Below are 257,700 nucleotides of genomic sequence, written 5' to 3'. Positions count from 1 at the left end.
GTTTTTTTTTTTTTCTTTCTCTTCTTCATATTTTCCCCCTCTGGCGTTTGTTTTTCTTCCTTCCCGCCATGCTGCGGAGTGACATTGAGCCTCTCCCTGTCGGGGTGCTCTCTTGTCTCACTCCAGTGCACATTTCGCCGTCCCCCCTCCCCCCCCCCCCCCCCCCCCCCCCGCCTCCTCCCCCCATACGATGAGCTTTTGACTGAATATATTATCTGAGCTGTTGTTCTGTTTGTTGTTGTTTTAGCATCGAAGAAAAGAGATGAATTATTAATGATGACAGAAACACACACACACACAAAGGAAAATATAACCGGTTTTGTTTTTTTTTTGTTTTTCATTTAGTGTTTTAAGGAGCGCTGTCGAGTGCTCCAGCTCCATCAAGAGGCCTGTGAGGGAGAGCTGGAATGAGCAAGACTCGGAAAAGTGTGAGAGGCCGAACAGACAGAGATGTAAAATAAAAAGAAAAGAAAGGCATCAGAGGTAAATAAAAAGTAAATATGCACATGTCTGTAATGGTGTTTTTGACTATGAACCTCCAGATGTCAATCCAAGTAATATTCCCACCATGTCTGATTCAACTGTTTTTGAGTTATCTTTTGCACAAACACGCCGGCCCACTGAAAGCAACGCCCTGCCATCGCCGCTTCGACGACGCAGTCTCATCACAACAATCAGACTGCATATATAATGAACAAACCAGCTGTGATTCTTTTCTGAAAAGTGGTTTGGAAGCCCAAGTGGGGCAGCGTTAGATGTCGCCCCATTGGCAGTGCCTGACTCCGCCTCATTCCCAGCCAACCCATAAATGGTCAATGAAGTGGCGCATGAGCAAGACTGGCGTGACGTGGGTGGGACGAATGAAGCTCCACCACACCCCATTTCAGTTACCAAGGATAAAGCTAACAAGCTAACTTTGGGTCGCGTATTAACCCTCTGGGGCCAATGCCGTCCTATATGACGGCTAAGACCAAGCTTTACTAAATTATAAATAACTTTTTAATGATATGAGATAGAACGTTAGTTTTTTGTTTTTTTTTTGCTGAAAAGGTAACTCCACGGACTTTCGATCCACCATCGGCCATCTTTGTACTCCTCATAGAAGCTGTGTGATGACGTGCGCAATGTGAGTGTCCAATCGGAATTGGTTCACAATCACATGGTTTTCCAAAATCCAATCGTAGGGCAGATTTACCTCACATGAAAACCAAAGATCGTTTTCAGGAGTGATATACTAGTTGGCCCGTTTGAATAGCCCCCTGGGTGCTCCAATGAGTACATACTATTGGTCTCCATGCGCCCTGTGCCATTACGCACAGTGATCAGTGAAAGCAGACGGAGAGCCTCTGATGACAATCTCACGTGCTCAAACAATGTGTGTAACTATCAGGATTGCTCCACTAGTTTGCATGTGAATGTTACTGGATAACTCTGTTGCTTTCTTGGCGTAAAGCACTGTTTACCATATCAATGGAGCGAGGGGGAGGGCCGCTCCTCAGACTGTAAGGAGCCAAAGTGGGCCAAAGTGTGAATGAAAACTGCTTTGAGTGGCACAGAACACTCCAAAACACAGTAGAATTAGAAGTTTGTGATTTAACCTTTGTAGCAGACAGAAATTGCTTTGAGATGAAGACAACAAAACGCATAGACCATTTTGTATATATGTTCAAAATGTGCATTTGTGTTACTGTTTGAACCTTTTGTTGTACAGTCTTTCACACAAGACCTCAAATTACGTTTATAAAGTGTCAACAGTAATAACAGTAATAAAAGTTGTTATTATAGTTTTCTGTGTGTTTTGAATAAATGTGTGTGGAAAATTATTTTTCGCTTCACTTTTTCCTTTCTTCTTTTTGATTGTAAACCTTTATTACACTTATAAAACACAACAAAGGCATATATATTATGAAAACACAGGTTGTCCTGAAAAAAGAGACATAAAACTTGATTGTGGGATGCAGGGAGAGCTGTTAACAGCAATAATAAAACATTTATGCCAGGCGAGTGAACTGTCCAAAAAATGGCCCTCAGACCCCAGAGGGTTAATGCATATTTCACAGATTGGTTGGGTGTTTTCGTAACGGTGTTGTTTGAATGTGGGTTATCGCAATTATGAAAAGCATACTGCCTCAGGAGCTGTGGAATAACAGTGGAGATCTCACCAAGCTGGTCGCGGTGATACCTGCTAATCACTGCCAATATACAAATTAAATAATACTGAAATTTCACTGCACAGAAATCCTGTGGCACAGACTTCTTAGATCTCTGCTAGCGCAATTAACTATTGAGTAAAACATATTATCTCAGATATTTGTTATAAAATACTTTTATATTGTCATTCCAGCTGTTATTCTAACTGATCACACCTCAAACTACTGTCTCTGTACAGTTGTCATGATTGGGGAAACTAAAATTTGTGATTTTAACAATGAAACCTCAAGAGGCCATTCACGGAACTGCAAGATTTGGCACTTCTGTATGCTTGCAGTGTGATGAAACACCTTCAGTCAGACACAAACACCACCTACAGCACACACTGCTGCAACACAACCGAAGCTGGGTTGCCAACTTTGAGATCTTGGCTGGAGTGAGACTGCGCGCGCATGGCGCACGTGTTGAAAATTTTTTGTCACCCTAACCCTAATTAAAAAAAAGTCCTCCTTTACTAATAAAAATAATAATAGAAGAGAAACTGTGTTTGATTCTTCTCCTCTCCATGTCCATGATCCTTCCTTTTTCCAACATATTTCAGTAAGCTGATCTACTGTCATGTAAGGGGCAAATAATGAAAAATGCTTAAAATGGCTGGAGGTGAAGAGGGCCCTGGTTGGGGAGTCTGGGAGGTGAAAGCCCCCAGAAGCTGAAGGGTTTTAGCCATGCTAATGCTCCCCAGAACCATTTTCTGCAGTGAATTTGCAAGGAGAGTTAGGGAGGATGGAGGCAGCAGTTTATCCAACTTTTTACAAGCTAGACAAAATCTGTCTCCATATGCCAGCAGTTTCTGTTCCCATGTGAGTCTTCTCCAAAACTGGAGAGAAGAGGAACAGACATCAGAAATGATCTCGTTTTAAAATAAAAACTTTTGAAGCCCCCAAATCCCCTTCATTTTGTACTATAGGGTCATAACAGTCCATAGTTGAACAAACATTACACAATTCATATCTTTATTGCATACATTATTTTATGATGGCACAATCACATTATAACACAAGTATATTATAATGTCTTTAAAGACCTGACTGTTTCATCCTAGGGAATGACCATGCTGGTAAAAAAAAAGAGTAAATTCTGTGTAAAATATATTGATCATGACTTAGATCAGACCTTATCTGGCAATCTTATAGCTGACAAAGTGATCAGCAAGGTCAAATGCAAAATTAAAGTTCTATACAGACAGGCCAAAGATTTGGATTTGCATATGAGAAAACTTCTTCCATCAGTCTTGATCCAGTGTCACCTGGACTGTGCCAGTGTCGCCTGGTACTCTGGTCTGACCAAGCGTACCAGGGGAGGTTGCAGATTATGCAGAACAACCTCTGAGCACAACCCCGGACCCACATAGGCCTGGCCAAATTTAGAATGGTCAGTATGTTGCCTGTTGGGATCAGAGTTCAACATTTAAAATTAAATCATATGTTTAATATAGCGAATAAGGAAACCCGAATTACTTGGTCACTTCTTTTAATTTACAGCTACACAGCACAATATTAATACTTGGTTGAGTACATTGTCTCTGGTCATTCCTCAGGTGAACCTGTGGGGCTTCGTCCTTGAAGTCCACCGGAGCTAAACTATTTAATGATCCACCTCGTCAAATTAGAGTTTGTGAATCAAAGCCTTTGTAAAAACAGGGTCAGGCAGTTTTTATTCCAAGAATTGGCTCAACAAAAGACCAATCAATTTATTTATTATTGAGAAATACTATATATTTTTATTTATTAACTGTTATGGGTTTTGTGTATGTATGGATGTATTTTTGCCTGTGAGTATTTTGTTGGGGCACAATGGAAACAAGCTTCTTTTTTTTTTTTCTTTTGCTTTTTGTGTTACCCTATATTTTATGTATTTATGTGTTTAGTTAATATATTTTTTGTATTATTTTTTTGCATGTTTACATTTAAGACTGGGAGGTCCAAGCTTTTCTCTTCTACCTGTAAAGTCCACGAAGAGTCAAATGACCCCAAGATCCCCCGTGAAGAGCTACGTGGTGTGTCCATAAAGTAACGGTCCTTTTTATTTTTTTTAAAAACTATATGGATTTCATTCATATGTTTTACGTCAGACATGCTTGAACCCTCGTGCGCATGCGTGAGTTTTTTCCACGCCTGTCGGTGACGTCATTCGCCTGTGAGCACGCCTTGTGGAAGGAGTGGTCCCGCCCCCATGTCGGATTTTCATTGTCTGGAAATGGCGGAATGAAAAGGACTTTTTTTTCCATCAGACTTTTTTCAGAAGCTGGTAGAGACTGGCACCTGGAAACCATTCGAAAAAGTTATCTGGCTTTTGGTGAAAATTTTACGGGCTTCACAGAGAATAAGGACTTTAACTACAGCTTTAAGGACCCCTTTAAGGACCCCTTTAAGGACGGTCGGTGCGCCGCGCTCCGAGCTGCGACGTCGCGGCACAAACCACTGGATCATTTCTAAGCTGATGGCTCTGTGGATACAAAACCGTCGTGTGCTCTTTCTCTGGTTATCACAAGAGCTGGACATCAGCCATTTTCCGGCAGATTTCACTTTTAACAAGAGATTTTGTCATGGAAAGCCGCGCGGAGGCTTCGCGTGTCACGACCAATTCGCTGATGAAGCGAGACAAAGGAAGACCTCCATTTCAGAGTGTTAGAGGACAAGTTTGGACATGTCCAGCTCTCCACAATTTCTCTTATACTCACTCGAATGGTAAGCACTGAAAGCCGAGATAGGCAGTTTTACTTTTTCGAATGGTTTCCAGGTGCCAGTCTCTAACAGCTTCTGAAAAAATTCTGATGGAAAAAAAGTCCTTTTCATTCCACCATTTCCAGACAATGAAAATCCGACGAGGGGGCGGGACCACTCCTTCCACAAGGCATGCTCACAGGCAAATGACGTCACCGACAGGCGTGGAAAAACTCACGCATGCGCACGAGGGTTCAAGCATGTCTGACGTAAAAACATATGAATGAAATCCATATAGTTTTTAAAAAAAATAAAAAGGACCGTTACTTTATGGACACACCACGTACTTCTGTTATGTAAACAAGGAAGTCTCAGAACACCTCAGGGGAGGGGCTGACTTGGCTAGCCACATTCTTGTGTTTGCATGAGATGCGCAGTCGGAATGACAGACTCATTCAAGGTGGAGGTGGGATTACATCAGGGATCAGCTCTGAGTCCTTTCTTGTTTGCAGTGGTGATTGACAGGTTGATGGATGAGATCAGACAGGAGTCCCCATGGACTATGATGTTTGCAGATGACATTGTGATCTGTAGTGAGAGTAGAGAGCAAGTTGAGTCTAGTCTGGAGAAGTGGAGATATGCTTTGGAGAGAAGGGGAATGAAAGTCAGTAGAAGCAAGACTGAGTACATGTGTGTGAATGAGAGGGAGCCCAGTGGAATAGTGCAGTTACAAGGAGTAGAAGTGGTGAAAGTAGATGAGTTTAAATATTTGGGGTCAACTGTTCAAAGTAATGGAGAGTGTGGTAGAGGGGTGAAGAAGAGAGTGCAGGCAGGGTGGAGTGGGTGGAGAAAGGTGGCAGGAGTGATTTGTGACCGAAGAATATCAGCAAGAGTGAAGGGGAAAGTTTACAAAACAGTAGTGAGACTAGCGTATGGTTTAGAGACGGTGGCACTAACAAAAAGACAGGAGGCAGAGCTGGAGGTGGCAGAGCTGAAGATGTTGAGATTCTCTTTGGGAGTGACAAGAATGGACAAGATTAGGAATGAACATATCAGAGGGACAGCTCAGGTGGGACGGTTTGGAGACAAAGTCAGAGAGGCGAGATTGAGATGGTTTGGACATGTGCAGAGGAGGGACCCAGGGTATATAGGGAGAAGGATGCTGAGGATGGATCCACCAGGCAGGAAGAGAAGAGGGAGGACAAAGAGGAGGTTTATGGATGTGCTGAGGGAGGACATGCAGGTGGTTGGTGTGACAGAGGAAGATACAGAGGACAAGGTGAGATGGAAACGATTGATCTGCTGTGGCGACCCCTAACGGGAACAGCCGAAAGACAAAGAAGAAGAAGAAGTGCCTGCTTAGCTGAAAGGGCTGCTGATTTGTGCTTAGGTGGATAAATAACTTTACCCTGGGGGAGAGATGAAATTTTATTTTCTGAATTGTATTGAAATGCGACAGTTATACTTGTGGCAAATGCAGAAGAAGACCTTCCATTGCAGTGGGGGACTGGTTAGTCATTGTGAGTGACTGTAACCTGTACCTATTGTATATATTTTGGTTTTCTGGTGTGTTTTTTGGTACATTTTTGTACATTTCAACACAATTCAGAAACAAAAGTTTTCTTTTTGTGTGTTTTTTGGTACATTTTGGTACATTTCAATAAAATCCAGAAAACAAAGTTTTCTTTTGGTGTGCTTTTTGGTACATTTCAATACAATTCAGAAAACAAAATTTCATCTCTCCCCCCTGGGTAAACTTATTTATCCATCTAAGCACAAATCAGCAGCCCTTTCAGACATTAAATATGCAAACACAAGAATGTGGCTAGTCAAGTCAGCCCCTCCCCTGAGGTGTTCTGAGACTTCCTTGTTTACATAACAGAAGTAGCTCTCCACAGGGGATCTTGGTCATTTGACCATCTGTGGGCCTTTTAGAGGTAGATTGGTCATTTGACCAGTCCTTGGTCTTCCCAGTGTTAATCACGAATTCAAAATATTCATGCAAGTGCTATGTTAAAGATTGGCCAGCAGATGTCCCCATATTTAACTGCTTCAAACACTGAACAATTTCAACACAATTGCTGCATATTGATTTAGTGGTTCAAAACGTTTCAGTTTCTCCGTCAGTATAATTATCAATAAAATGCATCAGCAACCTACACGTTTTCAGTACATGTGCACAGATAGACTTACAATCATTAATACTTGCTAACCACGTAGGTTAAGATCAGATAGTTACAAGGACATTTTGGATGTGCGCCAGCCATTTTGTGATATGCATCATGTAACACTCTGACAATATATCCTTTAAATGAGCTAGTTTGCAACTTGTTGAAGTCTGTAGCCGACTCTCTAGTGGCAAGGGACCCAAAGTTAGGCTTCTGGTGGGCTTACCTTGTTATCCAAAACTTTTTAAGCCGTATCAGTGACTCAGAACCATAAGCTCCGAAGCTTTGCTCGAACTCTCTTCAAGGTCTTCACGAGACAGCTGACGTATCACGTGACAGGTTTTCAGCGAATCAGAGCTCACAGAATACTGCCGCGAGAATGTTGTCTGAGATGTTAACAGCTGTTTCGGGACCTCGCATTACACTCCGCTCTTTTCATTAAGAAACAATGCTCTGTGGTCTGGTATAATCTAGTCAACAGAAAATAAACGGGAGATATTATTTTGGCGTGACATTTCTTACTTGAGGGTGAGAATGATGTTGAAAGCGTGAGTGTCACGCCAGATGCGTGAGAGTTCGCAACCCTGACGAACTGTTTCTGACATCAATTCATAAAAATGTGGAAAAAAACAGCTATCATAAGAGTAAAATCACCAATAGAGTAAATTAATGAAGTTACTCGGCTCTGCGCACCAACACTGAACAGTCCGTCACTCAAAGTCCTCCATGTAGAAACTTATTTTTGTTCTTCATAGTTCCACATTTACTGCAGGTCATATATATTTTTTGTTTGCTGTGTCTTCAAGTGCAAGATAATTTTTATTTTATTTATTTATTGGATGCAGCTATATACCTGTAAGTGTTTTCAACATTTGCTCGTGTTGTGTTAATTTGTGTTAACTATTGTGTCTCTCTCTACCACTGTATGTTGGTGCACATGATATCTAAAACAAACAAAAAACAAACAAAACAAAAAAACTTTTATGGAACTTTTTCAATTGATGCAGATCATAATCCAGCTGCAGTTACAGGATTCATTTGCTGCTTTGTTTAAAGCGGTTTTAACTTGACATTTTATAAATAAAGTTGTGTGTTTGAAGTGAAGGGTAGAGCAATGATTTCCAAAGTGTGGGCCACGACCATCTGGTGGGTCATGGAGGTACTGAAGGTGGAACATACGAGGTCATTAAAAATAAATAAATATATACATCTTAGATTTAAAATTTTGTAATAAAATGGAAAATTACCCCAAAATATTCCATATTATTTTTAAAACATAATAAGACATAATAAAACTATATATATGGGAATGCATCATATTAGCCTTACATGTTGATCAAAATTGTAATTAAAGTTTTTGGGTGGGCTGCAGCAGAATTCAGAACAATTTTTTTCCCCAAAATGACACACTCGAAAGGAAAACTTACGATTGTTGAACACATGAAAAGGAGCAATTACTTTGTAGCCACTGACAAAAAAAAAAAAAAGCATGAAAATATCTTGGAAAACAGAGGATTGTGTTTTTCCAAAAGGTTATTTCAGAAACAAAAGACTCTGGCTGCTTGGATTAGCTTTTTTTGTTGTTGTTGTTGCCAAATAGGAAAATTCCAAGTGCTACAAATCAGATATAAACTAATATTTGAACAGTGATGCAGTTCTTGCATATTTGCCTCCGTGCACCACCACAATAGAACTGAAAAGGAACATTTAAGATGTGCTTGTAGTGCAGAATTTTTACCTTTAATTCAAAGAGTTTAGAAAAAATATTGTCCTACTCATTCAGGAATTACAGCCATTTTTACAGCCACATCAATGTTTCTTGATGTTTCAAGGCTTGTAAGGGTTAGATGGTTCAGGAGATGGACACATGAGCATGTCCAAGTCACTGGACAGGTGTTGGACTTCATTTACATCAATCAATAAGAAATACACGGAGTACACTAAATCTGTCTGGAATACACAGTTCTCAAAAACCGATCAGCTGTGCAAGGAGACTAGCGCAGGCACCAAAACAGACAAAGTTACACTATGAATCAGTAACCAGTAAAGCCACAGAAGCCGGTAACTGCTTCAGCGTTGCAGAATCATGGGTGTCTTTCTTCATAGTTTTATCTACCCTTTAGCCGTTTCATTATTTCTTTTGAAATGACTGTGTCTTTATGTTGATGTTTTGTGCTTAAATGGATTATATTTTGAGAAGCAAAGCTTTGTGTCAGGTTGGAAACTGCTATATAAATTCTTATTATTGTACAATTTTCATTACAGCAAAGTTGCAGGTGGATGTTCGATGGACATGGAGCATTGCTCGGTGAGATGTTCCCCCGTCGGCTCTGTTGTTTGCGTTTGCTTCTTCCTGTTGAATCCTGTTGGATCACAGGAAGTGGAAAATGCAGCCAACCAGCTTGTATTCCTATGCAGTACTGGCAACATGAAGTTGAGACTTGGCAGGGCGACATGTCACTCTGCCACTGATCATTGATTACTGATTATCCATTATTTTCTTTGCTGCACTGGCACAAGTGATGCTGGTGACCGTTAACAGCAACGCATTCTTGTGCCTGTCTCTTTAAATAGAAAGGCGCTGCTGTTTGAGATGCCCTCTGAACTTTCTCCCATAGAGTATGTGGGTGTTTCCCACCGAGCATAGACCTGCTCAGTGGGCGTGTCTCACATGTTAAATAAAACACACACACATATGGACTTCTGTTGCATGTGTTATACAAGACTGCAATGAACATCCTCCGAGGCCGGTGATTCCATAATTTTTGCCAGGGGTTGTAGTATGAATAAGTACAACTCAGGGTAACTCATGGCGGAACAGCTCATATGAACAAACCACAAAAACATTGCGCCAACGGGCAGGCGTACACGATGCTGTGGTGACCGTTCATGCATGCGGGAACACAATGCAACATCGCACAGCTGCTGTGATGAAAAAATAAATGAGAAATAAAAAAATACATGCTGCGATGGTGTCTTTCGAGCAGGAACATAGTGTGAGCAGCTGCACCACATCACGCCACTGATGTGGAGAACAATAAAATAAAAACCGGCTGTATAATTAGTGAATATCGATGGGTTGATATAAATAATACATAAAAGGGGATGCAATACAGAACCACGCGGTTAAGTAACCCTGGTTAAGAAAAGTGTCACTCACAGGATTTGAACCTGTAAGCTCTAATTTCCAGATGGAAACTTTACCACTGTGCTACCATCACTGGCCTGTAATCAGTGTGGAAAAATGCCTGAAATCAACAAGGACATGGATAAGGTGCATTGTGTACAGCTGGTGCAGCCCGATGCAAAGGCAAAAGATGTTTTATATATTTCCACATGAGGACAGCAGGTTGAGACGTGCCTCACGGAGGAATGTTGTAACTTCAGGTCCTTCCAAACACGGAATATGTCCTCCAGCTGGGACGTCCAGGAGCAGAGATCTTTACAGCTGTGGCTGTGAGCCCCCACCCCCCGTCCATTCAGTGCCAGACCAACGTGTCACTCTGGGCTATGTGGTCATTCATTTTCATTATTTATGTAATTACGTATGTAGGTAATTATTTATATAACTGTCGTGGCGGTGGTTTTTGTGTTTGTAATGTGTGCACTGAGCCATCATCCAGCTGTCATTGTCCTGTGATCAGCTGCCAGGCCCCTCCCCGTGATGGTCTGCCCTCGCTCTTCGGCCCCATTTGATCAGATCTGTACATACATATAAGCATTTTATGCAAGTGTGCCCCCCTGGCATGCCAGATGTGTTGGGGGGAGTGGGGAGGGGCGCACACCCACACATGCGAGACACATGCACCACATGCATTTCTTTTTGCAACTCCACAGTTGTGGGGCACTCAGACAAATTTCACATCCAGCTCGACAGTGATCGTCTGCTGACTGTTTTGATGATGATAGCGTGAATGGCCACACATTTTCGAAGTGCCATGCGAGCGGTGTTAGATGTTTGTGTGTGTCAGCTGGAATTTGGCCAACACCTGCCGCAAGAAGGTTTGATGGGCTCTCACAGTGCACACTCTGTCTTTCAGCCGCTGGTGTGCGCAAATAGTTGCAGCAACAGGTGTACGAGGTGTTGGAGGCAGCTAGGATTTTACACGTTTTGCATACGATTCCTGCTTCATATGCACTTCATGCGCAAATTGACCACATTCGCACTATGTGTGAAGGGGCCCTAAATAAAGTAGTTATCATTCATGAAATACTTTATTTGTGTTCTGAAACCAAATCAATCACAACAAAATTACTATTTTGGAGAAATCAGTTTTTCATTGTTGTTGCTTGCTTTGATGACAAAACCTTAATTACCACAATAACTATCGGGCTTATTCACTTGATTTCACAAAACTTATATCCTGAATAAAATCAAAGCTTACTGATGATTTGTCTTTCAGTCTGCCATTAGTGATGTGATGCTTGGTTGAAAAAGTTTGAGCCTTAAACTGTGCAGTAAACTTTCCTTGCAGACAAATTATTCACGGCTGATGCCTCAAGCAAAGGCTTCATCTTTCATCATCATCAGTGATGGGCTTTGAACTCAACACCACCATCAAAGTCAGTGTGAGGGATTACTGTGCCCCCTGTCGGCCATAAATAACACTGCAGCGTCACTCATCCAAAGGTCACTGAAACTGAAACACACACACACACACACACACACACACACACACACACACACACACACACACACACAAAGGACACCAGGGACAAAACTGTAGACCTGCACAAGGCTGGGATGGACTACAGGACAACAGGCAAGCAGCTTGGTGAGAAGACAACTGTTTGTGTAATTATTAGAAAATGGAAGAAACACAAGATGACTGTCAGTCTTCCTCGGTCTGGGACTCCATGCAAAATCTTGCCTCGTGGGGTAAGGATGATTCTGAGAAAGCCCAGAACTACACAGGAGGACTTGGTCAATGACCTTAAGAGAGCTGTGACCACAGTCACAAAGATTACATTAGTAACACATTATGCTGTCATGGTTTAAAATCCTGCAGGGCAGCAAGGTCTCCCTGCTCAAGCCAGCACATGTCCAGGCCTGTTTGAAGTTTACCAGTGACCATCTGGATCAGGGGTGGGCAACTTGTTCCAGAAGGGACCAAGAGGGTGCATTTTTTCTTTGCAGCCACTGACTCCACCAGCTGATTTCAGTGATTAACTGATTCCATCTGCTCAAAGTGATATTAATGATCCCTTGATCCAGAGGAGGCATGGGAGAAGGTCATGTGGTCAGATGAGACCAAAATAGAGCTTTTTGGTATCAACTCCACTTACCATGTTTAGAGGATGAGAACAACCCCAAGAAAACCATCCCAACCATGAAGCATGGGGGTGGAAACATCATTTTGAGGGGTGCTTTTCTGCAAAGGGGATAAGACGACTGCACCATATTGAAGGGAGGATGGATGGAGTCATGTATTGATTTTGGCAAACAACCTCCTTCCCTCAGTAAGAGCACTGAAGTTGAGTCATGGCTGGGTCTTCCAGCATGACAATGACCCCAAACACACAGCCAGGGCAACTAAGGAGGGGCTCCGTAAGAAGCATTTCAAGGTCCTGGAGTGGCCTGGCCAGTCTCCAGACCTGAACCCAATAAAAAAAAAAAAAAACTTTGGAGGGAGCTGAAACCCAAAACGTGAAAGATCTGGTGAAGATCTGTATGGAGGAGTGGACCAAAATCCCTGCTGCAATGTGCAAACTTGGTCAAGAACTACAGGAAACGTCTGACCTCTGTAACTGCAAACAAAGGTTTCTGTTCTAAATATTAAGGTCTGTTTTTCTACTTATCAAATACTTATTTCATGCAATAAAATACAACTTAATTATTTAAAAATCATACAATGTGTGATTTTCTGATTTTTTTTTTTTTTTTAAGTTTGTCTCTCACAGTTGCAGTGTACCAACGATAAAACTTACAGACCTCTCCATTCTTTGTAGGTGGGAAAACTTGCAAAATCGACAGTGGATCAAATACTTATTTGCCTCACTATATATATATTATATATAATGTTAGATAGAGGGCAGCACGGTGGCTTAGAGGTTAGCACTGTTGCCTCACAGCAAGAAGGTCATGGGTTGTTCCCACCTGTGGCCTTTCTGTGTGGAGTTTGCATGTTCTCCCTGTGTTTACATGGGTTTCCTCCGGATGCTCCGGTTTCCTCCGACATCCAAAGACATGTGGGTTAGTTGGTTTGGAATCTTTAAATTGTCCATAGGTGTGCGTGTGGGTGTGAATGTGTTTGTTTTTCTGTTTGTGGCCCTGCGACAGACTGGCGTCCTGTCCTGGGTGTACCCTGCCTCACGTTCAATGACTGCTGGGATAGGCTCCAGCCCCCCGCGACCCTTGATTGGACTAAGTGGTTGAAGATGAGTGAGTGATATTAGATAGATAAATAGATAGATAATAAACTAAGAATAGCCTCAGTGAGTGCAACAGATTGGTGATACAGAGGCATTGGACCTTACAGAAAAAGTGATAGTTGTTGTGCAACAAAAGCTTGAATCAGCCGACATTATATAGTATATGTTGACAAAATCCTACTTTATGGCCCCTTCACACATAGTGCGAAGTTTGGATGACGTTTGGAAGAAAACAGTGAAACAGCGCGAAACAGTTGGAAATTAGCGCACGAAACACTGCGCCGACAGGCAGTGTCCATCGAGCAGGAACAGTGCCAGGTGCAGCACATGGCGCCGCTTATGTGGAAGAAATAAAAACCAGCCAGTACCTGTGAGACCACATTGCGTCGCTTATGTGGAATAAATAAATAAATAAAAAACAGCCGGTACCTTTGGAACCATTTTGCACCGCTTATGTGGTATAATAAAAATATAAAAAAGAAAAAAGTACACCACCCGGGACGTGAACTCACAACTTTCAAAACCTCTGATTCCCAGTCAGAGACTTTACTAGTGAGCTATAGAGCTATTCTTTGGAAACTGCCTCATATCAGGAAGGACATGGAAGTATTACAAAAAATAAATAAATAAATAAATCCTGCACCATATAAAACACCGCATTTATCAAGTGAGCAATACAAATATGATCCGTCTGTTCCTCTGGTGATGACCCATGGTCACAGACATACAGTCATGAAATGACATGAATGAGAAGCATTGTTCTCTGATCATGTCCACATCTACTGGTTAGGTGTGTCCAGTTGGCCACGGGCGTGTTCTGCCCGACACGCGTGTCTTGTGGACGGTGTGCCACAGCACAGACACCGCATCATGTGGAACTTAGCTCACGTGGGTGACGTGACGGTCAGATCCCCCGCTGCGTGTTCTGATCTGACAGTCCGTTTCAACCTGGGGAGGCTGTTAGTGTCCACTCCGTGCGCACGCTCGCTTGCTGCAGCTTGTCACCACCACGGTGATATATGTTTTTATTTATGTCCACGTAAATACAGCAGTCAGACACACGTGCCTCTCAGTGGATAGTTGTTAGTCCACAACTGTCCAAACACAGTAGGTTTTGTGTAGCTGGGATGTCCAGAATCAGATCACCACAGCTCTTCTGTCAGAAGCCTCCTGTGAGTGGAGCGCCCACACCCACGTGTCAGTGTGTGTGTTTGCAAAGTCACAGTCGTGGGGAACTTAGACAAATTTCACAGTAGTATGACAGTGTTCGTCTGTAGTCTGTTGTCGTGTGAAGAGTGCGAATGGCCACATATTTTCTAAGCACCATGTGAGCGGTGTTAGGTGTTCGTGCATGTCACCTGGAATTTGGCCGGCACCTGCCATGAGAGGGTGGAATGTGTTCACACAGCGCACATTCTGGCTTTCAGGTGCTGTGTGCGCAAATGGTTGTAGCAACAGGTGTACGAGGCATTGGAGACAAGGACAACATTACACAGTTTGCACACAATTCCTGCGTCATGCGCAATAAGTGTGCACATTGTCCAAACTTCGCACTATGTGTGAAGGGGCCCTTATCAATGGCCGAAGTCCAGCGTCTCCCTGCTTGTGAAACAACTCAACTGCCATCAGGATGTACAGTCTCAGCTAACCAGAGTCTGGCCATTTCTACAAGGATTATATTGAGTAGCGCGCTTCGATCTCAACTGTCTTTTTAGTGGGAGGAATTAAAAAGAGGGGCTGGACGTTCAAGTTTGGGATTCCAAATTTGGATTTCTGCAAAATTTGTCGCAAAAAACCCCCACCTAAAATAAGGTGTTTGCAGCCTCAGTTTTGCAAGCCGCATGGTAACTTCTTCAGCACAAGCATATCCAAAGAATCATGACCCTTCCCACATAAAACCATATATAAGGTAGATAACAACAATGTTACCAAATACAACCTGTTAAAAAGACTTGTCCTCCAGTGGGCTACCTCCTGCTTTTTAAATATGTTTAAATAATATATTTTAAGTTTTATGCAGTAGTGGGCACACCTAACATAAAGATTAAATTTTAAAAAGGACCACATCAGTGTATAAGTTGTACCAGTTAAAAAAATGACTCTTTAATAGGAAAACCCCAAATATGAGTCTCACATTTTTCCTGTATTGTCTGCATTTTTGTGCATTGTTGTCATGTACTTTCTATTATTGGAATTTATGCTTTTATTCGTAGAGTTTATTTTGTTTAGCACTTTGATTCCTGGCAAAGTTCGATAAAAATAGTTATTCTAATTCTTATTAATAACAAATGTGTAATTTTTTATATATATAGGTTGTACTGGAGTATTAGTCGCAGGACCTCCCAAACTTGAAAAAAATCAATAAAATGAAATAAAAGTGACTCATGCTCCAGAAATAGGGTTGCCAACTCTCTGAAAAATAAATAAGGGACACCTCACTGGCAGGGCTGACCGGCCCATGGAAATATAGACTGGAATGGACATGCGCGTGTTGGGAAAGGGTCGTAACACGGACCCGCAACAGGGGGCGCAAATGAACGGACAATGGATAAGACAAAGAGTAACAATTTACTGTTGTGAAACGCACAACTAAATACAGACACAGATAATGCCAATTGTACACAAGGTGACGTGCGGGCAGGCTCGAAGATAGGAGACCTCTGGCGATCGGAGAGCCGGGACCCACACAGCTTCCACCACCAACGTCCTGAAGAACACCGGAGCCGCCAAGTCCTGAGTCCCCAGGTGGTCACCGTCTTCTGTTGCAGACCCTGGTACTGCTGGCAGAAGATGACAAAACAGTTATGGTGAGTGTGTATCCACACACCCAGTAATCCTTCTTCTACAGATCTTCAAGGAGGGAAAACCTCCACCTCCAGACACAATTTCACCCATGCAGCTCCTGTTAGTCTCTTTCCTGGATGGAGTAAGAGGCGAAGAACGTCGCACTCCCACTATCCGCCAATCCAGCTTCAGACTCAATCCACAGGAATACGGCTGCACACAGAACAATGTTAGATACAACGATAATTCAGCAGAGAAGGTTACCTTCGACGGTAGTTGATTTCTTGGCGAGGAGGTGGAGTAATGATCCGGCTTTTGTAGAGATGGTGGTGATTGGTGACAGCTGGTGTAAATGAGTGACAGCTGTCACTCTCTGTCTCGGCGCCCTCTCATGCTTGAAGCCCGCACTCCAAGCAGGGCGCCGACTGGTGGTGTTGGGCCAGCAGTACCTCCTCTCAGCGGCCCACACAACAGGACCCCCCCCTCAATGGGCGCCTCCTGGTGCCCGACCAGGCTTGTCCGGGTGTCGGCGGTAGAAATCGGCCAGGAGGGCCGGGTCCAGGATGAAGCTCCTCTTCACCCAGGAGCTTTCTTCGGGTCCGTACCCCTCCCAGTCCACCAGATATTGAAAACCCCGGCCCTTCCGACGGACGTCCAGGAGCCGACGAACAGTCCATGCCGGCTCCCCGTCGATGATACGGGCAGGAGGTGGTATGGGTCCAGGAGTGCAGAGAGGTGAGGCGTGGTATGGTTTTATCCTTGAGACGTGAAACACTGGGTGAATCCGCAGTGAAGCTGGGAGTTTCAGCTTCACTGCGGCCGGACTGAGGATCTTGAGTATTGAGAATGGTCCAATGAACCGGTCTTTGAGCTTTTGCGATTCAACCTGCAGAGGGATGTCCTTGGTTGATAACCACACCTCCTGCCCAGGCTGGTATGCAGGGGCCGGGGAACGCCGGCGATCTGCATGGGCCTTAGCCCTCGTCCGGGCCTGCAACAGGGCAGAACGGGCGGTCCGCCACACCCGGCGGCACCTCCGCAGGTGGGCCTGGACCGAGGGGACCCCGACCTCTCCCTCCACAAGTGGGAACAATGGGGGCTGATACCCCAAACACGCCTCGAAAGGGGAGAGGCCGGTAGCAGATGAGACCTGGCTATTGTGGGCGTACTCGATCCAGGCCAGATGGTCACTCCAAGCCGCCGGATGCGCGGAGGTTACGCAGCGGAGAGCCTGTTCCAACTCCTGGTTCGCCCGCTCTGCCTGGCCGTTCGTCTGTGGGTGATACCCGGACGAGAGACTCACGGTGGCCCCCAGTTCCTTACAAAAACTCCTCCAGACCTGCGAGGAGAACTGGGGACCACGATCCAAAACAATGTCCGATGGTATCCCATGCAAACGCACGACGTGGTGGACCAGGAGGTCTGCTGTCTCCTGGGCCGTCGGGAGCTTCGGGAGGGCCACGAAGTGGGCCGCCTTGGAGAACTGGTCCACTATCGTGAGGATGACGGTGTTACCCTGGGACGGCGGGAGGCCCGTGACGAAGTCCAGGCCGATGTGAGACCAGGGGTGATGAGGCACAGGTAGGGGCTGGAGGAGGCCCCTGGTTTTGTGATGATCCGCCTTGCCCCTGGCACAGGTGGTGCAGGCCTGGACATAGTCCCGGACGTCGGCTTCCAGTGATGCCCACCAGAAGCGCTGCTGGACTACTGCCATGGTCCTACGCACTCCGGGATGACAGGAGAGCTTGGATCCGTGGCAGAAGTCCAAGACGGCAGCTCTGGCCTCTGGTGGGACGTAGAGTCGGTTCTTAGGACCGTTCCCCGGGTCCGGGTTCCTGGTCAGGGCCTCCCGGACGGTCTTCTCCACATCCCATGTGAGGGTGGCCACGACAGTGGACTCGGGAACGATGGTCTCGATGGGGTCTGACAACTCGGCCTTGGCTTCCTCTTCATGCACCCGGGACAGTGCGTCAGATCGTTGGTTCCTAGTCCCGGGATGGTAGGTGATCCGGAAGTCAAAGTGTCCGAAGAACAGGGACCAGCGGGCTTGCCTGGGGTTCAGCCGCTTGGCGGTCCGGATGTACTCAGGTTCCGATGGTCCGTGAAAACCGGCGAAAGGCACCGTAGCTCCCTCCAACAGGTGTCTCCACTCTTCAAGAGCCTCCTTAACCGCAAGGAGTTCCCGATTGCCCACGTCGCCCACGTCATAGTTGCGTTCAGCGGGGGTCAACCTGCGGGGAAAAGTAGGCCATGGATGGAGAACCTTGTTGGACTCCCCGCTCTGGGACAGAACGGCTCCTATCCCTGAGTCAGAGGCGTCCACCTCCACTATGAATGGCGAGTAGGATCAGGCTGCCACCAGAACTGGTGCAGACGAAAACCGGCGTTTCAACTCCCTAACGCTGGCTTCGCACCGATCCGACCAAGTGAAGGGGACTTTAGTGGAGGTCAGGGCAGTCAGGGGGCTAACAACCTGACTGTAACCTTTAATGAACCTCCGGTTAGAATTTTGCAAAGCCGAGGAACTGTTGCAGCTTCCTACGGCTTGTTGGTTGGGGCCAATCTCTCACCGCCGCAACCTTGGCCAGATCCGGGCGACGGAGTTGGAGGAGATGATGAACCCAGGAAGGACAAAAAGGTGCGGTGGAACTCACACTTCTCGCCCTTCACAAACAACCGGTTTTCTAGTAACCGCTGCGGACCTGACGTACATGCTGGACATGAGACTCAGGGTCGGAGAAAAGATGAGTATATCATCAGATATACGAAGACAAAACCGGTGCAGGAAGTCCCGCAAGATGTCATTAACCAATGCTTGGAACGTCGCGGGGGCATTAGTGAGGCCGAATGGCATGACAGGTACTCAAAATGACCTAACAGGGTGTTAAATGCCGTCTTCCATTCGTCTCCCTTCCGGATCCGAACAAGGTGGTAGCATTCCTAAGATCAAGTTTGGTGAACATTTTGGCTCCATGCAGGGCTTGTGAACACTGAATCTAACAGGAGCAACGGGTATCGATTGCGAAACGTAATCTCGTTCAGCCCTCTGTAGTCAATGCATGGACGGAGTCCGCCGTCTTTTTTACCCACAAAAAAGAAACCCGCACCCATCGGGGAGGTGGAGTTCCGAATCAACCCGGCGGCTAAGGAGTCCCGGATGTAGGTCTCCATCGATTCGTGTTCCGGACGTGAGAGGTTGTACAATCTACTGGACGGGTACTCAGCGCCCGGACTCCAAATCGATTGGCACAATCGTACGGTCAGTGCGGGGGAAGCGTGAGTGCCAGATCTTTGCTGAAGACGTCAGCAAGATCGTGGTACACCTCGGGCACTGCCGTCAGATTGGGGGGACTATGACCTCCTCTTTAGCTGTGATTCCGGGTGGAACCGAGGATCCAAGACACTCCCGGTGGCAGGTTTTCGCTCCAATGCGTAACCACCCAGACGGCCAATCAATCCGGGGATTGTGCTTCACCATCCATGGAAGTCCCAGAATCACTCGGGAGGTAGATGGTGTCACAAAAAACACGATCTCCTCCCTGTGATTCCCAGACACAACCAAGGTTACTGGCTGTGTCTGATGTGTGATTAACGGGAGTAGAGTGCCATCTAGTGCTCGTACTTCAATGGTGAAGGCAGGGCTACCAGAGGAAGCCCTACTTCCCTGGCCCATCTGCTGTCCAGCAGATTCCCTTCTGACCCCGTGTCTACCAGTGCTGGGCGTTGAAGGGTTAAATCCCCACTCAGGATTGTTACTGGGATTCGTGCTGACTTATGGGTTTTCCCTGTGTACATATTATGGCCCACCCTTAACCCAGTTCCTAAGGATGGGCGTTGGAGTTTGATCATTTGGGGCAGTCTTTTAACATGTGCTCACAAGAGCTACAGAAAAAACACTCCCCGCTGGCCAGCCTCCTTTGTCTGATATTTGATTTTAATTTGGCTGTTGCCACACGGAGCCCTCTGGCAGTGGAACGTGGGGAAGACGACACCCTTTCGGACCCGGAGGAGAGAGGGACGGCTTGTGCCCGACCACGCCCCCCGGCCTGCTCCAGACGGTGTTTCATTCAACCGGTTGTCTAAGGTATAACCAAGCTGACAAGCCCATCGAAGTCTTGCGGTTCATCCTTAGCCAGTAAATGCTCCTTCAGAACTGGAGACAGTCTGTTTATGAAGGCGGCGCGGAGCGCAACATTATTCCAGCCGCACCTCGCAGCCGCGATGCGGAAGTCGACTGCATAATCAGCTGCGCTTCGGCGCTCCTGTCTCATTGATAGCAGCACGCTCGTGGCGGTCTCGCCTCTGTTGGGATGATCAAACACCTGTTTGAATTCCCGTACAAACCCAGCGTATGACGTCAGGAGCCACGAATTCTGTTCCCAAAGCGCCGTAGCCCAAGCGCGTGCCTCACCTCGAAGCAAATTAATCACATAAGCCAGCCGGCTGGCATCTGATGCGTACATAACTGGACGCTGTGAAAAAACGAGCGAACACTGCATTAAGAAGTCTGCGCACGTTTCGACACAGCCTCCGTACGGTTCTGGAGGGCTTATGTAAGCTTCAGGGGACGGTGGGGGGGTTTGTTGAACGGCCAGTGGAACGTCTATCTGTGGCCCAGAGCCAGCAGGAGGAGTCACTGCAGCAGCGCTCGAGTCGCGTGTTTCCACTCTGGCGGTGAGAGCCTCCACCCTCCGATTGAGGACTGCATTCTGCTCGGTTACCAGATTTAACTGAGCGGTGAAAGCGGTAAGGATTTGCTGCAGATCACTTACCACGCCTTCTGCTGACGCCTGCGCTCCTTGTTCTCCCATTGGCTGTTCAAGCTGTGGTTGACGCCCCTCGGGATCCATGACGAATGGCCGAGAAATCTGTTGGGAAAGGGTCGTAACACGGACCCGCAACAGGGGGCGCAAATGAACGGACAATGGATAAGACAAAGAGTAACAATTTACTGTTGTGAAACGCACAACTAAATACAGACACAGATAATGCCAATTGTACACAAGGTGACGTGCGGGCAGGCTCGAAGATAGGAGACCTCTGGCGATCGGAGAGCCGGGGACCCACACAGCTTCCACCACCAACGTCCTGAAGAACACCGGAGCCGCCAAGTCCTGAGTCCCCAGGTGGTCACCGTCTTCTGTTGCAGACCCTGGTACTGCTGGCAGAAGATGACAAAACAGTTATGGTGAGTGTGTATCCACACACCCAGTAATCCTTCTTCTACAGATCTTCAAGGAGGGAAAACCTCCACCTCCAGACACAATTTCACCCGTGCTCCTGTTAGTCTCTTTCCTGGATGGAGTAAGAGGCGAAGAACGTCGCACTCCCACTATCCGCCAATCCAGCTTCAGACTCAATCCACAGGAATACGGCTGCACACAGAACAATGTTAGATACAACGATAATTCAGCAGAGAAGGTTACCTTCGACGGTAGTTGATTTCTTGGCGAGGAGGTGGAGTAATGATCCGGCTTTTGTAGAGATGGTGGTGATTGGTGACAGCTGGTGTAAATGAGTGACAGCTGTCACTCTCTGTCTCGGCGCCCTCTCATGCTTGAAGCCCGCACTCCAAGCAGGGCGCCGACTGGTGGTGGGGCCAGCAGTACCTCCCTCTTCAGCGGCCCCACACAACAGCGCGCCTCTATCTATTAGCGTCACTCAGGACAGGAAGGCGCCATACTAATGGTGGTAAATGTGCAGCTCATCAATAATATAAACTGACCGCTTTTTTGCACTAGCGTCACTATTTTCTTAATGGGTTTTTAATAAATGTAGGCTTGTTTCAAAGCCCTTTGAAAGCTCTTTCAATGCACCTATGCATGTGTGGGTTAAAAAAAAACTTATGTAAAATGCAGAAATTGGGGAAATTACGACAAACTGTGCTGCTTTTCTCACTCTATTGTCGCTATTTGTTAACAGATTTTAATAAAAGTAGGCTTGTTTTAAAGCCCTTTCATTGCTCTTCTAATGGACCCATACGTGTCTAGGTAGAAAAAAATGTTTTATGTAAAGTGTGGAAATTTGTGGAAATATTCCATTCTGTCATTTACTGTGATTTTTTTTTCCTGTCATCATAATTCTCGATGGAATTTTATAATGAAGCCTTGTACGTTGTATTCATGCTAATTAAAAGGTCTAACAAACCCATACATGTCTGGATAAAAAATCCTTATGTATTAAAATATTAATCTGAAGTATGCCTTGCCAGTGTGCTCATTTACCTTGCTGCTTTTTCCACTGTAATAGTACTGCTAGTCTTTTAATGACAACAACATATATATGATTTTTACTAACATTTTATTACAAAAGCCATTCAGAATTTATGACTTCTGACCCTCAGTCAGGGTAAAAAGTACCTCCTCCATCCCCTCCAACCACACTGTTAAATTTAAATGCCTCCTGTGACCACCATGTACATATCATATTAAACAACAGCTGCAAGTATATATATAGACATAAATATATTTAAACATTTTTGTTTCAGCATGTGAATGCAGCTTAATGAAAGACTTATGGCGTTGAGTTATAGTCTCAGTATATTGACATTAAATTGCGGCATAACGACTTTAAAATAGACATTTGTTTTACATAATACATTAAGGCTATTGTATTTTTGTAATTTTAGTATTGGAGAATTTGTTTTTGTGGTTCGTGCAGTTGATAATGAAGCACTGGCTGCCTTTTTTCTCCTCATATCGCTTCTGTTTAACAGGATCAAGGTCTCTCTCCACCCTCAGTAATGGCCGCCGTGCAGCACGCCGCTAGTCACGTGACGTCCATTCCAGGTCTCTAGGCCAACTGACCATTGCCTTCACCTTCCCAGTGTGTGTGTGTGTGTGTGTGTGTGATGAACGATTTTTAACCCATGTGACTATTGACTTGACCCTGAATTTAAGTAGATGCACACATGCTTTGTTATGATATGAACTGCGGAAAACAAATTATTATTTTTAGTGCAAAATAAATTTCAATTACAATTTCAATATGAGCATCCTGTCCTGCTTCAAGTATAAAACAATATGTCTTTAAAAATAAATCTTTCTCTGTCGTGTTATTGTTATAAAAGTGTATAAATTAACAAAAAAAAATATAATCCAAAACAATGTAACAGTGAAAGTCTGAAAAGTAAACAATACTTACAATACTTATAGCTGTTGTTGCGCACCTTTTCCCATGTATTTTGCTTTCTTTTTTGTTTTGTTTTTTCGAGGAGGAGTAACCACGTTACAGACATTGCTGTTCGTCGGCGTATCTGCATACCAGTGTCAGTGTCTGTGTCGGTATCAGCCATGCTGCTATGCGACGGACCATCGTCGGCTCATGATTCTCGTCCGGGAATCTTTTTTGCGAGCAGATGTCACTCGACCAATGAGATAAGAGTGATTCTGTATCGTCAACTCGTGTCTGTCAGCTCATTGGTGAAGAGCAGGGAGAGGCTGGGATCAATTTACTGTAAGTTTCCATATAAAGCGCCAGTCAAGTCCATTGACATTTTACAGACTTTTTGATTCTCACAGAAATACGGGACAAACTGTGTCCCGTTTCAAGGTCAATACGGAACGCACACTTATTTCCAAATAAGGGATGATTCCGTTTTTTAAGGGACGGTTGGCAACCCTATCCAGAAAATATGGTAAGCATTTTCTTTTTTTGCTTTCATGTGTTGTCCTAGTTTATAAATATTGCTATATATGTTTTGTTTGAATGATTCATTTTTGGCTAAATAAACAAAACAAATTTGCTAACTGCAAAGTGAACTGTGATAATGCTAAATCGATGAATGGCTAAAATTTGGCTGAATTTAGCTTGAGCTGGAGTTTTTTGTTGTTGTTTGTTTTGGGGAGGTCTAACTCCCTGAAAAACAGACCTAAAGAGGAGACATTTGGAGCAAGGTTCAGCACGCCCAGATCAGGTGAAGATCAAGATGTTAGCTGATCTACTCATCGCAAAGTTAGCTTTGCTAATTAGCAGGTTAGCAGAACTCATCGATGGTTTTATAGCTTTTGTATAAAACTGTAAAGATACAAAAACAGAAATTTAGAGTCTTTTCATCTCCCTTTTCAATATGTGAAGACGCAAACATGACTTATCTCCTTATCTTTTTTTTTTTTTTGTATTCCTTTTTGGTATTTATAGCATCTTTTTCAGGCCTTCTCTCAACTGGGGAAGAAAAAAAACACACACTCTGTCTTACTGTTTGGAGTTTACAGGATCAAAAAAAGAGCTAAATATCATTTCCATAACATTTGAACCAGTTAACCACCAGCACAATGCAGAGAAACACTACTGTAAGCGTCTGACAACGCCAATGAGGCGGGAACTCATGGAGGAGGTCGGAGGTCAACTGCGCTCTCCCTGCATCGCTTTACCAGCAGCCCCTGAAGCGCTGGTGATGTTTTAGGCAGCCGTACCTCACTTTGGGGGAGGCCTGATGGATGCCGTTCCCAAGGTGAATGGAAAGAATAGCATTAAGCTGCTCCACACAGCCTGGGGAGAACAACGCTGCTTTGGGTGATTCATCTATCGATTATTTCTCACCGACCATGGAGGTGCCATGTAAACACACATATATTAGCATTCCACATTGCACATGTGCGCCCTAACACACATGTTGACGCCGTATCCAGTGATGGCACCCGAGGCCTGCTCGCTTGTTTTATAATCAGAGTCTGACTCGTAGCTCGTGGGCTTCTGGAAACCACACAGCAGATAGATCTGATGGAAAACTAAATAGAGATGAATGAACAGATGAAGGAATAAATAAATGATAAATGTGCATTACCGGATTTTGTGTGGGCCAGTTTCTGTCTTATTGATTTGAGCTACGGCCTTTCTGTGAGTGCTACGTGGGCTGAGCGGTTTTCATACTTATTCAGCGGGGCGCAGACCGCCGAGCTTTACGTTACTCTAATGATGTGTTGTTCACCTGTGTTGCTATACGTGCCATGTTGGTACACACAGTAGATGTAGTACACCATTTTTACAGGTGTAAATGATTGATGATTTAAATCAATGTAGAATTTAGCATCAAGTTTGCCCGTCAGCCTCATTACCTCCGCCAAGGAGGTTATGTTTTCGGTCGCGTTTGTTTGTTTGTCTGTCTGTCAGCAGGATAACTCAAAACATTTTGAACGGATTTTGATGAAATTTTGTGGAGTGGTTGGAAATGACAAGAGGAACAAGTGATTACATTTTAGTGGTGATCCGGATGGTGATCATGATCACCATCCGGATCCCGATGCTAACGCGTTAGCATATCTGGCATTTTCAATGTTAAAAGTTAGCATTAAGCAGTTGCAGCTGTCATCACGTTTGGGTGCATTTGTTTTCAAATTGCAATATTTCTTAAATTTATTTTTGTTTATATATTAATAAGCTAATGATTATTATATACAATTTTAGAGAAAGAGACAAAAAGAAATAGATCACTGTGCCAAGGAGGGAATCTCTTTAGGGTCAGTGACCCTATGGCCTTGTTTACAGAAGTGTTTCATAAATGTTAAAAAAATTCATATATTTGCAGTTTAGTTGAATAATAAATTGAATTTTGTCTCTTATTTGTTTTTGTCTATAAGCACATGTAATATCAAGATCAGTGCTCAGATGACAGTAGCTTCTGGGAAAGGTGCAAGTTGCAATAAACTGTGATGCCAAGCACTAAGGATACATGCTATCCAGTCACAGCAGATGAAACTTTTTTACTACTGAGCAAACATCATTGTTAGACTTTTTTAGGCTCAATGATTCCACGGCGTGTAGCTGTTACGGCGTCAGTGACCCCATGGCCTTGGCAGAGGTTTGCACTCTCTGAGCGCTTCTAGTTTAGGATTTTTTGGAAAGCGGCCTTCTTTCTCCAAAGGTTGAGTGCATTTATATCAGGCTTTCATGTTCAAAGCACTTTACATTGATGCCTCACATTCACCCACTAATGTCAGGGTGCTGCTGTAAGCAACTTGGGGATTAGGGACTTTGCTTAAGGGTTTTTCTTTTGAGTAATTTCCCAATCTGGTGGGGGGGGGGACTTGAACCGAGGATCATTAGGTCACAAGCCAACTACTTTAACCACATGACTGTCACACTGAGGAAGGGAAACAGCAGGTGTATCCTTCTTGGCCCAACAATGTCAGGTGTCATTCTGTGATATTTTTTCCACCCAAGACCAAATAATTGATAAATAACAACACAAGCTGAGTTTTCCATAAAGCAAGAAACTAAATTGTACATTTATTTCACATCCATCAGTTTTAGAAAGGGTTTGTAGCTGAATATTTTCAATCTGATTAAAAAATAGTTTTGAAATCCTGTTTGAAAATACTGAAAGATTTTATAATTTTGCTATAAAAAGGGGGCTGGAGTATTTTATTGTTAATATCCTCTATTGTATTATTAACTACATAAATAAAATAATCATGAAAAAATTGAATTGAAATTGTTTTTAAATTGATGTAACTCAGCTGCAGTATTTTGTTTACTGATATGCAGGTGAACAGAACAGATGTGGCCGGCGGTACGGATCTCCTACCACAGCAGACAGAGAAGCTCTGCCTTTTTTTGGAAAGGGGGCGTGGCCAACAGCGGCTCCTTTCCATTTAAAGTGAAATATACCAAACAAGGTGTTTCTTCGAGACCTGATATTATTTTAAATCACATTATAAACATGATGCTTCTCCTCCACCAGAAAACTTATCAACTTTATTTGCTGGAAAAGTGTAAAATATGACTTGTTTAAATTCAACAATCCATGCCAAGTTGGAACATTTTGCTCAACTTCAGTGTCTGTTTTGTTCAAGAGTGCATCATCACTGATGGCATCAAAATCACAATGCGACATGCCACATGACAGATTAGATTAGCATTTCATGCTGTACTGAGTTAGACATTGCAGTTTCTTTTCTGCTTTTGGTGTCTATGTAATCATGAAATGCAGCAAAATGTTGCTGCCTAGGTTGAAATTCAACCTTTTTGCGGGAAACAAAAAACCCCCCGTTAATGCCAGAGTTGTCACTTGTCGTTGATATTGTGGCTTTGGGCAGGAGAAGAGCTTCTCTCCAGCATGTGTTTCTCGTTCCACAGACTTTTTTTTTTTTAAACATTAGACATGGCTCTCTCCCTTAGGGGCGGTAATGGCATTCTCCATGACAACGGCGGTGTGACACGGCTGTGCCCTTGAGGGCCGGGCGCCCCCTCTGGGGAGAGCGCTGTGGAAACACGACAGGGTCAACGGTCACCTCCCATCAACTTGCAGCAACCCATCCTCTCTCTCTTCCTCTTCCTCTCTGTCTGTCTGTCTTTAGGTGGAGCAGAAAATAAGAAAGTCTTCAAGCTAGCCCACTCAGTCCAGGCCTGGCAAACGCAAAGCTTTAGCCACAGGCGGTTCTGGCTAGGTCTCTACCTCGAATAGCTCCTTGCTGTTCCTCCAAGGCCAGGGCTGGATCAATACATATAGTAGTGCAGATTCTTTTGGCACCCAAGTATAGCTGTGCAGTATTGCCCAGAGGTACGGGCCGTTAAAGATATAAGAGTGCGAGCATGTGTGGAAAGTGGACTGTGTTGATTCAGGAAGGTAGTGAAAACGCTCGGCATAGAACGGAGGTTTCCAGCAAGCACTTCCTTTCAGTTTGTTACTGAAAAGACATAGATGCTGTATGTCCCCAATAAAATAATAATAAAAAATAATCAGGTTTTTTTTATGTGGCCACTGATTAAAAGACAACATTTACGTATCTTAAAGTAACAGTTACATTGGGGAAGGGGGGGGTGGGGGTGGGATCTTGGAAGGAATATTTAGCACTGTGGCAAAACAACATTTATAAAGATTGCAGTTTTAAAATACAAAAAAAAATAAAAAATAATAATGTTTCCTTTGTGGGCCCCTTTATCAAGTTACTTGACTGAAAGACAAAAAAAAGTTCTTTCAGCTTGTCCCTTTTCAGCACAATTTTTTTTTTTTATTTATTTTTTACACCAGATGCTTCCTGATCCAACGTCACATTACATGGAGAATGGGCAGGCGTGGTCTTGACACAGGAACCACCTTCTCTGGAAACAAGTGCACTAATTTCTAAATAAATAAATAAGCACATTCTGTAAATTAATTTAAATGTGTCCATTGGTTGCACATGATGTCTCCAACTGACATCATTTTGCTCAACATTTCTTTGATATACAGAAGAAAAACATATTTGGACACATTATGATAATGTGCAACTAATGTACACATTTAAATTTATGGAACTACCCCTCCAGGGTATTTCAGGTTGTTAACCATCACTCAAGTTGTTGTGTGGGCCTCAAGAAGAGGAGGTACTGCTGGCCCACCACCAGAGGGCGGCCTGCCTGAAGTGCGGGCTTCAGGCACGAGAGGGCGCTGCCACCACGGACACAACCGGGAGTGACAGCTGTCACCCATCATTTCATCACTCCATAAAAGCCGGATGTCATCTCCACCTCGCTGCCGAGATATCATCTACCTGTGAAGGTAATATTCTCTGCTGTATCTGAACTTAACACAGAGTTTATAGTCTGAACTTCTTTGCAGCCGTTTTCCTGTGGGTGTTGCCTTATCTGTGGGATTGGCGTTTTGGTGTGATCAGCGACGGCTTTGCTTCACACCCCAACCAGATAAGTGGTTAACAGGAGCTGCACGAGTGTGTGATTAGAGGTGGAGGTGACTTTCCACCTTCTGACTGTTTTTGTTACTGGGTGTGCACACACCCACATCTCACTGTTTGTGCTCCTCGCCAGCAGTACCAGATCCGACAGTCGGGGACGGTGATCACCTGGGAATTCGGGACTTGGTGGCTCCAGTATTCACCAGGTTCGGTGGCGGCGGAAATCGTGTGGTTCCGGCTCTTCTCAGGACAGATGTCTTCTATCCTTGAGCCTGCCCACACGTCACCTTTGTGTATTGACTGCTATCAGATTCTGTGATTGTCTGTATCATCGTTGTGCACATTCACAACATTAAATTGTTACCTTTTGGCTCATCTATTGACCGTTCATTTGTGCCCCCTGTTGTGGGTCCGTGTCACTACACTTTCCCCAACAGGATATCTCGGCCAACGTCATGGATCCCGAGGGGCGTCAACCATCTGTTGGACAGCCAATGGAAGAGCAGGGTGCACAGGCGTCGGCTGGAGGCGTGATTGGTGAGTTGCAGCACATCCTCACCACCTTTACCGCTCGGCTGGACCTGATAAAGCAAAACGTCATCCTTAATTGCAGGATGGAGGCTCTCACCACGCAGGTGGAAGCGCGCGCTCAAGGTGCTGCTGCAGCTCCTCCTCCTGCCGACCCGGTGCCGAATACAGACATTCCACTGGTCATTCAACGACTCCCCCCCACCACCACCATCCCCTGAAGCATACATAAGCCCCCCAGAGCCGTACGGAGGTTGTGTGGAGACGTGCGCGGACTTTCTTATGCAGTGTTCGCTCTTCTTTGCACAACGTCCCGTGATGTACGCGTCTGACGCCAGCAAGGTGGCTTACGTGATTAATTTGCTTCGAGACGAGGCACGCGCTTGGGCTACAGCGCTTTGGGAACAGAGTTCACGGCTCCTCGCCTCTTATACTGGGTTTGTGAGGGAGCTCAGAACTGTTTTTGATCACCCTAACATAGGCGAAACCGCGTCTACCGTGCTGCTGTCAATGAGACAGGGGCGTCGGAGCGCAGCCGAATATGCAGTCGACTTCCGCATCACGGCTGCGAGATCCGGCTGGAATGACTGCGCTCCGCGCCGCCTTCATAAACGGACTGTCGTCGGTCCTGAAGGAGCACCTGGTGGCTAAGGAGGAACCGTGGGATTTGGCTGAGCTTATCGATTTGGTTATACGATTGGACAATCGGTTAGAAGAACGCCGACGGGAGCGAGGCGAAGGGCGTGGTCAGGCACAAGCCGTCCCTTTTCCTCCCGGGTCCGAAAGAGAGCCGTCTCCACAGCCACAGCACTCCGTGTGGCTACAGCTCCCCCTGCTGACGGTGCTAGGGACACGAGCAGGGCCACATTCAGACAGAGAAGGCTGGTCCGCGGGGAGTGTTTTGTCTGCGGCTCGAGTGAGCATCAGCAGAGAGACTGCCTCAAACGGTCAAAACACAAATGCCCCCCCTTAGAGACTGGGCTGAGGGGGGGTCAAAACATTCACGTGGGTCATACACATCTGTCAACACGAATCCCAATTAAAATCCTGAGCAGGGATTTAACCCTTCAAGCCCCAGCGCTGGTGGACATGGGGTCAGAAGGGAATCTGCTGGATAGCAGATGGGCAAGGGAGGTAGGGCTCCCTCTGTTGGCGCTTTCTTCGCCAGTGAAGGTGCGAGCACTAGATGGCACTCTTCTCCCTTTTATCACACACAAGACACTACCTGTAACCCTGGTAGTGTCTGGGAATCACCGGGAGGAGATTGAGTTTTTTGTAACTCTTTCTACCTCCCACGTGATTTTGGGCTTCCCATGGATGATTAAACACAATCCCCAGATTGATTGGCCGTCTGGGGTTGTGACTCAGTGGAGCGAAACCTGCCACCGGAAGTGTTTAGGATCCTCGGTTCCTCCCGGTGTAAATGCTAATGAGGAGGTTAAAGTCCCTCCCAATCTGACGGCGGTGCCGGTTGAGTACCACGACCTTGCTGACATCTTCAGCAAGGATCTGGCGCTCACCCTTCCCCCGCACCGTCCGTACGATTGTGCCATTGATTTGGTCCCGGGCGCTAAGTACCCGTCCAGCAGGCTGTACAACCTCTCACGTCCTGAGCGCGAATCAATGGAGACCTACATCCGGGACTCATTAGCTGCCGAGCTGATCCGGAATTCCACCTCCCTGATGGGTGCAGGTTTCTTTTTTGTGGGCAAGAAAGATGGCGGACTCCGTCCATGCATTGATTACAGGGGGCTGAACGACATAACGGTTCGTAATCGATACCCTTTACCCCTGTTGGATTCAGTGTTCACGCCCCAGCATGGAGCCCAAATTTTCACCAAACTGGGAGACGAATGGAAGACGGCATTTAACACCCCATTAGGTCATTTTGAGTACCTGGTCATGCCGTTCGGCCTCACTAACGCCCCCGCGATGTTCCAAGCTTTGGTTAATGACGTCTTGCGGGACTTCCTGCACCGATTCGTCTTCGTATATCTGGATGACATACTCATCTTTTCCCCGGACCCTGAGACTCATGTCCAGCATGTACGTCAGGTCCTGCAGCGGTTGGTGGAGAACCGGCTGTTTGTGAAAGGTGAGAAGTGTGAGTTTCACCGCACCTCTTTGTCCTTCCTGGGGTTCATCATCTCCTCCAACTCCGTCGCCCCTGATCCGGCCAGGGTTGCGGCGGTGAGAGATTGGCCCCAACCAACAAGCCGTAGGAAGCTGCAACAGTTCCTCGGCTTCGCAAATTTCTACAGGAGGTTCATTAAGGGCTACAGTCAGGTAGTTAGCCCCCTGACAGCCCTGACCTCTCCAAAAGTCCCCTTCACCTGGTCGGATCGGTGCGAAGCCGCGTTCAAGGAGTTGAAACGCTGGTTCTCGTCTGCACCAGTTCTGGTGCAGCCCGACCCTAGCCGCCAGTTCGTGGTTGAAGTGGACGCCTCTGACTCAGGGATAGGAGCCGTGCTATCCCAGAGCGGAGAGACCGATAAGGTTCTTCACCCGTGTGCCTACTTTTCTCGCAGGTTGACCCCAGCTGAATGGAACTATGATGTCAGCAATCGAGAACTCCTTGCGGTGAAAGAGGCTCTTGAGGAGTGGAGACACCTGCTGGAGGAAGCGTCTGTGCCGTTAACGGTTTTCACTGACCATCGGAACCTGGAGTATATCAGGACCGCCAAGCGGCTGAACCCCAGGCAAGCCCGCTGGTCACTGTTCTTCGGGCGTTTTGACTTCCGAATCACCTACCGCCCCGGGACCAAGAACCAGAGAACGGATGCCTTGTCCCGGGTGCATGAAGATGAGGTCAAGACTGAGCTGTCGGATCCACCGGAGCCCATCATTCCGGAGTCCACTATCGTGGCCACCCTCACCTGGGACGTGGAGAAGACCATCTGGGAGGCCCTGGCATGGAGCCCAGACCCCGGAACTGGACCAAAGAACTGTTTATACATCCCACCAGAGGCCAGAGCTGCAGTCTTGGACTTCTGTCACAGGTCCAAGCTCTCCTGTCATCCAGGGGTGCATAGGACCGTGGCAGTTGTCCGGCAGCGCTTCTGGTGGGCGTCCATGGAGGCCGACGTCCGGGAGTATGTCCAGGCCTGCACCACCTGTGCCAGGGGCAAGGCAGACCACTCCAAGACACAAGGACTTCTGCCCCTGGTCTCACATTGGCCTGGACTTTGTCACGGGCCTCCCGCCGTCCCAGGGCATGACGACCATCTTCACGATAGTGGACCGTTTCTCCAAGGTGTCCCACTTCGTGGCCCTCCCGAAGCTCCCTACAGCCCAGGAGACAGCAGACCTCCTGGTCCACCACGTCGTACGTCTGCATGGGATACCAACTGACATTGTCTCGGACCGTGGTCCTCAGTTCTCCTCACAGGTTTGGAGGAGTTTCTGCAGAGAACTGGGGGCCAACGTGAGCCGGATGTCATCTCCACCTCGCTGCCGAGATATCATCTACCTGTGAAGGTAATATTCTCTGCTGTATTTGAACTTAACACTGACTTTATAGTCTGAACTTCTTTGCAGCCGTTTTCCTGTGGGTGTTGCCTTATCTGTGGGATTGGAGTTTTGGTGTGATCAGCGACGGCTTCGCTTCACACCCCAACCAGATAAGTGGTTAACAGGAGCTGCACGAGTGTGTGATTACAGGTGGAGGTGACTTTCCACCTTCTGACTGTTTTTGTTACTGGGTGTGCACACACCCACATCTCACTGTTTGTGCTCCTCGCCAGCAGTACCAGATCCAGGTGATCACCTGGGAATTCGGGACTTGGCGGCTCCAGTATTCACCAGGTTCGGTGGCGGCGGAAATCGTGTGGTTCCGGCTCTTCTCAGGACAGACGTCTTCTATCCTCGAGCCTGCCCACACGTCACCTTTGTGTACTGACTGCTATCAGATTCTGAGATTGTCTGTATATTCATTGTGCACATTCACAACATTCAATTGTTACCTTTTGGCTCATCTATTGACCGTTCATTTGCGCCCCCTGTTGTGGGTCCGTGTCACTACACTTTCCCCAACACAAGTAGGATTATGCAACTTGGGCCCACGGACCACATGGAGCCTGTTCTCCCTTTAATTTGGGTCACAGTGGTTATTGAAAAATTCTCTGCAAATTCAAGAATTACCGTTAAACAGATTTTTTTTTTCTTTTTGGCGGGGGGGGGGGGGGGGGTTAAAAGGTTAAAGCGGTGCAGTTGAGACCAAAGGATCCATGGGTTAAATCTCCAAGTTGCTCCTGGTGTGCAGTTGAGCACCTTGTACAGCAGCACCCTGACATCGGTGAATGTGTGCATGAATGTGAGACATCACTGTAAAGCGCTTTGAGCTTATGCTTCAGACTGAAAAAACACCAATGCATTTATTTATTTTACATTTAGAATGCTAATTTTCTATAAAATACAAATCAAATCAATTTTATTTATGTAGCGCCAAATCACAACAAACAGTTGCCCCAAGGCGCTTTATATTGTAAGGCAAGGCCATACAATAATTACAGAAAAACCCCAACGGTCAAAACGACCCCCTGTGAGCAAGCACTTGGCAACAGTGGCAAGGAAAAACTCCCTTTTAACAGGAAGAAACCTCTAGCAGAACCAGGCTCAGGGAGGGGCAGTCTTCTGCTGGGACTGGTTGGGGCTGAGGGAGAGAATCAGGAAAAAGACATGCTGTGGAGGAGAGCAGAGATCAATCACTAATGATTAAATGCAGAGTGGTGCATACAGAGCAAAAAGAGAAAGAAACACTCAGTGCATCATGGGAACCCCCCAGCAGTCTAAGTCTATAGCAGCATAACTAAGGGATGGCTCAGGGTCACCTGATCCAGCCCTAACTATAAGCTTTAGCATAAGGAAAGTTTTAAGCCTAATCTTAAAAGCAGAGAGGGTGTCTGTCTCCCTGATCTGAATTAGGAGCTGGTTCCACAGGAGAGGAGCCTGAAAGCTGAAGGCTCTGCCTCCCATTCTACTCTTACAAACCCTAGGAACTACAAGTAAGCCTGCAGTCTGAGAGCGAAGCACTCTATTGGGGTGATATGGTACTATGAGGTCCCTAAGATAAGATGGGACCTGATTATTCAAAACCTTATAAGTAAGAAGAAGAATTTTAAATTCTATTCTAGAATTAACAGGAAGCCAATGAAGAGAGGCCAATATGGGTGAGATATGCTCTCTCCTTCTAGTCCCTGTCAGCACTCTAGCTGCAGCATTTTGAATTAACTGAAGGCTTTTCAGGGAACTTTTAGGACAACCTGATAATAATGAATTACAGTAGTCCAGCCTAGAGGAAATAAATGCATGAATAAGTTTTTCAGCATCACTCTGAGACAAGACCTTTCTAATTTTAGAGAGCTTGTGCAAATGCAAAAAAGCAGTCCTACATATTTGTTTAATATGCGCATTGAATGACATATCCTGATCAAAAATGACTCCAAGATGTTTCACAGTATTACTAGAGGTCAGGGTAATGCCATCCAGAGTAAGGATCTGGTTAGACACCATGTTTCTAAGAATTGTGGGGCCAAGTAGAATAACTTCAGTTTTATCTGAGTTTAAAAGCAGGAAATTAGAGGTCATCCATGTCTTTATGTCTGTAAGACAATCCTGCAGTTTTGCTAATTGGTGTGTGTCCTCTGGCTTCATGGATAGATAAAGCTGGGTATCATCTGCGTAACAATGAAAATTTAAGCAATGCTGTCTAATAATACTGCCTAAGGGAAACATGTATAAAGTGAATAAAATTGGTCCTAGCACAGAACCTTGTGGAACTCCATAATTAACCTTAGTCTGTGAAGAAGATTCCCCATTTACATGAACAAATTGTAATCCATTAGATAAATATAATTCAAACCACCACAGCGCAGTGCCTTTAATACCTATGGCATGCTCTAAGCTCTGTAATAAAATTTTATGGTTAACAGTATCAAAAGCAGCACTGAGGTCTAACAGAACAAGCACAGAGATGAGTCCACTCTCTGAGGCCATAAGATCATTTGTAACCTTCACTAATGCTGTTTCTGTACTATGATGAATTCTAAAACCTGACTGAAACTCTTCAAATACAACCCCTGGCAAAAATTATGGAATCACCGGCCTCGGAGGATGTTCATTCAGTTGTTTAATTTTGTAGAAAAAAAGCAGATCACAGACATGACACAAAACTAAAGTCATTTCAAATGGCAACTTTCTGGCTTTAAGAAACACTATAAGAAATCAAGAAAAAAAGATTGTGGCAGTCAGTAACGGTTACTTTTTTAGACCAAGCAGAGGAAAAAAAAATATGGAATCACTCAATTCTGAGGAAAAAATTATGGAATCACCCTGTAAATTTTCATCCCCCAAATTAACACCTGCATCGAATCAGATCTGCTCATTGACATTGACCCTATGCCATGACATTGACCCTATGTGTCTTTTTGCAAGGAATGTTTTTGCAGTTTTTGCTCTATGGTAAGATGCATTATCATCATGAAAAATGATTTCATCATCCCCAAACATCCTTTCAATTGTCCAAAATATCAACATAAACTTGTGCATTTATTGATGATGTAATGACAGCCATCTCCCCAGTGCCTTTACCTGACATGCAGCCCCATATCATCAATGACTGTGGAAATTTACATGTTCTCTTCAGGCAGTCATCTTTATAAATCTCATTGGAAAGGCACCAAACAAAAGTTCCAGCATCATCACCTTGCCCAATGCAGATTCGAGATTCATCACTGAATACGACTTTCATCCAGTCATCCACAGTCCACAATTGCTTTTCCTTAGCCCATTGTAACCTTGTTTTTTTCCTGTTTAGGTGTTAATGATGCCTTTCGTTTAGCTTTTCTGTATGTAAATCCCATTTCCTTTAGGCGGTTTCTTACAGTTCGGTCACAGACGTTGACTCCAGTTTCCTCCCATTCGTTCCTCATTTGTTTTGTTGTACATTTTTCGATTTTTGAGACATATTGCTTTAAGTTTTCTGTCTTGACGCTTTGATGTCTTCCTTGGTCTACCAGTATGTTTGCCTTTAACAACCTTCCCATGTTTGTATTTGGTCCAGAGTCTAGACACAGCTGACTGTGAACAACCAACATCTTTTGCAACATTGCGTGATGATTTACTCTGTTTTAAGAGTCTGATAATCCTCTCCTTTGTTTCAATTGACATCTCTCGTGTTGGAGCCATGATTCATGTCAGTCCACTTGGTGCAACAGCTCTCCAAGGTGTGTTCACTCCTTTTTAGATGCAAACTAATGAGCAGATCTGATATGATGCAGGTGTTAGTTTTGGGGATGAAAATTTACAGGGTGATTCCATAATTTTTTCCTCAGAATTGAGTGATTCCCTATTTTTTTCCTCTGCTTGGTCTAAAAAAGTAACCGTTACTGACTGCCACAATCTTTTTTTTCTTGATTTCTTATAGTGTTTCTTAAAGCCAGAAAGTTGCCATTTGAAATGACTTTAGTTTTGTGTCATGTCTGTGATCTGCTTTTTTTCTACAAAATTAAACAACTGAATGAACATCCTCTGAGGCCGGTGATTCCATAATTTTTGCCAGGGGTTGTAGACCATTCCTCTGCAGATGATCAGTTAGCTGTTTTACAACTACCCTTTCAAGAATTTTTGAGAGAAAAGGAAGGTTGGAGATTGGCCTATAATTAGCTAAGATAGCTGGGTCAAGTGATGGCTTTTTAAGTAATGGTTTAATTACTGCCACCTTAAAAGCCTGTGGTACATAGCCAACTAATAAAGATAGATTGATCATATTTAAGATCGAAGCATTAATTAATGGTAGGGCTTCCTTGAGCAGCCTGGTAGGAATGGGGTCTAATAGACATGTTGATAGTTTGGAGGAAGTAACTAATGAAAGTAACTCAGACAGAACAATCAGAGAGAAAGAGTCTAACCAAATACCAGCATCACTGAAAGCAGCCAAAGATAATGATACGTCTTTGGGATGGTTATGAGTAATTTTTTCTCTAATAGTTAAAATTTTATTAGCAAAGAAAGTCATGAAGTCATTACTAGTTAAAGTTAAAGGAATACTCGGCTCAATAGAGCTCTGACTCTTTGTCAGCCTGCCTACAGTGCTGAAAAGAAACCTGGGGTTGTTCTTATTTTCTTCAATTAGCAATGAGTAGTAAGATGTCCTAGCTTTACGGAGGGCTTTTTTATAGAGCAACAGACTCTTTTTCCAGGCTAAGTGAAGATCTTCTAAATTAGCGAGACGCCATTTCCTCTCCAACTTACAGGTTATCTGCTTTAAGCTGCGAGTTTGTGAGTTATACCACGGAGTCAGGCACTTCTGATTTAAGGCTCTCTTTTTCAGAGGAGCTACAGCATCCAAAGTTGTCTTCAATGAGGATGTAAAACTATTGACGAGATACTCTATCTCACTTACAGAGTTTAGGTAGCTACTCTGCACTGTGTTGGTATATGGCATTAGAGAACATAAAGAAGGAATCATATCCTTAAACCTAGTTACAGCGCTTTCTGAAAGACTTCTAGTGTAATGAAACTTATTCCCCACTGCTGGGTAGTCCATCAGAGTAAATGTAAATGTTTTTAAGAAATGATCAGACAGAAGGGAGTTTTCAGGGAATACTGTTAAGTCTTCAATTTCCATACCATAAGTCAGAACAAGATCTAAGATATGATTAAAGTGGTGGGTGGACTCATTTACATTTTGAGCAAAGCCAATTGAGTCTAATAATAGATTAAATGCAGTGTTGAGGCTGTCATTCTCAGCATCTGTCTGGATGTTATAATCGCCCACTATAATTATCTTATCTGAGCTAAGCACTAAGTCAGACAAAAGGTCTGAAAATTCACAGAGAAACTCACAGTAACGACCAGGTGGACGATAGATAATAACAAATAAACTGGTTTTTGGGACTTCCAATTTGGATGGACAAGACTAAGAGTCAAGCTTTCAAAAGAATTAAAGCTCTGTCTGGGTTTTTGATTAATTAATAAGCTGGAATGGAAGATTGCTGCTAATCCTCCGCCTCGGCCCGTGCTACGAGCATTCTGGCAGTTAGTGTGACTTGGGGGTGTTGACTCATTTAAACTAACATATTCATCCTGCTGTAACCAGGTTTCTGTAAGGCAGAATACAACCCCTGGCAAAAAGTATGAAATCACCGGCCTCGGAGGATGTTCATTCAGTTGTTTAATTTTGTAGAAAAAAAAAGCAGATCTGTTGCCAGATCAGCTTTGCAGGTTGGAGCCTTGTCATGGACCATTTTCTTCAACTTCCACCAAAGATTTTCAATTGGATTAAGATCTGGACTATTTGCAGGCCATGACATTGACCCTATATTGTTGTGTGGGCCGCTGAAGAGGAGGTACTGCTGGCCCACCACCACAAGATGGCGCCCTGCTTGAAGTGCGGGCTTCAAGCACGAGAGGGCGTCGGAGCAACCAGGAGTGACAGCTGTCACTCATCATCCATACCAGCTGTCACTCATTCACTTCTCATCACCACCACCATAAAGGCCAGACTGCAACTCCACCTCCCCGCCGAGAAATCAACTACCATTCAGGTAATTTCTCTGCTGACTGACACTGTGTGTGTTTAACCTGAACTTCTATTGCAGCCGTTTTCCTGGAGTGTTTCCTTATCTGGAGGATTGGCGTTTGGTGTGACAGTGACGGCTTCGCCTCACACCCCAACTCAGATAAGTGGTTGACCAGGAGCTGCACGAGTGTGTGTGATTGGAGGTGGAGGTTCTCCCTCCTTTACTTAAGACAGACTGTGGGATTACTGAGTGTGCGAACTCACACTCATCTGGACTGTCTCTGTTTTCTGCCAGCAGTACCGGGTCTGACTGCTGAAGACAGCGGCCACCTGGGGCGCAGGGCTTGGCGGCTCCGGTGTTCTTTAGCTCCGTTGGTGGTGGAAGCTGTGTGGGGATCCAGCTCTTCTCTCTCCAGGCGTCTTCTATCGTCGAGCCTGCCCACACGTCACCTGGTGTATGATTGACAGTCCACCATATTGTTATTGTCTGTACGTTGTTGTGCGATTCACAACATTAAATTGTTACTGTTGGCTTATCCATTGTCCGTTCATTAACGCCCCCTGTTGTGGGTCCGTGTCACGTCACTTTCACAACATATATGTCTTTTTGCAAGGAATGTTTTCACAGTTTTTGCTCTATGGCAAGATGCATTATCATCTTGAAAAATGATTTCATCATCCCCAAACATCCTTTCAATTGATGGGATAAGAAAAGTGTCCAAAATATCAACGTAAACTTGTGCATTTATTGATGATGTAATGACAGCCATCTCCCCAGTGCCTTTACTTGACATGCAGCGCCATATCTTCAATGACTGTGGAAATTTACATTTTCTCTTCAGGCAGTCATCTTTATAAATCTCATTGGAATAGCACCAAACAAAAGTTCCAGCATCATCACCTTGCCCAATGCAGATTCGAGATTCATCACTGAATATGACTTTCATCCAGTCATCCACAGTCCACGATTGCTTTTCCTTAGCCCATTGTAACCTTGTTTTTTTCTGTTTAGGTGTTAATGATGGCTTTCGTTTAGGTTTTCTGTATGTAAATCCCCATTTCCTTTAGGCGGTTTCTTACAGTTCGGTCACAGACGTTGACTCCAGTTTCCTCCCATTCGTTCCTCATTTGTTTTGTTGTGCATTTTTGATTTTTGAGACATATTGCTTTTAGTTTTCTGTCTTGACGCTTTGATGTCTTCCTTGGTCTACCAGTATGTTTGCCTTTAACAACCTTCCCATGTTTGTATTTGGTCCAGAGTTTAGACACAGCTGACTGTGAACAACCAACATCTTTTGCAACATTGCGTGATGATTTACCCTCTTAAGAGTTTGATAATCCTCTCCTTTGTTTCAATTGACATCTCTCGTGTTGGATCCATGATTCATGTCAGTCCACTTGGTGCAACAGCTCTCCAAGGTGTGATCACAACCTTTTTAGATGCAGACTAACGAGCAGATCTGATTTAATGCAGGTGTTAGTTTTGGGGATGAAAATTTACAGCGTGATTCCATAATTTATTCCTCAGAATTGAGTGAGTCCATATTTTTTCCCTCTTTCTTGGTCTAAAAAAGTAACCGTTACTGACTGCCATAATTTTTTTCTTGATTCTATAGTGTTTCTTAAAGCCAGAAGTTTGCCATTTGAAATTACTTTAGTTTTGTGTCATGTCCGTGATCTGCTTTTTCTACAAAATTAAACAACTGAATGAACATCCTCTGTGGCTGGTAATTCCATAATTTTTGCCAGGGGTTGTAAATCAATATGTTGATCATTATTATATCATTACTAACAGGGACTTAGAAGAGAGCGACCTAATGTTTAATAGACCACATTTAACTGTTTTAGTCTGTGGTGCAGTTGAAGGTGCTATATTATTTTTTCTTTTGAATTTTTATGCTTAAATAGATTTTTGCTGGTTATTGGTGGTCTGGGAGCAGGCACCGTCTCTACGGGGATGGGGTAATGAGGGGATGGCAGGGGGAGAGAAGCTGCAGAGAGGTGTGTAAGACTATAACTCTGCTTCCTGGTCCCAACCCTGGATAGTCATGATTTGGAGAATTTAAGAAAATTGGCCAGATTTCTAGAAATGAGAGCTGCTCCATCCAAAGTGGGATGGATGCGTCTCTACTAACAAGACCAGGTTTCCCCAGAAGCTTTGCCAATTATCTATGAAGCCCACCTCATTTTTTTGGACACCACTCAGACAGCCAGCAATTCAGGAGAACATGCGGCTAACATGTCACTACAATGCAATTAAAGAATGTATCGACAGGTATGACACTTGAAAACCAAGCGGCAGTTGCTAAAAGAATGAACATGACCAGAAATGGCACTGAGTGTAAGGTACTCCAATCTGCTGAGCAACTACAACAGAACCAGTGGTATAGCAATGTATTGTAGTAATTCTACTACTCCTACTACCAACCCAATTGTGCCATGCTTTGATTATTAGTGTTTGTCATGTACTTCTTTTATATTTTGTTAACTTTCTGTGGCAACACCACCAGATAAAGTTGTTGTGCTGCATTTTAAATCACAGCATGGGGGTATTGGATTCCGTTCGGCCTGCTCAGTATGTCTGAGCGCCACTAACTGGGTTATTTTGGCAGCTGCTGTTTGCTCGGATTCACTGTGGTGGTTTAGAAGAAGTTCCCACCACAATCAATCCAGTCTCACGGCAGTTCGTGACGGCAATACGAAAACTCAATCTATGGGACTGGGTTGGTCTAGAATGGGGCACCGGTGGGCTTCTTCCCACCATAATGTGTTTAGTCATATATAGAGCAATTTTATGTATATAATTCATACAACATCAGCATTTACTTTTGGACTCTACCCTCTCCATACATTCATTTTTGGCCCTTCAAAGGAACGAATCTGGGCCCCTCTGGTCTTAAACTTTTGTTGACTGATGACAAGCTCATATTCAAAGACAGTTAAGTTAAAATTATGACAAATCAATACCTTCTGAGTAAACTGATGTTGTGCATCTTTGTCCGTTTTGATGTACTTATAAGAATAGTGGTGAAACACGAGGGGAAAAAAAACAAATTGTACTCTACTGCCACCTGGTGGCTGAAACTCAAACCAGACAAATCAGAGTCAAGCTTTACACTCCCTTTTAAAACTGAAAAAAATACATGCTGAAGATAAACACAATCTACTGTTTGTAGGAGATAAAAAAAAACAAAAAAAAAAAACAAGAAAAATGTGTCTGTTACATGAGTGAAAGATCCACTTTGGCACATCTTTAATTAATCCTTAAAAGAAAGAAAGAGCAGCTCAACAGTTGATGTCCTGTATATTGGCCTTTAACAACAACAAAGTGTTAATGTTCCAACTGAGGACATAAAATAAGAGAACTTAAACAGAAAAAAAAACATAAGAAAACTGCTTTGAACATGAAAGTGTCACTTTTGAAGAATCAATCCACTTTTTCCAGCCGAGTGTTCGGCCGAAACCAAGACTCAGGAAGATCCAGTCAGGTACCTGAGCCAGATAAGAGATGGAACACAAATATGTTTACTTAATACTCTGAAAAAAGTCATCTCATACAAATGGGCGCACAGTCACGGACAGTTTAAAAATATATATTCTCATGCTGTGTGCAATCAACTTAAATAACACACTCCACTTTACATGGCAAATGATTCAGTTGTGCAGCTTCACTGCAACAGAATGTGACAATAAGAGAGGGAATGAATAATTAAAGATTAAGAGATTTGGTCATCAATGGGCACATTCTTACAAGGAAAACATGACAAATTAATACTAAATGTAAATGCATTAGTGCATGTTGCAAGTCGTGTTAAATAATGGAGAAGTCTTCTTTAAAGTATGGAGCTGCTTATCTCTGCAAAATGAGCAACATCCAAAAAAAAAAAAAAAAAAAAACTGCTCACTGAAGCATACTATTTTGGACTCAACCTTTGATAAGGTATCAATAGTGCTATCAGTTTTGCAACGAGGTTAAAAGAAACATGCACACTGTGCTTGATCATGTTATTTAACTTGGGTTGTCTTTTTCTTGAGTCCCAAATATTATTGATTGAATATGATATAAAAAAAAAGAAAATAGAATAAATCAAACTTCTTTGAGAGGACGTGGGTGTACAAGTTAGTTGTATATCAGCCCTGAGGCGCATGGTGCTGGAGCTCATCTGTAGCATGAAGAGGATCAGAGTCTATGACTCCCCCAGGATGGGACTCCAAAGTATCACAGTTTACTTCCCCATCCAAGGATGGGAGCCATTTACAGCTGAGACAATGCAGAGGAAGTACCTTGACCAAGGACACAGACAGGTGGAGTGACTGGGAATTGAACCCAGGTGTAACTCAACTTCTTATCACACTGACCTACCAACACTACAAGCTGTACATATAGATACAGTGGTGGGCACAGCTAACCAAAAAGTTAGCTTCAATAACAGCCAATCAGCTAACTGAAAAGTTATCTTTGATAAAGCTAAAACTGATAAACCACCCTAAAATTTATCGGAAGCTACAGCTAACCGATAACTTTCAAAATTTAGTTTTAACTCCAAGGTCACAAACCCAAACAATGAACCACCAGTTCTGTCTTTGTGCCCCCTGCTGGAAGCTCCTATTTACTATGTATTTTACTCTACCAGAGTAAAAGGAGCCTGACCACCAGGTTGTTGGAAAAAAAAAGTCATATTCCTTAATTGCATATAGTAATTCCGCGTGAGGCAGAGAGCTTGTAAAAATAAAGCAGGTTTGACTTATGGTTTTGATTTATTTAAAAAAAAAATTCTGTATAAAATAACTACATTAATGCTAATACTGTCATTTGTACAAAATTAAAATAGAACATATCTTTTAATTTTAAATAATGCACTAATTCTGAAGTTTTGTAACAAACACAGAGATGCCAAAGGGATTATGGGTAAAATAGCCTCTAACACTGATTGGTTGACTCTTTCATTCTATGTAAAAACAAACAATGTGACGTGTGTTGGTTTACATATAAATGTGCTTTTGTAAAATATGCCATTTTTTTCATATGCAAAATTTTTTTTTGCAAAAGCCAAAAGTCAAGTTGTAATAATTAGACAACCGTCTAACCTGATAATACTGCCATGAACACTACTGGCCAGTAGATGGCAGTAGAGACTGAAAACTTGCCAAAACAACTATTCCAAATACCTTGTCTGCTACATTTAATCTGTGTGGAATTTAATAAATACAAACCGAATTTCAGACATCTTATATATATTACTGTGGAACAAAGAAGATAAACAGTGTTGTAAAGGACAATAACCAGGACATTATACAGCAAACAGGAAGCAATTGCAGCTCACAGTGATTCCAATTGAAAATAATGGAGAAGTAACCTGAGCTGCTTCTGCCATTTTTACATAAAACAAACACAATAACATCGAGAAACCCAGAGAATATATTCACAAGAGTTTTAGGCACAATATACAAAGAGCCTAATGCTGTTGTCCGTGTATAGCCTGATCAAAGCATCTCAAATGCATTTCTCCTGTTGTGAACGTTTACAGTCAGTACCCATAATGCACTGCGCGCACACCATGTCCACACTAAAATCTTTAAAATTAGTGCAATACTTTAAAACTAAAACATATAGCTGATATTTTCAATTCATAAAACTTCAGACATGACGTTAATTTAAATAACTTGACCAAAATTAGTTTGGTTAAAAATTTTAGCCATAAGTTAAAACTGTATGCTTCTGGATGACTTGGGTGATATTAGAGGCTGGTTATTAAGGTATCAACAGAAATGTTCTAATTTCATTTGTTCTTTGTGGCCAATTCTCCTCTGATTGCAGAGGATAGTGTTTTTTAGTGAAACCAACTGTCCTCTGTGTATAGACCATAAAACTAAGTCTACTACAAAGCATTTAACAGGTAAGCTTTACAATCTTTGTTATTAGACTTTAAAAATGTTCATTAACTATTAAAGCGTTATACACTAAGCTTGCAATAATATGTTAGTGGTCTAAAAATGATCAGACTAAAGTTTATTAGAAGATAATTGATCTGATGATGGTTTTTAAAGTTATCTGAAAAGCTAAGCCGATAATCAAAATGTTAGCTTCAATAATTAGCAGAATTGTGCGCACCACTGTGTATGTATATATATATATATATATATATATATATATATATATATATACGAGGGCTGTCAATAAAGTAACGGTCCTTTTTATTTTTTTCAAAAACTATATGGATTTCATTCATATGTTTTTACGTCAGACATGCTTGAACCCTCGTGCGCATGCGTGAGTTTTTCCACGCCTGTCGGTGACGTCATTCGCCTGTGAGCACTCCTTGTGGGAGGAGTCGTCCAGCCCCTCGTCGGAATTCCTTTGTCTGAGAAGTTGCTGAGAGACTGGCGCGTTGTTTGATCAAAAATTTTTCTAAACCTGTGAGACACATCGAAGTGGACACGGTTCGAAAAATTAAGCTGGTTTTCAGTGAAAATTTTAACGGCTGATGAGAGATTTTGAGGTGATTCTGTCGCTTTAAGGACTTCCCACGGTGCGAGACGTCGCTCAGCACTCTCAGCCGCCGTCGTCAGCCTGTTCAAGCTGAAAACCTCCACATTTCAGGCTCTATTGATCCAGGACGTCGTGAGAGAACAGAGAAGTTTCAGAAGAAGTCGGTTTCAGCATTTTATCCGGATATTCCACTGTTAAAGGAGATTTTTTTAATGAAAGACGTGCGGACGGGTCCGCGCATCGACACTCCGCCACAGGAAAAACACCTCTGTTGAAAGCCTTAAGGACAAGTTGGAACATGTCCTGCTGTTAAACAATTTCTCATATACTCACTCCACTGAAAGCCATCAAAAGCCGCCTGGATTTTACAAATGGTTATCAACACGGAGGTGTTTTTCCTGTGCCGCCGCACCGCGTCACGCGCGGACCCGTCCGCACGTCTTTCATTAAAAAAATCTCCTTTAACAGTGGAATATCCGGATAAAATGCTGAAACCGACTTCTGAAACTTCTCTGTTCTCTCACGACGTCCTGGATCAATAGAGCCTGAAATGTGGAGGTTTTCAGCTTGAACAGGCTGACGACAGCGGCTGAGAGCGCTGAGCGACGTCTCGCACCGTGGGAAGTCCTTAAAGCGACAGAATCACCTCAAAATCTCTCATCAGCCGTTAAAATTTTCACTGAAAACCAGTTTAATTTTTCGAACCGTGTCCACTTCGATGTGTCTCACAGGTTTAGAAAAAATTTTGATCAAACAAAGCGCCAGTCTCTCAGCAACTTCTCAGACAAAGGAATTCCGACGAGGGGCTGGACGACTCCTCCCACAAGGAGTGCTCACAGGCGAATGACGTCACCGACAGGCGTGGAAAAACTCACGCATGCGCACGAGGGTTCAAGCATGTCTGACGTAAAAACATATGAATGAAATCCATATAGTTTTTGAAAAAAATAAAAAGGACCGTTGCTTTATTGACAGACCTCGTATATATATATATGAACAAAAAAAAAAGCTGATCACAAACTCATGGGAAGTTTGTAGTGATAAAGATTATCTTAAAGGTGAAGGTGCTAACCTCCATGCTAACCTCCTCCTACATGACCTTAGACCAACTCACCGTACTGGTATGTGGACCTGGGAAGTGAGGAAGTAGTACTGACTGGTCCACTACAGTCCCATGGACCTGAAGTGTTCTCGTACCTCTGGAGGTGTGACTTCTGAACGCTTAACGCCACTGCTTGAGCAAACTGAGAGGGAACTGTGCTCAGTTCTCGGATAGCCAGAGAACGGTCAGGCATGGCTGAGGATTCATCATCTGGATGGTCCTGCCTCAATAACCTGTTGGACGTAGGACTCTGTAATGGAGAAGGTGCTTGGGAAGAAGCATTGCCATCGCTTGGTCCTTTATCAATATCATCTATGGTTTCATGAAGGAAATCAGGTGGAGGGGGGAAACAGTATTCATTTGGTTTGACTGCTTCCTCCTCAAAAACAGACTCATCAGCCTGTGGATCGCATTGCTCATTTACGGCATTCAGTGACCTTTGACAAGGACTTGGAAGAAATTCACTCGGAATGTCCGAGGTCACCTCATAGCTGCTATTCTCTGGCGGACTTTCAAACTTTAGTTCAGGTTCTTCACCCTCTGACAGTTTTTCAAAGTTGCTCCTAACATCATTAGGAGTAGACCTCTGACAATCTGCATCAGGTGAAGGTGGAGGTGATGGCAAACCATCACTACAGCGAGTCTCCAGAGAACAGAGTTCTTCACTAGATAAGTGGATTTCTGCCTCTGTTCTTTCTGATAAGCCTGGATCCTCCCGAGTCTCACTTGGACTATTTCTGGCCTCAGGAGAAGCTTCATGGTTGACTTCAGCTGACATCTTGCACAGGTCTGGGACATCCATGGCAGGTTCCTGGTGACTGGACCCTTGTTTTTGTGAAGGAACCACTTGGAACATGGTCAGACCAAGAGGCATTTTTGCATCTGTTCCTTCAGGAAAGCTTGAATTCTCCCGAGTCTCACTTGGACTATTCTTCACCTCAGCAGAAGCTTCACAGTTAACTTCAGGTGATATCTTGTATTGGTCAGGCACATCCATGGTGGATTCTTGATGACTGGACACTTGTTTCTGTGAAGGAACCACTTTGAAAGTGGTTAGACGTTTCCTCTCTGCAGGATCATTCCAATCCGGCTCACTGGAGAGGCTGTATTTAAGATTAGATCTGAATCCTTCACCGACATCCCCATTATCCACACCTCTGTGAGACAACGGCATCAAGGGGGAGATGTTGTAAAACTCTGAGGTGGTTTTGGAGTTTTTCAAATGCTTGAGCAGATTCCCCTTGTAAAGCGAGGAGGTCATAACCTTAGCAAGAGCAAAGCGGGCATCGGATTCTTTTCTGAGAATTGTAGGTAAATCAGGGTCCTTGGAAGGTTGCGATGTGGACACAGACAACTGGAGATGTGAAGGATGTGGCGATGAAAGTGATTTTAATTCTGTCAGACCGTGCACAGAGTCTACAGCCCCTAGAGAGAAGTGGAGACAAAAAAAAAAAAAAGGGAAAACTTTCTCTTTCAACGTGAAATATTCAAATCAACTTGAAGACTTCAAACAAAAGCCAGACATCCATCACAGTGAACATTTGTGCCATTAATAAAATTTAGATTTATCACAAGCAAAATGTTGCATAAACATAAGAGTTAAAGCTACATGGTAACTAAGTGGACACACAGGTATCAGTGAAATCAGCTGAACGTACAGTAAACATTTTAATCACTCTTAGAATAACGGGAAATGCATTTTAGAGAAAACATTCACATTAAACTATGCATTTATAATATAATTTTATAAAACAAATATTGATCACTTAAAAAAAATGTTACGTGGTTCATAATGATTTGGTCGACAAACTCAATTATCATTAAATATCAAAATACAGATGTTATTAACACAACCCAAGTTAAAAAAGAAAAGATGTTGCAAATAAAAAGGGTGAAGATGATTTTTCAAAGAACCTGTGTCTTGTTTTAACAAACTGTAATGATGCTACGCAACAGAATAAAGGCACAAGAATTAATCCACAACATCTAATCCACTGAAATGACTAAAGAAACTAATTAAAAACAATAAAATTAAAGAGAAAGTTAATTTAAAACAAAAAATAAAATCACACACACACACACAAAATCAGTACAATTTAAGTGTGGCACACAGCAATGACAGACATTGATAAAAGCCACACACACACACACACACAAAAAAACAAGGGAGGAAGAGGAGACCAATTCAGGAAGAGGATGAAGGGAAAGAAATACGGATGTGGACAGGAGAGAAAAAGGAGACAGACAGCAGCACCACCTTCAGGGAACACAGTGTGTAAGCAGAAGGAGAAAAAGCTCATCTTAGTCCAGCGACCTGCAGCATCAACATCAAAAATAAATAATAGATTCAATCAGCAGAACACTAAATGAGACTGTCAGTAATGATTACAAAACAAATGCAAACACAAAAAACCCACCTTTGTTCAGTTTCGTATAACATGGCAACCCAGTCTCACGGACGTTCGTGATGGCGTTATGAAAGTCTATGGGTTCGTCGTACCGTCACGAAAATGGGGCGCTTTTTGTAACAGGGACATGAAAAAAATATGAGACTGGGCTGGACGTGGTTACATGGAGTCAGCTTCTGGCTAACAATTGAGGAACGTGAAATTTCAGCAACAGTTTTCCAGAAAGCACATGGGAGGCTCGAGCTCACGACTGATTGGTTTTCTTCTAATGATATCTTTCACTGATTTATTCCACCATCAAACTGATTGCTGCAGTATTTGCAATCACAGCCACAGAAGCCTATAACTCCTTCAGACTTGTCTGTGTTTTGTTGACTTCCCTCACTTGTCTTCTTGCACAGTGACTCTGTTTGTGAACTGCCTACTCCTGACTATATATATATATATATAGTTACTGTGGTTTTGGCTGCTCCCGTTTAGGTTCGGGGTCGCCACAGTGGATGCAGCGGCACACTCTGGACAAGCTCTGTGTGACATCAACCACAGGTTTTCTTTAGAGACCTGGAAGAGCTCATTTGAAGCCCATATCTCGGCGTTGCCAGGTTGGCAGCAGTATCAGCGCCGACTGTGGCTACATCATGATGAACCATAAATGGATAAAAGGTGCAACGTAGGTGATGCCATTGTGTGATGAAAGCAGTCTGAACATACCCCATATCACGGTGTCCAAACCAGCTAAATTAAGAGGCTAACCTCATTTTGGGTGGTGGCCAAGTGGTTAGTGCACTTGGTTTCAGTGCAGAAGGTTCCCGGTTCAAATCCCACCCCTGCCACATTTCTCCATGTGAAGTGGAGTTGTGTCAGGAAGGGCATCCGGCGTAAAACCTGTGCCAATTCAACATGCAGATCCACCTTGGATTTGTTTGTGGCGACCCCGAGTGCAAACAAGGGAGCAGCCGAAGGGAGTTATTAATCATATTTTCAGGCACTGTGCGGCAGTTTTCACAACCCATTCGTTTTGTGTGGACATTAAAGTTATGAGACGCTTATTTTCGCAGTAATTGTGGATTAATTGGACTGAACGTATGAAATTAATGATAGCTGCTAAAAGTGCCAACACCGTGGCATACAAGATTAAACAAGATGAGAATTTCACTCAATGTGAATATTGCAGCAGAGATGTCTCAAATCATCCCTTGGGATATTTTACCACACAACAGCCCATGTTATTCCAGGTACACGTCATCAAGTGTTTAAAACAACACACACAGGCTCCACAACTGCTAGCAACCACATCAAGCGGCCTCTGAGCTATCAACGCTAGAGTTGCAGTTCGGCTCAGCAGCTGTCACTCAAAATGACTACGCCCCTAATTATGCATAACTTTATGGCTTAAAACATCTTAAACTAAGACGATATAGTTAGACTATAACTAACGATAGAAATCAAAAGTTTTTTTTTTTTTTTTTTTTAAATCAGACTGTAAAGATATTTATTTTTGCTCTAAAGATGGATATTTTAAAATTAACTTGAATGAGTATCTGCTCACATTTGGAGCCAGCCTCAAGTGGCCGGTCAAGAACTACAGCTTATCTTCTTCCAGGTGGGCCTCACTGAGACCACTGAAGCTCACCGCTTCACCTTTACTATATGGTACCATGCTGTTTGTATTCTTTAATCACAAAGTCCAATTTATTTTCATTTATACAGCGCCACATCACAACAAAGTAGCCTCAAGGTGCTTCACACAAGTAAGGTCTACCTTATTAACCCCTAGAGCAAGCACACAGGCGACAGTGGTAAGGAAAAACTCCCTCTGATGATTTGAGGAAGAAACCTCAAGCAGACCAGGCTCAAAAGGGGTGACCCTCTGCTTGGGCCATGCTACAGACACAGACAATACAGGAAATTATACAGGAATTTTTTGGAGATTTTGGGACACATTCATGACATGGAAAGGCTCATGAATGTGTCCCTGGACTTTCAAAAGAAAACTGGCTATAAAAGTGATGATTGTATGAACATACATTTAGTTGTCCAATTACCTGATAGCCCTGAAAATGGAGGTACTGTGTCTAAAAATAGTTGTACGGAGGTTACCTGTGTATTAAAAATAGTTGTAACCCGCAACCATGGGATACATTTCTATATTTTCAAGCTCTTGAATTAAAACCAACAGCCGCCACTAGAAGCACATCTTTTACTGTTTTATTCCAACTCCACTGTGGTGGAGAACTACAAGAGGGAAATGACAAAATTCTGTCACTGTCCAGATACTTACCAGTCCCATCTATACACACTGCAGAGGGTGTATTCATATTAGATACATTTATTTACCTAACAAAGTGGCCTGTGAGTCACAGCAGATGGAAATAATGTTATCTATGAACTTTGAGAAGCACAGAGTTCATGCTCGCGCCATATTGTATTGTTTACATTTGGAGTAAGAGATTTGGAAGGCTGTGAGGACAGAAATGGGAATTGTCAACCTCTCACTTGATCTGGAAACACAGTATTATACTGATACTGACAGCAAGTCAGTATCAAGTATAATCAAGTATCAAGAAGTTTCCCAACTGAACATGGAAAAAAAAAATGAAATGAGGACAGAAAACATCTGGTCATGAAACAGCCAACCAATTTTTCCTCAGTTATTAAGCCAGCTGACAGTCGGTGGTGGGCTTACTGCTTTCAGCTGCATCCATTACTGTTAGCACAATATCTCAAAAAATGATTGATGAATTTTAACCAAATTTTGTACATTAGTTAAGTCCCACCCAACGATGAACTCAAACTTTTCATGACCAGTGGTCAAAAGTCAAGGTAACAGTGCAAGGTCAAAATTTTTGTCCAATCCAAATTAATAAGGACAAAACTTTCTAAGGCTTGTAACTCAATCTGAGGTGATATGCTCATACTTACTATCAGACATGAATAGGAGGTCATATTTGGGCTTTCAACATATACTATCACATTCCACCTTGAGTGACCTTGAAGGTCACAATCAAGCTCACTAACTGATCACTTAAAAAGGCTAACCAGCATAGACAGGCTCATAGTTATAAAACATAAGGCTTTCAAAACATACTGCCCTATTTCACCTTGAAGGTCAAAATCAAGTTTGCTCAAGCTTGATTCTTTATAGTGGCTGTGCTAAGCAGTGCCAGGTAGGCCCATGGTTTCTGTATACATGGACAGAAAGACCTAGGTTGCTGTAATGAAGCAGATATACTTCCTTTGATACAGGAACCCTGTGGAAGTGGACCCTTGCACTCAACTGCAGTAGTTGCTTAAATGATGGGACCATATACTGTATTTTCAGGTCTGTAAATCATGAATTGTTTACTATTATGGAGTGTTTGATTGCCAACACAGCGTTGTGTTATATTTAAATCATACCGGAGGTTTTCAAACATTTACTTACATTGCATGTTTACCTCACCTATGATCAATTTTTCCAGTAGTGACAAAAGCAGTTTGCTCACATTTTGTACCTCATAGAATTTACTAGCTCATTAGCTTCTGCTTGCCAACATGTTTACGTTTTAAATAATGAGGATTAAATTCATCTTGCTTCATGTTGCAATGAAGAGCAACATGTTTAAAAAAAATAAAGATGACAAATAGGCCAGTGCCACTTGTATACGTTTCCCTCTTCATGACACATTTTTGGAGAGATGTGATCAATATTGCAGTACGAGTGAAGTAATTCTTACACTGTTCACTTTATTTGGATGCAAATCCAAAATGAATGCATCTGCATTTCTACAACTAAATGTATGCAGGTGTTCAAATATTTGGACAATCGTGTATCTCATAGCAAAGGTGCATTCTGCATCCATGTCTGTAAAAGCAGAAAAGCAAATATGTGCATTGCCAAGCGAAGCTGTCAGCTGAATGGAACGGAACACGAGACAAGGTAATACAGGGGAATGAAAGCTTGGACAATAGAGGGACACACCTGGGAATTGGCTGAAGCTAATATGCTTCATGAACATCGCTTTGGGTTTAATTGCCCTGACCAGGGTTAAAATGTTCACAGTAATAAAGCCACATTTTCCTGTAGCTGTAGCTGCTAAATCTTATATTGATGATATTCACTTTGACATTTTAATCTCAACTGAGCTGTAATCTCTTATCCTTAAGCAACACCAACTGTCAGTATAAGGATTTAACAAATACAAGAAATCATCCCACTCTAAAGCCACCTGATTTATACTGAAATACTATAAAAGGTCAGTTGGGATTCCTCTGATAACATCTCATCTAACATGGCAGAAGAGAGAGAGAGAAAAAAAATCACCACTAGATGGCAAAAAAGATCAAATGAAGCAGAATTTCCCATTACTCCTGCTACCCACACAGACTGCATGCAGATGATCAAAAAGCAAACAATTCCAGGATGCAAAAGCCTGTTTTAGTGCAAAGTTTTTACCTTTAACCTCACATCAGCATGCAGCTGCTGGTGGCCATCTGCACAGGGGGGAGGCGGCGCCCTTCTCTTCATACTCCGTAAAGTTGAGCTCTGCAAAGAAGTAACATTTCTGGAGATTATGTTTCATCAACATCTACTTTTGGGAAGATTGCCCTGATCTGATGCATGATCGATCAAGACTTAAGGATGTTGGAAATTACTGGACCTTCCCACTGTCGCCAAGTGCTTGCTCACAGGGGGTCGTTTTGACCGTTGGGGTTTTTCCGTAATTATTGTATGGCCTTGCCTTACAATATAAAGCGCCTTGGGGCAACTGTTTGTTGCTATTTGGCGCTATATAAATAAAATTGATTTGATTTGGATGTGGAGCATGCTGTTATTTATACCATACTGTGGTTACTCACACCCAACATGTGCTCGACTACAGACAGGCTCCCTTTAAGAAAAAAAAAAAAGCTAATCCTGTTTAGTATTAGTATGCGATCACACAACAGTGGAACCTTAGATTTACCAAACCTTAAAGCTTACAAGACGCTTCTTCTAGATGTCTACTAATCCCATTCAAACAATTGACAAAGTTCAGTCTATGCTTGTGTCAAAAGCACTTATGGATGGATGGAACTTAAATGTGCCATTTGCAGTGAACTGGTTACAGCAAAACTTAACAGGGTTTGTTGAAGTTGATGAAGCTACACTTTCAGGAATGCCACCTATGATCTCCTCTGGGTGAAGCTAAACCTCCTTACCAGCAAACTGCTTTATTCCTTAATAACGTCTTATTATGGCCTCTCACTTTGGACACACTGAGCATGAAGTAGGGTCTCTAAGTCTCTGTCTACAATTCTTGACAGCAGCATTAACACCTGAATCACATCTGCTTGTTTCCTTCTATATAAAGATACTTAAACGCATGGTTCGAATTATGGAGGGCACTTCAATAGGGTGACCAAACATCCTCTTTTCCCAGGACATGTCCTGTTTTCACATCCTGTTTTTTTTTTTTTTTTTTTTTTTAAGAAAGTTCTGAAAATGTCCTGGTTTTCACTGGTTTTCATCTTTGAGCAAACTTTGAGTATCTCGTTGCCGGGCTGAGTGTCCTGGTTTTTGGTGATCAAAATATGGTCACCCTAACTTCAACTCATTTAAGTCTGTGGTCCATTTGTAGCACAAGCTAACGGATACTGTAGAAGGTTAATGCAAGTTGTTTTCTAGCTTCTGCAATAATCTTTATTTCATTTATCTTCAGGGGTTCTGAATTAGATTATGTCAAATTTCTACAAATTGTAGTGGGATGAAAGTCCCGGGTCCATTTGAAAAGACGTTCCCGCTAGCTTGGCTAACGGGGAGTTCCCCTTTGGCTGACCTGGTAGAGGAACGGTCTTTTGTGCGAGCCGCGTGGGTTCGATCCCTACCGTCGTCCCGGCCACGAAGGTCCTGCTGCTTCAAAATGAAAGCTAACAGTAGCTAGTTTCTTATTTTTGCATTAGTGTACAGTTTAACTGATGTTAGATAGCTAAAGCTAACAAATGTTAACTAATCAGTATTAGGTAAGTTCAAGCTCATCTGGATATTGTAATTTAGACAATTCAGGAACTTATTTTGTTGCTCTGTGATGAACTCCATCAATCGGGACCTTCCCACTAGTCCTAGTCTTAAGGGGAGCATGTTGAAGTTTTTTTTTACATTTATGGTAGGCTGTATGTTGCACTAAAGTAGTAATGTTACAAAAGTGTGACAACAAAAAATTAATTACGGTGAAATACAATTATTTGTTTGATTTTTCAATTCAACAGATTTACAGACAACAGAACAATTCAAAGTGATTAATGGTGTATGTCAACAGAAATCGTACATTTTATTTTTGTAAATTGAACAAAACTGAATCTGGTTTGTTAGCTATTTGAAAGTATTACATTTATTTGTGAACTTTAAAATCAGGTTGGTGTCGTAATATACGCCATCAAATAATATGAAGAGTTTAGGACCAGTGGACCTTAGGACAAGTGGTCCCTCCCCCCATCAATCAGTTTCATACTGGGTTTGTGGCCTCACCATTAGCCTCATGAACATATCCTCTTCGAGGAACTTAAAAAAAATCTTTTGCTAAGGCCAAGCAGTGAATTCACCTTCTTCACATTAGCATATGGAGTCACCCCAACTATGGCTAACATGAAGAGTTAGCAGTTGAAAATAAACACCACCCACTGACCCACCTGAGCGGCTTTTGGATCACAGGTGCTGAGGTTGGTGGGGACGCTCTGTGAGGCCCCCATAGGAGGCCGGGGAGCTCGTCTCTTCTTCGGTACCTCTGCTGGCAGGGTGCTCGGCAAGGAGACAGTTTGGACATTAAGTGTCGCTTGTTTGATAAGACCAGGAGAAACCGGAACACTCAGTGGCTCCCCCTGAGGAAACGCAAAGGATCACACATTCTATATTAAAGCAAAGTAATGAGGCTCCATCCCAAAGTGAATAAAGTTAAGTTCAAGTTGAGTTACACCTCCATTTAAGGAGACCAAGCTGCTAGCGTTTCATATGGCTAGCATACGGGCATATTATGTTACTATGCTTTTTACTCTTAATTCATTTTATTAGGAAACGGAGCGTGGCACGGCCTCAACTTTATCTAAATTCTGGGTCTGTTAGTGAAGCTTAGGGTTAGTAGCTGGCAATCACCTTAGTATTTCTTCTGTTTTTCTTGTTGCTTAATACTGACAAATTACACTGTAGTTGTTGTCTTCCTGATGCTTGATTCTGCTTTTTTATTTTCTCTCTGTTTGAGGCGCAGCTCCATCCAGAGATGGGTGTGGTGATCTGTTCCAGAAACCGTCCTGTGCACCGGCAACATTTCCTGTATATTCGCTTTGTGAATTGTTCTGTAATTTGTGTCTGTAGCACATATCAGAGGGACAGCTCAGGTGGACGGTTGGAGACAAAGTCAGAGAGGCGAGATTGAGATGTTTGGACATGTGCAGAGGAGGGACCCAGGGTATACAGGGAGAAGGATGCTGAGGATGGAGCCACCAGGTAGGAGGAGAAGAGGGAGGCCAAAGAGGAGGTTTATGGATGTGCTGAGGGAGGACATGCAGGTGGTTGGTGTGACAGAGGAAGATAAAGAGGACAGGGTGAGATGGAAACGATCTGCTGTGGCGACACCTAACAGGAACAGCCGAAAGAAAAAGAAGAAGCATGGCCCAAGCAGAGGGTCACCCCTTTGAGTCTGGTCTGCTTGAGGTTTCTTCCTCAGAGGGAGTTTTTCCTTACCACTATTGCTCTGGGGGGTTGGTAAAGTTAGACCTTACTTGTGTGAAGTGCCTTGAGGCAACCTTGTTGTGATTTGGCGCTATATAAATGAAAATAAATTGAATTGAAATTCAAAGATACAATTTCACATCAGGTGACAACACACAGTACCATTTCAGGGTTTGCCTTCTTCCTGAAGAAGCTGAGGAATCCTCTGTTCTCCCTCTGTTTCTTCTTTGAGAGGGTGACACATTGTGCAGAACTTTGATCAGTGACCGGCAGCGGGAGTGTTTGATCGGAGCCGGTTGAAGCCTTTGCTTGCGCGACACCTTGCAGCGGACACGTTGCGATGGTCTCTGTCCAAGTGACGGCTGTTTCCAAAAACAGAACACATCATTAGAATATGTGGATCAGGTCCAAATGTACAGGAGGCTGAGCGGTGAACGAAATTTTGATTTCATTTATGACACAGACTTCTAACGATTACAAAAATTATGTAATGAGAGAAAATTGTTTTCCTTTTTGCAGTGATGGTCTGCTTGTGATGTGTCATCATGAATCCAGTAATCATTTACCCATCCCAAAAAGCCCAAATTTATTCTCACTGTGTCATTCATTGCACATGAGTGCCAGAATCCATGAGTCAAAGTAACAAATTTCAGCTCCGTCTCAGAGCGGGGCTGAGCCACACACCACAAATCAGAAATATTTCCACACATTTGTGCAGAGGTGTTGCTGCGTTTACTTGTGCTTCAGAAAGAAACTATTGTGAAACATTCAGAAATTAATTATTTCAGAGATTATCTGTCCCCCGGCACTCTATCTGAGCCACCAAGCTCCACTGCTGAAAAATGAAGCCAATGCAGCAGTGACAAACCTTGCAGTTCCTTAAATGGCTGCTTGAGACTGGCTTTAAAAGTGAGACACTTTGCACAGATGCCCATGCTAAAAACTGCAACTTTACAGCAGAAAATGAAAAAATAAACATGTTTACAAAATATGGTTTTGGTCTTCATCGCTTGTCCCAATGTTTATGATAACTGTACGGGAAGTGAATTTAAATACAATTCAGTTTAAAGAAATAAAGTTATGAAAGAACTCCATTACTTTGAGTGATAGGTAGCGCACCGATTGCCACCGAACAGTTCAGTGATTGCTATGCTCTGTAGAATAGACCAGGTTTGTCCTCTCTGAGCATTGTATTGGAAAAATGTGAGATAACAGGACTTAGTGCATGCTTAATTGTTCTAACAGACCATCTAAGACGTTGGTGCATCAGTTTAGCAGCATTTAATTTGTATTTAGCTCTGTTAGCAGTAATCAACAGGTATCTTGATGATGTTAGCACCACTGTCACTGAAACAATATTCTAGTAAAAAAAACAAAAAAGTAAAACAAACAAAAAAACTGCCTTGTCCACAAAAATATGCACCAATCAAAACACCAAAACTAAAATGAGCCTGTTAGCTTTAGTTTGTTTGTTAAATACAAGATGGGGGAGGGGGGCATGTTCAGGCTTCATTTGTCCTGCTGACGCGCCCTCTCTTTATCGACTGTGGGGAGTTTGGCAGTCGGCCCTGTCAAGATGCCGTCATTTGGAACCACCCCATTTAAGCTACAAACTGGCTCTACAGAAAACCTGTGAGTGACATCACAAAGCAGTGGCAGCTGGCACATAGGGAGCACTGGGGCACCACCCTCCCAGATGTGGAGGGGAAAAAATTATAAAATATATATTTTTTTAAAGTATCAATGTCAGTTTTACTTAATAGTATGTGCCTACATGTAATCTAAATTATTAAAATCAACATTTCCACCAACTGACTTTCATTCAACAGTGCATTTCCACCAACAGAAGCAGAGAATGCATTATTTCTCTTCTTGGGCGCTCACTCATGAGCGCTTTGGAGTGCAGCAAAATGACCAATTGTGTATGATGCTAGGGGAAATAATAAATATTTGGCCAATCAGAATTGCCAAATTTGATATCTTGTGGGCGAGGGAATTGGCGCCCATGGACCAATTGTGTGTGGTTGCTAAGGAAATATAAATATTTGGCCAATCAGCATCGCCAAATTTAATGGCTTGGGTCACCCGTGGATTTATTAAAGTGCTGCTGTTTTTGGTGGAAACAGAAACCCCACAGATGTTACCTGTGGGGCATATGCACTGATGATATTTATCATCACCCCTTCAATTTCCAACTTCACACTTCACCCTGTCAGACACTCGCCTGACCTCCAACACACTCTTAACATAATCTTCCTTTAAAATGACCCCAACACCATTTCTCTTCCTATCCTCACGATGGTACAACTTGAACTCACAGCCAATGCTCCTGCTCTTACTTCCCTTCTACTTGGTCTCTTGCGCACACAATATGTCTACCTTTCTCCTCTCCATCATATCAGCCAACTCTCTCCCTTTACCAGTCATACTGCCAACATACAAAGACCCTACGCTCTTTTTTAACCCTTCTAGTATTCCTCTTCTCCTGCTGTCTGTGGACACGTTCTTGTCCTCTTCTTCTTCTTCACCCAGTGTAGCTACGCTGGTCTGCTCAAAAAGGACTTCACGCTCCTTACTGATGTCCACAGACATTTATTTCTTTATTCAGCTCGTGTAACAGCCATGGAACAACCGTGGGTAACACCCGTGGAACACCATGAAAACTAAAAAAGACAAAATGCTACATTTAAACTCATATTCATAGACATTAACCCTAAATTACACATTTCGGCTGTAACAAGACAAAACAGCATTATAAAATAACTTTTACCGTGTGCGCCTGTTTGACCAGCAGTAGAATGACACCATAAGCAGATTCTGTGTCTTATATGAGTTTTACGTGCTGTTCTGACTTTCCTTGTCCCCTTTTCTCTCCCGCTCTACACATACGCCCTTCCGGGTCGAGCAATTACGTGGCTTATTTCCTCTTCAGCACAGGTAATTTCAAAATAAAATAAACATCTTAAGCTGTAAAGCTGTGTTACACATAGCCTTAAATAATCGTGCAGTTATTTACCAAAATTAACAAAGGAAATTTTGTATCATATTCCTGTTGTCGTGGTAACCTATATACAATTCATTTTGGCGTCAGTTACACCCAGCAATAGCCCAATTTCCACCGGCACTCTGTTGGGCAACAGCATTTGTTAACCCGGGCCTCGACCAATCCAGTATGGAAATTCGTTTCTTAGTCTGCATGGTTGGGTTGGCTTGTTTTACACCGGATGCCCTTCCTGATGCAAGTCTCATTTATCCGGGCTTGGGACTGGCACTCAGAATGTACTGGCTGCACACCCCATGTGGCTGAGTTTGTGTGTGGATTGAATGCAAGTATTAAAACACAGAACCAGCATATTGTCTGGGTAACCACTGCAGTATGTGAACCTAATGCCAACAAGCTACCTGGTAAATTAGTGCCAATCTCATGTGTACGTATAAATTAAACAATACTAAAATTTATCTCAATGGAAATACAAGAGCACAGATGTCTTAGTATGTCCTTTGTTGCACAGCAAGCAGTATACCTCAGATATTTATAACAAAATATTCAGAAGGAAAAGAAAAATGTCAACACAACCAGGTCAATCCCACAACAACTAGCAGCCACCGCTAGCAGGTGGTGTCAACTGGCTAAATCCAAAAAAAAAAAAAAAAAAAAAAAAAGAAAAGTGTGATGAATGAGAAACTAGCTATAGAGATCAAAACTGATTTTTTTTTTTTTGAACCAGATTGTAAACATGTTTATTTCTGCTGTAAAGTTGCAGAATGTAACATGGGCTTCAACAGTGATTGACTCAATTCTGAAACTAGCATAAAATGGCCATTCAAGGAACTGCAAAGGTTGGCACTTCTGCATTGGCATCATTTTTCAGCACTGAAGATAGTAACCATTGAAATTCTAGCTGCCTTGTGCTAGTTTGTCCAAATTTTGGTTTCCAATAAACACAGGATGTTTCAGAAGTCAAAGAATAATCATGTGAAATAACAGTGATTTCAATTTTAGTCAAAATAATTGTGATTATGGTTTCTACTATAATCAAGCAGCCGAGTATATAAAGAGGACATGCCCCTGTGTCAAAGTTCTACTTGCAAGGTTCTGCTCACCAGTGTTGTATAGTAACGAAGTAAAAATACTTCACTACTGTACTTAAGTACGTTTTGGGAGACTTTGTACTTTACTTGAGTTTTTTTTTTTTAATTCAGCATACTTTCACTTTTACTTCACTACATTTCCGACCTTAATTGCATACTTCTACTCCGATACATTTTATATTCGCCCTGTCGTTACTCGTTACAAAAAAAAAAAAAAAAAAAAACACACACACACACACACGAAAAAAAGTCGTGTTTTCACCCAGAGACACCACTGATTTCTAGTGACTACAATGAAGTCAGGCCCATACATGTCAACCTATACGGATTTTCCGAGTTTCAGAGTCATACGGACGAACAAATAAAGTCTGACAGGGTTTGGTTTGCAGCGCGTCTGGAATCATCTGCAGCGCGGCTCCACTTTGATGCGTGAGCCATTGAAGCAATGCTTCGAACCACTGGCTCGTGGTTCTTTGATTCGCTGCTCTTCAGAAGCGGTAAGTCCGCTTCTTAACTCCTCTCAAATCCATTAAAATATCGCGAGTCGCTTTTGTGTGGATTAAAGTCACTAACTGGGACTCTTGTCATGTTGTAGTCAAGAAACGAGAATCGTCCTCCGTTCCGTTGACACAAAATTGCCGCTTTAAATAAAATGACACACCTCCAAACGCTGTAATACAGAAAATAAACTATAATAGACTAAAACTTTTTTTCTTCCCAAAATGAGACGTCCTGTGTTCTTTATGAATTAAACTGATGCTGGCATACAGCACAGCACAGCTGTAAGAGCTCAGCTCAGACATATGGAAAGACATTTCATGCCAATAATGTCTGAAAGGACATGCTTTTGACAAAAACTACAGATTTTGTTTATTTATGTCCATTGATCAAGGATCCACCATGTAGAGATTATTATGTCCAAAGTTTAAGGATCCAGTGTCCAATTTCATATTTATTTACTTTAAGACTCAATAAAATGTTGTTCAATTCAATCGGCTTATAAAGCGCCAAATCGCAACAAAAGCCATCTCAAGGCACCTCACATAGAAGAGTTCAACATAAAAAAATTAAATAAATAAAAAATAAAAAAATAAAATACATAATTAAAAACAGAAGTAAAAGATTAAAACAGATAAAAAATAAAAACTATTCATAAGAAAGAGAATAAAAATAGGCTTTAAGGCTTGACTTAAAAATGTCCACAGACTCCAACTGCCTCACGGTCGCAGGAAGACCGTTCCACAGAGCGGGTGTGCGATAAGAAAAAGCTGTTTGACCTGCTGACATAGAAAACCTGTAAAGCCTACTTTTAGTACAAAAAAAAAAAAAAAAAAAAATCACAAGAGGTATGATAAGGAATTGGCTCCATAAGCGGAATCATCGATACCATTATCGATTCCGCTTATGGAGCCAATTATCGATACCCATCCCTAATAAACACATGGGGTGAAGTCGAGGATCATTGACATGCTCGTCTGCAACATCGGCATTGGCGAGGCGATTTTTCGATACACATGATGAAGTTCTGAGGTATGTTTTATTTTGTTCATTATATTCGATTTATTTTTCATGATTTTATTTCCACTAGTGACTTACAGTTCTTGTTTCTGTAAAAAAAAATAACTAAATTTGACACATTCACTTCTATAAAATTCAGCTTGATGCATGAATACTAGATCTCCATTGTTTGAAATTCAACTGTGGAGGAAATACTAATGATCCTGACTTTAATGTCACTGTGGCAACTAATAATATGTGGACAAAAACCCAGTTACGTGATACCGCTGTGTGGTTGTGTGTACTGTAATAAAACTGATTTTGGTGTGATTTGGAGGTTATAAGGATTCTGTGCTGATTTTATGGATTTTCTCACTTGGTTATACAGGTGGACCCTCAAAGGGGTTGACATGTATGCAGGCTGATTTGTCATGAGGCATGTCCTCATGACAAATCAGCCTGCAACCGCTTTTTTGCAGTTGTGCACTTGGGGGCTGTTAGGAAAATGATCATTTCTCTACATTGATTACAGACCTGCAGTGGGTCTGTAATCAACTTTTCTGCAGCACTGCTTGGCTTTGAACCTTGAACCAATTGAAGCAGTGATTCGCAGGTCGAAGCAGTGATTCGCAGGTCGAAGCAGTGATTCGTTCTACGATTCGTGGATTGATTGCTTTATTTCGCTTTATCCTAATTTTTCCCCGCTAAAACCCTGAGGAGCATATGTCTGTGAGTAATATTTAATATTTTTATGTTAAACCGACCTGTTATGGTCTTCTGAAACAGTTGATGTATTTTATAACTTAAAAACGGGACAGATGCTAACACATTAGCATGTCTATGATGTTTTCAAGGTTAAAATTAGCATTAAGCTGTTCGCATCAGTACGTTTGTGTTGTTTTTTTGTATCAAATCAAATCAATTTTATTTATATAGCACCAAATCACAACAAACAGTTGCCCCAAGGCGCTTTATATTGTAAGGCAAGGCCATACAATAATTACGGAAAAACCCCATTGGTCAAAACGACCCCCTGTGAGCAAGCACTTGGTGACAGTGGGAAGGAAAAACTCCCTTTTAACAGGAAGAAACCTCCAGCAGAACCAGGCTCAGGGAGGGGCAGTCTTCTGCTAGGACTGGTTGGGGCTGAGGGAGAGAACCAGGAAAAAGACATGCTGTGGAGGGGAGCAGAGATCAATCACTAATGATTAAATGCAGAGTGGTGCATACAGAGCAAAAGGAAAAGAAACACTCAGTGCATCATGGGAACTCCCCAGCAGTCTAAGTCTATAGCAGCATAACTAAGGGATGGTTCAGGGTCACCTGATCCAGCCCTAACTATAAGCTTTAGCAAAAAGGAAAGTTTTAAGCCTAATCTTAAAAGTAGAGAGGGTGTCTGTCTCCCTGATCTGAATTGGGAGCTGGTTCTACAGGAGAGGAGCCTGAAAGCTGAAGGCTCTGCCTCCCATTCTACTCTTACAAACCCTAGGAACTACAAGTAAGCCTGCAGTCTGAGAGCTAAGCGCTCTATTGGGGTGATATGGTACTAAGAGGTCCCTAAGATAAGATGGGACCTGATTATTCAAAACCTTATAAGTAAGAAGAAGAATTTTAAATTCTATTCTAGAATTAACAGGAAGCCAGTGAAGAGAGGCCAATATGGGTGAGATATGCTCTCTCCTTCTAGTCCCTGTCAATACTCTAGCTGCAGCATTTTGAATTAACTGAAGGCTTTTCAGGGAACTTTTAGGACAACCTGATAATAATGAATTACAATAGTCCAGCCTAGAGGAAATAAATGCATGAATTAGTTTTTCAGCATCACTCTGAGACAAGACCTTTCTAATTTTAGAGATACTGCGCAAATGCAAAAAAGCAGTCCTACATATTTGTTTAATATGCACATTGAATGACATATCCTGATCAAAAATGACTCCAAGATTTCTCACAGTATTACTAGAGGTCAGGGTAATGCCATCCAGAGTAAGGATCTGGTTAGACACCATGTTTCTAAGATTTGTGGGGCCAAGTACAATAACTTCAGTTTTATCTGAGTTTAAAAGCAGGAAATTAGAGGTCATCCATGTCTTTATGTCTGTAAGACAATCCTGCAGTTTAGCTAATTGGTGTGTGTCCTCTGGCTTCATGGATAGATAAAGCTGGGTATCATCTGTGTAACAATGAAAATTTAAGCAATGCTGTCTAATAATACTGCCTAAGGGAAGCATGTATAAAGTGAATAAAATTGGTCCTAGCACAGAACCTTGTGGAACTCCATAATTAACCTTAGCCTGTGAAGAAGATTCCCCATTTACATGAACAAATTGTAATCTATTAGATAAATATGATTCAAACCACCGCAGTGCAGTGCCTTTAATACCTACGGCATGCTCTAATCTCTGTAATAAAATTTTATGGTCAACAGTATCAAAAGCAGCACTGAGGTCTAACAGAACAAGCACAGAGATGAGTCCACTGTCTGAGGCCATAAGAAGATCATTTGTAACCTTCACTAATGCTGTTTCTGTACTATGATGAATTCTAAAACCTGACTGAAACTCTTCAAATAGACCATTCCTCTGCAGATGATCAGTTAGCTGTTTTACAACTACCCTTTCAAGAATTTTTGAGAGAAAAGGAAGGTTGGAGATTGGCCTATAATTAGCTAAGATAGCTGGGTCAAGTGATGGCTTTTTAAGTAATGGTTTAATTACTGCCACCTTAAAAGCCTGTGGTACATTGCCAACTAACAAAGATAGATTGACCATATTTAAGATCGAAGCATTAATTAATGGTAGGGCTTCCTTGAGCAGCCTGGTAGGAATGGGGTCTAATAGACATGTTGATGGTTTGGAGGAAGTAACTAATGAAAATAACTCAGAACAATCGGAGAGAAAGAGTCTAACCAAATACCAGCATCACTGAAAGCAGCCAAAGAGAACGATATGCCTTTGGGATGGTTATGAGTAATTTTTTCTCTAATAGTTAAAATTTTATTAGCAAAGAAAGTCATGAAGTCATTACTAGTTAAAGTTAAAGGAATACTCGGCTCAATAGAGCTCTGACTCTGTCAGCCTGGCTACAGTGCTGAAAAGAAACCTGGGGTTCTTATTTTCTAAGATGTCCTAGCTTTACGGAGGGCTTTTTTTTATAGAGCAACAGACTCTTTTTCCAGGCTAAGTGAAGATCTTCTAAATTAGTGAGATGCCATTTCCTCTCCAACTTACGGGTTATCCGCTTTAAGCTGCGAGTTTGTGAGTTATACCACGGAGTCAGGCACTTCTGATTTAAGGCTCTCTTTTTCAGAGGAGCTACAGCATCCAAAGTTGTCTTCAAAACTATTGACGAGATACTCTATCTCACTCACAGAGTTTAGGTAGCTACTCTGCACTGTGTTGGTATATGGCATTAGAGAACATAAAGAAGGAATCATATCCTTAAACCTAGTTATGGCGCTTTCTGAAAGACTGCTACTGTAATGAAACTTATTCCCCACCAGTGATGCCGGTAACGCGTTACTTAGTAACCACTTTTTTTAGTAACGAGTAATCTAACGCGTTAATCTTTCCAAATCAGTAATCAGATTAAAGTTACTTCTCCATGTCACTGTGCGTTACTATTATTTTTCATTGTGGGTCGATAGCAGCATTAAACTTGGTCTGTGGGCAGGAGGTCGGGGTTCGACTGAACTGCCCACTTTAAGCGAGCTGTGAGCTTTTCATCCACGTTTTTTTGCAGCTGCTCGACTCGTCGTCTCCTCTTAAAGCATGGTGATCAGTACACCTGCACTGAGCTTTACAAAGACATTTTTATACTTTTTTTCCTCCTTTATTTAGAGCTGAGCCGCTCCGTATCTGCACGTTAAAACAGCTGATCCTCCGCGACGCGTCAACAACTAACACTGTTTTCCACTCAGATGCACCTAAACTCTCTTTCTGAGGACCACATGATGTGAAAACACAATAAAACTTTCTTACCTGTAAATCTGGTCACGTTTTCTGCATAAATAAATGTTATCCATTCTTTGTGCTCAAACGCCAAAGTAGGGGCGAATCCAGATGGAATGGGGGCGTGGGGGAGGGATGTGCCCCCCTCACAACACCCCTAGATTAAAGGTCCAGTTTTGAAGCCTTTTTTTACTACAACTACTAATACTACTTAAAATAATATTAATTTCGACAAGTAAAATATTTAGAGAGAATTTAAATGTTAGAAAAATGCTAGAATGAATTTAATAGTTACATTTATAAACAATGTAGGTTCGAAATTGCAAGTTTTACTGTTACAGTGCTGTCAACAGTTAAATATGAGGTCAAGAAAGAGGTCTTTATTTTACTTTTTATAAAACAAGTATTTATTTTCATTGAAGTCAAGAAAGGGTGACTATAAAGTAAGTTTTGGCAAAACAGGTATCATTGTCATGTTGAAGTGGCAGAGGGTTGTTGTCGGCAGCTGGGAAAAGTAACTAAAAAAGTAACTAGTAATCTAACTTAGTTACTTTTACAATTGAGTAATCAGTAATTGGATTACTTTTTCAAAGTAACTGTGGCAACACTGTTCCCCACTACTGGGTAGTTCATCAGAGTAAATGTAAATGTTATTAAGAAATGATCAGACAGAAGGGAGTTTTCAGGGAATACTGTTAAGTCTTCAATTTCCATACCATAAGTCAGAACAAGATCTAAGGTATGATTAAAGTGGTGGGTGGACTCATTTACATTTTGAGCAAAGCCAGTCGAGTCTAACAATAGATTAAATGCAGTGTTGAGACTGTTATTCTCAGCATCTGTGTGGATGTTAAAATCGCCCACTATAATTATCTTATCTGAGCTAAGCACTAAGTCAGACAAAAGGTCCGAAAATTCATAGAGAAACTCACAGTAACGACCAGGTGGACGATAGATAACAAATAAAACTGTTTTTTGTGACTTCCAATTTGGATGGACAAGACTAAGAGTCAAGCTTTCAAATTAATTAAAGCTGATTAATTAATAAGCTGGAGTGGAAGACTGCTGCTAATCCTCCTCTGTATAATTAATGGCTCAGCGTTCGTTGTCGTAAAAGAGTCAAATTGTAATTTTTTAATTTAGTTTTTTCATATATTATAGCAACAACAATAATAGTCTACCTAATAGACAATAATAGTCAATAATAATAGACTAATAATGTTACAATACAATTTTAGCGAAAGAGACAAAAAGAACCTAATGAAACAAAACAACAGAAAAGATAAAACCATGTAACAATGAAAATAAATACATATAGAAATAAATAACTGTTTCCTGTGAACACCTAGTGAGTAGCCTACTCTCGTTTAGGTTTTGAAACCTTGTTTCTGAAGTATTTTGTGTGATGTGCACAATTTTCAGTATTTTGACTAATACTACCAGTCATTTACAAGCCGAGATAAACTTTATATTAAAAAAAAAAAAAAAAATCAGTCCGGTTTTGATTATTAACATTTACTTGTACTTTTACTTTCAATACTTGAGTACATTTAGTTGTACATTACTTGTCATACTTAAGTACAATAAATACTAGATACTTTAAGACTTTTACTTGAGTAGCATTTCAATCAGTGACTTGAACTTCTACCAAAGTCATTGTTTTAATGGGTATCTGTACTTTTACTTAAGTGTGATTTTCCGGTACTTTATACAACACTGCTGCTCACCAAGAGGACCACAAGATCAATCACAAAACAAACTGACTATTCCATGAGCAATACGTCTGTAAGATCATTCCACCTGAAGTTCCTCCTGAAACAGTCAGAACGGTCACACACCTGCTTCATGTTGCGCTGGCTGATGTTGAGCTTCCATGTCTTTGGCAAACACTTCCCTCAGCCCGAGTTCATTTAAGGTCTTGCTCAGATCCAGCGGCTCTGTGTCCTGAGAGTCTCTCAGTAAAACTGTTGTTCCTTCTTTAAACTCACACTTGTCACACACCACTGGCAGCAGCATCCTCAGGGGAAGTTTGGGATTCACCCGCACCACGGTCCTGTGAGACTTATTGTAGTTGATCAGCAAGCGCACCGTGGCCTGACAAGAGAAATTGTATTGCTCACTTACAAATTGCACCAAGACTTTCAAGATACAACACCTGGATTAACTGCAGACCCATTTATAACAGAGTCATGGTCACATTTCACCTCGGGCATGTAGGGCTTCGTCGTCTTTTCCTCCATCACTTTGGGCTTCAGCACGATCTTCTCCGCTTCCAGTGAGCCGACAGGAGAGTTCGGTTTAAAAGTGATGACATTCTTGTTGAGTGACAGAACCTCAACAGTGTACTCAGAAGGATTTAGGTGGTAACTCGCACAGAGTGAGACCAGTAAGTCCATCACTGGTTTACTGTGCAGAGGAGGAAAGGTCAACAAAATCACAACTGGCTAAATTTGATCAGATCTGGCTAAATTTGAAACAGTGCAGACTTCAAAATGTGAAGATGTTTTGCGTGTGCACACCCTCAAGGGGTGTGGCTAACAGAACAATCAGGAGGCCATATTTAGACTTGTGTGATGTATGTCCTTGAAGAAATAAAAACCTGAATATTTCATATAACAATTTTGCTTATAGCTGAGGCGTTCTGCACATGCATCAAGAAAAGAAAAATTGAGATTGAACCATATTTACAGAGCATCCGGACAGTATTCACAGTGCTTCACTTACTGTATACACATTTTGTTGTGTTACAGTCTTATTTAAATATGGAGGGGTGAAATTCTTTTGTTTTCCTCAAAATTCCACACACAATACCCCATAATGACAATGTGACAAAATGTAAAATCTCAAACTATTAAAAAACAAAAACAAAAAACTAAGAAATCACATGTACATTAGGTATTCACAGCCTTTGCCATGAAGCTCAAAATTGAGCTCAGGTGCATCCTGTTTCCACTGATCATCCTTGAGATATTTCTACAGCTTAATTGGAGTCCACCTGGAGTACATTCAGTTGATTGGACATGATTTGGAAAGCCACACATCTGTCTTCATATAAGGTCCCACAGTTGACAGTGCATGAAAATTCAGTAAGGTATGTCTTCTGTAATACACTACAATTCTAAGGTAGAACTCTACTAGTGTATACTAAGGGATATCTAAATATCAAAAAAAAAGTAGAATAGAGTAGAGCCACTTAGGTGCCTGGTCTTGAGAACCAGGGATGGTTGGTGACAGAACTGATCAGTTGGTGCACCTTTGGCAGCAATTAGTTACCACCTGAATCCTTCTGAGTACGCTGTTGAGGTTCTGTCACCAACTGATGAACTCTAATGCATGCCAGAGCACAAACCAAACATGAAGTCAAAAGAAATGTCTGTAGACCTCCCAGACAGGATTTTCTTGAGGCACAAATCTGGGGAAGGGTATAGAAACATTTCTGCTGCTTCAAGGTCCCAATGAGCACAGGGGCCTCCATCATCTGTAAATGGAAGATGTTTGGATCCATCAGGACTCTTCCTAGAGCTGCCTGCCCATCTAAACTGAGCGATCAGGGAAAAGGGCCTTAGGTCACTCTGTCAGAGCTCCAGCAGTCCTCTGTGGAGAGAGGAGAACCTTCCAGAATAATCACAACTATCTCATCAATGAGACCTGTATGGTAGAGTGGCCAGACAGAAGTCACTCCTTAGTAAAAGGCACATGTCAGCCCACCTGGAGTTTGCCAAAAGGCACCTGAAGGACTCTCAGACCATGAGAAACAAAATTCTCTGGTCTGACGAGATAAATATTGAAGTCATGTGTGGAGGAAACCAGGCACCATCCTACAGTGAAGCATGGTGGTGGCAGCATCATGCTGTGGGGATGTTTTTCAGTGGCAGGAACTGAGAGACTAGTCAGGATTGAGTGAAAGATGAATGCAGCAATGTACAGAGACATCCTGGATGAAAACCTGCTCCAGAGCGCAGTTCATCTTTTAGCAGGACAATGACCCTAAGCACACAGACAAGATATCAAAGGAGTGGCTTCAGGACAACTCTGAATGTCTTTGAGTGGCCCAGCCAGAGCCCAGATGTGAATCTGACTGAACATCTCTGGAGAGATCTGAAAATGGCTGTGCACCGACGCTCCCCATCCAACCTGCTGAAGCCTGAGAGGTGCTGCAAAGAGGAATGGGCAAAATGGTCCAAGATAGGTGCACCAAGCTTGTAGCATCATATTCAAGAAGACTTGAGGCTGTAATTGCTGCCAAAGCTGCATCAACAAAGTGTTGAGAAAAGGCTGTAAATACTTAAGTACATGTGATTTATTATTTTTTTAATAAATTGGCAAAAAAAAAAAAAAATCTTTTCATGTTGTCATTATGGGGTGTTGTGAGTTATTTATTTATTTCCTTTATATAGCGCCAAATCACAACAGAGTTGCCTCAAGGCGCTTCACACAGGTAAGGTCTAACCAACCCCCAGAGCAACAGTGGTAAGGAAAAACTCCCACTGAGGAAGAAACCTCAAGCAGACCAGACTCAAAGGGGCAACCCTCTGCTTGGGCCATGCTACAGACATAAATTACAGAAATAATTCAAAGAACAATTCACGGACAAATATACAAGAATTGCTGTCGGTGCACAGGACAGGAGGGTCACCAACACAAACACAACTCCCATCTCTGGATGGAGCTGCACCATAAACAGAGAAAAAACAGAATCAGGCATCAGAAAGACAAAAAATACTGTATAATTTGCCAGCATTAATCAACAAGAAAAACAGAAGAAATACTAAGGTGATCACCGGCCGCTAGCCCTAAGCTTCACTAAAAGACCCAGAATTTAGGTGAAGTTGAGGCCGCGGCCCGCTCCAATTACTAATAACAGTTGAATTTTTAGAGGGAAAATAATGAATTTACTCCATTTTGGCTGTAACATAAAATGTGGAAAGTGAAGTGCTGTGAATACTTTGCTGATACATGGTAACTTTTCAAAGGTGTCCAAATCGTGAAAAAAATAAATAAAGGTTGCAATTTACTCAGGTTCAGTGTTATCGCTATCAATGTCTTTTTAACCCAACCAACCATCCAGACTTCAAGGAAAAACTATTTACAGTGATTTAAAAAAAAAAAAAGATTAATGATGGTAATAGTTGAGCTGGGCATACGTATTTACCTCCCGTGCACGATGGTGGTTTTCTCCTGTCCTCCTGGCAGAACCACAGTCAGGCTGTGGTCCCTCTTCAGTGGATTCTCCTTGTCATCCATTGGACCCAAAGGTAACAAAACGTGCAGCTTTTCAGGTCAACCTCCAGACAGATAATTCATGGGATTAATGGCAGAAACTGATTATTTTGGACCTTTACGTTATTAAATCAGCATAGTATTAATTAAATCTCCTCCTTTCCTCCATGTGGGTGTGAAATATCTCATAGCTGCTCAGAAATGCTTAAATTAGTACTGTGGAGGCACATTATGGGATGGAACCATTTTTTAATTACGCTGTGTACTACTGGAGGCTTTTCAAAAGACTTATCATGAATTAAATGTGTAACAGTTAAAACCTGACCAAGTTTTTAATTTAGATTCAAAATAATCCCATTAAAAAGGGGGATTTTGTGCAAGAGGTTAAACATAATGGGATTAAAGTTTTCAGATACCACAATCATCTTTAAAATTAAAACATAAGGAGCTGCTTGTCCCACGTGTCCTCCATTATAATTTTTATTATTGCAATTTATTTATTTTCTATCAAGACACTGAGTTAATTGTTACATATGTAGACAGTAAACAAAAAGTAATGCTGAAATGGCATTTTCATGAATTCAAAGAAAACAAACAAAAAAAATTACATTTCAAGTTAAAATACTTTAAAAAACAGGACAAAAAAAGACACTTATATCTTAACTGTTCAAATAAAACAATAACAGAAACATATTTGACCAATATTAATTCACCCAAACTAATGAATATATTGCCTTTTAACAAATGAATGAGGGGAAAAAAAAAAATACACACACACACACTATATATATACACGAGGTCTGTTAGAAAAGTATCGTACCTTTTTATTTTTTTCAAAAACTATATGGATTTGATTCATATGTTTTTACGTCAGCCAAGCTTGAACCTTCGTGCGCATGCGTGAGTTTTTCCACGCCTGTTGGTTGCGTCATTCGCGTGTGGGCAGGCTTTGAGTGAGCACTGCTCCTCCCCTCTCGTCATTGTTTCATTGCGAGGAAATGGCGGAATGATTTGGGCTGTTTTTTCCATCAGAATTTTTTCAGAAACTGTTAGAGACAGGCAGGTGGAAACCACTCGAAAAATTTATCTGGCTTTCGGTGAAAATTTTACGGGCTTCACAGAGAATGAGTGTTACTACAGCTTTAAGGACGACCCACAATGGCACACGGCGCGCCGCGCTCCGAGCCGCCATCGAGAGCCAGAAACCACCAGATCATTTCTAAACGGATCGCTGTGTGGAGCCGGGACCGTCGTGTGCAATTTCTATTATTATCACAAGAGCTGGACATCAGTCATTTTCCTGCAGATTTCACTTTTAACAAGAGATTTTGTCATGGAAAGCCGCGCGGAGGCTTTGCGCGTCACGATCGATTCGCTGATGAAGCGAGACAAAGGAACACCTCCGTTTCGGAGTGTTCGAGGACAAGTTGGGACATGCCCAGCTCTCCACTTTTGGTTTTGCTCCCATTTTGCATGAGATGAGCTCAAAGATCTAAAACTTTTTCCACATACACAATATCACCATTTCCCTCAAATATTGTTCACAAACCAGTCTAAATCTGTGATAGTGAGCACTTCTCCTTTGCTGAGATAATCCATCCCACCTCACAGGTGTGCCATATCAAGATGCTGATTAGACACTATGATTAGTGCACAGGTGTGCCTTAGACTGCCCACAATAAAAGGCCACTCTGAAAGGTGCAGTTTTGTTTCATGAGGGGGGGATACCAGTCAGTATCTGGTGTGACCACCATTTGCCTCATGCAGTGCAACACATCTCCTTTGCATCATCCGTGAAGAGAACACCTCTCCAACGTGCCAAACACCAGCGAATGTGAGCATTTGCCCACTCAAGTCGGTTACGACGAACTGGAGTCAGGTCGAGACCCCGATGAGGATGACGAGCATGCAGATGAGCTTCCCTGAGACGGTTTCTGACAGTTTGTGCAGAAATTCTTTGGTTATCCAAACCGATTGTTTCAGCAGCTGTCCGAGTGGCTGGTCTCAGATGATCTTGGAGGTGAACATGCTGGATGTGGAGGTCCTGGGCTGGTGTGGTTACACGTGGTCTGCGTTTGTGAGGCTGGTTGGATGTACTGCCAAATTCTCTGAAACGCCTTTGGAGACGGCTTATGGTAGAGAAATGAACATTCAATACACGAGCAACAGCTCTGGTTGACATTCCTGCTGTCAGCATGCCAATTGCACGCTCCCTCAAATCTTGCGACATCTGTGGCATTGTGCTGTGTGATAAAACTGCACCTTTCAGAGTGGCCTTTTATTGTGGGCAGTCTAAGGCACACCTGTGCACTAATCATGGTGTCTAATCAGCATCTTGGTATGGCACACCTGTGAGGTGGGATGGATTATCTCAGCAAAGGAGAAGTGCTCACTATCACAGATTTAGACTGGTTTGTGCACAATATTTAAGGGAAATGGTGATATTGTGTATGTGGAAAAAGTTTTAGATCTTTGAGTTCATCTCATACAAAATGGGAGCAAAACCAAAAGTGTTGCGTTTATATTTTTGTTGAGTATATATATATATATATATATGAATTTGCTTTAAAAGACACATTTCAAAATGTGTTAAAGAAAAAAGCCTTTATTCTAGAATTAACATTTAATTCATCTTGAGTTGTTTTATCAAGTTTAACTGTTTAATTAAAACAAACAACTTGCCCAAAGTAATGCAGATACTAATTACCTTTAACGAATTAATGAGGGGGGATGTATCATAGTAATCATAATTACTCTTCATTTTCATTAAGATGAACTGTTTAATTAAAAAATGGCATTTAACATATTTACGACTATCCATCCATCCATCCATCCATTTTCTTCCGCTTTATCCGGAGTCGGGTCACGGGGGCAGCAGCTCAAGCAAAGCCGCCCAGACCTCCTGATCCACACACACCTCCCTCAGCTCCTCCAGGGGAATCCCAAGGCGTTCCCAAGCCAGCCGAGAGATGTAGTCCCTCCAGCGTGTCCTGGGTCTTCCCCAGGGCCTCCTCCCAGTGGGACGTGCCCGGAACACCTCTCCAGCGAGGCGTCCAGGAGGCATCTGGAAAAGATGCCCGAGCCACCTCAACTGACTCCTTTTGACGTGGAGGAAAAGCGGCTCGACTCTGAGCTCCTCCCGAGTGACCGAGCTCCTCACCCTATCTCTAAGGGAGCGCCCAGCCACCCTGCGGAGGAAACTCATCTCGGCCACTTGTACTCGTGATCTCGTTCTTTCGGTCATGAGCCAAATCTCATGACCATAGGTGAGGATCGGAACGTAGATCATCGGTAAATCGAGAGCTTTGCCCCCCTACTCAGCTCTCTCTTCACCACGACGGTCCAATACAGCGACCGCATCACTGCAGATGCTGCACCGATCCGTCTATCGATCTCACGCCCTTTTTGAACGCTTCCAAAAGTTAAAAACTAAAACAAAAAACGGAGTTATAGCCATAATGAGTCAAGAACATGTTATCTAGACTTAAATACCAAAACCCCAAAGTTTTGATGGCTAAATATCGACCTTTAGCGACTGCTCCAGTGTTTGTTTCGATGCTCACAGTTCGACACAGTGTCATCTGTTTGAAGCAAGGAGATCTTTTGAATTACTGTTTCAATGCGAACCACATGACCACGTTGGTTCATGAACAGATGATCTCTGGCTAAAAATATTTGATTAAATTCCTCATAAGCCTACAGTTAGGTCCATAAATATTTGAATGTGGAGAAAGTGTTTAAATCTGGCATGTCCTGTTGTCTGTGATGATAACCCCAAAAAGTATAGAACAGTTTTTGACAAATGTTTTGAGAGAAATGGTCACAGAGTCAGTGAAACATTGTTTGATTTTTCTTATGCAAATGAAAATATTTTTACTGTTTACATTTTTCCTTTTATTTATTTATTTGTTCTGGTATTCAGTGTTTTTGCGGTTACCCATAATGCAATGTGATGCTTTCCACTGCATCACTGGAGGAGCTCCAGTTCGACACCGTTCTCTATACCAAGGTTTGTTTGAAACAAAAGTTACCATTTGCCTTGATGGCAGGTGGAGCCTCAGGGAGGTGATGGTCAAGTGGCTAACGCAGTGACCACCATGGTTCAAATCCCCCATCAGATGAGAAAAATCATTCAGGGCCCATGGGCAAGGTTCTTAATCCCCAAGGTGCTCCTGGTGTGAACTGTGCTTTGCTGCACTCTGACATTGGTGTGTGTGAATTTATCATGTGACACATCACTGCAAAGCCCTTTAATCTTGAAAGCGCAAGATGAATGCAGTCAGTTTATGATCATACTCCTGAAACTCACATTAATATTTACATTGAAAATGATATTCCACACATATCAGCGGTGACAAAGAAACTGGAACTCTTCCAAAGATTTTGTGTGCATGGTGCTTCAGTGCCTCACCACACTGCATTATGGGTAACCATTTCAAGAAAGCCTTATGACATTTCAAAGATGCATGTACATATGCTGTGCTCATACTAATCTTAATACCCCTCCTCATTGTTTTTAATACTTGAAAGGGTAAACTCACTCACACACACACACACACACAATAAAATTACAGACCTACAAAGAAGGTCTGTAATTATTATCGTAGGTACACTTCAACTGTGAGAGACAGAATCTAAAAGAAAAAAAAAATATTGCATGAAATAAGTATTTGATCACCGACCAACCAGCAGGAATTCTGGCTCTCACAGACCTGTTAGTTTTTCTTTAAGAAGCCCTCCTATTCTGCACTCTTTACCTGTATTAAATTGCACCTGTTTGAACTCGTTACATGTATAAAAGACACCTGTTCACACACTCAATCAATCAGACTCCAACCTGTCCACCATAGCCAAGACCAAAGAGCTGTCTAAGGACACCAGGGACAAAACTGTAGACCTGCACAAGGCTGGGATGGACTACAGGACAACGGGCAAACAGCTTGGTAGAAGACAACAACTGTTGGTGGAATTACAACCCCAATTCCAATGAAGATGGGATGTTGTGTAAAATGTAAATAAAAACAGAATACAATGATTTGCAAATCCTCTTCAACCTATATTGAATTGAATACACCACAAAGACAAGATATTTAATGTTCAAACTGATAAACTTTATTGTTTTTGTGCAAATATTTGCTCATTTTGAAATGGATGCCTGCAACACGTTTCAAAAAAGCTGGGACAGTGGTATATTTACCACTGTTACATCACCTTTCCTTCCAACAACACTTAATAAGTGTTTGGGAACTGAGGACACTAATTGTTGAAGCTTTGTAGGTGGAATTCTTTCCCATTCTTGCTTGATGTACGACTTCAGTGGTTCAACAGTCCGGGGTCTCTGATGTTGATGTTGCGCTTCATAACGTGGCACACATTTTCAATGGGCGACAGGTCTGGACTGCAGGCAGGCCAGTCTAGTACCCGCACTCTTTTAGTATGTAGCCACGCTGTTGTAACACGTGTAGAATGTGGCTTTGCATTGTCTTGCTGAAATAAGCAGGGACGTCCCTGAAAAAGACGTTGCTTGGATGGCAGCATGTGTTGCTCCAAAACCTGGATGTACCTTTCAGCATTGATGGTGCCATCAGAGATGTGCAAGTCGCCCATGCCATGGGCACTGACACACCCACATACCATCACAGATGCTGTCTTTTGAACTTTGCGCTGGTAACAATCTGGATGGTCTTTTTCCTCTTTTGTCCAGAGGACATGGCATCCATGATTTCCAAAAACAATTTGAAATGTGGACTCATCAGACCACAGCACACTTTTCCACTTTGGGTCTGTCCATTTCAAATGAGCTCAGGCCCAGAGAAGGTGGCAGCGTTTCTGGATGTTGATGCGTGGCTTTCACTTTGCAAGGTAGGGTTTTAACTTGCATTTGTAGATGTAACGACGAACTGTGTTAACTGACAATGGTTTTCTGAAGTGTTCCTGAGCCCACGCGGTAAGATCCTTTACACAATGATGTTGGTTTTTAATGCAGTGCCGCCTGAGGGATCGAAGGTCACGGGCATTCAATATTGGTTTTCGGCCTTGCCGCATACGTCTAGAAAGTTCTCCAGATTTTCAATCTCTGTTATGGACTGTTGATGATGGAATCCCTAAATTCCTTGCAATTGAACATTGAGAAACATTGTTCTTAAACTGCTGGACTATTTTTTCATGCAGTTGTTCACAAAGTGGTGATCCTCACCCCATCTTTGCTTGTGAACAGCTGAGCCTTTTGTGGATGCTCCTTTTATACCCAATCATGACCTTCACCTGTTTCCAATTAACCTGTTCACCTGGGGAATGTTCCAAACAGGTGTTCTTTGAGCATTCATCAACTTTCCCAGTCTTATGTTGCGACTGTCCCAGCTTTTTAGAAACGTGTTGCAGGCATCCATTTCAAAATTAGCAAATATTTGCACAAAACAATAACGTTTATCAGTTTGAACATTAAATATCTTGTCTTTGTGGTGTATTCAATTGAATATAGGTTGAAAAAGATTTGATCATTGTATTCTGTTTTTATTTACATTATTTATTTACATTTTACACAATGTCCCAACGTCATCGGAATTGGGGTTGTATTAGCAAATGGAAGAAACACAAGATGACTGTCAATCTTCCTGGGTCTGGGGCTCCATGCAAGATCTCGCCTCATGGGGTAAGGATGATTCTGAGAAGGGTCAGGACTCGGCCCAGAACTACATGGGAGGACCTGGTCAATGACCTGAAGAGAGCTGGGACCACAGTCGCAAAGATTAGGGCATACAAGGTCCGCCTGCTCAAACCTGCACATGTCCAGACCCGTTTGAAGTTCACAAGCAACCATCATTTTTTTTGCCAGCTTGCACTCGGCCGAGACGGACGCACTTTTCTCTTCTCCCTCCCTCCTTATCTTTCCTGCTTCTGTGGCATGTTGTCTGTGAGGCTGCAGCTTTGCTCTTCTGGAAAACGACAAAAATGGATCTGTTAAAGTGGTCTCTCAATGCAATTGACACTATTTTTTCCACAAGACATTCGGGGGCGGAGGACCCGACCTGTCCTGCCGGGACGCATGTGATGGGTTATGTGATGGACTCGTGGAGGAGATGGCAGGTCATGTGCCTTTACGTGCTTTCTGTGGAGGACGTCAAAGATGTGTATATATTCGGCTTGGTGGTGACCGGCTTTCTGCTGTGTGGAGCGGGCATGGCGCTGGTTTACCGGAAAATCAAGAAAGTGGAAGCAGCTTTGATTGGGCCTTCCAGGCTGCCCTACATGATTGATTCGATTGGGAAGGCAGTGGCTGCGCAGTCGGCGGGTGGTAACCGCATGCTGGAAAACATCTCGGGTAGGTTGCAGCTCTGGAAACCCGCTTTGACCATCTGTGAAGACCACATTCTACTTTCAGATGCATTGAGAGCCACTCTGTTCTCAGAACTATGGAATCTTTCAGGCGTCTGCTAATCTGGTTATTCATTTGGCCTCCCCAACACAGCTGCACTTCAAGGTCGCTGTGATAAAAAACCTCAAGAAGATCAACACTTAAGCCTCGCTCCCTGGTCATCCCCCCTCCCCTCAGCTTCTCCAGCTCTGACGTTGACTGTGGACAGTGGACTGCTCAGGGCTGAGCCCCTCCCCTCCAAGATTATCGGACAAGGCCGTTGACGGCGCCAAATAGGCTGCCTCCGGAGTATTCTGATAAACTGGACCTTCAAATCTCGGTTGTCGTCCTGCGTCCTTGTTTTGTCTGTGTGATTATTGTTTTTCTGTGCTGATGGGGATTTTTTTCCTCATTGCTGCTGTGTAACGCAGCGGCTATGAGGGTTTTTTTTTTCTCCTTTTCCCTCGTGTTTTGCTTTTCAATATATGTTTATGTACCGGGCCGGCCTATGTGTGTTGTGTGTTATGTGTGTGTCGTTTGTTATGGGTCGGTCTTGGTTTGCTCAGCCCTGCTGTTGACCAAGGCAGGGATGTACATCTGGAGCTGGTCCCTGGGTGCCTAATGGCGACTTCTGCTCCTATTGGCAATTAGGATGGGTTAAATGCAGTAGACACATTTCATTGTGCAGGGAACATGTTCTTCTGTGCATATGACAATAAAATTCTTTTGAATCCTTTGAATCTGTATGATCCAGAGGAGGCATGGGAGAAAGTCATATGGTCAGATGAGACCAAAATAAAGCTTTTTGGTATCAACTCTGCTCTCTGTGTTTGGAGGCATGGGGGTGGAAGCATCATTTGTGGGGGTGCTTTTATGCAAAGGGGAAAGGACGACTGCACCATATTGAAGGGAGGATGGATGGGGTCATGTGTCATGAGATTTTGCCAAACAACCTCCTTCCCTCCCTGGCTTGGTCTTCCAGCATGACAATGACTAGAAACACACAGCCAGGCCAACTAAGGAGTGGCTCCATAAGAAGCATTTAAAGGTCCTGGAGTGACCTAGGCAGTCTCCAGACCTGAACTCAATAGAAAATCTTTGGAAGGAGCTGAAACTCGAAACGTGAAAGATCTGGAGAAGATCTGTGTGGAGGAGTGGACCAAAATCCCTGCTGCAGTGTACAGGAAACATCAGACCTCTGTAACTGCAAACAAAGGTTTCTGTCTCAAATATTAAGGCCTGTTTTTGTATTGTATCAAATACTTATTTCACACAATAGAATGGCAAATTTATTATTATTATTAAAAAAAAAAATCATACAATGTGTGATTTTCTGGATCTTTTTTCATTTTTTATTCTGTCTCTCACAGTTGAAGTGTATGTACGATAAAAATTACAGACCTCTCCATTCTCTGTAGGTGGGAAAACTTGAAAAATGGACAGTGGATCAAATACTGATTTTCCCACTGTGTGTACATATATATATATATATATATACACTCAACAAAAATATAAATGCAACACTTTTGGTTTTGCTCCCATTTTGTATGAGATGAACTCAAAGATCTAAAACTTTTTCCACATACACAATATCACCATTTCCCTCAAATATTGTTCACAAACCAGTCTAAATCTGTGATAGTGAGCACTTCTCCTTTGCTGAGATAATCCATCCCATCTCACAGGTGTGCCATATCAAGATGCTGATTAGACACCATGATTAGTGCACAGGTGTGCCTTAGACTGCCCACAATAAAAGGCCACTCTGAAAGGTGCAACCAGAGCTGTTGCTCGTGTATTGAATTTTCATTTCTCTACCATAAGCCGTCTCCAAAGGTGTTTCAGAGAATTTTTCAGTACATCCAACCAGCCTCACAACCGCAGACCACATGTAACCACACCAGCCCAGGACCTCCACATCCAGCATGTTCACCTCCAAGATCGTCTGAGACCAGCCACTCGGACAGCTGCTGAAACAATCGGTTTGCATAACCAAAGAATTTCTGCACAAACTGTCAGAAACCATCTCAGGGAAGCTCATCTGCATGCTCGTCGTCCTCATCGGGGTCTCGACCTGACTCCAATTCGTCGTCGTAACCGACTTCAGTGGGCAAATGCTCACATTCGCTGGCGTTTGGCACGTTGGAGAGGTGTTCTTTTCATGGATGAATCCTGGTTCACACTGTTCAGGGCAGATGGCAGACAGCGTGTGTGGCGTCGTGTGGGTGAGCGGTTTTCTGATGTCAATGTTGTGGATCGAGTGGCCCATGGTGGCGGTGGGGTTATGGTATGGGCAGGCGTCTGTTATGGATGAAGAACACAGGTGCATTTTATTGATGGCATTTTGAATGCACAGAGATACCGTGACGAGATCCTGAGGCCCATTGTTGTGCCATACATCCAAGAACATCACCTCATGTTGCAGCAGGATAATGCACGGCTCCATGTTGCAAGGATCTGTACACAATTCTTGGAAGCTGAAAATGTCCCAGTTCTTGCATGGCCGGCATACTCACCGGACATGTCACCCATTGAGCATGTTGGGATGCTCTGGACCGGCGTATACGACAGCGTGTAGCAGTTCCTGCCAATATCCAGCAACTTCGCACAGCCATTGAAGAGGAGTGGACCAACATTCCACAGGCCACAATTGACAACCTGATCAACTCTATGTGAAGGAGATGTGTTGCCCTGCATGAGGCAAATGGTGGTCACACCAGATACTGACTGGTATCCCCCCAATAAAACAAAACTGCACCTTTCAGAGTGGCCTTTTATTGTGGACAGTCTAAGGCACACCTGTGCACTAATCATGGTGTCTAATCAGCATCTTGATATGGCACACCTGTGAGGTGGGATGGATTATCTCAGCAAAGGAGAAGTGCTCACTATCACAGATTTAGACTGGTTTGTGAACAATATTTGAGGGAAATGGTGATATTGTGTATGTGGAAAAAGTTTTAGATCTTTGAGTTCATCTCATACAAAATGGGAGCAAAACCAAAAGTGTTGCGTTTATATTTTTGTTGAGTATATACACACATATACAGCCCCTGGCAAAAATGATGGAATCACCGGCCTTGGAGGATGTTTCTTTTCTCCGCTCCTCCGCTCCTCTTTCCATGACAAAAACTCCTGTAACAGTGGAATGTACCATTCATTTCCAAACTGGACGCTATGTTTTATCCGGGATGTCGTCTGATTAGCACAGGAATTGCGGAAGACGTGGACATCAGCACTTTTTCGGCACACTGAGACAGACGTCCAGAGGAATTCCGCGCGTCGCGGTGGAGCCGCATGGCGCAAAGCAACGCCGTGATGAAGCCTCACAGGACATGTTCTGGCATGTCCAGGCTCATCCACAATTTCTCGGTTAGTCACACGACTGAAAACCCACCGACAGCCGTCTGAAAGCCATCTCAAAGCCGTCCTGTGAGACCAACACAGAGGTGGTTTTGTGCCGCTCCATGAGCCGCACGGTGGCGCAATCCTCCACTTTTCTTTCCATGAAAAAAACTCCTGTAACAGTGGAATGTGCCGAAAAAGTACTGATGTCCACATCTCCTGCCATTTTTATGTAAGTCAGACGACGTACCAGATCAACAAAGCCTTCACGTTGGAAATGATCTGGTTGTTTCAGCGGGGTTTCAGCCTGTCGATCGGCACTCGGAGCGCAGCGCGCTCTCAGCAGCTGTGGGTGGTCTTTAAACCGGCTGGAGCACTCCTTAATCTTTGTAATCCCCATAAAATCGTCCCTCAAAGCCATTTGAATTTTCCGAATGGTGTCCACCTGAAGGTCTCTCACAGTTTCTCGAAAAAACTGATGCAGCAAAGCTCTAAATCATTCAGACATTTATTCGCAATAAAAATCCGACGAGAGGGGTGGACCAGTGCTCACACAAAGCCTGCTCACAGGCGAATGACGCAACCGACAGGCGTGAAAAAACTCACACATGCGCACGAAGGTTCAAGCTTGGCTGATGCAATCACACGATTCAAATCCATATGGTTTTTGAAAAAAATAAAAAGGTCGGATACTTTTCTAACAGACCTCATATATATATATATATATATATATATATATATATATGTTCCAGTAGCAATTTGTTACTGAAATATAACTTTTACAGTTTCTCAGTCAAACTGTATGTTGTTGATGATAGATTTTTTTTTTTCATTTCAATAAAAGTGCATTTTTAGTGTTGATTTTGCTTTTAAAGTCTGAAAGGATAAAACAAGAGCATTTGATTGTTTTTTTTTTTTTTTTCAGTGACACTACAATATGTGCATGATATTCTCCAGGTAATATTGGAGTTGCATCAGGAAGGGCATCGGCATAAGACTAAAAGCAGGTTTGTACTGGATCTTCTGTCGTGACCCTGACATACAGACACATGTACACCCATGGACAATTTAACGTTTCCAGTCCACCTAACCCGTATGTCTTTGGAAGTAAGAGTAATGCGGAGAACATGCAAACTCCCCACAGAAAGGCCACTGGTGGGAATCAATCCCACAACCTTCTTGCTGTGAGGTAACAGTGCTAACCAGTAAGCCATCGTGGGACTACCCGCCTTGTGTTCACGCCATAGCCCAGGGGTATTCAACTCATTCCAGAAAGGGCTAAGAGGGTGCAGGTTTTCTTTGCAGCCACTGACTCCACCAGGTGATTTCACTGATTAATATCACTTTGAGCAGATGCAATCAGTTAATCAGTGAAATCACCTGGTGGAGTCAGTGGCTGCAAAGAAAACCTGCACCCTGTTGGCCCTTTCTGGAATCAGTTGATGAGCCCTGCCATAGCCTTAGCAATAGCATGCTAATATTTAATATTTTGATCAAACTACACATCCTGAGCAATATTTGGGAGAGGTTCTCACGTCCACATGACTCCTTAAGGTATAAAATGAAAAGCTAAGTCTTCTATAGGCCCCGAGGCCCAATGGAGAAGGTGCTTGTGTCCGGATGAAAATCAAAAAAGGAGAGCTAAAGCGTAACAAGTATCCTCGGTCTTCCCTAAGGAATTTCACCAAAAGGTGCTAAATTGAATTCAATCAATGATATTTTAGGTATTAAAGAACGCATTGTTTCTTATTCTTCAAATGTATCTATCTCAACACATTTGTGCAGTTTCATGCCAATAGGAACACTTACATGTTATGGCCCAGCATTTTTACAATTCAATTTTCACATATCTACCCCCAAACGTCAATGCATTTCTCTGACACATGAAATCCATTCAGTTGCAGCCTGTCTTCATTAATGCCCACTTCCAAATAAGATTATGGCTCCTTGAGTACTTGGGATTAGTGCTTTTAAAAGACTGCCTCTTCATGCTGTGGGTCACACATTTAGCAGTCTGTGTGAATTGTAAATGCTCTCCTAATGAAGTTTCCTCTTACCTGTGTGGATAGACTGTTCCCATTCCTGTGCAGCTTTCACTGTTGTTATTAGGAGGGAAGACGAAACTGAAGAAAAGAGAGGAGTTCTTTGCCCAGTAATCCCTGTTCATTGGACCGCCTCCCACACTTGCAGGCCCTGCCCACTGCTGTGACATCACTTTGCATGTTGTGGTTTGTTGCACCTGGCAAGCTGGTGAAAATGCTACATCACTCAGTTTGGGCGGAAAAAAGCCTCCAAAACAAAATTTAAAAGCCTCCAATCTATAAATTCTGTTAAATAACTTAATCCATCACACTCTGAGGAAGTTTAGAACTCAACCTTGAAGTGAAAAGAAAAGAAAAACCTTTGACCCCAGTGACCTTCACTACAAAAACAAACCAATTATCCTCTGTCTACATGCGTTTGGTGGATAAGCACCTGGGAGGAAGGGAGGAACATCCAGACAAACATGAAATGACAGCATGATGTAACATCATGTTCCTGTCTGCCGGCTACTGGATGGTTGGTGGATGTCGGTGTAATGGCAGTCAGCACGTGTCACTCCCACCTACCAAAACACATTCTGTTGACAGATACTAGCATCCTTGGCTTTCGGCATCAAACACAAGGCTTCTCCGCTTGGGGTGCAGAATAGATGGCTCAACTCAGCATCCAATTTTCAGTCCAAGCATGTAAAAAAATGAATCCAAGACAACAAGAAGACTTTGCCTTCCTGATGCACCAATGGCAGACATCATGATATACCAGTCAAGTCACCATTCGGGCTTGGCGGTGACAGTCTATTCTTGTGGTTAAGCGGTAGGCTTGAGACCAGCGGCTCCTCGGTTCAAACCCCCATCAGGCTGGAAAAGTCCTTCAGTCTCCAAGTTGCTCCAAAGCGCCTTGCATGGCAGCACCCTGACATCAATGTGGGTGAATGTGAGGCATCATTTGTAAAGCGCTTTGAATTTCTGATTCAGATGGAAAAGGACTATATAAATGCTGACCATTTAAAAAGTGAAATGTTATATTTAAATAACCTTGTTATGTCATCCGGACCCACAGAGTTCATTTGTTCAAATGGGAAAAATAATATGCAATTCACTGAAACAAATTGTTGCAATTTGCTTTCCCCATTTGTGTCTAAACATATTTATTATTTAATCACCAAATATGCAGTACTGTTCTCCTGAAAAAGAAGAAGAAAAAAGAACAATGTGAAGTACATTATTTTTGTAAACATGATTCATTATATACAGTCTCTAGAACTATTATTATTGGGGGTTTTTTCCCTAGGACTACAAAAACAAAACAAAAATTACAATATAGTTTATAAAAATAAAATGTATTTACTTCATCTGGTTGTGTAACCTTATATGGGAAAAATAATGTGCAAATAATTTTAACAATTTGCTGAAATTGTCTTTTCAATATTCAGACAATGAAATTTTATGGAATATGTTAACACAACTAGACTAAATAAACATTTCATTTTTTTCATTTTTTTTTTTAGAATATATCATGATATCAAACTGCAATATGGTACTTGTAAAATTTAATTTCCTGGGAATGTATCAAATGTATAAAACTGGCAGCCAAGTATTGTGATAGGTATGGTATTGTGAGAGGTGTATCGCCACTGCTCGACTTGGAGATGTATCATTCCAAACATTTTTATATTTATTAGTCACATCTCTGAGAATTTGAATGGGCTTGTCTGCCAAAAACCAATGTTCAACAAATTTTCTAACACTGGTATACAGTTGCAAAAGGAACTCTTGTTTGATTTGTGTCCATACAACAGGTAAACAGTAACTTAAGTGGGAGTTTTAATCTCATTAAGATGGGGAAATGTATGCCCACGGTGACTGTAATCTCATAATCTCCCTGTCAAGTCTTTGGTCTTGAAGCCGTAAACACTTCTCATGTTTTGTTCTAATAATCAACTTGTGTTGATGACTAATGGTGAAGCGGAGCGTTCGTTAGTCACTCGGTGCCCTTATGGTGTTGATGAGTGGAAAGGCCTGTCCCGCTGGCGTGAGATAAAGAGTTATGAGGCGTTAAACTGTCTGAGGACAGAGTACTTTCACCCTTTATCCAGCTCAGTGTTATCTATGACTCACTGTATTTTCCTGTCCCAGGAAACCACCGAGGCAATGGCGTAGTCGCATTTCCTCACTTCTGCTCTCCACTCAACATTGTGTTCACTATTTATTGCTAAAATTCTCCCGGAAATGGTAAATAAATGGAAATGGTAAATGGACTGCATTTTTATAGCGCTTTTCCATCTGCATCAGACGCTCAAAGCACTTTACAAATAATGTTTCACATTCACCTGAATGTGAAGGTGCCTCATTTGAACTCTGCTCCCAGTGCAAATGCTGGATATTTAAGGGAAACTGTGGTATTTAGCTAGAATTGACAACTGCCATTTGGGTGAAGATCAAAGAAATTGGGGTCAATTGTCAGATTGACACAGTGCTCAATGTCTTCATGACCACAGCAATTACACAATTATATTCTATGTATCATATAATTGTTAAAGAGAAAACTGGTATAAATGCACTACAATGCATTAGTCTCTGATTGACAGCTTTGCTCCAGCAGGGTGGGTGCATAGAATACAGAGTATCCTGAAAGTCTTCACAGTGCTTCACTTTTTCCACATCTTGTTATGTTACAGCTTTATTTCAAGCTGGATGAAATTCATTTTTCCATCAAAATTCTACTCACAGGATGAGGAAACAAACTGGATAAAACTAGAAAACCATGTTCCCAAATTGTTTCATTAGAGACCGTACCTTTTTTAGAACAAAAGAAATGGAGAGATTTGAAAATAAAAAATGAGTGGATTGTGTGTACACAACAAGTATGGACACAGGTGAGGAAGAAAATCAATGCACCTTTAACAACCTCACGGGCACTTAAAATCACTAAGATTGCAGATTTTTTACCTAATAAATTAGACTCTGGTTTTAAGGGGTGGGCGGAAAGGGGTTTGATAACTATCCATCAGATGTTTGATGGAGGGATATTAAAATCTTTTAAACAGTTGCAGGACAAATTTGGTTTAGGTTCTGATGGGGTTTTTTGATATTTACAATTACGAGACTATTTAATGGGACGCTTTGAAACAACTGCCTACACCAATTGAACAAATATTAATTAAGGTGATTGAAAAAAAAAGTAAAGTTAAAATAATATCGAGCATGTATAAATATTTACATTCTCAACTGTCTGATAACTCACTGGAAGTGAAGGGGAAGTGGGAGTTAGAGGCAAACACAATTATTGAGGATGAAGAATGGGAAGAGGCGTGTGAAAAAGGCCATAAAATTACTAGCAGTCCGATTTTGGAAGGAGTTCAATTAGAAAATTAAGTTAAGATTTTTTTAGGACACCATCAAATACTTTTAATAATGATAATAGTAAAACTAATCTGTGTTGGAGGGATTGCAAACAAATTGGGGATTATTTGCATATTTTTTGGGACTGCCCCGCCTTGAAACCATATTGGCTAGGGATCCAGGCAGAGATCCGAGCCATCCTAAATTTTAATTTGTGGCTGGATCCAAAATATTACATTATAGGGCTGACCCCAAGGGGTGGTTTGACACAAAGGGAAGCTCAATTGCTCCGCATTTGTTGATTGGTAGCAAAGAAAATGATAACGAGATCTTGGTTAAAAGCACTACCTCCCACTCTCCCTCAATGGTGTGACGGATTAAAAAACGTATATCTAATGGAAAAAATTACGCCAAAGCTTCATTTGAATATGGATTTGTTTTTGGATAGGTGGACCCCTGTCATTATTTACTTTGGTTGGGGATAATTATACTTGCTCAGGGTTTCTCACCGGAATTGTGTGTTTTCCTTTTTTTTTTTTTACCAGTTGTCGATAAAGTAAAATATATTTTAGGATATACCCCTTTTACTTTCAATGGGATTGAATACCGTCCTAGAATTTGCTGAGTTGCTCTGTTTGATTTGTTGTATTAATTCTATGTTGTAATTGAATATGGAGTTGCCCTTTTCAATAAACAGTGTTCAAAAAAAAAAAATTTCTACTCACAACACCCCAGACTCGGCTCCGCACCTTGGAAAATCCTACAGCTACCCAGGCCCCTGTAGTCAGTGCGGACCAAGGTAGCTTAGCCGCCGTTAGTTCCCAGGCCGACTGGGTGACTGTGAGGAGGAAGCGTAGTCCTAAACAGAAGCCCTGTGTACACTGCCAACCCGTTCACATCTCTAACCGTTTTTCCCCACTCGGCGACACACCCGCTGAGGATCAAACTCTGGTTATTGGCGACTCTGTTTTGAGAAATGTGAAGTTAGCGACGCCAGCAACCATAGTCAATTGTCTTCCGGGGGCAGGCGACATTGAAGGAAATTTGAAACTGCTGGCTAAGGCTAAGCGTAAATTTGGTAAGATTGTAATTCACGTCGGCAGTAATGACACCCGGTTACGCCAATTGGAGGTCACTAAAATTAATATTGAATTGGTGTGTAACTTTGCAAAAACAATGTCGGACTCTGTAGCTTTCTCTGGGCCCAGGAGTGACATGTTTAGCCGCATGTTCTCCTTGAATTGCTGGCTGTCTGAGTGGTGTCCAAAAAATGAGGTGGGCTTCATAGATAATTGGCAAAGCTTCTGGGGAAAACCTGGTCTTGTTAGGAGAGACGGCATCCATGCCACTTTGGATGGAGCAGCTCTCATTTCTAGAAATCTGGCCAATTTTCTTAAATCCTCCAAACCGTGACTATCCAGGGTTGGGACCAGGAAGCAGAGTTGTAGTCTTACACACCTCTCTGCAGCTTCTCTCCCCCTGCCATCCCCTCATTACCCCATCCCCGTAGAGACGGTGCCTGCTCCCAGACCACCAACAACCAGTAAAAATCTATTTAAGCATAAAAATTCAAAAAGAAAAAATAATATAGCACCTTCAACTGCACCACAGACTAAAACAGTTAAATGTGGTTTACTAAACATTAGATCTCTCTCTTCTAAGTCCCCGTTAGTAAATGATATAATAATGGATCAACATATTGATTTATTCTGCCTTACAGAAACCTGGTTACAGCAGGATGAATATGTTAGTTTAAATGAGTCAACACCCCGGAGTCACACTAACTGCCAGAATGCTCGTAGCACGGGCCGAGGCGGAGGATTAGCAGCAATCTTCCACTCCAGCTTATTAATTAATCAAAAACCCAGACAGAGCTTTAATTCATTTGAAAGCTTGTCTCTTAGTCTTGTCCATCCAAATTGGAAGTCCCAAAAATCAGTTTTATTTGTTGTTATCTATCATCCTCCTGGTCGTTACTGTGAGTTTCTCTGTGAATTTTCAGACCTTTTGTCTGACTTAGTGCTTAGCTCAGATAAGATAATTATAGTGGGCGATTTTAACATCCACACAGATGCTGAGAATGACAGCCTCAACACTGCATTTAATCTATTGTTAGACTCGATTGGCTTTGCTCAAAATGTAAATGAGTCCACCCACCACTTTAATCATACCTTAGATCTTGTTCTGACTTATGGTATGGAAATTGAAGACTTAACAGTATTCCCTGAAAACCCCCTTCTGTCTGATCATTTCTTAATAACATTTACATTTACTCTGATGGACTACCCAGTAGTGGGGAATAAGTTTCATTACAGTAGAAGTCTTTCAGAAAGCGCTGTAACTAGGTTTAAGGATATGATTCCTTCTTTATGTTCTCCAATGCCATATACCAACACAGGGCAGAGTAGCTACCTAAACTCTGTGAGTGAGATCGATTATCTCGTCAGTAGTTTTATATCCTCATTGAGGACAACTTTGGATGCTGTAGCTCCTCTGAAAAAGAGAGCCTTAAATCAGAAGTGCCTGACTCCGTGGTATTACTCTCAAACTCGCAGCTTAAAGCAGATAACCCGTAAGTTGGAGAGGAAATGGCATCTCACTAATTTAGAAGATCTTCACTTAGCCTGGAAAAAGAGTCCGTTGCTCTATCAAAAAGCCCTCTGTAAAGCTAGGACATCTTACTACTCATCACTAATTGAAGAAAATAAGAACAACCCCAGGTTTCTTTTCAGCACTATAGCCAGGCTGACAAAGAGTCAGAGCTCTATTGAGCCGAGTATTCCTTTAGTTTCAGTCAGGGTTTAGAATTCATCATAGTACAGAAACAGCATTAGTGAAGGTTACAAATGATCTTCTTATGGCCTCAGACAGTGGACTCATCTCTGTGCTTGTTTTGTTAGACCTCAGTGCTGCTTTTGATACTGTTGACCATAAATTTTATTACAGAGATTAGAGCATGCCATAGGTATTAAAGGCACTGCACTGCGGTGGTTTGAATCATATTTATCTAATAGATTACAATTTGTTCATGTAAATGGGGAATCTTCTTCACAGACTAAGGTTAATTATGGAGTTCCACAAGGTTCTGTGCTAGGACCAATTTTATTCACTTTATACATGCTTCCCTTAGGCAGTATTATTAGACAGCATTGCTTAAATTTTCATTGTTACGCAGATGATACTCAACTTTATCTATCCATGAAGCCAGAGGACACACACCAATTAGCTAAACTGCAGGATTGTCTTACAGACATAAAGACATGGATGACCTGTAATTTCCTGCTTTTAAACTCAGATAAAACTGAAGTTATTGTACTTGGCCCCACAAATCTTAGAAACATGGTGTTTAACCAGATCCTTACTCTGGATGGCATTACCCTGACCTCTAGTAATACTGTGAGAAGTCTTGGAGTCATTTTTGATCAGGATATGTCATTCAATGCGCATATTAAACAAATATGTAGGACTGCTTTTTTGCATTTGCGCAATATCTCTAAAATCAGAAAGGTCTTGTCTCAGAGTGATGCTGAAAAACTAATTCATGCATTTATTTCCTCTAGGTTGGACAATTGTAATTCATTATTATCAGGTTGTCCTAAAAGTTCCCTGAAAAGCCTTCAGTTAATTCAAAATGCTGCAGCTAGAGTACTGACAGGGACTAGAAGGAGAGAGCATATCTCACCCATATTGGCCTCTCTTCATTGGCTTCCTGTTAATTCTAGAATAGAATTTAAAAGTCTTCTTCTTACTTATAAGGTTTTGAATAATCAGGTCCCATCTTATCTTAGGGACCTCATAGTACCATATCACCCCAATAGAGCGCTTCGCTCTCAGACTGCAGGCTTACTTGTAGTTCCTAGGGTTTGTAAGAGTAGAATGGGAGGCAGAGCCTTCAGCTTTCAGGCTCCTTTCCTCTGGAACCAGCTCCCAATTCGGATCAGGGAGACAGACACCCTCTCTACTTTTAAGATTAGGCTTAAAACTTTCCTTTTTGCTAAAGCTTATAATTAGGGCTGGATCAGGTGACCCTGAACCATCCCTTAGTTATGCTGCTATAGACTTAGACTGCTGGGGGGTTCCCATGATGCACTGAGTGTTTCTTTCTCTTTTTGCTCTGTATGCACCACTCTGCATTTAATCATTAGTGATTGATCTCTGCTCCCATCCACAGCATGTCTTTTTCCTGGTTCTCTCCCTCAGCCCCAACCAGTCCCAGCAGAAGACTGCCCCTCCCTGAGCCTGGTTCTGCTGGAGGTTTCTTCCTGTTAAAAAGGAGTTTTTCTTTCACACTGTCGCCAAGTGCTTGCTCACAGGGGGTCGTTTTGACAGTTGGGGTTTTTCTGTAATTATTGTATGGCTTTGCCATGCAATATGAAGCGCCCTGGGGCGACTGTTTGTTGTGATTTGGCGCTATATATATGAAATTGATTTGATTTGATTTAATTGGAATCCACCTGGGGTGAATTCAGTTGACTGGATATAAATTGGAAAGGTACACACCTGTCTAAATATAAGGTCCCAAAGTTGACAGTACATGTCAGAGCACAAACCAAGCATGACGTCAAAGGAATTTTCTGTAGAGCTCTGAGACAGGATTGTCTTAAGGCAGAAATCTGAGGAAGGGTGCAGAAACATTTCAGCTGCTTTACAGGTCCCAATGATCACAGTGGCCTCCATCATCTGTATATGGAAGAAGTTCGGCTCCACCAGGACTCTTCCTAGAGACCTTAGTCAGGAAGGTGACCAAGAACCCGATGGTCACACTCTCCGAGCTCCAGCATTCCTCTGTGAAGAGAGGAGAACCTTCCAGAAGGACAACCATCTCTGCAGCAATCCACCAATCAGGTCTGTATGGTAGAGTGGTCAGATGGAAGCCACTCCTTAGTAAAAGGTAGATGGCAGCCCGCCTGGAGTTTTGCAAAAGGCACCTGAAGGACTCTCAGACCATGACAAACAAAATTCTCTGGTCTTATGAGACAAAGCCTGAACTCTTTGCCAGGCGTCATGTTTGGAGGAAACCAGGCACTATCACTACAGTGAAGTATGGTGGTGCTGTGGGGATGTTTTTCAGTGGCAGGAACTGAGAGACTAGTCTGGATTGAGGGAAAGATTAATGCAGCAATGTACAGAACCATCCTGGATGAAAACCTGCTCCAGAGCGCTCTTGACCCCAGACTGGGGCGACGGTTCATCTTTCAGCAGGACAGTGACCCTGAGCACACAGCAAAGATATCAAAGGAGTGTCTTCAGGACAACTCTGTGAATGTCCTTGAGTGGCCCAGAGCCCAGACCTGAATCCGATTGAACATCTCTGAAGAGATCTGAAAATGGCTGTGCACCGACGGTCCCCATCCAACCTGATGGAGCTTGAGAGGTGCTGTAAAGAGGAATGTACAAAAGTGGCCAAAGATAGGTGCACCAAGCTTGTGGCATCATATTCAAGAAGACTAGAAGCTGTAATTGCTGGCAAAGGTGCACCAACAAAGTACTGAGCAAAGGGGGTGAATACTTACGCGTACGTTCATGTGATTTCTTATTTTTTTTTATTTTTAATACATTTGAAAAAAATGAAAAAAGAAACTATTTTCATCTTGTCATTATGGGGTGTTGTGAGTAGAATTTTGAGGTAAAAATGAATTTACTCCATTTTGTAATAAGGCTGTGTAACATAACAAAATATGGAAAAAGTGAAGTGCTGTGAGTACTTTCCAGGCGTATGTCTCCATGGTAACTTCCTCACCACCACATTCATAAAGCTGAATCACAGATAAATTCACACAGGATTAATCTGGTGTCTAGTTTTGGTGAAACACGACTCTGCTCCTTTTGCTTCTGATGTCTGTTTACTGCTGGTGTAACCACAAACACAAAACTCATTTTGAGTCTCACACAGGGCAGCAAAGCCAAACAGCGAGCGACACGTGAGAACCTCTCTGACACTCCAGTGTTTGAACAAAGTGTTTGGATTCATCGCTCAGCATCTAATGAAACATGGAGCTGTGTGATGGAGTGCTGCTGGAAAGTATGAGTGTGACTTCAGCTTCAGAAATCAGAAACATCAGCCACACCAGTGGGAGTGATTGCCACAGAGAAACCAGCTGTGCTTGGTGGAAACTTAATAAAAGCTGCGTTCACATTACTACATGAAGTGACCTGAATCACACTCATTTATCTGCATGTGACACAGAACTGATTTTTTGTGTGTGTGTGTGCAGTGTAAACAAACTAAGTCTGAGGTTTTCATATCGGGTTTAGATCAGTAACGCGAATCAGAATTGGGATCAGTCTTTGGATCTGATTTGAACCCAATTCTGATCCGATATGTTTTGGATTTCTGTCTGTGACTACATGGCGTTAATATTCGGGATATGTCAATATTCCGGTTTCTGAATCATTAGGACTAACCTGTTTACATGCTTAAGCAGACAGAGTTACTCCTGTATACATGGTCATTGGTATCATCTGGAATATCCCCATCTAAACAGTGACGCACGTTTTCCACCGGTACTTGATTTGGTCTGGCATTTCAAGAACAAGGGTGATGTGCAGAGCTGCAGTAACTACAGAAGCATAAAGCTGATCAGCCACAGCATGAAGTTATGGGAAAGAGTAGTAGAAGCTAGGCTTAGAAAACAGGTGAAGATCTGTGAGCAGCAATATGGTTTCATGCTGAGAAAGAGCACTACAGATGCAATGTTTGCTCTGAGAATACTGTTGGAAAAGTACAGAGAAGGACAGAAAGAGTTACATTGTGTGTTTGTGGACTTAGAAAAAGCTTATGATAGGGTGCCAAGAGAAGAGTTGTGGCATTGTATGAGGAAGTCTGGAGTGGCAGAGAAGTATGCTAGGGTAGTGCAGGACATGTACAAAAACAGTGTGACAGCGGTGAGATGCGCAGTCGGAATGACAGACTCATTCAAGGTGGAGGTGGGATTACACCAAGGATCAGCTCTGAGTCCTTTCTTGTTTGCAGTGGTGATGGACAGGTTGACAAATGAGATCAGACAGGAGTCCCCATGGACATGTTTGCAGATGACATTGTGATCTGTAGTGATCTGTAGTGAGAGTAGAGAGCAAGTTGAGTCTAGTCCAGATAAAACTTTCAGATCAGTTTGGGAGAAATCAGCTTCAGATCACTTTAGATGATAATGTGAACTCGGCGTTCGATTTACCTCACTTGCAAATGTAGTCCTCCGTTTTGTATCTCAATTTTGTCAATGATTCGTTTTCTGAATTGGTAGATATGTGTTAGTTACAGTTATGACCCCCATCCTCCCCACGCCCAAAAAAAATCTGATTCAGTCCTCTTTTGCCTATTACAAACACAAAGGATGAACATTTTACCAAACGTTTTTGTTTGTTTGTTTGTTTGGTTTTTTGCTTGCATGTGACACAAATTTGTTGTTTGTGTGGGGTGAACAAGCCAAATCAGATCCCCCCCACAAAGAAAAAGAAAGTCATTATTACAGGCCCATTCAAGCTTCAAAAATTACTTAAAATCTAATATCTGCATCAGCACAGCATTAAAAAGCTCCCAACATACACGAAGCAGCAGTGAAGCACGTGTGTTTGGAGTCTGTGAGTGTTTTAAAGAGGCAGCAGGTGTGTTCAGATGGTGAAGTGAAACTGGGCGTGTCTGTGTGACAGCTGCGCGCCAAAACCACATCAAAGACACGCCCCTCTGTGTGAGTGACGTTTTCAGAAATGGACTACATGGATTAGACACCCACGTTTTGTTTGTCTTTTATGACATGCAAATACAACATCTTCATAAGGATTTAACCTTCACAACATGTCAATATGTGATCGCACAATACAACTTTTTGTTTCTGGTGCAATTTGTATAACTGTCCAGCAGGTGGCAGGAATTGACAAGATAAATGCAGAGTGTCTTATTTGTTTTTTGAGACGTGAATCCTCATTCAGTGACAAACAGAGCCCCCACGTCAGTTATTCTGGTCCATGGTATTGTGTTTGTCTTTGGTAAAAACGTTCTCATAAAGTAATTATAATAAATTATTATTATTGTTATTATTATTATGACCATGCTCCAGTGTCGTGGAATTGTGTAATAATAAGAATAATAAACTATTCTTCTTCTTCTTATTGTTATTACCATTCTAAGTGTCATGGAATTGTATAATAATAATAATAATAATAATAATAAATTATTCTCATTCTTATTCTTATTATTACCATGCTCCAATGTCATGGAATTGAAGAAATGAAATTCTTCTTCTTCTTCTTCTTCTTCTTCTTCTTCTTATTATTATTATTATTATTATTATTATTATTATTATTATTATTATTATTATTATTATTATTACCATGGTCCAGTGTCATGGAATTGTCTACTACTACTACTACTACTACTACTACTACTACTACTACTACTAATAATAATAATAATAATAAATTCTTATTATTGTTATTACCATTCTTCAGTGTCATGGAATTGCCTAATAATAATAATAATAATAAGAAGAAGAAGAAGAAGAAGAAGAAGAAGAAATTTTTCTTATTATTATTCTTATTCTTATTATTGTTATTACCATTCTTCAGTGTCATGGAATTGCCGAATAATAATAATAATAATAATAATAATAATAATATAATAATAATAATAATAATAATAATAATAATAAATTATTTTTCTTATGATTGTTTATTACCATTCCCAGTGTCATTGAATTGTCTAATAATAATGAGAAGAAATTCTTCTTCTTCTTCATCTTATTATTATTATTATTATTATTATTATTATTATTATTATTACTGTGCTCCAGTGTAACTGAATTGTCTAATAATAATAAGAAATTCTTCTTCTTCTTCTTCTTCTTCTTCTTCTTCTTCTTCTTCTTCTTCTTCTTCTTCTTCTTCTTAATGTTATTATTACAACCCCTGGCAAAAATTATGGAATCACCGGCCTCGGAGGATGTTCATTCAGTTGTTTAATTTTGTAGAAAGAAAGCAGATCACAGACATGACACAAAACTAAAGTAATTTCAAATGGCAACTTTCTGGCTTTAAGAAACACTATAAGAAATCAGGAAAAAAAATTGTGGCAGTCAGTAATGGTTACTTTTTTAGACTAAGCAGAGGTAAAAATATATGGACTCACTCAATTCTGAGGAAAAAATTATGGAATCACCCTGTAAATTTTCATCCCCAAAACTAACACTTGCATCAAATCAGATCTGCTCGTTAGTCTGCATCTAAAAGGGAGTGATCACACCTTGGAGAGCTGTTGCACCAAGTGGACTGACATGAATCATGGCTCCAACACGAGAGATGTCAATTGAAACAAAGAAGAAGATTATCAAACTCTTAAAAGAGAGTAAATCATCACGCAATGTTGCAAAAGATGTTGGTTGTTCACAGTCAGCTGTGTCTAAACTCTGGACCAAATACAAACAACACGGGAAGGTTGTTAAAGGCAAACATACTGGTAGACCATGGAAGACATCAAAGCGTCAAGACAGAAAACTTAAAGCAGTATGTCTCAAAAATCGAAAATGCACAACAAAACAAATGAGGAACGAATGGGAGGAAACTGGAGTCAACGTCTGTGACCGAACTATAAGAAACCGCCTAAAGGAAATGGGATTTACATACAGAAAATCTAAATGAAAGCCATCATTAACACCTAAACAGAAAAAAACAAGGTTACAATGGGCTAAGGAAAAGCAATCGTGGACTGTGGATGACTGAATGAAAGTCATATTCAGTGATGAATCTCGAATCTGCATTGGGCAAGGTGATGATGCTGGAACTTTTGTTTGGTGCCGTTCCAACGAGATTTATAAAGATGACTGCCTGAAGAGAACATGTAAATTTCCACAGTCATTGATGATATGGGGCTGCATGTCAGGTAAAGGCACTGGGGAGATGGTTGTCATTACATCATCAATAAATGCACAAGTTTACGTTGATATTTTGGACACTTTTCTTATCCCATCAATTGAAAGGATGTTTGGGGATGATGAAATCATTTTTCAAGATGATAATGCATCTTGCCATAGAGCAAAAACTGTGAAAACATTCCTTGCAAAAAGACACATAGGGTCAATGTCATGGCCTGCAAATAGCCTGGATCTTAATCCAATTGAAAATCTTTGGTGGAAGTTGAAGAAAATGGTCCATGACAAGGCTCCAACCTGCAAAGCTGATCTGGCAACAGCAATCAGAGAAAGTTGGAGCCAGATTGATGAAGAGTACTGTTTGTCACTCATTAAGTCCATGCCTCAGAGACTGCAAGCTGTTATAAAAGCCAGAGGTGGTGCAACAAAATACTAGTGATGTGTTGGAGCGTTCTTTTGTTTTTCATGATTCCATATTTTTTTCCTCAGAACTGAGTGATTCCATATTTTTTTTCCCTCTGCTTGGTCTAAAAAAAGTAACCGTTACTGACTGCCACAATTTTTTTTCTTGATTTCTTATAGTGTTTCTTAAAGCCAGAAAGTTGCCATTTGAAATGACTTTAGTTTTGTGTCATGTCTGTGATCTGCTTTTTTTCTACAAAATTAAACAACTGAACGAACATCCTCCGAGGCCGGTGATTCCATAATTTTTGCCAGGGGTTGTATTATTATTACCATGCTCCAGTGTCATGGAATTGTCGTCCTGCTGAAATTGGTAGAAGTGTTTTAATCTTTGCTCACTCACTTTTTTCTTACTAGTTATATTTATCACATGGTTTTATTTTATGCATAACAAAAAATATAAATGCAACACTTTTGTTTTCATGTGATCACTGTAGCTAAGGTAGATGCTAACCACTGCTTTAGCACTTACTGTTAAGTTGGCGTGACTTTTATAGGTTTTGTCAGTCAGCTAACCCTCAGGGGAAACAGTGTCCAGGATAAAAAAGAACAAAGGTCTACATCTGGAAATGTCATAATTCCAAGAAAACTCAAGTCTGCAGCAGAAAAACTGTTTATGGAAAGTTCCCCTGAGTGTCTGTTTGATATTTTGTCTGCTGACATATTTGGCAACCTATATTGGAATTGGTTGAATTCCTGGTGTATCCGCTTCAGGTCTGTGTCCTTGGATGAGATACTTTGCATCATCCTAGTTGACCCAGTTGTAAAAAGACACTGGTGTTGGTTGGGGAGGAACCTCTGAAGGACTGTATTACAACCCTTGCCAAAAATTATGGAATCACCAGCCTCGCAAGATGTTCATTCAGTTGTTTAATTTTGTAGAAAAAAAGCAGATCACAGACATGACACAAAACTAAAGTCATTTCAAATGGCAACTTTCTGGCTTTAAGAAACACTATAAGAAGTCAGGAAAAAAAAATTGTGGCAGTCAGTAACGGTTACTTTTTTAGACCAAGCAGAGGGAAAAATATATGGAATCACTCAGTTCTGAGGAAAAAATTATCATCTTGAAAAATAATTTTATCATCCCCAAACATCCTTTCAATTGATGGGATAAGAAAAGTGTCCAAAATATCAATATAAACTTGTGCATTTATTGATGATGTAATGACAGCCATCTCCCCAGTGCCTTTACCTGACATGCAGCCCCACATCATCAATGACTGTGGAAATTTACATGTTCTCTTCAGGCAGTCATCTTTATAAATCTCATTGGAACGGCACCAAACAAAAGTTCCAGCATCATCACCTTGCCCAATGCAGATTCGAGATTCATCACTGAATATGACTTTCATCCAGTCATCCACAGTCCACGATTGCTTTTCCTTAGCCCATTGTAACCTTGTTTTCTTCTGTTTAGGTGTTAATGATGGCTTTCGTTTAGCTTTTCTGTATGTAAATCCCATTTCCTTTAGGCGGTTTCTTACAGTTCGGTCACAGATGTACAGCTGTATGACGAAGGCTTGCCCTTCAATGTCCTGTATCTCAATTTTCAAAAAGCATTTGATTCTGTGCCAAGTGCCAGACTGATACATCAATTACGGAAGTATGGTATTGGGGTAAAACTCTGCAACTGGACAGAAGATTTTCTAAGACATAGAGAGCAGCGGGTCTGTATGAATGGAGTTAGGTCCTCTTGGATGCATGTTACCAGTGGAGTCCCTCAGGGATCAATCATTGGGCCAGTATTGTTTGTGTTATTAATGATTTGCCATGTGCAATGAGATTGAGCTGTAAAATCTTTGCTGATGATACCCAGGTGTACCATCCCATTCTTTCACTTGTAGATGGGGAGGATCTCCAAAAAGACTTAATTAGTCTTATTGCTTGGTCTGAGGAGTGGTTACTTGGTTTTAATGAACAGAAATGTAGAGTTATTCATATGGGAAAGAAAAACCCATGTTACAATTACGTTATGAATGAAAAAGTTTTAGAGACTGCCACGGAGGAAAAAGATCTCGCAGTCTTGATTTCGAATGACCTGTCCTTTTCTAGGCATGTTGCTGTTTCAGCGTCCAACGCAAATAGAGTTCTAGGCATGATAAAAAGGGCATTCTCCCTTATCCACAGAGTAATTTCTTCTCTTGTAAAAGAGCTTTGTTCATCCCCATCTTGAATACTGTGTTCAAGTCGGGGCACCATACCTTGAGAAAGATAAAAATACTTTAGAAAGCGTGCAGAGATAGTTGGTTCCAGAATGGCAGCATATGTCTTATGAAGAAAGACTTTCAGAATTAGGTTTAACTACCCTAGAAGACAGCCAATTTATTTCAATTTCAATTTATTTTCATTTATATAGCGCAAAATCACAACAGAGTTGCCTCAAGGCGCTTCACATAAGGTCTAACCTTACCAACCCCCAGAGCAGCAGTGGTAAGGAAAAACTCCTTCTGAGGAAGAAACCTCAAGCAGAAGAGACTCAAAGAGGTGACCCTCTGCTTGGGTCATGCTACAGACACAAATTACAGAACAATTCACAAAACAAATATACAGGAAATGCTGTTGGTGCACAGGACAGGAGGGTCTCCAGCCCAAATACCACACACATCTCTGGATGGAGCTGCACCTTAAACAGAGAGAAAAAAACAGAATCAGGCATCATAAAGACAAGAAATACAGTATAATTTGTCAGTATTAAACAACAAGAAAAATAGGAAATACTAAGGTGATCACCGGTCACTAGCCCTAAGCTTCACTAAAAGACCCAGAATTTAGGTAAATTTGAGGCCGTGGCATGATCCGTTTCCAAATAGAATGAATTAAAAGAGTAAAAAGCATAGAACTATACTATGCCAGTATGCTAGCCATATGAAAGGGAAAATAAGTGCATCTTAAGTCTGGACTTGAAAGTCTCTGCAGAGTCTGACTGTTTTATTGATGCAGGGAGATCATTCCACACAACAGGGGCACCATAAGAGAAAGCTCTGTGACCTGCGGACTTCTTATTCACCCTAGGGACACAAAGTAGTCCTGCACCCTGAGAACGCAAAGCCCGGGCCAGTACATAAGGTTTAATTAGGTCAGCTAGGTAGGGAGGTGCCAGTCCATGAACAATTTTATAGACTAGTAACAGAACCTTAAAATCTGATCTCACTGGGACAGGAAGCCAGTGAAGAGATGGCAAAATGGGTGTAATGTGACTTACTTCTGGTGACCTAATCGAGATTTATACAATTTTGCATGGTTTGGAAAATGTAAATTTTGCAGATTTCTTTCAAATGAGAAGGTGCTGACCTGAGTGGCCATGAACTGAGCCTTGAAGTACAAAGGTCCAGTTTGAATTTAAGAAAAAAAATTCTTTGGCAATCGAGCAATTGGAATATGGAATAGTTTACCACGAGAAGTGGTCTCCTCACCCAGTGTGAACGTTTTTAAAATATCTGTATTATAACACAAACACCATCAGGTTTTAAAAATGTTTTTATTGCAATATTTATTGTTATGATGTGTCTTTATATACATTTTGTATACATCTTTTTTACACAATAAAATGAATTATGAATTATTTCATCACCTCCACCACGCGCACAGTACCTGCTGCAGCTGGCAGTATGTGCGTGCTGTGCATGTGATTGGTGTTTTCTTAGAAAGTGCACATCCAGGCCATCTTGCTTTACGGACGCTCATCCGGAAGCGCGGATTGATTTCTTACGTGACAAACGAGGGCGTCTGGGATAAAAAAGAAAGAAAAAAAAAATTCAAAGGATCGCCGGTCCGATAATCATCCGTCAATACGCGGATTGATCAAAAAGGAAAACGTGCTTCACAAGCTGAGACTGTCCGATTGTGTGTGTTTTTAAAGGATTATCGTGTCGGATGTGGGATCTACCTTCAGGGTCTCCACCTGCTGTGCAGCGTGATGGTGGTGAGTCTCTTTAATTTTTTTTTTTTTTTTTTAAAGGGTTCAATCTGACACTTTACCTTAGATTAACCACTCTCACGTCTACAACCCTTTATTTTGACGTTTGTAAATGTGCGCAGTGTGACGTTTTAATCATATTTTAAAGCGCGATCGCCCTCCACATCCAATTTATTTCCTTTTTAATTGATTTTTTTTTTTTTTTGGCACGTGAGCGCAAATTTCACTGCATGCTTATAAACTGTTCTTGGCGTTTTAAAGATCAAATTGTCTGATGAAGATATTCAGCTGCGGGAAATATATAAGGACATCAACAAAGGCTCCACAAAAGCTCTATATTTCTGTTTTTGTTTAGATTGACTCCAAGCAATAAATCCATGTGGTGAGGACGGGTCCGAGCCTGTCAGACCCCATTCACAGTTTTTCCCCCTCCCCTGGATCCTCCTTCAGACAGTCCACGCGTTTGTTTGTTTGTTTCTTTATTTATTTATTTAATTTTTGACCCACGCCCATGTTACGAAACTTCAGCTTTTAGTTGTATATGACGTCATAGAGGACGTCAAAGAAAAGTGGAAGGGTTAAAAATAACGTTTTTGGTTTAAATCTACAGTTAATCAGGGTCCCACAGTGGCTCCCGGTCCCCAGCTTGGGCACCAGCGGGTGGAGGGTGGCCGCCTATATTCCGCTGTGCGTCCTCGCACGTTCTTTTTTTTCCTGGTCGTTCCTGGTTGGTTCGGTCGCGGATCGTCGGTAATCGATCGCATCCCTCAGAGGGAAGATGTCTGTGCGCATTTTAGGGGAGATGAAATAACGGGGAGACGTGACCATCATGGCGCCAGCGGCTCGTTTCGAAGGTAACGCCGGACACCACCCTCCCTCTCACCGTGCGTTCTGATCTGGAACGGTCACCTGAAGACTTATCGATAATCGATACAGCGGCGCATAACAATATAAGACGGAAAACGGATTCCAAAGTATTTCACCAGAAGTTGATTATTTTAAGCCATGCTTATTAAATATAAATTACGTTCAACCAAATCAAACGATGTGATTGGCTGTGTGTTGTGTTTTTAAAGCGTTTTTCTCCTCAGTTCGTCTCTTATTTCAGCACCACGGACAGTGTCGCCCTTCTTTCCGGACGACGTCTCTCTCTCTCTCTCTCTCTCTCTCTCTCTCTCTCTCTCTCTCTCTCTCTGTGTGTTTTCCTGCCCTTTGTTTCATTCTCCTGAAATTGGAGTCCTGTTAATCAAACAAACATCAATGCCTTGCTCCAGGGTACTTCTGAACTAACGCTGTGCGCCTTGTCCGTGTTTTATTGGAGGGAGGGTTCCGTTTTCTCCCAGATTTCCCGCTTCCAGCCCCAGCGGCACCTCTGACACACACACACACACACACACACACACACACACACACACACACACACACACACACACACACACACACACACACACACACACACACACACACACACACACACACACACATCATTTCTGGGGATTTGAACCTGTGACCCCTAAGGAGGTAGAACAATTTAAAAGCAACATTTAAGGTCCACATCTGCTGTTAGTCACATGCAACTTCACCAATTCATGAAACTAACATCATTTGATTACTTTATTACCTCAATATAGGGAAAATGCATATAAAGGTGAGAGGAGCACAGGGAGCATCATCAGTGGTGGGAATTTTAGGAAAGACAACAAGATAATAAAGATAAAATGTGTTGATGTACATTAAAAACAAAATAATAGAAATAGAGCAGCAGATAAGTGAATACGTATTTAGAGCAGAATCCTGCAAATGGTGATACAAGCATCAAATTCAGCACAAATACTTCTTAGACATTAACTCTTTTGAAAAACCTGATTGGCCACTTGAATTTTCAATAGGCAGCCAGGTAGGAGTCAAATGAAGAATTACACAGGGGTCAAAATTAAAAGATGCTCCAATCAAATTGAAAACTACACTACAGTATTTATTTGATCATAACGATTCCAAAAAGGTATAGTTTGGACAACCTATGCCCAGTTTGGTGACCTCAGAGTTGCATCTCTACTTTTTGTGGATGATGTGGTTCTGTTGGCTTCATCAGGCAGTGACCTCGAATGCACACTGAGTAGGTTTGAGGTTGAGTGTGAACCAAATTGGATCTGAGACAATGGTCCACTGTTGGAAAAGGATGGATTGTCTCCTCTGGGTCAGGGGAGCATTATCGCTTCAGGTGGAAGAGTTTGAGTATCTTGGATTCTTGTTCATGAGTGGGGGTAAGTTGGAGTGTGAGATCGATAGATGGATTGGGGTGGCTTCTGATGTTTTACAGACACTATACCAAACTGGCCGTCGTGGTGAAGAAGGAACTAAGCCAGGTGAGGCTTTCAATTTGCCAGTCAGTTTACGCTCTTATCCTCCCTTGTGGTCATGACCTTTAGGTAATGACTGAAAGAATAAGACAGAGGATACTAGTGAAGGAAATGAGATTCCTCTGTTGGGTGTCCTGGCTTACACTCTTGGACAGGGTGAGAAGCTCGACTATCCGGGAAGGACTCAGAACATTGAAAGGAGACAGTTGAGGTGGTTTGGGCATCTGGTCAGGATGTCTCCTGGTCGACTCCTGAGGGAAGTCTTCCAGGTATGTCCAACTGGAAGGAGACCCAGGACATGCCGGAGGGATATTTTCCAGCTGGTTTGGGTATGCCTCTGGATCCCCCGGGAGGAGTTACAGGCAGAGGTGGGACGAAGTCACCAGCAAGTCACTCTCAAGTCATGAATCGGCAAGTCACATGTCTCAAGTAAAGTCCCAAGTCAAGTCTCAAGTTATAATGACCACCAATTGTTTGTAAGCTGACTTGAGACTTGACTTGAGTCTTGTGACTTGATACTTGTCGATTCATGACTTGAGAATGACTTGACAGTGACTTCGTCCTACCTCTGGTTACAGGATTTGGCCGAGGATGGGGAAGTGTGGGATGAGGTGCTTAGACTGCTGCCACAACTACCTAGACCTGGATAAGTGGCAGAAACCCATATTTTTCTCATTTTGAATTCAAATGTATTATTCCCAAGTCAAAAAGTTCCATAAATATGTTTCAAATGGTGAAAAAAGCTAGTATATTGTTGAAATAATATTTTGACTGTTTGCAAACAAATATGAATGAAAACTGCACCAGTTATCTGCTGGCTTGTACAGAACTGTCATTGTGGAGGAGAAGAGAGTGTTTGTGCAAATAAAACTTTCCTACTATTAGAGCATGATGATGGAGGTGATGACAAGAACTAACGGGACTCAAAAGGGCTCATAAATGATACAAGAAGAACCAAGTTAATTATTGTCACAACAATAATTAGACTGCAATTTAGTGGTGCTGAAAGACGATTCAAGCAAATAAACAGAAATATTTTGAATGTGAGTTTCTTTTTTCTTTTTCTTCTCAATGTTCTTAAAGGTGAATCCACCCTTTTATTCTGAAATAACCTAAACCACTTAAGAAAAATATTACCAAGCTTTTTCCTATTTTATTTGCCACTAAGAATAAATTAAATGCATTTTAAAGATTCTACTGAAAGCCTTTAAATATTTACATTGACAGATGGGCGATAATACTCAGTAAATTTTGCAGAGTAAAATATACTCTACTGGGATAACATTTGGTCCCAGACCAAATAGAGTTAAATACACTCTATCACAGTGCTAAATCAACTCCATTACAGTGTAAAATCAACTCCATCATACTGTGAATGACTTTTATTAGAGTAGAAAAATTGGATTTGTCAGGACAGTAGAGCTGATTTCACTCTAAGATAATTATAGTGGGCGATTTTAACATGCAGACAGATGCTGAGAATGACAGCCTCAACACTCAATTGGCTTTGCTCAAAATGTAAATGAGTCCACCCACCACTTTAATCATATCTTAGATCTTGTTCTGACTTATGGTATGGAAATTGAAGACTTAACAGTATTCCCTGAAAACTCCCTTCTGTCTGATCATTTCTTAATAACATTTACATTTACACTGATGGACTACCCAGCAGTGGGGAATAAGTTTCATTACACTAGAAGTCTTTCAGAAAGCGCTGTAACTAGGTTTAAGGATATGATTCCTTCTTTATGCTCTCTAATGCCATATACCAACACAGTGCAGAGTAGCTACCTAAACTCTGTGAGATAGAGTATCTCATCAATAGTTTTACATCCTCATTGAAGACAACTTTGGATGCTGTAGCTCCTCTGAAAAAGAGAGCTTTAAATCAGAAGTGCCTGACTCCGTGGTATAACTCACAAACTTGCAGCTTAAAGCAGATAACGCGTAAGTTGGAGAGGAAATGGCGTCTCACTAATTTAGAAGATCTTCACTTAGCCTGGAAAAAGAGTCTGTTGCTCTATAAAAAAGCCCTCCGTAAAGCTAGGACATCTTACTACTCATCACTAATTGAAGAAAATAAGAACAACCCCAGGTTTCTTTTCAGCACTGTAGCCAGGCTGACAAAGAGTCAGAGCTCTATTGAGCCGAGTATTCCTTTAACTTTAACTAGTAATGACTTCATGACTTTCTTTGCTAATAAAATTTTAACTATTAGAGAAAAAATTACTCATAACCATCCCAAAGACATATCGTTATCTTTGGCTGCTTTCAGTGATGCCGGTATTTGGTTAGACTCTCTCTCTCCGATTGTTCTGTCTGAGTTATTTTCATTAGTTACTTCCTCCAAACCATCAACATGTGTATTAGACCACATTCCTACCAGGCTGCTCAAGGAAGCCCTACCATTAATTAATGCTTCGATCTTAAATATGATCAATCTGTCTTTATTAGTTGGCTATGTACCACAGGCTTTTAAGGTGGCAGTAATTAAACCATTACTTAAAAAGCCATCACTTAACCCAGCTATCTTAGCTAATTATAGGCCAATCTCCAACCTTTCTTTTCTCTCAAAAATTCTTGAAAGGGTAGTTGTAAAACAGCTAACTGATCATCTGCAGAGGAATGGTCTATTTGAAGAGTTTCAGTCAGGGTTTAGAATTCATCATAGTACAGAAACAGCATTAGTGAAGGTTACAAATGATCTTCTTATGGCCTCAGACAGTGGACACATCTCTGTGCTTGTTCTGTTAGACCTCAGTGCTGCTTTTGATACTGTTGACCATAAAATTTTATTACAGATATTAGAACATGCCATAGGTATTAAAGGCACTGCGCTGCGGTGGTTTGAATCATATTTATCTAATAGATTACAATTTGTTCATGTAAATGGGGAATCTTCTTCACAGACTAAGGTTAATTATGGAGTTCCACAAGGTTCTGTGCTAGGACCAATTTTATTCACTTTATACATGTTTCCCTTAGGCAGTATTATTAGACGGCATTGCTTAAATTTTCATTGTTACGCAGATGATACCCAGCTTTATCTATCCATGAAGCCAGATGACACACACCAATTAGCTAAACTGCAGGATTGTCTTACAGACATAAAGACATGGATGACCTGTAATTTCCTGCTTTTAAACTCAGATAAAACTGAAGTTATTGTACTTGGCCCCACAAATCTTAGAAACATGGTGTCTAACCAGATCCTTACTCTGGATGGCATTACCCTGACCTCTAGTAATACTGTGAGAAATCTTGGAGTCATTTTTGATCAGGATATGTCATTCAATGCGCATATTAAACAAATATGTAGGACTGCTTTTTTGCATTTGCGCAATATCTCTAAAATTAGAAAGGTCTTGTCTCAGAGTGATGCTGAAAAACTAATTCATGCATTTATTTCCTCTAGGCTCGACTATTGTAATTCATTATTATCAGATTGTCCTAAAAGTTCCCTGAAAAGCCTTCAGTTAATTCAAAATGCTGCAGCTAGAGTGCTAACAGGGACTAGAAGTAGAGAGCATATCTCACCCATATTGGCCTCTCTTCATTGGCTTCCTGTTAATTCTAGAATAGAATTTAAAATTCTTCTTCTTACTTATAAGGTTTTGAATAATCAGGTCCCATCTTATCTTCGGGACCTCATAGTACCATATCACCCCAATAGAGCGCTTCGCTCTCAGACTGCAGGCTTACTTGTAGTTCCTAGGGTTTGTAAGAGTAGAATGGGAGGCAGAGCCTTCAGCTTTCAGGCTCCTCTCCTGTGGAACCAGCTCCCAATTCAGATCAGGGAGACAGACACCCTCTCTACTTTTAAGCTTAGGCTTAAAACTTTCCTTTTTGCTAAAGCTTATAGTTAGGGCTGGATCAGGTGACCCTGAACCATCCTTTAGTTATGCTGCTATAGACTTAGACTGCTGGGGGGTTCCCATGATGCACTGAGTGTTTCTTTCTCTTTTTGCTCTGTATGCACCACTCTGCATTTAATCATTAGTGATTGATCTCTGCTCCCGTCCACAGCATGTCTTTTTCCTGGTTCTCTCCCTCAGCCCCAACCATTCCCAGCAGAAGACTGCCCCTCCCTGAGCCTGGTTCTGCTGGAGGTTTCTTCCTGTTAAAAGGGAGTTTTTCCTTCCCACTGTTGCCAAGTGCTTGCTCACAGGGGGTCGTTTTGACCGTTGGGGTTTTTCCGTAATTATTGTATGGCCTTGCCTTACAATATAAAGCGCCTTGGTGCAACTGTTTGTTGTGATTTGGCGCTATATAAATAAAATTGATTTGATTTGATTTGATAAATGTTTATCACAAAATAACATGAAAATGTCATAATTCGAAATAACGTGATAATTTCATATTATGAAATAACATGATAGATTCATATCTCGGAATAACGTGATAATTTCTTATCACGAAATAACATGATAATTTCACGATAAAACGTGAAAATACCATATCATGAAATAACATGATAGTTGTGCATCACGAAATAACGTGATAGATATCACGTTATAACGTAATAAATATCACGTTATAACATGAAACCTTTCACGTTATTACATGTTACTGAGTCAAATTATATTTATATGGCTGGCAGCTCCACGTCGCCGTACAGATGTTATCCCAGCAGAGTAAATTTTACTCTGCAAAATTGACTGTGTAGCAGAGTGTTGAGAGATCTGTTTGATTTTGTGAAGAAAAAATCATGTAATCCAGAAAATACTGATGACTTTCACAAAATATACACATTTTTGTATGTGGATTCAGTATTCCTGTTGCATTATTCTCCAGTAATCTCTACAGATGCTTGTAAATCATAGTTTCTAAGATGGTCAAAGCCATAGCTTCCTGTCTACTAGAATAAATGAGCGATAAACAAGACTTTGTACGTTTAGAGGATGTTTGAAATATCAAAATAGCACACAAACTGGAAAAATTCTAGTGTTTGAATACATGAATTGTGTGATTCCTTTTGGTGTCGTCATACATGGACATAGAACAGTCAGCTGTCTCCTCATGCTTTTCGTCTGTCATGTTACATTTGACTCCAGGGACGAGCGCAGTATTGCTGAAGTGAGAAGCAGGTGTGGTTGTTTTGCTCGAAGGGTCGACTGGCGCGCTTGTACATATGACTCCGCCCACCACCGTGCATCAAAACACGGTGACCCGAGGCGCTAAGTAGGACATGAGCACATGTGTTTCATGAGAGTCACCTCTGGAAAAACCGACAACTGTTTCACAGATTGTGTCCACTGAATCCTGAAAAACAACCATCAGTAAACACTGTGGTGACGGGAGAAGCTGCACATCAGTAATAATGGATGCTGGGCTTTTTCTGCCCCAAGTATATATCAGTCTGTGTTCCATAGTGGAATGTGTTAAGTGTGTCTATTTATGTGGCAAGAGACCATTTAATTACAGATAATTAACAGAAAAAGGCTCCTAATCACATTTAGATGTCTTATTATCTTATAACCAATTTGTTCAGTCACATTCTTAGTTTTAAATATTTGTTGAGAAGTCAAACATTTCTAGGTTAATTTTGTAAACCAAAAATATTAATGCAACAGTTATTATTTTAACTTAGGGCTGGGTGATTTTCTGCCCCAAAAAATCTTCGCTTTTTTAAATAAAGAACCTGATTTTTTTTTTTTCTTTTTTGACCAAATTATCCTTCCAAGTGAATTTTGGTAAAAAAAAAAAAAAAAATTAATAAAGGTGATTTGGTATGAGAAACATTACTTTAGTAATCAGTGGCATCGGGTTAAAATAACTTCAATTATATTCAATAATATCAAATTTATTGTTTTCAATTGAACTGCAAAGCAAACCATAGTGGTAATGATAACCATAGTAAACATCTCCCTGTGTTTTAACAAAGCACAGTGTGCAATTTATGCACCTCATATTACAATTCTAAAAGAAAAACTTTTGTAAACATCAACATTTATTTTTTCACTGTTTATAACCAAATGTGAAGTATATGAACTGTGCAACCTCCCATTACAATTATATAAAACTGTTGATTATTCTGCTTTTATTCTAGCTTAGATCATTAATTTGACAGGCTTGTCAATACTTGCCTCTACTGGTGGTTGGCTCTCACTGCAGTATTGTATCACTTCCTGTTCCGGAGCACAGCGGTGTTTTGCTGTATCTGTTAGCTGTTTAATCTGCGCAGTTAGATTGATCTAGTTAATTAGATAACGATTTGTTTCACAGTGTAATCTTCACGTGCCTTAACTAAAGCACTCCCTCTGCTGAATCACCTCTAAATTATTTACACAATATTCACTTTGTGTGTTTTTAGGAATCCGCTAGCTTAGCGCAGCTACTAGCTCTTAGCCGATTTAGCATGGCGGCTTCAACTGTCTCTCCCCCTTTTTCCGCTCTGGGTGTGAAATGTTTAGTTATTCCTCGGCCTCCTTTAGCAGTAATGGTACTTGTAATAAGTGTAGCTTATTCGTAGCTTTGGAGGCCAGGCTGGGTGAATTGGAGACTCGGCTCCGCACCGTGGAAAATTTTACAGCTAGCCAGGCCCCTGTAGTCGGTGCGGCCCAAGGTAGCTTAGCCGCCGTTAGTTCCCTTCCAGCAGATCCCGAGCAGCCGGGAAAGCAGACCGACTGGGTGACTGTGAGGAGGAAGCGTAGCCCTAAACAGAAGCCCCGTCTACACCGCCAACCCGTTCACATTTCTAACCGTTTTTCCCCACTCGGCGACACACCCACCGAGGATCAAACTCTGGTTATTGGCGACTCTGTTTTGAGAAATGTGAAGTTAGCGACACCAGCAACCATAGTCAATTGTCTTCTGGGGGCCATAACAGGCGACATTGAAGGAAATTTGAAACTGCTGGCTAAGGCTAAGCATAAATTTGGTAAGATTGTAATTCACGTCGGCAGTAATGACACCCAGTTACGCCAATCGGAGGTCACTAAAATTAACATTGAATCGGTGTGTAACTTTGCAAAAACAATGTCGGACTCTGTAGTTTTCTCTGGGCCCCTCCCCAATGGGACCGGGAGTGACATGTTTAGCCGCATGTTCTCCCTGAATTGCTGGCTGTCTGAGTGGTGTCCAAAAAATGAGGTGGGCTTCATAGATAATTGGCAAAGCTTCTGGGGAAAACCTGGTCTTGTTAGGAGAGACGGCATCCATCCCACTTTGGATGGAGCAGCTCTCATTTCTAGAAATCTGGCCAATTTTCTTAAATCCTCCAAACCGTGACTATCCAGGGTTGGGACCAGGAAGCAGAGTTGTAGTCTTACACACCTCTCTGCAGCTTCTCTCCCCCTGCCATCTCCTCATTACCCCATCCCCGTAGAGATGGTGCCTGCTCCCAGACCACCAATAACCAGTAAAAATCTATTTAAGCATAAAAATTCAAAAAGAAAAAATAATATAGCACCTTCAACTGCACCACAAACTAAAACAGTTAAATGTGGTCTATTAAACATTAGGTCTGTCTCTTCTAAGTCCCTGTTAGTAAATGATATAATAATTGATCAACATATTGATTTATTCTGCCTTACAGAAACCTGGTTACAGCAGGATGAATATGTTAGTTTAAATGAGTCAACACCCCCGAGTCACACTAACTGCCAGAATGCTCGTAGCACGGGCCGAGGGGGAGGATTAGCACCAATCTTCCATTCCAGCTTATTAATTAATCAAAAACCCAGACAGAGCTTTAATTCATTTGAAAGCTTCTCTCTTAGTCTTGTCCATCCAAATTGGAAGTCCCAAAAACCAGTTTTATTTGTTATTATCTATCGTCCACCTGGTCGTTACTGTGAGTTTCTCTGTGAATTTTCAGACCTTTTGTCTGACTTAGTGCTTAGCTCAGATAAGATAATTATAGTGGGCGATTTTAACATCCACACAGATGCTGAGAATGACAGCCTCAACACTGCATTTAATCTATTATTAGACTCAATTGGCTTTGCTCAAAATGTAAATGAGTCCACCCACCACTTTAATCATATCTTAGATCTTGTTCTGACTTATGGTATGGAAATTGAAGACTTAATAGTATTCCTGAAAACTCCCTTCTGTCTGATCATTTCTTAATAACATTTACATTTACTCTGATGGACTACCCAGCAGTGGGGAATAAGTTTCATTACACTAGAAGTCTTTCAGAAAGCGCTGTAACTAGGTTTAAGGATATGATTCCTTCTTTATGTTCTCTAATGCCATATACCAACACAGTGCAGAGTAGCTACCTAAACTCTGTAACTGAGATAGAGTATCTCATCAATAGTTTTACATCCTCATTGAAGACAACTTTGGATGCTGTAGCTCCTCTGAAAAAGAGAGCTTTAAATCAGAAGTGCCTGACTCCGTGGTATAACTCACAAACTCGCAGCTTAAAGCAGATAACCCGTAAGTTGGAGAGGAAATGGCATCTCACTAATTTAGAAGATCTTCACTTACCCTGGAAAAAAGTCTGTTGCTCTATAAAAAAGCCCTCCGTAAAGCTAGGACATCTTACTACTCATCACTAATTGAAGAAAATAAGAACAACCCCAGGTTTCTTTTCAGCACTGTAGCCAGGCTGACAAAGAGTCAGAGCTCTATTGAGCCGAGTATTCCTTTAACTTTAACTAGTAATGACTTCATGACTTTCTTTGCTAATAAAATTTTAACTATTAGAGAAAAAATTACTCATAACCATCCCAAAGACGTATCGTTATCTTTGGCTGCTTTCAGTGATGCCGGTATTTGGTTAGACTCTTTCTCTCCGATTGTTCTGTCTAAGTTATTTTCATTAGTTACTTCCTCCAAACCATCAACATGTCTATTAGACCCCATTCCTACCAGGCTGCTCAAGGAAGCCCTACCATTAATTAATGCTTCGATCTTAAATATGATCAATCTATCTTTATTAGTTGGCTATGTACCACAGGCTTTTAACGTGGCAGTAATTAAACCATTACTTAAAAAGCCATCACTTGACCCAGCTATCTTAGCTAATTATAGGCCAATCTCCAACCTTCCATTTCTCTTAAAAATTCTTGAAAAGGTAGTTGTAAAACAGCTAACTGATCATCTGCAGAGGAATGGTCTATTTGAAGAGTTTCAGTCAGGTTTTAGAATTCATCATAGTACAGAAACAGCATTAGTGAAGGTTACAAATGATCTTCTTATGGCCTCAGACAGTGGACTCATCTCTGTGCTTGTTCTGTTAGACTTCAGTGCTGCTTTTGATACTGTTGACCATAAAATTTTATTAAAGAGATTAGAGCATGACATAGGTATTAAAGGCACTGCGCTGCGGTGGTTTGAATCATATTTATCTAATAGATTACAATTTGTTCATGTAAATGGGGAATCTTCTTCACAGACTAAGGTTAATTATGGAGTTCCACAAGGTTCTGTGCTAGGACCAATTTTATTCACTTTATACATGTTTCCCTTAGGCAGTATTATTAGACAGCATTGCTTAAATTTTCATTGTTACGCAGATGATACCCAGCTTTATCTATCCATGAAGCCAGAGGACACACACCAGTTAGGTAAACTACAGGATTGTCTTACAGACATAAAGACATGGATGACCTGTAATTTCCTGCTTTTAAACTCAGATAAAACTGAAGTTATTGTACTTGGCCCCACAAATCTTAGAAACATATGGTGTCTAACCAGATCCTTACTCTGGATGGCATTACCCTGACCTCTAGTAATACTGTGAGAAATCTTGGAGTCATTTTTGATCAGGATATGTCATTCAATGCGCATATTAAACAAATATGTAGGACTGCTTTTTTGCATTTGCGCAATATCTCTAAAATCAGAAAGGTCTTGTCTCAGAGTGATGCTGAAAAACTAATTCATGCATTTATTTCCTCTAGGCTGGACTATTGTAATTCATTATTATCAGGTTGTCCTAAAAGTTCCCTGAAAAGCCTTCAGTTAATTCAAAATGCTGCAGCTAGAGTGCTGACGGGGACTAGAAGGAGAGAGCATATCTCACCCATATTGGCCTCTCTTCATTGGCTTCCTGTTAATTCTAGAGTAGAATTTAAAATTCTTCTTACTTATAAGGTTTTGAATAATCAGGTCCCATCTTATCTTAGGGACCTCATAGTACCATATCACCCCAATAGAGCGCTTCGCTCTCAGACTGCAGGCTTACTTGTAGTTCCTAGGGTTTGTAAGAGTAGAATGGGAGGCAGAGCCTTCAGCTTTCAGGCTCCTCTCCTGTGGAACCAGCTCCCAATTCAGATCAGGGAGACAGACACCCTCTCTACTTTTAAGATTAGGCTTAAAACTTTCCTTTTTGCTAAAGCTTATAGTTAGGGCTGGATCAGGTGACCCTGAACCATCCCTTAGTTATGCTGCTATAGACTTAGACTGCTGGGGGGTTCCCATGATGCACTGAGTGTTTCTTTCTCTTTTTGCTCTGTATGCACCACTCTGCATTTAATCATTAGTGATTGATCTCTGCTCCCCTCCACAGGATGTCTTTTTCCTGGTTCTCTCCCTCAGCCCCAACCATTCCCAGCAGAAGACTGCCCCTCCCTGAGCCTGGTTCTGCTGGAGGTTTCTTCCTGTTAAAAGGAAGTTTTTCCTTCCCACTGTTGCCAAGTGCTTGCTCACAGGGGGTCGTTTTGACCGTTGGGGTTTTTCCGTAATTATTGTATGGCCTTGCCTTACAATATAAAGCGCCTTGGGGCAACTGTTTGTTGTGATTTGGCGTTATATAAATAAAATTGATTTGATTTGATTTTATTTAGCTTATTGTCAGCTTTGTTTCTTGTCTATACAACAGTTTACAAAAAGTTATTTATTTATTTTTTTTTTAACCAGGTTAGTCCCATTGAGCTCAAGATCTCTTTTGCAAGGGAGACCTGGACAATTATACATTTTCCAATTCACCTAACTTGCATGTCTTTAAATGTGGGAGGAAACCCATGCAAACACTTGGAGAACATGCAAACTCCACACAGAAAGGCCACAGGTGGGAATCAAACCCATGACCTTCTTGCTGTGAGGCAACAGTACTATCCACTAATCCACTGTGCTTCCAAATATAAATCAAATCAAGAAAGACAAAGCCTTTATATTAAGAATAAGGAATATTAGGAATATTAAGCTGTTTGAGCTGAGCTGTGTTTAAAGAAACGTGATTCTCAATGAAGAAAACATTATGACTCAGGTTTAATATACTGATTCAAAGAAGTTGTATTTAGACAAATGAACAGATGAAGGCAGCAGGGTGGTGGTTAGTGCCGTTACTTCACACTGAGAAGGTCCTGGGATCGCGTCTCCCCCTAAAGTCCTTTGTGTGTGGAGTATGTATGTTCTTCTTGTATTTGCATGGGTTCCATCTGTGTCCTCCAGCTTCGTCCTACTTCCACAGACATCTGGGATCAGTGACTCTAAATTGACGATAGGTGTGAATGTGTTTCTGTGTCTACGAGATCTGTCCAAAAAGTAACGGACCTTTTTATTTTTTTCAAAAACTATATGGATTTGAATCATGTGTGATTGCATCAGCCAAGCTTGAACCTTCGTGCGCATGCGTGAGTTTTTTCACGCCTGTCGGTTGCGTCATTCGCCTGTGGGCAGGCTTTGAGTGAGCACTGGTCCACCCCTCCCGTCGGATTTCTTTTGTCTGAGAACTTGCTGAGAGACTGCCGCTTTTCTCCAGAAACTGTTAGAGACAGGCAGTTGGAAACCATTCGATAGATTCAGTTGGATATCGGTGAAGATTCTGTCGGCGTCACGCGGATTATGGACTGTTAAAACCTTTTTAAAGATGGCCCACAACGGTGGGGCACGCGGCGCGCCGAGCGGCCATTCGACAGGCTGGATCGACCAGATCATTTCTAAACTGAATGCTGTGTTGATCCGGGACATCATGTGACTACCACAGAAATGGCAACAAAGCTGGACATAGCACTTTTGCGACACATTCCACTGTTACAGGATTTGCGCGTCGGCACGAAGCAGCTCAGGACGCGCAGCAAAAAAAAACACCTCCGTGTTGGAAACCATTCAAAAGATTCAGACGGCTTTTGATGGCTTTCAGTCGAGTGAGTATCCGAGAAATTGTCTAACAGCTGGACATGCCCCAACATGTCCTGTGAGACTTCCAAGACGGAGGTGTTTTTTTGCTGCGTGTCCTGAGCTGCTGCGTGTCCTGAGCTGCTTCGTGCCGACGCGCAAATCCTCCGCACGTCTTTCATTACAAAATCTCCTGTAACAATGGAATGTGCCGCAAAAGTGCTATGTCCAGCTCTGTTGCATGATGTCCCGGATCAACACAGTATTCAGTTTAGAAATGATCTGGTCGATCCAGCCTATATAGTTTTTGAAAAAATAAAAAGGTATGATACTTTTTGGACAGACCTCGTATATGTGGTCCTGACTCAATTTCAATTTATTTTCATTTATATAGCGCCAATCACAACAGAGTTGCCTCAAAGTGCTTCACACAGGTAAGGTCTAACCTTACCAACCCCCACACCAACAGTGGTAAGGAAAAACTCCCTCTGACGAAGAAACCTCAAGCAGACCAGACTCAAAGGGGTAACCCTCTGCCTGGGCCATGCTACAGACATAAATTATAGAACAGTTTACAGAATAATTCACGGACGAATATACAAGAAATGCTGTTGGCGCACAGGACAGGAGGATCGCCAACATGAACACAACTCCCATCTCTGGATGGAGCTGCACCTTAGACAGAGAGAAAAAACAGAATCAGGCATCAGAAAGACAAAAAATACATATAATTTGCCAGCATTAAACAACAAGAAAAACAGAGAAATACTAAGGTGATCGCCGGCCACTAGCCCTAAACTTCACTAAAAGACCCAGAATTTAGGTAAAGTTGAGGCCATGGCCCGCTCCAATTACTAATAAATGAATTAAAAGAGTAAAAAGCGTAAAACAAAACTGTACCAGTATGCTAGCCATATGAAAGGGAAAATAAGTGTGTCTTAAGTCTGGACTTGAAAATCTCCACAGAATCTGACTGTTTTATTGACACAGGGAGATCATTACACAGAACAGGGGCACGATAAGAGAAAGCTCTGTGACCCGCAGACTTCTTATTCACCTTAGGGACACAAAGGTGAATAAGACTCCTGCGATAAACTGGCGGCCTGTCCAGGGTGTACCCCGCCTCTTGTCCAATGACTGCTGGGGTAGACTTCAGCCCCCCTGGGGTCCATAATTGGAATGAGCAGGTATAGAAAATGAAAGAAAGAACAGATTAGTATTGTGTTTGTTAAAGCTATTTTGGCCACATAATGGCCTTTTAGTACAGTCACATTCATTTGAGAAGCTGAGTGAGGAATCAGAGTGTCTGGGTTTGTGATTGTCCTGATCAGGACTCAGATGCAGGGTTTTTATGACTTCCTGGGCTCGGCCATCAGAAGTGTATGTCTGTTCTGACGGTGGAGATCATTTCTCTGGGTTCTCAGCATTTGAGAGCACGAAACAACTTGGAAAAATTTATGATGTAAGGTGTTTTGGTGATGCCAATGTCTATGCAGGAGAACCCAGACCCACATTTTTTTCAGGTCCTGGCACTTCCTGTGTGATTGTGAGACAGCAACCAGCGATCTAAGACAGTTGATGATATGGCTTTGGAAGTACAGCTCTTCAGAGGATCTTTGCGTTCAGAAATAACTTACTAAAAGCAATAGTTCCCAACCCTGGTCCTGGAGCACCTCCAGACCTGCACAGTTTAAATCTCTCTCTCCTTTGCGTAAAGCTGATGAGCTCATTCAGGTGTACTCAGTCCATCAAGAGCTGACAGAGAGCTGAATGAGCGCAGCAGCTTTTAGCAGAACAGACTGAGAAGGCAAACATGCAGGTTTGGCGACCCCGAGGAACAGGTTTGGGAAGTATTGATTTCGGGAGTCTCATATGAGGAGTATCACTTGCACTAAGAGGGAATATCAGCTATGACATTTTGATCACGTGGTGAGTTTTTCTGGGCATGATCCAGCATGCAGGAACATCAGTGATGAGGAACTGAGCAGATGGAGAAGGCCAAGGACACACCCACTCTTCACCTGGCTGTGGCAGACAGATGGTGTGGATGGACTGGATGTCTGGATGGATGGTTGCCATCCACGACCCAAGATGGTTCCATGGAGTGGTGACACAGCTGGCACCAGTGGAAGCTCCCTGACCTCACCTGACCTCTCAATAGGTTTCTTCCCTTCCACTCCTCATGTTTTCTGGGCCTGTGGAGTCTCCCAGTAGGACCCAAACATACCTGTGAGACAAAAAAAACCAAAAAAAACAGCTGATAATGGCTCACCTGGTGTAGAGGAAAGATCATGTTTTTGCACCTCCTGCTTTTTCCTGTGGGAACATGAAGGGTGGGATATGGTTTTGATTTTAAGATTGAAAATAATGCTTACTCAAGCACTTCATTTTAGTATTTTATGTTTTACTTATTTATTTTTTGCAGTCTACAAATGAATTATGCATTAAAAGAGAACAGATTTGTTTCACAGCCTGCAGCAGCCACTTTGTGCATGAACCATAATGCAGCTGGAACAGATTTACTGCAGACTACTGTGGCAGGAGTGTTTGTCTGAGCTTTTTATTGCCGTCTCTCACATCCATTAATGGATCTCTCAGGATCAGTCTGCAGGCATGCCGTCCAAACATGGCCTCTTTTAGCTAATTAGCATCTCTGATCTTACTCATAGTCTTGAAAATTATGGCCTTCTCGAATTTTCAGAAAGCAGACTTACATTACTGTACATCAAAAAATGCAGATGTGAGAGTTTCTTACAAGCACAAATCAAATGGAGCTGAGTTTTGTTTGTGGTCACCACAGATCCGCATTGGGATTTGACACAAGCTTTACACTGGATGTCCATTTAGTGGCAACTCCAGTTTTACCTGGAGAAACGCACACATCCCCTGGTGTCCCATCCAGGTGCTAACCAGGACGCAATCTGCTTAGCTTCTGACATCTGATAATATCAAACGTACACCGAGCAGACTGGCTGCTTTCACAAACATTCATCAGTAAGTAGACAATAACACAGATCACATGTTTTGTCCATGGACAGGCAGCATAACCAAGAATCGAACCCAGATCCACTTATTGGTATTCCAACTTCTTGTTCCATTCACGTGGTAAGCTTTGATGGCGTTGGATGAAGCCTTCCCTGGAGTAAAAAAATGTTGTAGTTCCTTTACTGGCCCTTTGAGGCTGGTTCTCAAACAGAGCACATTCCCATAGGAGTCCATGTTAAAATGTATAGTTTTAGAGCAGAAATAAACATGTTCCCAACTGCGTATAAAACACAGTTTTGGTGTCTGTAGATGTTTTCCTCCTCCATGACAACTCCATGGGAGCGGGGGGAGGGGGGGATTTTTTTTTCTGAGTTTTTAGTTTAAGGAGCTTTAAGCCATAAAGTTCTGTATAATAATATGGGTGTGGTTACTTTGACTGACAGCAACTGAGCCGAGCGTCTCCGCGTCTCATACCATCCGACCATATCTCTTCTGCCTGCCGCTGGATGCGACCGCCACTCGTCGTGGTGGAGGCTGTGTCTGTTTGTTTGGAGTATTTTATGACAAACATCTAGAATAATCTGGCTTGTTGTGTGGTGGAACTTCCGAACGGCTCATCTGAAACGTCCTGCTGCAATGGTGTTGATAGCTTGATCTGTTAGGTCCACTTAATGTACAGTTAGTGATAAAATAAGTGGCTCATAACTTTTAATGTCCACACCAAAGCAAAGAGTTATGAGAACCGCCGCCCAGTCCCTAAAAATAGGATTAATAAACACCCAAAGTTAGCTGGTTCGGACTCAAAGAGAGGGGCATTTTGTTCAGTATACATACACAGTCTATTGTCCCACTCAGTAAATAGTAAATGGACTGCATTTATATAGCGTTTTTCCATCTGCATCAGACGCTCAAAGCACTTTACACACTAATGCCTCACATTCACCCCGATGTGAGGGTGCTGCCATACAAGGTGCTCACTACACACCGGGAGCAACTAGGGGATTAAAGACCTTGCCCGAGGGCCCTTAGTGATTTTCCAGTCAGGCTGGGATTTGAACAGAGGATCGTCTGGTCTCAAGCCCAATGCTTAACCACTAGACCACCAGTGATCCCATTATCCAACTGCACCCTGTAGCTCTGCAGCTTTGATTCTGTGTTCCATAATACAGTGGCTCCCAAGTGTTTTCTGCTGGCTCCCCTTTTGTAGATAAGAAAATTTTTAAATCTCCCAGCTCCAACACACAAGTCTTTTGACTCGAAACTCCACTGGCATTTATTTTATATATTGTAATTTATGCAGAAACCATTACATCTGTAGCTACGATAAGTGGAAAAAAAATTCAGGTTGAAGAAGTGAGCAGCGTTTCTGTGTATGTTTCTTTAAATGGCGAGAAGCTGCTGGTTTGCACGTCCTCTTCTCTCTTTCTCTGTCTGTCACACAGATTCTGTAGGTATATCACACAACAAAAGCAAAAGTCCATATGTGGACCTCTGTGGCGTGTGTCACAGAACTGTAAAACAAGTCATTACAGGTCACAATTTAACTTAGAACTGTGGAGTTTTTGGATTATTGTACTTTAATCATTTTAAACTTTAACCTTCTTCCTTAACTATGCAGGCATTTTGCAGGGAAAGAGAAGGTGACTGTGTCATTCTGACCCATCATCTCCTCACCTCCTTCCCCACTGCAGCTCCCTGCTCCAGCTGAGCCCCTCGCTGCCCTCTGAAGGAGCAGGATGACAAGATGGCACAGCTGCTTGTACCGCCCGGACCTGACAGCTTCCGCCCCTTCATCCCCGAGTCGCTGGCCGCCATCGAGAGGCGCATCGCCGAGGAGGAGGCCCAGAGATCACGGGCAGAGCGCCGCAGTGACACCGATGATGAAAATGGACCCAAGCCCAACAGTGACCTGGAGGCAGGGAAGTCTCTGCCCTTCATCTACGGGGACATCCCTCCCCACTTGGTGTCCATGCCTCTGGAGGATCTTGATCCCTACTACAGCAGTCAGAAGGTTTGTTCTTAGGAGCATCTTCCCAATCCAACATTCTGGTGTGTTTTTGGCTTCACAAAGTGATTCATTATTGAAAAACTGGAAGCTGGAACCTGCATTTACATGGTGTGTCTCATGCGGTGAATTTTGTAACAAGCCACGTCTGCACTCTCCAGTCTAGTGCATGTTTTGAAGATAATTGGCCAGTGGTGTCAACACACTGTTTTAAGGAAAGTCAGGTCATTTTCTCCCATATCCATCAAGCCTCTGGTGAGGAAAAAGCTGAATGTATTCCTCTCTAACAGTGACGAGTTTCTTCTTATCTTTGACATCACACTTAGTTATGGACAAAACTTTAACAGGTTTTAAGAAGCTTTAACAATCTCTAAAAGAGCTCGCATGAAACTGCCCCGATAAAAGAATAACTGGGCAAATGTTCATCATTACTGTTCCCAGAATCCTTTGCGCTGCTGACATAATCACACTGCTGTCTTTATTTAGATAAAATCTCTCCTAATAAAATTTGACCAGCAAAAACATTTTACGTATTTCACAATTGCACAGTCTCTCTGGAATAATTAGGCCCTGTTTTGTGCATGCACAGTCATTATAAATATGGCCCCAGATGCCTAAAGTTGAGAAGTCTTGATTTTAATCAAGCACGGATTTGACTAGGAACAAAAGACGTGTCCTTAAGATGACTGGCAACTTCATATATAATTTAACTTCAAGGAATACAGGTGACATTCTGTGAAGCAGCAGAAGTTATCCAAAAATGGGCCCAGTTCAGTAATGAGACATTTGTACACTGAACAGTCAGTCTCAAATACTTGTCAAAAATCAGGAATCCTGGAAGGCAGGAAAGGTTTGTTAAGAAGGAGGCTGAGAGAACTTGATACAGAATGTTAGAAACAACATGGAGAAAACATAAAGATCCAGTACAACCTGTGACAAAGGAAGATATGTAAACACTGTGACAGAAGGCTGACATTTGGGATCAGCTGTGGTATCCCTGGTACAATGCAGACAAAAGACACAAGAGGGCTAGTACAGAAAAAGGACACAAGAAGGAGCCAGAGACCAGAGCGAGAGAGAGAGGCGCCAGGGAATAATGGAAATGATACAGTGACATGCCAAATCAAACACAGAGATGACAATAAAACAGACTATTTACAATGAGTGAGATGTAATCAGATAACATGGGGAACAATAGCAGCACAGAGAGGACTGCAGAAAGGACATTAAACCCAAACACCAAAACGTGACCTCTGACATTAATTACAAGGGAGGACAAACCAGATAACATGGAGAATAATGTGAAAGACAGAATAATGTGGAGCTGAAACCAAGACACCAAAAACATGACCCATGACACCTGTAATTTCCTTTGGGATAAATAAAGTTGATCTTATGCTTATTCTTAAAGGCTCCTTCAAACATAACATGAATGAGGGTGAAACAGGCTGAATCAGGCCAAATGGGCAAAAGTTGCAAAGTTCGAGACCAGTCCCGTCGCCAGATCTCAGTCTTAAGGGGGGCTTATGAAATCCACCAGGTGGGCACCACTATTAATAGCTTATTTTTGCTTATTTTTACTATTCACACAGCCCTAATCCCTCACAATAATCATCACATTAACCATGACTGGACCAGCGCTCTCTCTCTCTCTCACTCACACACACACACAAACAAACAAACACATGCGCGCATGTTCGCACGCGCACACACACACACACACACACACACACACACACACACACACACACACACACACACACACACACACACACACACACACACACACACAAGTACAAATAACGTATTAGATCACATGCAGCATCTCGAACTAAACAAACAAAAAAACACCACGGCGGGTGCATTTCAAAGTAGCCAACAGAGGGGTAGCTACCAATTGCCAACACACATACACACACACACCGCCACCACCACCACCAACTGAGTGTGCACATGACGCATTAGATGACAAGCAGCATCTCAAACTAAACAAAAGAAAACACCACGGCGGGTGCATTTCAAAGCAACCAACAGAGGGGTAGCAGTAGCAATAGTACCAATTGCCATCACATACACACAATAAAAGTTTGGACCTACTTTGAGTAGAGTGCCAGCACTGTCCTCTCTTTCAAAAACTCACACTTCATTTCCCACCATAAACGCGGTAACTGATTGTTGCTGGGCAACACTGACGTGATTACGTAGACAAACTTTCCAACAAACTCACACGGTTTTAATATATTTAATGTCTTAGTGATTATGCAACACTGGCCGTTTTAACCCAATGCAAGTACAATAAAATGAAATTAGGATTTTATTTATCTATTTATTTATTTGAGATCTGTGACTGTGATCTGGCTTGGGTGGGTGGGCCAGGGTGGGCCCAAGCATATCAGTGGGCGGGCACTGCCCCCTAGGGCCCGCCCATAGCGACGGGGGTGTTCGAGACGCAGTTGGGAGGGACAGACAGTCAGCCAGTCATGTACGACTGGCATGCAAATGCCATCCAAATACCCAGAATGTGTGTAGATGCCGCCGCAAATGATTTGCGCACATTCGGTGTGGAGTGGCTCCATAATCCAGGTCGCCTGTGCCCAGAACAGAGTGTAAAACAGGAGGAAATACAAACAAAAGAAAAAAGATTAAAAAAGAACACAGCAAGAAACACCACAGTACCGGCAGAATGCAGCAGAAATATACAGAATCCACCCCCAATGCCGTACATGCAACCCAACGTGTGGGTGGACAGCGGGGAGGGTTCTAACAAACAGATATTATAGTAAAGACAATCCTGTCTTAGAGGTCTACAGACAACTCGTTTGACTTCATGCTTGGTTTGTCCTCTGCCTTACTCTGTCAACTGTGGGACCTTATATGTAGATAGGTGTGTGCCTTTCCAAATCATGTCCAATCGACTGAATTTACTCCAGGTGGACTCCAGTTAAGCTGTAGAAACATCTCAAGGATGATTAGTGAAAACAGGATGCACCTCAGCTCAATTTTGAGCTTCATGGCAAAGGCTGTGAATACTTATGTACACGTGATTTCTTAGGTTATTTTGTTATTATTTTTAATAAATTTGCAAAAATCTAAAAAAACAAAACTTTTTTTACATTGTCATTATGGGGTATTGTGTGTAGAATTTTGAGGAAAAATGAATTTAATCCATTTTAGAATAAGACTGTAACATAACAAAAGCGGACAAAGTAAAGTGCTGTGAATACTTTCTGGATGCAGTGTATATTGTGAGCTCCACCATTTTTGCCACATAATGTTGTGTATCTTTGGGCATGACTCATTGGCGGATGCAGCAATGCATGACGGCATGCTCACAGACCTGACCTGATATCTGGCTTTCAGCTTCATTACATTGAAATTGTTTGAAATCAGCTGATATTTCGTCTTTCGGTAAGCGAGGCATACAATGATTTCAGCATAAATTTCCTAAGTCTTTCAGGCATTGGCTGTGACGCATGCTCAGTGCTAATCTGGGCTGTGGTGCCAAAGATGTCCAGTGTGAGGTTGAGTCATCCATTTCTACTCTCATTACAGCAGATTCTGTACAGCTTCTGCAAAGTGATGTCTGATTCATCTCATCCACAGATCTGACTAATTGCATTTGCACAAAAAAGTTTTTCTAACAAACAGATATAGTAAAGACAAACTCTGTGGATGGACATTTCACTACACACACTCTAACAGTGTGGTGATGCATCTAACTTTGTTTGTTGCTGCCTGTCCATGTAAATTTAACATAGCTGTACAAAGTGTGACTATACCCTTAAGATTCTTCCATGTTTTGAATGGATTAATTTTAAACTAATATCTTTTTCTTTCTTTCAGACCTTCATAGTATTGAATCGTGGGAAGGCAATCTTCCGTTTCAATGCCACTCCTGCCTTGTACATCTTAAGCCCCTTCAACCCTCTACGGAGGGCAGCCATTAGAGTTTTAGTGCACTCATATCCTTTCTGATGCTGCTGTGGATGAGATTTGATTTGGACTCAAGGTTTACACAGAGAAATATGAAACGTATGATTGATTGTATGGGCCAGTGAAAGGGCTCAATATTTGTAATGGCTCAATGACCAAGACTAAACAATTAATATTTTCCTTTATCCCATATACAGAGCCATCTGGGAAAAAAAAACATGTAGCCCTTGTGTGTTATAGCGCTTGTGTTATTAAAGCTACAATGTGTACAATTTAGGGACGTTTATAGAAATAGAATATAGCTTTCATAACCATCTGTTCCTAATGTATATAATTACCTCCAACAGTGACTCAATGTGTTTTATGAACTTAGAATTCACCCTTTATAACTAGATGTGAGCAGTCCCCCTTATGGGAGCCGCCATGTTGCACCAGTTGATACAGTAGCCCAAATGGGACATGCTTACTCTGCTTTGCTGATATAGAGGACTCCATCGTTGTTCCCCGACACACCGGTGTCTGTTTGCTAGTGAATGCTAACTTTGAGAACCTCAGTTTTTGTAGAATGGAGGGAAAAAGAAAGAGAGCGTGAACCCCAGTCATCAGAGAAGCAAAAATGTGAAGGGAAACAAAATTGTGACTGTTAACGGCATAATTCAATCTGTAATTTCACCACTATGTGGCACTAAATCTTACACACTGTAGCTTTAACAGATCCGTTAACATCACAGCAGTGATGTCTTTCTGTGTAAACATGACAGCTGGTGCACAGTTTAACCTGTTAGCATTTGGATGGGACAAACAATGTGTTTGAAATGATGTTTCTGGTTTGACTGCTTTGCTGTTTCTCTTTCTTTTTTTTAATTGTATATTTGGTGAAGATGTTCAAATGTGTATCTTATAAATATGCCAGCTTATGTAAAAGTTGGAGGTATAATGTAGACTCAGAATTCACACTACATTCCTTAACTATGGCTTTGTGTCTACGACATTCAGCATATTCATCATGTTCACCATCCTGACGAACTGTGCGTTTATGACCCTCAGTAATCCCCCGGAATGGGCCAAGAATGTAGAGTAAGTTAGCTCTTCTTCTTCATTTTTATTCTTAAATTGATTGTTGATTTTTTATTGCTATTCATGTTGACATTCTTTCTGACTCATTATTAAAGCTGTTATTGCTAACAGCTTTAATAATGAGTCAGAAAGAATGTTTGTTGCCCAAAAACCAGACCCCCTGCAAGCAGTAATATCATATCAACAATGTGTATATATATATATATATATATATATATATATATATATATATATATATATCATTCAGTTGTTTAATTTTGTAGAAAAAAAGCAGATCACAGACATGACACAAAACTAAAGTCATTTCAAATGGCAACTTTCTGGTTTTAAGAAACACTATAAGAAATCAAGAAAAAAAATTGTGGCAGTCAGTAACGGTTACTTTTTTAAATCAAGCAGAGGGAAAAAAATATGGACTCACTCAATTCTGAGGAATAAATTATGGAATCACCCTGTAAATTTTCATCCCCAAAACTAACACCTGCATCAAATCAGATCTGCTCGTTAGCCTGCATCTAAAAAGGAGTGATCACACCTTGGAGAGCTGTTGCACCAAGTAGACTGATATGAATCATGGCTCTAACACGTCAGCTGTGTCTAAACTCTGGACCAAATACAAACAACATGGGGAGGTTGTTAAAGGCAAACATACTGGTAGACCAAGGAAGACATCAAAGCGTCAAGACAGAAAACTTAAAGCAATATGTCTCAAAAATCGAAAATGCACAACAAAACAAATGAGGAACGAATGGGAGGAAACTGGAGTCAACGTCTGTGACCGAACTGTAAGAAACCGCCTAAAGGAAATGGGATTTATATACAGAAAAGCTAAACGAAAGCCATCATTAACACCTAAACAGAAAAAAAACAAGGTTACAATGGGCTAAGGAAAAGCAATCGTGGACTGTAGATGACTGGATGAAAGTCATATTCAGTGATGAATCTCAAATCTGCATTGGGCAAGGTGATGATGCTGGAACTTTTGTTTGGTGCCATTCCAATGAGATTTATAAAGATGACTGCCTGAAGAGAACGTGTAAATTTCCACAGTCATTGATGATATGGGGCTGCATGTCAGGTAAAGGCAGTGGGGAGATGGCTGTCATTACATCATCAATAAATGCACAAGTTTATGTTGATATTTTGGACACTTTTCTTATCCCATCAATTGAAAGGATGTTTGGGGATGATGAAATCATTTTTTCAAGATGATAATGCATCTTGCCTAGAGCAAAAACTGTGAAAACATTCCTTGCAAAAAGACACATAGTGTCAATGTCATGGCCTGCAAATAGTCCGGATCTTAATCCAATTGAAAATGTTTTATGGAAGTTCAAGAAAAAGGTCCATGACAAGGCTCCAACCTGCAAAGCTGATCTGGCAACAGCAATCAGAGAAAGTTGGAGCCAGATTGATGAAGAGTACTGTTTGTCACTCATTAAGTCCATGCCTCAGAGACTGCAAGCTATTATAAAAGCCAGAGGTGGTGCAACAAAATACTAGTGATGTGTTGGAGCGTTCTTTTGTTTTTCATGATTCCATAATTTTTTCCTCAGAATTGAGTTATTCCATATTTTTTTCCCTCTGCTTGGTCTAAAAAAGTAACCGTTACTGACTGCCACAATTTTTTTTCCTGATTTCTTATAGTGTTTCTTAAAGCCAGAAAGTTGCCATTTGAAATTACTTTAGTTTTGTGTCATGTCTGTGATCTGCTTTTTTTCTGAATGAACATCCTCCGAGGCCGGTGATTCCATAATTTTTGCCAGGGGTTGTATATACACACACACAGAGTGGGGAAAATAAGTATTTTCCCACCTACAAAGAATGGAGAGGTCTGTAATTTTTATCATAGGTACACTTCAACTGTGAGAGACAGAATCTAAAAAAAAAAAATCCATAAAATCACATTGTATGATTTTTAAATAATTAATTTACATTTTGTTGCATAAAATAAGTATTTGATCCCCTACCTACCAGCAAGAATTCTGGCTCATACAGACCTGTTAATTTTTCTTTAAGAAGCCCTCTTATTCTGCACTCTTTACCTGTATTAATTGCACCTGTTTGAACTTCTTACCTGTATAAAAGACACCTGTTCACACACTCAGTCAATCACATTCCAACCTGTCCACCATAGCCAAGACCAAAGAGCTGTTTAAGGACACCAGGGACAAAACTGTAGACCTGCACAAGGCTGGGATGGACTACAGGACAACAGGCAAGCAGCTTGGTAGAAGACAACAGCTGTTATGATTATTTATTAGAAAATGGAAGAAACACAAGATGACTGTCAATCTCCCTCGGTCTGGGATTCCATGCAAGATCTCACTTTGTGGGGTAAGGATGATTCTGAGAAAGCTCAGAACTACACAGGAGGACCTGGTCAATGACCTGAAGAGAGCTGGGACCACAGTCACAAAGATTACATTAGTAACACATGATGCTGTCTGTCATGGTTTAAAATCCTGCAGGGCAGCAAGGTCCCCCTGCTCAAGCCAGCACATGTCCAGGCCCATTTGAAGTTCACCAGTGACCATCTGTATGATCCAGAGGAGGCATGGGAGAAGGTCATGTGTTCAGATAAGACCAGAATAGAGCTTTTTGGAATCAACTCCACTTACCATGTTTAGAGGATGAGAACAAGCCCAAGAAAACCATCCCAACCGTGAAGCATGGGGGTGGAAACATCATACTCTGGGGGTGCTCTTCTGCAAAGGGGACAGGACGACTGCACAGTATTGAAGGGAGGATGGATGGGGTCATGTATTGCGAGATTTTGGCAAACAACCTCCTTCCCTCCGTGCGAGCACTGAAGATGGGTCATGGCTGGGTCTTCCAGCATAACAATGACCACAAACACACAACCGGGGCAACTAAGGAGGGGCTCCGTAAGAAGCATTTCAAGGTCCTGGAGTGGCCTGGCCAGTCTCCAGACCTGAACTCAATAGAAAATCTTTGGAGGGAGCTGAAACTCCAAACCTGAAAGATCTAGAGAAGATCGGTAGGGAGGAGTGAACTTAAATCCCTACTGCAGTGTGTGCAACCCTGGTGAAAAACTACAGGAAACGTTTGACCTCTGTAATGGCAGACAAATGTTTCTGTACCAATTGTTAAGCTCTGTTTTTCTAGGGAGTCAAATACTTAGTTTATGCAACAAAATGCAAATTAATTATTTAAAAATCATACAGTGTGATTTTATGGATTTTTTTTAAGATTCTGTCTCTCACAGTTGAAGTGTACCTACGATAAAAATTACAGACCTCTCCATTCTTTGTAGGTGGGAAAACCTGCAAAACTGACAGGGGGTCAAAAAATACTTATTTTCCCCACTATATATATACCTGCTAAATGCATGTTGCCATCTTCAGGAATGATGATCCACACCTCACAGGGTTGGTGGAATGGTACGATGCTGGAATGTCCAGTATTCTCATGGTGGCAGTTGGCAAAAAGTCAGCAATGGTCACATCTGAACAATATTTTAGGGAGTGATTTTTTTTATTCTACAGTAACAAAATAACTTTCCCAGCACATAAAATTTGATCGTTATTTGGATTTATTCTACTCCTCATTGGTTTCCACTGGCGGAATGCCAAGCTTTTTAGCAAACTCGATGAATTCTGCCTTTTTGTCGTTATTTGTCTTGATATTTCTTTCGTTCAAACACCTGCTTTCAGTGTGCGCAGAACATTTGCATATGTTTATCAACAAAGCCGTTGTTCGTGTTATCCATTAACGCTGAAACTGTCCTGCTGCCTTGTTGGGCATCTGGGTAACTCCAGGTTGATGCTTGTGCACGACACACTGTAACTCTAATGTAATGTAATGTAATGCTATGAGTAATTGCTCTTTATTACCGCTTCTTTATCTGAATCAGCTCTAAAATGTAATGACCTGTAGATGGTGCCAACGTCAACCTTTCTCACCACTTTTTGTTAAAATATGTTGATTAGTTTTTGAATAATACTGCTCACAAATAACATCAAACAAGTCTTTCCTATGATGTGACTTTGCAAGCAGATTTTTGAACTGGTTGTATAATTTTCATTTTGCTCACAAATTATTCCATTATCTTTATCTCGGGTGTCTTGAGGGACGATGATAGTTTATTTGTTTGCATGGGTTGACCACTGACTGATGGGTTGTGGGTCTAATTCCTTCATGAACCTGAGTATCAAAATGTCTTTGAGCAGCACACCCAACTCCAAAACTGCTCAGCCTCCATGGACTTTGCTGAAAATGTGTTAAAAATGTTGAGAGCGAGGATGACGATGTCAGGTCTGACTGCACTCCCAACTGAATCACTTTATCTTCACTCTCATGCAAAATTGCGACTTCTTTTGTCAATTTATTTATGAGTCATTGTATTTACCAAACCTACCAGGAGCACCTGACCTACTCACTTACATTATGGGGGAATCCAGCTGTGGTTAGCAAAGGTAAGTCATGCTATTGGGAGTAAAAGGTCAAAATGGGTCATTTTCAGGTCAAATGTTCAATTGGATCAAATTCACATTTGAGTCATTTCAGAACAAAATCTGCTTTTTATCCCCAGTGGCTCTGAGATGTGTGTAGTGGATGACCTTTCTTAATCTTGGCAGTTACCATGGTAATGGTTCAGATTCTGGCAGAGCTTTTAGGAACGTTTATCTTGAAAATGATTTGACACCCAGCAGCTCCTGGGATACAGTCAGCTCCATAAGTAATGGAACAGTTTTTATACACAGTCCCTCCGTGTTCACAGGCCATATGTAATGGAACAGTAAACATAAAGATTACTGGAAACACATATCACTTTTATAGGCAGTTGTCACGGGTGTCTTGGTGGCTTTCCTCACTAGTCTCCTCATAGCATGGTCACTTAGATTTTGAAAACTGCCAACTCCAGACAGATTTACCGTACAGTGCCGTGCTGTGTGAGTCAGAATGATTAATGTAAATGAAGTCCAAGACGTAATCAGTGACTACTAGGAAATGTTCATGTATCCATCCACTGGGTTTTCTCAAGAAACTGGCTGTAAAAGTGTTGATTTGTCTCAACAATCATCCTTATTTAGTTTGTTCCTTTACAATGTTCTGTTAAAATGGAGGGACTGTGTACAAAAATAGCTGTAATTCCTAAATAGCTTTGAAGTGATATTTTTGTTGAACCCCTTGACTTAAAGCTGGAGGTCTGCACCAGAAGAACATGTTGACTGTTTGATTTCAAATCCATTGGTGCACAGATGCAAAACTGTAAAAATGCATGAACAGAGAAACTTCTTCCTGTCTTTTGCCTGCTCCCAGTTTCTCAGGATGTCCACAGTGAGAAGAGTACAAATCAGGATTTATTGGAATTAGTGGTTTTTATGCCTGATGTCCTTCCTGATACAACTCCAGTTCTGCAGGGAGACACACACACACACACACACACACACACACACACACACACACACACACACACACACACACACACACACACACACACACACACACACACACACACACACACACACACACACACACACACACACACACACACACATAGCCACTGGACTTCCCATCCAGTCTCCCAGCCAAGGGTTGTGCAGTGATATGCATGAGAACATAACTAGTTGAAAACCCACAACAATAAAACGGTTAACCGGTCAGATATGCAGATGCATTAATACACGGGTAGGGCGGTTACTGTGTTACCTAATAAAGACTAATCCAGATGACTTCTTCCTCTCTTGGTGTGCCAGGTACACATTCACAGGGATTTACACCTTTGAGTCTCTGATAAAGATCCTGGCCAGAGGCTTCTGTGTGGGGAAATTCACGTTCCTCAAGGACCCATGGAACTGGCTGGATTTCAGTGTTATCCTCATGGCGTAAGTATTATTAAACCCAGAGTTGGGATCATTTGGCTAATATGGCTTACGTAGATTACATTTAATGCTAATCTGCCCAGTGGCCTATTAATTCCAGCTCAGTGTGAGAGGCAGGATGTAATTTGCAGTTTATTGGTTTACATTTCATTGGTTGTTGTTCTTTTTGTAATGGATGTGAGCCCCAAAGCGGAAAGTATCTTGGCCCACATTGGTCTCACGCCTGAATGACTCCATCTACTTGTCTTGAAATGCCACAAATTGAAGTCTTTTGCATTAGGTTACATGGTCTGTATTCTTAAAGGGGTCATATTGTGCAAAATCTGTTTTTATCCATCTTTATCTTTCTGTTGAGTGACTTCCTGGACTCGGCCATCAGAAGTGTATTTGTATGTGGTGAGCGTGTCAAACTAGGTGAGAGATTTGCTTCTCTTGGTGGTGACATTCCTGACTGCAGGAGCTCAGCCTATGAGTATGAGAGATGTTTGGGAATATCTTATGGAAACATGACGTCACTGAGTAGAGTTGTATGGCAAAGCCAAAACTTTTGCAGGACAATAAATGTTCAAGCCGTTAGAATCCCGCGGCCCTGTTTTCCACCCAGGATATATATACATATTTGGTCAGATGAAGTCTGGGTACATTGCTATTGTGAGACAGCAGAAAGTGATTATGCCATAGGATGCCAAAAATATGGTTGATCATCAAGCACAGAGGTATTCTGGTATTTATAGGGTAGAGGTCACAGGTCCATATTCAGATATGTCTTAAGGGGGTTAACCATGCATGTGCACCGTACTTGTATTTGCAACAAAACTGAATTGAACACAAAAAAGAAAGATCAATAATCAATAATGAAAAATATTAATCTTTCCCTGAATGCTTCTCTGTTTCACCTTAGGGAGCTTTGGTGTCTGTTCTCTGCTGGAATGCTGTGACTTTAGTTTATGTCATCTTATTCTGAAAACACACCCATGACTAAATTAAATGAGGACAGGCAAACTAAATTGTTTATTCTGCACCCTATGAATATTAAAGTGGGGTTATATAAGCCCCAAACCAGTGTTGCTACAGTTACTTTGTAAAAGTCATTCGATAACTGATTCCTCCTTGAAAAAGTAACTTATTGTGTTACTGATTACTCAATTTTAAAAGTACTGAAGCTGGATTACTAGTTACTTTAATAGTTACATTCAGCAGCTGCCGACAAGTTGTTGGCAGCTGCTGAATGTAACTAAATGCAACTAAAGTAACTAATGTAATTAAAGTAACTGTGGCAGCACTGCCCCAAACACACCTGTTTACCATAGTTCCTCAAGATATGGCCTCTAGTGGTTCCGGATTTACTGTTTGTTTGTTTTTTTTTAGAGCTGTAGGCTAATTTATGACCAAAGACAAGAATTGGATGTCTTCAGCACCAGCACTCACCAGAGGGTCCTTGGGTACTACTGGAAAGACTTAGTGTCACATAAACAGGAACTCAGATGAGGCGTACTTCTTGCAATGAGAGGGAAGATCGGTTTCCCATGTGGTGTGTTTTCCTGAGCTAGATCCACGACATAGGTGCGTCAGTCCTTAGCGAGTAGATGAGAGCAAGGCGACGCTCATGTGTCACCTCTCAGTGGCAGATACAGTACGTGGTTCCTGCTGGGACAGAAACATTGGCCTTTGTCCTGCCTGGGCAGTTGCCAGTCTTAACCTGTGGTGGCTCTGCAGGGGGATTTAATGGACAGTATGGAGGACCAGCACATGCTGGTTGACCTGCACCCCAAACTCACACCTCCAAAGTGATGGCACATAGAGAACAGGTCCCCCTTGAAGCAATGTCTAACTGTGAAACAGACATCACATAAGTATATACATCACAGAAGTCCATATCACAAGTCACTTTTTTGTTGGGGATGGGGTTGTTTGTGTGTGTCTGTGTGTGTGTGTGTGTGGGGGGGGGGGGGGGGGGGGGGTGACGGTGACACCACCTTAGATTTTATAGGATGTTTTTATTTTTTCCTCCAGATTTGATCTGTTTTAAAGCTACAGTGTGAAGAATTTATGGATTATCATTTGCAGAAATGGATTGTAGCATTCATAACCATCTGTTCATTCGTGTACAACCCCTGGCAAAAATTATGGAATCACCGGCCTCGGAGGATGTTCATTCAGTTGTTTAATTTTGTAGAAAAAAGCAGATCACAGACATGACACAAAACTAAAGTCATTTCAAATGGCAACTTTCTGGCTTTAAGAAACACTATAAGAAATCAGGAAAAAAAATTGTGGCAGTCAGTAACGGTTACTTTTTTAGACCAAGCAGAGGGAAAAAAATATGGAATTACTTAATTCTGAGGAAAAAATTATGGAATCATGAAAAACAAAAGAACGCTCCAACACATCACTAATATTTTGTTGCACCACCTCTGGCTTTTATAACAGCTTGCAGTCTCTGAGGCATGGACTTAATGAGTGACAAATAGTACTCTTCAATCTGGCTCCAACTTTCTCTGATTGCTGTTGCCAGATTAGCTTTGCAGGTTGGAGCCTTGTCATGGACCATTTTCTTCAACTTCCACCAAAGATTTTCAATTGGATTAAGATCCGGACTATTTGCAGGCCATGACATTGACCCTATGTGTCTTTTTGCAAGGAATGTTTTCACAGTTTTTGCTCTATGGCAAGATGCATTATCATCTTGAAAAATGATTTCATCATCCCCAAACATCCTTTCAATTGATGGGATAAGAAAAGTGTCCAAAATATCAACGTAAACTTGTGCATTTATTGATGATGTAATGAGAGCCATCTCCCCAGTGCCTTTACCTGACATGCAGCCCCATATCATCAATGACTGTGGAAATTTACATGTTCTCTTCAGGCAGTCATCTTTATAAATCTCATTGGAACGGCACCAAACAAAAGTTCCAGCATCATCACCTTGCCCAATGCAGATTCAAGATTCATCACTGAATATGACATTCATCCAGTCATCCACAGTCCACGATTGCTTTTCCTTAGCCCATTGTAACCTTGTTTTTTTCTGTTTAGGTGTTAATGATGGCTTTCATTTAGCTTTTCTGTATGTAAATCCCATTTCCTTTAGGCGATTTCTTACAGTTGGTCACAGACTTTGACTCCAGTTTCCTCCCATTCGTTCCTCATTTGTTGTGTTGTGCATTTTCGAGACATATTGCTTTAAGTTTTCTGTCTTAACGCTTTGATGTCTTCCTTGGTCTACCAGTATGTTTGCCTTTAACAACCTTCCCATGTTGTTTGTATTTGGTCCAGAGTTTAGACACAGTTGACTGTGAACAACCAACATCTTTTGCAACATTGCGTGATGATTTACCCTCTTTTAAGAGTTTGATAATCCTCTCCTTTGTTTCAATTGACATCTCTCGTGTTGGAGCCATGATTCATGTCAGTCCACTTGGTGCAACAGCTCTCCATTGATTTGATGCAGATGTTAGTTTTGGAGATGAAAATTTACAGGGTGATTCCATAATTTATTCCTCAGAATTGAGTGAGTCCATATTTTTTTTTTCCCTCTGCTTGGTCTAAAAAAGTAACCATTACTGACTGCCACAATTTCTTTTCAAGATTTCTTATAGTATTTCTTAAAGTCAGAAAGTTGCCATTTGAAATGAGTTTAGTTTGTCTTTGATCTGCTTTTCTTCTACAAAATTAAACAACTGAATGAACATCCTCTGAGGCTGGTGATTCCATAATTTTTGCCAGGGGTTGTATAATTGCCAAGTCCCAAACTCCACCCATCAAAAATAAAGCCACATACAAGAGGGGAAAGAACTGCAGTTCTTTTACTGCCCACTTGAGTCTGTCTCCAATAACATGTGCAACTGTTTGCAGTCTGGCACAAAAACTGGATTTGATCATTATAGTTAGGTTTTCACTCCATAACAACTGTACGGGGGGGCAATTTTCTTTTTTATAACTCACAATGGCAGATTATCTAAAAAGTCTGTGCTCCAGTATTTCCATTTTCATGTTATTTAATTTGTTACGTAGGCACCATCCACATTTTTGGCAGCTACTTTTAGACGTTAGGTCCATTTCATCCACATTAATTGAGGAAATAAACTGCCATACTTTTTAATACCCACCCGTAAGTCACTTGTAATAAAAACCACCACCTATGTGTTTTAATGCAGTAAAGTTAGCCTTTTAGCTGTTATTGCACATGGTGGTCGGCGCACATTGTTATTGCAATAGCGCATTTCATATAGCACCAAAATTGCGCGATAAAAAGAACTATTGCACAGTCAATGAAACACAGCAACAAATGCTATGAATAACCCATGTCACGTGACATACAAGCCACCAATCAAATGACAAGGATTCACGTAGCCTTTATATAATTCAGGCTAACAAGTTTGAAACCCCTGATTTTGCGAAATGGAGGATCATGAATAACGCTAAAGAGGCAAGGGAGCATGAATCATCATCCCTAAAGAAGTGGAAATATGAAAGGACACATATGATGTCATAACGCAATCTGCAACCTCACCACTAGATGACACAAAATCCTATGCACTGTACCTTTAAGACACTTAGCGAACTATGTTAGCTTGCTGAAAAGCTGTATAATATGACTCCTTTATGTGCTAATGTTGTGTTGTGACCATGTCCAGGGTTGCTCCATGATCAGAAATGACTAATCTTGTTTTCTCTCATGAGGTTTCTTTGCCTTCCAAATGTTTGCATGAGGCACGTGTAATGGCTTTGCTCTTCCTGTGTAGTAACTGTGCATTTGATCCTGCAGGTATATAACAGAGTTTGTAAACCTAGGCAATGTTTCAGCTCTGCGCACATTCAGAGTATTGCGAGCTTTGAAAACTATCTCAGTAATCCCAGGTAAGGCCGCCTGCGGCTGCCGCCAGCACTCCTGCCATTTGTCTGTGCGTGACCCTTTGCCGTTCCCTCCTCTTCCCACCCGATCCTCCCCCGCCCTCACCCTCCTGTTGTCTTGTCATGCCATGTGTGTGCCTGGCGTGCGTGCATACACGCGTGTCTCCCTCACACCCTTCCGACTTGCCCCTGCCACCCGACTCCCGTCCTCCCCTCTTCCTCCCCCTGCCTTCCCTTACAGATATGTCACAGAGTTTGTGGACCTGGGCAATGTCTCAGCACTGCGAACCTTCAGGGTTCTGCGAGCCCTGAAAACTATATCAGTCATCCCAGGTGAGAGAGCCATCGAGGCCTAAGAGCTAAACCAATGCTAACGGCTAACTGGCGTTTTCGCTGACATCTAAGCACACCCCACCCCCTCCGCCACCTCCTCTCAGCTCATCTCACTGTAGCTAAGCCTGACGACGCCCGTTGCTGTCCCTCATGCTGCCTTCGTCCCAAGGCCAGTAAAAGCTGGAATCTGGCTCCAATCTGCACAGATTGACAGGATTCTTAGCTTTTAAATACATCCTTTTTAAGGCAGAATTCCTTCTTTTTTTTTTTTTTGGTTGAAATCTACTCTTGCCTTGGGAGCCTTACAAGTAGATTTTATGCACTATTTCTTTTTGTTTTCTTGCATGAGACATTGCAAACGCAATTTTCTGGTGGCACAGCACTCGTGCGTGTGTGTGTGTGGGTATGTGAGTGTAGGGTTCCTTCTTACCTTGTTTTCCTGTGCATGTCTTGTTCAATGTTGTGTGTGTCCGTGTGTGTATTTTTTAAATAGTTATTTTTCAAATTGCTCAACATTGTGACACTGTATGGTGAGTGATGTTATTGACATTATACGGAGCAAACAAGGTTTATGGGAAATTAACACAAACAGCAGAACAACCCAGGAAACCCACTTAAGCTGGCAAATTATAGATTTTGAATTTCCTTTTTGTGGAAGGGTAATAAAGCCTTGTGCAAATAGCTTGATAAGTTCTATGTGTGTGTACGTATATATATATATATATATGTTCTCCACTCAGATTGCAATAGCCAATCACAGCTTAGCCTTTCTGTCCATCGTTTACCTGTTTTTTTGGCATGCTTGGAGCCAGAAAGGTATATTGGAGCCAAAAGGATCCAAAAAGGCTACGACCAAAAGTTATATTGGATCGGTTCCCACTGACCAATAGCGTTAGAGCTTATTGCCAACAGCTAGCCAATCAGAGCGTGGCATACGAAGGTCAGGAACTAGCTGACAGACGCTGGTTGAAAAAATGGCAACAAACATGTCAACAACAGCAGAAAATCATCTGCCAGCGAGGTTTGCTGAGTTCACAGAGGAGGAACTGGTGGAAATATTGAACTCCAAGGATGCCAAAAACATTAAGAAGGTAGACAAGCGCACTACTGATGTTTTAGAAGCATTCATATGCTGTTCACAACAAAATGAATTGATCTAATTTACTTGAATCTTTGTTGTTTGCTTAATTTGGGAGGGGGGTGGAGAACATAACAACTGATGGATGGCAAGTCATCCAACATAGAGAAATATTGGATGAAGAAAAGTTATATTGGATGAGCCTATGCTATGCTATAACTCCTTACCATCCATTCTTTGTATATAATATATATATATATATATATATATATATATATATATATATATATATTCCTGAATGGTTACTACCAAAGCATCTGTACTGGGCTTTGCAATTGCACAATCTAAAGAAAGCTAAATATAAAGTACAAAATTGTAAGGCTAAGATAAAACATGGACTCACAGTGCTGTGCAAATGTTTTAGGCCCCCTACAGGTTTTTTGTTTTGTTTTTTTTTGCACCCTGAAGTGAGTCGTCAGCTGAAGATCTAATTTGAAACGTGTGAACACTTTTGACCAACAGACTGTAAATGAGATTTTTTTTTCATCCTATTTTGTGTTTTTTTTAAGTTTGCAAGTTACATACCTTCTTTTCAAATTAAAATGACAGCAGCAACAGAAAAATCCTGTTGCTTTCTGGCCCCACAGAACTAAAGAAATAAAAACAGACTGTAAGAGCCTCATTAAATGTAGCCCGATGTTCTTATTAGTTGCAGGGGATGTCCTCAAAGAAATCATTTTCTCACATACAGATGTTTGTATTTTAAGCAATTTATTATTTTCAAATGTTTTGCACAGTACTGTGTGTTGTGGGTCCACAGACTGTTCTGTCTGGTAGGTCTACAGCAGGATTCACCAACTCTGCTCCTGGAGATCACCTGCCCATGTTCCATGCTTGACCTGCTGCAACCACAGATGACAACCCAAGTCTGGTGTTTCTGAGCTTTTGATTGGTTGAGCACACCTGACTTAGTTAGTTAGCAGTGGGTGGAGCAGGGCAGGAGATCAGGAGCAGGGTTGGTGACCCCTGGCACTCAAACTACATCTCACACACAAACATTTTCTCAGAGAGAAATGTCATACACGTAATATTTTCTGGAGTGATTTCACAGTGATCTGTGTCATTTTGGTTCCTGTATGACTTTAAAACTCACAAACACGTCATACAGAAACCTGTCCTGCAGATCTCTGTGTCTGCTTGCTACCGTAAGCTTTTAACAGTCATGTCTTCTCTCGCCAAGGCTGTTGTTGTAATTATCAGGAAGTAACCACTCTACAATGTCCATCCATCTTTGCGCTCCCCAACCCCGCCCTCCACATCATTCAGGCCTGAAGACCATCGTCGGCGCTCTGATCCAGTCGGTGAAAAAGCTGTCGGACGTGATGATCCTCACCGTGTTCTGCCTCAGCGTCTTCGCGCTCATCGGGCTGCAGCTCTTCATGGGCAACTTGAGGCAAAAGTGTGTACGTTGGCCCATCCACAGCAACGCCACCAACAGCAGCAACACCTCCTCTGTGGACGGCGTGACGCTGTTCAACAGCAGCTTGCTGGAGATGAATGGCACATTGGTGCAAAACACCACGGAGAACTACCCCAACTTGACAGAGTACATCAACGATGAGAGTAAGCCGAGTGAGAGTGCCGCTGCATGTCTGCCGGGCACACACGGGTTAACCGGGGTCAAGTTAGCCTGAGCCATACAGTAGCTACTTCATATGCAGAGACGGATCTGGTGGTGGCGAGGGTAGGGGAGGTCAGGCACGCCGGCCTGCTGCCGTGATGGGGTGTGACAGTGATGTGCCAGGAGCAGGGCACACGCTGGTGGGAGAATGCGACAAATGTGGCGGATAATCGCCACAACAAATACACCCTCTACTTCCAACCCCTCATGACTCCTCGTCATTCTCCCATAGCCCATCTGTGTGGCATGAGCAGCCCAAAGCGCTGGAGGAGGCTGAGTCACCGTCCGCCAGCAGGACATCGAGGAGATGTGGACCAGTTACAAGCTGATGTCAGAGCAAGAAGGAGATAACAAGAGAGACAGAGCCAGTTTTCATTAAGAACGCTTGCAAATAAGTCTGTTGCTGTTTGTGGCTGTGATGAAAGTTCATTTCTGGTTTTGTGCTATTTAACACACAGACTTCACCTCAGATTGCACAAAAAAGGTTTTCCTTCCTTTTAACATCTGAGTGTAAAATCAATAATCCCAAGATTTCTCGTTGAGTCGTGCTGTGGTACATGCATACCACATTAATGAATGAACGCATTAATTAATTTAAGAATCCATTGACTTTGACCTTTGATCTTCTGACTCCCAAGTCAATAGGATTTTATTATAAACTAACCCAAATGTAGATGTGCAGACAAAGACAAATTTAAGCTGATTGTCACTCTGTTTTTCATAAAATGCACATGAAGTGGGGACCATAGGAAAATGTGATGTCACACCTGCAGCTTTGACAGGCAGAGGGACAAACCGATGATTAATGTTGACGCACTAATGTCTCATTCCACGTTATGTCTTCCACTGTGCTTCTGTATCAATACCTTCAACAAGAGCTTTGATTTTAATACTATTCCTCCTCTTCCAGGGAATCACTATCACCTTCCTGGCCGCAGGGATGCTCTGCTTTGCGGGACTGGCAGTGGAGCTGGGTAAGTTAACACATTGTATTTATGGGGTTAATTAAATGAACCACAAAGCTGATCATAAGGCTTTATTGGCTGCACTGAGGCAGGAATCATACCAGCTACTTAACTATGGGCTTTCAATGATTTCTTTTCTCTTTCTGGAGTTGAAGCTTCAGTAAGACTCGCCACCACCTGAGTGGGTTTTTGAAATCAGCATAGAGTCAAAATGCCTTCACTTTCAAGGCATCACTTGGAGATTTTAATCCATGTTTCTGTTACGACTTGGCTGATTATTGTAACGCACTGTACGCTGGTATTAGCCAGGCCTCACTTGCACATGCTGCAGCCCGTCTTTTGACTGGATCCCGGAGGTCTGACCATGTTTCGCCCATTCTTTTTTCCCTTCACTGGCTGCCTGTTCGCTATCTTATTGATTTTAAAATTTTATTGTTCGTGTCTTATTCCTCATCACGTTCTCTTAGGTCACGAGATCAAGCTCTGCTTGTAGTTCCTCAGACAAAGCTCAAACGTAGAGGTGATAGATCTTTTTCTGTTGTTGATCCCAGATTGTGGAATGACCTGCCTCTCTGTATCAGACAGGTGGAGTCACCTCTAGTTTTTAAATCTTGTCTTAAAACATACTTGTTTTCTTTGGCTTTTGACTAGAGGGTTAATGCTTTTACTGTTTTAAAAAAAACTTTTATTGTTGCCACTGTTATTTATCGTGTGATTATTTATTTATTTATTGATTGATTTATTTTATGTCTTTGTACAGCGCTTTGGTCAACTTTGTTGTTTTTAAATGTGCTCTATAAATATACTGGATTGGATTGGATTTGTACATGTAGGGTCAAAAATATATACAGAGCATGCATAATATTTGGAGGACTGTCTCTTTGCAAGTTTAACCTTGACCAGATGATTTTTTTTTTTTCTTTTTTTTTTTTGGCAGAATTGGGAGAGTTTAATTAAATTTGTTTCCTGGCACAGATCTGTCTCTTAACAACTTTTCAGGTATTTTCATTCAAGTTGAGGTCAGGACTTTGGGAAGGTCATTCCACCAGCTAAATGTTAAACTGCTTTATGCTTCCACATCTAGCTTTGATATTTACTTCTGGGTATTGTCTTGTTGGAACACAGAATTTGTGCAATGATTATACTCCATCTCAGCCACTATGTTCCTCTCAAGAACGTTGTGTGGCCTTACCGTCCCTAGAAGAGAGGCAATCTTGGTACAGACCATCCTTGCACTTCACGTATCATGTACATGGTACCTTGTACCGTGTACCATGTGTCTGCAGAAGGTGGATGATTATTTGAGAGACAAGGGGATAGATCTGTTGCCTGTGTGGGTGGTTGCCATCCAGATGTCAAAACTCCATGATGGTGGAATGATCAGTTACTATCAAAGTAGAGGTGTCCCTCTCTGTCTTTTGAACCTCTTGAAGACTCATCTCTTTCCAGAACACCGCTTCTCCTAATCTTCAAACACCCTACCACACCTAAATCTATTACTTCATGGTACTCTTTTGCACTTATCCTCCGCTGTGAGTTGAAGCGGTATTTAGTACTTAGTGCTTATTTTAATGTCTTTTGCATTCCTTGAGGTTGACTGTTTGTCTGTACATTCTATGAGTAGTACTTGTAGAATGCATTGGTAGTGTGTCTGTGGAGCTTATGTTGATTTTCAGAAATTGCTAATTTCAGTTGATCAGACTGCTCCCTTTGACAACCTGAGAATTTGCAGGATCCCCAAGAAATTACCGGACATCATAGCCAGCCTATGCACAGATATTGTGAGTGTGATACAAAGTGGAGGCAGAGTTTTTCCCACTGAAAATTGTTCTTTGTCGGAGGTGTGTTCTGGCTCTTGCACTGCTCAATGCCTACATGGACTGGGTCTTGGGTAGGATTTGAAAACCAACAACCTAGGTGTTTTTATTGATGAGGAAAAATTTACTGTCCTTGATTTCACGGACAATGTTTTGATCTTTGTGGAATCAGTAGATAACTCTGATTGCAGCACTTGAGAAGGGTGTCTGGGTTTGCAACTGTCTCTGAACAAGATTAAGGGTTCCTTCACACATAACTCGAATTTGGGGGAACGAGGCAGAAATTGGCAGAAAAAGCCTGAAAAAAAATTTGGCGAAATGCAAAAAATTCCAGCCGCTGTCGGGAGGGACACATGGTCGGACAGGCATGAACGATCCCGCAACAATGGTTTCTTGCACGCTCGTGTGCATGCGCACAAACACGGTGTGAGCACATGAGACGTGTGATACCACATTGCGCTCACACAGCAGCAGCAGCAATCACATGTTGGACAAATGAACATAAATCGACAAAAATGTGTAAGGACAAAATAATGAGAGAGCACAGAACATTATAAGAACAATGAATGTACTGTTTAAATATAAGACAATCATGTTACTGGTAATAATGTGTAATTGATGCTTGATGACTTAACGGTCTGTGTTGGAAATGACAAAACAAATGGATTTCATTTTATCTGTTGTAAAATATTTAATTCTTGTTATAAAGGGCAGACAATACAAGAATTAATGTTCCTCTGTTTCCTCCTGTTCATGAACCATGGCCATGGACGTAAACAAGGAAATAAAGAATTGACATGATTGAATGCTCATATCATGAACACATCAGCTGGCTCTGCGTGTCCAGCTGTCCAACGCGCACCGCATCATGTGGACTATAACTTACATGGTGGACATGACTGTTGGGAAAGTGTAGTGACACGGACCCACAACAGGGGGCGCAAATGATCGGACAATGAAAGAGTCGAATATGAACACTTTACTGTTGTGAAAGAGCACAACAAAAACACAGAGGATTACAGAATTTGAGCAAACAGTCAATCCACAAAGGTGACGTGTGGGCAGGCTCGAGGATAGAAGACGTCTGTCCTGAGAAGAACCAGAACCACACGATTTCCTCCGCCACCGAACCTGGAGAATACTGGAGCCGCCAAGTTCCGACTCCCCAGGTGGCCACCGTCTCCGAGTGTCGGATCTGGTACTGCTGGCGAGGAGCAAAAACAGTCATATGTGGGTGCGTGCACACCCAGTAACAACAATGGTGGGAATTCCACCTCCACCTCTAACACACACTCGTGCAGCTCCTGTCTAACCACTTATCTGGTTGGGGTGTGAAGCGAAGCCGTCGCTGATCACACCAAACGCCAATCTCTCAGATAGGGAACACCACAGGAAAGCGGCTGCAAAAAGAGTTCAGACTAAGACACAGTTAAGGCTGAGAATATTACCTTCACAGGTAGATGATATCTCGGCAACGAGGTGGAGATGACGTCCGGTTTTTATGGAGTGGAATGATGAAGTGTAGATGGATGACAGCTGTCATGAGATAATGAGTGACAGCTGTCACCCCCAGCTGTGTCCGTGGCGGCAGCGCCCTCTCGTGCCTGAAGCCCGCACTTCAGGCAGGGCGCCGTCTGGTGGTGGGCCAGCAGTACCTCCTCTTCTGGCGGCCCACACAACAATGACATTTGGATCACCAGCTGAGCGTTCACATGATCAGATGGATATTTTCACATGGGGCAGCTTGGCTGATGGTGTCCATTGCACACTGAGGCACTCACTGCTGAACGCGTTGCAAAGGTGATATGTGTTTATGTGTATAAAGTTGTTCATGGACTGGCGCCATCATATCTGGCTGATCTGGTGGAACTTTATGTGCCAGCCCGGGCTTTGCGGTCGCAGGATGCAGGACTTCTCTGTGTTCCCAGGGTGAAGAAGAAGTCAGCCAGTCAAAGAGCCTTTTCTCATTGTGCACCCACCCTGTGGAACAGTCTTCCTGTGACCATGAGGCAGTCAGAGTCCGTGGACATTTTTAAGTCGAGACATGAAAACCCATTTTTATTCTCTTTCTTATGAATAGGTTTTATTTTTTATCTGTTTTATTCTTTTACTTCTGTTTTTAATTATGTATTTGAATTTTTTTATTCATTTTTAATTATTTATTTAAATTGTATGCTGAATTGTTTCATGTAAGGCCCCTTGAGATGGCTTTTGCTGTGATTTGGCACATTATAAGCTAATTAAATTAAAATTAAATTGTGTTTTTATTTATTACCATGTGAGGTTAGCATGCCAATACATGCGCATCACAGTGGAGTGTTGAGAGGTGATATTGTTCATGGCACGATATGTGTTCTCCAGCTGTGATTTGCGATGACACAGCGGCCAGTTGCTGCTCCTTTCTGCCGACACGCCCACCTGTCTGGACCAACTCACAGCTGGAGAACACATATCGTGCCTTGAACAACATGACCTCAACACGCCACCCAATGCACGTGTGGGCGGGCTGTCATGCTCTCCTGACATGCTTATAATTACATAGAATCAAAATCACCTTTGGATCGCCCAGAGACATCTCAGCGTGCATGACATGGTGTGAACTATGCTATCAGCCAGTGGGCCAGGCTAATGTCAAGTCCACCATGGAAGTTGTAGTCCACATGACAGACAGACAGAGTGGAAAAATAAATTCAAACATATATACAATAAGGGGAAAGGCGTGAACTCATTCATGTGTGATTGCTTTGCTCATAGCACTGTGGACAGTGAACGTGTCAGCTGACCGCCGGTCAGTGACTCACTGTCAGCTGGAACTGACAGAGTGCACATGATGTGTTACACTTAAACAAAGAGAACAGAGGCAAATACATAAATAATACATATTTACATAACAAATACATAAAATAAATAATTACAGGAAAAAGTCTCACCCTCTGTCCCTTTTTTCCTGTGATTATTTATTTTATGTATTTGTTATGTAAATATGTATCTATTTATTGTATTTAATACAATAAAGTCTTTTAATGACTTCCTGGACTCTGCCATCAGAAGTGTACCACTGGAATGACTTTATATCAAACCAGCGGTTACTGAGGGAAACTGAGATGTGGACTATCACTTGCACTGTGAGGGCGCTTCAGCATCGACATTTGCTGATGGGCCCCAGTGGCTGGAGAAGGCCAAGGGGATGCCCACACTTCACGTGTCTGCAGAAGATGGATGATTATTTGAGAGACAAGGGGATAGATCTGTTGCCTGTGTGGGCGGTTGCCATCCAGAACCCAAGGCGGTTATGTGGTGTCATGGATGCGGTGAAGTGTGGCACCAGCGCAGGCTGCCAGACCTGACTTGATTTGACTTGATTGTTTGTCAAGCTTCTGTTGAATGAATCATGTAAATGCACCAGTTCCACTGACAGGCCCAGAGCCTGATGTTGCCACCACCATGTGCAGCACCTGGCACAGTGTTCTTAGGGTTGAGTGGCTCACATTTACTCCTCCAAACATAACTCTGGTCAGAGTGGCCAAATATCTCAATCTTTGGGGAGGTGATGGTCTAGTGGTTAAACGTTGGGCTTGTGACCAGATGATCGTCGGTTCAAATCCCAGCCTGACTGGAAAATCACTAAGGGCCCTTGGGCAAGGTCCTTAATCCCCAAGTTGCTCCCGGTGTGTAGTGAGTGCCTTGCATGGCAGCACCCTGACATCGGTGTGTGAGTGTGTTTGTGTGAATAAGTGAATGTGAGGCATAATAGTGAAGGGCTTTGAGCATCTGATGCAGATGGAAAAAGTGTTATATAAAATTCAGTCCATGTGCCATTTGTCTCATCTGATCATAAACTATATCTACAGAATAGTTTTTGTCTTTATTCATGTGATTAAACATTCATCATATTTGAAACGGTCAATTTTTGAGGAGAGCTTGAGAGTAGGAAAAGAGGCACATGTTTGTGGATCTGTGAGCTGATGACTCACCTTTTGGGATTTTGTGACCTTCTGCCTGTTTATTGAGGAATCAAAGCTCTATGTTCCTCTAAACTTGGCAGGTGACTCTGCTCACTATCCAGTCTGTCCAGCCAGTTTGACCAATAATGGAAGTCTGGTCCTACTCTCAGGATGTTTTACATCTCCAGTACCAGAGTTCTGGTGGCTGAACAAATATCAATAAGATTGTGAAGGTAGTGAATTAGTTGGAGGATATTTGTGTGCATGTGTGGGGATGGGGGTGGGGGTGGGGGTGGGGAACTCCAGGATACTTTTTACACTTTATGTAGATGAGCTTCCCTGAGATGGTTTCTGACAGTTTGTGGAGAAATTCTTTGGTTCTGCAAACCGATCGTTGCAGCAGCTGTCCGGGTGGCTGGTCTCAGACGATCTTGGAGGTGATCATGCTGGATGTGGAGGTCCTAGGTTGATGTGGTTACACATGAACTGTGGTTGTGACTGGATGTACTGCCAAATTCTCTGAAACACCTTTGGAGACAGCTTATTCACATTCAATTCACTCATTCATTCAATGCACGGGCAACAGCTCTGGTGGACATTCCTGCAGTCAGCATGTCAACTGCATGCTCCTTCAATATCTGTGACATTGTGCTGTGTGATCAAACTAAACAGTTTAGAGTGGCCTTTTATTGTGGCCAGCCTAAGGCACACCTGTGCAATAATCATGCTGTCTAATCAGCATTTTGATATGCCAGACCTGTGAGGTGGGATGGATTATCTCTGCAAGGAGAAGTGCTCACTATCACAGATTTACACAGATTTTTGAACAATATTTGAGAGAAATAAGGTCTTTAGTGTATATCGAAAATGTTTTACATCTTTGAGTTCAGCTCATAAAAAATGGGAGCAAAACAAAGCTGTTGCATTTAATATTTTTGTTCAGTGTATATGGGTGTTCTGGTTTTCTGTGCCAAGAAAAGGTGTTTGTAATGATAATTTTTCCAGTATCCACTCCCCATTACTTGCCACTCCACAACTGGAGTGCTCTTGCTTATCACCAAAGATGTCAACCATTGACTGCACTCCAGATTTGTGCATTCTCCTTAAATAAAAGTAAGTTCCTTCGGTTGCTCCCCTGTTTGCACTCGGGGTCACCACAGCAAATCCAAGGTGGATCTGCATGGTGAATTGGCACAGGTTTTACGCTGGATGCCCTTCCTGACGCAACTCCACATTACATGGAGAAATGTGGCAGGGGTGGGATTTGAACCCGGAACCTTCTGCACTGAAACCAAGCGCATTAACCACTTGGCCACCACCACATGGTGCAAATATCAGCAGTGCTTCTTTGCTGGCTATCTAGATGTTCAGACAGCATTTGATTTGGTTGACTAAACTGCTCTGTTGGGTCTTCCTAAGAATTTGTGGAGTCCCAGTAAGTTGCTGGATATCATAGCCTGCCCATGCACGCACATTGAGTACCGTGTGGAGTTGGGGCAGGATTTCTGCTTTTTCTCTGTGAATTCTTCTATTCATGAGCACAAAGAAGTGCACAACATGTCAGATGTGTTATTGATAGTTTCTAACTGATGTAGTTGTCATTTTCATGCCTAGCATGTGTTAACACATGATTGCACATTCTTTAAACTGCAAGTCAAATTGCAGTTATCTGTGCACCCATCGGCAAGTTCATCTTAAAATAAAATGTGGTCATGTTGGTTGATTGCTCTCATAAATCAGCAGAAATTTATTACATCAAAAGCCAGACTTAAGTCAAGCACAGGGTTTTTATGCTATTTATATGGGTCAGTATTGAGATCTGTCTTATACAGTGTGCATTCACAGCGTGCACACACTCTGCTTGTCCACATTTTTGTCTCAAATTGCAGCAAAACTGAATTAAAAACAAAAATTTTAAATGAAAACTAAATGCTAATGGAAAACCACAAATGTTTAATAAATTTGGTTTGGACCATATTTACCTCCGCCAAGGAGGTTATGTTTTCGGTCGCGTTTGTTTGTTTGTCTGTTTGTCAGCAGGATAACTCAAAACGTTTTGAACAGATTTTGATGAAATTTTGTGGAGTGGTTGGAAATGACAAAAGGAACAAGTGATTAAATTTTAGTGGTGATTCGGCTCACAGTCCGGATCCAGGAATTTTTTAAAGGATTCTTCACCATTGCGGGATAGGGGGAATTTTGACATTCTAGTTTCTAACTCCACAAAAACAAGGCAGAAAGGCTTGAAAAAAATTAGGGTTATTATGTTCTATCAAACAACAAAGTTTGGTGATGATCGGATCTGGATTCTGGATCTGGTGATCCAGAATATGCAAAAATATAGGGAAAATAGAAAATGTGTCAGTGTGAGGTGACAAATGATGCTAGAGATGGACAACTAACACCAAATTGTAGATGAATCTGTAGTGATTCAGTAAAGTGTCATCAGATTTGATGTAGCTTCAAATGTTATGGAGCTAGATCCAGAAGAAAACCGCCATTACCGAAAAATCGTTTTTATACAATAACCTTTGAACTAATAAAGACATAAAAGTGATTCCAAGTTCTAGTGGTCTGTTTTCATGGTCAAGGATGTCAAATATACAGGAAAGAAAAGTGTATGTATCATAGTTTTGGTTGTAACACTGAATTGTTGAATAGATCACTGTGCCAAGGAGGGAATCTCTTTAGGGTCAGTGACCCTATGGCCTTGGCGGAGGTTTGCACTCTCTGAGTGCTTCTAGTTTATGATGGTTTTCTTCCTACAATGGGGGGAACCAATACAGAGGGGCTGGCTACAGTGGGGATGGGTTGGGTTGTGAGCACTTGGTGGGATAGGAGGCGCTCAAATGTTTCACCTCAGGGAGCTTTGGTTGATGGCTGGATGGCACTTGTGCATTTTGATGATATGTGCACAGAACCATTTCTTCATCAGAAAACATCTCAAGTTTGAATTTTCTGTCTAAATAGCAGTGGGCAAGTTGTTGGCAAACCTGTCTCTTCAGGACAATGGCAAGGGACACTGTGATTGCTTTCTTTCATGTTATGCTCAAAACACACTAATGGGTTATTAAGTGAATAAGTGTTTGCGCCTTGATTGTGTTGAATGTCTTGTCTCGTTGATGGGATATCTCTTAGGATGGGTCCAACATACTTATGAAACAGCGTGAAAAGAGGTTATTTTAATTTTCAACTTCCACAAAGAAAAAATCCTTTTGAAAAATGATTATTTTTTGTTAATTAATTTAAAATGCATTGTGAAAAACTCCATAGTATGTTTCACATTTTAATTTTGTGACAGGCTTTGTCCAGAGGGCTTTTTGTGCATGAAAGCAGGTCGTAATCCAGACTATGGTTACACCAGCTTCGACACCTTCAGCTGGGCTTTCCTATCTTTGTTTCGACTGATGACGCAGGACTACTGGGAAAACCTCTACCAGCAGGTAACTGATGCAGACATTTCCCATTTCGACAAATGGAAACGCACAGAAATCAGTGTCATGAAGGACAATTAACTCCTTGTTCTCTGGTCTTCTTTGGATCCATCAGACGTTGCGTGCAGCAGGGAAACCCTACATGATCTTCTTTGTGCTGGTGATCTTCTTGGGCTCTTTCTACTTGGTCAACCTGATCCTGGCTGTGGTGGCCATGGCCTATGATGAACAAAACCATGCCACCATTGAGGAGGCACAGCAAAAGGAGGAGGAGTTCCAGGCTATGTTGGAGCAGCTCAAGAGACAGCAGGAGGAGGCACAGGCAGGATATTGCTATTTCTTCACTTGATTGTTATTCTTTTTCTTGATGTCAGTGATGTGTCAAACAAAGAGCCTTGGGCCAGTCCCAATACTCTCCCTTCACCATAACACTTTGCCTTTTCCCTGTACAAAATGACACTGTGGTAGGGTGAAAGGAGATTGTTGGGCTCGGGCCTTGATGTGGTCTTATTAAAGGGGCCATGTTGTACACTTTTTAACAAGCTAATTTAGTGTATTCAAAACAAATTTTAAAATTTTAAGCCAAAAACTGCCCCAACACACACTGAGATGATACAAAATCAAAAAATCTTACTTCCAGTTCTCAAAAAAATGACATGTTTCTGTGACTATTATTTTAAATGTAAAGGACCAGGTTTCACCTGAAGGTTCATTTCTGTTCATTGTGGATACTTTTTGAACCAACGTACCTTTACATACAGAAACCCATGTTTCTCAGTGTGTGGGACAATGCAGGTGAAGTGTCTCTGAATGACAGGGATGATACATATGGAGTGTCTTGTCCAAGGACACAGGTAGCCTGAAGCACATACTTGGAATAGAACCTGGGTCGATATGTACATCAGTACTCTAACTCATATCCCATTGAGCTATTGGTCTATATCAGTCGTGAGTTATCCCTGGATACCAGCGCCTGAAATGGATGAGAGTTAATGACTCCCCCTGAACAGGATGACAGTACATCACAGATTAGTTACTTCCCCAGCCAAGGCTGGGACACATTCCCACCTGGGCTGACAGGGACAATGCAGATAAAGTGTCTTGTCCAAATACACGGAGCGGTGGCCTGAAGAACGCACCTGGAATTGAACCCTGTTCTACATATTGGTAATCAAACTCCCATCCGTTTGTCCTACCTCTTTAAAGTCAGATTAAAAAATGATTTTGTAGAGTATGACCCCATTTAAAAAATTGCACTGAAGCTTTCTTGCATTATGGCAACATTTTACGACCTTCCTGTGTTGTTGCATTTTGAATGCATTTTAGAATATGTCGGGTACTACAACCCCTGGCAAAAATTATGGACTCACCGGCCTCAGAGGATGTTCATTCAGTTGTTTAATTTTGTAGAAAAAAATCAGATCACAGACATGACACAAAACTGAAGTCATTTCAAATGGCAACTTTCTGGCTTTAAGAAACACTATAAGAAATCAAGAAAAAAAGATTGTGGCAGTCAGTAACGGTTACTTTTTTAGACCAAGCAGAGGAAAAAAATATGGAATCACTCAATTCTGAGGAAAAAAATTATGGAATCACCCTGTAAATTTTCATCCCCCAAATTAACACCTGCATCAAATCAGATCTGCTCATTGACATTGACCCTATGCCATGACATTGACCCTATGTGTCTTTTTGCAAGGAATGTTTTTGCAGTTTTTGCTCTATGGCAAGATGCATTATCATCTTGAAAAATGATTTCATCATCCCCAAACATCCTTTCAATTGTCCAAAATATCAACATAAACTTGTGCATTTATTGATGATGTAATGACAGCCATCTCCCCAGTGCCTTTACCTGACATGCAGCCCCATATCATCAGTGACTGTGGAAATTTACATGTTCTCTTCAGGCAGTCATCTTTATGAATCTCATTGGAAAGGCACCAAACAAAAGTTCCAGCATCATCACCTTGCTCAATGCAGATTCGAGATTCATCACTGAATATGACTTTCATCCAGTCATCCACAGTCCACAATTGCTTTTCCTTAGCCCATTGTAACCTTGTTTTTTTCTGTTTAGGTGTTAATGATGCCTTTCGTTTAGCTTTTCTGTATGTAAATCCCATTTCCTTTAGGCGGTTTCTTACAATTCGGTCACAGACGTTGACTCCAGTTTCCTTCCATTCGTTCCTCGTTTGTTTTGTTGTACATTTTTCGATTTTTGAGACATATTGCTTTAAGTTTTCTGTCTTGACGCTTTGATGTCTTCCTTGGTCTACCAGTATGTTTGCCTTTAACAGCCTTCCCATGTTGTTTGTATTTGGTCCAGAGTTTAGACACAGCTGACTGTGAACAACCAACATCTTTTGCAACATTGCGTGATGATTTACTCTCTTTTAAGAGTTTGATAATCCTCTCCTTTGTTTCAATTGACATCTCTCGTGTTGGAGCCATGATTCATATCAGTCTACTTGGTGCAATAGCTCTCCAAGGTGTGTTCCCTCCTTTTTAGATGCAGACTAACGAGCAGATCTGATATGATGCAGGTGTTAGTTTTGGGGATGAAAATTTACAGGGTGATTCCATAATTTTTTCCTCAGAATTGAGTGATTCCATATTTTTTCCTCTGCTTGGTCTAAAAAAGTAAGTGTTACTGACTGCCACAATCTTTTTTTCTTGATTTCTTATAGTGTTTCTTAAAGCCAGAAAGTTGCCATTTGAAATGACTTTAGTTTTGTGTCATGTCTGTGATCTGCTTTTTTTCTACAAAATTAAACAACTGAATGAACATCCTCCGAGGCCGGTGATTCCATAATTTTTGCCAGGGGTTGTAGAAGAAATAGGGCGCATCTGCTGTTGGAGAGCATTTCTCTGGATAGGCTTACAATGTCAACAGTGTAAAAATAAAAAAAGATGTATGACTGTACTGGCACTAGGGATAGGTATTGATAAGATTTTATCAATATCGATACCATTACTGATTCCGCTTATCGATCCGATTCCTTATCAATACCTCCTGTGAATTTTCTGTGTACTACAAGTGGGATTTACAGGTTTTCTATGTCAACAACATTTTATTGAGTCTTAAAGTAAATAAATATGAATGTGGTCACTGGATCCTTAAACTCTGAACATAAATAAACTCTACATGGTGGATCCTTGATCTCTGGACATAAATAGAAACAAACTAAATCTGTAGTTTTTGTCAAAAGCATTTCCTTTCAGACATGAATGGCATGATTGTCTCTCCATATAGCTGAACTCAGACGGCTGCTGGAGTCTGCAGGTCTGCAGCCATGCAGTCTTGGGCTGCAGCACATCAGCACAGGATGTCTCATTTTGGGAGGAAAAAAAAATTTTGATCAATTGCAGTTTATTGTTTGTATTACAACGTTTGGAAAGAGGTGTCATTTCATTTAAACAGCAATTCACTTCGAAGTTATAAATTCCGAGCGGACTCGACTCAGCAGAGAGCGGCACAGTGTTTGGAGCAACAGAATGCAGGACGATTCTCATTTCTTTCTCGCAAATCAAATCAAATCAATTTTATTTATATAGTGCCAAATCACAACAAACAGTTGCCCCAAGGCGCTTTATATTGTAAGGCAAAGCCATACAATAATTACGGAAAAACCCCAACGGTCAAAACAACCCCCTGTGAGCAAGCACAGGGGGTCAACACGACAAGAGTCCCAGTTAGTCGCTTTAATCCTCACAAAAGTGACCCATGATTGACATTTTAATGGCTTTGAGAGGGGTTAAGAAGCAGCGAAACAATGAACCAATGAAGCAGCAGATCGAAGCACTGCTTCATTGGTTCAGGTTTCAAAGCAAAGCAGCGCTGCAGAAACGGTTGATTACAGACCCGCTGCTGGGTCTGTAATCAATGTAGAGAAATGATCATTTTCCCGACAAACACCCTCAAACAACGGCTCCTCTGATGGACCGATAAGGGAATCGTTAAGTAAAAAGGCTATTGATGTCGGTGGATTGAATCATTTCTTAATGATACTCGAAAAGAACCGGTTCCCGATACCCATCCCTAACTGGCACCGTTTCTTTGTTAAATGGACTGCATTTATATCGCGCTTTTCCATCTGTATCAGATACTCAAAGTGCTTTTCAATTATGCCTCACATTCACACAAACACAGTCACACACTGATGCCAGGGTGCTGCCATGCAAAGTGCTCACTACACACCGGGAGCAACTAGGGGGTTAAGGACCTTGCCCAAGGGTCCTTCGTGATTTTCTGGTCAGGCTGGGATTTGAATTGAGGATCCTGTGGTCTCGAGCCTAATGCTTAACCACTAGACCATCACCTCCCAATTTGTTGTATAGGTGTTGCTTTTGTGCCAGATTAAACCTTGAGACCAAATTTTCTAAAAACCTGTTTTTGACCAGAATCAAACAAGCAGGCTCCGGCTCTTGAACTCTCCCAGAGGGAGGTAATAATGGCCGGCACAATCTCTAAATGAAACTGGAGAGGTTGTGTTGATTGCTCATCTCGAAGTTTTGAGGTAGCGGCACCACCGATGACTGAGGGACTTTCTGTCCTAACTGATTAACGTGTCCTTGATTGCTCTCTGGATAAGGAGATTTATGTATTTTATGCTCGACTTGATTATCTGTGATATGTTTAAAATGATCTTTACCGAGGAGCACCATGTTACCAGGCAGTTATTTTGTAGCGTGTTGTCGACAATGCCAGACAGTCTATTTTTGTCCTCTTAACCCAAAGCTGAAAGCAACAAGTTTGTGCTTGGGAAGGAAAGCACAAACTGGAAATATGGATGAGAAAATTGACATAAAATAGGCATTACTGTAAACACTGAAGAATACATTTAGGACATCTTCATCCTCATTTCCTGGCTTTGTCCTTTAAATGCTATCCTGGTCTGCGCGACAGTCTCTGATCAGGCGTGTTCACATTCGGACTGATGACTTTAGCGTCTCTCAAATCAGCGCTATTGTCTGAGTCTTATTTGGCTGCCAGGCACTCTCCTTCGCTCGAGTCTGTGAGAGCCTTTGAGACGGGCACCGGTCACCATGACAACTGTGCTTCTGCTCTGATTGGCTGGCAGGTTGCCGCGGCAGCAGCCACAGAGAGCGGCGAGTACAGCGGGAGAGGAGGCCCCACCTCCGAGTCCTCCTCTGGGATGTCTAAGCTCAGCTCCAAGAGTGCCAAGGAGCGACGCAACAGGCGGAAGAAAAGAAAGCAAAGGGAAGAGGAGGAGGAAGAAAGGGCGGGCCGCGACAAGTTCCACAAGTCTGTGTCCGAGGACAGCATCAAGAGGTCAAGTTTCCGCTTCTCCATCGATGCAAATCGGCTTTCTTATGAAAAAAGATGCTCCTCACCCAACCAGGTAAAAGCGTCACGGACAAAGAAGTTTTAAAAGTGCTGCTGTAGTTGTTGTTGCAGTTTCAGATAACTCATGATCCAATTTTGTGGACCCCAACTCGTGCGGGTAAACAGTAGAGGTGGGCAGATCAATCCTAATATCGATATCAACACTGGTATTGATATTGAACGGTCCTCGTGTAAAAAGATTGATACTCAAGCTTTTTTTACTCTCCCACATGCACTGACTGCTGTGCATGCGGATTCATCAAAGTCTACTCTCTGTCTGTAAGAGCAGCGCTGCGCTGTGTCACACAACACAGAGCAGCTAACCCTTGTATTGTGGTTTGTTAGCCCTCTACCTCAGGAGATTTTGTTTTAAGTTGTGTTGAGTGATATTTTTAAAAAAAAAATGTTGATTGTGATAATAAAGTATTTTATTGTCATGTACAATGTTTGGCGAAATTCTATCCTAGTTCTTTTGGATCCTTTGGCTCTATGAAGCTTAAATATGAAAAAGTATCGGTATCGATATCGGTGATACTGGGCCTGTATTTACTTGGTATCGGATCAATACCAAAATTCCTGGTATCGCGCACCTCTAGTAAACAGGGCTCACCTGTGCTTGAACTATGAGTAGCGTGTCATATTTGGGCAGTTTCAAAGCTGTTGAAATATTCAGTTTCCTTGTCAGTGACTTTCATGCCTGCAGGAGTAAAGGAGACACATCAAGAAAAAGTTTATGGATGCATGAAGTTATTGGACAAAAGTGTGTGGTAGTGGCAATACCTTTTTATGAGATGAAAGTCCAAGTCAGGTGTCACAGACACTGCTCCTGAAGCTCACCTGTCCTGCATGCTTTCCCGTGACCTCTGCCCCAGCCTTAGCAAATTAACTAAGTCAGGTGTTCGCATCCAATCAACAGCTAGGAAATCCTACACTTGACTAATCAACTGTGTTTACAATAAGTACACATGGAAAGGAGCAGGGTTTGTAGACCCTGGTCTAAGTCTTTAGAGTCCTCGTCCTTCCAGTCTTATTGTACAGTCTAACCAGTGAGTTAGATGAAGACTGAATGTGTTTGATATGAGGTATCTCCAGAGAATCCTTTGATACCACTGGACTTGTTTTGGGTGAAATGATCACTTAATTAGGGAGACACAGATGAGGCCTAAAACAAACACCATGAGGGAGCATCATCTGTAAGACGCGACCTATATGATGCATTTTTCTGACTCTGATCCAGCACATAGGTACCTAATTGCTAATAACCACAGCAAATTGCCCAGGCTAACAGGCAGCATCCTGCAGAACTGCCTGCACTCAACTCTGACCTGACCTGACCATTGATAAATGGCAGGTCAGGTCAAATAACAAACCTTAAAAAAACCTCAGCAGTGATCTGGTGATAATTGTGTGACACACAACTGTAGACTGCTGCTGTGTCAGATCCAGTTACTTCTTATTTGGAATCAGGATGTCAATCAGGGCCAGAAATCGGCAACGGGAGAATGGCTTTAGTCTCCTGTAACATTTCCCCAGCTTTCTCTTTATCTTTGTCCTGATATTTCTATCTCTCTCTACCTATCAGTCTCTTCTCAGTATCCGTGGATCGCTCTTCTCTCCACGAAGGAACAGTCGTGCTAGCCTGTTCAGCTTCCGTGGACGGGCAAGGGACATGGGCTCCGAAAATGACTTTGCAGATGATGAGCACAGCACATTCGAGGAGAGCGACAGTCGGCGAGGCTCTTTGTTCTTGCCACGCCGTCTTGAGCGCCGCTGCAGTGCCATCAGCCAGACGAGTCTTGGCGTGCCACGGGTCATCCTGCCGGCCAATGGCAAGATGCACTGCACTGTTGACTGCAATGGTGTTGTGTCCCTGGTCGGTGGAACTTCTGTAACAACCTCCCCTGTAGGTCTCCTGCTGCCTGAGGTGACTTAACTTTTTCATGCACCAATTCCTCATTGCCCCCCTTCAAGTTGATGTTTATGTCGATAAATAATGGACTCATTTGGGGGATTCATCATCCCATTTCTAATCTGGTGCATCAGTTGTCATGTCTGGTGTTTGCGCTTCAATAACCTCAACATCCACTAAGATCTAATTGTTAAACGACACTACTGACCTTTCTTCAAATTTTTGCTTATCTTTCTTTGGCTGTGTTTTCTAGGGAACAACTACAGACACTGGGCTGAAGAAACGGCGTTCTGGTTTCCGTCAGCCATCCATGGATTATTTAGAAGAGCCAGGGAGCAGGCAGAGAGCAATGAGTGTAGCCAGTATCCTCACCAACACCATGGAAGGTAAGTGTCAGCCCATATAGATATGGTCATTTTGATGAGACACACATTTCTTTTTTTAATGACATATTATTTCTAATTTTCCAGAGCTTGAAGAGTCAAGGCAGAAATGCCCTCCTTGTTGGTATAGATTTGCCAACACATGCCTAATCTGGGATTGTTGTCCTCTGTGGCTGAAGATCAAGGAAAATGTCAACATGGTGGTCATGGATCCATTCGTAGATCTGGCCATCACAATTTGTATTGTCCTCAACACACTTTTCATGGCCATGGAGCATTACCCCATGACCTTGGAGTTTAGTAACCTCCTCTCAGTTGGAAATTTGGCAAGTATATTTGCTATGCTTTTAAAAGTTCATACACAACCCTATGTACAATATGTGCTAACCTCTCATTTGCCTCTAAAACCCACAACTCTTTAAAAGGTAAAGCGGATTTGGTCCCAAAATGGCATCATGGGGGCAAGCTTGCTGTGGGGATTTCGGTACCAACAGGCAAAATTGCCAAGCTCCTCGTGTGGTCTTACCCTACTCTGCCTCATGTAGCCTTTTTGGCAAATCCAATTTTAGGCTGAACAAGGGAAAACCCTAATGGGGGTTGCTATGGGAAGACAAATTACTGTGGGGGTACTCGTTCCTGCACAATAACCTGTACAAATGCTGATTAGATTTATCAAATGCTGTTATAATGTAGAACTAATATTTGTAGAGTATTTGTACAGGTATCTGAAAAGTACTTATGATGCTACTTGTGATTAATTTAAGAGTTTTTTCTGTTCTCTGTCTTCAGGTATTCACAGGCATCTTCACAGCTGAGATGTGTTTGAAGATAATTGCCCTGGATCCTTACTATTACTTCCAGGAGGGCTGGAACATCTTTGATGGCATCATCGTCAGCCTGAGTCTGATGGAGCTTGGCTTGTCGAATGTAGAAGGCCTGTCTGTGCTTAGGTCCTTTAGATTGGTAAGGGTACATTATATAATTTGCTCCCCACCACCTTTACATTCTCAAGTACATTTAAGATGTACCAAAAGTTGTAATGTCATGACTCGATGGCTCTCTGGGCAACATTTGTAGTATTACCACCATGTAATGAAATAATGTGAGTTTTTGAGCTATGCATACAGGATTTGGAAAGTTCTGGCATTTTTTTTTACTACTTTTAGCAGAGAAAAACACCTTTTTAGGCTCTAGGTACTGATCTTGTTGTTATTTAGCCAATGAATGTTAATTTTGTGCTGTAAATAAAAATGGATGTGCACGTACCAATTCACTCACAGTGTGCAAAAATCAAGCTAGCCAAATTCAAGCTAATACTTGTACTACTTTCTTGAACTGACTCACACACACACACACACACACACACACACACACACACACACACACACACACACACACACATACACACACACACACACACACACACACACACACACACACACACACACACACACACACACACACACACACACACACACACACACACACACACACACACACACACACGGGTGCTGCCTGTGGGCAGCTGCTATGAACATAACATTTTTTTCGATAAAGTAGCTGCTAACTGCTAACATTCACAGAAATATTAGCAACATACACATTAGCAATCTGCTAATTAGCTACAACAGAACTTTTACTTCACATATATTCAAAGTCAAAAATGCTAATTAGTATCAAATCAGCCCTATGATGTTTCTACCCATAGACATTATTTGGAGAGCCATAAGTTTGCCAAATGTGTTTTGTGAAGATCACCTCTCAATGTTGAAAAAAAAGTTGCCTTTTGCTATTCAAAAAGATATTTTATTTACATGCTATATGTTACAAAATAACAGCTGACACAGACTTTTAGGTTCATGTCTCCTTGCCTTGATTTTACTGCAACTAGCCACTAGGGGCAGATGGAGATATTTTGGCGTCATTTTTGTACAGTCTTGAGTTTAAATTATATTGAAAGGTTTCCTGAAGCACTTGATATGCTGATGAACTGAATTTGACATTTCTGACACACTGTTTATTTGTTTGTTTTTTAATAAACTTGCTTGAAATAGTTTATACATTAGCTCTTTATTTATTTATTTATTTATTTTATCTACAGTATATTCACAAGATTGGTCAACTTTTAATTTTTCTTCTCCAAACAGCTGAGGGTCTTCAAGCTGGCAAAGTCATGGCCCACTTTGAACATGCTGATCAAGATCATTGGTAACTCTGTAGGTGCTCTGGGGAACTTGACTCTGGTGCTGGCCATCATTGTCTTCATCTTTGCCGTGGTGGGAATGCAGTTATTTGGCAAGAGCTACAAGGAGTGTGTATGTAAGATTAACGATAATTGTGAATTGCCACGCTGGCACATGAATGATTTCTTCCACTCCTTCCTCATCGTGTTCCGGGTGCTGTGTGGAGAGTGGATTGAGACCATGTGGGACTGCATGGAGGTGGCAGGACAGGCAATGTGCCTGATCGTCTTCATGATGGTCATGGTCATTGGAAACCTGGTGGTATGTGGTTCAGCATCTTTCTTTTCGTAATCTGGTTTTGTATCAAAAGTTGTTGGTTAAAGTTGTTGGAGTCAGTAGATTGTGTTGGATGGATTGGTTCTAACATCAATTTTTTTCAAAATCGTGATACTGTTGAATTCACTTGTAATTTCTCTGCAGGTTCTAAACCTCTTTCTGGCCCTCCTCCTGAGCTCATTCAGCGCCGACAACCTGGCAGCAACTGATGATGACAGTGAGATGAACAATCTACAGATTGCTGTAGGACGGATCCAACGGGGCATCAATTTTATCAAGTCCACAGTGCGGCAGTTCTTCCAGAGTATCTGCTTTGGTGGCACTGCTAAAGGTGCCGGCCTTGCTGAAGAGATCAAACCTCTGGATGAACTTCATAGCAATGGCAAGGGTAACTGTATTTCTAACCACACTTCAGTGGAAATCACCAAAGACCCCACTGGGGTGTACCTGAAGGAAGGCAATGGAATGGCAATGGTAGGGGTTGGGATTGTTGGGGACACTACAGTGAAGTACCCTGCTGAGGACTTCATGTCATTTATTCATAACCCCAGCCTGACAGTAACAGTACCTATTGCTGTGGGCGAGTCGGACTTTGAGAACCTCAACACAGAAGATTTCAGCAGTGACTCATCTGATGTTGAGGGCAGTAAAGAGGTAAGATGAATATTTCTGTATAGATTGGTTAAAATTTATTTGTTTTTGAAAAGTTTTGCATTTGATTGTCTTGTTTATTGTTAATGGAAAATATGTGATAAGTGCAGCCCAGTGCAAAGTATAAATATGTCAAGAAGATAACTCTAGATTTAGGTCTTACAAAGTTCCATCTTTTGCTATAGCAAGATAAGAAGGAAGCATTAATTTACTTTTGACCTGGAGTTTGTAGCTTACTTCTTGTCTTTGCTGCATATATACCATTTTGCATTGTGTATTATGTGAAGTGCAAAACCCAACTTTGTTTTTATATATACTATAATGTTAATATTAGAATTAATAGTAACACTTATTGTGCTCAGAATATTTCTCACAGAGCAATGGTTTGCTGTCAAATGTCGCTCGGTTGGCAGAGTATGAGGAGTGCACTCCCTGGTGATGTCAACCTGCCCACTGTGGGTGTGGTGCCAATTCCCTCTGATTCAAAACAACACAGGAGTCTATTTCTAGACACAGCACCACATGCATTCTGTCACAGCTGATTGTTATACCCTGTAGAGGGGGCTGGCTGATTTTTTCTAATCAGATTTTAAGATGCTTGAATACCTCAAACCAGTGGTTCCCAATCCCGCTCTGACCCCACAGTGCTGTATATTTTGCATTTGTCCATGACCTGCTCAGACAGGTCAGTTCGGTCAGGTGTGTTTAACCATTGGCTGAACAATAGAACACAGCTGAATTGATTATTATTTGCAGACAGTCGGGAGAAATAGAAAGTGTGCAGTACATAAGAGTCCTATGGACCAGGACTGGGAACCGTGGTTTTACACCACTGTTTGGCTTCAATATGTAAAAATTACAGATGTCCACTCAAAACACATTTGGACTTTGGTAAACATGAGCGATCTGTGGTTATTGACAGAGCTGACAGTCACAACTTCCTTCAGTGTTTCCTAGTGCATTTCAAAAACACATCATCAATGGTTTGCTTTGCTTCAAATTTGTAGACCATCAAAGTTTGCAGTTTACCTGTAGTTTGTGTGTAGATTTTTGTTTGTTTGTCCAGTTGTCTTCTTCTACTACTGCCTTATCGTCTAAAGGTGGTTGGAATCCTGTTAGGGAATTAGTGCCACCCACTGGACAGGAGGAGTTTTTAATACAACCTTCTCTTCCTTCTTACCACACGTTTAACTCTTAGTACTGGGCAGCACAGTTGCTCAGTGGTTATTGCCTCACAGCAGGAAGGTCTAGGATTTGATTCCACCTATGACCTGTGTCTTTCTGTGTGGTGTTTCTGTTTGCTGCTCCTGGTGGTTGGATTTTGTCTAACTATAATTAGAAAAGGGTTAAATGCAGAGGACAATTTTGTTGTATTTGTCCATGTATGTGCAACGACAACAAAGTCCCTTCTTCTTCAACCTAGTGGTCAGAATTAAAACACCTTAATCCTCACATCCCCCTTTCTTTGAAATGAATATAACTCCAGTTCAACTCTAAGTTGAATTGGTAAGAGCCACATGAAAAAAAACATCAGTTTGTTTAATTTATTTTGTAAAAAAAATAATAAAATAAAACGATTACATTAAAGAGTAGTTTGGATTACAAGTACTTTTTTGCTAATGCATTGCAGAGCTGCTCAGTTGTGAATCATATACACTGGATTGATGTTAATGTATTTGCAGTGTGCATGCAATGATTCCCAAAGTGTGGGAGAAGTTATTAAAATAGTGATTCTGTTTAAAATTACCCCCAAAATATTTATTCTTATTTTAAAATGTAATCAGAAACAAAAAAACAACATATTTGCTATTCTGCTTTCTGACCTAGTTTAACATAATATAAATATGGAAATAATAATAATCTTTGTCTCATGTGTTGATCAAAATTGTGAGTAAAGATGCAGAAGACTTTCAGACTTCAAAGTACACTCAAAAATGGCTCTTTGGATGAACTCAATTCAATTACGTGTAGGATTTCCATCTAATAAATATATATAGCCCCAACTCAAATAAAACACATCCATGCAAGATAATGTCATTTAATTGAGTTGGGACTACATATATTTATTAGATGGAATCCAATCCAATGAGTCAGTTTTTTTGAGTGTATTACACAAACAAATGACTCATTGGATGAACTCAATTTAATTATGGGCAGGATTTCCACATAATAAATATATGTAGTCTCAACTAAATTAAATTAAATTGCATGGATGTGCTTTATTTGAGTTGGGGCTACATATATTTATTAAATGGAAATCATGCAAATAATTGAATTAAGTTTATCCAATGCATCAGTTTTTTTGAGTATAGGCTATGGGGTTCCTAAGTTTGGGAATGGCTGATCTAGGAAAATACAAGTATTTGATGGGGTCTCAAAGCTGAAATGTGTTGTCCCTGTCCTGTCGTACTCCAACAAATTCTTACATATTGTAAGCTTGCTGTGTGATTCCCACTCCAGTGCAGAAGGTGGCAGTAATGCACCATTAAGGTGTATGGCAACCACAGTCAAATAAGAACAATTTCCAATAGTACAGCAGATAACAGAATATTTACAGAGGAATCCTGCAAATGGTGATAGGAGCAACAAATTCGGTACAAATACACCTTAGACATTACTCTTTTGAAAACAAACAAAAAAACAAAAGGATTTGCCATTTGAATTTTCAGTAGGCAGCAATGCAGGGGTCAAATGAAGAATTACACAGGGATCAAAATTAAAACATACTCCATTCATATTGAAAACTATACCATATTATTTGTCTGATCACAAAGATTCCAACAAGGTATAGTTTGGACTATCTGTGACTGAATGTTATGAAGTTATGGGGTAAAAACAACATGAATGGTGACAGAGGTGTTATGTGTCGGACGCAGCTCGGAGAACCGACCAGCGTTTGAAGGACCCAGTATGAAATAAGCAGAGCACGGTACAAAGGCTAACAGAATTTAATACATAACAGTGATGTGATACAAAACAACAAAAGAGTGTGCGGTCTGGCGTGGTGGTGATACGGTGCACTCCCAGCAGCGCTAACGGTCCGGAGCCAGAAGCCGTTCGGACCCAAGGACCCCGCCGACACCCCCCAGGTGGCCGCAACAAACCGAGTCTGTGAAAGAAGGAACCATTATGTGAGTCCACACTCTACACACAGAGAGACCACTCAAAGGTGTTCACAAACAGCAAACACTTCCTGGCTTAATTACTAATCAGCTTCCCAACCTGCAGGCATGGAACATCCAGTTCACAAAACTCCACTGCAGTGGAAGCCGATACATGACTAACGTACAGCTCAATATAATAAGGTGTGAGGGACACCACATTTACTGACTGTATAAACGTTAGTCACAAAATCTAACGTACCTCAGGAAGTGTGCTGACGAGCGTGAGACCTCACCCCCTCCTCTTTCACAGACCGTGCATCAAACCCTGGACGTTCTCTGCATCCACTGATGATGAGATGGCTCCCGAGACGACGATCTCACCCGTCTGGTCACAAGGTCGAGTCTCTGGCAAATACACACTGTATACTCCAGTCTTAAATGCCACCATGTTCCAATCCATATAGATGCACCACAGCTGTGAGTCCTGACGAGCCGCAGGTGATCAGGGTGAGGTCCTGATAACCTCAGCAACACAGCCACTCAGTCCCAAATGCAAGCCACCTGGAAGGAAAACCAAAAGACAGAAACAAAAAGGCAGCCAGGCCCCCCCAGCCATACAACAAGAGGTCAATTTCAGTTTGTACAGGGGTCGAAAGTTAAAGTTTGCTCCAATTTTGGTAAAAGGTGGTGCAAATTATTTAAATGTGCATCTTTTAACTTTTCACCCCTGTGTAATTCTAAAATTGACCCCTACCTAGTTGTCTATTTTCAAGAGTAATTAAGGAGTATTTGTCCTGAATTTGTTGCTTCTATCAACATTTGCAGGATTGTTTCAGCTATCTGCTGCAGTACAATAACCTATGTACCACAATAGAAATAAATATGAAAATTGTTTTATTTTCTAAGCTTTTCGAAAGTACATAAAGTGAATAAGGAACAATCTGGGAAATATATGATAATGAAGGAAGCCTCACAATGCCAGTTTCATTCTATGCAGATGATGTTATTTCCTCAAATCTGAAAGTGTAGCCAATGGCAAAGGAATGACTGGTGGAATATATATGCTTTACTGAACAAGGAATTGTGCTTGAATGTCAAGGTTGACCCCACCATGTAAAATGGGACCACTGCATGGCCCCTGACTTGGAGAAATCCTGGTTCCATTTTTGTGGCAGATACTCAGTATTAAGCAGTGGCGGACACAGTTCATCTAATCAGCTAACAGATAAATAGTGAAGCTGCCTTTTTCATTCTTAGCTTTTCAGCTAACTTTGCAAACCATGAGTGGCCCAGTGACCTTCCACTATATTTAGTTTAGTTGACATTAAGTGAGCCCACATTTTGTTTCTAATCTTTAGAATTAAACTTCTTAGTTTTATTTGTTTATTTTATATGTTGATCATCATCATCTTTTTTGGGAACCTTTATCTTTATGCTTAAATATATTAAAATTCCCACTCTTTAGTTTTGTTTTTCAGAGTTTTAGAGCTCCACCCCCAAAAGAAAACACAAACTAAGCTGTGATATTAAACGACTAAAATAAACAAATACATAAATACAATCCAATGCCAGAAAACTTTGTAAGGTACTGGGTCATGTTTCTGTCTGTCTTATGTGTGTTCTGAAAGTGGTATTGTGTAACAGTCAGTGTAAAATGCACTGAAGATTATGTAAATAGATGTATCTGTGGTGAACTCGTTCCCCCACAGTGCCTTATGGTTGACCAGTGTAAGCCAACGTTTGGTTGTATAATGGCTTTTGGTGTGTATGACTTACTTTCTTTAACCCCCCGTTTGTTATTGCAGCTTTGTCACAGACGCTCTCAAGGTTTTCAGTGACAGAAGAATTGTAAGACCACTTTATTGTACCATAGCACCAACCATGAGGACTGCCTATGCCATTACAGACAAAACATAATTTCTCTCATACCTTCAATGGATTGCCCATTTTCGTTCTTTGCCTGGTCTGCCCTCCGTCCCCACCCCTTTTGCTTTGTCTGATCCTCCCTCCCCCAATACAGCAGCACACTCAATGCTGTAATATTTGAGTTTTCCCTTTACCCCTCTCCCCATCATAATTTATCTACGAGCATCAGGCTGTATTGCAATTACAAGCCATTAGGAATGAGCAACGCCACCTTTTTCCATCGACAGATAAACCCATCAACATGATCTTTGCTTTCGATTTCATTGCTTGGTTTTGACTTGGTTTTGGGGCTTGATTGGCATCCAGCACTCAGAGCTTGAGAATGAAGGAAGAGAGATGGAGGTGGAGGAGAATGCACAAAAAAGATGGAATGGAAGAATGAATTTTGCTGTAGTTTGACAAAATTCATTTATCTGGTTCATAGTCCATGCATACACACAAATACTTGTTCAGAATTGTTTTCTGTGTTCCGCTGCAAATAATAGTGGAATGATGAAAGATACTTCAAAGAACTCTTTCTGAGGAGACGTATTTAAAAAAAAAGCTAATAAATCAGTACTGATTCTGCATGGAGGCAAAATAGATAACACATGGCTTTTCATATGGTATCATTATTTAAAATGATGTACTTCCTGATGGCTCCTTGACACATAACATGACTGAGTCCGAATGTCGCACGAAGGAGGATTCGAATGTCATTCGTGAAAATTCAGAACCGCCTCGTACAGCAGTCGCCACAACCTTTCGGCCACAGCACATGCACTCTACATTTACGTGTCACTCGTGCCGGAAACCCATTTGAACGGCGACTAAGATGAGGTCACACTGCCATTTAATTGTGCTTGTAACATTCGCACGACATGTCGAATGCAGGTTGGACAAATCGTGCCGAGGGGCTGCACGAAATCACTGGCCGTGTGGAACCCTGGCCAAATGGCGCGATCGAGGAAGCCTTCACACCAGCTGCTGAATGACAGCGAATGGCGGGCCATTACCCATTCCACCCACTGTCGGCTGGAGTCCAGGTGCCACCCAGGAACATCCAACACCACTTGTGGGGCACTTAGAAAATGTGGGGCCATTCACACAGCCAGCATGAAAGTAGAGAGCAGGCGACCACTTTCGAGCTGCAGTCCAGGTGTTCGAAAGCTGAAGGTATAAATAGCGTGTGAGTGTGTCATGTCCTTCCCCCCTGCAATGATCCAACGTTGCGGCTGAGGTGGTGACAGCTCGAACGGTGGCCGGAGTGCGATAGCTGTCCAGCGCAGTACACACATCTGGACGGCTGTCATGTCCATGAAGGAACAGCTGACAGCTTTGGATCACCCATCATGGCATATCCAGCATGTTCCGTTGGAGGTGGAAACACCAGCCAGCAGTATGCTCACACCACCATAACAGAGATTAAAAATAAAAACCCAGCTGCATGTCACAGCACCAGCGCGCCATCCGACGGACAGTCACGTCACGTGACACACAATCGCTGATGATCATGGCCCAGGCATGCCCACAGAGGTAATCAGGTGATGCCACTGTACGCGGGTGGGCCGAAGTCATCAGATGATCACACATGCGTTCACCCGGCGATCATCATGTCACATCAGACCACTGTGTCATCTATACTAGCCATCATCGCGGGATCGTATGCCATCCATACACAGTTGTCCGACCATCTGTCCCTCACGACAGCAGCTGGGATTTTTCAAGGTTCGCCAATTCATTTTTTTTTCGCCTTTTTCAGCCACTTTCGGCCTCATTCGCCCAACTTCGTGTTATGTGTGAAGGGGCCCTAACTGTTCCATATTTCAGAATGGGCTTGCATTAAATCAGAATGAAGCAAGAACCTCCAAAATGATATCTGTTATAACTGGACACTGTATGAATATACAGTTTTTTTTTTTTTGCTGCTGCACACATTATGCCTGTGTTATCCACTTTGTTCCCCTGCAATTATCTTGTCACCCAACACAATGCAGTCAGGTCTATAGGTAACTGGACACAATTTATTATTAATTTGACTAATTTTTGCATTTTGAAGTTGGAAATAGCCGCTTCGCTTTGAGATTAGAAGTCAGCATTGGTCATACGAGATGTGTGTTGGATGGTCGAATCCCAGCGCCGTGTTCTTAGCCAGAGGCATCACTGACTGAACGAACCAAACACAGCAACAGCACCACCAAAACCCTGTCATGGACTCTCTGCTGGACTCTGCACACACACACATATCTATATTTAGTTGTCCAATTACTTATGACCCATGAAATGGGAGAGACAGTGTACTTATATCAGGCAGCACGGTGGCTTAGTGGTTAGCACTGTTGCTTCAAAGCAAGAAGGTCATGGAATTGATTCCCTCCTGTGGCCTTTCTGTGTGGAGTTTGCATGTTCCCCGTGTTTGTGTGGGTTCCCTCTGGATGCTCCGGCTTCCTCCCACATCCAAAGACATGCAGGTTAGGTGAATTGGAAACTTTAAATTGTCCGTAGGTGTGAATGTGGGTGTGACTGTGTTTGTTTGTTTGTCTGTATGTGGCCCTGCGACAGACTGGTGCCCTGTTCAGGTTATACCCCGCCTCACGCCCTATGACTGCTGGGATAGACTCCAGCCTCCCCCATGACCCTTAGCTGGACCACCACACACACACACACACACACACATACATATATATGCACTTGTATCAGACAAGCTTGAACCTTCGTGCGCATGCGTGAGTTTTTTCACGCCTGTCGGTTACGTCATTCGCCTGTGGGCAGGCTTTGAGTGAGCACTGGTTCACCCCCCTCGTCGGATTTTTATTGTTTAGGAATGGCGGAGCGACTGCCGCTTTGTTTGATGAAAATTTTTTCAGAAACTCTGCCAGACAGCCAGATGGAAACCATTTGGAAGATTCAGATGGCTTTCAGTGAAGATTCTATCGGTATCACTTCCAAATTTAAGGCTCTGTTGATGCAGGACATCGTGTGACTAGCAGAGAAGTTTCAGAAGAGGTCGGGATCAGCACTTTATCGGCACATTTCACTGTTAAAGGAGATTTTGTAATGAAAGACGTGCGGACAGATTCGCGCATCGCGACGCAGCCGCTCATGGCGCGGGACAAACAACACCTCCGTGTTGGAAACCATTCGTAAGATTCAGATGGCTTTCGGTGGCTTTTTAGTCGAGTGAGTATCTGAGAAATTGTTTAACAGCTGGGCATGTCACAACTTGTCCTGTGAAACTTCCAACACGGAGGTGTTGTTTGTCCCGCGCCATGAGCGGCTGCGTCGCGATGCGCGAATCTGTCCGCACGTCTTTCATTACAAAATCTCCTTTAACAGTGGAATGTGCCGATAAAGTGCTGATCCCGACCTCTTCTGAAACTTCTCTGCTAGTCACACGATGTCCTGCATCAACAGAGCCTTAAATTTGGAAGGGATCTGCTCGTTCCAGCCTGTCGATGGCCGCTCGGTTGCGCGGTGCGCCCTCCGCCGCCGTGGGCTGTTTTTAATCCAGTTTTAATGGTCCTTAATCCGTGTGATACTGATAGAATCTTCACCGAAAGCCATCTGAATCTTCCAAATTGTTTCCATCTGGCTGTCTGGCAGAGTTTCTGAAAAAATTTTCATCGAACAAAGCGGCAGTCACTCCGCCATTCCTAAACAATAAAAATCCGATGAGGGAGGTGGACCAGTGCTCACTCAAAGCCTGCCCACAAGCGAATGACGCAACAGACAGGCGTGAAAACTCAAGCATGCGCACGAAGGTTCAAGCTTGTCTGATGCAAGCGCACATGATTCAAATCCATATAGTTTTTGAAAAAAATTAAAAGGTCGGATACTTTTCTAACAGACCTTATATATATAGGGAGAGCAATAATTTTTAAATGGTTAATATGATATTTTTCTTGTGCTTGCAGTCTAGACTGCAAGAGCATCTTGAATATTTCATTTCAACTCTGTTGTGGTGGTGCACAGAGGGAAACAAAAAATAATCACTATCCAGTTACTTGTGGACCTGACTGTACAACTATAATCAAATGTGTTAACAGACTATGGTTATTCTTGCATTGATTAAAGCATTGCAGGCTAGGACTACTGGCCTCATCCAGAAAAGCTCAAATAGGTCTCTTGAAGTGGGCGAGGATATGAAAATGGGAGGGAAACACCCTTCCTCAAAATTTTGCACTTGTAAGCAGCATGCTTCCATCATTCCCATGCCGTATTAGCTGGGTCCCACGGCAATCAGAGCTGCTGCACTGTCTAGGATGACATGTTCCTGTACTTCACACAGCAGACAGATCAGGCGTAAGACCACGAAACACCATGTTCGCCCAAGTTAAAACAGACAGGAAGCCTCACAACACCAGTCTCACTCTGTGCAGATGATGTTGTTATTTACATAGCTACCAAAAGATCACTATATCTTCGGATTTAAGAGGAGTGATACATTCAGAGTTAGCAGGGAGACAGATAATACTCTACAGTTGAGTACCATAGCAATAAGCGTCTTGACCAGTGTGTTTTGTGTACTGTTGAGAAGAATGATGATAATCACTAAGTAGCATATTTTGTCCTGTATGTTTTCTGGGTATGCATGAGTGCTAATTCAAAGTGGGAACAAAAAAGACCAGACCACATGCTGTCTTATAAACAGTGCACAGTGCTGGTTTTTGCTGGTAAGCTAATGTGGTTTTCCGTCTACTCCAACACAAACGGGAGAAGCTTGTACACTGCTTTCAAGGAATGGAAATAACGTGTTTTCATGTCACTGAGGAAAATGTTTCGCAATGCTGTGGTTGGTGTACTACAGGTTTGATGGAGGGGGAATTACAATGTATAAAGGCGATTTTGGAAATGGGCTAACTTCTAGACAACCTGATTTTGGTTCGGTTTATCAGTGGACATGAAAATACTTCAGCACATGTTCTGCTTGGTACTATTGCAGGCTTGGATTGATAATGCACTGGAATACTGCATGCACTCTTCCTCAAATTGAGATGACATCAAACGTACCCACAGTGCATTTCTGAAAGGCCATCCTGGCCATGGCAACTGTTGCCAAATAATCCAATTTGAACCATCAGATAATCACTAATAGTAAAGCCTGTAGGTACATTTGATTAATGCTGCATGTGATCAAGATGACAGTGGTGATAACTCTACGAGCCCAACTCTGTGAGCTATGACAGTGCCTATAGTCTCCATACTAAAGGATGCAGTTATGGCACTGGGGTTCATGTGAATGGATAAGCACAATGATAATTAGCTCAGAAGGTTGGCTCCTATAACCAGTGATCCACAGCAGAGGTTTTGCCATTTAACTTTGTCTTGTCTTCTTCTTCATACTTCTTATTTGCAGAAGCTAGATGTAGAGCCACAACATCTCAGCTCTTCAGAGGGGAGCACGGTGGATATCCGCCCCCCGGGAGATGGGGTCGATTCAGTGGAGATGGAGCCAGAGGAGTCGCTGGAGCCAGAGGCCTGTTTCACGGAGGGTGAGATGCAAGTGTGATAAGCAAGGATGGTGATGGGAAGGAAAAGGGGCCTAGAGTAGAGAAGGTGGGAGAAGAATGTTTCCTCCAAGTGGTTAGCTCCAGTGTGCTGCGCTCTTTGTTGATTGACGTTGATGACCAATGCTGAGCATGTCAGAAATAACAGTAGACTGTGAGATTCTCATGGTTTGAATGCAGCGTGACAGTTTGTCTGACACAGTTCCACCACATTGCATAAAGGCTGAAAAAAGAAGTTAAAAAATGTGACTGAAAATATGAGATAGGAGCAGGAATGCCTTAAAATGAGGACCCACATATGAGCACAGGATCATGTGTGTGTGTGTGTTTGAAAATCAACTTGTGTGCCAGTGCACGTGCTGTACAGACTTTGTGCCGCTGTGCTGTATTTCATTCACTTGTGTTTATGTTCCAACACCAGATCAACTGAAACATCTTCAAGCCTTTGTTCTGAATCAGCTGCTGAAGCTTTGAGGCTTCTAGTCGAGGACCAAGCTGAGACATGCGCGCACATCATTTAGGAGAGGATAACTCAGCTGTTCTAAGACTGTCAGGTTTTTGGTCTTTTGGATTGCTTTTGTGTTCTGTCTGCCTCTTGCTCTGTCTTTCTGGTTGGGTGTTCGCTGTCCTGCTTTCTCTTGGCTCTTGGTGGTGGGTGTTTCTCTCTGTCTGGCCACACCCTGGTTCTGGGAGCTTCTCCACACACCTGTTCTTGATTTGCAGTTAATCACTTGGGTGCTTTATATACCACACAGTTTGCCTTTGTCCCTCACCAGATCAATGTGCCTATAGTGCCTCTTTCCAGCTCAGTTCTCGTATTTTTTGCCTTGCTCTGATAGCCTTGTTGTGTTTTTTGACTACCTGCTTATGTACCTCGACCATGCCTTTAGCCTGATGCTTTTGATACTGTTGCTCTGCTTGGACTGTCCCTCCGTGTCCCGACCTCAGCCTGTTAACCCAGTAAACGTCTTTACTTCACTGAGCTGTGTTCCTGCTTCCTGCATTTGCGTCCAGCCTGTCCTATCAACCAAGCCTGATATAGACTAATATGACCCCAATGAACAGCTTGGGATACGTGCCAAAATCTCTATCCAGGGCGAACAGCCCGAAAATGACCACGCCCTTTTTCATCCCAAGTGTTTGTTCAAATACAGCTGTATGTTCTAAACTGCAGCAGCTACAGATTTTCCATGGTCCTCAAAATGTTCAGAATGACCAATACATGTCATAGAAGAGTGTAAAATCGTGATATTTTAAGAGAAAACCTCTAGAAAACATTAGGTCCAACCGCTTAAGGCACTTTTCTACTACAAAGCTCCAGCACTACTCAGCTCTACTCTACTCAGCTCTACTCAGTTTGGTTCCAAGCGCGTTCTTTTCTACTGCAAATAGTACCTACAGTACTTGTACATACAGTCTGGATTTGCCACATATTTAGTAACTTGAACTTTCTGAGCTATTGGTTGTTGGGAAATTTCCCTGATAATCTTTAAAATATTTAAGATCTCTAGATACTGCTGTCTGCTAAAGAAACAAGTTTTGTTTTGTATCGTTCACTTTAAATCAATATTCCATTGATAATAGTATAACTGAAAAAAACTACATTATATTAAATATTTGTTTTCTTTTGATGTACAGAAATAAGTTAACCCACTTATTTTAGCCATTTTCTCTTAAAATATCAACATAGAAATTTGACACTTTTCTGTGATCCTCCCAGACATGTAGTGGTCCTTCTGAACATTTTGAATAACACTCGCGATGAAAAAGGGAGTGGTCATTTTCGGGCTGTTCGTCCCAGACAGAGATGCTGGCACATATCCCAAGTTGATTATAGGGGTCATATTAGTGTGGACCAGTTGAGTTATCCTCTTCTAAATGATGTGCGCACATGTCTCAGGTGGGTCCTCTACGATTCATTTTGCACAGCTCAGTATGACGTCCTTTTGATACATACAATGGAACAATTTTTGAAACATTCATTCAATCATACATTGTCTCAACCTGTCACGGGGCATGTGGGGGTGGTCGCTGTGTGTTGAGCTAGCCGTCACTAATTTGTAGTGCAGATGAAAAGTTTTAATTCTGGTTTATGTCCCCATTCTGTTGTATATTTCACCACATACTGACCACTGTTACTTTCCCCCAGCTCTTCCTGTAATACTATCCCTTACAAAGAACAAAATCGATATATTCCTTAGTTTTAATTTATTGAAAGTCATGCTGAAAATCAGGCTCGATCTCCAGAGACACAGCCCACACCAAGGCTCCATCTTCTCAAGGACCCGAACATGGCATTTGTACAGGACAATGTAGGCGGTACAGTGGGTGGGTTTTAGTCTCACAAACCTAATCTTACTGGCTCCCAATAGACATATCTGATGCTTGCGCATGCATAATGGAGGTGAAACTTAAGTCTTCTGTTGAAACTTTGAACCAGTGAGAACCAGGTTCCAGGCACTTCTAAAGAGACTAACATAAAATAAGGAATTAGCACCGATATGATCTGCTAGATTGTTAACTGAGCAGAGCATATCAATAAGCACATGATGTATCCAGTGTTTAGGGCATGTTACGGGAACCCCTGCTTCCTTCCACCAATATCTGCTCATCTCTAATCCTTTTTTTTTTCCCTACTCAGGTCGATACAGACATGATATTTTTCTAAATTCTTCATATTAATATGAAGAGTTTTGAATACACTATGTCTATGTAAAATTAAGTAGGCTATGTCAGGCTAAAACAGATTAATTGAGATGACAGATACATTAGTGGACTGCACAGTGGCACACACAGTTTGTTATTGCAGCAACCTACTGGTAACTGTAGCTGCCAACAGGGTGCTGAAAATTAAAATAGAAAGTTGTTACAGTCTGGAGATAATATGTGAGGGTGGTGCAGGGTACAGTGTTATGTAAAAGTTTGGGCACCTCTGATGATTTCCATGATTTTCCTTTATAAATCATTGGTTGTTTTGATCAGCAGTTTCAGTTAAATATATCATATAGCAGAAGAACACACTATTTGAGGAGTGAAATGAAGTTTCTAGTATTTTCAGAAAGTGTGCAATAATTATTTAAACAAAATTAGGCAGGTGCATAAATTTGGGCACCCTTGTCATTTTATTGATTTGAATACATTTAGTACTAATTATTGGAACACAAAATTGGTTTGGTAAGCTCATTGACCCTTGACCTCCTTACACACGTGAATCCAATCATGAGAAAGGGTATTTAAGGTGGCCATTTGCAAATGTTTCTCCTCTTTGAATCTCTTCTACTGAGTGGCAACATGGGAGCCTCCAAACAACTCTCAAATGACTTGAAAACAAAGGTTGTTCAACATCATGGTTTAGGGAAAGGATACAAAAAGCTATCTCAGAGATTTCAGCTGTCAGTTTCCACTGTGAGGAACATAGTAAGGAAATGGAAGACCACAGGAACAGTACTAGTTAAGGCCCGAAGTGGCAGGCCAAGAAAAATCTCAGATAAGCTGAAGCGAAGGATGGTGAGAACAGTCATAGTCAACCCGCAGACCTGCTCCAAAGACCTACTACATGATCCAAATGTATGCTCCTGCCTAATTTTTTTTAAAGAATTATTGCACACTTTCTGTAAATCCTATAAACTTCATTTCACTTCTCAAATATCACTGAGTTTATCAGCTATATGATATATTTAACTGAAATTGCTGATCCAAACAACCACTGATTTGTAAAGGAAAATCATGGAAATCATCAGGGGTGCCCAAACGTTTGCATACCACCATATGTACAATGGCAATGTGTCAGTTGTGAGATGTGCAATAGGAAAGTAAGATGTGTTTGATTTTGATGTGGGATTAGATCAAGGATCGGCTGTAAACCCTTTCTTGTTTGCTATGTTGATAGACAGGCTGACAGATGAGATTAGACAGGAGTCTTCATGGACTATGATGTTTGCAGGTAATCTGTAGTGAGAGGTTGAGATGAGTTTGGAGAGGTGGAGATATGCTCTGGAGAGAACAGGAATGAAAGTCACTCAGAACAAGACAGAGTACATGTGTGTGAAAGAGGGGGAGTACTGTGGAATAGTGAGGTTTCAAGAAGTAGAGGAGGTGAAGATAGATGAGTTTAAATACTTGCGATCAACTGTACAAAGTAATGGAGAGTGTGATAGAGAGGTGAAGAAGAGCGTGCAGGCAGGGTGGAGTAGTTGGAGAATGGTGGCAGGAGTGATTTGTGACAAGACACTAGTTAGATCAGCTATGTTGTACAGCTTAGACAAGGATGGGTAGGATTGGGAATGACCACATCAGAGGGACAACACACGTAGGACAGCTTGGAGGCAAGGTCAGAGAGGTGAGCTTGAGATGGTTTGGACATGCTGGAGCAAGGGTATATTGGGAGAAGGATGCTGAGGATGCAGACACCAGGCAGGAGAAGAGGGAGGCCAAAGAGGAGGTTTATGGATGTGGTGAGGGAGGATATACAGGTGGTTGGTGTGATACAGGAAGATGGAGATGAATGATGTACTGTTGCGATCCCTAATGGGAGCAGCAACAAGAAGAAGATTCCATAAGGAGTGACTCACATTTGGAGCCATTGAAGGAACTTCAGGTTTTGACACTTCCACCTTGGCACCAGAGGTTGCCACTTAATCTTGACATAGACCAAAGATTGAATAACAGACCAGTATGGATAAATCAGAATATCAGTTACCACTATCAAGGAGGATGACACACTGGTGCCATAACCATACAAATACCACATGAACCCATCTTCATTGTCACCTATTTTACATGTTGTCTTTGGCCCTGCAGGTTGTGTGAGTAGGTTCCAGTGTTGCCAGATCAACGAGGAGGAAAACCGCTATCGAAGCTGGTGGACCCTCCGAAAAACCTGCTTTATCATAGTGGAACACAACTGGTTTGAATCCTTCATCATATTCATGATCCTGCTGAGCAGTGGAGCTCTGGTGAGTGTATTCTTTCACTTTACAAGCTGTCTCCGCTCTGTGGACTTTATGTTACTCGATTTAGCACCAAGGTGGTCCTGAGTTTGAATCTCGACACTTGAGCGGTTTGTGAGGAAATTGTATCTTTTCCTCATGTTCATGTTGATTACTTTTTGAGATGCTGTCTAGTCTAAAGACAAACAAGCAACAAGTTGTGTGTGTTATTTAGAACTATAGCTGTGTTACCGGCACGATTGTCAAAACTATAGTTTTCTGAGAATTACTGGATTCAGAGAGTATAGCCAATAGAGCATTTTGCTATTTTATACTAGATATTGTTACTACTGATGAGCTATGTTAAAATGCTAACCATGTTTTCAGTTTCAGTTCAATGATTAACAATTTTTGATGACTATAGCTAATGCTATAGGTTGAAGATGAGTGAGTGTGTGTAGCTAATGCTAATGCATAATGGCAGACACTAGTTACAGGCACACATTAGCAGTTAGCATTAGCATATGCGGTCATGCTAACCACCTCCACAATTCACTGCTTTAACGTTTCCCATAATCCCACTGGCGGCCCCCTGCACTTCCCAGAATGCACTGCGGCACCAGCAGAGTTCCGTCATTTCAAGGTCATGTAAACAATAGCTAGCGAGGGTGTGGATGGCATCAATTCAGCGAGTTCACAAGCGATTACGAGGGTAGGCTGAAAAGTTCTAAGGCTTCCCATGAAGGAGTAATGCATTAACTGCATTATAGTGAGTATGATGATGACATGTTCTCCCAAGTGTAGAGGCTTATCTAGAAAAGGTGTAGCACCTGTGATAAACTTCTGCTGTGCCCCGATGTTGTCTTGTTGTCCATACTTCACGAGGTGTGTTTATATTGTGCCCTAAACCGGAACTCTGCTGAAACCAACATTTTGCGTAAGTCACAGACTGCGAGGCGGCGTAACATTCAAAACTGTGAAACAGCGAATGGCTGGTGTCAACCACAGTTAGCGTCAACTCAAAACAATTTGTATCCTCTGCTTACAAATTGTAACTATATATGCCAACAGTAAGTGTTGAAGACATTTTCTTTAATACAGTCAATTTGTAGTCAAATAGATAGTGTCACTGTTACAATGTCCAGTATAGATGGCATTATCATCCATGTAGAGAAATTAGTACTTTCATGTTTGGATCCAACATCTTCACACCACATAATAAAGATAGGGCTTGTTTGGCACTGGTCACTTTTTCCTGTGTTTGCAGCGTTAGAGTAGCGACATGACGTTTGTGCAGTTGAAGATTTTGCTTGCTTGTTTGCTCTGAGTCGTGGGGGACACATCAAATTTCATTGTTCTTATGGAAACAAGTGACACAGAATTTCCACAACAAACCGATCAGATGAACTAAATGTCCTTTAAGATGAATAACATCCATTTTTGCTTATTTGACCCAACACTGAAGTAGCTTTTCCACACAAGTTGTACGAGAACATTAAACTATCTGTTTCTGTAAAGCCACACCATGATATTTAACCTCATTTTATTAGAGGCATACAGATGAGCAAATTTCACTGTGACTAGTCTCCGTGGGCAAGGGGACATTTGAACCTAATGAGGTTGGCCTTCACCCAAATGACTGACCTTTGGCTGACGTTGCCAGACTAGTTCTGGAATCTTTTTAAGTGTGTGCTACCTTTGGTCCAAACCAGGTTCAAAATCTAATTCCTTGAGACTGACCTTTGCCAAATTGAATTCATACATACATACATACATACACACATCCAGGATCAGGTCAGCTCCATCAGGGGACCCCAGACTTTCCTTTCCCAGGCCATATTATCCACCTCCTACTGGTTCATCTCGAGGAGTTCCCAGGCCAGTGTGGAGATATAATTACTCCACCTAGTCCTGGGTCTTCCACGGGGTCTCCTCCTGGATGGAAGTGCATGGAACACCTCCCCAGGGAGGCACCCAGGAAGCATCCTTACCAGATGGCTGAACCATCTCAATTGACTCCTTTCAACATGAAGGAGCAGCGGCTCTACTCCAAGTTCCTCACAAATAACTACGCTTCTCACTTTATCTTGAAGGGAGACACCAGCCACCCTCCTGAAGAAACCCATTTTGGCCTCTTCTACTTTAATTCTTCAGTCATGACCCAACCCTCATGACCATAGGTGAGAGTAGGAACGAAGATTGACCAGTAGATCGAGAGCTTCGCCTTTTGGCTCAGCTCCCTTTTGGCCACAACAGGCGGGCGAAAAGGGCGAGTGCAACACAGTCCCAATTGGCCGATTCTCCAGCCAATGTCACGCTCCGTTGTCCCCTCACTTGTGAACAAGACCCCGAGGTACTTGAACTTCTTCACTTGGGGCAAGGCCATGTAACTGAAAATGATTATTCTGTAATTCATTCACACAGCTGTGACTGTTGATTGGCTCAATCATGTTTTCTTATTACATTGCATTATTGCCATATTCTGTCCATGCTGGCACAAGATAATATCAAACAAGCAGTTATTTAGGGAGACTAAGATGAGGAGTACCACTTGTATTGTGAGGAAATGCCAGCTTCAACCTTTTGGCCATGTGGCCCATTTCTGTAAGACTGAACCAGCACATATGAGCCTGACTGTTGAGGAGAGTGACAGGAGTGACAAGGCCAGGGGGATGAGTATGGCTCACCTGGCTGTGCCAGACAGATGGTTATTTTACAGATAAGCAGCGACAGACCAGTTGACTGACTGGGTGGTTGCCATCTGGGACCCCGGGCATTTCAGTCGTGTTGCCAGTGCATCAAAGCACAGTGCCAGTACATACCCCAAGACTTGACATGGTGGTGGCCGGTGGGGAAAAACACATTAAAATCTTTTCTTAGATCTTCTATAGACTTACAGTATAACGCCTTGCTCTTTATCAAAGAAAAAACAATGTAGTGGGTTCTGAAACTACACTTGTGTTTAGCACTTGAATGATGATGGAGTGTGGCATTCAAGTACTGCAACCACAAATCAGAAAAAGCTGGGACGGTATGGAAAATGCAAATAACAAAATGCAATCATTCTTACATTTAACAAGTATGAGGTCTGTCAATAAAGTAACGGTCCTTTTTATTTTTTTCAAAAACTATATGGATGTCATTCATATGTTTTTACGTCAGACATGCTTGAACCCTCATGCACATGCGTGAGTTTTTCTACGCCTGTCGGTGACGTCATTCGCCTGTGAGCACGCCTTGGGAAGGAGTGGTCCCGCCCCCTCGTCGGATTTTTATTGTCTGGAAATGGCGGAATGAAAAGGACTTTTAAACCATCAGAATTTTTTCAGAAGCTGTTAGAGACTGGCACCTGGAAACCATTCGAAAAATTTATCTGGCTTTCGGTGAAAATTTTACGGGCTTCACAGAGAATAAGGTCTGTTACTACAGCTTTAAGGACCCCTTTAAGGACGCTCGGTGCACCGCGCTCCGAGCTGCGACGACGCGGCACAAGCCACCGGACCATTTCTAAACGGATGGCTCTGTGGATACAAGACCGTCGTGTGCTCTTTCTCTGGTTATCAGAAGAGCTGGACATCAGCCATTTTCCGGCAGATTTCACTTTTAACAAGAGATTTTGTCATGGAAAGCCGCGCGGAGGCTTCGCGCGTAAAGACCAATTCGCTTTGGAAGCGAGACAAAGGAACACCTCCGTTTCGGCGTGTCAGAGGACAAGTTTGGACATGTCTATCTCGGCTTTCAATGCTTACCAGTCCAGTAAGTATCAGTGAAATTGTGGAGAGCTGGACATGTCCAAACTTGTCCTCTGACACGCCGAAACGGAGGTGTTCCTTTGTCTCGCTTCATCAGCGAATCGGTCGTGACGCCCAAAGCCTCCTCGCGGCTTTCCATGACAAAATCTCGTTAAAAGTGAAATCTGCCGGAAAATGGCTGATGTCCACAGCTCTTCTGATAACCAGAGAAAGGGCACGACAGTCTCGTATGCACAGAGCCATCAGCTCAGAAATGGTCCTGTGGCTTGTGCCGCGTTGTCGCAGCTCAGAGCATATGAATGAAATCCATATAGTTTTTGAAAAAAGTAAAAAGGGCCGTTACTTTATTGACAGACCTCGTACTTTGACTTCTGTTTCATTGCAGACAGTATGAACCCGAGATATTGTATGCTTTGTGTGTTCCACTTCATTTAATTTGTGAATATACATCCATGCATTTCAGGCCTGCAACACATTCCAAAAAAGTTGGGATGCTGACGCATTTGCCACTTTCTTATGTTGCCATTCCTTCTCTCACAACACATAAAGACTTCATGGCATTGAAGACACCAAGCAGTGAAGTATTTTGAAGTGTTTTTTCTTTCCTGAAAACACATCTTGAGATGTGCAACACTACACAGCAGAGGTGGGACAAATTTACCATCAAGTCACTCTCAAGTCATGAATCAGCAAGTCCCAAGTCAAGTCCCAAGTCATTATGACCAGCAATTGCTTACAAGCTGACTTGAGACTTGACTTGGGACTTGCAGAATGATGACTTGAGAATGACTTGACAGTGACTTCATCCCACCTCTGGTACACGGTCATTGTTGCATTGGGGACAGGTCAGGACTGCAAGTAGGCCAGTCTCGTGTCCATACCCTGTTTGTCCACAGTCATGCCTTTGTAATGTGTGCAGAATGTGTTTTTGCATTGTCATGTAAAAAAAAAAAAATGCATGGGCATCCCTGGAAAAGATGCCATCTTGAAGGCAGCACATGTTGCTCTCAAATACTAATTTACTGTTCAGTATTAATGCTTCCATTACAGAAGTGTAAATTTCCTTTGCCAAGGGGACCGACACAAAAATCCCAGACGTGACATACCATGACAGACCCTGGCTTTTGGACTTGCTGCTGAGTCCAGTCTAGGTGGTCCTTTTCATCTTTAGTATTCATCCTTTTTCTATAGCCACTTACTTCAATTAGGGGTAAGCCGGTATAGCCCTATGACTGCTGGAGCCTATACCAGCATAGTGCATGAGGCAGGGTACACCCTGGACGGGACGCCAGTCTGTTGCAAGACCACATATAGACACACCGCAAACACGTGTATGGGTAATTTAATGTTTCCATCTCACCTAACCCTCATGTCTTTGGGTGTGGGATGAAGCCAGAGGACCCAGAGAGAACCCACACAAACACATGGACAACATGCAAACTCCACACAGAAAGGCCACAGGTGGGAATTGATCCCATGACCTTGCTGCTCAGAGGCAAAATCTATCATAGGTGTGGTGTAAATTTCTTCCAAAAAAGGCTTGGAAGACTGATTTGTCTGACTACAATACATATTTCCACCTTGCGATGGTCTAAACCAGATGTAATTTCAGCCCAAAGAAGTCAACACCTCTTCTGGACAAGGTTGACATAAGGCTTCTTTTTTGCACAGTAAAGTTTTAAGTGGCATTTGAGAATATAGCTCCATATTGTATTGCTTGACAGATGTTTCAAAATAATCCCTTGCCCATCTGGTTATATCAGCTATTGATGAATGACAGTTCTTGATAAAGTGCCATCTGAAGGAGCAGAATTCACGGATGTTCAGCTTACACCCTTGGCCTTTACATACTGAAATTCCTCCAGATTCCTTTAATTATTTAATGATATTATGCACTGCAGAAGGAAAAATATGCAAATCATTTCGGGTCTTTCACTGAGGAACATTGATTTATTTCAATAATATTCTCATACATTTCTTGACAAACTGGAGATCCTCTGCCCATCTTTGCTCCTCAAAGAATCAGCCTTTTGTGGATACTGCTTTTGTATCAAATCATAATTACAATCATTTGGCATCAACTGTATGAAATAACACATTTATGTATTTATTTATTTGGAATGTGTTGCACAGCTTAAAATGCAGGAATGAATATATATATATATATATATCACCAAATTAAATGAAAACAAAGCACAAAATATTTTAGGTTCATGCTGTACTGTGTTGCAGACCGAACGGTCCTCCTGAAAATCTGTCCGCCCTGCCTTCACTGCGCCTGCGTCATCAGCCGCGTTTCACGGATTATCACCTTGTTTCTGCTTCAAACTGCACTCCAGTCATCATCTATCTCAATAACAGATATCTGAAGCTTTTGTACAACAATCATTTCCACATAAATTTAGCATTATTTCATCATAAAAGACGGAGGAAGTGATCAGGGCGCCACAGCAGCATGGGCTGCTAGTTGTTGCGTTCATTGTGCATCCGTCATTTCAAAGCGTCACTGAATATCGCCTTGTTTCTGCTTAAAACTGACTTTAGAATGATTTAAGAGGTTTTACCTTGTCATCTGATGGTTAATAATCACATTTGTCCATTTGATCGCTTTGGGTGAAGAGACTCTGTCTTGGACGAGCGGCTGAGCTCTGAAATGACGCATGTGCAGTGGAGGTAGGGCGGACCAATTTTTAGGGGCGGACTGTTCGGTCTGCGACACCGGAATGAAATAGATGTCAAACTAAATGTAAGGATCACTGCAGTTGTTTGTTTAGTTTATTTTTCATTTTTCAATTTGCATTTCCCATACTGTTACAACTTGTTCTGATTTAGGGATGAGGAATTACACTGGATTTCACAGCTTGCCGTCAGTGTTTCATTGAGAGTTCTGTAATTTCCAGATCTGCTTTTCTTCCACTTGCAGGCATTTGAGGACATTTACATCGAACAGAGGAAAGCCATTAAAACCATGCTGGAGTATGCAGACAAGGTCTTCACGTACGTCTTCATCCTGGAGATGCTGCTAAAGTGGGTGGCTTATGGCTTCGTGAAGTACTTCACCAACGCCTGGTGCTGGCTCGACTTCCTCATTGTAGATGTGGGTTTATTAATTAATTCATAGGTTTATAGCGTTATGTAAATAGTATTACAAATAAATAAATAAATGATGATGCTATGCACAGAAGACAAACGACATTCAGCAGGTGTCGTATGGAAAAGAGTACTAGCTGTTATACGCTTTAACAATTTAGTTATTTTTATTATAGTTTGATTGAGTTCAGTAATACTTGACACACCTCATTGTGTGACACACTTAGAAGGATTATTTTTCTTAATTTGTTGCCTGTCTCTGTCATTGTCATTCTTTCAGGTATCCTTGGTCAGCCTCATTGCCAACGCGCTGGGCTACTCTGAACTCAGCGCCATTAAGTCTCTGAGGACACTGCGAGCCCTCCGACCCCTCAGAGCGCTTTCTCGGTTCGAAGGCATGAGGGTGAGAATGTTTGGAAAAGTGGATACACAAAGCTACTTGTATTGTTGTTTTGAAGTGCTTGAAGATACAGGACCCTTTGGCAGTCCTTAATACTACCATTTTTTTTGAATTTTCACTTTAAAGAGGCATTTCACATATTTTAAACATAACATTTTCAACTTAATTTTCATAAACAGAGGTAAACGTCTCTGAATGAGCAGATTCCTGTATATGGAGCTTACCCTCATTTATGCAGGACAATGTAAAGTCAACATGGTCTATCTGAGTAAAGTTGGGCAGTATTAAAATAAAACAAAGTGGATATTCTTCCGTGACCAGAAGAGGAATAACTTTAGCTATTTGTCTGGAACACGCTGTGACAGGAGCTGTGACAGGCACGGTTAGGGTTAGGGTGAGGGTTAGGGGAAGGGGTAGGGTTACAAATAGCAAAATAATAATAAAAAAAAACTGCATCACAAAATATTAAAAACTCAGTGACTTGCTAAAGTAGGTCATGTGATGATGTCATCGCGCTCGACCAATCACAGCAGGTTCCAGACCAGTCACATCATCTTCTGGACATAGAGCCAAAGTAAGCCCTCTTCTGGTCAAAGAAGAATATCCACAGCCTTAAAAAGGCTATCTGTGATTACTGTTAGCGTATATATTCAGTCACGCTAACCACTTAGCATTAATGTCAACTATAATTAGCATCAGCCACTAACCACTGGGTCACCCACGGGTAACGTCAACTAAGGATAGCATTATACACTCTTAGCATGACCACATATACATATCCAAATGCTAACCAGTAGCAGTATCAGTCAAATGTCCCATGTTGTCATCACAGTGTCCAGTATAAATAGTGGTATGCTTCACATTTTTAGGAGTCTGGTCATTCCCATCACAAAAAAAAAAAAAAAAATTATTGTAAGTTTCGATTAATAATTCAGGCATGTGAATTCCTCACTGATCTATGGATATCTGCGTTTGTGTGAGATGGATGTCCTACTGCAATGACAGCAACTGATACATAGCATATTCTGTGCAGGATAAAGCACGTTTTTACTGGTTAGATACATTTTTACTAGCTGGATTCCGAAAATTGTGTACCACATAATCATTCCTAAGGGCTGCATTTAGATTACGTTGTGGTAGATGTTTGAGCAAATGTTTTCACCAATCGTTTACTGCAACACCGTCAAGCACAACCATTTAATATGATGTTGTGGTCAAGGATTCATCAAAACCAAGCTATGGTGATGAGTAAAAATGTGCCTTAGCCAGCAGCAGAATATGCTACATGGGTCCCTCATAACAAATGTCGTTGCGGCAGGACGCATATCGTGTGCAAACTCTGATATCTACATATCTGCGAGAAAATCACATCCCTGAAAATGAAAACTCTGTATTTTGTATGTTTATTAGCTGATCTTGACAAACTATATAAGCCATTTTATTTATGGGACAACATTTGAAAAATTAGCAGTGCAGTTTTAATAGTCTGTTAGCGCAAGTGTTACTGGCATCTTTAGTTTTCTTTTTTTGGTGCTTTACTGATAGATGTTTTGGTTTGTGTTTGTATTTGTATCGTGGATTGTCCCTTTAAATTGTCTTCATATACACTCAAAGAACAAGAGTACTTTAAAATAAATAAGGTATTTTCAAGAGATTTAATTTTATAAATTCAATTAATTGCAAGTGTGTGCGATAGATTATAAATTGTAAAAGTTTATAAATGTACTATGTTGAGCAGATGTTTTAGGCACTCAGTAAGTTTGGGAAAAATGTTTTTCTTAAAAGCATCTAAAAATGTAATTTGATATGTCAAAAAAATTACACATATTCAAACAATTCTCATGAGATTTTTTGAAATTGTTAACGAAACTAATCAGTTGTCAAGTTGCAATCTTAACTTTCAGATGTGCCTAAACCTTTTGTACATTTTCTCAGTGTTGATGTGTCTATTTCTTAGTTAAGCTGAAGTTATATTTTATATAAGCCAAAAGCTTTTGGCGACATTATTGGCAGTGAATACAGCAGGAGGGCCTGAATAAAAGACTGTATGCTTACAAGTGTAGATCTATCTTTTCCTTACATTTCAGCAGTGTGCTTTCTATCTGCATGACTTTCGTGACATTGTGTTAATGGACTATGTACTGTATAGTTGTCTATAGCTGTTCACAGGCATTGTTTTCTGACATTGCTTGCGTGGTGCCTTTTAACCTGTAATATTTTTCTTTGTTGTGTGTCTTTTTTCATTTACAGTCAAACAAAATTTTGTGACTGCATCCCGCCTCTCGAAGGTTTTTTTATGTTTTGCTGTTTTTACCTATCAAATGTTGACTTTTTCCACCTATCCATCTTCTTCTTTTCAATTGTCATGTTGTTAAATTATTTGTAGATATGTATGGTTTTAAGAGCTTTTATGTGTGCAGAATTGTACATATTAAATAGATGTTTTTATAGATTAGGAATATAAATTGTTACAATGAGGGATTTGCTACGTAAACTTTAATCCTTTGATTAAACAGCTCCATGAGATTTTGTAGTTAAGAACAGTTAGATGATTAAATAAGGTTTCAGATCTTTGGTTGACTAAAAGCGAAGTGCTAAAACTGTTCTCATTTCCACTTGTCCAGGTTGTGGTGAACGCGCTGTTGGGTGCCATCCCCTCCATCATGAATGTGCTGCTGGTCTGCCTCATCTTTTGGCTCATCTTCAGCATCATGGGTGTCAACTTGTTCGCGGGAAAGTACTATTACTGCATCAACACCACCACCGACAAGCTCTTTCCCATCAGCATTGTCAACAACCAGACTGACTGCCTGCGTTTGGTCAATGACAGCGCTCGTTGGAAGAATGTCAAAATTAACTTTGACAATGTTGGGGCTGGTTATCTTGCTCTCCTGCAAGTGGTGAGTTTTGGTGGTGCATTATAACTAAAAGTTCAGGTGATAGAATTGGCAAGTTGAGCATTGACTACTCCTGATAGTTTGAGCAATGACTGAAACATCAAGTCAGGTCTGGGAGCACACATTGCTGTATCCACCACACCACGGAACTGGTCCATCTCCATATCCCAGAAGTACCTAGCTATCTGCCGCAGCCAGGTGATACGTGGGCATCTTCTTTTTTTTCTACAACTGCTGGGGTCCTCAGCACTGAGGGACCTTTTCACTGGATCACAGCAAGAGAAATGTGCCACATGGCTAAAATGTCTTAGCTGATGTAACTAAAAATAGTTTGAAGTCTCATCTCTGGAACAAAATAAAAGAACTAGAGAATGCCAAGGTTGGTGTCATTGGTGCCATATGGCAGGGTTGTCCACCGTCTGGCTGCATCCAGGTCCAAACCTGCAGCAGCTCATGGACATCCTTTCTTTCAGCAAGGAAGACTCAAACGTAATAGTGCTATAACAGCCAGTCCATTTATCACAACTGGCACACTGCATTCAGTACTTTAATGTTTCAAATAATCCCCCTGTGCTTCCCAGAATGCACCGCAGTGCCAGCAGAGTTCCAGTGTCTCACAGCACATGTAAACAATGGCTAGAGAGGATGTGGATGGCGTTGATTTAGCAAGTTCACGGGCGATTATGATGATGACATGTTCTCCCAAGTTGAGAGGGTTATCTAGAGGAGGTGTAGCACCTGTGATGGACTTCTGCTGTGCCCAATGTTGTCTTGTTGACCATACTTCATGATGTTTGTTTACATTGTGCCCTGAAGTGGAACTCTGCTGAAACTGACCTCTCGCATGAGTCACAGACTGCGAGATGGTGCAAGATTCACAACTGTGAAACAGTGAATATAGGTTTCAGTCTTTTTTTTCCTCCCAGATAAGACAGATTCAGGAACAACCATTATGTAGCCATCTTCAATTATACATTTATCAAGAGTGCCTGAAAAGATCCGGCTCAGGAATGGTGCATCGGTGGCTATACTAATCAATCTTTGTTATGACACTGTAAATCAGGTAAGCACCATTTAATGGCTTTTGATCATTGTTTTTAAGTGTTTAATGTAAATGATTTAGACATGTTATGCTTTCCAGTGTTCAAAACAGATTTTGGGCAGATCTCTTTCCTACATCTACAAGATTCTTCTGACAGAGTTTTAACCAGGAAAGAAAAATTAGACCATATTACCCCAGTTCATTAGATTCCTGTACACGTGAAATCAGATTTTAAAGTTTTATTGTAAACTTACAAAGCTATAAATGGCCCTCCACCCTCCTACTTGGTTGACCTTGTTAAGCCTTATGTGCCTTCAATTCAATTCAGTTTATTCATTTTATATAGTGCCAAATCACAACAGAGTTGCCTCAAGGTGCTTCACACTATACAACTCACAAAACAAAATAAAATGAATTAAAAGATTAAAAACATAGTCAAAAAATAAAAAAGTTAAAAGCATAGTAACACAATATGCCAGTATGCTAGCCACACGAAAGGGAAAATAAGTGCGTCCTAAGTCTGGGCTTGAGAGTCTCTACAGAATCTGATTTATTGACGCAGGGAGATCATTGCACAGAACAGGGGCACGATAAGAGAAAGCTCTGTGACCCGCAGACTTTTTATTCACCCCAGGGACAAAAAGTAGTCCTGCACCCTGCAAACACAAAGCCCGGGCCGGTACGTAGGGTTTAATTAGGTCATCTAGGTAGGGAGGTGCCAATCCGTGAACAATTTTATAGACTAGTAGCAGAACCTTAAAATCTGATCTCACAGGGACAGGAAGCCAGTGAAGGGATGCCAAAATGGGTGTAATGTGGTCAAACTTTCTGCTTCGTGTCAAAGGTCTGGCAGTAGCATTTTGAACCAATTGGAGACCCCTAATGCTAGACTGCAGTAAACCAGAAAGTAGAACATTGCAGTAGCCCAGTCTAGAAGAAACAAATACATGAATCAGGGTCTCAGCATCAGCCCTAGAGGATGGGACGAATCTTCGCTATATTTTACAAGTGGAAGAAAGCAGTCCTCGTAATATCTCTAATGTGGAGGACAACGTAGGATCAAAAATTAGCCCAAGGTTCCTCGCTTTGTCAGTGTGATGTATGACACACGAGCCTAGGTTAAGCGTTAGCTGGTCAAATTGATTCCGATGTCTCATTGGGCCAAGAACTATCATTTCAGTCTTATAGGAGTTTAAAAGTAGGACGTCACGAAATTGCCTTCACATCTACTGCATTTTTGAATACATTATTACTCTATGTCCCAAAGTTTAAGAAAAGGGCTGCTGGTCCAGAACCTTCTCAAATCATGTGCCTGCTTTTCAATCAAGTTTCAAGAAATATTTATTCTCTCTCTCTAACCTATAATCAGGCGTAATACTGTCAGCTTTGTTTTTAATGGCTACTTATTCTCTGTACAAGCTACTGTTTCAATTGCATTTTTTAATAATGATGTGCAGTTGTTGTTGTTGTAAAGTTACTTAAACTGAAACCACCATACAAATAGTTGTATTATAATAATAATATTAATTATTATTATTATTATTATAAACAGAATTAAAAGTATTTAATGAAAAGGTGAAATTGTTGCTTAAACAGTAACAATATTGTATGCACACATAAATTTATTGATACACACATACTTCGGTTTGTATTTGTGCTTTTATGTTTGTTAAAATTTTGTTTTCGCTAGTTGCTGTAATAACGATAAGAAATAAATTGAAACAGGCTTTTGCTAAATGCCTGTGTGCATTGGGTCACATTAATCCTAACTGAATTACTCTGATGCTGCGTAAAAGAAACAAAACAACAAAAATGCTTTCAGAGACGATGACGGGTGTAAAAACAACTGGTGGAGACAAACCTCTATCCACTCCATCCTGACTGAGCTCTTTCTCTTCTGCTTCTAGGCAACATTTAAAGGTTGGATGGATATTATGTACGCAGCTGTAGACTCTCGAAATGTAAGTCATTTTCTGTTAAAAAAAAAATGTGAGAGGGACTGTCAGTGAATATAAACCCACAAATAACTTTACTCCTTTTACTTTCTTTGTCTTTTCCAGTTGGAAGAACAGCCAGACTATGAAGTCAACTTATATATGTATCTCTACTTTGTGATTTTCATCATCTTTGGCTCCTTCTTCACCCTCAACTTATTCATTGGTGTCATCATTGACAACTTCAACCAACAGAAGAAAAAGATAAGTTGTGTTTATAGGAATTCACAGCACACCTCTGTGCTACCACACATCCAGGACGCCAATTTCAATTAATCATCCTGCTAAAATTGAAAGTTGAAACTGAACATCAAAGATGTTTTTATTTATTTATTTACTGTTACTGAGTAAACATATGCCACATGCAATACCTCCATGGCCCAGTAGGTGGCTGTGGCACACACTTTGGGAAACTACTGCATTATCATTTGAACTTGATACTAAGTGAATGTGCAGAATTTGACATTATGGAAGAAGTCATAAGTCCTGTACAGTTCTTTAGGCTCAATGGACTCGGGTATCCCCCAATAACATACTATGACACAGATGATAGTCAACAACTCAAAACCTGGACGGGACACCAGTTCATCTCAGATTACTTCCCTTGCCAAGACTGGTACCCATTCACAGCTGGGTGGACTGGATGAAGTGTCTTGTCCAAGGAGCAGTGACTCAACCCTGGTCTGTACATTGAAAATCCAAGTCCTATCCCACAGATCCACCTCCTTTGTGAAAGACAAAAGCAAACCATTACAAAAAACCCCTACAAACTCAAAAATTTACACTATGTCAATACCTTGGTAACTACTAAGAGAAGAATACTCCGATGTATGCCCTGAGGCCCGTTTATGTTGATGCTTATCCCCAGATTCCATACCTTGAAGGAGATGAAACTCAATCCCCCCCATTCCCCCAAACCATTGCTGGTACTCAGGAACGACATCTGGGTGAACTGAAACAATGCCAAAATTTCAAACCCCCTGGTCTACTATTGTAGAAAAAGAGTACCATGCTAGGCTACCATGCTAGTAGCCATGCTAGGCCACGATAATGTCATTGGTACCCTTTGGTACCAATGATGCTATCGTAGCCTAGCATGAGCACAGGATGGCATTAATGCAAAGCAATTGGAACACAATCCATAATAACACTCACAGCTGCGTGAACAGTGGGTTACAGAATAATCATTACTGGAGACACGACGAGGACCTATAGGTACGAAACATGACCAAAAACACAGGTGCCGCTGAGTCACAGAGACCCACATACAGCAGCATAGTCAATGCAGTCTGGAAATGTGCCGTCCTATCAAGCAAGCATTAACAAGCAGTTTTGGCAACACCCAGCAGATAGGCAGGGAGGAGGTGCAGATGTGAAAAGAGCCACATATGGGGAGTAGCTGCACTACTTTTGCTGTGTGCTGGCAGCTTGTACTGACGGAGATCCTGGATCAGCCAGTGCGTCTCAGCAGCCCCGCAGCAGCAGCGTGACACAGATGGCTCTTCTGTGTTGACACCAGTCTTCCCCCGAGACATCATACACTCAGAGAACACCGCTTGCTGGCTACAAACACTCGCCGTCTGGCACTGAATGATGAGTTAGGGACTGTGGTTATTTAAAATGATGGGAAATTTAGGATTTTGTCACACAGAAGCAGTCATTTGGTATCAAATAACTTCTGTTGTTGAGTATTTAACCTGATTTTATTCAAGGTGGGGCCAGGTCTGGTTTGGGAACATGTGCTGGTGTTGCGCATCACTCCAGCCACCACACCCGGCCCATCCCCTCGTCTCAAAAGCAGTCATCTATCTGCTGCAGCCAAGTGGAATGTGGGCGCCCAATTGGCTGTGGTCCTCAACACGAGTGCACCTCGAAGATATACATTCCTAACATTTTTGCTCACTAACATGTAGGGGTGTTACAAAAAAAAGCAAACCCGAAAAACTGGAATGTCTTATGTGTACCAAACTGTGGACTGTGTCCATTTTAAACAGCCTGAAGTCCGCAACATTGACTATGAATTATATTTGTCACATTTGGTAGATGAAAGCAGTGGATTCATAAGCCATATGTTGAACATTTCAAGTGATATGCTCCATAATTTTAATTTTGTGCAGTATTTTGGTCTATACCTGTATAAGTAATCCTGACAGGAATTTGCCATGATTTGAACTGTACTGTGATCTTGAAACATTGATTTGTACCAAAACTTGAGGTAGGACGACCATTACAGCCCTACTCCAATTCTACTGAAGCAAATATGTTTAACAGATTTCTTAATTTGTTCCACACCTATGTGGTAAATATAGGTTTTATAACACAAACAACAAGAAGGTCCACTTTTTATGAAAAAAGACCCACCCCTCTGAAAATGCTGCCTACAGTCCAGGGTACTGTAGGGAACATCTGTCTGGAGTAGGAAATTCTCAAAAATGGAATTGAAAAATTTGGATTTTTACCCATGATACTGTGTTTCCACAATCAAAATAGCTTTTTCCTTTTGCATCTTGAGTAATGAAGACATTCTTGGCAAATGCTTTCACTTCTGTCCGTCTTGCGCCGGTCCAAGAATTTCACCTCTATCGGCATAATATGAATGCCCCTAGCTGTCCCTCTTAATCATGACCCCCAGTTCAGAGAAAGAATACCCACAAAATAGAATTGAATAGAAGCCACCAAGACACCTATGGCATCTCTTAAGGAATTATTGGCTTCTGTGGCTGTGATTGAAGAAACTGTGCATCATGCAACTATGAGAAATAATCACTATTACCAAATAGTAAATGCATATAAATGGTGCCAAGGATTAGTTCAAAGCACATGGTTATAATCAGCTTTGTTATCTTTCCTTTACTTTGGTGGTCAGGACATCTTCATGACTGAGGAACAGAAGAAATACTACAATGCCATGAAGAAGCTGGGCTCTAAGAAACCACAAAAACCGATACCTCGGCCAGCAGTAAGACAACGCCTTCTTTATTTTTTCACCTACAGAACTGCAACTGTCAGATGATGAATGTCATGACACGAGTTTTCCTCTCTCGTCAGAATGCATTTCAAGGCTGTGTATTCGACTGCATCACAAAGCAGGCCTTCGATATCATAATCATGATCCTCATCTGCCTTAACATGGTGACCATGATGGTGGAGACAGATCACCAGACACAAGAAATGTCTGATAACCTCTACTGGATCAATATGGTCTTCATTTTGCTCTTCACTGGGGAGTGTGTGCTTAAGATGGTCTCTCTGCGACACTATTATTTCACCATTGGCTGGAATATATTTGACTTTGTAGTGGTTATTCTGTCAATTGTGGGTAAGGACATTTGTTTTAAAGTGTCTCAGCTTTCTGTTCAATAATGAGGAAATTAATGTGGCTGAATTATATGCTTTTGCTTTTGCAGGTATGTTTTTATCCGACATCATTGAGAAATACTTTGTATCCCCAACACTGTTCCGGGTGATCCGCTTGGCCAGGATCGGCCGCATCCTTCGCCTTATCAAGGGTGCCAAAGGCATCCGGACACTTCTCTTTGCCTTGATGATGTCACTTCCAGCCCTGTTTAACATTGGCCTCCTCCTCTTCTTGGTTATGTTCATCTATGCCATCTTTGGCATGTCCAACTTTGCCTATGTCAAGAAAGAGTCAGGAATCGATGACATGTTCAATTTCGAGACTTTTGGGAACAGTATGATCTGTTTGTTTCAGATTACCACCTCAGCGGGGTGGGATGGCTTGCTAGCGCCCATACTGAACAAGAAGGAGCCAGACTGTGATAGCCAGATGGAACACCCGGGTAACTCCTACAAAGGAAATTGTGGCAACCCATCAGTGGGTATCTTCTTTTTCGTCAGCTACATCATCATCTGCTTCCTCATTGTAGTCAACATGTACATTGCAGTTATCCTGGAGAACTTCAGCGTGGCCACAGAGGAGAGTGCAGAGCCACTGAGCGAAGATGACTTTGAGATGTTCTATGAAGTGTGGGAACGCTTTGATCCTGATGCAACTCAGTTCGTGGAGTACAGCAAGCTTTCCGACTTTGCAGATGCTCTGGATCCACCGCTGCGTATACCGAAGCCGAATATGATCCAGCTCATTACTATGGACTTGCCCATGGTCAGCGGCGAGCGCATTCACTGCCTGGACATCCTATTTGCCTTCACCAAGCGAGTGTTAGGTGAGAGTGGCGAGATGGATGTGTTACGTGGACAAATGGAGGAGCGCTTCATGGCATCGAACCCCTCTAAAGTATCTTATGAGCCCATCACCACCACTCTCCGCCGTAAACAAGAGGACATGTCGGCCACAATCATCCAGAGAGCCTTCCGCCGCTACATGATTCGCCTCGCCATGAAGAAGGCCTCCTCCCTCTACAAGAAGCAGCTGAAGGGGGGCATCCATGACCCCGACAAGGACGTCATGGTCATCAACAAGTTCAACGAGAACTCCATCTCAGACAAAACAGACATGACTCCCTCCACAGCCTCGCCGCCGTCCTACAACAGTGTGACGAAATCGGACAAGAACAAATATGAAAAGGAAAATAAGGAAAAAGAAAACAAAGGGAAAGACTTGAAAGAGCAAAAGAAATAAACTCTTCAACAGGAACAAACTACATGCACCAGAGACATAAAATACTAAGGGAAATTTGTTTACAGCTTCTCATAGATTGATGGGTAGATTGATGGACATATTGGTTTTGACTGTTGGGAAGATAAGAAATGTTATGCCAGGTCTCCTGAAATGAGCATCTTGGGTTTTTTGGCACATCTCAGAGGAATAATTATGGGTGAAAAACTTGTTATCCAGCAGACACTGCCAGAGAGTGAGTGGAACACAGAAAAGCCTCTCTGCAAAACGCTTGTGATTTTCCTATTGGTTGTTGTTACTATCTGACACACTTGAGTGTACTGTTAAATTGTCTGTAGCTAGTGCTGCTGCTACTACTATAAATCCAGTGTCTTGAATTTAACAATCGTTGTGTCACTTAACAAGTAATCCACATTTTTCTCCCCCTAACACTTTGGTGTCTTTTATTATGAGACAGAATGTTTTCTACTCTTTTGTGCTTTTGTGAGAATGTGTTCACTGCTTTCACTGTTGCAAAATCACCAAGGGCAGGCGAAGTCAATGCTGGAACCCTAACCCTTAACTCTCAACCCTAACCCTGTTCCTTAAACCAAACCTTAACCCAAACTCTACCCTAACACTGTCTTTTCTGTTACCCTAATGCTTAGCCTTAACACTAACCCTACATAACCCGAACCTTCACCCTTTGTGCCAGAATGCCCTTGGGTCATGCAGTATACAAGCCGAAACAACAAGCAACCCACTGAAATACAAAGGACATGCTGTTGCATTCACTGGCGCACTCTCAGTGATCGTTAAAATCTGGATTGTACTTCTTTCTGGGTTGCCATCTCCCTGTTTCAGTAGAAACCATAAATCTCCAAACATATAGAAGCCGAATGTATGCAAGATGATGGAAAGAAACATATTTACATATCTATTTATCAAGGCAGGGTTGTATTTCACTTTTCTCACAGTAGAAAGTTGTAACTCAAATCAAATTTATGCATCCACACAAGTAGGAAGAACTGAAAGTTTGGTGACATTTCAGCTATTGTAGGTTCATGAACAGCTGATGCGTCCTGAGTGAGAAGGTAATCAAGATCCAAAAATATCTCCTGCCACAACGTGTAAATTTTAAAAACTGGGTCACAGCTGAATGTAACTCACTGCCACATAATAGAGATATGCATTATCTGCTCGCAAACCAGCTTATTTTCTAACAGGCTGTGGTAAGTTGCCAAGGTAGCTGGCTTTGAGAGTCATATCCAGGTGATGGAGACAAAACTCAACAGTAATTATTCAATTATTTGTAACCAAGCAATTTGACAAGCCAAGAAAGTTGGGCTATGGACTGCATTATCTGACATACAGTAGTGTTCAGAATAATAGTGCTATGTGACTAAAAAGATTAATTCCAAAAAGATTCCAAACAAATGATTAATAAAGTTCTTCCTTAATAGCACATTAATAACACAGTTTTTCCTCAAGTGATGTCAATGACTAGGTCAATAAAATTATTAAAACATCTTGTTAAATGACCTGTTTCCTTTAGTCCTTGTTGCACAATAAACTTGTAACCCAGATTAATATGCGAGTCTTTACAAATAAGTGGAGCTGAAGGCTTTGAGATCTTGTGACTTAAGGGAGAGTTAAGGCAGCCATGGATTGAAATGTCCACTATGGCAACCAGAAGTGGGTCTATGTTTCTGCGGTAGTGGTGTGGGTCAGACAGGACTCACAATGACATCTACTGCCACCAATTTATAATGAATAGATTCATGCACAATAACAGAAAGTCCTCATTCAGTTCCTGCGAACAAAACAGCTTTTGCCTGGATTAATGTTAGCCAACTTCGCTGATTTAACAGTTAGCTCATTTGGCTATAAGAACATAATTATAAATCGCAATATTATTGAAAATATATGTGTCCTGGCCCAGTGTATAACAAATGTGAAATATGTTTAACTAAAAATAACAGTTTAAATCCTTTTATGTTGACCTCGCGCAGTAGCAAGTATGGGAAACCTTTCCTTTTGCCGTTGTTGAGCTGCAAGCTATGGCGAGTATTCAAGCTAACATGCTCAAACATAACACAGAGCTGTTTCCGGTTTCTGTAGTGGAGCTTAAATGTGCTGCTTGTTAAACGTTCTAGTGTGGGTCCAACAACAGTTGGTGTGTTCTGAGTATGGGTTGGAGTGGATATGCGTCACTTCCGGTCAAGTGGTGAATCCGAAGGTGAGAATTTGTACGACCGCGACTGGTTGCCCGATGAAAACAAGCTCGGGCTGCATTGTCTATTGAAATTAGCTAGTTTTGTTTTGTCTCTAGCTTGCTTGTATCAGCCAGTTAAAGGCTATCATTGCCTAGAACAATGAGATTTATACACCAGGCTGACCTGAAATGAGCCATTGTACATTAAATTGACTTTATTATCGACTCTGACCCCTTTGAAAAAGTGATCAAATTACATGTATTTGGAGTGAGCTCAGCAATGTTTTCGTTGGTCAAAAATAGCCAACAGAGGGCGCTGGGCGTAAAGTCCGCCCCAACCCATCAACATAAATATCTATTGCCACAACATATTTAAATAAATGAATAAAATTGTCATCTGGGTTAAAGTCCAGCCTAAACTGTTACCACAATTTGCATTATTTGCTTGCAAACAGCTCCTTTTCAAGCAAGTTTCATACGAGCAAATCAAGCCTTTTTTTTTTTTTTTTTTTGGCCATATGCTAGGATTCTAGATTTCCTTCTAACAGACAATTTAACATTTGCTTTAAAGGAAAGTATTTCACTCTCGATTTTTATGTTTAACTGTCTGCATACTATATTGATCTGGTTTTACAACAGTTTACAAATCTGAATCACATGACAAGAGTTGTAGCTAATATGTTAGCCAACTCTGTTTCAGTACAGCTACACATATGTTAAAAGATGAACACAACATGATTCAGTACAATTTGTTCCAGCAAATGTTTTGCTTCCATGTGTAAGTTCACTTGACAATATGTTAAATTTAATTAAAACTAACTTCACCACAAAAATGCTAGCGTGCCTGCTAGCACCACTCTATATCCTCCTACCTGAGCTCCTGTAAGAAGAAATATCTTTAGAAATGAAATTTACTCAAAAGAAAATGTTTCTATTTACTCTAGAAGATGATAATAATCATATAAAAGTTCTAACCTCACAAATATTTGTATGGCATTGATGTTTTCATTTAAACTGAAAAGTGTGTGATTTTAATGTAGTGGTTCGGTTTGTAAATAAGCTAGCTGTTTGGGTCTGCGGTATGCGTCACACTTTTCTTTTTCTGTAAAAGCACTTTTTATCCCCACCGCTAAGTGAAACCACATGCGGCGGTCATATATGTAATTGAGCGTGTGCACAGGGCGACTGTGAGAATGTCAGCGTATTGTCGTCCTCATCGATGGTGGCAAGCTGTGCAGGTTACTTGTGTTCAACCAGTTATAAATAACATTTTTACTGTAGTTACGAGTGTTTTCTTTTTTAAATCTAGACCTGGTTTTACTTTCTGCACTGTAACTTCTGATGAAACATGTATGGTCCCCACATCTGTAGATAGAAACCATGAAGCAGCCAGTAGCCATCTCTCATTGCACTTGTAGTGTTACAGTGAACTGCATGCAAGAAGTGACTACTGTCCGCTCATATGATAATATCATTTATAGCCAAAAGAATAAAGGACATATTTTTTGTAAATGCTTAGTTTCTCCCATTTTATATCAAGCTTTGTTTTTTAAAGTGGCTCAAAAGGTTATTCTATGAGTTACAGCCACTCTTTGGTCTGAGGTCTAATAACATGATGGAATCACGTGTTACATTTAACTATATCAATTTACAAAATGTGACAAGTGACTTTTTATTTTGTTTCATTTTATTATTTTTTGTTATTACCAAAGATGTGGCAACAAAATATAAAAAAACACATTTCCAAAATAAAACTAATTTTGGGAATCATACGTTGCATGCAGGATCCGTTCATTGTGAGATGACAAAAATTAAAAATAATATGTTGCTGGTGCAACGTTTGGATCAGTTGTCCTCGGGCCCTGGGTGAAGGGGAACCCAAAAAGGCCCTCATTTAATTAAATAGCCTGACTGGATAATGTTAAAAAAAAAGCATATTTTTTATGTATCAAAAATGAAGTTATTCTTTTCATCTTTTTAACTTTCCTTCACATTATGATAAAACAATTTTGCACTGCTGCTTGTTTTCTTCCTGGTACTCCGTACAAGTGTGTAGCCAGAAGGACAAGGGGACAGACCCCCCCCCCCACACACACACACACACACACCTTAAAGGTTCACGTTTTTAAGCATAGAGGTGAGAATGAAGGTAAAATGCAAAATAATTATTTAAAAATCATTTTATGTGATTTTCTAGCAGGGGTGGTGGCCAAGTGGTTAGTGCACATGGTTTCAGTGCAAAAGGTCCCCAGTTCAAATCCCACCCCTGCCACATTTCTCCATGCAATGTGGAGTTGTGTCAGGAAGGGCATCTGTGCCAATTTGACATGCAGATCCACCTGGGATTCGCAAAAAAGGGAGCAGCTGAAGGGACTTACTTACTTACTTACTGTGTGATTTTCTGTATTTATTTATTTTAGATTCTGTCTCTCACAGTTGAAGTGTACCTACGATAAAAATTACAGACCTCTCCATTCTTTGTAGGTGGGAAAACTTGCAAAATTGACAGTGGATCAAATACTTATTTGCATCGCTGTAAGAGGGATTTTTATATATATATATATATATATTTGTGACATATACACATATACGAGGTCTGTCAATAAAGTATAGATCCTTTTTATTTTTTTCAAAAACTATATGGATTTCATTCATATGTTTTTACGTCAGACATGCTTGAACCCTCGTGCGCATGCGTGAGTTTTTCCACGTCTGTCGGTGACGTCATCCGCCTGTGAGCACTCCTTGTGGGAGGAGTCATCCAGCCCCTCGTCGGAATTCCTTTGTCTGAGAAGTTGCTGAGAGACTGGCGCTTTGCTTGATCAAAATTTTTTCTAAACCTGTGAGACACATCGAAGTGGACACAGTTCGAAAAATTAAGCTGGTTTTCAGTGAAAATTTTAACGGCTGATGAGAGATTTTGAGGTGATACTGTCGCTTTAAGGACTTCCCACTGTGCGAGATGTCGCGCAGTGCTCTCAGGCGCCGTCGTCAGCCTGTTTCAAGCTGAAAACCTCCACATTTCAGGTTCTATTGGTCCAGGATGTCGTGAGAGAACAGAGAAGTTTCAGAAGAAGTCGGTTTCAGCATTTTATCCGGATATTCCACTGTTAAAGGAGATTTTTTAATGAAAGACGTGCAGGCGGATTGCAGCGTCGGCTCGCAGCCACCGCGACGCTCTGCCACAGGAAAAACACCTCCGTTGGAAGCCTTAAGGACAAGTTGGAACATGTCCAGATGTTAAACAATTTCTCATATACTCACTCCACTGAAAGCCATCAAAAGCCGCCTGGATTTTACAAATGGTTATCAACATGGAGGTGTTTTTCCTGTCCCGACGCGCGTTCATTTAAAAAATCTCCTTTAACAGTGGAATATCCAGATAAAATGCTGAAACCGACTTCTTCTGAAACTTCTCTGTTCTCTCACGACGTCCTGGATCAATAGAGCCTGAATTGTGGAGGTTTTCAGCTTGAAACAGGCTGACGACGGCGCCTGAGAGCACTGCGCGACGTCTCGCACCGTGGGAAGTCCTTAAAGCGACAGTATCACCTCAAAATCTCTCATCAGCCGTTAAAATTTTCACTGAAAACCAGCTTCATTTTTCGAACCGTGTCCACTTCGATGTGTCTCACAGGTTTAGAAAAAATTTTGATCAAACAAAGCGCCAGTCTCTCAGCAACTTCTCAGACAAAGGAATTCCGATGAGGGGCTGGACGACTCCTCCCACAAGGAGTGCTCACAGGCGAATGATGTCACCGACAGGCGTGGAAAAACTCACGCATGCGCACGAGGGTTCAAGCATGTCTGACGTAAAAACATATGAATGAAATCCATATAGTTTTTGAAAAAAATAAAAAGGACCTATACTTTATTGACAGAACTCGTACTCTGGAAAATACAGTACATTAAATCACGCTGCAACGTAAACAGCAAAATAAAAGTGAATTTTCAAACTATTCACTCTTTAACCTTGAAACCTTTGTAAAATAAAATTTTATATATACACTCAACAAAAATATAAACGCAACACTTTTGGTTTTGCTCCCATTTTGTATGAGATGAACTCAAAGATCTAAAACTTTTTCCACATACAGAATATCACCATTTCCCTCAAATATTGTTCACAAACCAGTCTAAATCTGTGATAGTGAGCACTTCTCCTTTGCTGAGATAATCCATCCCACCTCACAGGTGTGCCATATCAAGATGCTGATTAGACACCATGATTAGTGCACAGGTGTGCCGTAGACTGCCCACAATAAAAGGCCACTCTGAAAGGTGCAGTTTTGTTTTATTGGGGGGGATACCAGTCAGTATCTGGTGTGACCACCATTTGCCTCATGCAGTGCAACACATCTCCTTCGCATAGAGTTGATCAGGTTGTCAATTGTGGCCTGTGGAATGTTGATCCATTCCTCTTCAATGGCTGTGCGAAGTTGCTGGATATTGCCAGGAACTGGTACACGCTGTCGTATACGCCGGTCCAGAGCATCCCAAACATGCTCAATGGGTGACATGTCTGGTGAGTATGCCGGCCATGCAAGAACTGGGACATTTTCAGCATCCAAGAATTGTGTACAGATCCTTGCAACATGGAGACGTGCATTATCCTGCTGCAACATGAGGTGATGTTCTTGGATGTATGGCACAACAATGGGCCTCACCATGGGCCACTTGATCCACAACATTGACATCAGAAATCCACTCACCCACATGATGGCACACACGCTGTCTGCCATCTGCCCTGGACAGTGTGAACCAGGATTCATCCATGAAGAGAACACCTCTCCAATGTGCCAAACGCCAGTGAATGTCAGCATTTGCCCACTCAAGTCGGTTACGATGACGAACTGGAGTCAGGTCGAGACCCCGATGAGGACGACGAGCATGCAGATGAGCTTCCCTGAGATGGTTTCTGACAGTTTGTGCAGAAATTCTTTGGTTATGCAAACCGATTGTTTCAGCAGCTTTCCGAGTGGCTGGTCTCAGACGATCTTGGAGGTGAACATGCTGGATGTGGAGGTCCTGGGCTGGTGTGGTTACACGTGGTCTGCGGTTGTGAGGCTGGTTGGATGTACTGCCAAATTCTCTGAAACGCCTTTGGAGACGGCTTATGGTAGAGAAATGAACATTCAATACACGAGCAACAGCTCTGGTTGACATTTCTGCTGTCAGCATGCCAATTGCACGCTCCCTCAAATCTTGCGACATCTGTGGCATTGTGCTGTGTGATAAAACTGCACCTTTCAGAGTGGCCTTTTATTGTGGGCAGTCTAAGGCACACCTGTGCACTAATCATGGTGTCTAATCAGCATCTTGATATGGCACACCTGTGAGGTGGGATGGATTATCTCAGCAAAGGAGAAGTGCTCACTATCACAGATTTAGACTGGTTTGTGAACAATATTTGAGGGAATTGGTGATATTGTGTATGTGGAAAAAGTTTTAGATCTTTGAGTTCATCTCATACAAAATGGGAGCAAAACCAAAAGTGCTGCGTTTATATTTTTTTTAGTGTGTGTGTATATATATATATATATATATATATATATATATATATATATATATATATAGTGGGGAAAAATAGTATTAGACCCCCTGTCAGTTTTGCAGGTTTTCCCACCTACAAAGAATGGAGATGTCTGTAAATTTTATTGTAGGTTCACTTCAACTGTGAGAGACAGAATCTAAAAAAAAAAAAAAAATCCAATCACATTGTATGATTTTTAAATAATTAATTTGCATTTTATTGCATAAAATAAGTATTTGATCCCCTTCCAACCAGCAAGAATTCTGGCTCACACAGACCTTTTAATTTTTCTTTAAGAAGGCCTCTTATTCTGCACTCTTTACCTGTATTAATTACACCTGTTTCAACTTGTTACCTGTATAAAAGACACCTGTTCACACACTCAATCAATCAGACTCCAACCTGTCCACCATGGCCAAGACCAAAGAGCTGTCTAAGGACACCAGGGACAAAACTGTAGACCTGCACAAGGCTGGGATGGACTACAGGACAACAGGCAAGCAGCTTGTTAGAAGACAACTGTTATGATTATTTATTAGAAATTGGAAGAAACACAAGATGACTGTCAATCTCCCTCGGTCTGGGATTCCATGCAAGATCTCACTTTGTGGGTAAGGATGATTCTGAGAAAGCTCAGAACTACACAGGAGGACCTGGTCAATGACCTGAAGAACAAAATAAAAAACTACTCATAAGAAAGAGAATAAAAATAGGTTTTAAGTCTTGACTTAAAAATGTCCACGGACTCCAACTGCCTCACTGAGGGCCATGTACTGGTAAACCCAGAATGAGATTGCCCACTCAACAAACTTCCCCAGCCTTCTGGACATGATGAAGAAACTTGGGCTGTCGTACCTGGCTTTTCCCCTTTGGGTACCCCTAGAATGGCCAATTTTTAACTTAAATTCTCAAAAGCTGCCCCCCAACGGCACCCCCCCACCCTCGGTCACTTCGCTTCCTCGACATTACCACTATGCTAAAATTTTATCCTAGCTAGAACCCTGTTATCTGTATATAATATATATATTTTTTGAAACGAAAACGTCCCTTCATGGACAGCGACATGACGCCTCCTAACCGGGCAAAATATTGATGAAGTTCCCGGATGTTAATGCATTTTCAATGGAGATCCGCGACTGAACACACTCAGAAAAATGCTCACAAAATATGTGTTAAAAAATACCATTTTGACCTAATTATTGAGCCAGTAAAATTAAATTACATTAAATTATGTCAGGAAAGTATTAAAGTTACTCTGACACACACACACACAAATATTAGTGTTGAAAGCGCTGTTCAATCTGCTGAGCTTACATATATATATATTATATTTTTACATAATTATCCTTTATTGACCATCATTCATGAAGTCAGTGGTGTGTGTACACATCTCTATGTGTGGGTGTGACTGTGAGCGGCACAGCGCGGGTCATTATAATCTCATTATTTTAAGGTGCAAATTCAAAAAAAAAAAATCCCCAGTCTTGTCGAACAATTTTAATCACTAACGACAAGTATTTTAACTAGACATTGGTCTAGCAGTGGAAAATATCAACTAGACATAAGTGAAGAGTAAATGGTCCATGTCATCGGGCGACACAGGTACGCCAGGAGACATACAGCTGTTTATCATCCAAATATCACGGACAAAGTGACAAGAAGAACCAAAATCACTTACTTATGGAAGGAAATATTGTCTCCCTTGTTCCTCCGTTTGTGGCTTTGCCAACATGCGCAGCTTTCCGGCATATTCCACCTGTTTCTTGAACTTCTATGCACGCAAATCACTAACTTGCCAGGAATTAAAATGGCGATCAGACCTCCTTACTGACAGTATTTACTTAATGGTTTTCATTATGTTTTGTTCTTATTTTGAAAGTTCAGTAAGTGGACTGATATGTTAAACATGGTGCAGATTTACTGAACAAGTAGTAGACTTTTTTTGTTTTAATTACAAATTCATCCGCATACGCCTGAGTTTTCATTATCCTTCATTTGTTTGGCATTTTTTTGTTGAAAATTTAGCAGGTGAACACGGTGTGTTTAAAACAATATTGTGGTTGCTCTTAATTCATAATGTGAAGTAAAACAGAGCATGCCATGTAAAAGAAACAGTTTTATTTTTTGCTTAATAAACTGTACTATGTGGTCAAGACTATTTCTATTTAGATTCTTTTGTCTGTATTAGCATATTTGATATTGGAGTAATCCAGAAGTAATTGAAAGTAATCAAATTACATTACTTTAATATTATGGTACTTGGATTACATTACATTACATTACATTTTTCAACAGGTAACTAGTAACTGTATCGGAATACATTTTTAAAGTAACCCTCCAAACCCTGCAAGCCAGCACATGTCCAAGCCCGTTTGAAGTTCACCAGTGACCATCTGGATGATCCAGAGGAGGCATGGGAGAAGGTCATGTGGTCAGATGAGACCAGAATAGAGCTTTTTGGAATCAACTACACTTACCATGTTTACAGGATGAGAACAACCCCAAGAAAACCATCCCAACCGTGAAGCATGGGGGTGGAAACATCATACTGTGGGGGTGCTGTTCTGCAAAGGGGACAGGACGACTGCACCGTATTGAAGGGAGGATGGATGGGGTCATGTATTGCGAGATTCTGGCAAACAACCTCCTTCACTCAGTAAGAGCATTGAAGATGGGTCATGGCTGGGTCTTCCAGCATGACAATGACCCCAAACACACAGCCAGGGCAACTAAGGAGGGGGTCTGTAAGAAGCATTTCAAGGTCCTGGAGTGGCCTGGCCAGTCTCCAGACCTGAACTCAATAGAAAATCTTTGGAGGGAGCTGAAACTCCAAACCTGAAAGATTTGGAGAAGATCTGTATGGAGGAGTGGACCAAAATCCCTGCTGCAGTGTGTGAAAACTTGGTCAAGAACTACAAGAAACATCTGACCTCTGTAATGGCAGACAAATGTTTCTGTACCAATTGTTAAGCTCTGTTTTTCTAGGGGTCAAATACTTATTGTATGCAATAAAATGCAAATTAATTATTTAAAAATCATACAATGTGATTTTCTGGATTTTTTTTTTTTTTTGATTCTGTCTCTCACAGTTGAAGTGTACCTACGATAAAAATTACAGACCTCTCCATTCTTTGTGGGTGGGAAAACCTGCAAAACTGACAGGGGGTCAAATCCTTATTTTCCCCACTGTAAGCAATCCATACTCTGCACACACACGTAGTAAATGTGTTTTCTGGACCACTGTGAGGTAATTTCATGATGTCATCATAACGTCACATATCTCACAAAATGACAAAGGATTAGTTGATTGATACAAGCATTGGGTCACTTCTTTCTTCCAAACCACTGAGGAGATATCCTGGAAAATATGTTTACTGAATAATATCTTTTACACCCTTGAGCTTGACCTTTGAATGATCTATGGTGATTGCAAATCACTGTTTAAATATTATTAGATTTTCTGATGAAGTAGAAAAGATCGCCTAAAACAAACAATACACTTTTATGAATGAAGTAAAATTATGAATATTTAAAGGTGAGACGTTTACTGATATTCACTTATTCACTACTTACACTTGTTTATTATTTTTCAAAAAATGTCAATAAAGGATTATTAACTGACTGCGAGGTCTGTACGGGGAAATATCAGACCGATGTGTTGTCAGTAAAAAACGGAGGTCTGATATAACTATACAGACTAAGCAAGTGAGGTTAATAATTCGTTTATTATATGCTTATTTTACACACACACACATATATATATATATATATATATATAAAAACAAACTTACACTTACAAATATGTAAGCTGCTGACGGCTCGTAGTCCGACCTGTTTCCTTCACCACTGTGAAGAATTTGCTAACAGACGGATCTGTGTGTTTTTTCAGATGCTGTTTAGATATTTCTGAAGTACATTCATGACTGACTTCATTTTTCTAATCGTGTTTTTATCTTCCTGGTTTGTAATGAAAAAACGCGTTGCAGACCGACTGTCATGGAAACCGGTCTGGATATGGAAAAATATCTGACCGGTAATCAGCCAATCAGAGCGCGCATAGCATCGCAGCCATATAATAAAGTCTAATAAAACATTGCAGCTTGTGCATGAAAAAAAACATTGCATACAAAAATCTATGATGATAGTTATAGCCAGTTAAGAACTACACAGGGGTAAAACTTTTTTTTTAAATTCTTAAGTCATGTTGAAATAGATACCACATTATTTGTCTTATAACTCCACAAAGTTGTAGTTTGTGCTATCTGGGTTTCTGAGTTACGGGATGAAAACAGCAAAAAGCTTGATAAAGCTCAATTTAGGTTTGTACAGGGCACAAACCTAAGGCCCCTTCACACATAACACAATTGAACCTGATTGGCACACGAAGGAGGAATTGCATGCCACTCATGAAAAATCGAAGCTGCTTCAAATCCCTTGTACAGCTCTTGCCACAACCATTCATGCACACCAGCAGCCGAAAGACAGCGAGTGCCCTGCAAGTGCCCATTCGACCCCCTCTCTGCAGGTGCTGGCCAAATTCCAAGTAACACACACAAACGTCCAACACCACTCCCTGGGCGCTCAGAAAAGGTGGAGCTATCCGCCCTCCTGGCACAAGAGTCGACTGCAGATGACCACATTCGAGCTGTCTGTGAAAATTGTCTAAGCGCAGCATGAGTGTGGTGTAACACATGGGTGTAACTGTGCTGACCCCTCCCCCCCCCCCCCCCACACACACACACACACCATGAATCCAACATTGTCAGCTGAGGCTGAGGGTCCTCAAGTCCGGTCGCTGTCCAGCGCAGTGCGCTGCTGGAACAGCAGACCACTGTGCAGTGCAACTTAGCTGGTGAACATGCAATGCATATGTGTGTGCATTCGCTCATGCCCTCATCACACGAGGACCAGACAGCCTCTGACTGCGCGGTACAGTGTGAAGCCGGCCGAGCAGACTGATGTCACTTCCACCAGGTAAATTGTAGTTTACATGACAGACAGAAAGAGTGGAGATTAAATAAAACAAATAAGGGTGGTGAAGGCGTGAACACATTCATGTGTGATTGCTTTCCTCATATGCTTTGTTGTGGACATACTTCACCTGTCAACTGGACCTGACCGTGCATGCAAAGTGTTAAATTAAAAACACAGACAGACAGATGCAGGACAGAAAATAACAATATATAGATAAAATTAAAATCACAGAAGAAAGGGACAGAGAGTGAGCCTTCTTTTCTGTGAGCTGGTGAGGTTTGCAGACAAAGGTGGGCGTGTCCCTGCAACATACAGCTGTTCAGATATCTGTGCTCGTCAGTCACAGCTGGAGAACACCTGTAGTGGCTTGTAGAATATGACCTCGCAAAACTTCACGTGAGGCGCAGACGTCAGCATGCTGTCCTCACATGGAAATAAATTAAAACACATATTGCTTCAGCTGACCGCCACGTCAGCACACCGCAACACTGGTAAATTGTGCCATGCAGAAAACCACCACGAGGTGCGTGTCACTGCAGGATTTCCCCACATTGTAATAATTAAAACACATTTACAACGCGGTCACCAGGAGATCACTGCGCGCTGGACACGCCATACCAGCTGATATGTTTTCATGACACAAGAGCCGTCTCTTTGTGACACGGGAGCTGGTTGTTCATGAGACGTGCTCATCAGGTAATTCGTGTAAAACGTAAAAGGGAGAACAGTAAATCCATGTCATTTCATTACTTCTTGGTGTACGTCGAGGCTAAGTCACCTCTTAATAACAGGAATTAAGTATTATAAATTGTGACGTTTTTTAAATGTTTTGCTGCGCTGCTGTGTGCACAGTTTTCCACGTGCTTGCACTGTGTTCGTACGCGTGAACACAAGCATGCACAAAACCATGGTTGCAGTATCATACATGCCTGTCTGACCGCGTGTTCCTCCATACAGCAGGTGGAAGGTTTTGCGGTTCCCCATTTCATTTTTTGTTTGTGGATTTTCTTTCGGTTTCTGCGTCTTTCGCCCAGCGTCGTGTTACAGTTGGTCCTTATAAGTTGGAAAGTATTGTTTGAGCTAACAGGATTCCCAAACGGACATACGAGGGTAGGCTGAAAAGTTCTAAGGTTCCCCATGAAGGAGTAATCCATTAACTGCATTATAGTGAGCCTTAGAACTATTTGCCTACCCTCGTATGTCAACATAGATCAGTCTGTCGTAGAATCAGGTGAATACTGGCCCTTTTCCCACAGCAAACCAAGAATTCAACATCGTCTAAACTGTTCCTTTTTAAAACTTTATTAGCTCAACCAGTAATTTACATCATATGTTATGATGTTATGACTGTTATGACTGGAGCCACTATAATATTTGACCACTGCACAATCTGAAATTGGCCTTTGTCACCATTTTTGAGTTTCCTTGTTGCTGTCTTTTCGGCTGGTTCTATTTGTACAGGAGCACCACTGTAGACACACACACACACACACGCACGCACGCACGCACGCACACACACACACACACACGCACGCACGCACGCACGCACGCACACACACACACACACACACACACACACACACACACACACACACACACACACACACACACACACTCCAACCGCTTAGTCCAATTAAGGGTTGTGGGGGGCTTGAGCCTATCCCAGCAGTCATAGAGTGCGAGGCGGGGTACATCCAGGACAGGACATCAGTCAGTCACAGGGTTACAGACCAGTGATATTTGGCACATGAAATTTGAATCTGCCTGGTCATACCCACAGCCTCAGCCTAAGCATGTTGTTGTTTTGTTGAGTGTACTGTAGAAAGGGATTAAACAAACAGAGATGGCCAACAAATATACAGGGCTGGAAATTTGAATCTGCCTAGTCATACCCACAGCCGGCTATTTTGGGGGTAATTTTCAGTTCAACTTTAAAAAAAAAATGGTACCAGTTTGTTCCACATGATGTCACGAGGATATAGCTTTCAGGGCTACATATTATAGTTTGGGAGTTTATCCCAGACAGACAGACAGACAGAATTAGCCCTTTATATATATATATATATATATATATAAACTTTTATTTTATTTTGGGAGCTGATGTGCAGGGATGATGCTCTACAGAGTTACAGCGAAAACAAGTCGAAAGGCAGCGCCTTCCCCCACCCAGTTCCCTCCAAACACGGTGCTGATCCTGTTCTTCTTCCATCCTGTTGCCTGGCAACCTGACATCACAGCTCGCCCGCCTACAATCGATCAGCAGCATCTCAGAGCTGCTTACCCACAATACCTTGCTGGCTGGAGCTTCCTCCAGACACACTGACAGACAGCTTTGCTGGTTCGATGATGTAAAAAAACAAAACAAAAAGACAGGTCAATGACATGAGACAGCTGCGTGTGCAATAATACAGGATGGAAATGCGCACTTTGTCTGCACGTGCACGACTCTGCTGTGCACAGCACCTGCTGCGGTGCCTGTTTGTTCTTGTGTGTTTGTGCAATGAGACGTGAAAATATTTTTGCATCTCATCAGTCTGAGCATCAGTTCAAGCTACACTCTGTTGGACACCTTGGCTCCGCCCTCTAGAGGTTAGAAGCAGCCACGACAGTATCAACTGAAAATTATGAATGGACAGTGTGTGAGTTTGTCCTCTGCCTACACACGATTTAATTAAGAAATAAATTAGTTATTCTTTGTTTGACGGCAGATTTTCCAGGCAAGCAATGAATCAACAAACTGACTGACGTCAGAAGAATAATTTAACACTCAGCTTGCACGTCAGTGGCGGGAAAGACGTTTTAATTAAAGAACAGGCGCCATCTGCTGGTAGGAACAGAGAATGCTCAGAAATGGCACATTCCTTAGTTCTGATGGCGCAAAAAGTAGGAAAGTTATTTAGTTATTACATTTTTTATTTGTATCTTGTAAAGTGTATTTTGTAATATTTTTAGATGTTCACAAGAGTAGAAATAACATCTTAGCAAAATGGACAGCATCACAATCAACCACATTTAAAGAGGTCATACAACCCCAATTCTAATGAAGCTGGGACATTGTGTAAAATGTAAATAAAAACAGAATACAATGATTTGCAAATCCCCTTCAACCTATATTCAATTGAACACACCACAAAGACAAGGTATTAAGTGTTCAAACTGATAAACTTTATTGTTTTTGTGTGACTATTTGCTCATTTTGAAAATGGATGTCTGCAACACGTTTCAAAAAAAGCTGGGACGAGGCAACAAAAGACTGGGAAAGTTGATGAATGCTCAAAGAACACCTGTTTGGAACATTCCACAGGTGAACAGATTAATTGGAAACAGGCGAGTGTCATGATTGGGTTTAAAAGGAGCATCGCCAAAAGGCTCAGCCATTCACAAGCAAAGGATGGGGTGAGGATCACCAGTTTGTGAACAACTGAGTGAAAAAATAGTCCAACAGTTTAAGAACAATGTTTCTCAATGTTCAGTTGCAAGGAATTTAGGGATTCCATCATCTACAGTCCATAATATAATCAGAAGATTCAGAGAATCTGGATAACTTTCTACACGTCAGCGGCAAGGCCGAAACCAACATTAAATGCCCATGACCTTCGATCCCTCAGGCAGCACTGCATTAAAAACCAACATCATTGTGTAAAGGATCTTACCACATGGGCTCAGGAACACTTCAGAAAACCATTGTCAGTTAACACAGTTCGTCGCTACATCTACAAGTGCAAGTTAAAACTCTACTATGCAAAGTGAAAGCCATACATCAACATCCAGAAACGCCGCTGCCTTCTCTGGGCCGAGCTCATTTCAAATGGACAGACGCAAAGTGGAAAAGTGTGCTATGGTCTGATGAGTCCACATTTCAAATTGTATTTGGAAATCACGGTCGTCGTGTCCAAAAGAGACACGACAAAAGAGGAAAAAGACCATCCAGGTTGTTACCAGCACAAAGTTCAAAAGACAGCATCTGTGATAGTATGGGGGTGTGTCAGTGCCCATGGCATGGGCAACTTACACATCTGTGATGGCACCATCAATGCTGAAAGCTACATCCAGGTTTTGGAGCAACACATGCTGCCATCCAAGCAACGTCTTTGTCAGGGACGCCCCTGCTTATTTCAGCAAGACAATGCCAAGCCACATTCTGCACGTGTTACAACAGCGTGGCTTCATAGTAAAAGAGTGCAGGTACTAGACTGGCCTGCCTGCAGTCCAGACCTGTCGCCCATTGAAAATGTGTGGCGCATTATGAAGCGCAAAATATGACAATGGAGACCCTGGACTGTTGAACAAATGAAGTCGTACATCAAGCAAGAATGGGAAAGAATTCCACCTACAAAGCTTCAACAATTAGTGTCCTCAGTTCCCAAATGCTTATTGAGTGTTGTTAGAAGGAAAGGTGATGTAACACAGTGGTAAACGTACCACTGTCCCAGCTTTTTTGAAACGTGTTGCAGGCATCCATTTCAAAATGAGCAAATATTTGCACAAAAACAATATAGTTTATCAGTTTGAACATTAAATATTTTGTCTTTGTGGTGTATTCAATTGAATATTGGCTGAAGAGGATTTGCAAATCATTGTGTTTTTATTTACATTTTACACAACGTCCCACCTTCATTGGAATTGGGGTTGTACTATACACTTTATCAGGACGGTAAATGGGTCACCACGTCTTTAAAAACATAAATAAACAAACAAATGCACAATGGTACTGAATCAAAAAAAAAATAAAAAAAAAAATATATATATATATATATATATATATATATATATACACACGTGTATTTTTGTGCCTGTCACATTAAATAAGAAGGAGCTGCTCCTTGCAACATGGAAGCAGTGGAATGGTAGGAAACTATCTCTCATAGAATGCGTGGGCATGTATCACAGTGCAATCTTACATCCACAAATAGACATCTATGTCACATTTCTGAAATGAATGGTTCCAGGGTCAGATTTTACTGAAAGCAGAAAGTGTTACATGGGCAGAAGAAGAAAAGTGGGACTTTAATAATGTTTAATATTAAAATCCAATCACATAACTGTAACTGTAAGTTAAATTAATAATTAAAACATTTAACACCACCCTCTTAAAGCAGATAATTACAATGTCAAAGCAAACACAATAAAATAAATGTGCAGTTTTAAAAAAAAACAAAAAAAAAAACAGAACTATTTGGCCTCCCACTGTTGGCAGTTTTCAGTGATATAATTACTTTTTGAAGTTTTTGTTTGTCTGAAAACTCAGTTTGATCACACAAAATCGACAAATGACATGCTGTGGAGGAAAGAAGCTGCACAAAAAGCTGCAGAAAGCCATCAGACTTACAGACTGATAATGTGTCATATAGAAAATTTACTGTCTTCTTAAAAATAGAAATTACTTAAAATTATCTTTACAATCGTAATCTGCTTCCTATATGGAGAAATATCAAACAAATGATCAATTTTATTTGGGTTTTTCAAATCTTTGAATAGTGATGTGTGTATACACACACATCTTGTATAAAAGAGTTTTTTTTTTCTTGAAACGTAAAAGATAAAAACTAAAAAAAAAAGATTAAAAAAAATCACAAAATGATGTTTTTCATGTATGAGATAATTATTTGGTAAATAAATGATAAATGGACAAATGTCAAGAAAAAGGTTTTATTAGATATTTCCAAACATTTGAACAGTAGTATGTTTGTACACACATCATGTGGAAAATTTTGTTATTTCTTGGAAAGAAAAAAAAATTGTAATAAGAAAATCCCAAACTGAAGTTTTTTCATGTATGTATTATATGATTATTTGGCCACTAAATTGAGAATTGTCAAGTGTTTGAGTGGAAGTATGTAAATACATATGTCGTGAAGAAAATTTTAATGTCTTCTTGAAAAGAAAAAGTTTTTAAAACTGTTTTCACATTTCAAAGGATATTTGGTGAAGAAATTGATTGATTTTATTAAACATTTCTGAAAGTTTGAGTGGTAGTGTGTGTATACATGTGCCACATTGAAATCTTGGAAAGATTAAAAAAGTAACCAAAAAAAAAAAAAAAGAGCGAAACCTCCACACAAACTAGTCTTTTTCATGTATTTGATTATTTGCTAAAGAAATGTACACGTCAAGAAATTACTTTATTGAACTGAAATCAAATTATTTTATTTGGAGTTTTCCAAACTTGTGAATGGTAGTGTGTGTATACACATACCACATATAAAATTTTAGTGTCTTCTTGAAAAGAAAAATTTAAATAATAAAAAATGGCTGTTTTTTTGTGCATTAGATGATTAATTGATAATTTATGTAAAAGTGTAATTTTTCCAAAATTTTGAATAGTAGTGTGTATCACACATGCATCATATAGAAAATGTTGTGTCCTTGAAACAAAAAAATACATATTAAAAATTAAAAGTGATGTTTTTCATGTATTAGAAGATCATTTGTTTAATAAATGGACACATATTAAGAAATTGATCAATCTTGCTAGGATTTTGTGAAACTTATGAATGGTGTGTATATACACACACTACCATTCACAAGTTTGTATGTGTATACGTATGTCAGACCATAACATTTTGTGTAAGATTTTAAGCAGAACACAACAGATATCTCAAATAATGAATCTTGCAGCTTTGGATATGTCAGCACTGAAGCATCTTAAACGGAACACATGCTCTACGCACAGCCATTAACAACTATTAGCAGCATCAATGATACACCAGCACAACAGAAAAACAGTGAAACAACTGCGATATCCTCCAGATTCATCACAGGTGCCAGCTGTAAAACATGCTTTATGAGAGTTATTACTTACAGAAAGACTGAGACGCATCAGTCTAATTGTTCGTTTTGTTGAAACTGAGATCTTATTTGCGGGGGAGATCCTCTGTGCGAATCATTTCAGAAGTGCACTTATCAAGAATAAAGCAAACGCTGCTCTTTGAAAGTCACTTTTTTTGTTGTTTTTTACTTGATCCTGCTCTGAAAAGCTTTACTTGACTTTACTCTCTGAGCACGAGGCGTCTGTTTCCTGTTCTGTCACAGCCAACTCCAAGGAGCACTGTTCGGGTTCCTTCTTTTTTTGCTGCTCCGTCTGTGAGTCGGCGAGATTGTTCCGGAATTGCAGCTTATCCGATTGACTGATGGGGGCGATATTACTCTCACGAGGGGGTGCACAGGGGCAGGTTTGGGATGTGAGCGGCTCTGTGGTGTTGGGGAAGTGGCAGGTAATGCTCTGCTGCTCCTTGTGACAGCAGAGTTCAGTGTTTTGTGGCTTACTGGGGATTTTGAACTCTAACGCCGGCTCCACCGCCGAAGCGACGGCAACGTTTTCGCAGAGAAAAGCAGAACTGTCTATTTGATAGTGCTGCATGGATGGGCCGCTGTCGAAGGGGCTATCAAGGCTCATGAGTGTGTTATTGGAGTAACTCAACACGGATGGAAGAGGAACCGTGTATGAGGAAGGAGTCGCTCCATGCACAGAGCACTCCCAGTCCTCCTCTTCCTCATCGTCATCATCCTCTTCCTCATCACCCTCATCCTCATCACCCTCATCCTCTTCCCCATCATCTGTGTCGATTGTTTCTAAACTGTGCGTGCTGCAGTCTGAGACCCCGCTACACATGCTGCTGCCCTCCTCGTCCTCATCATCCTCATACGCTTCATCCTCCTCCTCTTCATCATCCTCTTCTTCATCGTCGTCGTCGTCGTCATCCTCCTCATCCTCCTCCTCCTCCTCATCTAGCTGTGAATCTGTGTCGCCTGTGCTCTGGAGGTGCATGATGGGAATATGCGCCGCGCCACTCATCAGTGGAAACTGCAGGTTCGGCTGCTGCTGGACCAAGGAGGAGTCTCCATGGTAACTGTTGCCATTGGTTACAAGTTGCTGCTCTGGCTGCTGATGCTGTGGCAGCAGCTGCTGCTGCTGCTGCTGGTCGCCGCTTTTCTCGAGCTCCAGCTTCATGATGGTGTGGAGAAAATGGGTGCGCACCCGCACGGGGTTGAACTCTAGGCGTCCTGTGGTGTTGCTGCAGCCTTCCTTGGTGCAGCCGCAAGGGAAAGACATGCGGTCGACCTGCAAACGAAAAAGGAAACAGTTAAATGCAACAGTTCTAAACAGGAGCTGGTAGAGTTAGATGCCAGTCTGAATTGATCAGTCTTGACAGGAAAATCAAGTCTGTTGATGCTACTCCTGATATCTCCAGGAAATGTTTATAAAAGAGTAACCACTGTGTTGAACCTTCAACAACAGGAAGCAATGTTCTATAGAGTGCTCAATATTTTATTTTATTTTTAAACTTTGAGACATTTTGGTTTCGTTAAAATATTAACTCCTCGCTTGTTTTAACATTTTACTTTTAAAAATTGACCATAATGCAAAATAGTTTTGATGGTAATTAACAAAAATACATATACTCAACATTTCCAATCATTCATTATCAAAAGGAACTGAAGTTACAAACTCAAACGGCTCCTGTGGACAGTTTATAACACGACTCTAATCATATCACTGAGTGTGTGAATTCGTGACACCATCACTGATCAGGACAGCTGGTTTACAAACTAAGGACGGTCAACAACATCAACATAAAGTACTGTGCATCCAGAAAGTATTCACAGAGCTTCACTATTTCCACATTTTTCTATGTTACAGCCTTATTCCAAAATGGATTACATTAATTCCTCAAAATTCTACACACAATACCCCATAATGACAATATGAAAAAAGTTTGTTTTTTAAGATTTTTGCAAATTTATTAAAAATAAACTATGAAATCACATGTACATAAGAATTTGCATCCTTTGCCTTGAAGCTCAAAATTGAGCTCATATGCACCCTGTTTCCACCGATCATCCTTGAGATGTTTCTACAGCTTAATTGGAGTCCACCTGGGGTAAATTCAGCTGATAGGACATGATTTGGAAAGACACACACCTATGTACATAAAACGTCCCACAGTTGACCGTGCATGTCAGAGCACAAACCAAACATGAAGTCAAAGGAATTGTCTGTAGACCCCTGAGACAGGATTGTCTTGAGGCACAAATCTGGGGAAGGGTACAGAAATATTTCTGTTGCTTTGAAGGTCCCAATATGCACAGTGGCCTCCAGGACTCTTCCTAGAGCTGGCTGCCCATCTAAACTGAGCGATCGGGGAGAAGGGCCTTAGTCATTGAAGTGACCAAGAACCCGATGACCACTCTGTCAGAGCTCCAGCATTCCTCTGTGGAGAGAGGAAAACCTTCCAGAAGTATAACAAATCTCTGCAGCAATCCACCAAACAGGCCTGTATGGTAGAGTGGTATGATAGTAGTATAAGGCACATGGCAGCCCCCTGGAGTTTGCCAAAAGGCACCTGAAGGACTCTCAGACCATGAGAAACAAAATTCTCTTGTCTGATGAGATAAAGATTGAACTCTTTGGTATGAATGCCAGGTGTCACGTTTGGAGGAAACCAGACTCTATCCCTACAGTGAAGCATGGTGGTGGCAGCATTAATTATTAATTAATTATTTGTTGAAATCTTGGTATCACAAATTTTCAGAACAGGGACCAGAAACTTACAGTTTACATTTTAGACAAATAAATATACCAACCTTCAACCTGTACCACCATTTGGACATTATTCCTACTTTATCCACACTCATTTGCTCCCTCTGATCCTCTTTATAATGTTGTGTAGTGGTTGTGTATGACTGTCACATGGCAGTTTGTTTTTTGCTGTTGTTTTAAAAGTCAAAACAATTACAACTAATGAATACTAGACATGACTGGCTGGAAAAGTAATAATTTAATCTTTATATTCAGAATCAAGTGTCTTTTTTGCCTTAAATGAAGGAATGGATTTATATTAAGAAATTAAATTAAGTTGACCTCACACAGCACTACCTGGAATATCTTGGGTTCATACAGTCTGCAATGAAATAGAAGTCAAAGTAAATGTTAGGATTCATGCTTTTTGTTCTTGTTGTTTAAATCATCCCAACTCTTCATAATTTACAGCTGTATATAATTTATTAGTTTAAGAAATGTTAAGACTAACTGACAGCTAGTGTGCTGGTTCAGCTGCTAGCTGAGGCTGCTAGCTGTTGTGGACTTTGATAGCACTTGTTCTTTCTGAGCATTTTATTATAAATATTTGAGATAACATTGGTCATCTGTTGTACAAACGGACGATCTAAGAAGTCTGTACCCCAGTATTTCCATTGAGTGAAATTTCAGTATTGTTTAATTTTTATGTTAGCACCATTAGCAGTAATTAGAAAGCTTGGTAATGTTATATCACACCGATGGTGCCAGTTATTGACACAATATGCCAGTGTCTGATGTAAGAACCACCACCTATGCTGCAAAAATATTAATCATTCAACCAAATCAAGTCACTTGTTAACTTCGAGGTAGGTGGCTGTGTTCAGGCTGCATTTGTGCTGCCCAGGGCTTGGCTTAATAAAGCAGTCTAACCTTTTAGTTGATTAAACTTTGTTAGTCGACTATGGTTAATCGTCCAACATTATCCGTCTAATCACCGTTTCACATCAACGGCTACACTTGTCAATTAACCGTCTTACGTTAGCTGACCATTTTCACAGGCATAGCGGCCTCGCGAGCACCATTGCCAAGAAACGCCTCCAATACGCGACAGTCTTGTTTATTTCTGAGTTGGTCGTTGTCATGAACTTCCCAGCCTTTGTTTCATTAACTGGCTTTATTAACATTTATGGACACATACAAACTACAGAACGACGTGCTTCGCTCTTTGCCTAGCATTTCTTCTTATACACTTCCGTCAAGCTTTTTTGTGCACACAACATTGCTCAGCGTAACAGCGACGCCCGGTGGCTAATGTGAGAGCTGTCACAAACACATCATGACAGTCATCTGCTACAACCATGGCCAAAAGCAGAGGAAGCTCTCCTTTTGGGGGATATGAGTGACGTAGGGGTGCTCTTGAGTGTTCCATCAAGTGTTGGTACATGATAGCAGCCATTTTGGAGGTAAAACACTGAAGTTTTGTTGACTAAAATAAGATTAGCCTCCTCTGTACCAGGCTAAAAACTTTAGTCGAGCAACACGAAACTTTAGCCAACTAAGTGCTTTGTGCAACGACTAATGTCAAAAGATTAGTCGATTAAGTGAGTTTAGTTGACTAAGGCCGGGTTCACACAGCAGGATAATTAGGCCGATATCGGACCCGATCTTCCCCTTACGACAATCTTAAGGACGCCCTGACAACTGTGATGATGCTAAAGATAATCTTATCAGATATTCCTGCCATGTGTGGTGTGTTCAGAGTGCTCTAGAAATGACTGATGTGCTGTGAACCCATCAGCTAGCAGCTTGTGTAGCCGTGGTGCTCTGATTGCTTCCTTTGTCTTTTACGATGAAATAATGCTGAATTTATGTGGAAATGATTGTTGTACAAAAGCTTCAGATATCTGTCGCTGAGATCGATGATAACTGGAGTGCAGTTTTAAGCGCAAACGGGGTGATAATCCATGAACAGCGGCTGATGATGCTTGCGCAGTGAAGGCAGGGCGGACCAATTTTTAGGGGGGACCGTTCGGTCTGTGACACCGGGCCCAGGTCTTGCTGGTCTTGCTCATGCTCCACCCCTTTACCCATTTATAGGTTGGCCAGGAGTTAGAGCTTTTGAGCTTCAAACCCTCACTGAAAAAATACTGTAAGAGATAAAGAGTGCTTGGTCACTGGGTAAAATGTGACATTCCAGCAGTCTTAGATGTGTACATGTATTGAGGATCCCAAAGGTACAGCACAGGTCGTCTACTGACTGTAGAAGCATGAGGCCTTGTTGAGTGAGTGATCCACATGCTGAATGGTTCCCATAGTTGCTACACACCAGGTTTTACTGCACAGACAGACACTGTAGTATTATAGAAGAGCCTCACCACAGTTCCATTTACCTGGCACTTAATGCCGGCCAGGCTGCATGCACAGGTCTCCGGGTCGCATATCCCTCGGCAGCGGCACCCACACTCCTCCCGAGACATGCGGAGAGCACGCAGCTCGTGCTTCTCTTCCACGTCGATCCGTCGGACACCAGAGGCACGGAGAAGGGCACGGCGCCGCCTGGTCGTTAGGGGTTGCAGGAAGAAATAATCGTCCACCTCTGTGTTGTCCACATCCAGGTCGTCCACTGAAATGTCATCAAGTGTCAGGGTATCTGCCTCCACAGATGCCATGGTGCCATTCTTAGTCAGCTGCAGGACAGAAAAACTGTTACATAAATGTACACCTACATCTAATGTACATTTAAATGTTTTGGATAATAATGAGAAAGTCAGTCAATTTTACAAAACCTTTTGAAAACACTTAATAAAAAACGCTGGCTAGAGCTAAGGGACGGTATGTAAATAAATTATGACACACTTTTGTATAAGAAATCAAAAAGTAAGTCTGCAGTCCAGGCAGATATGAATCACTGCCCATTTTTACAGCATTTACCGAGGGGGTTAGGGATTAATGCATGTTTGCTGGTTTATTTGCACAATTACTGCATAACCATGACCTGATTTTTACGGGACTTGTTGAAAGGACTGAATCTGACCTGCAACATTTAGTGCGGAACTGCAAAAAGAACTACATGGTTGGGTATGTTAGAAGAATAAGTCGAAACTTGGTGAAATGAGTGGGCCTAGAACAAAAAGTAAGTCCCGTACAGATGCTGAGGCCAATTGGTACCTCGCCTTATGCCCCTTCGGTGGCGTGAAAATGATGAGAGTCCATGACTTCTGTCCAAGTGCTCAGACACATACCGTGACCTGGAATCAAACCTGTTGAGCCACCTGCACTACCTTATCCTAGAAGAATTAAGTCCTATACAGGCCCTGTAGTAAACTGGTACTGATGCTTAGCTCCAGATGCTGTAGTGTATTGTGGATAAGAGTCTATGACACACCCCCCCCCCCCCACAGGATGACAGACTCAGACGCAGGTTACCTCCCCATTTGGGCTGGGATGGACTGAGACAGTGAGACAGTGTCTGGTCCAATGACACGAACATGTAGCATGGCCGGGAATCAATTCAAGGTGTACACATTGGTAGCCCAACCTCTTATCACATTGAGGTACTTGCTCAGCACTGTCCTGTATTAGGCTCTATTAAATTCTGAGGCAGCGCAAAAAGTACAAGAATAGGGCACCACAGTCTCATTTGAACCCTGCATGATATTGCGGGATTGTCCACTTATGGGGACGTCCACTCCATTGCGCAATATATACACAGCATAAGTTTCTGTGTAGGCTCTCAGTTGTCCAGGTGGTTTCCATAGTAGAGAAGCTTGAATCTTCGACTGGACTGGGTTGCTTGACGCGAGGGCGTTTCGCTTCAAATCGCAGAAGCTTCCTCAGCTAAAATTCTTGCTCTGGTAGTCTGACTTCTGTCATGACTCTTATAGAGAAGAAGTTCTTCTCTACAAGACGAGAAGAAGTTCTTCTCTACAAGACGAGAAGAAGTTCTTCTCTACAAGAGTCATGACAGAAGTCAGACTACCAGAGCAAGAATTTTAGCTGAGGAAGCTTCTGCGATTTGAAGCGAAACGCCCTTGCGTCAAGCAACCCAGTCCAGTCGAAGATTCAAGCTTCTCTACTATACACAGCATAAGTTCACACGGAAAAATGGTTTACTGTTTTGTTTTCGGCTGCAATCATCAAACAGTCTCAAAGTTTTTTTTTTTCTGGTTCCCAGTGGAGAAGAAAAGATGAGGCAGATGGGAGACGTTGCGTCGGTAAGTGTTAGCCTACACAGCTAACCAGAGTAGCTCCGTTCTCTCGGCTGCAAAACTGCCTTGACACGTTTGTGCGCCGGGTCATAAACAAACCACAACACATGTGCACTTTCTCATTGTATCATCACTTTTTCTTTGAAGTTTCACTTTGTTTGCATGTAATTTGCCCAAAAACCCATTGAAAATGCCATGGTTTGTCCTCCAGAAGTAGAGAAATTACATCATATTTTACCCCTTTAGCGCCCGCTCTCAAATGAGACTGCAGTACCCAATTAAGTCCCATATAGGCCCTAAGGCCTATTGGGGCCAGATCAATCAATCAATCAATCAATCAGTTTTATTTATATAGCACCAAATCACAACGAACAGTTGCCCCAAGGTGCTTTATATTGTAAGGCAAGGCCATACAATAATTACGTAAAAACCCCAACGGTCAAAACGACCCCCTGTGAGCAAGCACTTGGCGACAGTGGAAAGGAAAAACTCCCTTTTAACAGGAAGAAACCTCCAGCAGAACCAGGCTCAGGGAGGGGCAGTCTTCTGCTGGGACTGGTTGGGGCTGAGGGAGAGAACCAGGAAAAAGACATGCTGTGGAGGGGAGCAGAGATCAATCACTAACCTTAGTCTGTGAAGAAGATTCCCCATTTACATGAACAAATTGTAATCTATTAGATAAATATGATTCAAACCACCGCAGCGCAGTGCCTTTAATACCTATGGCATGCTCTAATCTCTGTAATAAAATTTTATGGTCAACAGTATCAAAAGCAGCACTGAGGTCTAACAGAACAAGCACAGAGATGAGTCCACTGTCTGAGGCCATAAGAAGATCATTTGTAACCTTCACTAATGCTGTTTCTGTACTATGATGAATTCTAAAACCTGACTGAAACTCTTCAAATAGACCATTCCTCTGCAGATGATCAGTTAGCTGTTTTACAACTACCCTTTCAAGAATTTTTGAGAGAAAAGGAAGGTTGGAGATTGGCCTATAATTAGCTAAGATAGCTGGGTCAAGTGATGGCTTTTTAAGTAATGGTTTAATTACTGCCACCTTAAAAGCCTGTGGTACATAGCCAACTAATAAAGATAGATTGATCATATTTAAGATCGAAGCATTAAATAATGGTAGGGCTTCCTTGAGCAGCCTGGTAGGAATGGGGTCTAATAGACATGTTGATGGTTTGGATGAAGTAACTAATGAAAATAACTCAGAACAATCGGAGAGAAAGAGTCTAACCAAATACCGGCATCACTGAAAGCAGCCAAAGATAATGATACGTCTTTGGGATGGTTATGAGTAATTTTTTCTCTAATAGTTAAAATTTTATTAGCAAAGAAAGTCATGAAGTCATTACTAGTTAATGTTAAAGGAATACTCGGCTCAATAGAGCTCTGACTCTTTGTCAGCCTGGCTACAGTGCTGAAAAGAAACCTGGGGTTGTTCTTATTTTCTTCAATTAGTGATGAGTAGTAAGATGTCCTAGCTTTATGGAGGGCTTTTTTATAGAGCAACAGACTCTTTTTCCAGGCTAAGTGAAGATCTTCTAAATTAGTGAGATGCCATTTCCTCTCCAACTTACGGGTTAGATTCCACTGCATTAAGGTGATGAGAGTCTACTAATACCCCTATATGGCACACCAGTCCAAAACCAGTTTTTTGGACTGAGATAATGGAGAGGAAGTGTCTTGTTCATGTAGAGACACGTAGTGTCACCCAGAATTAAACCCAGGTCTACGTATTGGTCACCCAACTCCTTACCCCGCTGATTAACTTGCTCTACCCTGACCAAAAACTGTTTGGAATTAAACATAGTGAAAAAGATGGGCCTATCATGAATTACACTCCTCCAAAAAATTGCTATTATTATTTTTTAATATTTATGTATAAACACATTCTTTTTAACTTTTTAAAAATGTAGAGTGTGTTGTGTAATAGACATCACCATGTAAGGGGGAATTTTAATTATTTGAGGGGAAAAAAATCTGAAAGTTTGAAAATCAAACAGTTGGGGGTAAGTGAGCGTGACACTGACTTTGAGTTTGATGGCATTGAGTTTCTCCTCTTTCAGATGATCCTTCAGCATGGTGTGGTGGCTCCGTTTCTGCTCCATGGCAAACTCTCTGAGGGTGAAGCGCTTCACCCAGCTGTGCCGTGGCGACATGCCCAGGGTGCTACCACCCTGTGTGGGCACGGTGGTGAAACCTTGCCGCCGGGTGAAGTAGTACACCGTCACGCTCTCAAAGTGCACGCTGCACCCACGCAGGCGCTTTGACTGCTGCTGCAGAGAGGAGGCTGAGAAACAGGAAGAGAATCCATTTGAATGACCTCTGACCTTTTTCGCTGCAGTACCTGCAAAAAGTTCTCACATTTTAGGGAATTGTGCTTTTTTTTTATTGTGTTATGACATCAAATGCAAGTTTGTATTTTTTAAATGTAGGTTCTAAAAGCGAAATTATGCAAATCAAGAGTCCATAATCAATACAGTACAGTGTGGTCATTTTTGTAAAGACGTTATATGCTTCAAGGGCTGTGAGTGGAGACGCTTTAGATCCAACAACCTCTGTGATGATGTTACATGATTCTGTGACTGTGACTGGAGACTGTGTGTCCAACACATTCTGTTCATTTCAAGCTTCACTCGTAATCCAGAGAATGTGCATCCAACAGCTTTTGGAAAAGGGTTTTGAACTTCACTGGTTGTGACTGAAGAAAAAATATGGATGTAAAAATCTTTATATTAGGCTTACACCAGCTGTGATAAGAGAGCCTAAGTGTGCATACAACAGTCTTTATGAAGAAGTTGTTGCAAGTTTCAGTGGCTGCTACTGTGTGACTGGAGAGACTGCCCATGCAATGCATTTTGGGAAGGAGTTGGAGATAATATGGATACAAGTTTTGTAAAAAAAATAAAAAAAATAAATAAATACAAAAAATAACTTTTAAACACTTCAGAAGCTGTGATTAAAAACTATATATACACAGCAACTTTTGTAACAAGTTTACAAGTTTCAGTGGTGGTGACTGGAGGGCGGAGCCTGACTGATACACCAGGTTTCCACTCAAAGGCTCATATAAGAGGTGGGCGTTTATAAGCTTTATCTTCTGCCTACACCCTTTCGGGCACATGGGTATGTTGTTAAATTGTTTTCTTTATGAGCTTTCTTTGCTATTTTTGAGTCTGTGTGTGCGAAATAAATAAATTCATTACATACATGTCAACCTATACGGATTGTCCGTAAATTGTACGGATGTTTCCAAGTTTCAGAGTCATACGGACGTACAAATAAAGTCTTACAGATATTCAGGGTTTTCTGTTGTAAATTAATTTTTTTTTGCTGTTGTTTTTCTCAACTCCGCGGACTTTCGGCCAGCCATCCACCATCTTTGTACTCCTCGTAGAAGCTGTGTGATGATGTGCGCAATGTGAGCGTCCAATCGGAATTGGTTCACCATCACATGGTTTTCCAACATCCAATCGTAGGGCAGAGCAGTCTCAGATGGTAGGGCCAAAGATTGTTAGGAGCAGTGATCTGTTACTCTGTGAGTTCTTGTTTCTGTAAAAATAGAACAGCTGTGTGACACTATATTCACGGGAAATATATTGAGTTTGTACAAAATACCTACAATGTACTTGTAGACATTGATTTTATTGACAGCAAGCAATTTTACTGTGGAGTAAGAGGATTTAACTATGCAGGACTTCCACCATAAAAGAGCCCATGGAGATCCCTGGTGTTAGTTATTAATATATGGACAAAACCCCAGTTATGTGATACTGCTATGCGGTTGTGTGTACTGTAATAAAACTGATCTTGGTGCAGTTTGGAGGTTATAAGGATTTTGTGTTGATTTTATGGATTTTATCACTTGGTTATACAGGTGGACCCTCAAAGGGGTTGACATGTATACGTCCATACTTTCTTGACAGGCTCATATCCATTGACAGTGGTGGGCACAGCTAACCAAAAAGTTAGCTTCGATAACCATTAATCAGATAACTGAAAAGTTATCTTTTATGACGATAAACCGATAAACTGCTAAAAATTTTTATCTTTATTACAGATAACCGATAACTATTAGTATTGATTTGAACGTTACCACATCAGATTACACTGTCAGCTTCTGATAAACCAGTTTCACTTTCAGCGCCGCAGGGGCTGCTGGGTAAATTCAAGGATCACAAACACAAAGAACACACGAAGAATGAATAAATAAAAAATAAAACCCCAAACACTGTCATCATCTTTCAAAAGCAGTAAAACACAGTATTAGAAGTCACAGTTTATCTCTGTATTAGATACACAATCATTTATGAACTAAAAGCTGACGCTTTTTTCGCATGCTTTGAACCCTGCGGCTTAAACAACCAAAACACATTGATTAATGCATTGATTGGCAGAGAAAAATACACGTAGTAAATATAAATTCTTACCTGTTAGTTTCAGTGGGATTCATCTGAATAAATAATCCACATAAAGCGTCCTTTTTTTTTTAATTCAAAAGAGTGTCTAAACATGATGGTAAGTCCCACCCTCTGTACACACAGCTGCACCGTGAGAGCTCCTCTCCCCCATCGAGTCTTGGTGATTAAATTATAGCTACAAAGAAATAAAATAAAATAATGTTAAAATTAGTCTGTTTTGTTTTTGTGTCGAGTGGACAAGTCACTGTAACATGATGTCCAAAGTGAACCTGAACTACACTACCCACAATGCTCCCCAGGTCGACCGGCCAATCAGGTTTTGTTCTTTATGATGACATCATCAGCAAGCGACAGGCAGCCAGTCTGCTCAGTGGCTATAAATATACAATAAACGGACTAAAATGTTTGATTTTAGGGTTTACAAACGTTTTTGATCGTTAAACTTTACCAGAAAAGAAAATGTTATCGGACTGAAAGTTAGCGGAACTAAATTTATCGGAAAATATTTGGCCCGATGATGGTTTTAAAACTTATCTGAAAGGATAATCCGATAGCAAAAACATTAGCTTTGATAATTATCTGTTATCGGATTAGCTGAACTGTGCCCACCACTGTCCATTGATATTTGTGTGCCCATATGAAAACTTTCATTTTGCCAACTAAACAATGCAGAAAAAAACACTTTGGCTGTTGGAAATGGTGTCATTACATAGTTTGCCCAACAGAGAGCAGGCCAGTGTTATTGTTTACAATGTTGAGCATGGCTGGGACCTCATCACCCTTTCATCACATTAGTTCCAAGAAATGGAAGCAAAGCAACCAACTGCCATTCATTTTCAATCAGAATGTGTGTTTTACATTGACAAAAGACACGTGTGCGCTATTTTGACAGCTAGGCGGGGCCCAAATAGATGAGAAATGTATTTTATGCAAATGCTGAGTGATGCAACATGGCGACTGCCCATCCGAGTGAAGGCAGTGTGATGACAGAGTGATGGCAGCAGGATGTACATTGGTAGCTGTTGCATTTATAGTTATTTACAATAACATTCATGTTTAAACTGTAAAACATCAAGCCTCAGTTACATTTGTTTCTCATAAGGATTTGATAACAAAATATTTGAAATCAGTTATTTTTATGCATATATCAGCAGATATATTGGAATTGTACTTTTTTTTTTACTGCTTAATATAAATCCTTATCATATACCTAGAAATGATACGCCAGTATGATTGGATAAAACACTAAAGAATAAATAGCAATACACCCTTTTCGCAGACGGGTAATATTTTTCATACCACCCGAGTGCCACCGAGTGGAGAGCCAATCCGGACAGCAGAGCGGCGCCACGACGACGAGGCGTGGTCAGAGGAACTGTGTAATACTGGTGAGTCACTATTAATAATTTCTTATGTGTCCAACCTTGTAGGTTGATCGGTAAAATTAAATTTGTTAGTTCTAAAAGCCATCTTAATTATTTATAGGAAAACGTTCTGTTATTTTTCTACTAAGGTTTGAACTTTGAGTGTTTACACAGGAGAGAAAAGTGAGAAAATGTTAATGTCTGTTTGAGAAAAGTGTATAAAGTGTGTAGTGAGGGGTTTTACAGCCTTAAAACATCTATAATAATTGTAAAAAATAATGCTCACTACTTCGCGGATTTCGCCTATCGCGGGTTATTTGTACAGTAGAACGTAACTCCCGTGATAAACGAGGGACCACTGTATATGATAAAATCGTTATCAAGTTGTTCACCAATGAATATGGCTTTTTACACCCTTCGGTCTCATTGGTGAACAACTTGATAACTGAAAATATTGGTCAGGCTCTGCTTCTATCTCTACTGGAGATACTTGCCAAGTTGTAATATGTTTTGTTGTGGAGCTTCAAGTTTCAGTGGCTGTAACTGGAAATACTTTTGCCTGTTGCTTCAACAGTTTTAACTAAATGATGAAAATCATTGCTATTAAAACAATCTTGGAAATTTGGCTTACATTCCTACAAACCTCCTCATAATCTTGAGTACTTCTGATAGGAAGTATGTGTTATCATACTGATTTATTCCATGGGATCCAAAAACAAAGAAAAATAAAAGAAATCCGTATATGTTCTTTTTATTCACCAGTTCCAACCACAATGACCCAGTGGGATTTTGTTTGCATGTGACACTGTGACTAAAAGTGATCTTACAGTCCAGCAGTCCAGAGGGAACTGGATGGTTGAGACTATCGCTGCTGTTGCCGCTGTCGCTGCAGGAAACATCGTCCTCAGAGCCCTGCAGGGACAGGTACGGGGACGGGCCCTCCTCAAGCTTCCTTTTCAGGATCCCACTCATGCTGTGGATCTGTTCACCTGCAAATCACAACACACGTGGATCCGTGAAACATAAGAAATCTGCAAGAATGCATAAAATCAGTATTTAAAGCACAGATTTGGACTTCTGGTCATCAAATCCTGGAATTATTTCTTAACTCTTATTAACTGTCACCTTCATAGCCTGAACGTTTCTGACTCACATGCACAAGGAACAGGCTTCATTGCTTTGTACAGGCATAATATATTTATTTTTTTGTGATTCAGGTAATGAAGCACTCAACCCACACTGACATGCATGACTTGTAAGTGTAAGTGTCCTTGGTTCTGCTCAAAGAATTTGTAGTTCAGTTTAACCATCACAGGAGGGTGCCATAGGGTTAGGGTTAGGGTTAGTGACTTAGTGCTGGTCTAATATAGGATGTGATAAAATGTAAATAGTAATGTAATAGTAAATGTAATAGTAAATAGTAGATAATAGTAAATAGTAAATGTAATAGTAAACATTTATTATTATTACTGACATTGACGACTGCTACTTAAGAACATCAGATGTCTGCAGATGGTTCAGAATTCTTCTGCTGGGGTCTTGACTAAAACCAGGAGATTTGATCCCCTTCACTGGCTTCCTGTTGCTGTAAAACCAATTTTAAGATTTTGCTAATGACATATAAACCTCTAAATGATTTTGTACCTAACTAACTTTCTGAAGTTGTTTAACCTTATGTGCCTTCTCGTTCCCTGCAGTTACAGGATCGGGGTTCCGAAAAGGGGCCCATGACTGTCAGGGGCCCAGAGAGGCCCCTAATACAATTATAATACTGTCAAAATAATATGGGGGGGGGCAGTAAGATTTCTTTTCATGGGGCCCAAAATCCCTGGCAGTGCCCCTGTAAAGGATGCAGGTTTGCTCTGCTCTCCCAGGGTAAAAAAGAAGTTAGCAGGTTTTATAGCTTTGACCTACCATCCTCCCACACTGTGGAACAGTTTGCCTGTTGACATTAGAAAGTCTACTTCAGCTGAATCAAATCAGGAAATCTTAAAAATATTTAGTATCTTCAGATGGTCAGTTTTATTGTTTGTCTGAACTATATTTGTTGTTTCTAATTTTATTTCAAAACATATACATTAATTTCAATCAAATTTGTGCATAAATTCAGTGGACCATTCTCTTGCAAAGAAGGTCATATCAGAATCATAGGGCAAAGGTCAAAGTTAAATCAGAGGTCATTCTCTACTGTTTGTGGTGGTAACTTCAAAACCTGAAGAGCAATTTCATTAAAACTTGGTGGATAAACTCAGTGGACCATCATGTTGCATCATAGGTTATATCAAGATCATAGGTCTAAGGCAGGGGTGGGCAGCGAGGTCTGAGAGACTGCAGGCTTTCCTCGCAACCAATCACCTCAGCGGGTGGGTTGGTGATGAGCTTCTCCCCTGAACATAAACACCTGATCATTTATGAAATCACCTGCTGGGGTGATTGGTATTAAGGAAAACCTGCAGTGTCTCGGCCCTTCACTGGCACATGATTGCCCACCCCTGGTCTAAGGTCAAGGTCAAATCAGAGGTCATTCTCTACTGTTTGTGGTGGTAACCTCAAAACCTGAAGAGCAATTTCATTAAAACTTGGAGCATAGGTGCTCCTATGGTATAGGTCCTATGCTGCAGCATAAGTTATATCAAGATCACAGGTCTATGGTCAAGGTCAAATCAGAGGTCATCATCTATTGTCTGTGGTGATACCGTGAAAACACATGAGGTCATAATCTACTGCTAATGGCAATATCTTCTAAATGCAATGACCAAATTCAAACAAACTTGGTAAATAAACTTCATGAACTCATCTCATAGCACAGGTCCTGTCAAGGTCATAGAGGGAAGGTCAAGATCAAATCAGGGTCATTGTCTAAAATATATTAATAGTCATATCTCAAGAACAAGATGACTTCTGCTCTCCTGAGGCTAACAGATACATACGTATATATTAGACCTCTAATATCATGTGATAACATCATGCAAAATAAAACAAAAATTAGCTGGTGGCAGTGAGACACTGGCATCATGTGTGTGCCTCATTTCTGTTCTGCTTGTATGGTGACGTTACACAGATGTGCACTTCCCACCTTCCCTTATTAAATAGCTCATAAGCAAGTTTTTAAAACCTTTTCATACAAAGACACAGTCATTGCCACATTATTGTTTAAGATGACGACTGCACAGAAATGATTTTGTGTGGTTTCAAATCAAAGCTATTTGAAAGACTGAGTTGAAGTCATTGAACATTTGATTAACTGATACTTCATCATCATACTGGCTGTGGAAAATTTACAATAAAAGACTGCATCAGATTAAGACACAATTTGGCAACTTTTGTCACTTCAACAACTTGCTCACATGTTTATTCACTTGCTTATATATATATATTTTTTAGAGATCTGTTGAGTTGCTTGTGAGCTGGACTGCTGGAGGATTACATCATATGCAGCAGCGCTGAGCGCTGGGCCGAGCTTTCCTCACTGACAGGCTTTTGTCTCCACTCTGCTGTCCAAATCCTCCTCAATTCACTTTCCTATTTCTTCATTTCTTACCTCGAATTTTTGAATTCCCGTGACTAAACATTGTACCCCTCGCTTCGTGCTGCACCCGTGTGACCTTTTCAGAGTCAGAACACCTTATTAATCCCACAATCCAGCTGCTCATTTCATCAAAGAGCATGAAAGCCAGCAGACCGGCGGCAGCAGAACACACTGTACACATCACGCCACGTGACACCTCCACATATGCATCATGTCACAGCAGGTGATGCAGGAGATTTTTTTTTTTGCAGGGATCCTGGGCCATCACCGAAAGCATCCTCAGTGCAGCTTGCCAGTGCACACACATGCACGCTCACGTCTGAATGCATGCACATCGTCCTGCTCCATGTGCAGGTATGAATGTCCTAAATACAAAATCTGTAAGTGGCAAACTGTAAATACGAGCACGGTTGTCACGGTGGCTTTCTGTTCATGTTTGTGACTGACCTGTTTCCTCAGAGCTCTGCCTTTGGTTTCCAGCACGCTCTCCTCTGCATCGCACACTGTTCACTTGCAGCAGCCAAACATCCCCATGTGTCGTGATGATGCAGTGTGCGCTGCCATGATGCCTGCTCCCTCTCTCTCTCTAGCAGCCTCTGGCAGCATCCCTGTCACACTCACTCCTCCTGTCTCTGTCCTATGTGCTCTCTCTCTTTCTCTCTCTCTCTCTCTCTGATTGCCTGTACGTTTCTGGGCTCTGCTCCCCCACACCACCACCCCTGCCTCTCTCCTCCTCACAAAGACTTGTTAGCTGGATGTTGCTGCTGGCTGGTGCGCTGGAGCTTGACTGAGGTGAAGCAAGAAGCCCTTTGAGATCCGACACGGGAGTGCAGAGCTGCTGCTGGTGGCTGTGATGGGGGTGGAAATTTCTGCAGTTTATATTCCTCTTTTCTCCCCACAGTTCCCCAGTACAAAACACTAAAGCAGGTATCTGATCATCTGATCGATTAAAACCAATGAATGTGTTTGAATTATAATGCATTGCAGAGACTAAATGACTGCAATTTCTCTGTTTCTTTCCAGTTTCTGAAATATTCCTTCATCGCTTTCCATTTTCATGACTGCTGCAGCTGCATTAAGGAACAACAGCACCACTTTTATTCGCTTGATCATCTGAACTGGAAAGCACTGAATTTGTCAGTGCAGCACTCATCAAATGCACCATTATGTAACATTATAAATGCAACATTAAGAAATTAAAATGAAAAATAAAATGAGACGACATATGTTATAATAGCTGCTATCACAATTTCAGAAAGAATGCATAATAGTGTTAAGCTTCATTCATCTGCTCATCAGAATTATGTAAATATGAACTTTCTACTAACTGTCTCCTCTAGTCATAATTTCCAGTGTCAGCCTTGCACATCATTTTCTTACACAAATCTGTGAATAGTATGACCTTTCACTCACTCACTCATCTTCAGCCGCTTACTCCAATTAAGAGTCATGGGGGACTGGAGCCTATCCCAGCAGTCATAGGGTATGAGGCAGTGTACACCTAGGACGCCCATCTGTCCAGGACCACATATAGACGAACCAACGCATTCAGACCCAAATGATAATTTCTTTATGTTGATTACAGACCCTGCAGCAGTCCCAACTTTTTTGAAACTTGTTACAGGCATCCATTTCAAAATGAGCAAATACTTGCACAAAAACAAAGTTTATCAGTTTGAACATTAAATATCTTGGCTTTGTGGTGTATTCAATTGAATATAGGTTGAAGAGGATTTGCAAATCATTGTATTCTGTTTTTATTTACATATCACGCGACATCCCAACTTCACTGGAATTGAGGTTGTATTTTAAAATTAAGAGATGTGTTATATTTTCACTTTGTACAAATGGCAGACTTGATATTAATGTATTTAAACTATCTGAATTAATTTGGTTTATAAATCAAAACCATAAGTCAAACCTTCTTTCCTTCAGCCTCACGGCTGACCCGCTGTATCCGGTGAATGTAAATGACTCTTCCTTACAGCAGTTGGCTGGGTGCACAAAGACTGAAGTGCTGGCTCATTGGTTGTATTGGGTTTGTGATCACCTTTGAGTCTAATCAGAAGCACTGGCAATGTTTAATATCAAAACCGGCCTGTCAGTAGCTGAGTGTACCAGAGACAATACTGAATGCTATTGGCTAGCTGTAGTTCCATCTCTTTATCCAGTTATTGGTATGGCTGAGGGTTAGGCGCCACTAAGATGGTGACATCTGGCGCTGCCCCATTTGAGCTTCAAACCAGTTTGTTTGCAGTCACTATGACTGCCCTCTCCAAGTTCACCCATTTACACTGCATGGATACAGCTATAATCTGAATGTAGATTAACACAGATTCCTGTAATTTTGGTTTGACTAATGGGATTGCTATATGGATACACATAAGGTAGTGCACAGGGTGTGAAGGTGCATGAATTGGTCACACAGTCCACATGCACAGTGATGTGAACAAACATATAAATTGAAATACACAACAGAAAACACAATATTACAGAGACACCATCCTTTAGAGACAAAGGGACAGATGTCATGTTATTATGTCAACAATTTCAAGGGTGCACGATGAGATGTGCCATGGACTGGAAGGGGGGGGTGCTTTTTGTTACTCATGAATGATGACTCATTGACGCCATTATGATGTGCCGCAGTTTAAAACCACGCACATTTTCCAGGTATTCCCACATCTGTGCACACATCACACGTTTCATTAACACGACTGATGTGTCATCTGTGGACATCTCTTGCAGGATGAGCTGAAAGAAAAAAAAAAAAATTAACTTGTAATGATTTTCGAAATAAAGTGTGCTGCAAGGTTGTTTGCATTGTGCTTTTCCATGTGGGAGATATACTGCAAAAAATTAGTCTGTCGCGGTTGGGAGAATTCAGATATATATTCACAATTTAATATCAGTCCATTCTATAATTCAGATTAAAAGCCAAACACTCTACCCACAAGTCCCCAAATGTTGTTGCTATAGCAATGCTGGACCATGAGTCTTCCCAAAATATCAGAAATCCTGCTTCTGTGTGCTTCAGCCATGAGTTTATATCTGGAACGGCGTGGCTGGACACAAATGCAGGATTCAAATGTCAGTAAAACAGGGTTTAATAAGAGTTCAGACGGGGTTTGGTACACAGGTAGGCAGGCCAAGATAAGCAACAGGATCCGAAACATTAGAGACAATGTCAAAAAACAGGCAGGCAGCTAAAAAAAACAAAAAACAAACAAACAAGCAAACAAAAAAACAGGTAGACAAAAAAAAACAAAACAAAAATACTCAAGAAAAAGTGCTCTAAAGTGGCTCAAGGCTCAACAATCTTGCAACCAGACAGCGTGAAAGGTGTGACTTAAATAGAGGGAGTGATTAGCAGGAAGTGCAGGACAGGTGTGTGTGTAAAGATCTGGAAAGGGGTGTGGCAAGCAGAAGAGAAGATCACAGGGAAACGCCCATCACCAAGCAGAAGACAGCAGAAAAGAAAAGTCCCTCCACCAAAACCCCAAGCAAACATGACAGTGGCAGAAAATTAATTGGCAGAAACAAAGAAAACCAAAAGACACGTCGTACAAACCCCAGTCATGACAATATCCAGCGAACATGCAGAGAAAGCATTAAAGCTGCAACATTTTGGGCTGTTTATGAGCACAGATGTCATATAGCATTCATTCATGACCCTTTGTATTAGCATATAATTACCTGCAACAAAGATGTGAAAATGTGAAGGGAAACAAAATTATGACAGCTGATGGCATAATGCAATCTGTAACCTCACCACTAGGTGACACTAAATCTGACACACTATAGCTTAAAAGTGTCTGGGATTCTTATTTTGATTTTTGGATTTGGATTTTTAAATTTTCTTTTTGTTTACTTTTGCGCTGAAAAAATGGGAGATATGAATTTACCTTTTCTTTTGCACAGCTGATATTTTTCAAAGGACTTTCACGGGTTCATGACCTAATCTGTCAGGGCAGGTGGCTGTCCGGCAACCGTACAGGCTGGACCCGCAATGCAGACTCCCAGACTAGGCTTAGGTGTAAGAGAAAACATGGTCTTTGTTCCAGGCTCTGGTTCGGTACACGTGATCAATCAGCGGAGCAGAGGTAGGCAAAAACGCAGTCATGGCTGAGTAGGGGTCAGAGGCACGAGGAAACACAGACATTCAGGATGAGGCAAGAAGCGTGGTTGAGGAAAACAGAGCAAAAATACGGTACACGGCAAGGCAAAACTCAGGACTGAGAAAGAGAGCTAGAATGTGTACAAGACAACAAACTGGCAGAGGAGTGATTGCTGGGAGGTGTTTAAGTAAGACAGGTGCACGTGAGGAACAATCTAGAAATGGGGCGTGGCTAGTGAACAAAGGCTAAGCACAGTGCAAGACAGTGAGGAAGGGAGTGCAACGAGTGGAGTGATGCAATAGACAAAGATGCGTGACCAGGTGCAGAGAGCGTGAGTCAAGGAAAACACAAAGTAGACTGAATCAAAGTGCGAGACAGAGACACGAGGCAGGTGCAGTGGAGTGAGAACATAATCACAGGGGCGTGAGGGAAACAGGGAACTACAAACAGAGACCAAGGACAGAATGAGATATAACAATGAACCGGGCACGAACATGAGAACTAATCAGAGAATACATGGAAAATAACTACTAAAGCTCACCTAAACAGGAACTGACTAAGAAAACAAAGTGGTGCAGAGACTACATGATAACAGAAAACAAAACCCGACATTAAAGCACAACAGATAATGTTACGAATGAAAGGACCTAAATAAACAAGTGATAAACTCATGATAAAAATGAAAACAAACTGACAGAACAAAACTAGAACAGAACTATGGGCAAAGTATGAAAAGTAACAAAGAAACAAAATGGCAAAGCAAAAATGGAACAGAAAATAAGCACATGATGAAAACAAAATACCTAATAAATCAAAGCTGGGGCAGATGGTGGAAAAAGAAAAAGGGGAAAAAATAGGATCAAAGCCCTGATCAGGGCCAAAACGTGACATAATCTTAGCTGTTAATATTGACACGCTGCTTTCAGAGAGACATACGAGGGGCAGTGAGAAGTTTTGGACCTTGCCCAGAAAAAGCAGGGTGTGGTTCTCTCCATCTTTTGCATCCTGGGAAACCAACATTTCTCAAGAATGTGTGAAGCTTTGGCTCAATGGGTGGAGCGTTGATGGAGAGCCACGCCCTCCCTACGTTTTCTGAGTCAGACTCAAAACCTCTCAGTCATCCCTTATGCTATATTGAAAACAAAAAAGAAAAAGAAGAAAGTTATTATGCTGTTGTTTTTGTAGCATATTTCACAGAAAAGTGTGTGATAGAATGAAATATTATTTTGCAGGTGAAACTTGTTCAAAATGCATTCAGTCAACTTTTATCCTTCATTTTCTACGGAGACGGGTCTTAGTCATTAGTGATGTGATATAAAATGTGATTGCAGTGTTGTATGTGCAGTTGTGCAGAATACATGTGAAATGACTGCATGAGCAACAGGGCCATCACAATGCCTAAAAGAAAGAAAGTGGTGGTGGTGGTGTGTGTGTGTGTGTGTGTGTGTGTGTGTGTGTGTGGGTGTGTGGGTGGGGGGGGGGGGGGGGGGGGGTATGGGTGCACATAAATGACACTTTGCCTGTGTAGAATTTATGCACATGGATGAAAACAGAAGTGTAAAACATGCTCTTCAGTTATTATCATTTTAAGCAGACATAAAAATAAGAAACCCAATAAGACTTGATTAACCAGACAGGACGTAGTTAATTATCTGATTGATACAAACTAATGTCTGTTACAAACACATTTTCCTTTGGTTTTGCAGTGTCTACCAAAATGCCTCGTTTTCTCTCGACAAAGATGAAGTGGCACTGTGCTGGAAAGACGGACTGATCCTTCCAATCAGCTTCCATGGCAACGGGCCACCAGAGGAACCGAAATGGAAGGTGGATGGAGGGAGGCAGCCAGAGGGGTTGGGGTGGTGGAGGTGGGGGCCGAAGCATGAGGGAGGCTGGTGGAGGTTTTGCTTTCACAACAGAACATGGAACACTGTGTGCACAGAAAGAAGGACTGCTGCAGAAACAAAACTAAACACTAAAAGATCTCTGAACCAGTGTCGCATTATAATAAGAACATACACGACATGTTTGAGTCGAGTCTTTATTATAGAGATTAAGAGACGGAATACATAAATCAATATATCTCCATGCAAATGTGGGAGTGAATATTTCAGTCTGAGCTGATGTGATTTTTATGGCCACTAGAGAGCACTGTAACATCTGTAAAGGTGAGGTGTGAATACTGAAAAAATGACTCTCCTCTGTTAAAACAACAACAAAAAACAAACAAACAAACAAAAATAATAATTTTAGAATACTTAAGTAGATAAGGTAACCAGCTGCATGGACATTTTGAATTTTCTCAACTCAAGGATGTTAGTTGTATCTATTTAGATTTAAACATTTTATCCAATTGCCGTTTTACATTTGACCAACTTAAAATTTTGTTTCAAATCAACTCACAGTTCTACTTCAATCAACTAATAATTCAACGTAAAATCAGAAAACATTAGCAAAATATAGAAAAAAGAAAGCTATAGCTTCAATTAGTAATACTCAAATGAATTAATCTGAAAATATTGAAATGGTATGAAAAAAAGCCCACAGTGAACTTTGCATTAAATTTTACTTCTATTTCATTGCAGAGAGTATAAATCCAAAATGTTACGTGTTTTCTGCACATAAGGCCTGAAATACATTTTTTAAAAAGTTGAGACAGTGACATTCATTCATTTTCTACACCCGCTTTTTCCAGTCAAGGGTCAAGGGGGACTGGAGCCTATCCCAGCAGTCAGAGGGCAGAAAGTGGTTCTACAGAAGGTACTACTCCAAAGGAAGGAAAATGGAGCCTGAGCTCGATGGTCAGTTAGAGAGAGCAGAGCAACAAAGTTCATATCCCATTTGATTTATGATCCAGCCTGCATTGCTGCTTATTTTATTGCTGCTCACAAATACATAAGGTCAGAATTATATTTCTTTTTAAGAATAAGAAAGAACTTTATTAATCCCAAAGGAAATTATTTTGCCAGAGTACCGAAACAGTAAACATTGCTTTTTTTTCACACATAGCCTGAACCACAGAATGGCGTGAGAATGACGAATTGGCGCACATCCGAAAAATATCAGGTTTCAGTTCCAAAACGTTCTGTCAGCCATCTGTGAGAGTCCACATATTTGGTCAAAATTGGCCAGCTGCCCTGAGTGTGATGCACATGTTCAAAACTCTTTGGGCGCTGCCGAGATGGGACACTTATCCAATGGCGGTCTATGTGTAATCTGAGGACCATCTGACAGCAATTTACATATTATGATGGCGGAAAAACAGGAGCCGAAATGATTTGAGCACATATGAGGGATCCTCGAGATGGATCTGGCACGGCAAAGCCTGCTGATATGACTTGCACGTGCCACGTATAATAATGTCCATCCCACTGGAGCGCAAAGGAACTGTTGAAATGTATGTGGCACGCTTCACCATGATAATAGTTATGAATTATTATCACGTACAGTGAATATGAACAGCGGCTATCAAACTAAAAGCACCGTGCACTACTGTGCACACCCGCCGCAAATCTGAACAGGCTGTTATATCCACAACAGACCTTACAGTACAGATATTTGTCCATTCCTTCCCATGGGCGACTATTGTCTCCATCATATCTGTATATAAATGGGCAGCTGCGCCTCTCTGTGGTTCGCAGTAAGGCATCGTGGCACCCGTCAGGCTCAGAGCTGAACGGATCTCACACTGTAATAAATGATCACCTTCTAACTCTGTAGAAGATATAACATGGAACTGTTGTGCCAGGCCATGACAGCATTAATAAACATGAATCTCACCTCCAACAATGGAGTGTTTCACAGTGCGGACATGGATGTGGAGCAGAGACCACAGCCTGTGGTTAAAATCCTCTCACCCAGCTGCTGTGTGCTGGAATGAACCACACAGAAATACATCCCATGTGATAATCCGACCATCGTGGTGTCCAGAGTTGTGTTGTGCTCCTGAAGTGAGAAAAAAGAAAAAAGAAATTAAACTTCCCTGGAAAGGCTCCGTCTGATGCATGGAACAGCATGGCACACTGCCAGCACACTTTCAACGAAGGTGTCCAGTGGCATGCACAGGCACATGCGCACCGCACACACTTAGTGGCTCAATACACTCTATTACAGAATGAAATCAGCTATACCATCTTGTCAAATCAAGTGTTTCTATTCCACTAAGAGTTGATTTTACACTGTGATAGAGTATATTTAACTCTATTTGGACTGGGACCAAATATTATCCCAGCAGAGTAAAGATATAAAGATATAATTAAAATTTACTCTGCTAAATTGACTGTGCACTACTAAATCCTACAACCCCTGGCAAAAATTATGGAATCACCGGCCTCGGAGGATGTTGTTTTGAAACACAAGGTTCGGTCAGATCGGCACACAGAAATGATCACACAGACTGCATTTTGCTAGAATAAAAAGGCGTATATTTATTCCCCACAAAAGCAGTTACATCAAACACAAGTGGTTGCAGCGCATTTTTCTCTTACCGTGACGCCTTTAAGGTGGAGAGCCAACACCTTCAGCAGAGTGCGCCTGTCAACCGGCTGGGCGTTCGTACGTTAACCCGCAGCAGACTCTGTTGAAGCATGGTTCTACTCCCTCTTTTCTAGTGTGTCCACGAAGGGAGGGTGAGTGGCCAACTCAACCTCCCTGGCGCACATAATTTCTTTAATCAACAGGCATCTGAAAGTTATTTCTCTCTTACAAAGACATAATAAAAGCAGTTCTTCACTCCCAGTTCAGAATGATCCCAGCATGCTTCACTCCCAGTCGTTAGTGGCTACAAAAACAAAGTCGTGCTATCAGTGTAATAATAACAAGTACATCCAGCTCTTCGCTCCCAGTTCAGACTGACCCCAGAGTGCTAAAACAAAATTAAATAACAAATACATTCTCAGGGTTACATTAAGACAGGTGCAAAACAGCACAATAACATTTATTATACATTCCACTCTTGGTGTTTTGCACCAGTCAATTTATGTAACCACCAACAGATTCAGGTAAGGCTGGGCTCCAGCCTATTCCAACGATTATGTCCTGCCATAGCATTTCCCACATTTCTTCTAGTGATTCACAAACAAAATTTTGAGTAATATAGTCGTGATTATACCTGTATACTCATATACAAAACCCGATGTTGTGGGGTCTAATGTAACATTATATTGGTTTACTCCAAAAGGATCATGAATTAACAGTGTCAATTTCATCGCATTCGTTGAAATATTACCCATTCCACCTCTCGCCTTAAACGTATAACATAGATACATGTAAAAGTGTTACAAAAAGTCATCACACATATTGCTATAATTAATAGTATCAAAGGTGGCACTAATGTACTCCTGGCAGTGACAGACATCCCTGAAAAGATATCCCACCAATGATGTGCTGATGCTTGCTGTACTAATTTTGCCACATGTTTTACCCGGTCACTAGCTATCAATGTAGACACCATGAGACTGGAGATGTTGGACATATGTGACTCTATTAATTGCTGAATTTCCGTAGATTGTTCCAATGCGCATTTGAAACGCTCCAGGGAAAGATTCCATGGGGAATGCAATACATCCCATTGTACCGAAGTCAGCCGACTTGATACAGAATAATTAGTCAAACGATACGTCCGGTCTCCCCAATGCCATAAATGCACATTGTTCAGGCAGCCAGTAAACGGAACCGAAGGTACTTATGCCCCCATCATACCACCCGCCTTCATTTTCGCCCTCATCCCCCCAAATATCACCATCCCAGCAATCAGGATCCCAATCCTGGGGCATCCCGGCTACATATGAACATACCTGTTTGGTATTTACATTACGTGGCTGCTTATTTCTCCTAGCTCTGGTAACTTTTGATATATATGTCACTGATTTTCCTAACAACTGTTTAGCAGTTGTTAGATGATCCTGAATTTCCAATTGCTTTACTTGTTGCTCCAATTTTGTCACTTTTTGTGACTTAACACATTCTGATGAGCGGACTGTATCTAAAGTTAAAACCCGCTCTTTCCAGGCTTCTGCACAAATCCACATCATTTCACTAATTCCTCCCAATGGAGCTTTATCTTTAACCTCCACCCGTTTTAACATTTCACATAAAACTGGCGGAGTCGCGGTGGGAATCGCTCCAGTCCACGGCCCAGGGCGTCCCCCACGTCGCCGTAGAAGCTGGCCTATTTCCTTAAAAGTGATCCCATCCCACCCCGGGACCACTTCTTCCTGCTGAGATGCCACCTCCGCATCTCTCTTTCCCAATCTAAAGCAAGACTCCTGCTGAGATGCCACCTCCGCATCTCTCTTTCCCAATCTAAAGCAAGACATTTCTGTGTGTAGTCTGAGCGTAACCGAATCCTGCCGACAACGCCAAAAATGTTTTGAAACGCAAGGTTCGGTCAGATCGGCACACAGAAATGATCACACAGACTGCATTTTGCTAGAATAAAAAGGCATATATTTATTCCCCACAAAAGCAGTTACATCAAACACAAGTGGTTGCAGCGCATTTTTCTTTTACCGTGACGCCGTGAGCGTGAGCAGAGTGCGCCTGTCAACCGGCTGGGCGTTCGTACGTTAACCCGCAGCAGACTCTGTTGAAGCATGGTTCTACTCCCTCTTTTCTAGTGTGTTCGCGAAGGGAGGGTGAGTGGCCAACTCAGCCTCCCTGGCGCACATAATTTCTTTAATCAACAGGCATCTGAAAGTTATTTCTCTCTTACAAAGACATAATAAAAGCAGTTCTTCACTCCCAGTTCAGAATGATCCCAGCATGCTTCACTCCCAGTCGTTAGTGGCTACAAAAACAAAGTTGTGCTATCAGTGTAATAATAACAAGTACATCCAGCTCTTCGCTCCCAGTTCAGACTGACCCCAGAGTTCTAAAACAAAATTAAATAACAAATACATTCTCAGGGTTACGTTAAGACAGGTGCAAAACAGCACAATAACATTTATTATACAGATGTTCATTCAGTTGTTTAATTTTGTAGAAAAAAAGCAGATCACAGACATGACACAAAACTAAACTCATTTCAAATGGCAACTTTCTGGCTTTAAGAAACACTATAAGAAATCAAGAAAAAAAGATTGTGGCAGTCAGTAACGGTTACTTTTTTAGACCAAGCAGAGGAAAAAAATATGGACTCACTCAATTCTGAGGAATAAATTATGGAATCACCCTGTAAATTTCCATCCCCAAAACTAACACCTGCATCAAATCACATCTGCTCGTTGACATTAACCCTATGTCATGAAATTGACCCTATGTGTCTTTTTGCAAGGAACGTTTTCACAGTTTTTGCTCTATGGCAAGATGCATTATCTTCTTGAAAAATGATTTCATCATCCTTAAACATCAGAAAAGTGTCCAAAATATCAACGTAAACTTGTGCATTTATTGATGATGTAATGACAGCCATCTCCCCAGTGCCTTTACAGGACATGCAGCCCCATATCATCAATGACTGTGGAAATTTACATGTTCTCTTCAGGCAGTCATCTTTATAAATCTCATTGGAACGGCACCAAACAAAAGTTCCAGCATCATCACCTTGCCCAATGCAGATTCGAGATTCATCACTGAATATGACTTTCATCCAGTCATCCACAGTCCACGATTGCTTTTCTTTAGCCCATTGTAACCTTGTTTTTTTCTGTTTAGGTGTTTTTAATGGCTTTCGTTTAGCTTTTCTGTATGTAAATCCAATTTCCTTTAGGCGGTTTCTTACAGTTCGGTCACAGACGTTGACTCCAGTTTCCTCCCATTCGTTCCTCATTTGTTTTGTTGTGCATTTTCGATTTTTGAGACATATTGCTTTAAGTTTTCTGTCTTGACGCTTTGATGTCTTCCTTGGTCTACCAGTATGTTTGCCTTTAACAACCTTCCCATGTTGTTTGTATTTGGTCCAGAGTTTAGACACAGCTGACTGTGAACAACCAACATCTTTTGCAACATTGCGTGATGATTTACCCTCTTTTAAGAGTTTGATAATCCTCTCCTTTGTTTCAATTGACATCTCTCGTGTTGGAGCCATGATTCATGTCAGTCCACTTGGTGCAACAGCTCTCCAAGGTGTGATCACTCCTTTTTAGATGCAGACTAACAAGCAGATGTGATTTGATGCAGGTGTTAGTTTTGGGGATGAAAATTTACAGGGTGATTCCATAATTTATTCCTCAGAATTGAGTGATTCCATATTTTTTTCCTCTGCTTGGTCTAAAAAAGTAACCGTTACTGACTACCACAATCTTTTTTTCTTGATTTCTTATAGTGTTTCTTAAAGCCAGAAAGTTGCCATTTGAAATGACTTTAGTTTTGTGTCATGTCTGTGATCTGCTTTTTTTCTACAAAATTAAACAACTGAATGAACATCCTCCGAGGCCGGTGATTCCATAATTTTTGCCAGGGGTTGTACTAGTGCTGAGCACTACTAAGATTATTTTGTGCAGCAAAGCTTGGGGTGCAATCTCGGCCATATCTGTTCACATGATAGTGGCAGAATGCATTTGGATTCCATAGGAGGAGGTAGAGGATGCAGCAGGGGAGAAGAACATGTGCTTCCTTGCATAATCTACTGCCGCCACCACCCAGCCCCGGAAAACCCTTAAATAATGGATGGATGCACTGAAAACAATCCTGAACTTTTCAATAAAAAAAAAGACTGCCATAATGCGCTGACTTCCTCCTAGAAGAAAAATTATTATTTGTAGATCAAGGCAGTCATACTTTATCAACCTTATGGAATAAGGGTCTAATATCTCATAATTTCTACATCATATATTTGTTGTATTTACATTGTGAATCCAATTTTGCTCAACTACACTAACCAGTCTATCCCACCTTTCAAAGTAACAATGTTTTTGCTGCAGACAGGTGAATTGTGGGCATCGCCTTGGCCTTCTTCAACCACTGGGAACCTCAATGCTGAGGCACCTGTGTGCTGGAGAACCCCCCCCCCCCCCGCTAAAAAAATATGTATCACATAATTGCAGCTATACCCAAAGATTCTACAAAGAGAACTAGTGCCAAAGACATCTAGACACTGGTTGGCCTCCAAGAAGCACCAGAACCAGAACGTTTTGGACCTTCGTTCTCCTCCGAAGACACTGGTGCTGCCAAGACACAACAAACAAGCTATCACCTGTCATAATGTTGAAACTGCCCTGCGTAAATTACAAAAGGATAAAAAAAAAATGTGCTATGCTGAACATGCAGTCATAAGAATTGAATAAGAATAATATAAATAGGAATTGACAGTATCTATAAACTTCCTTCCCCCTCCCACAGCCATAAAGCAGCTTACTTACTTGGCAACATGACTATGCAGTTATCCCCATTCATATCTCAAACTCACTTTATCCCATTCAACTCTAATTAACACATCAGTGATTCATTGTCCTGTTGGTGTCACTGAAGGAACATTTTCATGCCAAAACTGTGCCAAAGCTGCACTAAACTGTTAAGTCACTCACTGTGCGTGTGACAGAATGAATCAAAGATGTATCAGCTCTATTTGCCTTTATTGTATTTTAAATATTTTAAAAAAAGATGTTAAAATTTTGAAATACACTGTATATTTGTATCATTGCAAAGTATCTATTGTGCTCCAGTTTTGTGGTACAGTCTACACATCCAGTGAAGTCGGGACATTGTGCGAAATGTAAATAAACACAGAATACAATGATTTGCAAAAACTCTTCAACCTATATTCAATTGAATACACCACAAAGACAAGATATTTTGAAATGGATGCCTGCAACATGTTGGGACAGTGGCAACAAAAGACTGGGAAAGTTGAAGAATGCTCAAAGAACACCTGTTTGGAACATTCCACAGGTGAACAGATTAACTGGAAACAGGTGAGTGTCATGACTGGGTATAAAAGGAGCATCCCCAAAAGGCTCAGCCGTTCACAAGCAAAGATGGGGCGAGGATCACCAGTTTGTGAACAACTGCTTGAAAAAAATAGTCCAACAGTTTAAGAACAATGTTTCTCAATGTTCAATTGCAAGGAATTTAGGGATTCCATCATCTACAGTCCATAATATAATCAGAAGATTCAGAGAATCTGGAGAACTTTCAACATGTAAGCAGCAAGGCTGAAAACCAACACTGAATGCCCGTGACCTTTGATCCCTCAGGCGGCACTGCATTAAAAACGACATCATTGTGTAAAGGATCTTACCGCGTGGGTTCAGGAACACTTCAGAAAACCATTGTCAGTTAACACAGTTCGTCGCTACATCTACAAGTGCAAGTTAAAACTCTACCATGCAAAGCAAAAGCCATACATCAACAACATTCAGAAATGCCGCTGCCTTCTCTGGGCCTGAGCTCATTTGAAATGGACAGACACAAAGTGGAAAAGTGTGCTGTGGTCTGATGAGTCCACACTTCAAATTGTTTTTGGAAATCGTGGACGTCGTGTCCTCTGGACAAAAGAGGAAAAAGACCATCCAGATTGTTACCAGCGCAAAGTTCGAAAACCAGCATCTGTGATGGTATGGGGGTGTGTCAGTGCCCATGGTCTGTGATGGGACGATCAATGCTGAAAGGTACATCCAGGTTTTGGAGCAACATATGCTGCCATCCAAACAACGCCTTTTTCAGGGACGTCCCTGCTTATTTCAGCAAGACACTGCCAAGCTACATTCTGCATGTGTTACAACAGCGTGGCTTCGTAGTAAAAGAGTGCGGGTACTACAACCCCTGGCAAAATTATGGAATCACCGGCCTCTGAGAATGTTCATTCAGTTGTTTAATTTTGTAGAAAAAAAGCAGATCACAGACATGACACAAAACTAAAGTCAGTTCAAATGGCAACTTTCTGGCTTTAAGAAACACTATAAGAAATCTTTGTTATTATATTTCTTAAATACCTTCTTTTGTGAGGTCAGGGAGTCCAGAGATCAGGTATTTCAGTTCTCAATATGTCTGTCATGTATTGTAGAAATGACAATAAAGCTGACTTGACTTGACTTGACTTGAAAAAAAATTGTGACAGTCAGTACCGGTTACTTTTTTAGACCAAGCAGAGGGAAAAAAATATGGACTCACTCAATTCTGAGGAAAAAATTATGGAATCACCCTGTAAATTTTCATCCCCAAAACTAACACCTGCATCCAATCAGATCTGCTCGTTAGTCTGCATCTAAAAAGGAGTGATCACACCTTGGAGAGCTGTTGCACCAAGTGGACTGACATGAATCATGGCTCCAACACGAGCGATGTCAATTGAAACAAAGGAGAGGATTATCAAACTCTTAAAAGAGGGTAAATCATCACGCAATGTTGCAAAAGATGTTGGTTGTTCACAGTCAGCTGTGTCTAAACTCTGGACCAAATACAAACAACATGGGAAGGTTGTTAAAGGCAAACATACTGGTAGACCAAGGAAGACATCAAAGCGTCAAGACAGAAAACTTAAAGCAATATGTCTCAAAAATCGAAAATGCACAACAAAACAAATGAGGAACGAATGGGAGGAAACTGGAGTCAACGTCTGTGACCGAACTGTAAGAAACAGCCTAAAGGAAATGGGATTTACATACAGAAAAGCTAAACGAAAGCCATTAAAAACACCTAAACAGAAAAAAAACAAGGTTACAATGGGCTAAGGAAAAGCAATCGTGGACTGTGGATGAGTGGATGAAAGTCATATTCAGTGATGAATCTTGAATCTGCATTGGGCAAGGTGATGATGCTGGAACCTTTGATTGGTGCCATTCCAATGAGATTTATAAAGATGACTGCCTGAAGAGAACATGTAAATTTCCACAGTCATTGATGATATGGGGCTGCATGTCAGGTAAAGGCACTTGGGAGATGGCTGTCATTACATCATCAATAAATGCACAAGTTTATGTTGATATTTTGGACACTTTTCTTATCCCATCAATTGAAAGGATGTTTGGGGATAATGAAATCATTTTTCAAGATGATAAGATGCCATAGAGCAAAAACTGTGAAAACATTCCTTGCAAAAAGACACATAGGGTCAATGTCATGGCCTGCAAATAGTCCAGATCTTAATCCAATTGAAAATCTTTGGTGGAAGTTGAAGAAAATGGTCTATGACAAGGCTCCAACCTGCAAAGCTGATCTGGCAACAGCAATCAGAGAAAGTTAGAGCCAGATTGATGAAGAGTACTGTTTGTCACTCATTAAGTCCATGTCTCAGAGACTGCAAGCTGTTATAAAAGCCAGAGGTGGTGCAACAAAATACAAGTGATGTGTTGGAGTGTTCTTTTGTTTTTCATGATTCCATTATTTTTTCCTCAGAATTGAGTGAGTCCATATTTTTTTCCCTCTGCTTGGTCTAAAAAAGTAACCATTACTGACTGCCATATTTTTTTTCCTGATTTCTTATAGTGTTTCTTAAAGCCAGAAAGTTGCCATTTGAAATGAGTTTAGTTTTGTGTCATGTCTGTGATCTGCTTTTTTTCTACAAAATTAAACAACTGAATGAACATCCTCCGAGGCCAGTGATTTCATAATTTTTGCCAGGGGTTGTACTAGTGCTGAGCACTACTAAGATTATTTTGTGCAACAAAGCTTGGGGTGCAATCTTGGCCATATCTGTTCATATGATAGTGGCAGAATGCATTTGGATTCCATAGGAGGAGGTAGAGGATGCAGCAGGGGAGAAGAACATGTGCTTCCTTGCATAATCTACTGCCGCCACCACCCAGCCCCGGAAAACCCTTAAATAATGGATGGATGATGCACTGAAAACAATCCTGAACTTTTCAACAAAAAAAAAAAGACTGCCATAATGCGCTGACTTCCTCCTAGAAGAAAAATTATTATTTGTGGATCAAGGCAGTCATACTTTATCAACCTTATGGAATAAGGGTCTAATAAGGTGTTAGTTTTTGGGGATGAAAATTTACAGGGTGATTCCATAATGTTTTCCTCAGAATTGAGTGAGTCCATATTTTGTTTTTACCTCTGCTTGGTCTAAAAAAGTAACCGTTACTGACTGCCACAATTTTTTTTTCCTGTTTTCTTATAGTGTTTCTTAAAGCCAGAAAGTTGCCATTTGAAATGAGTTTAGTTTTGTGTCATGTCTGTGATCTGCTTTTTTTCTACAAAATTAAACAACTGAATGAACATCCTCCGAGGCCAGTGATTCCATAATTTTTGCCAGGGGTTGTACTAGTGCTGAGCACTACTAAGATTATTTTGTGCAACAAAGCTTGGGGTGCAATCTTGGCCATATCTGTTGATATGATAGTGGCAGAATGCATTTGGATTCCATAGGAGGAGGTAGAGGATGCAGCAGGGGAGAAGAACATGTGCTTCCTTGCATAATCTACTGCCGCCACCACCCAGCCCTGGAAAACCCTTAAATAATGGATGGGTGATGCACTGAAAACAATCCTGAACTTTTCAACAAAAAAAAAAAAAAAAGACTGCCATAATGCGCTGCCTTCCTCCTAGAAGAAAAAGTATTATTTGTGGATCAAGGCAGTCATACTTTATCAACCTTATGGAATAAGGGTCTAATAAGGTGTTAGTTTTTGGGGATGAAAATTTACAGGGTGATTCCATAATGTTTTCCTCAGAATTGAGTGAGTCCATATTTTTTTTTACCTCTGCTTGGTCTAAAAAAGTAACCGTTACTGACTGCCACAATTTTTTTTTCCTGTTTTCTTATAGTGTTTCTTAAAGCCAGAAAGTTGCCATTTGAAATGACTTTAGTTTTGTGTCATGTCTGTGATCTGCTTTTTTTCTACAAAATTAAACAACTGAATGAACATCCTCCGAGGCCGGTGATTCCATAATTTTTGCCAGGGGTTGTAGACTGGCCTGCCTGCAGTCCAGACCTGTCGCACATTGAAAATGTGTGGTGCATTATGAAGTGCAAAATACAACAACGAAGACCACGGATTGTTGAACAAATGAAGTCAAACATCAAGCAAGAATGGAAAAGAATTGCACCTACAAAGCTTCAACAGTTAGTGTCCTCAGTTCCCAAACGCTTATTGAGTGTTGTTAGAAGGAAAGGTGATGTAACACAGTGGTAAACATACCACTGTCCCAGCTTTTTTGAAATGTGTTGCAGACATCCATTTCAAAATGAACAAATATTTGCACAAAAACAATAAAGTTTATCAGTTTGAACATTAAATATCTCATCTTTGTGGTGTGTAACTTTTGGAATGAATCAAATAAACTCATTCATTCAGATAAAGGGGGATTTTTTTTTTCAAGTGAATGCATCACACTTCTGTAGAAAACTGCATTGCTATTATAACAGTTTTTTACAGCAGGAGGGAAGAATTTGATAAAATAAGATATGTGTAGCTAATATGAGAGCAGAGTATAACAAAATAGATTGCTGGCGAGTGTAACTGCAAAATTACAAAAAATAAAGGAGAGTGTTTAGGGTATTTATACTTTCCCGCATTATCTTATAACTAATTTAAAATACTACACTTTTTTAAACAGTAGAGTATACTGTTGTAGAGCAGAATTTTATAAAATGAAATGAGGCATCATGGCTAGCTAATATAACAACCGCTGACATAAACTAGCGTGTGCCTGTGTTGACCACTGTTGTGATGTGTTCTCCGTTCATGTCTTTGTCCTGTGTTTGTGTTCTTGTGTTCTTAATGTCCTTCTTAGTGTCTGTGTCTATGTCCGTGTGTTAATTGTGATTATCTTCTGTCCACACCCCTTTGTAGTCATTGGGTTTCCTCCCCGGTCCATGTCTGTTGTCCGTATGTGTCATCCTTGTGGTTGGCCCCCTGTCCCGTGGTCACTTGTCTATCATGTTGTGTTTTCCCTGTTGTGCATACTTCCTTGTTGGTTTTCTGTTAGTGTTGACTTGGTTTGGTTTTTGGTTTTGTTATGGTTTCCATGGTTGCTTGATGATTCCTAGTCATTTATGTTCTCATTATTTCTTGCCCAGTTATCATGATGTTTCCCTGCTGTCACTTTGTTTACCTTTTGAATTCCATGTTTGTTTTTGCCGTTGTGTGCTTTGGGTTTGTATCTTGGTTTTGTCAGTTATCTTTCTTAGGTTGTGTTTTGTTACTATTATGTTCTGGTTTCTACTCATTTCGTTGTTAGTCACCTTTGGTTTGTTTAGTTTGTCACGTGTCTGTCTCCCCTACTCTCCCCATCTCCCCTACTCACACCTGTCACTCGTTTGTTCATTTGTCACCCTGTGTATTTAAGCCACACCTTTTCCTTGTGTATTTGCCGCTTTGTTCTCATTGACTCTTCCTGTGTTTCACCTGTATGCTGGTTATGCTTTGTCTCCTCCCGGAGTTTGCCTTGTCCTGTTTATCAGTTTGGACTTTCTCTTTGATACCTTTATATATGTTTCCTGTGTATTGGATTTTGTCTTGTGTTTGTTTTGGACTCTCGGACGCCTGTCACACTCACATTGCCTGTCAGACTGTCATTCACCTGTTTGAAATAATAAATCGCCTTGTTTTTCACATCACCTCCTTTTTGATTGCTGCCTGCATATTGGGTTCAATTTGACATTACTAAATTGTAACGGACCACAGTACACTGATCCAGTGTGGGTACTAGCCAGTAATCGAGCAAAAATGACAGGAGAGTATTTGCACTGTCCTGTGTGATCTTACAGCTGACTCCAACAGCTACTTCAGTGACTTACCTGCAAATACTGGACCATTAAATACACAGGAGTGCTGGTTAACTCCGACTGCTTTCATTTTTACAAGAATCAGAAAATCATAGAGTCATTGGGTCATTGATTGAAAAAGTGGTTTTCAAGGAATTACAGTCCTGATCTCAGTAAGATATTAATGAAACAGAAATTTTGGCAAACAATCACATTGTCATATGGCTTTATCATGTTTAATGTAAGATATAAACTAAAATCTTCAACTGTCATCAAAGAGCACGATTAAGCTACAACATGTTTTCTTACTCAAATGGCAAATGAACTTAAGCAGTAGTATAATATCCAGTATTATAGCAGGCATTTTAGAGCTGTGTGTCTTTCTACGTGAAACATTGACATTCCTTTTGCTTGTAAAGCTAGTACCTCACTAGATTGCAAATGTTGGCACCAAACTGAGAATGGCCTTCATAAGGGATTTTCCTTAATGCCTCGAAACATTCAATGTTCTTAATTTCCTAATATGAGCAGCATGGCCTCGTTGTCATGTTGTTGGAATTTTGAACATGTTCAAAAAATCTGCACAACAAATTTTTCTCAAAATTGTCACAGAGTCACCAAACCCATCTTGAACCTGTCTCAAACCCTTCTCAATTTAGTTCCGTGAGTCAGAAAAGTGTGCAAAATGTGAGACCACTTTGTGAGGATTTGGCAACCAATGAAACTAAATTGTGACTGACTGGAGATAACAATGAGAATCTGACATTCCAGGCGCGAGACAGGCACAAACTGCCCTGGGACCCCTGAGAGCACTGAAAAATTGTGAATACAGGGCAGCGTGACTCCAAATGAAAATGGTCACTAATTCATGTATATTTTCTCACAAATTTGTGTCTCCAACTACTTACCAACATTCGCAGCCCAGTAAGATACTAGCTTGGGATGCACAGATCTGATCCCGATACTTGAATTTGCATATCTGCCGATACCGATACTTTTCCGATCTGATACCAGAGCTCTGTCTGCTTTAATATTATTATCATTATTGTTGAATTTGTATGAGGATTTTCTTAAAAAGGAAACCTGAAAGTTCAGCTACAATTTGCCAGAAGGTGTATCTAAGATGAAAGCCTAGATTAGATTTTTTTGGTGAAAGAATTACGTGCTTTTATTTATTTATAGACTTTTATAACCTTAGATTTATAGACTTAAAGAGACTGCACTCTCTCTCTCTGTCTGTCTCCCCTTCTCAATTTTCTAATTCAGTGGGAGTTTTATTGACATGGGAAACATACGTTTACATCGTCAATTCGGATCGGATCTGTCCCAACCCTAATACTAGCTACTAGTAAATTCCTTAATTTCATACTTGTAAAAATTGGAAACACCTTTCTATTGCAAGCTCCCGATCCAACCCCCCACCTCCGGCTACAGCTCTGAACTGTCTGGTTAATCTGAAGTGTGTCAAGAGCATTTTATCATGCAAAAAAAAAAAAAAAAAAAAAGTGATTTCAAAATTGGATGCTCACCCAAAAGGTGAAAGTCTTACACTGCATTATCTTCAGGGAACATATTGTGTTACTCCTCAATAAAATCTAGAAAGCTAGTTAACAAACAAATCAACATGAAGGTGTACATTTTCCCACCGTTCCTGAACCATGAGTTCATCCCTGAATTTTCTGCTGTGTTTACAGATAGTGGCCAGCAGAGGGCAGAATAAGCATGAGCTAAACATATTAAGCAGACATGCTGTGATGAGCAGAAGATCCCAAAGCCACACAAACATCTAAAAGTCCTCATTGAGGGACATGTGCTTGACATTTGTTAAAATTGCATCATATTCTCTAAGGAATTTGTCCAAATGTGCCAGCAGAATACACATATTGGTATTTGCAGTCCAAATAAAATCACAGTTAAAGTTTACTCATCAGTACCTTAAATCCATGTCTTTGATTGCACCTATTGACCACAAATTAGTCACGATGCAAAATAATGGGCTGTTTTTACGGTTCCGCTTACCCATATTTGGACTGTGTATGTTAAATGAACTGGTTACAATTTTGTTTCCCTTCACCTGTTTGCTTCTTTGGTGATGGGGATTCATGCTGCCAAATATCTACATATATCTACCTCTGTGTGTGTTGTACAGGGACACCAGACTGTCACGTCCCTACAGTGCTGTGCTCTGCTGCGATCAGATGACCTGTTGTATTCACATGAATGTGAGGTAGGAAGTAAAACCTCAGTAACTGGATCAGTGTGACAGTCATCCGATCCTTACCAACTGCTGTCTCTCTTTGTGCCTCGAAAGTAGGAGGAAATCTCACATTTTTATGGTTAAGCATTGCAGAGCAGGTGAACCGACATGTTCACCGAACTCACAGAGAAGCACAAATTTTTTATAAATGAGTTATTTGAAATGTGGGCCAGAGATCTCATTTGAACCAGTAGTTTGAGATTTGATGAAAAAACATGCTCTGTCTGATCCCCCCCAACGCACACACACACACACACACACACACACACACACACACACACACACACACACACACACACACACACACACACACACACACACACACATACATATGTATATAAATAATCGGGTGTCCCCAAAAAATATGCAACATTTTATCAGCAAAGAAAAATGGTCAAAGCATATGTCTAGGAAATAAATGTATGGCTGGATAAAAAGCTGAAAGGTTGGAGTTTTTCATACCAATGTCAATATTGGCACTGCATTTTGTTAGTCTCTTAGACAACATGTTCAATGTAGGCCCCACGTTGGCCAATTACGGCCTGCAAACGCTTTGGGGAAAGTGTCCTGAGGAATGTTTCAGATTTCTCAGCAGATTTTTTTCCTTCAATGCATTTATGCTTGGCATCAACATAAACTTCAGGGTCTCTGCAAGTAAAAAAGAAATATAAGTGATTACGTTTGTAGCATTTAAGGGTCAAACCAAGTGTTTTAAATGTTGTTGTATTTTTATTTTTTTTGGGACACCCTATATATATATATATATATATAAATGTGTGTGTGTGTGTATGACTTTGATCACGGACAAACTGGGGAGAGCTGACATTTGCCATTTGGTATGCTTATATATTCTGGGTCAAGGATGAACGCCGTGCAAACAACAAGTTGATAGAAACTAAAATCCTGCTAACAGACAAACAAACAAATAAATAATTAAACACTGATGATTTTATTACGTCCCTGGCGGATGTCATAAGTCCCGCAATTAAGTTATGTGTAATAAAATGGAATGACATCAGGTTTATCGGTTTAGCTTTAGAAAAAAATATGTTTTCAGTTAGCGGATTAACTGTTATCAAAGCTAACTTTTTGGTTAGCTGTGCCCACCACTAATACCAGGCCATGGAAGACTCCATTAAAAAGATTTCACTTTATATGGGCTTTGAGGGATTACTTCAAAACTACATATCTATCACCACTGATAGACATTAGGGCATTTTGGAGGTCATCCGGATCCGGATTGGTGGATGACAGAAATCTTGCTCTTGTTTGTTTTGTTGTCATCACAGAATTTGCACATTGCACCTTTCATTCAAGGTGTCAAGGACCTAGAAATCCTCATTTTATCTTTGGCTAAAAAATTTTCAATAATTGCATGAATCAAACAAAATAGAGTTAATAATGACTAAATTATGCTTTATGTTGCCTTTCGTGGGGAAATGGGCAACTTTAACGTCACTGTACATCATATTCAACATCTTTTGTTAGTTTTCTTCATTGTGGAGTATCTATGTGGACTTACTCCAAAAATGAAATGAGATACTTTTTTATTATTACTGTTTTTCAGATTGTATCAGGGGAGTCGTATTCCAAGCAGCTTTCTAAGTAACACTTGATTCCTGAGTTCTTCTGGAGGGATCAAACATAACAGCAAAGAGAACCTGAGCTAACTTTTATTTAATAAAAGCTAATGTGTTTACCCATGTGAACCTACACCAGAAAATCTCATTGACGTCCCACTGAGAATGAAACATTGTCTTTTATTAAAGAGAAGCTTTGCACTGTGGAGCTTTGTGGCACTTTTTATGTTTGCTTTCACACTGATTTCCAGTCAGGGCTGCACTTGAGAAGATACGTGTATTTACTCTCACTACGCAAAAAAAAAAAAAAAAAAAAACACAACACGGAAAATGTATTACTTTATCAGAAAGAACGATGGTCTAAAACCACAACTTACTGCCACTAGGGCCACTTGAATAGTCTGTTGACCTGTATGCAAATCCTCAGGTATACGTTTGTGTTTGAATTCTCAGCATTTTCAAAGATCTTGTGAAGGTTTTTGTAACCTATATATATATATATATATATATATATATATATATATATATATATATATATATATATATTTGCAATGATGTAAAAAAGTCCACACATTGCGGTCTGACTGGTCTTCACAACATGTAATGGCCATTTCAAAAAGATACGGCAGAATGAGCTTGAGTGTTGTCATGGATATGTGACATCATACTTCAGAGTTCTGTACCACTGAGAGGCTGTAAAACATTACAATCAAACGACATTATGCTATGACATAACATAATTTATATGAGCACAACATTTATTACTATTACCAACAAGTACATAATCAAATAAGATGCAAACACATGGGCAGTCCCAGCGATAGACTGGCGTCGTGTCCAGCGTGTACCCCGCCTCAGGGCCTGTGACTGCTGGGATGGTTTTGGGAGGGTCCCATACTTTGTTTCAGATTTTAAAGTGGGCCCAAGCATTCTTAAGTGTGGGAATGTTTTCGGTTTTGTGTAAAACATTTACTGAATTCTTAGTGTTGTAGTCAACCAAGACCAAGGCAGGGTGAGACTGAGTCAAGACCAGGACCAGACCAGTGTGCGTCCCGCACAATAAAATGTGGAATATGTAAACCACAGGAATAACTGCTCTGAAAGACCAACAGTCCCATAAAAATGCCAAACATACCAAAAAACACGAAAAGCTGAAATCAACTAAACCATTTTCATTCAACAGTCCTTTTCCATTCTGTTCCATTCCACCAAAGACAATTACATTTTTGTGGAAGTATCTGGTTTTGTGGGTCACTCTTGTCTTCTCCTACAAAACAATTATTAAGTATAGAACATATCAAACAATTATTCAGTACTACATACTTTACTTTCATCTGTCTTTAGTTTTAACAAAAGACAGATAAAGTTTTCTCTGGAATTTATTTTAAAATGGGATGGTAATTTCTGGTTGTGAGATTAAATTTGATTTATTTTAATTTCTGGCATGCTTGTAGGTAACTGAGGTAAAGTGAGGTACCTCATCGGACACAGGATCCAGCTGAAAGTGACACACGTACCTTTGGCTCCCTCTGAATAATGTATCTGCCAGTGGTATAACTGGAGTGATACTCTGTCCTTTGAAGTACTATCAGATGCATATATCATGACCTTTCATTCATTCATTAAGACTGGATTATCTGGATTGTCTCTCAAAGTGGGAACCCGCCCTCTTTTTCTATCTGATCTGATAACTAAACTGTCAATCTTACTCAGAGTTTTCTATATCACCACCACCACCACCCCGACCCCCACCCTCCGTTCACAAATCTAAACCTTACAGTGGAATCAAATAGGGGCCTTCCAGTTTGTAGTGAGTGGAAATGACTGGAATCAAACCCTTTTCAAGCAAACCGTATCCAAAGACTTTTCATAGAGGAAATCACACCAGTGACTTGCAGCCTATGTGTCTAAACAAACAACTGCAAATTCTGCAACTGGCCTGGCCTATACCCATCACAAGACAAAGGCAAAATTCCATTGAATAAGCAACAAAGTCAGGGGATAGTGCACATGCTTGTCAAATACAAGGTTCTTGGTTCAAGACCATCCATGTCCCATACTGCAAGTACATCTACAGTTGCATCAGGAGAAGGATCTGGTGTAAAATGTGTGTCAATTCAAGGTCTTATGGGCCTGACCAAGAACCGTAGCAAGGAAAGGAAAACATCTAGAAAGAAGTGGGTGCAAATGACTGGAATCAAACCCTTTTCAAACAAACCTTATCCAAAGACTTTTCATAGAGGAAATCACACCAGTGACTTGCAGCCTATGTGTCCAAACAAACAACTGCAAATTCTGCCAATGGCCTGGCCTTTACCCATCACAAGACAAAGGCAAAATTCCAGTGAATAAGCAACAAAGTCAGGGGATAGTGCACCTGCACTATCTATGTCCCATACTGCAAAGTACGTCTACAGTTGCATCAGGAGAAGGATCTGGTGTAAAATGTGTGTCAATTCAAGATCTTATGGGCTTGACCAAGAACTGGAGCAAGCAAAGGAAAACATCTAGAAAGAAGAAGAAAGCACTAGAGTTGCATTGTTGTTGAACTGAAGCCCCACAGATCTGCTCTTTGGTGGATAAGGATGTGGGTTATGGCTGTTGTGTGTGTGTGTGTGTGTGTTTGTGTTTGGGTCCCTGGTCCTGCGTTCATGTCTGTGCCTTGTAGTTAGTGTCCTGTCTCCTGGCTGTCCCTATGGTTGAGCAGTTGTCTCTTGTCTTTGTCTTCTGCCCGTGTCCTTTATTGGTATCAGCTTGTTCACTCCTCTGTCACTGTCTGTGTATCCTCCAGGTGTCCGTGGTCAGTATGTTTCCCTGTCCTGAGTCCACCGTGTCTTTATGCTCCTGGCCCATGAGTTATATGTTTCTGTAACTTACCATGTTTTTTTTTCTCCCCTGGTTTGCACTGTGTTCACTTTTGAGTTCCATGTGGATTTCGTACTTGTGCTCCTGGTTTTAGTTTTCAGTTATTGCTCAGTTCTTTCTGTAGTGTGATTGTTGAGTGTCTCTTTACTTGTGTTTTCTCATGTCCGTTTTGCCTTGGTTGCATTTATACACCTCTTGAATTTATATTTTGGTTTTGTTACTTCCTCTGTTGTATTGTGTTATCTTTGTTGTTAGAGGTTGGTTTAGTTTTCTGTCACCTTGTGCTCCCTTAATTCTCACGTGTGTTTGTTCTTCCTGCTTTCCCTGATTTTACACACCTGTTGCTTATTAGTTCATTTTTGTATTTAAGCCCTCACCTGTCCTCTGTTCAGTTGCCTGTAGATTCACTGTAGTTCCTGCTAGTTGCTTATCGTGACTGTCTTGTAATTACCTGTTCATCCTGTATTTCTGTGTAAATCTAGTGTGTGTAGTTCTTTCCTTGTTACACTGTTTTGGACTCCGTTTAGAGTTATTTTGGACATTTTTCCCTCATCCTATTTTGTCATTGTTTGGACTATTTGTTACGTGTGGAATAATAAATCACCTTGGGTTTAGCACATCCCTCCTGCCTCTTGCTGCCTGCATATTGGGGTTCAACTTGACATTATATTAAATGGAACACTGGCTTTGAATGGAAAAGTAAATTGTGTTCACCCAGCATCCCCTCCTGACCAATGGACCTCAAGCCCTGCAGAACCGCCTTAGTTCTTTATGGTAATGATTCAACAAGATCATGATGGTAGCGCAGTGGGCATTAAAAGTTGTCAGATGCTGATTTTCTCAGTAATAGTGCATTACAAATAGCTGCTAAAAGTGCTAATACCATTAGCATACAACATTAAACATGACGAGAATTTCATTCTGTGAATATTGCAGCAGGGACGTCTTAGATGATTAGCTTGGACATTTCACCACACAACAAGCCATATTATTCCAGGTGTTTGTCATGAAAATGCTCCAGACAACAGGCATAGCCCTCCAAAACAGCTAGCCGCATAGAGCTAACAATGTGTTCCAGACACAGTGAGAGTCGGGATCAGCTCTGCCACTGTCACTCAAAGTGACCACGCCCCCAATTATACATAACTTTATTGCTTAAAACGTCTTAAACTTTGTTACAGAGTAGGAAACTATCTATACAGACCAAAATCATTTTTTTTTTGTACAAGGCTGTAAACAGATTTATTTTTGCTCTAAAGTTGGACATTTTAACATGAACTTCAAAGGGAACTTGCTCGTTTTTGGAAGCAGCGAGTCAAGGAACTGCAACAGAGAGAGTTTATGTAAAATGGGGTATATTTGAACCATAAAAAAAGATTCTATGAGGATCTGACATATCCTCACTCATGTCTCCTCAAAGAATCATCCTCATCCTCAAAGTGTAAAATATAGAGAGAAAAAAAACATCCTTTCTGATGGAGGATCCGCTGAGCCCATTGGCCCTCTCTTCCTGCGTCAGTGGCTCCTGAAGGTTGAGGAAAG

At 41.5% G+C, this 257,700-nt stretch overlaps 3 protein-coding genes across 6 annotated transcripts; 1 reads left to right on the top strand and 2 right to left on the bottom strand.

Annotated features, from left to right (window-relative positions):
* Positions 1-47,739: 47,739 nt before the first annotated feature.
* cobll1a (cordon-bleu WH2 repeat protein-like 1a) lies at positions 47,740-101,441 on the bottom strand. The gene is made up of 8 exons (XM_034176624.1): positions 101,300-101,441; positions 71,233-71,365; positions 68,285-68,486; positions 67,919-68,174; positions 56,707-56,906; positions 55,509-55,697; positions 53,296-53,385; positions 47,740-47,877 (listed from the first exon to the last, which is right to left on the bottom strand). The coding sequence occupies exons 2-8, from the start codon at positions 71,322-71,324 to the stop codon at positions 47,869-47,871; spliced, it is 1,038 nt and encodes a 345-aa protein (XP_034032515.1). The 5' UTR covers positions 71,325-71,365; positions 101,300-101,441; the 3' UTR covers positions 47,740-47,868.
* A 52-nt stretch (positions 101,442-101,493) lies between these two features.
* scn1lab (sodium channel, voltage-gated, type I like, alpha b) lies at positions 101,494-194,502 on the top strand. Of its 2 annotated transcripts, XM_034176611.1 has the most exons (27): positions 101,494-101,630; positions 120,676-120,995; positions 124,833-124,951; positions 125,910-125,999; positions 131,723-131,851; positions 136,947-137,038; positions 139,443-139,739; positions 140,708-140,771; positions 149,825-149,966; positions 150,073-150,279; positions 155,045-155,326; positions 156,893-157,234; positions 157,473-157,605; positions 157,690-157,928; positions 158,392-158,565; positions 159,750-160,106; positions 160,266-160,775; positions 171,138-171,273; positions 176,089-176,243; positions 182,892-183,065; positions 183,339-183,461; positions 186,083-186,358; positions 189,305-189,358; positions 189,458-189,595; positions 192,246-192,350; positions 192,440-192,710; positions 192,799-194,413. In XM_034176611.1, the coding sequence occupies exons 2-27, from the start codon at positions 120,729-120,731 to the stop codon at positions 193,989-193,991; spliced, it is 6,069 nt and encodes a 2,022-aa protein (XP_034032502.1). In that variant the 5' UTR covers positions 101,494-101,630; positions 120,676-120,728; the 3' UTR covers positions 193,992-194,413. The 2 variants fall into 2 exon arrangements, with proteins under 2 accessions (XP_034032502.1, XP_034032494.1); XM_034176603.1 differs by lacking the exons at positions 101,494-101,630; positions 120,676-120,995; positions 124,833-124,951; ... (2 more) ...; positions 136,947-137,038; positions 139,443-139,739 and having other exon boundaries at positions 140,715-140,771; positions 156,893-157,213; positions 192,799-194,502.
* An 18,816-nt stretch (positions 194,503-213,318) lies between these two features.
* On the bottom strand, positions 213,319-230,429 carry LOC117515833 (cysteine/serine-rich nuclear protein 3-like). 3 transcript variants are annotated; one of them, XM_034176578.1, is made up of 6 exons: positions 230,388-230,429; positions 230,191-230,331; positions 227,042-227,203; positions 222,460-222,719; positions 218,585-218,896; positions 213,319-214,751 (listed from the first exon to the last, which is right to left on the bottom strand). In XM_034176578.1, the coding sequence occupies exons 3-6, from the start codon at positions 227,184-227,186 to the stop codon at positions 213,669-213,671; spliced, it is 1,800 nt and encodes a 599-aa protein (XP_034032469.1). In that variant the 5' UTR covers positions 227,187-227,203; positions 230,191-230,331; positions 230,388-230,429; the 3' UTR covers positions 213,319-213,668. The 3 variants fall into 3 exon arrangements, with proteins under 3 accessions (XP_034032469.1, XP_034032478.1, XP_034032462.1); XM_034176587.1 differs by having other exon boundaries at positions 230,400-230,427; XM_034176571.1 differs by lacking the exon at positions 230,388-230,429 and having other exon boundaries at positions 218,600-218,896.
* Positions 230,430-257,700: the final 27,271 nt, after the last annotated feature.

This window comes from Thalassophryne amazonica, chromosome 1 (assembly GCF_902500255.1).
Source record: "Thalassophryne amazonica chromosome 1, fThaAma1.1, whole genome shotgun sequence".
Taxonomy (NCBI): domain Eukaryota; kingdom Metazoa; phylum Chordata; class Actinopteri; order Batrachoidiformes; family Batrachoididae; genus Thalassophryne; species Thalassophryne amazonica.
This window is presented reverse-complemented; position numbering and strand designations above follow the sequence as displayed.

Excerpts from the sequence above, each read along its gene's own strand:
- scn1lab (XM_034176611.1), top strand. The coding sequence starts at position 120,729 with ATGGCACAGCTGCTTGTACCGCCCGGACCTGACAGCTTCCGCCCCTTC. Across the intron at positions 126,000-131,722 it reads GAATGGGCCAAGAATGTAGA|GTACACATTCACAGGGATTT; the intron begins GTAAGTTAGCTC and ends TTGGTGTGCCAG. Across the intron at positions 157,606-157,689 it reads CCTCACCAACACCATGGAAG|AGCTTGAAGAGTCAAGGCAG; the intron begins GTAAGTGTCAGC and ends CTAATTTTCCAG.
- LOC117515833 (XM_034176578.1), bottom strand. The coding sequence starts at position 227,186 with ATGAGTGGGATCCTGAAAAGGAAGCTTGAGGAGGGCCCGTCCCCGTAC. Across the intron at positions 222,720-227,041 it reads TCCCTCTGGACTGCTGGACT|CCTCCTCTCTGCAGCAGCAG; the intron begins GTAAGATCACTT and ends CCTGTTTCTCAG. Across the intron at positions 218,897-222,459 it reads TCAATGCCATCAAACTCAAA|CTGACTAAGAATGGCACCAT; the intron begins GTCAGTGTCACG and ends TCTGTCCTGCAG.
- cobll1a (XM_034176624.1), bottom strand. The coding sequence starts at position 71,324 with ATGGATGACAAGGAGAATCCACTGAAGAGGGACCACAGCCTGACTGTG. Across the intron at positions 56,907-67,918 it reads GCCAGCGCAACATGAAGCAG|CCGTCACTTGGACAGAGACC; the intron begins GTGTGTGACCGT and ends TTTTGGAAACAG. Across the intron at positions 55,698-56,706 it reads AGAAGGCAAACCCTGAAATG|GGGGAGCCACTGAGTGTTCC; the intron begins GTACTGTGTGTT and ends GCGTTTCCTCAG.